This window comes from Hypanus sabinus, chromosome 7 (genome assembly GCF_030144855.1).
Source record: "Hypanus sabinus isolate sHypSab1 chromosome 7, sHypSab1.hap1, whole genome shotgun sequence".
Lineage (NCBI taxonomy): Eukaryota > Metazoa > Chordata > Chondrichthyes > Myliobatiformes > Dasyatidae > Hypanus > Hypanus sabinus.
The window spans coordinates 181,926,813-182,215,170 of record NC_082712.1 but is presented as its reverse complement, the minus strand read 5'-3'; the positions used below and the strand labels follow the sequence as shown (position 1 = coordinate 182,215,170).

The following is a 288,358-nucleotide window of genomic DNA, read 5'->3' as shown; positions in this document are numbered from 1 at the left end:
TTATTTCAAGCATTACCAATTTTTATTCCTAAAGCTTTTTTTGATACTATTGACTCTAAAATATCTTCTTATTTGTGGCAGAACAAAAACCCTAGATTGGCTAAAAAATATTTACAGAAGCCTAAGAAGGAGGGCGGCTTGGCTTTACCAAACTTAAGATTTTACTATTGGGCAGTCAATATACGGTATTTAATATTCTGGACACAAGAATGGACTATAGCTACTTGCCCACAATGGGTAAATTTGGAATGTAAATCTGTGCAAGATTTTTCATTGATTTCAATCTTAGGTTCTTCACTTCCTTTTTCTTTACTCAAATTGAATAAACAGATAACTAATCCTATAGTCAGATATACATTACGAATTTGGTTTCAATTTTGTAAATTTTTTGGTTTGAATAAATTTATTTTATCATGTCCTATAATATCTAATTATTTTTTCGGCCTTCATCTATGGATCAAGCTTTTCTTTTATGGAAAACAAAAGGTATAACATGTTTTCGTGATCTGTTTCTGGATGATAACATTATGTCCTTTGAACAGCTATCTAATAAATATAATTTACCTAAAACCCATTTTTTTAGATATTTGCAAGTTAGAAATTTTTTGTATAATGAGTTACAGTCTTTTTCGAAAGAATGTCCATTGGACATTACAGATAGAATTTTAGCTCTTAATCCTTATCAAAAGGGTTTAGTAGCCATCATTTATAAGATGATCATGAATTTACAGTTAGATGTATCAGAAAAAATTAAGAAGGAATGGCAAGAAGAGTTGCATTGTCTTATATCTACTGAGCAATGGGAAAAATTTTTATTATTTGTAAATTCGTCCTCTATCTGTGCTAAACATGCCCTAATACAATTTAAGGTTGTACATAGAGCTCATATGTCTAAGGATAAACTGGCTCGATTTTACTCTCATCTTAACTCAACCTGTGATAGATGTCATTCTGATGTTGCTTCATTGGCTTATATGTTCTGGTCTTGTCCTTGTTTACAAAATTATTGGAAAGATATCTTCAGTATTATTTCAAAAGTCTTAAAAATTAATTTTCAACCACATCCTCTTACTGCAATTTTCGGTTTACCAATGACGGATAATAATCGTTTATCTGCTTCATCTCAATGAATGATTGCATTTGTTACATTAATGGCTAGAAGATCTATATTATTGAATTGGAAAGAAATTAATCCTCCAACTGTATTTCAGTGGTTTTCTCAAACTATTTCTTGTTTGAGTTTAGAAAAGATTAGAAGTGTGGTTTTTGAACCTTCAGTTAAATTTGAAGTAATTTGGAGACCTTTTATTCAACATTTTCACATGAGTTGAATTGTCTTTTCCTAAACCTTACTTATATTATCCTTAATCGATTGGATGGAGGTTCGGAGTTATTGGCACGACTGTATATGTACTTAATATTATTCAATGGCCCATGTTGGTTAGTGTTTTTTTTTCTCTCTTTTTTTGGTTTTTTTTTCCTTTTTTTTCTTTTTACTTCTTTGTTCATTATTGTTCTGGGTTTGAGAGGTTATATATTTTTATTATTACATATCTGAATGTCTATTTAAACTATTAATTATGTACTCTCAAACATTTTGTATTCACGTTTCATTTATGTTTGTTTAAAACTAATAAAAAGATTTAAAAAAAAGAAATGACTAGGCTTACCCTCCATGTACCTATCCAAAAGTCTCCTAAAAGACCCTATTGTATCTGCCTCCACCACCATTGCCGGCAGCCCATTCCATGCACTCACCACTCTCTGAGTAAAAAACTTACCCCTGACATCTCCTCTGTACCTGCTCCTCAGTACCATAAACCTGTGTCCTCTTGTGGCAACCATTTCAGACCTGAGAAAAAGCTTCTGACTATCCACACAATCAATGCCTCTCATCATCTTATACCCATCTATCTGGTCACCTCTCATCCTCCATCGTTCCAAGCAGAAAGGTCGAGTTCACTCAACCTATTTTCATAAGGCATGCTCCCCAATCCGGGCAACACCCTTGTAAATCTCTTCTGCACCCTTTCTATGGCTTCCACATCGTTCCTGTAGTGAGGCGACAAGAAGGCGGATAGTGTGTTGACATTCATCAACCGTATGACTGAGTGCAAGAATCATGAGCTGTATAAGACCTTGGTCAGACCCTACTAGGAATAGTGTATTCAGTTCTGGTCACCTCATTACAGGAAGGATGTAGATACTATAGAAAGAGTGCAGAGGAGATTTACAAAGATGTTGCCTGGAATGGTGAGCATGCCTTATGAGGATAGGTTGAGTGAAGTTGGCCATTACTCCTTGGAACAACATAGGATGAGACGTGACCTGATAGAGGTGTATAAGATGATGAGAGGTATTGGTCATGTGGATAGCCAGAGGCTTTTTCCTAGGGCTAAAATGGTTGAAACAGGGGGGCACAGTTTTAAGGTGTTTGGAAGAAGGATACAGAGGGGATGTCAGAGATAAGTTTTTCACACAGAGATTCATGAGTGTGTGTGTGGGATCGGTGAGTGGGAATGCACTGCCGGTGATGGTGGTAGAGGCAGATACAATAGGGTCTTTTACGGGCCACTTATATAGGTACATGGAGCTTAGAAAAATAGAGGGCTCTGTGGTAGGGAAATTCTAGGCAGTTTCTAGAGTAGGTTACATGGTCGGCTCAACATTGTGGGCTGAAGGGCCTGCAATGTGCTGTAGATTTCTATATTGTATTGTTATGTGGCCGGCAACAATGAGTATAGAACTGACTCAGGTTTTATAAACAAACAGAAACATTTAGTAAACTCTGCTCAATAAAAATGAAAAGTAAACAAATGACTAACTTAATCGGAAGTTAACTGCTATACAGCAACTGAACAGTCAAACTCTGGAATAGTTCTTAAAGTGGTAAGTTCGAACAGTCTTAAAGTGGTAAATTCGAACAGTCTGAAAGTGGTAAATTCTAAAGTCCAAGTGATTTATACAGTCAGTAAGGACAGACATTACTGCAACAACAATTTCTCTGAAGAAAATGACGAATCTGTTGATCACAGTCGAGAGATGCCTTCCTTGTCCAAGATACCCATGAGGTATGTAACACCTCCCTCCAAAAAAGGAAAAATTCAGGTCTGTTATAAACAAAATTTTAACAACTATTTACAAAAAAATACAAATGTATAAAATCTACAACATACACAATATACATAGAATTATCATACATCACCTTACAAACTAATATACAGTAGGAGTGTTACAAATGTTAAAATACCACTCCATCAAAAAAATTTACATTGTACATTCAATATCTAGATAGACAGTCAACAATCACATGATCTTTACCTTTAATGTGAGTTATCAAAATATTATACTCCTGTAACATCAAACTTTGTTGCTGAATTGGAGTTTGATGCATTTCCTTAACCAAGCCCGGACCTACAACATAACCAAGGTAGGTCACAGTGGCATGACCAAATTCACTTTTAGCTAAGTCAATAGTTAAGTTAGCTTTTGAAAGCCTTTCAAACAGTTTCTCCACCACAGTAATATGTGTTCCCCAAGTATCATTTCCTGTAACTAAATCATCAATATAGGCATCTGTATTTTTTAACCCATGAATCACAGAATTAATCATCTGCTGAAAAGTACCTGGTGCATTCTTCATTCCAAAGGGAAGAACATTATATTCATATAACTCAGATGGGGTTACAAATGCAGAAATCTCTTTCCCTCTATCCGTCAATGGAACACACCAATAACCTTTTAACAAATCAATCTTTGTAAGGAACTTTTCTTTTCCTACTTTATCCACACAATCATCCACTCTAGGGATTGGATATGCATCAGTTTTTGTCACAGTATTCACCTTCCTGTAATCAGTACAAAACTGAATACTACTGTCTGGCTTAGGCACCATAACACAAGGTGAACTCCAATTCGAATTAGAAGGTCTAATAATATTATTCTCTAACATATACTTATTTCTTGTTCAGAAAGTTTACACTTTTCCATGTTCATCCAATATGGATGTCGCTGTACATGTTTGGTATCTCAAACATCTACATCATGTGAAGCTACTGTGGTTCCTTTAGGAACGTCTGGAAATAAAACCCTATATTTAAAAAATAACTGCTTCATCTGCTGCCTCTGCTCTGGTTGTAAATGAACTAATTTCTCATCAATATTTTCCAGAATTGTTGAGTTTGGTAATCTGGCAAAAATAATATTGGGTTTAAAATGAGTTTCAGATGAATTATCCATTAAGTTCCCAGTGGGATCAGTCTCATTATTATTAACTGCAACAGTCATAGTAGCAACTGTTTCTCATAATATGGTTTTATCATATTTATATGACAAAGATATGTTGACTTTCTTCAATCTGGAGTTTTTATCACATAATCCACATCATTAACTTTAGATATAACTCATAAGGACCATGAAATTTAGCTTGTAAAGGGTTTGTTTGCACTGGGAAAAGAACCAACACCTTATCTCCAGATTTACATTACCTCATTCCAGCTTCCTTATCATACCAAGTTTTCATTTTCTCCTGAGCTGATTTTAAATTTTCCATGGCTAAGCTACAAACTTTATGCAATCTACCTTTAAATTTCAAAACATAATCCAGCACATTAGTATGTACATCTTTATTGATCCACTGTTCTTTTAATAAGGCCAAAGGTCCTCTAACTCTATGCCCAAACACAAGTTCAAACTGGAAAAAAAACCTAAGGAATCCTGTACTGACTCCCGTACTGCAAATGGAAGTAAATATACACCCTCATCCCAATCATTTTTATTTTCCACACAATATGTCCTAATCATAGTTTTGACGGTAGAATGGAACCTCTCCAAGGTTCCTTGCAATTCTGGATGGTATGCAGATGAGGTAATCTGCTTTGCTCTCAGTTTATAAACTAGTTGCTGGAACAATACAAACATAAAATTACTACCCTGATCAGATTGTATTTCCTTAGGCAACCCAAAATAAGTAAAGAATTTTATAAGAGCCTTTATTACAGTTTTAGCCATTATATTCTTGAGTGGTATTGCCTCTGGAACTGTAGACGCTGTGCACATGATGATCAGCAAATGTTGATGGTAAGTTTTAGTTTTTGGCAATGGGCCTACACAATCTATAGTAGTTTTTGAAAATGGTTCACCAAATGTGGGAATAGGATGCATTGGGGCCATTGGAGTATCTTGATTAGGTTTACCCACAATCTGACACGTATGACACATTCGGCAAAATATCGCCACATCTTTTCTTAAACCAGGCCAATAAAAATGTTTAAAATCCTTGTTCACAGTCAACACCTTGATGGCCACCCAGGGGCATACTATGAGCCATAGCTAAAATCTCATTCTGATAAACTTTAGGAACTACTACCTGGTGAAAAACCTTTCATTCCTCACTTGCAGGAATTGTAGGTGATCTCCACTTCCTCACTAATACTCCCTTCTCAAAATAATATCCCACTGGCACCTTCTCAATTTCACTATCTGGAAGAGTTTGTTCCTTTAATTTTATAATCTGAGGGTTTCTACTCTGCTCTGCTATCATCTCCTTCTGAGACAGAGACAAATCTTCATGGTCAGACTTACTACAAGAATCTTGATAAGAACGTTTCTGACACATCCTCAAAATTTGAATCCCAAGTTGAACAGTCATGGGTAACAGACCCATCCTGCACATCAATCTTTTTAGCCATAGCTTGGGTTATTACACAGGAGGAATCCATTTTTGAATCCATCTTTGGTTCTTCAGAGATGGGCTTTATTGTCAAATGCACTTCAGAAAAAACTCGTCCATCTGCTAAGTCATTTCCTAACAATAGAGAAACATCATTCATGGGTAAACTGGGTTGTAGTCCAACTCTAACAGGTCCTGTAACTAACCCTGACCTTAAATTTACTTTTTGCAAATGTACAGGCATAAGGGAACTCCCAACACCTCGTATATAGTTTACCTCACCAGTGTCAGACTCATCACTAAACTTTAGAACACTGTCTAACATAAGTGACTGAGAAGCTCCAGTTTCCCTAAGGATTATTATTGGCACTGGAGTGGATCCCTCTTTCAAGGATACAAATCTTTCAGTTATAAAATGATCATATCCCCTCTTAGCTTGGTCAGACTCTGACAAAGCTTCATTTGTATTTATCAAACCCTGTGTATTTACAGCTGTGTCAATATGTTGCACACAAGCATCTGGGACTGCCTTCTTCTCCTTCTTCAATCGGAAGCAGTTAGCTATTACGTGACCAGATTTCTTACAGTAATTAAAAATAGGACCAAAATGTCTTTCCTTCACATGTTTCCCTTCATCCTTACCTTTCTCACTAACTTCTGATTTAATTTCTGGTTTACCTTGACTCTCTGTCCTATTTTTCCTTTTAAAAGTTCTATTCTGAGGAAATATACTCTTATGGATTAAAGCATACTCATCTGCTAATTTAGCAGACTCTTGCAATGTAGCAGTGTCCCTCTCATTTAAGTATGTCCTTACTTCAACAGGGATGCTCCTTCTAAATTCCTCCATTAAAATCAAATCTTTTAATTTATTATACTCCCCATTCACACTTTTAGAGGAAACTCATCACTTAAAACATACAGATTTATCATAGGCAAATTCCATGTAAGTTTTTTCCACGGATTTCTTCAAATTTATAAATCTTTCTCTATAAGCTTCTGGAACCAGTTCATATGCTTTCAGTATATGCTGCTTCACAATATCATAATCAAGTGCTTGCTGAGCAGATAAAGCTGTATAAACTTGTTGTGCTTTACCTTTAATTACACTTTGTAACATCACTGGCCATTTATCTTTTGGCCACTCTGAAATCAAAGTAACAGTTTCAAAATGTTGGAAATATTTGTCCGCCTGGCTGATGGTAGGAGGTCAAAGGGATTGCTGGACAGATGAGTGACAATGCTAAGGGCTCTGTGGATGCAATACTCCTGGTAAATACCTCAGATGGAAAAGGATTTTATCATTGGAAATATATTCACAGAGAATGACCTTGAAAGCATGTGTTGATATTCTGGGGCATGGCAGTATTAAAAAGGAGGTGCTGGGTATTTTGAGAAACATTAAATGTGGATAACTGCCCAGTGTCAGAACTATTCTATCCCAGAAGGTAAGATAGGACATTATTGGCACATTATCAGAGATCCTTGTATCCTGTTTAGCCACAGACATTTTTCCAGGGAACTGGAATATTGTCAAAATGTTTCTTTGTTTAAGAAGGGAGCCAGGGATCAATGAAGAAATTATAGGTGGTAAGCCTGACATCAGTGCTATGGAAAATATTGGAGAAACAGGATTTTTTTGCATTAGGAAACACGTATTTATTTTGGGAAATCGGCATCAGTATGTTTCTATGCAGAGAGATCTTATCTCACAAATTTGATTGAGCTTCTTAGGGAATTACAAAGATGGTTGATATGGGTAGGGCAGGAGGGTATCTATGTGGTCTTGCTTCCTCATGGTCGACTAGTTCAGAAGACTACTTTATGGGATCCATAATGAGTTAATAAACTGGGGGGAAAATTGGCTCGTTTATAGATGAAGGGTAGGGGTTGAGGGTGCTTCCTTGATAAGGAGATAAATGCTCAGACCTCTGTTACTGTACAGTATATAAATAAATTGGGCAAAAATGTTGGTGGTCCAATGAAGATAAAGATAATTAATTAAAAATAAAGATTAGCTTTATTTATCACATGTACATCAAAATATACAGTGAAATGCACCATTTGTGTCAAATCTAATCAGTGAAGATTTTGGAGAAGGAAGTCAGAGGATCAGAATGGGAGAGCGGCGGGAGCCATTTTGATTTTTTCTTCTTCTCATCGGAGGTAAGAGAGGCAGGACTGCGCAGGCATGTGACTTTGGGCAGTAAAGTGGGGAAGATTTAAAAAGGATACAGCCTTATACAGTGGGCAGCGGAGTGAGCCGGGAGCTGAGTGAAGGCTTAAGGGCTTTGGCTCAACGGGTTTAGGCAGAAACAGGTGAGGCAAGGTAGATTTAGCTTTCAGTTTTTCCTGTTATTTGAGGAAAGGGGGAAGTATGAATGTGAGGGCAGTTTGTTGTTCTTGGTGTCTGATGTGGGAGGTCCTGGAGTCTGCTAGCCTCCCAGACGTCCACATCTGCGCTAGGTGTGCCGAGTTGCAGCTCCTGAGGGACCGTGTTAGGGAACTGGAGCTGCAGCTCGATGAACTTCATCTGGTCAGGGAGAGTGAGGAGTTGATAGAGAGGAGTTACAGGCAGGTGGTCACACCAGGGCAATGGGAGGCAGACAGGTGGGTCACGGTTAGGAAGGGGAAGAGTCAGGTACTAGAGAGTACCCCAGTGGCTGTACCCCTTGATAATAAGTACTCCTGATTGAGTACTGTTGGAGGGGACAGCCTACCTTGGGGAAGCAACAGTGGCCGTGCCTCTGGTACAGAGTCCGGTCCTGTAGCTCAGAAGGGTAGGGAAAGGAAAAGGAAGGCAGTAGTAATAGGGGACTCGATAGTTAGGGGGTCAGATAGGCGATTCTGTGGACGCAATCAGGAGATCCAGATGGTAGTTTGCCTCCCTGGTGCCAGGGTCTGGGATGTTTCTGATTGCGTCCAAGATATCCTGAAGTGGGAGGGTGAGGAGCCAGAGGTCGTGGTACATATAGGTACCAATGACATAGGTAGGAAAAGGGAAGAGGTCCTGAAAGGAGAATATAGGGAGTTAGGAAGGAAGTTGAGAAGAAGGACTGCAAAGGTAGTAAAACCATATAACCATATAACAATTACAGCATGGAAACAGGCCATCTTGGCCCTTCTAGTCCATGCTGAATGCTTACTCTCATATAGTCCCACTGACCCGCACTCAGCCCATAACCCTCCAATCCTTTCCTGTCCATATAACTATCCAGTAATCTCGGGATTACTGCCTGTGCCATGCGACAGTGAGAGTAGGAATGGAATGAGGTGCAGGATAAATGTGTGGCTGAGGAATTGGAGCGGGGGCAGGGATTCAAGTTTCTGGATCATCGGGTCCTCTTTTGGGGCAGGTGTAACACTCGAATCCCAGGGGGACCAATATCCTGGTGGGGAGATTTGCTAAGGCTACTGGGGAGACTTTAAACTAGAACGGTTCGGGGGTGGGAATCAATTTGAAGAGACTAGGGGAGAGGAGGTTAGTTCACAAATAGAGAAAGCTAGTAGACAGTGTGTGAGAGAGGATAGGCAGGTGATAGAGAAGGGGAGTGCTCAGACCGAAGATGTAGGGGAGAAGGAAGAAAAAGATAATAAAGTTGTTTGCAGTGTTAGGGATAAACAGAGAGGAAGAGGTGGAGAGTTTCTTAAATGAATCTATTTTAATGCTAGGAGCAATGTAAGAAAGTTGGATTAGCTTAGAGCATGGATTGATACCTGGAAATATGAGTTTTTAGCTATTAGTGAAACATGTTTGCAGGAGGGATGTGACTGGCAACTAAATATTCCTGAATTTTTTTGCTTCAGGTGGGATAGAATCAGAGGGGCAAGAGGGGCAGGTGTTGCATTGCTTATCCGAGAAAATATTGCAGCAGTGCTTTGGCAAGGTAGGTTAGAGGGCTCATCTAGAGAAGCTATTTGGGTGGAATTGAGGAATGGGAAAGGTGTAGTAACACTTATAGGGGTGTATTAAAGACCACCTAATGGGGAGCAAGAATTGGAGAAGCAAATTTGTAGATATTTGTAGAGATAGCAGATATTTATAGTAAGCACAGGGCTGTGATTGTGGGAGATTTTAATTTTCCACACATAGACTGGGAAGCCCATACTGTAAAACAGCTGGATGGTTGGTGTTTGTAAAATGTGTGCAGGATAGTTTTTTGCAGCAATACATAGAGATACCAAATAGAGAAAGGGCAGTGTTGGATCTCCTGTCAGGTGACAGAGGTATGTGTTGGGGAGCACTTTGGGTCCAGTGATCACAATGCCATTAGTTTCAATATAATTAAGGAGAAGGATAGGACTGGACCCAGGGTTGAGATTTTTGATTGGAGAAAGGCTAACTTTGAGGAGATGTGAAGGGATTTAGAAGGAGTGTATTGGGACAATTTGTTTTATGGGAAGGATGTAATACAGAAATGGAGGTCATTTAAAGGAGAAATTTTGAGGGTACAGAGTCTTTATGTTCCTGCTAGGTTGAAAGGAAAGGTTAAACGTTTGAGAGAGCCATGGTTTTCAAGGGATATTGGAAACTTGGTTTGGAAAAAGAGAGAGATCTACAATAAATATAGGCAGCATGGAGTAAGTGTGGTGCTCGAGGAATATAAAGAATGTAAAAAGAATCTTAAGAAAGAAATTAGAAAAAGAAGATATGAGGTTGCTTTGGCGAGTAAGGTGAAAATAAATCCAAAGGCCTTCTACGGTTATATTAATAGCAAAAGGATAGTGAGGGATAAAATTGGTCCCTTTAGAGAATCAGAGTGGACAGCTATGTGTGGAGCCAAAAGAGATGGGGGAGATTTTGAACAATTTCTTTTCTTCAGTATTCAGTAATGAGAAGGATATTGAATTGTGTAAAGTAAGGGAAACAAGTAGGGTAGTTATGGAAACTATGATGAGTTAAGAGGAAGTTATTGGAGCTTTTAACGAATATAAAAGTGGATAAGTCTCCAGATCCCGACAGGATGTTCCCTAGGACTTTGAGGGAGGTTAGTGTAGAAATAGCAGGGGCTTTGACAGAAATATTTCAAATGTTATTAGAAATGGGGATGGTGCCGGAGGATTGGCATATTGCTCATGTGGTTCCATTGTTTAAAAAAGGGTTCTAAGAGTAAACCAAGCAATTATCGGCCTGTAAGTTTTACAGTGGTAGGTAAATTAATGGAAAGTATCCTTAGGGATGGTATATATAATTATCTGGATAGACAGGGTCTGATTAGGAGCAGCCAACATGGATTTGTGCATGAAAGGTCATGTTTGACAAATCTTATTAAATTTTTTGAAGAGGTTTCTAGGAAGGTTGACGAGGGTAAAGTAGTGGATATTGTCTATATGGACTTCAGTAAGGCCTTTGATAAGATTCCACACAGAAGGTTAGTTAGGAAGGTTCAACCATTGGGTATTAATATTGAAGTAGTGAAATAGATTCAACAATGGTTGGATGGGAGATGCCAGAGAGTAGTGGTGGATAACTGTTTGTCAGGTTGGAGGCCGGTGACTAGTGGTGTGCCTCAGGGATCTGTACTAGGTCCAATGTTGTTTGTCATATACATTAATGATCTGGATGATGGGGTGGTAAATTGGATTAGTAAATATGTATTTTATACTAAGATAGGTGGCGTTGTGGATAATGAAGTAGGTTTTCAAAGCTTACAGAGAGATTTAGGCCAGTTAGAAGAGTGGGCTGAAAGATGGTAGATGGAGTTTAATGCTGATAAGCATGAGGTGCTACATTTTGGTCGGAATAATCACAATAGGACATACATGGTAAATGGTAGGTCATTGAGGAATGCAGTAGAACAGAGTGATCTAGGAATAATGGTGCATAGTTACCTAAATATGGAATCTCATGTGGATAGGGTGGTGAAGAAAGCTTTCGGTATGCTGGCATTTATAAGTCAGAGAATTGAGTATAGGAGTTGAGATGTAATGTTAAAATTGTACAAGGCATTGGTGGGGCCAAATTTGGAGTATTGTGTACAGTTCTGGTCACCGAATTATAGGAAAGATGTCAACAAAATAGAGAGTACTGAGGAGATTTACTAGAATGTTACCTGGGTTTTAGCACCTAAGTTACAGAGAAAGGTTGAACAAGTTAGGTCTTTATTCTTTGGAGCGTAGAAGGTTGAGGGGGGACTTGATAGAGGTATTTAAAATTATGAAGGGGATAGATAGAGTTGACATGCATAGACTTTTTCCATTGAGAGTAGAGGAGATACAAACAAGAGGACATGAGTTGAGAGTAAGGGGGCAAAAGTTTAGGGGTAACACGAAGGGGAACTTCTTTACTCAGAGAGTGGTAGCAGTATGGAATGAGTTTCCAGTAGAAGTGGCAGAGGCAGGTTCGATTTTGTCATTTAAAACAAAATTGGATAGGTATATGGGCAGGAAAGGAATGGAGGGTTATGGGCGGAGTACAGGTTAGTGGGACTAGGTGAGAGTAAGTGTTTGGCATGGACTAGAAGGGCCGAGATGGCCTGTTTCTGTGCTGTGATTGTTATATGTTTATATGATTATATAAAGATTGTGCTGGGCAACCCGCAAGCATCGTCATGCTTCTGACACCAACATAGCATGTGCACAACTTACTAAACCTAACTCTACATTTTTGAAATGTAGGAAGAAATTGTAGCACCTGGAGGAAACCCATGTGATCAAGAGGAGAATGTACAACCTCCATACAGACAGTGGCAGGAATTGAACCCCAATCAGTGATCATTGGTGCTGTAATAGCATTTTGCTAAGAAGTGTTAGATGACCTGAAAATTGTTTGAGTTGTGGATAGTGAAGAAATTTATCAAATGATATAACAGGATTATAGACCAGTTGGATATTTGGGTTGGAAAATGGCAAATAGAGTTTAATCAGGACAATTATGAAGTGTTGCAGTTTGGGAGGTCAATATATGAGAGGAAAGCATACGGTCCAAGTACGCCACATCTATCTGTTCCCTTTTATCCTCAAGTAAATCCAATGTTTATCAAATAGAACTTGCCTCTCATGAATCCATGCTGTGTCTACCTGATGGAACCACTTCTACACAGATGTCTTGTTATTTCTTCCTTAGTGATAGCTTCAAGCATTTTACTAACTACAGACATTAAGCAATTTGTGAATAGGTGTCTACCTTTTGCCTACACCCTCTTGTAAACAGTGGTGTGGCATTTGCTGACTTCCAATCCACCGGGACTTACCCAGAGTCCAGAGAATGCTGGTCAATCATCACAAATGCATCTTCTATAACTCCACCTTTTCTTTTCAGTACCATCAAGACCAGGGTAAATCTATCTTTAGGCACATGAGTTTACTCATCACTACCTCTTTAGTAATATTGATTGTATTGAGGTTCTCATCTCCTTTCACATCCCAAACTGATTATGAAATAGGTTAGACAGCTGGTATCCTTTTTCCCGGGGTTGAAATGTCTAATACTAAAAGACATTGCTTTTACGGCAAAAGGGATAAGTTCAAGGGAGATGTGCTGTTGAAGTATTTTTATGTAGAGAATGGTGGGCGCCTGGGATGGTGGTTAGACCATGACCAAAAGACAGAGGAGCAGAATTAATCCATTCCATCTTGGCTGATCCTGGATCCCACTTAAACCCAAACACCTGCCTTCTCGCCAAATCCTTTGACACTTTGACCAATCAGGGAACTATCAACTTCCACCATAAATTTACCTACAGACTTGGCCTCCACCATAGTCTGTGGCAGAGCATTCCACAGATTTAATACTCTCTGATTAAAAAGAAATCCTTCTTACCTCAATTTTGAGGTGGTGCCTTCAGTTCTGGATACGCCCACCATATGAGACATCCTCTCCTCATCCACCTTATCTAGTCCTTTTAACATTCAGTAGGTTTCAATGAGATCCCCCCCCTGCATTCTTCTAAATTCCAGTGAGTACTGGTCAAAATCTGCCAAAAGCTCCTCATATCTTCACCCCATCATTCCTAGACTCCTCTGGACTCTCTCCAATGACAACACATCCTTTCTGAGATAAGGGGCCCAGAACTGTTGACAATACTCCAAGTGCAGCCTGATCTGTGTCTTATAAAGCCTTAGCTTTATCTCATTACCTTTATATCCTATTCCTCTTGAAATAAATGTCAACATTGCATTTGCCTTATTTGCCACAGACTCAACCTGTAAATTAATCTTCTGGGAGTCTTGCACGAGGACTCCTAAGTCTCTTTGCACCTCTGATGTTTGAACCTACTCCCCATTCAGATAATAGTCTGCACTATCATTCCTTTTATCAAAGTGCATTATCATACATTTTCCAACACTGTATTCCATTTGCCACTTTTTTGCCCATTCTTCCAATTTTTTTAAGTCCTGCTCAAAGCATGTTGCTTTCTCAGCATTATCTACCTCTCCACCTATCTTTGTATCATCTGCAAATTTTGCCACAAAGCCTCAATTCCATTATCCAAATCACTGACAAACAATGTGAAAGTGGAGGTTTATATACTGACCCCTGAGGAACATGACTTTATTCCCACTTGCCACTTCCTGCCATCAGTCATTTCTCTAACCATGCCAATATCTTTTCTGTAATGCCATAGGACTTTATCTTGTTAAGCTAAGCAACCTCATACTTGGCACCTTATCAAATGCCTTCTGAAAATCCAAGCAAGTGCCACTGCCTCTCCTTTTTCCACTCTGCTTGTTACTTCTTTGAAGAACTCTCACAGATTTCTCAGGCAAGATTTCCCTTCACAGAAGCCATGCTGACTTTGACACATTTTATCATTAGTCTCCAAGTACACCAAAACCACATCCTCAATAATGGACTTCAACATTTTCCCAACCTCTGAGGTTATGTTGTGAAGATCCTGAAGAGAGTGCAGTAAGGATTCATTTAAGGTTTTATGCTTGAAGGAAAGGATAGATAAATTGATATATTATTCTTTTAAAAAAAGTAAACTGAAGAGAGATTTGTTCAAGTTGTTTAGTAAAATGAGTGGCAGAGTCTCGTAAGTTGATGAGAATATGGGGATTCTACCACAGAAGTTTATTGAGAGCACTTAAATAACAGATTGATAAATATTTAAAAGGTCATGGAATAAAAAGCTCTGGGAAACTGGCACAAAGAAGATATGAGGCTTGGGACAGATCAACCATATTAATATTGAATGATGGGCCTAAATCTTACTTGGGGTTCTTTTATCTGTTGCTGTTATCAGTTGGAACAATAAAAAGATAACTTTTTAGTGGTGAGTGATTTATAACGGACTGGCAGACTGGTGGAGATAGAATCCATTGTAAATTGGAAACAGAAATTGGATCAGTGGCTGAAAAAGAAAAGAATCACATGAATAGACATGGACTGGGACTATCAGTATGGTACTGTAGTGAGATAGCATGAATCTAAAGCAGGGGTGGGCAAACTTTTTGTCTTGTGGGCCACAAAGGGTTCTAAAATTTGACAGGGGGGCCGGACCAGGAGCAGATGGATGCAGTGTTTTGGTAATGCACCTCATAAGAGAAAATAAAATATCATGGGACATGTAGAAAACATGTGCTTTAATTTCAATTGAAAATGAACAAATGCATTACAACAAAATATCTGTCTTTGAAGTCCCATGGTATTTAGCTATTTATTGAAATAACTTTTAAAACACTGAAAATTAAATGAATAAAATACAGCTTTTTTTAATAGCAACAGTTATTATTTTAAAGCACTGAAAATTCTGTTATCCTTCAAGATATTATCATCATCACTCTCCTCCTGACTGTCTGTATTTCAAAAACGGTAGGAGATGCAGGTCTACTTCTCCTGCTCCTTCTTATTCAATTGTCCCCTGTGCCAAAACTCAACAACGACCAGCACAAGGAGAGAACAGTGACAGCGCGCCAGTATGCGGAGCGCGTTATTTGATCTGAAGCGCATTTTTTATTTTGAGAACGTACTTGCCTGCGCACTACTCATGACCATCACTTAACAGAAATGACATGTAACATGTAAGGCTTATTGAAAAAAATATTTTCAAATGCATTTTTTACATAACACAACGAAGAAACTGATTTTTAATTTCAGTGGGAACAGTGTTGTTGGTCTCCCTTTTTAGCCAGTGCATCAAAGTCTGGATTTAGTTTTGTTGTGGCGATTCTCAGGATGGATCTGAGGTGTTGGTCAGTTAACTTGGATCTGTGGCTGGCTTTGTTGATGTTCATGACGCTGAACGCCTGTTCACACAAATAGGTCGAGCCGAACAAAGAGTAAAGCGCAAATGTGGAGTAATACGCTGCACCTCAACAAAGGTCAATGTGTAGCGGTGTGCTACATGCAGCGTTAAAATTACGACACGGAGTCGGTAACTGCAGTCGAAGAAAAAAACTTTATTCGAAATCTCCAGCCTCACTTTTAAGCCTCCCTCAACCTGCCCCCCCAGGGCGCAGAGGCTCCAAAGCTCTGTGCTCGCAAATCCCCGCAGGCTATCTCCCTTAGCCGGAACGCTGGCTAATTGTGAGCCGGTTCGGATGTGCCAGGAAATGGGTCGCCACAAATGTATATAGAGTGCGTCATCTATTTGGAAAACACCAGAATTGCGGGGAAAAAACGTTAACAATGTTTATTAATATAATTTCATCAAGTTCTGCGGGCCGGATTAAAAAGCTTAACGGGCCGCATATGGCCTGCGGGCCGTAGTTTGCCCATGCCTGATCTAAAGAAAGGAATAATCTCCCTGAGCTCTACAACTGTATCACAATAAACAATGTACTAATTTCTAACTATCCTCTGAAATGGTCTGGCAGATAACTTTGCTAAAGTACTAATTACTGCCCTTGTCAGAAGAACCAAATTTTCTGAATGAGGAAAATAATTTAGAATCTTTCATTCAGCATTTTAGCCTCTTAATTCCAGCAACAGTTTTATGTAATAGAGCTATCATGTAAGTAAACCATTACTGATAGCTTCACATAGAGAAATGAAACCCGGTTCACAAGACTTATTCTAAAGATCTGATTCCCATTTCATCTATGTTATTTTCAAACTACAAATAACATAAGAATTTCCAAGAATTAAACTTGAATAGCATTGGTTTGCCAATCACTTCTTGTTTCTTGTCCCTACAGGCTCGGGATTCAAATCTTGTCAACAACGTACGAAAAGCAAGAAAATTTGCAGCTACTGCCAAGGGGCTGAATGTTGCTGCCACTCTCTTCTCCCTGGTCCTGCTAGCAGCAGGTCTTGCCTACTACCTGTATGTGACTGTGGCACAATTTACTCCCTGATGAAAAGTTTGTTTAAGACTGGGAAGAGCACTTCTAAACAGAAATCACAGTTCACATCATGAAACAGATAATCTGCACCAAATCAAATTACACAGCAGAAATGTATTTATGTAATTATTTTATCTGTAAACATTCATTCTGTAGATTGTGGACGTAAAAGATCCCAAAACCTGAAATAAAATCATTTAGTGAGGACTTTATTGGGAAATTTAAATATGGATATGACAATATGGTTTGTGGATTCACTGTGTTGAGTTTCATGAACTGGGAGAGGGCAAATGGAATGTGGGGTAGTGTAGATTGGGGATGAATTGTTACTCCACCATTTAAGACATAGGAAATGCTGGCACATGCTGGAGTAATATTATTTTTTTCTCCCAGCCTGGCACGTTGTTGTCTGACTTGTTGTATTCAGTTTCTACACCTCTGTAAGGAATGAATTCTAGCCTAGTCTCTGCATAATAAAAGCTAATGCTTACAATCCCCTTGGAATTTGAAATCTGTGCTCCTCATCCATGTGGCATCCATGAATACGAACAGTTTCTCTCATGAGCCCATTTGCCCTGCTGCATAATATTTCAGTATTCTAGAAAAAAGCTCAACTTTTAGACTTTTAGAAACATTGAAACAGAGAAAACATACAGCACAATACAGGCCCTTCGGCCCACAAAGCTACTCCAAACATGTCCCTACCTTAGAACTACCTAGGCTTTACCATAAACGCACACGAAATGCTGGTGGAACACAACAGGCAGGCAGCATCTATAGGAAGAAGTACAGTTGACGTTTCGGTCTGAGACCCTTTGTCAGGACTAACTGAAAGAAAAGATAGTAAGAGATTTGAAAGTAGGAGGGGGAGGGGAAATCTGAAATGATAGGAGAAGACAGGAGGGGATGGGGTGAAGCTGGAAAGGTGATTGGCAAAAGGGATGCAGAGCTGGAAAGGATCATGGGATGGGAGGCCTAGGGAGAAAGAAAAGGGGGAGGGGAGCACCAGAGGGAGATGGAGAACAGGTAGAGTGATGGGCAGAGAGAAAGAAAAAAAAAAGGACAGGAGGGAAAAATAAATAAATCAGGGATGGGGTAAGAAGGGGAGGAGGGGCATTAAGGGAAGTTAGAGAAATCAATGTATATGCCATCAGGTTGGAGGCTACCTAGACGCTGTTCCTCCAACCTGAATGTGGTTTCATCTTAATAGTAGAGGAGGCCACGGATAGACATATCAGAATGGGAATGGGACATGGAATTAAAATGTGTGGCCACTGGGAGATATGCTTTCTCTGGTGGACAGAGCGTAGGGGTTCAGCGAAACGGTCTCCCAGTCTGCATCCGGTCTCACCAATATATACAAGGCTGCACTGGGAGCACTGGACACACTATACCACAGTCCTCTATTTTACTAAGCTCCATGTAGCCATTTAGGAGTCTCTTAAAAGACCCTATCACTTCCACTGCCACCGCTGCCTCTGGCAGCCATTCTCTGCGTAATAAATGTACCCCTAACATCTCCTCTGTACCTATTTCCAAGCACCTTAAAACTATGCTCTCTGGTGCTAGCCATTTCAGTCCTGGGGAAAAGCCTCTGACTATCCACACGATCAATGCCTCTCATTATCTTGTACACCTCTATCAGGTCACCTCTCTTCCTCAGTCGCTCCAAGGAGAAAAGGCCAAGTTCACTCAACCTATTCTCATAAGGCATGCTCCCCAATCCAGGCAACATCCTTGTAAATCTCCTTGACACCCTTTCTATGGTTTCCACATCCTACCTGCAGTGAGGTGACCAGAATTGAGCACAGTACTCCAAGTGGGGTCTGACCAGGTTCGTATATAGCTATAACCTCGCGGCTCCTAAACTCAATCCCATGATTGATGAAGGCCAATACACCCTATGCCTTCTTAACCACAGAGTCAACCTGCATAGCAGCTTTGAGTGGATTCGGACCCCAAGATCTAAAGAAAAGACATATATATCATTCAAACAGATGAATGAAGGTAATGATAAATCATAGGATCATCAAATCAGAATCAGAATCAGGTTTATTATCACTGGCATGTGATGTGAAATTTGTTAACTTAGCAGCAGCAGTTCAATCTAATACATAATATAGAAGAGAAAAAATAATAAATAAAATAGTATAATCAATCAATTACAATATATGTATATTGAATAGATTAAAAACATGCAAAAAACAGAAATACTTATACTTTAAAAAGTGAGGTAGTGTCCAAGGGCTCAATATCTGTTTAGGAATTGGATAGCAGAGGGGAAGAAGCTGTTCCTGAATCACTTCAGGTTTCTCTACCTCCTACCTGATGGTGACAGTGAGAAAAGGGCATTTAAGATAGAGATAGATAGGTTCTTGATTAGCCAGACCATCAAAGGGTGTGGGGAGAAGGCAGGGTAGTTGGGATAACTGGAAGAATTGGATCAGGCATGATTGAATGGCAGGCCAAATGGGCTACTTCTGCTCCTATATCTTATGGTCTTATAGTAACAGTGAGAAAAGGGCATTTACTGGGTGCTGGAGGTCCTTAATAATTGATGCAGCCTTTCTGAGATACCACTCCCTGAAGATGTGCTGGGTACTTTGTAGGCTAGTACCCAGGATGGAGCTGGCTAAATTTACAACCCTCTGCAGCTTATTTCGGTCCTGTTCAGTAGCCCCGCACCTCCCCATACCAGACAGTGAAGCAGCCTGTCAGAATGCTCTCCACGGTAATCTATATAAGTTTTTGAGTGTATTTGTTGACATGCCAAGTCCCTGCAAACTCCTAATGAAGTATAGCCACTGTCATGCCTTGTTTATAACTACATGGATATGTGGGGACCAGGTTAGATCCTCAGAAATCTTGACACCCAGAAACTTGAAACTGCTCACTCTCTCCACTTCTGATCTCTCTATGGGGATTGGTATGTGTTCTTTCATCTTACCCTTCCTGAACTCCACAATCAGCTCTTTTGTCTTACTGGCGTTGAGTAGCCGGTTGTTGCTGCGGCACCACTCAACTAGTTGGCAGATCTCACTCCTGTATGCCCTCGCATCACCACATGAGATTCTATCAACAATGGTTGTATCATCAGAAAATTTATAGATGGTTCTTAAGCTATGCCTAGCAATATAGTCATGTGTATATAGAGAGTAGAGTGGTCGGCTAAACACACACCCTTGAGGTGCGCTAGTGTTGATTGTCAGCGAGGAAGATAAATTATTACCAGTCTGCACAGATTGTGGTCTTCCAGTTAGGAAGTTGAGGATCAAATTGCAGAGGGAGGTACAGAGGCCCAGGTTCTGCAACTTCTCAATCAGGATTGTGGCAATGATAGTATTAAATGCTGAGCAAAAGTCGATGAACATCCAGACAAAGACGTTTGTGTTGCCCAGGTGCAATGCTTGTAGAGAGGGATTTGATGTCCATGTTGAAAATTACCCAGTTGTGACCAAGAAAGTGAAAAGTTTGAAAGTGCTAGAGGATATCTAGCACTTGAATGTGAGTGGGAGGAGATTGGAAAAGAACAGAATCAAGGAAGGAAGAAAAAAATTTTATGAAGTAAAGCCACATTGAATTAATAGTTCAGGACTGTCCTGGTTATGAATCTTTGGATGAGTGTACATGCAGACTCTATGTGTCTAAGAGACCCAGAGGTGGTGGAAAGAAGAGTAATGGGACCATGGTCCAGACTCTAGTCAGAGATAAGGAAAGAGAGTTAGCCTCAGCTTTGTACAGGCCAGTTCATCAAACTTACCTTTTGGTGGTTTGATGACAAAGTAAGGATTAGATGTTAGTTACAGCATAATGCAAATTTGGTGGTGGGCAGGGTGGGTGTAGTTTGTTACATGAATATGGCCAATAGAAACATTGAGGTGGTCAATGTTCTGAATGTAGGTCAGTGACCAGTGGTGTTCTGCAGGGATCTGTTCTGTGACCCCTTCTCTTCGTGATTTTTATAAATGACTTGGATGAAGAAGTAAAAGGGTAGGTTAGTAAATTTGCTGATGACACAAAGATTGGAGATGTTGTGGATAGCCTGGAGGGTTGTCAGAGGTTACAATGGGACATCAATAAGATGCAGAATTGGGCTGAGAAGTGGCAGATGGAATTCAACCCAGATAAGTGTGAAGTGGTTCATTTTGGTAGGTCAAAGTTTAAGAAAGAATATAATATTAATGGTAAGACTCTTGGCAGTGTGGAGGACCAATGAGATCTTGGGGTCTGTGTCCATAGGACATTCAAAGTTGCTGCGCAGGATGACAGTGTTGTTAAGAAGGCATATGGTGTGATGGCCTTCATCAACTGTGGGATTGAGTTCAAGAGCTGTGAAGCAATGCTAAAGCTATTAACACCTTAGTTAGACCCTACTTGGAGTACTGTATTCAGTTCTGGTCACCTCACTACAGGAAGGATGCTGAATGCAGGAAGGAAGGAAGGAAGGATGTGCTTACTATAGAGAAAGTGCAGAGGAGATTTACAAGAATGTTGCTTGGATTGAAGAGCATGACTTATGAGAATAGATTGAGTGAACTTGGCCTTTTCTCCTTGGAGCGACGGAGGATGAGTGGTGAACTGATAGAGGTAAATAAGATGATTAGAGGTATTGATCGTGTGGATAGCCAGAGGCTTTTCCCCGGGACTGAAATGGCTAACATGATGGGCCATAGTTTTAAGGTGTTTGGAAGTAGGTGCAGAGGGGATGTCAGAGGTAGGTTTTCCACACAGAGAGTGGTAGGTGAGTGGAATTCACTGCCGGCGGTGGTGGTGGAGGTGAATACAATAGTTCTTTTAAAAGACTCTTAGATAGGTACATGGTGATTAGAAAAATAGATGGCTATGTGCTAGGGAAATTCTAGGCAATTTCTCGAGTAGGTTACATGGTTGGCACAATATTATGGGCCGAAGGGACTGTAATGTGCTGTAGAAACTTAGAAACATAGAAAATAGGTGTAGGAGTAGGCCATTCGGCCCTTCGAGCCTGCACCGCCATTCAGTATGATCATGGCTGATCATCCAACTCAAAACCCTGTACCTGCTTTCTCTCCATACCCCCGATCCCTTTAGCCACAAGGGCCATATATAACTTTTTAAATAGCCAATGAACCGGCCTCAGCTGTTTCCTGTGGCAGAGAATTCCACAGATACACCACTCTCTGTGTGAAGAAGTTTTTCCTCATCTCTGTCCTAAAAGGCTTCCCCTTTCTCCTTAAACTGTGACCCCTTGTTCTGGACTTCCCCAACATCGGAAACAATCTTCCTGCATCTAGCCTGTCCAATCCCTTTAGAATTTTATACCTTTCAATAAGATCCCCCCTCAATCTTCTAAATTCCAGTGAGTATAAGCCTAGTCGATCCAGTCTTTCTTCATATGAAAGTCCTGCCATCCCAGGAATCAATCTAGTGAACCTTCTCTGTACTCCCTCTATGGCAAGAATGTATTTCCTCAGATTAGGGGACCAAAACTGCACACAATATTCTAGGTGCGGTCTCACCAAGGCCTTGTACAACTGCAGTAGAACCTCCCTGCTCCTGTACTCAAATCCTTTTGCTATGAATGCCAACATACTATTTGCCTTTTTCATTTGCTGCTGTACCTGTATGCCCACTTTCAATGACTGGTGTACAATGACACCCAGGTCTCGTTGCATCTCCCCTTTTCCTAATCGGCCACCATTCAGATAATAATCTGTTTTCCTGTTCTTGCAACCAAAGTGGATAACCTCACATTTATCCACATTAAATTGCATCTGCCATGAATTTGCCCACTCACCTAACCTATCCAAGTCACCCTGCATCCTCTTAGCATCCTCCTCACAGCTAACACCGCCGCCCAGCTTCGTGTTATCCGCAAACTTGGAGATGCTGCATTTAATTCCCTCGTCTAAATCATGAATATATATTGTAAACAACTGGGGTCCCAGCACTGAGCCTTGCGGTACCTCACTAGTCACTGCCTGCCATTCTGAAAAGGTCCCGCTTACTCTCACTCTTTGCTTCCTGTCTGCCAATCAATTCTCTATTCACATCAATACCATACCCCCAATACCGCATGCTTTAAGTTTGCACACTAATCTCCTGTGTGGGACCTTGTCAAAAGCCCTTTGAAAATCTAAATATACCACATCCACTGGCTCTCCCCTATCCACTCTACTAGTTACATCTTCAAAAAATTCTATAAGATTCATCAGACATGATTTTCCTTTCACAAATCCATGCTGACTTTGTCCGATGATTTCACCTCTTTCCAAATGTGCTGTTATCACATCTTTGATAACCGACTCTAGCATTTTCCCCACCACCGATGTCAGACTAACCGGTCTATAATTCCTCGGTTTCTCTCTCCCTCCTTTTTTAAAAAGTGGGGTTACATTAGCCACCCTCCAATCCTCAGGAACTAATCCAGAATCTAAGGAGTTTTGAAAAATTATTACTAATGCATCCACTATTTCTTGGGCTACTTCCTTAATCACTTTGGGATGCAGACCATCTGGCCCTGGGGATTTATCTGCCTTTAATCCCTTCAATTTACCTAACACCACTTCCTTACTAACATGTATTTCCCTCAGTTCCTCCATCTCACTAGGCCCTCGGTCCCTTACTATTTCCAGAAGATTATTTATGTCCTCCTTAGTGAAGACAGAACCAAAGTAGTTATTCAATTGGTCTGCCATGTCTTTGTTCCTTATGATCAATTCACCTGTTTCTGACTGTAAAGGACCTACATTTGTCTTGACCAATCTTTTTTTTTTGACATATCTATAAAAGCTTTTACAGTAAGTTTTTATGTTCCCTGCCAGCTTTCTCTCATAATCTTCTTTTCCCTTTCCTAATTAAGCCCTTAACGGACGTTCCAACCGCCCTCATGGTGGACACATCCGACACAGCAGTCGGTGGGGTGCTGGAGCAGCTCATTGAGGGGCTCTGGCAACCCTTGGCGTTCTTCAGCAAGCACCTACGACCACCCGAACACAAGTACAATGCTTTCGACTGGGAGCTGTTGGCACTGTATCTGGCAATCTGGCATTTCAGGTACATAGAAACATAGAAAATAGGTGCAGGAGTAGGTCATTCGGCACTTTGAGCCTGCACCGTCATTCAGTATGATCATGGCTGTTCATCCAACTCAAAACCCTGTACCTACTTTCTCTCAATACCCCCTGATTCCTTTAGCCATAAGGACCATATCTAATTTATTCTACTTCTTAGAAGGCAGGCTGTTCACCGCGTTCATGGACCACAAACCATTGACCTTCACGTTCACGAAGGTGTCCAATCCCTGGTCGGCTCACCAGCAGCGACAACTGTCCTACATCTCCGAGTACATGACGGACATCCAGCATGTCTCAGGAAAGGACAACGTCGTGGCGGATGCACCCTCCAGACCAACTGTACAGGCCCTGTCCCTGGGGGTGGACTATGCAGCACTGGTGGAGGCGCAGCAGGCAGATGACGAGATGCCCAGCTACAGGACCGCAGTCTCGGGTTTGCAGCTGCAGGACTTTCTCGTAGGCCCAGGTGATAGGACCCTCCTGTGCGACATGGCTACCAGCCAACCTCGCCCCATCGTCCTGGCAGCCCGGAGGCGGCGAGTTTTCAACTCCATACACAGTTTGGCGCACCCATCTATCAGGACAACCGTCTGGCTGGTCTCCAGCAAGTTTGCGTGGCTCAGACTTCGCAAGCAGGTCAGTGAATGGGCCAGAACGTGCACGCAGCGCTAAACAGCCAAGGTGCAGAGGCACACTAAAGCCTTGCCGCAGCAGTTCAAACCCACCCACTGGAGGTTCGACCACATTCATGTGGATATCGTGGGCCCCCTACCAGTGTCCCGAGGAGCGCGGTACCTCCTAACTATGGTAGACCGGTTCATGAGGTGGACAGAGGTGGTCCCGCTCACCGACACATCTGCCGATTCCTGCGCCCGAGCACTGATTGCAACCTGGGTAGCACGCTTCGGGGTACCGGCCCACATTACCTCCGACAGAGGAGCCCAGTTCATCTCCAGCCTGTGGTCGGCTGTGGCCAGCCTGTTGGAAACACAGCTACACCACACAACCACCTACCACCCACAGTGGAATGGACTAGTAGAACGCTTCCACCGTCACTTGAAGTCGGCTCTCATGGCCCGCCTGAGAGGACCTAACTGGGTGGACGAGCTTCCCTGGGTCCTGCTTGGAATCCGCAAGGCACCCAAAGAGGATCTGCACACCTCGTCAGCCGAGTTGGTGTACGGCGCCCCCCTGGCCGTCCCGGGAGAGTTCGCATAACTCTGACCCATGTACCCAAAGACCTTCAGAACTGTAAGTTTGTGTTTGTACAAAGGGGCACACACCGGGTGCCACTACAGCAGCCGTACGAGGGGCCATTCAAGGTGATCAACAACAATGGGTCCACCTACGTTCTGGACATTGGGGGGGGGGGGGAGAGGAGGTTTTCACAGTGAACTGACTCAAATCAGCCCATGTGGACTTAGTGCAGCCGGTCGAGGTTCAGGCACCGTGGCGCAGAGGCAGACCTCCCAAACAGAGGCTGATTCAGACTGTGGACATTGGGGGGTGTATCACCGGTTCTGGGGGGGGTGGTTATGTGGCGACCCACTTTCTGTGCAGGCGATCCAGCTCACAAATAGCCAGCGCGCAGGGGAGTCTTTGTTAATGCACCTCTGATGTCATTTCCGCCCGGAGAGGGTGGGCGCTAGGGATTAAATGTCAGCTCCGTGAAGTTTGAATAAACTAGTCTCGAAATGACTTACTGACTGTGTGTCGTTATTTCAGCGCTATGTGTAGCACATCGCTACAGGCCAGTGATTCTTGTAACAGTGGGAGGTTGGAGAAGAACCAGAGAACAGAAAAGCTTTGAGTGGGGAGGTCCTATCTCACAAATTGATCGTGTTTTTGAGGAAGTGTCAAAAGATGAATGCTATAGTGAAATCACCACATTGCCATACAGTTGAATTTTGTTACCATGAAATGAGGATAAAGAGCTGAGCAATTATTCCTTTGGCTGTGTTCCCATTCACTGCTCAGATTTCAGCCATTCAATGGTATGGAGTCCAGATGTTTCTAATCATTTCTCCCTTGGCCAAATTCCATCAGGAACATTTTACAACAAATAACAATCTACTGGAGGAACACAGCAGGTTGAGCAATATCTATGGCCGGGCGGTGAGGGGGCAGTTGGGGAGTAGGAAGGAACTACTACAGTTGGGGAGTAGGAAGTTGAACATTATCCATAGGGGTCAAGAATGTCAAATCCCTTTCTCAGAAGCTGTCAGAGCCAGTTGAGATCCTCCAGCAGTTTGTCAGGAGTTGTCAGATTCAGCTGAGATTTTACAGCCATGCTGAGCCAGTTCGTTGGTCGACTCTAGTGTGAGTAAACCTCGTTTCCTGAATCCTTAGGACTGTCAGTTCTAAGCTCCGCATCATTTCCTAGATACTCTACATAAACCTTGTTCCTGTGTAATGACTCTGAGCTGTCACATCTAGTTCAGATCCCCAGAAATAAAGACATGGACCTTTTTATTACTTAACCTTTTATAATGAGATCACAGGAAGCCGTTGTCTTATGACTCTGACAATGTCAGGTTACATCTTGGATTTATACAGTAAATTTTGGGCATTAGCCAATAGCTAAAGATGCTTGATCAGCAATTTCCAAATCACCTGTTAAGTATCAGCAAAGTTACTAACATTCCCATGCACAACCCTAATTAGAGACACATGCCTACAGTTACTTCCTCAATTTGCTACTTGCTGGACAATCTCGGAAAAATGTTAACTATACCTCATTACTGGCATGATCTATGGCTCACACAAACAAGGCAGCATCTGCCTCTTTTCCTGTCACCCTCAGGACCCAGGGCTTAAAAACATAGACACAGAAGCATAAAAAACCAACAGCACAATACAGGCCCTTCAGCCCACAATACTGTGCCAAACATATATTTTAGAAATTACCTCGGGTTGCACATAGCCTTCTATTTTTCTAAGCTCCATGTACTTATCCAGGAGTCTTTTAAAAGACCCTATCGTATCTGCCTCCATCACTGTCGTTGGCAGACCATTACATGCACTCACCACTCTGAGTTTAAAAAAAAACTTACCCTGACATCTCTTCTGTCCCTACTTCCAAGCATCTTAACACTGTGCCAGCACATATTAGCCATTTCAGCCCTGGGAAAAAGCCTCTGACTATCCACATAATCAATGCCTCTCATCATCTTATATACCTCTATCAGGTCACCTCTCATCCTCTGTTGCTCCAAGGAGATAAGGCAGAGTCACTCAATCTATTCTCATAAGGGATGCTTCCCTTTCCAGGCACCCTTTCTGTAGTTTCCACATGCTTCCTGCAGTGCGGTGACCAGAACTGAGCACAGTACTCCAATGGGATCTGACCAGGATCCTATATAGCTGCAACATTGCCTCTTGGCTCTTAAACTCAATCCCACAATGATCCTCCACACTGCCAAAATCTTACCATTAATACTATATTCTGCCAATATATTGGAATTACCAAAATGAACCACCTTACAGTTATCTGGGTTGAACTCCATCTGCCACTTCTTAGCCCAGTTTTGCATCCTATCGATGTCCCGCAGTAACCTCTGACAACCCTCTACACTATCCACAACACCCCCAACATTTGTGTCATCAGCAAATTTACTAACCCATCACTCTACTTCCTCATTCCCGTCATTTATGAAAATCAGGAAGAAAAGGGGTCCTAGAACAGATCCCTGAGGCACACCACCAGTCACTGACCACCATGCAGAATATGACCCATCGACATTCACTCTTTGCCTTTTGCGGTCAAGCCAGTTCTGGATCCACAAAGCAAGGTTCCCTTGGATCCCATGCCTCCTTTCTTTCTCAATAAGCCTTGCATGGGGTACCTTATCAAAAGCCATGCTGAAATCCACATACACTACATCTACTGCTCTACCTTCATCAATGTGTTTAGTTACATCCTTAAAAAATTTAATCAGGTTCATAAGGCCCAACTTGCCTTTGACAAAACAATGCTGACTATTCCTAATCATATGCCTCTCCAGATGTTCAGAAATCCTGCCTCTCAGGATCTTCTCCATCAACTTACCAACCACTGAAGAAAGACTTACTGGTCTATAATTTCCTGGGATATCTCTACTCCCTTTCTTGAATAAGGGAACAACACCTGCAACCCTCCAATCCTCTAGAACCTCTCCCATCCCCATTGATGATGCAAAGATCATTGCCAGAGGCTCAGCAATCTCCTCCCTTGCCTCCCACAATGGCCTGGGGTACATCTCCTCCAGTCCCAGAGAATTATCCAACTTGATGCTTTCCAAAAGCTCCAGCACATCATCTTTCTTAATATGTACATGCTCAAGCTTTTCAGTCTGCTGTAATTCATCCAAACAATCACCAAGATTCTTTTCTGTAGTGAATACTTTGCTTCAGTATTCACTAAGTACCTCTGCCATCTCCTCCGGTTCCATACAGTTTTCCACTGTCACACTTGATTGGTTCTATTCTCTCATGTCTTATCCTCTTGCTCCTCACATACTCACATACCAGGACAAACTCCAAGGCAGAGTACAAAGTAAATGGCAGGATACTTGGTAGTATGGAGGAGCAGAGGGATCTGGGGGTACATGTCCACAGATCCCTGAAAGTTGCTTCACAGGTAGATAAGGTAGTTAAGAAAGCTTATGGGGTGTTAGCTTTCATAAGTCAAGGGATAGAGTTTAAGAGACCCGATGTAATGATGCAGCTCTATAAAACTCTAGTTAGGCCACACTTGGAGTACTGTGTCCAGTTCTGGTCGCCTCACTATAGGAAGGATGTGGAAGCATTAGAAAGGGTACAGAGGAGATTTACCAGGATGCTGCCTGGTTTAGAGAATATGGATTATGATCAGAGATTAAGGGAGCTAGGGCTTTAGTCTTTGGAGAGAAGGAGGATTAGAGGAGACGTGATAGAGGTGTACAAGATATTAAGAGGAATAGACAGAGTGGACAGCCAGCCCCTCTTCCCCAGGGCACCACTGCTCAGTACAAGAGGACACGGCTTTAAGGTAAGGGGAGGGAAGTTCAAGGGGGATATTAGAGGAAGGTTTTTCACTCAGAGAGTGGTTGGAGCGTGGAATGTACTGCCTGAGTCAGTGGTGGAGGCAGATACATTAGTGACGTTTAAGAGACTACTAGACAGGTATATGGAGGAATTTAAGGTGGGGGGTTATATGGGAGGCAGGGTTTGAGGGTCAGCACAACATTGTGGGCCAAAGGGCCTGTAATGTGCTGTACTATTCTATGTTCTATACTTGTAGAATGCCTTGGGGTTTTCCTTAATCTTGCCTGCCAAGGCCTTCTCATGGCCCCTTCTGGCTCTCTGAAGTTATTCTTAAGCGCCTTCTTGCTAGTCTTATCTTCTAGAAGTCTATCATGACCTAGCTTTTTTGAACCTTTCTTAAGCTCTTCTTTTCTTCTTGACTAGATTTACAACAGCCTTTGTATACCACTATTCCTGTACCCTAGCATCTTTTCACTGCCTCACTGGAATGTACCTATGAAGGCACATGTGGAAGGGCATTCAGGACATCACCAACTCCAGGTCAACATCACCTGACTGTGCGGGTGATGCCTCCCTCCCAGATGCACTGAATAACTTCTATGCTCATTTTGAGGTGGAAAATTACATGGCGGCGAGGAAGTCCACCCCTCCTCCAAATGACCAGGTGCTGTGTCTCACCGTGGCCAATGTGAGAAGAATCCTGTGCAGGGTCAACCCATGGGAGGCTGCTGGACCAGACAATATTCCTGGTAGAGTGCTTAGAGGATGTGCAGACCAGCTAGCAGATGTTCTCACAGACATCTTCAACATCTCCCTGAGCAGCGCCACCATTCCAACATGCTTCAAGGCTGCCACCATCGTCCCTGTACCGAAGAAGTCTTCAATGTCCTGTCTCAATGAATATTGTCCCATTGTACTCACATCCATCATCATGAAGTGTTTCGAGAGGCTCGTCATGAGGGACATTAAGACCCTGCTGCCCCCTTCACTGGACCCCTTGCAGTTTGTGTACCGTCCCAATCGCTCAACAGATGACACCATTGCCATCATCCTCCACCTGGCCCTAACCCTCCTGGACAAAAAAGACACATACATTCGAATACTGTTCATAGACTTCAGCATTCAACACAATCATCCCTCAGAAACTAATTGGAAAGCTGAGCCTACTGGGCCTGAACACTTCCTTCTGCAACTGGATCCTAGACTTCCTGACTGGGAGACCTTAGTCAGTCCGGATCAGGAGCAGCATCTCCATCACACTGAGCACGGGGGCCCCCCAGGGCTGTATGCTCAGTCCACTGCTGTTCACTCTGCTGACCCATGACTGTGCTGCAACACAAAGCTCAAACCATGTCATCAAGTTCGCCGATGACACGACCGTGGTTGGTCTCATCAGCAAGAACGATGAATCAGCATACGGAGAGGAGGTGCAGCAGCTAACAGACTGGTGCAACCTGTCTCTGAATGTGAACAAAACAAAAGAGATGGTTGTTGACTTCAGGAGGGCGCGGAGCAACCACTCCCCACTGAACATCGGCGGCTCCTCGATAGAGGTCGTTAAGAGCACCAAATTTCTTGGTGTTCACCTGGCGGAGAATCTCATCTGGTCCCTCAACACCAGCTCCATAACAAAGAAAGCCCAGCAGCGTCTCTACTTTCTGCAAAGGTTGAGGAAAGGCCATCTCCCACACCCCATCCTCATCACATTCTACAGAAGTTGTACTGAGAGCATCCTGAGCAGCTGCATCACTGCCTGGTTTGGAAATTGCAACATCTCGGATCGCAAGACCCTGCATCGGATAGTGAGGTCAGCTGAGAAGATCATCGGGGTTTCTCTTCTGGCCTTTACGGACATTTACACTGCACACTCCTTCCACAAGGCAAACAGCATTATGAAGGACCCATGCACCCCTCATACAAACTCTTCTCCCTCCTGCCATCTGGGAAAAGGCACCAGAGTATTCCAGCTCTCTCTCACAACCAGACTAGGTAACAGTTTCTTCCCCCGAGCCATCAGACTCCTCAATACCCAGAGTCTGGACTGACACCAACTTACTGCCCTCTATTGTGCCCTCTTGTTTATTATTTATTGAAATGCCTGCACTGTTTTGTGCACTTTATGCAGTCCTAGGTAGGTCTGTAGACTAGTGTAGTTTTTTTTCTGTGTTGTTTTCACATAGTTCAGTGTAGTTTTTGTACTGTTTCATGTAGCACCATGGTCCTGAGAAACATTGTCTCATTTTTACTGTGTACTGTACCAGCAGTTATGTTTGAAATGATAATAAAAAGTGACTTGATTTCACTTGACTTGAAGAACGCCATGCAAGTATCCCCTGAACATTTGCCACATTTCTGCTGTACATTTCCCTGAGAACATCTATTCATAATTTATGCTTCTAAATTCCTGAATGATAGCTTCATATTTCCCCATACTCCAGTTAAACACTTTCCTAACTTGTCTGTTCCTATCCTTCTCCAATGCTATGGTAAAGGAGATAGAATTGTGATCACTATCTCCAAAATGCTCTCCCACTGAGAGACCTGACACCTGACTAAGTTCATTTCCCAATACCATATCAAATACAGCCTCTCCTGTTGTAGGCTTATCTACATATTGTGTCAGGAAACCTTCCTGAACACACCTAACAAACTCTTCCCTATCTAAACCCATTACTCTAGGGAGATGACAATCTATATTTGGAAAATTAAAATCTCCCACTATGACAACTTCCTGTTCCTAACTTTCACCCACAGACTCTGTAGACAATCCCTTCATGACTTCCTCCTTTTCTGCAGTTGTGACACTATCTCTGATCAGCTGTGGCAGGCTCCCAACTCTTTTGCCTCAACTCCCTGTCCTTTCTGAAACATCTAAAGCCTGGCACTCTGAGTAACCATTCCTGCCCCTAAGCCATCTGTAATGGCCACAACATCACTGCTCCAAGTACTGATCCACTCCCTAAGCTTATCGGCTTTCTTCATGATGTTTCTTGCATTAAAATAGACACATCTCAAACCGTCGGTCTGTACCCCTTCTCTATCACCTGCCTATCCTCCCTTTCACACTGTCTCCAAGCTTTCACTATTTGTGAGCCAACCCACCCTTCCTCCATCTCTTCAGTTTGGTCGCCACCCCCCAGCAATCCTAGTTTAAACTCTCCCCGATAGCCTTAGCAAACCTCCCTGCCAGGATATTGCTCCCCCTCGGATTCAAGTGTAACCTGTCCTTTTTGTACATGTCACACCTGCCACAAAAGAAATCCCAATGATCCAGGAATTCAAATCCCTGCCCCCTGCTCCAATCCCTCAGACACTCATTTATCCTTCACCTCACTCTATTCCCATACTCACTGTCACATGGCACAGGCAGTAATCCCAAGGTGACTACCTTTGAGGTCCTGTTTCTCAACTTCCTTCTGAACTCTCTGTAGTCTGTTTTCTGGATCTCCTCCCTTTTCCTACTTGTGTCATTGCTACCGATATGTACCACGACCTCTGGCTGTTCACCTTCCCACTTCAGGATATCGTGGACATGATCAGAAACATCCCAGACCCTGTCACCTGGGACCCAAACTATCATCTGTGTTTCTTTCCTGCGTCCACAGAATCATCTGTCTGACCCCTTAACTGTAGAGTCCCCTATTACTGCTGTCTTCTTCCTGAGGTGATTTAGTAATTTTAAATTTATTGTAAATTTAGTACTAAACCTAAATTTACTAAATTTACTTGATAAAAAATGTACTAATAGATAAAAGTAATAAATAGTAATAAGTAGCAGAAAATAACTTGCAGCAGCACCAGAATATCACAGTAATGCACAAAGTGTCATTAGTGCAAGTATTTGAGTCCATGTGTGTGCTCACAGTTTCAATTATTGTTCTGTGGGAGTGGTCTGATGGAGGCCACAGCTCTGGGGTAAAAGCTGTTCCTTAGTCTATTTGTTCTGGCTATTAGTGTCCTGAACCTTTTGCAGGACGGCAGCGGGTCAAACAGGGAGTGGCTGGGGTGTGTGGTGTATCTGGATACGCTGATTGCTTTCCTCCTGAGTCTGCTGGAGTAGATGATGTCCAGTCCTGGGAGCTCCACCTTCACCGCTGGGCCGCCTTCACCATGTGATGCAGGTTTTGTCACTCAGCAGCTGTGCAGCTGGCATACCACACGGTGGCGCTGTTGGTCAGGATGGTTTCAATTGTGCTTCTGTAGAAGTTAAGTAACAACTTTTGTGGGAGTTTGGTATGTTTCAGCTTTCTGAGGAAGAAGAGTCTTTGTTGTGTCTTTTTTACAAGCATCGAGGTGTTGATGGTCCATGTCAGCTGTTTTGACAACATAACTCCAAGGAACTTTAGGTTTTCCACTACCTCTCCATGTATACTTAGGAGATCTAATATTGCATCCTCTCTAGTCGGTACTTCTATATATTTATCTAGAAAACTTTCCTGAACTCGTTTTACAAACTCTAACCCATTTAGACCTTTAACGGTATGGGAGTCCCAATCAGTATGTGGAAAATTAAATTATTAAACTACTCTTCCAATTTGTCTATGTCCTGCTGCAATTGCATTACTTCCTCAGCACTACTGACCCCTCCACCTATCTTTGTATCATTGCAAACTTTGCCACAAAGCCATCAATTCCATTATCCAAATCATTGACTAACAATGTGAAAAGTAGTGGTCCCAATACTGACCCCTTAGGAACACCACAAGTCATTGGCAGCCAACCAGAAAAGGCCCCCTTTATTCACGCTCACTGCTTCCTGCCTGTCAGCCATTCCTCTATCCATGCCAGTATCTTTCCTGTAATGTCACAGGATTTTATCTTATTAAGTAGCCTCACGTGTGGCCCCTTATCAAATGGTTTCTGAAAATCCAGTAAACGACATCCACTGCCCCTCCTCTGTCAACCCTGCTTGTAATTTCCTCAAAGAACTCTAACAAATTTGTCAGTCAAGATTTTCCTTTACAGGAGCTATGCTGACTTAGACTTATTTTATCATTAGTCTCCAAGTACCGGAGTGAGTGACATTTGCAAACTTCCAGTCCTCCAGGATCATGCCAGAATCAAGTGATTCTTGGTAGATAATGACGAATGCAACTGTTAACTCTTCAGCAAGCTCTCTCAAGACTCTGGGATGTAGTCCATCTGGTCCAGGTGACTTATCCACCTTAAGATAAGGTTACCCTAGCACTTCTTCCTTTTTAATAGCAATGGCACTCACTCCGGTTTCCTGACACTCATGGACCTCTGGCACACTGCTTAGTGTCTTCTGCAGTGAAGACTGAAGAAAAGTACCCATTAAGTTCATCTGCCATTTCTTTGCCCCCCATTACTACTTCATCAGCAATATTTTGCAGTGGTCCAATATCAACTCTCACCTCCCTTTTACTCTTTATATAAATGAAATCTTTTGGTATCTTGCTTTATATCATTGGCTAGTTTGCGCTCATATTTAATCTTTTCCCTTCTTATAGCTTTTTAAAGTTGATTTTTGGTGGATTTTAAAAGCTTCCCAATCATCCAACTTCTCAATCACTTTTGCTACTTTATATGCCTTTTCTTTGGCTTTTATGCAGTTCTTAACTTCCCTTATGTGGGTTACTTGGATTTCCAGCATCTGCTGATTTTCTCATCTTCAACATCCTGGTAATCTCTACTACACCCTCTCTAAGCCTCGACATTTATCCTATAATGGGGTTACCAGAACTGTATGTCTAGATGCTCTATAGTTTTAAAAATCTGCAATGTAACTTACTAACTTACTTTTCAAATCAATGTCTCGTCTAAGGCCAGCATGCCATGTGCCTTTTTAACAACCCTATCCACCTGAGCAGTCACTTTCTGAGAGCTATGAACTTGGACCTCAACATTTATTCATCAAAACTGTTAAGGATCTTGCCCTTAATAGTGTAATGTCTCAACAACAGGGGCTGGATAAATTAGCATTTAGATTGCCAGTCTGGTTCGTGTGTGGTAGATTGTGTCTAAACAGCTAACTTTACGGAGATTTTCAAGGAGGTTACCAAGAAGATTGAAGAAAGGAAGGCTGTGGACATTGTCTACATGGACTTTAGCAATATTGTTGATGATGTCCCATATGGGAGACTTGTCCAGAAATTTAAGCTGATCTGCATTCAGAATGAAGTAGTGAATTGGATTCAAATACTGGCTTAGTAGGACAAGCCAGAGTGCACTGGTAGACAGTTGCCTCTCTGACTGGAGGCCTATGACTAGTAGAGTGTCACAGAGATCAGAGCTGGCTCCATTGTATTTTGTCTATATTATTGATTTAGATAATAATGTGAAAGACTGGATCAGCAGATTTGTGGATGGCACCAAAAATCAGGATGTAGTGGACAATGAGGAAGGTTATAGAAGCTTGCAGCAGTATCTGAATCACTTGGAAAAATGGGCTGAAAATACCAGATGGAATTTAAAGTAGACAAGAGTGAGGTGTTTCAACTTGGGAGGACAAACCAGTTTACTACTTGTGCGATGAATGGTAGACCATAAGACCATGAGATACAGGAGCATAATTAGGCCAGCTGGCCCATCAAGTCTGCTCTGCCATTTCATCACTGCTGATCCAATTTTCCTCTCAGCCTCAATCTCCTACCTTTGCCCCATATCCCTTCATGCTCTGAGTAATCAAGAATCTATCAACTTATGCCTTAAATGTACATAAAGACTTGGCCTCCACAGCTGCCTGTGGCAAAGAATTTCACAGATTGACCACGCTCTGACTAAAGAAATTCCTCATCATCTCCATTCTAAAAGGACACCCTTCTATTCTGAGGCTGTCCCCTCTGGCCTTAGACTCTCCCACCATAGGAAACATCCTCTTCACATCCACTCTATCAAGGCCTTTCACCATTCAATAGGTTACTTCGCATTCTTCTGAATTCTAATGAATACAGGCCCAGAGCCAGCAAACACTTCCATATAACAAACCATTCAATCCTGGAATCATTTTTGTGAAACTCCTTTGAATCCTCTGTCTCTGAATGTGAACAAAACAAAAGAGATAGTTGTTGACTTCAGGAGGCTAGAGCGACCACTTTTCGCTGAACATTGACGGCTCCGCGGTAGAGACCATTAAGAGCATCAAATTTCTTGGTGTTCACCTGGCGGAGAATCTCACCTGGCCCCTCAGCACCAGTTCCATAGCAAAGAAAGCCCAGCAGCGTCTCTACTTTTTGTGAAGGCTGAGGAAAGTCCACCTCCCACCCCCCATCCTCATCACATTCTACAGGGGTTGTATTGAGAGCATCCTGAGCAGCTGCATCACTGCCTGGTTTGGAAATTGCACCATCTTGGATCGCAAGACCCTGCACGGATAGTGAGGTCAACTGAGAAAATCATCGGGGTCTCTCTTCCCGCCATTACAGATATTTACACTACACGCTGCATCCACAAAGCAAACAGCATTATGAAGGACCCCACACACCCCTCATACAAACTCTTCTCCCTCCTGCCATCTGGGAAAAGGCACCGAAACATTCGGGCTCTCATGACAAGACTACGTAATAGTTTCTTCCCCCGAGCCATCAGACTCCTCAATACCCAGAGTCTGGACTGACACCAACTTACTGCCCTCTATTGTGCCTATTGTCTTGTTTATTATTTATTGTAATGCCTGCACTGTTTTGTGTACTTTATGCAGTCTTGGGTAGGTCTGTAGTCTAGTGTAGATTTTTTCTGTGTTGTTTTTACGTAGTTCCGTGTAGTTTTTGTACTGTTTCATGTAGCACCATAGTCCTGAAAAACATTGTCTCATTTTTACTGTGTACTGTACCAGCAGTTATGGTCAAAATGACAATAAAAGGTGACTTGACTTGACTTCAGCACATCCTTTCTAAGAAAAGGGGCCCAAAATTGCTTACAATAAACCAAGAGAGCCCTCACCAGTGTTTTATAAAGTCTCAACATTATATCCTTGCTTTTATATTCTAGTCCTCTTGAAATGAATGTTAACTTTGCGTTCACCTTGCTCACCACAGACAGAATCTGCAATTTAACCTTTAGGAATCCTATGCAAGGACTTCCTTTGCAATTCAGATTTTTGTATTTTCTCTCTATTTAGAAAATAGTCAACCCTTTCATTTCTTCTACCAAAGTTCATGCCGATGCATGTCCAAACACTGCATTCCATCTGCCATTTTTTTGCTCATTCTCCTAAATTTTCTAAATCCTCCTGCAGCCGCTTCCTGAAAACTATCTGCCCCTCTACCTATCTTCATATCACCTGCAAACTTTCCAACAAAGCCATCAAATCCATCATCCAGATCATTGACATATAACGTAAAAAGTACCAGTCCCAAAACACTCCCGTGGTACTCCATCAGTCACCATCAGGCAAACAGGAAAGGCTCCTTTTATTCCCACCTTTGCCTCCTGCCAATCAGCCACAGCTTTATCCTATCCATGCTAGAATCTTTCCTCTAATACCATTGGCCTGTAACTTGTTAAACAGCCTCATGTGTGGCACCTTGTCAAAGGCCTTCTGAAAATCCAAGTACACACCATCAACCAAATCTCCTTTGTCTATGGAAAAGAGTAAACAGTTGACATTTTTGGGCCAGGACCCTTCATCAGGACTGATGAGGTGTCTCAGCCCAGTCCAAAATGTCAACTGTTTATTCTTTTCCATAGATAGATACTGCTTGGCCTGCTAAGTTCCTCCAGCATTTTGTGTGTGTTGCTTGGATTTACAGCATCTGCAGAATTTCTTTTGCTCTTTTGTCTATCCTGCTTGTTACTTCTTCAAACAATTCCAACAGATTTGTCAGGCAAGATTTCTGTAAGGACATCATACTGACTATGGCCTATTTTATCATGTCCATCAAGTGCCCTGAGACATCCTTAATAATCAACTCCAACATCTTCCCAGTCACTGAGGCAAGAGTGGATACTGGACCACTGGAAAATGATGCTGGAAAGGTAGTAATGGGGGACAAGGAAATGGCGGATAAATTAATTTTATATGTTGCATCAGTTTTCACTGTGGAAGACACTAGCAGTATGGTGGCAGTTTCAGGTGTCAGGGGCCTATATTATCCTTTCTCCTGCCTCTCTCCCTTCTTTGCAATTTTCCAGTCTTCCAGAACCATTCCAGAAGCTAGTGATTCTTGAGAGATCATTACTAATACCTCCACAATCTCTTCAGCCCACTCTTTCAGAACACTGGGGTGTAGACCATCTGGTCCAGGTGACTTATCTAACTTCAGACCTTTCAGTTTCCCAAGCATCTTCTCTCTAATTATGGTAACTTTACACACTTCATGACCCCTGACACCTGGAACTTCCACCATACTGCTGGTGTCTTCCACAGTGAAGACTGATGCAAAATACTTACTCAGTTTTTCTGTCATTTCCTGTCCCCCATTACTACCTCTCAAACATCATTTTCCAATGGTTGAATATCCACGTTTGCCTCTCTTTTACACTTTGTGTATCTGAACAAACTTTTGGTACCCTCTTTAACTGGTTAGTTTACACTTGTGTTTCATCTTTACCTTCTTAATGACTTTTTTAGTTGCTTTCTGTTGGCTTTTAAAAGCTTCCCAATCCTCCAACTTCCTAACTAATTTTTGCTCTATTATATGCCCTCTCTTTTGCTTTGATTTCTCTTGTTAGCCACAGCTGTGTCATTTTGCCTTTGGAATACTTCTTCCTCTCTGGGATGTATATGTCCTGTGCCTTCCAAAATGCTTCCCAAAATTCAAGCCATTGCTGCTCTGCCATCATCCCTGCTGGCATTCCTTCCCAAACAATTCTGGTCAACTCCACTCTCAAATCCGTAATTCCCTTTACTCCACTGTAATACTGATGCATCTGACATTAGCTTCTCCTTCTCAAAATTCAAGGTGAATTTAAGGACTTCAAGATGTGCGGTAGAGCAAAGGGACTTTGGAATTCACATCCATAATTCCCTAGAAAATGGCATTCCAAGTACATAGAACATAGAAGAGTACAGTATAGGTCCTTTGCCCAATACTTTGCTGATTTTCAATCAACTCTGCAATCAATCTAACTCTTACCTCCTACATAGCCCATGTTCCTCCATTTTCTTTTATATCTGTATGCCTATAAGAGCACAAGGACTAGGAGCACGAATTTGCCATTTAGCCTGTCAAGCCTGCACCATCATTAAATAAGAACACAAGAATGAGGGGCAGGAATCGGCCATTCAGTCCTTTGAGCCACAGACCACCATCTGGCCTGTCCAGCCACAGAACCAAGCAGGGCTATCCTTTTGGCCTATCCAGCCCACACCACCATTCAATAGGAATGCCATTGATCTAGCTGAGGACTCAGCTCCATCTACCTGCCTTTTCCCTACAACCATGAATCAGGGCAGATCTTGCAGAGGTATACAAAATTATGAGGGGTTAGAGGCATAAATGCATACAGGCTTTCTTCCCCTCAGGTTTGGTGAGACTAGAATAAGAGGTCATAGGTTTGGGGTGAAAGATAAAATATTTAGGTGAACTATTTAGGGGAAATCTGAGACAGCTTCTACATTCAGAAAGTGGTCAAATGCAGAATGAGTTACCAGCAGAAGTGGTAGTTATAGGTTAAATTTTAACATTTGAGTAATTTGAATAGGTACATAGATGAGAGGAGTTGGAGTGATATGGTCCAGGTATAATTAAATGGGAGTAGGCAGAAGATCAGGTTGGCACGGACTAGATGAGGCAAAGGGCTTGTTTCTGTACTATTGTGGTGAACTATGTGTGCCTGTCTGGACACACCCCCTGCTGACTGCTCCTGTGGCTCCTCCCACAGGCCCCTGTATAAAGGCGATTCAGGTCTAATCCTCTGCCTCATTCTCCAGGATGTAATATGATGGTCACTCACTGCTGGTTCCTTCTTCAGTCAATAAAAGCCGATATCTCGCCTTACGTCTCAGAGTGAGTTATTGATGGTGCATCAACTATAGAGCTCTATGACTCTATATTCCCACAAATGCTGTCCAGCTGTGGTCCAATCCAGCCTCAATGGAAAAAGCCTGCCTGCATTTACCCTATCTATACCCCTCATAATACCTCTATCAACTCTCTCCTCAATCTTCTATGTTCCAAGCAATAAAGTCCTAATCTATTCAATCTTTCCTTATAATTTAGGTCCTCCAGTCTCACCAACCACCTTGTAATTTTTCTCTGTACCCTTTCAAACTTATTTACTTCTTTCCCGGTGGAGGTAGTTGACCAAAACTGCACACAGTACTCTAAATTAGGGGTCACCAACAAGATTCAGGAAAAGCTTCTTCCCTTCTGCCATCCAATTCTTAAATGAACATTGAACCCTTGGACACTACCTCACTTTTTAAATATATATTATTTCTCTTTTTGCACGATTTTTAATCTATTCAATATACGTATAATGTAATTGATTTACTTATTTATTATTATTTTTTGTTTTTTTTTCTTCTGTATTATTTATTGCATTGAACCGCTGCTGCTCAACTGGAGGTACTGTCAGTACTCCACCACCCCCCTGCCCCGCACAGATTTCTCCTGGTGTCATTGCAGGTAGAGCTAGGTGCTGGTGATGAAAGTCCCTGATGAGAGAGGGATCCAGGATGTTACGGGCGGGGACCCGGCAACTCTCCTCAGGACCATAGCCCTCTCAGCCCGCAAGGTACTGGAGGCCACAGCCCCGACGATGAACGTCCAGCAGTCGATGCACCGTGAAGGCCTCTGACCCATGGATGAGGTTGGCAGCCAAGGCAGCACCTGAAAGGGGACAGACCAGTGGATGAGGACGGATGAGAGTTTATGGTGTACTCAGCCCAGGGTAGCTGCTGTCTCCATGCAGAGGGGTTCTGGGAGACCAGACACTGCAATACTGTCTCTAGCTGTTGGCTGGCCCGCTCAGTCTGGCCATTGGTCTGTGGGTGGAATCCTGAAGGCAGACTCATGGAGGCACGCAGAAGATTACAGAATTCCCTCCAGAAGTTGGATGTGTATTGAAAGATGTGACAACATCTACAGGTAAATCATATAATTTAAAAACATGCAGTACTAGTAATTTGGCTGTTTCTTTGGCCAAGGGAAGTTTAAGCAAAAGAATGAAGTGTATGGACTTGGAGAAATGATCAACTACTATGAGAATGGTGGAATTACCATTGCTGGGGGAAGACCGGTGACAAAATCCAGGGAAAAGTGAGGCGAGGGTCTCTTGGCGATAGACAGGGGTTGTAACAGACCAGCAGGTGACTGGTTAGAGTTCTAGCCTTGAGAACATACTGAGCAGGCTGAAACAAAGTTGTGGATGTCATCTCCCATGGAGGACCACCAGAACTGCCGACTGATGAAAGCCTGAGTACGTTTGGTTCCAGGTTGACAGGATAATTGGGAAGAATGACCCCACTAAAATTGTGGGGACAGAGCTGGGGACACAAACATGGTTAGTGGGGCATTGACTAGGGGCTGCCTTGCTCTGATGAGCAGCTTGCACCATGGCTTCAATGTCCTGTTGCACTGCCCCCACGAGACAGTGAGCAGGGAGGATGACATCAGGTACCTCAGGGGTCTCAGAGGAAGGAAATCTTCGGGAAAAGGCATCAGGTTTTCCATTCTTGGAACTGGGGTGGGGGATGGACAGAGTAAAACTGAATCTGGAGAAAAATAGGGACCAACGAGCTTGACAGGAGTTGAGATGCTTGGCCGTAAGGATATATTCAAGATTCATGTGATCAGTCCAGACTAAGAATGGCACCTTTGCTCCCTCCAGCCAGTGCCTCCACACCTCCAGAGCTAGCTTCACAGCCAGCAGTTCCCGGTTTCTGACATCGTAATTCCGCTCCGTGGGAGTGAGGCGGTGAGAGAAGGTGGTGCTTCTCATCCTTGGCTGAGCGCTGAGAGAGAACAGCTCCTATACCAATGTCAGATGCATCCACCTCCACAATGAACTGTCAGTTGGTGTTGGGTTGAATCAGGATGGGGGCAGAGGTGAAACTTTCCTTCAGGTCAGAGAATGCTTTTTCAGCAGCTGGGGACCAGGAGAATCTGATAGCTAATGGGGTAAAAGCAGTGAGTAGTGCAGTCAGTGTACCGCAACTTCTGATGAAGTGGCAATAGAAGTTAGCGAAGCCTAAGAAGAGTTGCAACTCCCAACGAATCAAAGATTGGGGCGATTTGACCACTGTCTTGACCTTCTGTTGGTCCATCTGAATGGAAACGCCTGAAATTACATACCCCAGGAGGGACAAACATGAGGAAATCTGCAGATGCTGGAAATTCCAACAACACAAACAAAATGCTGGTGGAACACAGCAGGCCAGGCAGCATCTAAAGGGAGAAGCGCTGTCGACGTTTCGGGCCAAGACCCTTCATCAGGACTAACCAAAAGGAAAGATAGTAAGAGATTTGAAAGTAGTGGGGGGAGGGGGAAATGCGAAATGATAGGAGAAGACCAGAAGGGGTGGGATGAAGCTAAGAGCTGGAAAGGTGATTGGCGAAAGTGATACAGAGCTGGAGAAGGGAAAGGATCATGGGATGGGAGGCCTCAGGAGAAAGAAAGGGGGGGGGGAGCACCAGAGGGAGATGGAGAACAGGCAAACAACTAAATATGTCAGGGATGGGGTAAGAAGGGGAGGAGGGGCATTAACAGAAGTTAAAGAAGTCAATGTTCATGTCATCAGGTTGGAGGCTACTCAGCCAGTATATAAGGTGTTGTTCCTCCAACCTGGGTTTGGTTTCATTTTGACAATAGAGGAGGCCATAGATAGACATATCAGAATGGGAATGGGATGTGGAATTAAAATGTGTGGCCACTGGGAGATCCTGCTTTTTCTGGCGGACCGAGCGTAGGTGTTCAGCGAAACGGTCTCCCAGTCTGCGTCGGGTCTCACCAATATATAAAAGGCCACACCGGGAGCACCGGACACAGTATACCACACCAGCCGACTCACAGGTGAAATGTCACCTCACCTGGAAGGACTGTCTGGGGCCCTGAATAGTGGTGAGGGAGGAAGTGTAAGGGCAGGTGTAGCACTTGTTCCATTTTCAAGGATAAGTGCCAGGAGGAAGATCGGTGGGAAGGGATGGGGGGGACGAGTGGACAAGGGAGTTGCACAGGGAGCGATCCCTGTGAAAAGCAGAAAGTGGGGGGGAGGGAAAATGTGTTTGGTAGTGGGATCCCGTTGGAGGTGGCAGAAGTTACGGAGAATTATACGTTGGACCTGGAGGTTGGTGGGGTGGTAGGTAAGGACAAGGGGAACTCTATCCCGAGTGGGGTGGTGGGTGGATGGGGTGAGGGTAGATGTGTGGGAAATAGGAGAAATGTGTTTGAGAGCAGAGTTGATGGTGGACAAAGGGAAGCCCCTTTCTTTAAAAAAAGGAAGACATCTCCTTCGTCCTGGAATGAAAAGCCTCATCCTGAGAGCAGATGCAGTGGAGACGGAGGAATTGTGAGAAGGGGATAGCATTTTTGCAAGAGACAGGGTGGGAAGAGGAATGGTCCAGGTAGCTGTGAGAGTCTGTAGGCTTATAGTAGATATCAGTAGATAGGCCGTCTCCAGAGATGGAGACAGAAAGATTAAGAAAGGGGAGGGAGGTGTTGGAAATGGACCAGGTAAATTTGAGGGCAGGATGAAAGTTGGAGGCAAAGTTAATGAAGCTCAGCATGTGTGCAAGAGGCAGCGCCAATGCAGTCGTCAATGTAGCGAAGGAAAAGAGGGGGATGGATAACGGTATAGACTTGGAACATGGACTGTTCCACAAAGCCAACAAAAAGGCAGGCATAACTGGGACCCATACGGGTGCCCATGGTTACACCCTTGGTTTGGAGGAAGTGAGAGGAGCCAAAGGAGAAATTATTGAGAGTAAGAACTAATTCCGCTAGACAGAGGAGAGTGGTGGTAGAGGGGAATTGGTTAGGTCTGGAATCCAAAAAAAGCGAAGAGTTTCCAGACCACCTTGGTGGGGGATGGAGGTATATAGGGACTGGACGTCCATGGTGAAAATAAGATGGTGGGGGCCAGGGAACTTAAAATCGTTGAAAAAATTCAAAGCATGAGAAGTGTCACAAACATAGGTGGGAAGAGATTGAACAAGGGGGGATAAGACAGTTTCAAGGTATGCAGAAATGAGTTCAGTGGGGCAGGAGCTAGCTGAGACAATAGATCTACCTGGACAGGCAGGTTTGTGGATCTTGGGTAGGAGGTAGAAACGGGAAGTGCAGGGTGTGGGAACTATGAGGTTGGTGGCAGTGGATGGGAGATCACCAGAGCTGATAAGGTTGGTGATGGTATAGGAGACAGTGGCCTGGTGCTCCTTAGTGGGGTCATGATCAAGGGGTATATAAGAGGAGGTATCAGAGAGTTGTCGCTGTGCCTCGGCCAGGTAGAGGTCAGTACACCAGACAACACCAGCTCCCCCCTTATCAGCAGGTTTTATAGTGAAGTTGGGATTGGTATGGAGGGAGCCTTCTCCAGTCTTCAACCCTCATCCTCTTCATGGATTCTCCTACCCCCACCGATGACCCCTTCTCCCATCTTCAACCCTCCTCCTCTTCATGGACACCCCGCTCTGGTCTTCTGCCTGCTCTGGATCTCTTTATTGCTAATTGCCTACGGGACATCAACCGTCTCGACTTCGCCACACTGTGTTCCAATTCCAACCTCACTCCTTCCGAACGCTGTGCTCTCTGCTCCCTCCGCACCAATCCCAACCTCACTATAAAACCTGCTGATAAGGGGGAAGCTGTTGTTGTCTGGCATACTGACGCCTTGATCATGACCACACTAAGGAGCATTATTCCTAGATCATTCTGTTCTACAGCATTCTTCAATGCCCTACCATTTACCATGTATGTCCTATTTGGATTATTCCTACCAAAATGTAGCACCTCACACTTATCAGCATTAAACTCCATCTGCCATTGCTCATCCCACTCTTGGGTGAACTCATGGGTGAGTCCAGAACTAGAGGCCACAGTTTAAGAATAAGGGGTAGGCCATTTAGAACAGAGATGCGGAAAAACTTTTTCACCCAGAGAGTGGTGGATATGTGGAATGCTCTGCCCCAGAAGGCAGTGGAGGCCGTCTCTGGATGTATTCAAGAGAGAGTTAGATAGAACTCTTATAGAGAGCGGGGTCAAGGGATATGGGGAGAGGGCAGAAATGGGGTACTGATTGTGTATGATCAGCCATGATCATGGTGAATGGCGGTGATGGCTAGAAGGTCTGAATGGCCTACTCCTGCACCTACTGTCTATTGTCTATAATACTTTCCATTAATTTACCCACCACTGACGTCAAACTGACAGGCCTATAATTGCTAGATTTACTCTTAGAACCCTTTTTAAACAATGGAACCACATGAGCAATACACCAATCCTCCGGCACCATCCCCGTTTCTAACGACATTTGAAATATTTCTGTCAGAGCTCCTGCTATTTCTACACTAACCTCCCTCAAGGTCCTAGGGAATATCCTGTCAGGATCCGGAGATTTATCCACTTTTATATTCCTTAAAAGCACCAGTACTTCCTCCTCTTTAATCATCATAGTTTCCATAACTTTTCTACTTGTTTCCCTTACCTTACACAATTCAATATCCTTCTCCTTAGTGAATACTGAAGAAAAGAAATTGTTCAAAATCTCCCCCATCTCTTTCGGCTCCACACATAGCTGTCTACTCTGATTCTCTAAGAGACCAATTTTATCCCTCACTATCCTTTTGCTATTAATATAACTGTAGAAACCCTTTGGATTTATTTTGACCTTACTTGCCAAAGCAACCTCGTATCTTCTTTTAGCTTTTCTAATTTCTTTCTTAAGATTCTTCTTACATTCTTTATATTCCTCGAGTACCTCATTTACTCTATGCTGCCTATATTTATTGTAGATATCTCTCTTTTTCCTAACCAAGTTTCCAAAATCCCTTGAAAACCATGGCTCTCTCAAACTTTTAACCTTTCCTTTCAACCTAACAGGAACATAAAGATTCTGTACCCTCAAAATTTCACCTTTAAATGATCGCCATTTCTCTATTACATCCTTCCCATAAAACAAATTGTCCCAATCCACTCCTTCTAAATCCTTTCACATCACCTTAGAGTTAGCTTTTCTCCAATCAAAAATCTCAACCCTGGGTCCAGTCCTATCCTTCTCCATAATTACATTGAAACTAATGGCATTGTGATCACTGGACCCGAAGTGCTCCTCAACACATTCCTCCATCACCTGACCTATTTCATTCCCTAACAGGAGATCCAACACTGCCCCTTCTCTAGTTGGTACCTCTATGTATTGCTGCAAAAATCTATCCTGTACACATTTTACAAACTCCAAACCATCCAACCGTTTTACAGTATGGGCTTCCCAGTATGGGCTTCATGCCCTGATCAATTAAGAAACTATCAACATCTGCCTTAAATATACATAAAGACATCCCCTTCACAGCTTCCTATGGCAAAGAATTCCACAGATTAACCACTCTTTGGCTAAAGAAATTCCTCCTCATTTCCATTCCAAAAGGATGCCCCTCTAATCTGAAGCTGTGCCTTCTAGTCTTAGACCATCATAGAAAATATCCTCTCCACGTTCACATCAAGACCTTTCACCATTCGATAAATTTTAATTTGGTCACCCTCATACTTCTGAATTGTAGTGAATATAGGTCCAGAACCATCTAACGCTCTTCATATGACAAGCCATTCAAGCCTGGAATAATTTCATGAATCTCTTTTGAACCCTCTACAGTTACAGTACATTTTCTAAGATAAATGACTCAAATCTGCTCACAATACTCCAAGTGAGGCCTCACCAGCTCTTTATAAAGTCTTAACATTACATCTTTGCTTTTATATTCTAGTCTTCTTGAAATGAATGCTAACATCACATTTGCCTTCCTCACTACCAACTCAAACTGCAAATTAACCTTTAGGGAATCCTGCACAAGGACTCCCAAGTCCCTTTGCATTTTAAAATTTTGCGTCTTCTCTCCATTTAGAAAATAGTCAACCTATTTATTTCTTCTACCAAAGTACATGACCATACACTGTATTCCATCTGACTCTTATTTGCCCATTCTCCTAATCTATCTAAGTCCTTCTGTAACCTCTCTACTTCCTCAAAACTATCTTCCCCACCACTTACCTTCATCTCATTGCAAACTTGTCAACAAAGCCATCAATTCCATCATTCAAATTATTGACATAATACATAAAAAGAATTGGACCCAACACAGACCACTGCCCCCCACCCCAGGGGAATATCACTAGTCACCAGCAGCCAACCAGAAAAAGCTCGCTTTATTCCCATTCTTTGCCTCCTGTCAATCAGCACTGTTTTATCCTTGAAGAATCATTCTTGTAATACCATGGGCTTGTAGCTTGTTAAGAAGTCTCATGTGTGCCACCTTGTCAAATACCTTCTGAAAATCCAAATACACAACATCACCTATTCTCCTTTGTCTATCCTGCTTGTTATTTCTTCAAAGGATTCCAACAGATTCGTCAGACAAGATTTTCCCTTGAGGAAACCATGCTGACTTTGGACTATTTTATCACGAGCCTCCAAGTACCCCAAAATCACATCATAAAAATCAGCTACCACATCTTTGCAACCACTAAGATAGAAACATAGGAGCATTGAAAACCTTCAGCACAATACAGACACTTCGGCCCACAAAGTTGTGCCGAACATGTCCCTACCTTAGGAATTACTAGGCTTATCTTAAGTCCTCTATTTTACTAAGCTCCATGTACCTATCCAAAAGCCTCTTAAAAGGCCCTATTGTATCCGCCTCCATCACCGTTGCTGGCAGCCTGTTCCACGCAATCACCACACTCTGAGTAAAAAACTCACCCCTGACATTTCCTCTGTACCTACTCCCCAGCACCTTAAACCTGTGTCCTCTTTTGGCAACAATTTCAGCTCCCCTGCTGGGAAATAGCCTCTGACTATCCACACGATCAATGCCTCTCATCATCTTATACACCTCTATCAGGTCACCTCTCATCCTCCTTCGCTCCAAGGAGAAAAGGCTGAGTTCACTCAACTTATTCTCATAAGGCATGCTCCCCAATCCAGGCAACATCCTTGTAAATCTCTTCTGCACCCTTTCTATGGCTTCCACATCCTTCCTGTAGTGAGGCGACCAGAACTGAGCACAGTACTTTAGTGGGGTCTGACCAGGGTCCTATATAGCTGCACCATTACCCTTTGGCTCCTTAATTCAATTCCAGGATTGATGAAGCCCAATACACCGTACACCTTCTTAACCACAGAGTCAACCTGCACAGCTGTTTTGAGTATCCTTTGGACTCGGACCCCAAGATCCCTCTGATCCTCCACACTGCCAAGAATCTTACCATTAATTTCCTTTCTTTTGCCTCTCTCCCTTCTTGAAGAGTAGAGTGACACTTGCAATTTTCCAGTCTTCTGGAACCATTCCAGAACCTAGTGATTCTTGAAAGATCATTACTAATACCTCCACAATCTCTTCAGCCACCTCTTTCAGAACCGTGGTGTGTACACTATCTGGTCCATGTGACTTATCTAACTTCAGACCATTCTGTTTCCAAAGAACCTTCTTTCTAGTAATAGTAACTTCACATACTTTATGACCCCTGACACCTGGAGCTTCCATCGTACTGCTAGTGTTTTCCACAGTGAAGACAGATGCAAAATACTTGTTCAGTTCATCCACGTTTCCTTATCCCCCATTACTACCGCTCCAGCATCATTTTCCAGTGGTCCAATATCCACTCTTGGCTCTCTTTTACACTTTATGTATCTAAAGAAACTGTTGGTATACTCTTTAATATTATTGACTGGTTTACTTTTGTATCCATCTTTACCGTCTCAATGACTTTTCGGTTGCCTTTTCTGTAGTGAATACTGAAGCAAAGTATTCATTAAGTACCTCTGCTATCTCTTCCAGTTCCATACACACTTTCCCACTGTCACACTGATTGGTCCTATTCTCTCACATCTTATCCTCTTGCTCTTCACATATTTGTAGAATGTGTTGGGGCTGTCCTTAATCCTGCTCTCCAAGGCCTTCTCATGGCCCCTTTGGCTCTCCTAATTTCATTCTTAAACTCCTTCCTGCGAGCCTTATAACCTTCCCGCTTCGGTTCCTCAGACCACATCTCTGTTATGCTAATCCCAGCATACAGACCACTCGTCAGGTGCTCCAGACCAGTTCAGAAGCAGGTTAAAACCTGGCCAGCAGGAGTCAACTGTGTTCTTCAAGACTGCTTTGGGCACACTGACTGGCACATGTTCAGGGAGGCTGCAACCAATGGCGACTCTACCAACTTAGAGGAGTACACGGCATCAGTGATGAGCTACATCAGCAAGTGCATCGATGATATTACTCTGTCCAAGACCATCACTACACATGCTAACCAGAAGCCATGGATGACCGCGGAGGTGTGTGTGCTGCTGAGGACCCGTGACTCTGCCTTCAGAGCAGGTGACAAGGCAGCCCTAACAACAGCGAGGGCCAAACTGTCCCGGGCCATCAGAGAGGCAAAGCGTGCACATGCCCAGCGAATCCACAGCCACTTCCAGGGCAGCGGTGACATGCGGCGTATGTGGAAGGGCATTCAGGACATCACCAACTACAGGACAGTATCACCTGACTGTGCAGATTATGCTTCCCTCCCAGATGCGCTGAACAACTTCTATGCTCATTTTGAGGCGGAAAATGATGTGGCGGCCCCCCCCTCCAAGTGACCAGGTGCTGTGTCTTAGCGTGGCCGAAGTGAGGAGAACCCTGTGCAAGGTCAACCCATGGAAGGCTGCTGGACCAGACAATATTGCTGGCAGAGTGCTTAGAGGACATGCAGACCAGCTAGCAGATGTTCTCACTGACATCTTCAACATCTCCCTGAGCAGCACCATCATTCCAATGTGCTTCAAGGCCGCCGCCATCGTCCCTGTGCCGAAGAAGTCTTCAGTGTCCTGCCTCAATGACTACCATCCCATTGCACTCACATCCATGAAGTGTTTCGAGAGGCTCGTCATGAGTGACATCAAGACCCTGCTGCCCCCTCTCAGTGGATCCCCTGCAGTTAGCATTACGTCCCAACCAGAAGACGCCATTGCCATCACCCTCCACCGGGCCCTAACCCACCTGGACAAAAAAGTATGTTCAAATGCTGTTCATAGACTTCAGTTCAGCATTCAACATAATCATTCCTCAGAAACTGATTAGAAAGCTGAGCCTACTGGGCTTGAACACCTCCCTCTGCAACCAGATCGTAGACTTCCTGACTGGGAGACCTCAGTCAGTCCAGATCGGAAGCAACATCTCCAACACCATCACCCTGAGCACGGGGGCTCCCCAGGGCTGTGGACTCAATCCACTGCTGTTCACTCTGCTGACGCACGACTGTGCTGTAACACACAGCTCGAACCATATCATCAAGTTCGCCGATAACACGACCGTGTTGGGTCTCATCAGGAAGAACGACGAGTTAGCATACAGAGAGGAGATGCAGCAGCTAATGGACTGGTACAGAGCTAACAACCTGTCTGAATGTGAACAAAACAAAAGAGATGGTTGTTGACTTCAGGAGGGCATGGAGCAAACACTCTTCACCGAACATCGACGGCTCCTCAGTAGTGATCGTTAAGAGCACCAAAATTCTTGGTGTTCACCTGGTGGAGAATCTCACCTGGTCCCTCAACTCCAGCTCCATAGCAAGACCCTGCAGTGGATAGTGAGGTCATCTGAGAAGATCAACAGGGTCTCTCTTCGCACCATTACAGACATTTACATTACATGCTGCATCTGCAAAGCAAACAGCATTATGAAGGACCCCACACACCTTTCATACAAACTCTTCTCCCTCCTGCCATCTATGAAAAGGCATTGAAGCATTTAGGCTCTCACGATCAGACATTGTAACAGTTTCTTCCCCCAAGCCATCAGACTCCTCAATACCTAGAATCTAGACTGACATATTGTCTTGTTTATTATTTATTATAATGCCTGCATTGTTTTGTGCACTTTATGCAGTCCTGGATAGCTCTGTAGTCTAGTGTAGTTTTTTGTGTTGTTTTACAGACAGACAGACATACTTTATTGTTCCTGAGGGAAATTGGGTTTCGTTACAGCCGCACCAACCAAGAAGAGTGAAGAAGTATAGCAATATAAAACCATAAATAATTAAATAATGAGTTAATCATGCCAAATGGAAATAAGTCCAGGACCAGCCTATTGGCACAGGGTGTCTGACACTCTGAGGGAGGAGTTGTAAAGTTTGATGGCCACAGGTAGGAATGATTTCCTGTGACGCTCAGTTTAACATCTCAGTGGAATGAGTCTTTGACTAAATGTACTCCTGTGCCTAACCAGTACATTATGGAGTGGATGGGAGTCATTGTCCAAGATGGCATGAAACTTGGACAGCATCCTCTTATCAGACACCACCGTCAAAGAGTCCAGTTCCACCCCCACAACATCACTGGCCTTACGAATAAATTTGTTGATTCTGTTGGTGTCTGCTACCCTCAGCCTGCTGCCCCAGCACACAACAGCAAACATGATAGCACTGGCCACCACAGCCTCGTAGAACATCCTCAGCATCGTCCGGCAGATGTTAAAGGACCTCAGTCTCCTCAGGAAATAGAGATGGCTCTAACCCTTCTTGTAGACATCCTCAGTGTTCTTTGACCAGTCCAGTTTATTGTCCATTCATATCCCCAGGTATTTGTAATCCTCCACCATGTCCACACTTACCCCTTGGATGGAAACAGGGGTCACCGGTGCCTTAGCCCTCCTCAGGTCCACCACCAGCTCCTTAGTCTTTTTCACATTAAGCTGCAGATGATTCTGCTTGCACCATGTGACAAAGTTTCCCACCGTCACCCTGTACTCAGCCTCATCTCCCTTGCTGATGCATCCAACTATGGCAGAGTCATCAGAAAACTTCTGAAGATAGCAAGACTCTGTGTTGTAGTTGAAGTTCGAGGTGTAGATGGTGAAGAGAAAAGGAGACAGGACAGTCCTCTGTGGAGCCCCAGTGCTGCTGACCACTCTGTCTGACACACAGTGTTGCAAGCGCACGTACTGTGGTCAGTGTGGTCACTGATTTACATAGTTCAGTGTAGTTTTTGTATTGTTTCATGTAGCACCATGGTCCTGAAAAATGTTGTCTCATTTTTACTGTGTACTGTACCAGCAGTTATGGTTGAAATGACAATAAAAAGTGACTTGATGACTTGACTTGAGATCTCTATAATTACCTAGACTTTTGAACCTTTTGTGAGCTCTTCTTTTCTTCTTGACTAGATTTACAAAAGCCTTTGTACCCTATGGTTCCTGTACCCTACCATCTTTTCCCTGTCTCATTGGAACGTACCTATGCAGAACCCCACACAAATATCCCTGGAGCATTTGCCACATTTCTTCTGTACATTTCCCTGAGAACATCAGTTTCCAATTTATGCTTCCAGGTTCCTGCTTGATAACCTCATATTTCCCCTTACTCCAATTAAATGTTTCCCTAACTTGGCTGTTCCTTTCCCTCTCCAATGCAATGGTAAAGGAGATAGAATTGTGATCACTATCTCCAAAATGCTCTCCCACTGAGAGATCTGACACTTGACCAGGTTCATTTCCCAATATCAGATCAAGTACAGCTTCTCCTCCTGTAGGCATATCTACATATTATATCAAGGAATCTTCCTGAACACACTTAACAAACTCCACCCCATCTAAACCCCTTACTCTCGGGAGATGCCAATCAATATTTGGGAAATTAAAATCTCCCACCACAACAACCCTGTTATTATTACATCTTTCCAGAATCTGTTTCCCTATCTGCTCCTCGATGTCCCTGTTACTATTAGATGGTCTATAAAAAACACCCAGTAGAGTTATTGGCTCCTTCCTATTCTTAACTTCTGCCCACTAAGAGTCAGTAGACAATCCCTCCATGACTTCCTCCTTTTCTCCAGCTGTGACACTAACTCTGATCAACAGTGCCACATCCCCACCTCTTTTGCCTCCCTCCCTGTACTTATTGAAACATTTAAAGCCTGGCACTTGAAGTAGCCATTCCTGCCCCTGCATCATCCAAGTCTCTATAATGGCAAGTAGGATTAAGGTGAATCCCAAGGCAATGCACACATACATTAAGATCACTAGGATAACTTGGGAGAGGGTGGGACTACTTAAGGATAATGGGGAACTTTTGGTTGGATGCAAATAATGTGATTGAGGTAGTTAATGATTACATACATTGCTTCAGTATTTTCCAAGGAAAAGGATATGGAGGACTCAGAGATCAGTGTTGAGTGTATAAATACATTAGAGCATTTAGAGGTCAAGGAGGAGGAAGTGTTGGGCCTCCTAATGAGTATTAAGGCAGATTAGTCCCCAGTGCCTGATGAAATTTACCCTATGTTATTGAAGGAGGATAGAGACGAGATTGCTGGGCCCTTGATGCATATCTTTGAGTCCTCTGTAGCCATAGTGATGTCTGGAATACTGGCGAGTGGTGAATGTTGTACCTCTATTTAAGAAGGGAACAAGGGAAAACCCTGAGTCTCATGTCAGTTGTAAGAAAATTGCTGGAGAATTGGATAAAGAGTAACTGTTCACCAGGGCTGAAATGTCTAATACCAGAGGGCATGCATTGAAGGTGAGAGGGGGTAGGTTCAAGGGGGATGTGAGGGATAGGTTTTTTACTCAGAGGGTGCTGGATGACTAAAATATGCTGCCTGCTATGGTGGTGGAGGCAAATACATGAGAAGCGTTTAAGAGATGTTTGGATAGGCCCATGGATGTAAGGAAGATAGACAGATATGAATATCATGTAGGTAGGAGGGATTACTCTTTGGGTGTTTCTGTTTTGCTTTTTAACCAATTCAGCACAAAATTGTAGGCTGAATGTCCTGTTCTTGTGCTGTACTGTTTTATGTTCTACAAAGTATATCCTTTCTGGCTACCTTATAATTCTCAAGAGTCTTGTCTGATTTTTGTTTCCTAAACCTTACATATGTTTTCTTCTACCTCTTGGGAAGAACCTACCTATCTCCACATTTCCACTGTGTGTTTCCCTGTTCCTAATACCACTGTAATTAACTCTCAGCCAATTAAATACTCTCCCATACCATCTGCTCCTATCCTTGTCCATGATTATGCTAAAGGTTATGGAGTTGTGGTCACTATTTCCAAAATGCTCACCTACTGAGAGACCTGTCACCTATCTAGTATTGATTTAAAATGGACTGTCCTCCAGTTGGACTGTTCATGTACCGTATCAGGAATCCTTCCTGGATACACCTAACCAATTTTGCATAATCCTTTGCTCTAAGGAGGTGCAAATCAAGAGAGTTCAGAATCAGAATCAGACATATCATGAACTTTGTTGTATGATGCAGGCATAACAAATGGGAATAGTAATAAAAACTAAAAAATAAATAGTACAAAAAAGAAATAATTAGATAGTGTTCATGTGTTCATGAACCATTCGAAAACCTAATGGTGAAAGGGAAGAAGCTATTCTTAAAATTTTGAGTATTGGACTTCAGGCCCCTGTACATCTTCTCTGATGGTAGTAATGAGAAGACGGCAAGGTCTGGATAGTGAGGGCCCTTAACAATGTATATTGCCTTCTTGAGGTATTGCCTTTGGAAGATGTCCTCAGTGGTGGGAAGGTGATGCCCTGATTGAGCTGGCTGAGACTACAACCCTTTGAAGCCTCTTACAATCTCGTGCATTGGTGCCTTCATATCAGATAGTGATGTAACCAAGATTCAAGTTTATTTATCAAAACATATAGAAAAATGTGTCATTACGTTAACAACCAGCACAACCAAGAGTTTGCTGGGGGCAGCCCACAAGTGTCACCACTCACTCTGGTACCAACATAGCATGCACACAATGCTTGGCAGAGCAACCCAGAACACAAGCAACAAGCAATAACAGCAAAATCAAGCCCTGTTATCTCCCTCCTCCCTCCCATGCATTACATGCAAGGACAGGCCTCCAACATGGAACCAGACTTCCCCCATACCCCAGCAGACTCACTGAGCTTTGCAGACATGGTTCCAGCCAATCCACCCAACTTCCAAACTTTTGATTCGACCTGGGGGTTCAATCCTCAAAATCGATCCCATAAGATCATAAGACATAGAAGCAGAATTAGACTATTCATCTCATCGAGTCTGCTCCACCATCATGGCTGATTTATTAGCCATGTCAGCGAGGAGCCCCCCTGTGGCCATTCCTCTCAGCAACAGGTATACCCCTCTGGATACTGCTGAGGGGAATGACCTATCTGGGCAAGGCAGCAGCAGCCAGACCAATAGCACTGTGTCAGCTCTGAGCCTCAGAGGGGAAGAGTGAAGTCAGAAGGAGCAATAATCGTAGGGAACTCAATATTAGGCAGACCGATAGGAGAATCTGCGGCAGCAAAAATAATGCCTGGGGGTTAGGGTCCAGGATGTCACTGTGCAGTTGCAGAATATTCTTGAAAGGAAGGGTACATATTGGTACCAATGACATAGGCAGGAGAGGGGTAGAGGTCCTGTGCAGTAAGTTCAGGAAGTTAGGAAGGAGGCTGAAGAGCAGCACCTCCAAAGTGGTGATCTCCGGATTATCTCCAGTGCCACAAGCTACGGAAGGTCAGAACAGGAAAATAGCTCAGATGAATGAGTGGCTGAGGAGATGGTGCAGGGTGTAGGGTTTCAAGTTCTTGGTGCAGGGTGCAGGGTTTCAAGTTCTTCAAGTTCTTGGAACCTATTCTGAGGAAGGTGTGACCTATACAAATGGGATGAGTTGCACTTGAACTGGAGGAGAACCAATATCCTGGGAGGGAGGTTTGCTAATACTACTGGGGAGAGTTTAAACTAGATTTGCAGGGGGGTGGGAAACAAAGTGAAGAGGCAGAGGATGAGGCAATTGGTTCACAAGTAGAGACAGCTTGTAGGCAGTTTGTGAGGAAGGATAAGCAGATGATAGAGCAATGATGCACTCAGATAGATGGTTTAGAATATGTCTATTTTAATTCAAGGAGTATCATAAGCAGGGTGGATGAATTTAGAGCATGGATCAATATGTGGAACTATGACATTGTAGCCATTACAGAGATTTGGATGTCTCAAGGGCAGGAATGGCTGCTGAATGTGCCAGGCAATAGATATTTCAGAAAGAACAAGGAGGGAGGCAAAAGATGTAGGGGTGTGGCATTGCTAATCAGGGACAGTATCACGGTTACAGAAAAGGAGGAAGTCATGGAGGGATTGTCTACTGAATCAGTGTGGGTGCAAATCAGAAACAGGAAGTGGGCAATAACTCTAGTGGATGTTTTTTATAGACCTCCCCCAATAGTAACAGAGACATTGAGGAGCAGATAGGGAGACAGATTCTGGAATAGTGTAATAATAATAGGGTTGGTGTGATGGGTGATTTTAACTTTCTTAATATTGACTGGTATCTCCTTAGAGCAAGAGGTTTGGATGGGGTGGAGTTTGTTAGGTGTTTTCAGGAAGGTTTCCTGATGCAATATGTAGATAAGCCAACTGGAGGAGAGGCTGTACTTGATCTGGTAATGGGAAATGACCCTGATCAAGTGTCAGATCTCTCAGTCAGAGAGCATTTTGGAGGTAGTGATCACAACTCTGTTTTCTTTACCATATTGCTGGAGAGGAATAAGAGCAGACAATTTGTGGCAGGGGAAAATGTGATACTAATAGGCAGAAACTTGGGAGCATAAATTGGGAACAGATGTTCTCAGGGAAATACATGGTAGAATTGTGTCAAATGTTCAGGGAATATTTGCATGGTGTTCTACATAGGTATGGTCCATTGAAGATGGTAGGGTAAAAAGGATGTAGAAAATCTAATTAAGAAGAAAAGAAAAGCTTACGAAAAGTTCAAGAAACTAGGTACTGTTAGAGCTCTAGAAAATTACAAGTTGCTAGGAAGGAGCTTAAGAATTAAATTAGGAGAGCTATAATGGGCATGAGAAGGCCTTGGTGAACAGGATTAAGGAAAACCCCGAGGTATGTGAAGAGCAAGAGGATGAGCCATGTGAGAGTAGGACCAATCAGGACTGGGAGTGGAAATGTGTGCATAGATTCAGAGGTAGCGGAGGCACTTAATGAATACTTTGTTTCAGTATTCACCAGGAAAGAGGACCTTTACAATTGTGGGGATGACTTACAGTGGACTGAAACATTTGAGTGTATAGACATTAAGAAAGAGGATGTGCTCAAGCTTCTGAAAAGCATTAAATTAGATTAAGTTGCCGGGTCTGGATGAAATATACCCCAGACAACTGAGGGAAGTGAGGGAGGAGATTGCTGAGGCTCTGGTGATGATCTTTGCATCATCAATATGGATGAGAGAAGTGCCAGAGCATTGCAGGGTTGCAAATGTTCCCTTGTTCAAGAAAGGGAGTAGAGATAACCCAGGAAATTATAGTCCAGTGAGTCTTACTTCAGTGTTGAGAAAGTTAGAAACATAGAAAACATACAGCACAAAACAGCCCCTTTGGCCCACAAAGCTGTGCTGAACATGTCCTTACCTTAGAACTACCTAGGCTTTACCAATAGCCCTCTATTTTTCTAAGCTCCATATAGCCATCCAGGAGTTTCCTAAAAGACCCTATCGTTTCCGCCACCACCACTGCCGCTGGCAGCCCATTCCACGCACTCACCACTCTCTGTGTAAAATACTTACTCCTGACATCTCCTCTGTACCTACTTCCAAGCACCTTAAAACTATGCCCTCTCGTGCTAGCCATTTCAGCTCTGGGGAAAAACCTCTGACTATCCACACAATCAATGCCTCTCATTATCTTGTACACCTTTATAAGGTCACCTCTCATCCTCTGTCACTCCAAGGAGTAAAGGCTGAGTTCACTCAACCTATTCTCATAAGGCATGCTCCCCAATCCAGGCAACATCCTTGTAAATCTCCTCTGCACCATTTCTATTGTTTCCACGTCCTTCCTATAGTGAGGCGACCAGAACTGAGCACAGTACTCCAACCTATATAGCTGCAACATTACCTCTCGGCTCTTAAACTCAATCCTATGATTGATGAAGGTCAATGCATCAAATGCCTTTTTAACCGTACAGTCAACCTGTACAACAGCTTTGAGTGTCCTATGGACTCGGACTCCAAGATCCCTCTGATCCTCCACACTGCCAAGAGTCTTACCATTAATGCTACATTCTGCCATCATATTTGACCTACCAAAATGAACCACCTCACACTTATCTGGGTTGAACTTCATCTGCCACCTCCCAGACCAGTTTTGGATCCTATCAATGTCCCATTGTAACCTCTGACAGCCCTCCACACTATCCACAACACCTCCAACCTTTGTATCATCTGCAAATTTACTAACCCATCCCTCCACTTCCTCATCAAGGTAATTTATAAAAGAGTAGGTGTCACCAGCAAACTCACTAAAACTTATTTCTATTTCTTCATCTAGATCATTTTTAAAACTCACAAGGAGGAGGGGTCCCTGGGCACACCACTGCTCACCGACCTCCTTGCAGAATACGACCCATCTACAACCACTCTTTAAGTTGTTAGAGAAGATTCTGAGAGGCAGGATTTATGAGCATTTGGAGAGACTTAATCTAATAAGGGACAATCAGCAAGGGTTTGTTAAGGGCAGGTTGTGCCTTACAAGCCCGATTGAGTACTTTGAGGATGTAACACAACACATTGGTGAAGGCAGAACAGTGGATGTAGTATAAATGAATTTCGATAAGGCACTTGACAGGGTTCCTCATGCAGGGCTCATTCAGAAAGTAAGGAGGAATGGGATCCAAGGGGACCTTGTTTTCTGGATACAGATTGGCTTGCCCACAGAAGGCAAAAGGTGGTTGTGGATGGTTCATATTCTACATGGAAGTTGGTGATTGGTGCTGTTCTGTAGGGATATGTTCTGTGACCCCTCCTCCTTGTGAGTTTTAAAAATGATCTAGATGAAGAAATAGAAATAAGTTTTAGTGAGTTTGCTGGTGACACAAAAGTTGGGGTGTCATGTATAGTCTGCAGGGTTGTCAGAGGGGACAGCGGGACATCAATAGGATGCAGTCCTGGTCTGAGAAGTGGCAGATGGAGTTCAACCCAGATAAGTGTGAAGTGGTTCATTTCAGTAGGTCAAATCTGAAGACAAAATATAAGATTAATGGCAAGGTTCCTGGCAGTGTGGAGGATCAGAGAGATCTTGGGGTCCATGTTCATAGGACATTCAAAGCTGCTGCGTAGGTTGACAGTGTTGTTAAGAAAGCATATGGTGTGATGGTCTTTATCAGCCATGATATTGTGTTCGAGAGCTGTGAGGTAATGTTACAGCTATATAAGACCTTACTTAGCCCCATTTGGAGTACTGTGTTCATTTCTGGTCACCTCACTACAGGATGGACGAGGGTACTATAGAGAGACAGAGCAGAGGAGATTTATAAGGATGTTGCATGGATTGGAGAGTGTATCTTATAAGAATAGATCGTGAATGTAACTCTCGCTTTGGCTAATGGCTTAATATAGGGGGTGATAGCCCCCAGCCTGGCCAAACTTAAGAAATCTCGTTTGGGTGGATGCTGTGTGATGTATTCCCTGTTACAAATCAATACCCTGAAATAAAAAACAGTACACAATATGCGATTAAACGATTAAGTTTTATAATTCTTACTTTGACTATATGGTTAGTAAAGAAATGAAATAAAAGAAAAAAAGGGCCCATTATTATGAAACAGTCTATGCGCAATGTTGGAGCTCACTGATAAGCCAATTGTCCACCATTGACCTCCTCCGATCATTGCTGCCCTTCGGACCCTCGCTCCAAGTCCACCCTGTCCAATGGTCTACCAACTCTCTCCATTTGTGTCTTCTCTCCTCATCTCTCCCTGGCAAAAGACTGTGAAAATCTCTCTTTCAGACTCACAAGAAAGAACAACAGCATAATCTCTGGTCATAACCCAAACATTGCTGCTACAGAGAAACCTTACAGCATGTTACGCAGCAGTGAAACCCTACAGCTTGTTACACTTTCCCCCCACCAAATTTACTCATGTCCTCATGATGTTGAGATAATTCGCCAACTCTTCCTGCAAAACACAAAGCCCAATCCAGGTATAAAAGGCACTGACACAGCTCCCCAACACAGTAGGGGTCACATTCTGTTCCCCTGGTGCTACATAGGCCAACCTATCCAGTGGTCTCCTAATTCTCTGAGACCTCCGCACCCCATCATCTAACTCTTCATGTTCTGACACTACTGGGGATACTTCCAGTCTACCTGGCGAGGCCTCCCCTGATCTATAACTCATGTCCACCTGCAACCCAAAGCCCTCTGTTCCATGATCAAACCCCGCTTCCTCCCCCGCAGAGTCCCGCTGCAACCCAAACTGCCCACAGATAGCCCCACCCCCCAATTCACCTGTCTCAATGGGAGAAGGGCTGGGAGTCTCTTCCTCAATCACTGGGGAGTTAGCGAAAGGCAGCATATACCACACATTCAGGTCCTCATCCTCTGAACCAGTATCCCTCTCAGAGGTGGGGGCTGGCCTAACCTTGCCTGTTGGGGGTCTGGTAGTCACCCCGTGTTTCCTAAGGGTCCTTTTACTAGGCTCCATCAAGCTCTGGGTGGTACCTGCACCTCTTGACCCAGGGGCAGATGGTGATTCCAATGGAGAATCTTGACAGGTCTGTTCCCATCCTCTGCTTTCACCTGGAAAACTGGGAGGTTTGGCATCTGACTCTCCACCACATAGGACGTAGCTGCCCAGTGGTCAGCCAATTTATGCTTTCCAGGTAGCCCCAAATTCCTTATGAGGACTCTGTCTACCAGAAGGAGTTGGAAGAACCTCACTTTTTGATCACACCTCCTCTTATTCCTTTGATTCTGCTGGGCAGCCACAACCCCAGCTAATTCATAAGCCCTTTTCAATTCTCTTCTTATCTCAGACACGTAAGTCACCCTTGTCAGTCCCAAAACAAAGGTCAATGGGCAACCTTGCCTCGTGCCCAAACATCAGATAATATGGCAAGTACCCAGTAGCTTCATTTTGTGTACAATTATAACTGTGAACCAGATGCCCAATATGGTGACTCCACCTGCTCTTCTTGCTGATCTCCAGGGTCCTGAGCATGTCTAGCAAGGCTGGGGTCACCCTGTGGGTGATAGGGCGTGGTCCTCACCTTCTCGACTCCAAGCAAGCCCGATAACTCACACTTGAGTCTGCTCTGGAATTCCCGTCCCTGATCACTATGTATTTGCCTGGGAAGGCCATAAGAAATGAAACACTTTTCCTATAACACTTTTGCCAACGTTGATGCCCTCCGGTCCTTGGTAGGAAAAGCCTGAGCATATATGGTGTAGTGGTCCGTGATGACTAAGACATTCACCGTGTTGCTGGCATCAGGTTCTATTGACAGGAAATCCATACACACTAGGTCCAGAGGCCCTGCACTGTGCAGGTGGGACAACGGAGCTGCTCGCATAGACTGTGTCTTTCGCCGTATACATCGAATGGATGACTTGCAGTATTCTTTGACCTCTGACTTCATTCAGGGACAGTGAAACCGGACTCTGAGCAATCCATAGGTCTTTTCCACCCCCAAATGTCCAGAATCACATTAAGTGATTTCAACAGCAAACACGAGGAAATCTGCAGATGCTGGAAATTCAAACAACACACACAAAATGCTGGTGGAACACAGCAGGCCAGGCAGCATCTATAAGGAGAAGCACTGTCAATGTTTTGGGCCGAGACCCTTCATCAGGACTAACTGAAAGGAAAGATACTAAGAGATTTGAAAGTAGTGGGGCGAGGGGAAAATGCGAAATGATAGGAGAAGAATGGAGGGGGTGGGATGAAGCTAAGAGCTGGAAAGGTGATTGGCGAAAGTGATACAGAACTGGAGAAGGGAAAGGATCATGGGACGGGAGGCCTTGGAAGAAAGAGGGGGGGGGGGAAGCACCAGAGGGAGATGGAGAACAGGCAGAGTGATGGGCAGAGAGAGAGAAAAAAAAACAAACAACTAAATATGTCACGATGGGGTAAGAAGGGGAGGAGGGGCATTTATGGAAGTTAGAGAAGTCAAAATTCATGCCATCAGGTTGGAGGTTACCCAGCCGGTATATAAGGTGTTGTTCCTCCAACCTGAGTTTGGTTTCATTTTGACAATAGAGGAGGCCATGGATAGACATATCAGAATGGGAATGGGACGTAGAATTAAAATGTGTGGCCACTGGGAGATCCTGCTTTCTCTGGCAGACCGAGCGTAGGTGTTCAACAAAACAGTCTCCCAGTCTGCGTCGGGTCTCACCAATATATAAAAGGCCACACTGGGAGCAGCAGACACAGTATACCACACTAGCCGACTCACAGGTGAAGTGTCGCCTCACCTGGAAGGACTGTCTGGGGCCCTGAATGGTGGTGAGGAAGGAAGTGTAAGGGCAGGTGTAGCACTTGTTCTGCTTACAAGTGATTTCAACATTATCCTCCGATACTTCTCAGGCAGAACCAGCTGGCAACACCAGGATTGGTCTGGGGGTGATGTGACCCGGTATAAGATCTGGTTCTTCAACTCCAACTGAGGCCATTCTCATCATTATGGAGGCACTGACGCATGGTTTGTCTTTTCTGCCTGAGCCATGTCTCCCTATTCGACTGCTGGCCTAATGGTACCAATGCCCGGGTCATCTCACTGAACAGCAGCCACTTCCCCAGAACTCAATTCTGGCAGTTGATTTGTCTTCAGAACAGTCAGGTTACAATACACTTGGGGGATGATGTCATTGGAATCCCCCAATTGATCCACCGCTTGCTCCTGCCCCTCCTTTTCCTCTGCATTCATGGTGATGTAAAACTGACACAGGGCCTTCACCTCAGTGCAGGAACGCCCTCCCACTCTATGTCCCTGACCAGACCCTCAAGTGCCCATTAGGACAAAGCATCAGCATCAATGTTCCTGCTTCCTGGCCGGTACTTCAGGCTGAAAACATAGGCAGACAATGCCGCCAACAACTGATGGCCTGTGGCATTCAGTTACGCCGAGGTCAGGATATAAGTTAGGGGATTGTTGTCTGTCCTCACCTCAAACTTGGCCCTGTAGAGGTAGTCATTCAGCTTATCCACCACTGCCAATTTCAATGCCCGAAATTCCAACTTGTGTGTGGGATAGTTTTTCTCAGAAGGTGACAGACTCCAGCTGATGCAACGGACCTCAACCTGGAGCCCTGATCCTGATACAGGACACCCCCAAACCCTCTTGACTGGCATCCGTGTGCAGTACATATGGTAATTGGGGTCCACAAAAGCCAGCACCGGCGCCTGCGTCAGTAGCGCCTTCAGCAACTGAAAAGCCTCCTTACGTTTTGCATCCCACCTCAGTCCAAAGGGCTCCAATGGCCTAAGATACTCTCCACCCTCCTGTCCTTTTTTACTCCTCCCTCTCTTCCCAAGCGAGGGTAACTGCACAGAAGCTGATTCAAAGGGTGACTCAATTTTGCATACCCTTTCACGAACCTCCGATAGTAGCCACAGAACCTGAGGAACGAGCGCAGAGTGCTCACAGTCTGGGGTCTTGGCCAAGTGATAACCACCTTGATCTTAGCTGGGTCTGTAACTACCCCATTCCGTGAGACCATGTGCCCAACATAGCTAACAGACATTTGGCAGAACTGGCACTTGTCCGGGGAAGATTTTAACCCTTCAGCTTTCAGGTGGCCCAGCGCCTTCATCAGCCTTGCTTCATGTTCTTCCAAGGTGGATCCAAATACTATGAGGTCATCCAGATTTACCAATACCTCAAGCAATTTCATACACCTCACCAACTTCTTCATGACCCACTGGAAGGTTTCAGGAGCTCCCAAGATGCCCTGGGGCATCCTTTTGAACTGGAAAAATTCCAGGCGACATATGAATGCCGTTCTCTCTTTGTCAGCTCACTCATGGGGATCTGGAAATATCTACTCCTCCAGCACACTGAATCACTTTGCACTACTCAGGCAGGCCAGCACGTCTTCAGTCCTCGGGACAGTATACTGGTCAGGGATGGTGCACCTGTTCAGTGTCCTATAGTCCACACACATCCGTACCTTCCCATTCTTCTTTCAGGCTACTACTATTGGGGACGTATAGGGGCTTCAGGACTCGGTAATAATCCCAGCTTCCTTCCACTTACGCAAATGCCACTGAACATCCTCCACTTCTGCAGGGGCCAGTCGTGATCTTTCTCTGAACGGGGTATCCTCAGTCACCCGGATAGTGTGATGAGTGCTCTTGGAATAATCTAAATCAAACTCGTCAGTGGAAAAGACACCTTCCAGCTTCAACATCTTCTCTACCAACCTCTTCTTCCAACCCACAGGAACTGGGGAGTCCCCGAAGTTGAATGACTCAGTGGTCAACTTTCCCCCCTTTTCCAATAGCTTCTCCCTGGCGTGTCTCACAGGGGCACTAGACATCACTGTCACAGGGAACAAAAGCACCAGGGGCATCCCCCACTTGAAGGTGACCTCCCTCTTTGTAGTGCTCCTGACAATCACTTCCACCCTGCGTTCTTGTACAATCGAGGGCTTCTGCAATTCAGGCCTCACCAGTACCCTAGCAGGAAATCCTGATTCCTCCTTGTTGTCTTCCGGAGCATCCTCTAAGAGGACTTCACCCTCAGGCACTCGGGAAAATTGGGGGTCCCCATCAATCTCGCTACTTCTCCGGGCAGTCCCTCGTTTAAATTCGGTATCTGGCCCAATGCTGCCACACACTTCCTCAAATGCAGCTCGAAACCCCGTGTGTGCGGACAATATTCCTAGAAGGCTCTCACCAGCCTTCTCCTTGCAGGCCCTAATGAGTCCCTTCACAAGAGGGGTGCTGGTCCCCACTGGAATTGAAATGCTGCCCTTCTCAACAGGGTCCGGACAAACCAGCACCAATGTATCAAGGACCTCAGGTACTCCTACGTCTGCCTCCGAGGCTCCAACTTCACTGACAAATAACATCATGTGGATAATCACTAGCACTAAGCCCCCAGATCTTCAGTGCCCTAAACAGTGTCAATGGTAAATGCTTCAGATACCGTTCGTTTTACAAACTGTACAACAACATGACCTATGACCCAGTGTTGGAGACCCCAAGCAATCAGGTCTTGGGACTGGGGATCCCTGGCTGTCTAGTCCATTCTTAACTGATCCACCTCAGCTGCATGAATGACCCCTCTGCTCTGCAAGCAATTTAGCTGCCTGTCAAGCTGAAAAATAAAAGCGGAAAGCTTCTCTCCCTTCCCGACGCATCTTCTGACACTCTACCATGAACTCCGTTGGGCTTCCAGTCGGGCCAAAAGCATTGTTTAGTGCTGGCAGATAATTGACAGCTGTTGCTATGGGAGATTGCAATGTGACAGCTCTCACAACTTCAGCGGCCCGCCCATTCAAACTTTCAACCAGTCTCTGTCACTTTTCATCATCCGAGCACTGCCACTCATCTAACAACTGAGAGGTCCACTCTGCCCAAATCTCATACTCCTCCTGCCCTTTAGAGGTGGGCGTTATCCAGAAGATAAGGGGGAGCCTGCCATAGCTGAGACTTTGAATCTGATTTTTCCATTTATTCTCCAGAGAAGTAAGGGCAGATACTAGCTCAGAACTCTCTCTCTTCATTGGGGGACATGGATTAATTAGACATTCCAAATCTGACCACTCTTTCCTCTCACTCCGCAGAAATGATAGAACCCTGTCTTTGAAATCTCCGCCCGCAGCTACCATTACCTCAACGCTGGTCTGCATTAAAACGAGAGCTGCACCAGCCATTTTATCAAACCTCCGCCCACAATTGCAACTTCAACAGTACTTAACAGTAGAATTAACAATTTATCTGTACAAATATCTACCCCACTGGTTCATTGCTCAGGGTAATCACACAGCATTCAACAGAATCCATCCTGGTCAAGCCCCACAATTGTAACTCTCGCCATTACTTTATCAGTGAAACCTTACAGCATGTTACATGAACTTGCCCTTTTCTCCTTAGAGTGATGGAGGCTGAGAGGTGACCTGATGGAGGTGTCTAAGATGATTAGAGGCATTGATCATGTGGATAGCCAGAGGCTATTCCAGGGCTAAAATGACTAACACGAGGGGGCATAGTTTTAAGGTGCTTGGAAGGGGGATGTCAGGTGTATGTTTTTCACACAGAGCATGCTGGGTGTGTGGAATGCATTGCCAGCACTGGCAGTAGAGGCAGATACAATAGGGTCTTTTAAGAGACTCTTAGATAGCTACACAGAGTTTAGGAAAATAGAGTGATATGCAGTAGGGAATTCTAGGCATTTTCTGGACTAGGTTACATGGTTGGCACAATGTTGTAGACTGAAGGGCCTGTAATGTGCTGTAGATTCCTGTGTTCTATGTTCTATAGCCTCCTCTAGACCTTTTCAATGCAAGTATATATTTTCTTAGATAAGGAACCCAAAACTGCTCACAATACAAAGTCTGGTCTGACTGATGCCTTATAAAGCCTCAGCATTGCATCATTGTTCTAGTCCTCTCAAAATGAATGCTAACATTGCATTTGCCTTCCTTGCCACCAGCTCAACCTGCAAGTTAACTTTAGGGAATCCTACAGAAGGACTCCCAGGTCTCACTGATCATTGAACACTAGGCCACGTACTCTATACCTGCTAATTTCTGAATTCAGAGTATCATTGGTACTTGTTCCTTCAACCTGCATGGAACTTCAGCTCTGGATTCTGCCAACCCTGAGAGGCCCTCATCCACCCTCTGCAATCCAACATCCAATCACAGATGTCCCAAGTTCATGTCGCTGGTCTTTGAATGCAGAGCAGAAACTCAAACTCTGCTCTGACCTCTAATTCACTCATAATTCTGTTCCTAAACTCTAACCTGACATCTAACTCAAATCTCTGTCCCTGAAACAATCATTACAAAGCTAAAAAAAAATTAAAAATTAAAAGTTAAAAGAAAATTTATTATTAAAGTACCATATATGTTACTATATACGTTTAATTTGGAGAAAGAAGCCTGAGAATCAGAATGGGAGTGTTGCAGGAGCCATTTTGATTTTTATTCTCATTGGGGTTGAGAGGCGGGACTGCACAGTTGTGTGACGTCAGGCAGTGAAGCGCGGAAGATTTAAAAGGAACACAGACTTATACAGCTGGTAACGTCGTTTGCAGGCAGCGGAGTGAGTCCGGAGCAGAGTGAAGGCTTAAGAGCTTAGGTGGAAACGGGTGAGGCAAGGTAGGTTTAGTCTTCAGTTTTACCTGTTATTTGAGATAAGGGGGAATTATAAGTGTGAGGGCAGCTTGTTGTTCTCGGTGTCAGATGTGGGAGGTCCTGGAGTCTCCTAACCTCCCAGATGTCCATATCTGCGCCAGATGCGCTGAGCTGCAGCTCCTGCGGGACCGTGTTAGGGAACTGGAGCTGCAGCTCGATGACCTTCATCTAGTCAGGGAGAGTGAGGAGTTGACAGAGAGGAGTTACAGGCAGGTGGTCACACAAGGGCCATGGGAGGCAGACAAGCGGGTCATGGTTAGGAGAGAGAAGGGGAAGGGTCAGGTACTATAGAGTACCCCAGTGGCTGTACCCCTTGACAATAAGTACTCCTGTTTGAGTACTGTTGGGGAGGACAGCCTACCTGGGGGAAACAACAGTGGCCGTGCCTCCAGCACAGAGTCCGGCCCTGTAGCTCAGAAGGGTAGGGAAAGGAAGAGGAAATCAGCAGTAATAGGGGACTCAATAGTTAGGGGGTCAGATAGGCGACTCTGTGGACGCAGTCAGTGACCTGGATAGTAGTTTGCCTCCCTGGTGCCAGGGTCCGGGATGTTTCTGAACGTGTCTAAAATATCCTGAAGTGGGAGGGTGAGGAGCAAGAGGTCATGGTACATATAGGTACCAATGACATAGGTAGGAAAAGGGAAGAGGTCCTGAAAGGAGAATATAGGGAGTTAGGAAGGGAGTTGAGAAGAAGGACTGTAAAGGTAGTAACCTCGGAATTATTGCCTGTGCCACACAACAGTGAGAGTAGGAATGGAATGAGGTGGAGGATAAATGCATGGCTGAGGGATTGGTACAAGGGGCAGGGATTCAGGCTTCTGGTTCATTGGGACCTCTTTTGGGGCAGGTATGACCTGTACAGAAAGGACAGGTTGCACTTGAGTCATAAGGGGACCAATATCCTGGTGGGGAGATTTGCTAAGGCTACTGGGGAGACTTTCAACTAGAATGGTTGGGGGGTGGGAATCAAATTGAAGAAACTAGGTGAGAGGAGGTTAGTTCACAAATAGAGAAAGCTTGTAGACAGTGTGTGAGGGAGGATAGGCAGGTGATAGAGAAGGGAAGCGCTCAGACCGACGATGAAGGGGAGAAGGAAGAAAAAGAGCATAGTAAAGTTGTTTACACTGTTAGGGATAAACAAAGAGTAAGAGGTGGAGAATTTCTTAAATGCATTTATTTTAATGCTAGGAGCATTGTAAGAAAGGTGGATGAGCTTAGAGCATGGATTGATACCTGGAAATATGATGTTGTAGCTATTAGTGGAACATGGTTGCAGGAGGGATGTGATTGGCAACTAAATATTCCTGGATTTCGTTGCTTCAGGTGTGATAGAATCGGAGGGGCAAGAGGGGGTGATGTTGCATTGCTTGTCAGAGAAAATATTACAGCAGTGTTCTGGCAGGATAGATTAGCGGGCTCATCTAGGGAGACCATTTGGGTGGAATTGAGGAATGGGAAAGGTGTAGTAACACTTAAAGGGGTGTATTATAGACAGCCTAATGAGGACCGAGAACTGGAGGTGCAAATTTGTAAGGAGATAGCAGATATTTGTAGTAAGCACAAGGTTGTGATTGTGGGAGATTTTAATTTTCCACACATAGACTGGGAAGCCCATTCTGTAAAAGGGCTGGATGGTTTGGAGTTTGTGAAATGTGTGCAGGATAGTTTTTTGCAGTATTACATAGAGGTACCAACTAGAGAAGGGGCAGTGTTGGATCTCCTGTTAGGGAATGAGATAGGTCAGGTGATGGAGGTATGTGTTGGGAGCACTTCAGGTCCAGTGATCACAATGCCATTAGTTTCAGTATAATTATGGTGAAGGATAGGTCAGGACCCAGGGTTGAGATTTTTGATTGGAGAAAGCCTAACTTTGAGGAGTTGCGGAAGGATTTAGAAGGAGTGTATTGGGACAATTTGTTTTATGGGAAGGATGTAATAGAGGAATGGAGGTCATTTAAAGGTAAAATTTTTAGGTTACAGAATCATTATGTTCCTGTTCGGTTGAAAGGAAAGGTTAAAAGTTTGAGAGAGCCATGGTTTTCAAGGGATATTGGAAATTTGGTTCGGAAAAAGAGAGAGATCTACAACAAATATAGGCAGCATGGAGTAAATGAGGTGTTCCATTATAAAGAATGTAAAAAGAATCTTAAGAAAGAAATTAGGAAAGCTAAAAGAAGATATGAGTTTGCTTTAGCTAGTAAGGTGAAAATAAATCCAAAGGGTTTCTACAGTTATATTAATAGCAAAAGGATAGTGAGGGATAAAATTGGTCCCTTAGAGAATCAGAGTGGACAGCTATGTGTGGAGCCAAAAGAGATGGGGGAGATTTTGAACAATTTCTTTTCTTCGGTGTTCACTAAGCAGAAGGATATTGGATTGTGTAAGGTAAGGGAAACAAGTAGGGAAGTTATGGAAGCTATGATGATTAAAGAAGAGGAAGTACTGGCATCTTTAAGGAATATAAAAGTGGATAAGTCTCCAGATCCTGACAAGATGTTCCCTAGGACCTTGAGGGAAGTTAGTGTAGAACTAGCAGGGGTTCTGACAGAAGTATTTCATATGTCATTAGAAACAGGAATGGTGCTGAAGGATTGGCATATTGCTCATGTGGTTCCATTGTTTAAAAAGAGTTCTAAGAGTAAACCTAGCAATTATCGACCTGTAAGTTTGACATCAGTGGTGGGTAAATTAATGGAAAGTATCCTTAGAAATGGTATATATAATTATCTGGATAGACAGGGTCTGATTAGGAACAGTCAACATGGATTTGTGCGTGGAAGGTCATGTTTGACAAATCTTATTGAAATTTTTAAGAGGTTACTAGGAAAGTTGATGAAAATAAAGAAGTGGATGTTGTCTATATGGACTTCAGTAAGGCCTTTGACAAGGTTCCACATGGAAGGTTAGTTAGGAAGGTTCAATCGTTAGGTATTAATATTGAAGTAGTAAAATGGATTCAACACTGGTTGGATGGGAGATGCCAGAGAGTAGTGGTGGATAACTGTTTGTCAGGTTGGAGGCCGGTGACTAGTGGTGTGCCTCAGGGATCTGTGCTGGGTCCAATGTTGTTTGTCATATACATTAATGATCTGGATGATGGGGTGGCAAATTGGATTAGTAAGTATGCAGATAATACTAGGATAGGTGGCATTGTGGATAATGAAGTAGTTTTTCAAAGCTTGCAGAGAGATTTAGACCAGTTAGAAGAGTGGGCTGAAAGATGGCAGATGCAGTTTAATGCTGATAAGTGTGAGTTGCTACATTTTGGTAGGACTAATCAAAATAGGACATACATGGTAAATTGTAGGGCATTGAAGAATGCAGAAGAACAGAGTGATCTAGGAATAATGGTGCATAGTTCCCTGAAGGTGGAATCTTATGTAGATAGGGTGGTGAAGAAAGCTTTTGGTATGCTGGTCTTTATGAATCAGAGCATTGAGTATAGGATTTGGGATGTAATGTTAAAATTGTACAAGGCATTGATGAGGCCATATTTGGAGTATTGTGTACAGTTCTGGTCACCAAATTATAGGAAAGTTGTCAACAAAATAGAGAGAGTACAGAGGAGATTTACTAAAATGTTACCTGGGTTTCAGCACCTAAGTTACAGAGAAAGGTTGAACAAGTTAGGTCTTTATTCTTTGGAGCGTAGAAGGCTGAGGGGGGACTTGATAGAGGTATTTAAAATTATGAGGGGGATAGATAGAGTTGATGTGGGTAGTCTTTTTCCATTGAGAGTAGGGGAGATTCAAACAAGAGGACATGAGTTGAGAGTTAGGGGGAAAAAGTTTAGGGGTAACACGAGGGGGAACTTCTTTACTCAGAGAGAGGTAGCTGTGTGGAACGAGCCTCCAGTAGAAGTGGTAGAGGCAGGTTTGATATTGTCATTTAAAGTAAAATTGGATAGGTATATGGACAGGAAAGGAATAGAAGATTATGGACAGAGTGCAGGTCGGTGGGACTAGGTGAGAGTAAGCGTTCCGCATGGACTACAATGGCTGAAATGGCCTGTTTCCATGTTGTAATTGTTATATGGTTATATGGTTATACAATTGCAGAGGGTCCAAGACTTGCTGAGATAGGAATTAATTCTAGGCATAACCAACCTCTTAAATCACTTCACCACCAGAGGTATTCATTAAAGCAGTTTACTCTGCTTTTTTCGGACACTGGTATGATTGCTGCCCTTTTAAAGTAGATGGGGAATTCTGACTGTAGCAATATGAGATTGAAAATTCCTTTGAACGCCCCCATCAGATGGTTAGCACAGGTTTTCAGAGCCCTTCCAGGTACTGCATTGGAGCCTGTTGCCTTGCGAGGGTTCACCCTTCTGAAAGACAGCTTGACGTCAGCCTCCAGGAGAGAGGTCACAGCATCACTGGGTGCTGTAGGCATCCTTATAGCCCTAGTTTTATTCTCCCTTTTAAAGTGAGAATAGAAGGAGTTGAGCTCATTTGGGAATGAAGCATCACTGCAATTCATGATGTAAGGTTTTTTTTTGTGGGAAGTAATGGCATGTAAACCCTGCCAGAGTTGATGTGCATCTGATTTCACTTCCAATCCCATTCTGAATTGTTCCTCAGCTCTTGAAATAACCCTTCAGAAGTCTTACCTGCTTTCTTGTGCAGACCTGGTTCGCCAGATTTGAATGTCACAGATCTAGCTCTCAGCAGACTATGAACCGCCTGGTGCATCAATGAACTATGATTAGGGTATGTTTAGTAAGCTCTCATAGGCACACACTCATCCACTCAGGTCTTAATGATGCCAGTGACAGCTGTGGCATACTCATTCAGACTTAAAGATGAATCTCTGAATATAGTCCAGTCCAATTCAAAGCAGTCCTGTAAGTGCCCCTGTGCTTCCCTTGTCCATAATTTCTCGCTCCTCACTGTTGGTGCTGCAGTCTTCAGTTTCTGCCTGTACTCAGGGAGTACAAGTACAGCTGGGTGATCAGACTTTACAAAGTGTGGGACTGGGATAGCACGACCAATGCTCTTTATTGTGGGGAAACTGTGGTCCAGTGTGTTGCTTTCTCTGATACTACAAGTGATTTGTTGTTAAGTTGCACACACAAAATGCTGGTGGAACGCAGCAGGCCAGGCAGCATCTGGAGGAAGAAGTACAGTCAATGTTTCGGGTCAAGACCTTTCATCAGGACTAACGGAAAAATGAGATATTAAGAGATTTGAAAGTGGAAGGGGGAGGGGGAGACCTGAAATGATAGGAGAAGACAGGAGGGGGAGGGATGAAGCTAAGAGCTGGGAAGTTGATTAGCAAAAGGGATATAAGGCAAGAGAAGGGGGAGTATCATAGGACGAAGGCCTTGGAAGAAAGAAAGGGGGAGGGGAGCACCAGAGGAAGATGGAGAACATGCAAGCAGTTATTGTGAGAGGGAAAGAGAGAGAGGACAAAGGGGGAATAAATAAATAAATAGATAAATAAATAGATAGAAATAGATAGATAGATAGATAGGGATGGCGTTCCCCTCATCCCTTCCCACCGATCTCCCACCTGGCACTTATCTTTGTAAGAGCAACAAGTGCTACAACTGCCCTTACACTTTCTCCCTCACCACCATTCAGGGCCCCAGACACTCCTTCCAGGTGAGGCGTCACTTCACCTGTGAGTTGGCTGGTGTGATATACTGTGTCCGGTGCTCACAGTGTGGCCTTCTATATAGTGGTAAGACCCGACACAGACTGGGAGATCGTTTCGTTGAACACGTATGCTCTGCCGCCAGAGGAAGCAGGATCTCCCAGTGGCCACACATTTTAATTCCACGTCCCATTCCCATTCTGATATGTCTATCCATGGCCTCCTCTACTGTTGAGATGAAGCCACACTCAGGTTGGAGGAACAACACCTTATATTCCGTCTGGGTAGCCTCCAACTTGATGGCATGAACATTGATTTCTCTAACTTCCATTAATTCCCCTCCTCCCCTTCTTACCATAACCCTTTTTATTTATCTATCTATCGATCTATCTATCTATCTATCTATCTATCTATTTTTAGAATTATATATTTTTCCCACTTTTTTTCTCTCTTTCCCTCTCACAATAACTCCTTGCTTGTTCTCCATCTTCCTCTGGTGCCCGCTCCCACATTCTTTCTTCCAAGGCCTCCTATGACACTCTCTAGCCTTATATCCCTTTTGCCATCAATTTCCTAGCTCTCAGCTTCATCCCTCCCCCTCCTGTCTTCTCCTATCATTTTGTGTCTCGACCCGAAACATCGACTGTACTTCTTCCTATAGATGCTGCCTGGCCTGCTGTGTTCCACCAGCATTTTGTGTGTATTACTTGAATTTCCAGCATCCGCAGATTTCCTCGTGTTTGTGTTGTTAAGCTATCCCCTTCTGTTCAAGAGCCTGATGTTAAAGGGGTAGTAACTGTTCCTGAAGCTGGTGGTGTGAGTTCTGAGGTTCCTGTATCTCTTCCTGATGGCAGTAGCGATAAGAGAGTATGGCTGGATGGTGGGAGTCTCTGATGATGGATGCTGTTTTCAATGAGTCATAGAGTCATAGAAAAGTACAGTACAGAAATTGACCCTTTGGCCCATTGAGTCCTTACTGAAACCATGTAAAGCATAAGACTATAAGACCATAAGACATAGGAGCACAGCCACAAAGCCATCAATTCCTTTATCTAAGATTGATAATGTGAAAAGTAGTGGTCCCTATACTGGTCCCAGAGGAATATCACTGGTCATTGACAGCCAACCAGAAAAGCCCCCCTTTATTCCCACTTGCTGCCTCCTGTCTGTCAGCAGTTCTGCTATCCATGCCAGTATCTTTCCTGTAATGTCATAGGATTTTACCTTGTTAAGCAGCCTCATGTGTGGCACTTTATCAAATGGCTTTTGAAAATCCAAGTAAATGACATTTACTTCCTCTCCCCTGTCCACTCTGCTTGCTACTACCTCAAAGAAGGAAGAACCTACTCTTGGAAGTAGGTATACAGGAGATGTCAGGGGTAAGTTTTTTACACAGCCAGTGGTGAGTGCATGGAATGGGTGGCCAGCGACAGCGGTGGAGGCGGATACAATAGGGTCTTTTAAGAGACTCCTGGATAGGTACATGGAGCTTAGAAAAATAGAGGGCTATATGTAACGCTAGGTAATTTCTAAAGTAAGTACATGTTCGGCACAGCACTGCAGGCCCAAGGGCTTGTATTGTGCTGTAGGTTTTCCATGTTTCTACGAAGAATTCTCAACGATTTGTCAGACAAGATTTCCCTTTACAGAAACCATGATGACTTTGACTTATTTTATCATTAGTCTCCAAGTACCCTGAAACCTTATCCTTAATAATGGACTCCAACACTTTCCCAACCACTGAGTTTAGGCTAACTGACCTATAATTTCTTCTCTTTTGTCTTCCTCCCTTCTTAAAGAGTGAAGTGACATTTGCAATCTTCCAGTCCTCCGGGACTATGCCACAACCAAGTGAATCTTGAAAGATCATGACAAATGAATTTGTTATTTCTTCAACAACCTCTCTCAGGTCTCTGGGATGTAGTCCATTTGGCCCAGGTGTTTTATCCACCTAAGACCTTTCAGCTTGCCTAGCAGTTTTTCATTTGTAATAGCAATGGTACTCACTCCTGCTCCCTGATACTCACAGATTTCCGGCACACTGCTAGTGTTTTCCAAAGCAAAGACAGTTGAAAAGTACCCATTAAGTTCATCTGCCATTTCTTTGTCCCACATTAGTACCTCACCAGCATCATTTTCCAGTGGTCTAATATCAACACTTCTTTTATTCTTTATATAACTGAAATAACTTTTGGCATTCTGCTTTATATTATTAGCTAGTTTGCCCTTATATTTCACCTTTTACCTTGTAGTTTTTTTAGTTACCTTTTGCTGGATTTTAAAAGCTTCCCAATCATCCAACTTCCCACTCACTTTTGCTACCTTGTATGCCTTTTCCTTATCTTTTATGCTGTTCTTAACTTCCTTTGTCAGCCATGGTTTCCTACTTCTGCCATTTGAGAACTTCTTCCTCTGTGGGACATATCTATCAAGCACCTTTTGAACTGTTCCCAGAAACTTCGGCCATCTCTGTTTTGCCATCATCTTGCCAGTATCTTCCTCCAATCCATATGGGCAAGATCCTCTCTCATGCCTCTGTAATTCCTTTCATTTCATTGTAGTACTGATACAGGTCCACAATCCCTTATCCGAAATTCTGAAATGCGAAAAGCTCTGAAAACTGAAGTTTTGTCGCAGAGTGTGAAGCATGTTGTAACAAGGCTTGTTTGGCGTGCCAACAGCTGACATCACTCAAGGAATTTTATGCTCCATGAAGAGCAAGTATAAAGACTAGTTTTTGAATTGTATGCTTTCTGCAGTCAACAGAGGAGTAGGAATCCAAGACTTCCTGAAAGAGTCCAATGTTAAGGATGCCATTTACGCAGTTACTGATGCTTGGAATGATGTTGATAAATTAACATTAACAAATGCTTGGCACAGGCTTTGGCCTACAACGATGTTTGATGTAAATGAACCTACAGATCAAGACTTTGAAGAATTTCGTGTCACTAATGAGAGGACGATGATATCGAACCTCGTAACCTCTGCTAAAATGTTATCGAACAAAAGTGTAGATAGGTTAGAGGAAGCTGACATCGAAGAAATGCTGAACATTGACAATGATGCACCTGTAGTGTATTCCTTGAGTGATGGGGAATTTGCTGAAATGGTGTTAAATACAGATAAGCATGCAGATAGTAGTGATGATAATGACATAGTGAACACAGGTGAAAAAATCCCCATAGACCATTTTAAGATGGGGGGATATATGGGAGGCAGGGTTTAAGGGTCGGCACAACATTGTGGGCCAAAGGGCCTGTACTGTTCTGTACTATTGTATGTTCTATGTTCTAGAAGATATGGTGAAAATGTGTGATCAGTTAATTGCTGGCCTTGAACAATGTGCATTTATCAGTAAGCAAGAGATTATGGCAGTTTACTCAGTTAAGGAGAGATTGCTTAGATGTAAACTTATGTTAAAGGGACAGATGACACTTGAAGAAGTCTTTAGGACATAGAACATAGAATAGTACAGCACATTACAGGCCATTCGGCCCACAATGTTGTGCCGACCCTCAAACCCTGCCTCCCATGTAACCCCCCACCTTAAATTCCTCCATTTACCTGTCTAGTAGGCTCTTAAATTTCACTAGTGTATCTGCCTCCACCACTGACTCAGGCAGTGCATTCCACGCACCAACCACTCTCTGAGTGAAAAACCTTCCTCTAATATCCCCCTTGAACTTCCCTCCCCTTACCTTAAAGCCATGTCCTCTTGTACTGAGCAGTAGTGCCTTGGGGAAGAGGCACTGGCTGTCCGCTCTGTCTATTCCTCTTAATATCTTGTACACCTCTATCATGTCTCCTCTCATCCTCCTTCTCTCCAAAGAGTAAACCCCTAGCTCCCTTAATCTCTGATCATAATCCATACTCTCTAAACCAGGCAGCATCCTGGTAAATCTCCTCTGTACCCTTTCCAATGCTTCCACATCCTTCCTATAGTGAGGTGACCAGAACTGGACACAGTACTCCAAGTGTGGCCTAACTAGAGTTTTATGCAGCTGCATCATTACATTGCGACTCTTAAACTCTATCCCTCGACTTATGAAAGATAACACCCCATAAGCTTTCTTAACTACCCTATCTACCTGTGAGGCAACTTTCAGGGATCTGTGGACATGTACCCCCAGATCCCTCTGCTCCTCCACACTACCAAGTATCCTGCCATTTACTTTGTACTCTGCCTTGGAGTTTGTCCTTTCAAAGTGTACCACCTCACACTTCTCCGGGTTGAACTCCATCTGCCACTTCTCAGCCCACTTCTGCATCCTATCAATGTCTCTCTGCTATCTTCGACAATCCTCTACACTATCTACAACACCACCAACCTTTGTGTCATCTGCAAACTAACCCACCCTTCTACCCCCACATCCAGGTCGTTAATAAAAATCACAAAAAGTAGAGGTCCCAGAACAGATCCTTGTGGGACACCACTAGTCACAACCCTCCAATCTGAATGTACTCCCTCCACCACAACCCTCCGCCTTCTGCAGGCAAGCCAATTCTGAATCCACCTGGCCAAACTTCCCTGGATCCCATGCCTTCTGACTTCCTGAATAAGCCTACCATTTGGAACCAATGCCTTACTAAAATCCATGTAGGTCACATCCACTACACTACGCTCATCAATATACCTGGTCAACTCCTCAAAGAACTCTATCAGGCTTGTTAGGCACAATCTGCCCTTCACAAAGCCATGCTGACTGTCCCTGATCAGACCATGATTCTCTAAATGCCTATAGATCCTATCTCTAAGAATCTTTTCCAACAGCGTTCCCACCACAGATGTAAGGCTCACTGGTCTGTAATTACCTGGACTATCCCTACTACCTTTTTTGAACAAGGGGACAGCATTTGCCTTCCTCCAATCCTCCGGTACCATTCCCGTGGACAACATAAAGATCCTAGCCAGAAGTTCAGCAATCTCTTCCCTCGCCTCGTGGAGCAGCCTGGGGAATATTCCATCAGGCCCCGGGGTCTTATCCATCCTAATGTATTCTAACAACTCCAACACCTCCTCTCCCTTAATATCAACATGCTCCAGAACATCAACCTCACTCATATTGTCCTCACCATTATCAAGTTCCCTCTCAGTGGTGAATACCGAAGAGGAGTATCCATTGAGTACCTCGCTCACTTCCATAGCCTCCGGGCACATCTTCCCACCTTTATCTCTAATTGGTCCTACCTTCACTCCTGTCATCCTTTTGTTCTTCACATAATTGAAGAATGCCTTGGGATTTTCCTTTACCCTACTTGCCAAGGCCTTCTCATGCCCCCTTATTGCTCTTCTCAGCCCCTTCTTAAGCTCCTTTCTTGCTACCCTATATTCCTCAATAAACCCATCTGATCCTTGCTTCCTAAACCTCATGTATGCTGCCTTCTTCCACCTGACCAGATTTTCCACTTCACTTGTCATCCATGGTTCCTTCACCCTACCATTCTTTATCTTCCTCACCGGGACAAATTCATCCCTAACATCCTGCAAGAGATCCTTAAACATCATCCACATGTCCATAGTACATTTCCCTGAAAAAACATCATCCCAGTTCATACCTGCAAGTTCTAGCCTTATTGCCTCATAATTTGCCCTTCTCCAATTAAAAATTTTCCTGTCCTCTCTGATTCTATCTTTTTCCATGATAATGCTAAAGGTCAGGGAGCGGTGATCACTGTCCCCCAGGTGCTCCTGCACTGACAGATCTGTGACCTGACCCGGTTTGTTACCTAATACTAGATCTGGTATGGCATTCCCCCTAGTTGGCCTGTCAACATACTGTGACAGGAATCCATCCTGGACACACTTAACAAACTTTGCCCCATCTAAACTCTTGGAACTAATAAGGTGCCAATCAATATTAGGGAAGTTAAAGTCACCCATGATAACAACCCTGTTATTTTGGCATCTTTCCAAAATCTGCCTCCCAATCTGCTCCTTGGTATCTCTGCTGCTACTAGGGTAATTAAAAATGCCATCTGTCGTAGTGCTGCTTCATAACTTGAGAATACTGTTCCTGGCCCATCAGGTACCTGTAGAGTATTTAGCTTTGTTTTTCAGACATAATGCAACTAAACTGGAGGTACCTGCACGTATTTAGCTTAGCTTGAACCTGTATGTGTCCTAGAGTATTTACATTCTACATTTATTCCAATAAGTCATTTACTATGTGTTTGATATGGTTCATTTGAATCTGTATATTTTTATGTTTTATTGAATGTATTTGTTGGAAATAAAATGTACTATTGTATTCATAGTCTATAATTATTCCACTATTTCATTTATCAGTATATTACTCTGTGTGCTGGCACGTGGCCTAGTGGGCAAGGCATCAGACTAGTAACCTGAAGGTCACTGGTTTGAGCCTCAGCTCAGGCAGCGTGTGTCCTTGAGCAAGGCACTTAACAACACATTGCTCTGCGATGTCACCGGTGCCAAGCTGCATGGGTCCTAGTTGTCCCTTGGACAACATCGGTGGCGTGGAGAGGGGAAGGCCTGCAGCTTGGGCAACTGCCGGTCTCCCATACAGCCCTGCCCAGGCGCAGATCCATGGTCTCTCGAGACCAATGGATGCCACCACCACGTATTACTCTGTAAATGAACTATAATAGTATTTGTAAAAGAGTGTGAATCAGGAAAACCTGAAATTCGCTCTTCAGCACTCGTTGTTTGAGCAAGTACAGTCTTTTTTTCTTGTCATTATTCCCTAAGCAATACAGTATAACAACTATTTACAAAGCATTTACATTGTATTAGGTATTAAGACCAAAGTTGGACCCTTGAAGGCAGAAACGGTTGAATTTATTATGGGGAACAAGGAAATGGCAGACGAGTTGAACAGGTACTTTGGATCTATCTTCACTAAGGAAGACACAGACAATCTCCCAGATGTCATAGTGGCCAGGGGACCTAGGGTAATGGAGGAACTGAAGGAAATTCACATTAGGCAGAAAATGGTGCTAGGTAGACTGTTAGGACTGAAAGCTGATAAATCCCCAGGGCCTGATGGTCTGCATCTCAGGGTACTTAAGGAAGTGGCTCTAGAAATTGTGGGTGCATTGGTAATCATTTTCCAATGTTCTATAGATTCAGGATCAGTTCCAGGGGATTGGAGGGTAGCTAATGTTATTCCACTTTTTAAGAAAGGAGGGAGAGAGAAAACAGGGAATTATAGACCAGTTAGCCTGACATCAGTGGTGGGGAAGATGCTGGAGTCAATTATAAAAGATGAAATAGTGGCACATTTGGGTAGCAGTAAAATAGGATCGGTCCGAGTCAGCATGGATTTATGAAGGGGAAATCATGCTTCACTAATCTTCTGGAATTTTTTGAGGATGTAACTATGAAAATGGACAAGAGAGAGCCAGTGGATGTTGTGTGCCTGGACTTCCAGAAAGTCTTTGATAAGGTCCCACATAGGAGATTAGTGGGCAAAATTAGAGCACATGGTATTGGGGGTAGGGTACTAACATGGATAGAAAATTGGTTGGCAAATAGGAAACAAAGAGTAGGGATTAACGGGTCCTTTTCAGAAAGGCAGACAGTGACTAGTGGGGTACCACAAGGCTCGGTGCTGGGACTGCAGCTATTTACAATATTCATCAATGATTTAGATGAGGGGATTAAAAGTAACATTAGCAAATTTGCAGATGACACAAAGCTGGGTGGCAGTGTGAAATATGAGGAGGATGTTAGGAGAATGCAGGGTGACTTGGACAGGTTGGGTGAGTGGGCAAATGCAGTTTAATGTGGATAAATGTGAGGTTATCCACTTTGGTGGCAAGAACAGGAAGGTAGATTACTCTCTGAATGGTGTCAAGTTAGGAAAAGGGAAGTACAACGAGATCTAGGTTTTCTTGTACATCAGTCACTGAAAGTAAGCATGCAGGTACAGCAGGCAGTGAAGAAAGCTAATGGCATGTTGGCCTTCATAACAAGGGGAGTTCAGTATAGGAGCAAAGAGGTCCTTCTGCAGTTGTACAGGGCCCTGGTGAGACTACACCTGGAGTATTGTGTTCAGTTTTGGTCTCCAAATTTGAGGCAGGACATTCTTGCTATTGAGGGAGTGCAGCGTAGGTTCACAAAGTTATTTCCCGGGATGGCGGGACTGTCATATGTTGAAAGATTGGAGCGAATGGGCTTGTATACACCAGAATTTAGAGGTATGAGAGGAGATCTGATTGAAACATATAAGATTATTAAAGGATTAGACACTCTAGAGGCAAGAAACATGTTCCCGATGTCAGGGAATCCAGGACCAGAGGCCACAGTTTAAGAATAAAGGGTAGGGCATTTAGAACAGAGTTGAGGAAAAGCTTTTTCACCCAGAGAGTTGTGGATCTTTGGAATGCTCTGCCTCAGAAGGCAGTGGAGGCCAATTCTCTGGATGCTTTCAAGAAACAGTTAGATAAAGCTCTTAAAGGTAGCGGAGTTAAGGGATATGGGGAGAAGGCATGAATGGGGTACTGATTGTGGATGATCAGCCATGATCACATTAAATGGCGGTGCTGGCTTGAAGGGCTGAATGACCTACTCCTGCACCTATTGTCTATTGTCTATTATAAGTAATCTGAAGATGATTTAAAGTATGTGGGAGGATGTGTGTTGGTCCGGAGCTCCCCAGGTCCTAAAGTCCACCAGCACTGAGACAGGTTAATTATCAATATAATTATCAATTTTCTGAAATCCGAAAAATTCTGAATTCCGAAATGCAACTCGCCCCAAGGATTTTGGATAAGGGATTGTCCACCTGTACATATCAGTTATGCTTCCCCCTGTCAAATTGCAGTATGAATTCAATCATATTATGATCACTGCCTCCTCAGGTTTACTTTATGTTAAGCTGACTAATAAAGTCTGGGTTATTACACAATACCACTTCTAAGATAGCTATTCTCCAAGTAAGCTCAAGCAGAAGCTGCTCTAAAAGCATCTCATAGGCTATCAACAATATCCCTCTCTTGCGATCTGAGATCAATCCGATTTTCCCAATCCCCTTGCATATTCAAGTCCCCAATTACAATTATGTCATTACTCTTATTACATGCCTTTTCCAGCTCCCTTTACAATCTCAACCCCACATCTTGGCTACTATTTGGAGGTCTATATATGATTCCCATAATAGTTTTTCTACCCCTGTGGTTTCTTAATTCTACCCTCAAAGATTTGACATTTTCTGACTCTATGTCACCTCTTTCTAAAGATGTACTTCCATCTCTTACCAACACAGCCACACCACTGCTTGTGCCTTCCTGCCTGTCCTTTCATTGCAAAGTATATCCTTCAATGTTAAACTCCCAACTATGGCCTTCTTTTAGCCACTACTCATTATGCCCACAACGTCATACTGAGCAATTTCTAATTGCGCCACAAGTTCATCCATCGTATACTGATTGCTATGTGCATTTAAATATAGCACCTTCCGTCCTGCATTCTTCACCCTTTAGAATTTTGCCCCTGTGGTACAGTTTAACTCTTTGCACTGTCTGCATTTGTATTCAATCATTGGCCTGTCCTTCCTTACATTAATTTTACCCCCATCATCTAGTTGTAAACCTGCTGGCTCATCCTCAGCTCTAACATCCTGGTTCCCATCCCCCTGTCATATTAGTTTAAACCATTCCCAACAGCTCTTGTAAATCTGCCCGCAAGAATATCGGTCCCCCTTGGATTCAAGTGCAACCTGTCCCTTTTGTACAGGTCACACCTGCCCCAGAAGAGCTCCCAGTTATCCACAAATCTGAATCCCTGAGCCCTGCTCCAATCCTTCAACTACACATTTATTTGCCACCTCATTCTATTCCTATCCTCACTGTCACGTGGCTCAGGCAGCAATCCCGAGATTCTAATTCCCTATATTTTTTTTTCAGGACCTCCTTCCTGTATCATTGGTAACAATATGTACCACGTCTTCTGGCTGCTCACCCTCCCTTTTCAGGATATTATGGACACATTCAAAAACACCTCAGAACTTGGAACATGGGAGACAAACTACCAGCCATGTTCCCTTTCCACATCCACGGAATTAACTATCTGTCCCCCTGACTATTACTGCTGCCATTCTCTTCAGTTCCCAACTCTTCTGAGCCACAGGACTAGACTCAGTGCAGAGGCACAGCTGCTGTTGTTTCCTCAGGTAGGTCATTCCGCCATCCAACAGTACTCAAAATTGAGTACTTATTGTTCAGCAGGATGGCCACAGGGGTGTTCTCCGCTATTTGATGTTCCCCCTTCCCTCTCCTGACAGTCACCGATTTATCTGTCTCCTTTTGGTTAAGAAGGTTCAGTGGTGAGGCATTGAAGACAAGGTAGTAAATTGGCTTTGACATTGGCTTTATGGGAGAAGCTAGAGAGTTGTAGTTGTTACGTACCCGTGACACGTGACAGTGGTGTTGAAGCTATACTGGACTTAAGGTAGTGGTCTTGTGATGGTGGAGTGACGTCATTTTCCCGCCAGCAGAGGTCATGTGACAGGTTTTTTTTACAGGGTATAAAAGGAGGACTCCTCCCTGTGAGGAGGGGCAGTTCGTAGCTGGATTTGCCATTTTGATTCCATGCCACTGCGTGGTCCAACGTTATGACGCAGTTTGGTTGAAAGATGGAGTTTTATTTAATGCCTAAAGTTTAAAAGGTCATTGCCGGCAGTTTCTTTATAACACTGCCGGTTAAAAATCAGTGGAGAGTGAAGATCGGAGTTTGGGAGTTAAAAGAGCAAGGAAAGTCGATTTCGACTGTGAAACGGGTTCGACCTTGTTTGATCCTCATTCAGAAGGAATTCGTTGACTGTCCCTCTGGTAACCCTTGTGAATAGCAGAAAGGGTTTGGGCACAGTTTTGTAAAGGAACGATCAGTGCTTTTAAGCCGTTTCATTTTCATCTTCGTAAATTCTCCATGGGAAAAGTATAGTTCAACTGGGAACCGCAACGACACGATGTGAAAGAGAATTTAAATTGTCTAAAAAGTCTCTCCTTTAATGGACTGTAAGCATTTTGAACTTTTGCAGTACTACTTTGAAGAACTGTTTTTGCAACATCGCTTTAAGAACTGTTTAAGCTTCATTGCTTTAAGAACTGTTTAAGCTGCCGCACAGCAGCTGACTTCCGGTTACGTTAGTGGTTTGTTTACTTTTGGGGGGGTTTGTTTTTCCATGTTTAATAAATGTTTTATTTGTTATAAAACCCCTGCCTCACTTATATATTTATTGTTGCAGAATCCGTAACATAGTAAATGGTTGCCTCTCTGACTGGAGGCCTTTGAGTTGTGGTATGCTGCAGGGATCGGTGCTGTGTCCTTTGTTGTTTGTCATCTGTATCAATGAACTGAATGATAATGTGGTGAACCAGATCAGCAAATTTGCAGATGACGTCAAGTTTGGGGGTGTAGTGGGCATTGACATTGGGAATCATGGCTTGCAGAGGGATCTGCATAAGTTGAAAAAATGGGCTGAAATATGGCAGATGGAATTTAATGAAGAAACAAATGCACTTCGGTAGGACCAACCAGGGTATGTCTTTCACAGTGAATGGTAGGGCATTGAGGAGTGCGGTAGAACAAAGGGATCTGGGAATGTAGATCCATAATTTATTGAAAATGGTGTCACATGTAGACAAAGTCTAAAAGAAAGCTTTTGGCACATTGGCCTTCATAAATCAATGTACTGAACACAGGAGATAGGATGTTAAGTTGAAATTGTATAAGACATTGGTAAGGCATAATTTGGAGTATTGCATGCAGTTTTGGTCACCTACCTACAGGAAAGATGTAACAAGGTTGAAAAAGTACAGAAGAAAATTTACAAGGATGTTGCTGGGTCTGGATGACCTGAATTGTCAGTAAAGATTGAATAGGTTAAGACTGCATTCTTAAGAACATAGTAGATTGAGAGAAAATTTGATTGATGTGTACCAAATTACAAGGGGTGTAGATAGGGTAAATGCAAGCAGGCTTTTTCCATTGAGGTTAGGTGGGATTACAACCAGAAGTCATGAGTTAAGGGAGAAAGATGAAAAGTTTAATGGTAAAATGATGGGAAACTTCTTCACTCAGAGGGTCGTGAGCTGCCAGTATAAGTGGTGCACATGAGCTCGAATTGAACTTTTAAGAGAAGTTTGAATAGGTACATGGATGGTAGAGATATGGAGGGCTATCATTCTGGTGCAGGTGAATAGGAGTAGGCAGTTTAAATGGTTTTGGCATAACTAGATGGGCCAAAGGGCCCATTTCTGTGCTGTACTTCTCTGTGTCTCTATATCTATGACTACTCGAGGTTGTCATAAGTCTCCTTCTTAGCTATATCACCTTGTTAGTTGATCTGCCTGTATTTTCCTCCATAGGGAAAATATGTAGCACACTCTATTTTAATTATACCCCTTCTGTGCTCCTGAGCTACTTGGATGATTTATTTTAAGAAGGGTACTAATAATTACAATTTTTAATTTGCTTTTTAAAATCTTCCTGCAATCCACAGTTACACTGCCAGTTGAGTATATACTGACTGTCAGAGGCTGACCACATCCGTTACTGCAGTTCATTCTCAACACTCATTTCAGCAGGCTAAGCTACTACATGCACACATCCTGATTCGCAGTGGCTAGCCACATACATTACTAGGAAATCTGTGTATTTCTAGAACTGTTTCTGAAGGTGATCATGGCATTCTATATAAATGCCACATCCTGTTTTTCAGTTTCCATTTTCCATCATGGAGAATCTATTGACAAAACCTCTAGAGTGGTGTTGGTAGTTCCAGTTTCACCCTTCTTGGTACTACACATTCTGCTCATTTGTTCTGGTATGAATAGTCCTATAGGATCATTTGCAGACTATTTCTGACATCCATGTGACTTGTTGCAGACTCCACTATCAGGCTGTTAGACCATAAGACCAGGAGACACAGGAGCAGAATTAGGCCATTTGGTCCACCATTCAATCATGGCTGATCCTTTTTTCCCTTCCTCATCCCCACTCCCTGGCCTTCTCCCCGTAACCTTTGATGCCATTTCCAATCAAGAACCCATCATGCTCTGCCATAAGTACATTCAAAGACCTGGCTTGCACAGCTGTATGTGGTAATAAATCCCATAGATTCATCACCTTCTAGCTAAAGAAATTTCTCTGCATCTGTTTTAAATGGACACCCCTCTATTCTGAGGCTGTGCTTTCTTGTCCTAGACTCCTTCAGCATGGGAAACATCCTTTCCACATTTACTCTGTATAGGCCTTTCAACATTCAAAAGGTTTCAATGAGAGCCCCCCTCATCTTTCTGAATTCCAGTGAATGCAGACCCAGATCCATTAAACATTCCTTATATGATAACCCTCTCATTCCTGGAATCATCCTTGTGAACCTCCTCTCAACCCTCTCCAATGCCAGCACATCTTTTCTTAGATGAGGAGCCAAAAATTGTTCATAATACTCAAGGTGAGGCCTCACCAGTGCCTTATAAAACCTCAGCATCACATCCTTGCTCTTGTATTCTAGACCTCTTGAAATTAATGCTAACATGGTATTTGCTTTGCTCACCAATGACTTGAGCTGCAAGTTAACCTTTGGGATGTTCTTCACCAGGACTCCCAAGTAACTTTGCATTTCAGAATTTTGGATTTTCTTCCCATTTAGAAAATAGTCTACACACTTATTTCTACTACCAAAGTGTATGACCATGCATTTTCCATCATTTAATTTCATTTGCCACTCTCTTGCCCATTCTACTAATCTGTTGAAGTCTTTCTGCAGCCTACCTGTTTCCTCAACACTACTTGCCTGTCCAACAATCTTTGTATCATCTGAAAAATTGGCATCAAAACCATCTATTCTATCATCTAAATCATTGATATGCAGCATAAAAAATGCATTCCTAACACTGACTCCTGCGGAACACAACTAGTCTCTAGCAGCCAAACTACCTCAGTAATAGAGAGGGATGGGGGCTGCCAGGATTTCACACTGGACAAGTATAAGTACAAAACTGTTATTGTGCACTCTGGCAGATTTTTTTGTGAACATTGTAGTTTTCTTTTCTCTATTTTCACTAATTTTTGCAAGTTTGATTTTGATGCACCTAATAAACACCCTTGTACTAAGGGTGAAATGTGCTAAGCGACTCCAGTCATTTTTTTCTTTGCTCATAACCCATATATCTAACATATAGCCAATCAAAAAGGGGTATGTTCAACTCAGTGAAAAGTGGGGTTGCAGTCTCATGTCAGGGAACCCCTGAGACTAAAAGAGAAGCAGGTGCCTGTGAAGCAGCAGGGACCTCAGAGGAGGAAGAACTTCAGCCCAGGACCAAACTTTGGTCAGAAGCAGAAGGGCCTTCAAGTGGCACTACCTCCAAACCCTCCCTGGGATATCTGTTTAGAGACTTTTTGTCTGCCCAGCTGAAGAGAGATGATGCTTTGAGAAAGGAACTCCAAAGCCTGCAGAAGGGTCCCAAGATGCCTTTTTGTGGCTTTCTCAAGACTGAGGGGTGACCATTTAGAATGGAGGTAGGATGAATCATTTTAGTCAGAGAGTAGTAAATCTGTGGAATGGTCTGCCACAAAATGTTTTTAATGTTTTTTTAATCTATTCAGTATACGTATACTGTAATTGATTTACTTGCTTGTTTATTATTATTATTATTATTATTTAATTTATTATTTTTTATCTGCTAGATTATGTATTGCATTGAACTGCTGCTGCTAAGTTAACAAATTTCACATCACATGCCGTTGATAATAAACCTGATTGCAGTATTTCCTATCATTTTCCTGTCCTTCCTCACAATCTCACTACATACTGCATTGATTTGTTGTCAACTACCCTATCCTCAGTCCTGTCACTCTGGTTCCCACCTTTGACACCTACCAACAGTTTAAAACCACTCAAACAGCTCTAACAAACCTGTCTACAAGGATATTGGTCTCCCTCAGGTTCAGATGTTACCTGTCCTTTTTGTAGATAACACAATGATCCAGTCATCTGAACCCCTGCTCCCTACACCACTTCCTTGGCCATTCATTCATCTGTACTATCATCTTATTCCTGCCCTGACTAGCATGTGGTATTGGGAGGAATCTGGAAATTACTGACTTGGAGATTGTGCTGTCAACATTTTCCCTCACTCCCTATACTCATTGCACAGGACCTCTTCCCCCTTTATTGTCATGGTCCGTTCCATGAAGTCTGCATTCCGGTTTGCAGTCCAGTCCATCGTTTCTTATTCCAGGTTTTTCAGTTTTCCCTTGTTCTGTTGGGAGCTCTAATTGAGGTACCTGATTCTCATTTTAGGCTGGACTGTTCCCTCCCCTTCCCTTCACCTTCTTCCTGAAGTCTTGCCTGCAACCTCACCTGTGTCCTCCCCTGCATTGCTGTCAAGTTCTACCACCGGAGCAAGACCGGAGCCTTGCTGTGTCTAGATAAGAAACTGTCTATAATTGTTTGGAACTGTCTCTGTGTCCACGCCTTCACTAGGTGGGTCCAGCCACTTGCCGCTACCTTGTGTTGAGAACCGTCTCTGTGTCCATGCCTTCACTAGGTAGGTCCGGCCGTTTGCCGCTACCTTGTGTTGGGAACCGTCTCTCAGTGTTCTGTGTATGAGTCCAGGCCCTATGTCCTGCTCCCTAGGAGGAGTCCTGACTCTGTGTAGTGCCCCAGCCCCGTCCTGTTCCTAAGGAGGGGTCCTGGCTCTGTGTTCCATGTCCCTGTGTTCCTGTCTCTCTCAAGACCAAGGCTCTGTATTCTTGTTCTCTCAAGACCAAGGCTCCATGTTCAGGTGTCCCAAGATCGAGTCAAGGCTTCAGGTTCTTGTCCTGTCCATGTGCCTCTTCCTGTGCAGGAGTTCCATGTCTAGTCCTGCAGCCAAGCCTCGAAGAAACCAAGCCCTGCCTAGTCCTGCAGCCAAGCCTTGAGGAACCCAAGCCACGTCCAGTCCTGTAGTCATGTCATGTCCTTGCCTAGTTCTGGGGTCCAAACCTGAGTCAAAACCCAGGTTCTGCGTCCTTGTCCAGTCTCTGGCTCAGAGTCCAAGCCCTGGCTCCTAGTTCCCAGTTCCTTGTCCTGGTCTCGTTTTCCTAGCCAAAGTCCTAGCCCAAGTTTGTGTTCCTGTCCCAGCACCTAGTCTGTGTCCTGTCCCATCCCTAACTCTAGTCCAGTCCAATTCCTAGTACTTCAGTGTCCATGTCTTGCATCTGGGTCCACTCCCAGTGCCCACCCTTATGACATTTATACCTATGTCATTGATGCCAATGTGCACCACAACCTTCGGCACTTCACTTTTCCTCTTGAGAACCTTTGCAGCCGCTCTCAGATATTGTGGACTTTTGCACCTAGGAGGCCACACACCAGCCTGGCTTCTCTTTTGCAGCCACAGAATCTTCTGTCTGCCTCCGCCCCCTCTAACTATCGAGTCTCTTATCACTACTACTCTGCCTGACGTTATCCTTCCCAGCTGAGCCTCAGAGCTGGCCGCATTTCCATTGATCTGGCTGTTGCTGCTGTGCCCTGAGCGGTCATCCCCCACCCCCTCAGAGAGGTAATTCTTGTTACTGAGGGGAATGGCCACAGGGGAACCCTGTCCTGACTGCTTACTCCCCTTACTTATCCTATTGTTTTATCTTGTTCTACCTCAATGTACTGTCTAATGAATTTATCTTTGTAAAGAGTATGTAAGACAAGCTTTTCACTGTACCTTGGTGCATATGATAATAACAAACCAATAACTTTCCCTGCAATTATAACACTTCTTTCTGTATTCAGCTTTTCTTTGTACTATTTTGATGTGCTTGTGTGTAGAATGATCTGTCTGGAAGGCATGAAAAGAAAACTTACACAACAAAAAACATCAGAAGAACCTCACAGTGGCGTTTCTAAGGTATGGCAGGTAAGGCACGTGCCCTGGGCATCACTTGAATGGGGGTGCCACTGAGCAGCTTCTATTAAAGTCAGACAAGCCATCTTCGGAGAGTGAAAAAAAAAGCTCTCTATGTGTTTTTCTCTCGTTCAACACAGCACTGGGAAAAACTCAAAAATGCCATGCCTGTGGTTGTTAAGTCAGAGTCCGAAACCAGGTGGAGTGCAAGGACAGAAGCAGTGAAGCCCGTCAACAAGTACCTTGAGGAGATACTTCAAGTTCTCCAGGACATGATAGGCAATGAAAATGAGACCAGTGAAACAAGAAGTGACGCAAGGCAGCTGTACAACCGTATGTTGATGAGTTACAATTTTCTGATTTTGCTAGGATTTTGGAACAAAGTACTCATTCCCATTGACCATATTCAAAAGAGGCTGCAGAATCCTAGCATGAACTTCCACGATAGGTTCGATATTGTCATTAAAAAAAAATTGGATAGGTATATGGACAGGAAAGGAATGGAGGGTTATGGGCTGAGTGCAGGTCAGTGGGACTAGGTGAGAGTAAGCGTTCGGCACGGACTAGAAGGGCCGAGATGGCCTGTTTCCTTGCTGTAATTGTTATATGGTTATTATATATGATGCTGCCCTGGATTTGAAAGCCCTCTGAGATCACTTTTATGATGAAATAGAAGTGTTGGTCAGTGAGTCACTCGAAGAAGGAGTTGGTCTCTGTCAAGAATGGAATATTGAAGTTGAAAGACATCAGAGACAAAAGAAATGAATGGCTGATGAGAACTCAAGAGACGCTGAGTTAATAGCTAAGGAGGAAATGGAAAGAGTAATGAAGGGAACACTTAACCGTCTTCACAGAGAAATGGATGAAAGGTTCGCTCATTTGCATGACACTGATGCCAAGTTTGGGTTCCTTCTCGATGTCAAGGGACTGTGTTACGATGCCGACAGTAACGACCGAAAGAAGAAGTGGGAAAATTTGGGTGAATTCTACAACTCTGATGTTGACGGACAGCATTATATGAACAGCAGCTATATGAAGAAATTTTGGATTGCAGAATGTTGCTATCAAGGCGGGTCAACATGGAAATATCAAGACCTGAAGAACTTCTTGAATTTATTGTTCAGTATGGAGATGAGTGCGTCTTCCCCAATCTTCGCATTGCTATTTGGATAATGCTAACCATTGCAGTTTCCATCGCCAGCTGTGAGAGATCATTCTGCAAGTTAAAACTAATACTTTCATATTTGAGAGCCTCCATGGGTCAAGGCAGACTCTGTGATCTTGCTCTGCTGAGTGTAGAAAGAGAAGAAACTGAAAAAAACTGACTTTGATCATATCATAGACCAATTTGCATCAGTGAAAGCAAGGAAGGTGCAATTATAATTTTGATATAGTGCCATAATTTGTTAATTAAAAGATTAATGGGCTTGACTTGAATTTTTGAGCCGATATTATGGTAAAGTTATCTAAAAGATGGGTGTCAGATGTTTGGACAGGGGTGCAATTTCAGTGCTTGCCATAGGCACTATTTTCCATAGATAAGCCCCTAGAACCTCAGGCCTGCATTTGTAAATTCTGGCAGCTGCAGAGATGGGAGGAGAGACAAAGGGTGGAGAATCAAACTGACCATGACAAGGGATATATGGGCCACTCCAATTTGGACAGTGAAGATAACCGCAATGGTAACAGAAGACAGTTAGAGTGGTAGATAGGAAAACATCACTTTCTGACCTAGTTAAAACTTGTATAAATAATTGTAGGAGATGACATTTGGTGGTCAGCGCAGTGGTTTTTGCTACTCTGATCACAGTCAGGCTGTTGACACAGGATAGAAATACTGGATGTTATGTGGTCAACAACTATGCAGATAACGTTTGAAGAGAGATCATAATTAGCTACCATCCACGCAGTAGTAATATCTATCTGATTTCCATCGGGGTAATTGAAATCTACTGAATGTTGAAAGGACCAAATAAGGGGGATGTGGCTGACAAAAGAAGTCAAAGACAGCATTAAAGCCAAAGAGAGGGCATATGACTTTTGGTATCCTCTTTAGTATTATTGGCTAGCTTATCACATATTTCATCTGTTCTTGCATTCAAGTCAAGTCAAGTTTATTGTCACTTTGACCATCAGCTGCTGGTACTGTACACAGTAAAAATGAAACAATGTTCCTCCAGGACCCTGGTGCTACATGAAACAACACAAAACTACACTAGGCTATGTGAGACAGCACAAGGCTACACAAGACTATGTAAAACAACATAAAAAACTGCACTAGACTACAGACCTGCCCAGGACCACATAAAGTGCACAAAACAGTGCAGGGCAGTACAATAATTAATAAACAAGACAATAGGCACAGTAGAGGATAAATTACAATATAATAATAAATGATGTAGATGTCAGTCTAGACCGGGGGTCGGCAACCTGCGGCTCCCGAGCCATTTGTGGCTCTTTCACCTCTGTGCTGCGGCTCCCTGTGGCTTTGGGAAATAATTGGTCAGTATTTAATTAAAATGTATTTTATGTTAGTTTGTTAGCTTTTGAAATGTAATTCTAAATTTGAAGATTATGGTGAGCTTGTACAATCTAAGTGTGGCGACACATTTCCTGGCACATCCGAAACGGCTCACAATTAGCCAGCATTCTGGCTAAGGGAGATAGCCTACGGGGGTTTGTGAATACGCGTCTTTTGCAGCATCTGCGTCCATGGGGGCTGGGTTGAGGGAGGCTTAAAAGCAAGGCTGTTTAGTTCGAATAAAGTTATTCGACTGCAGTTTACTGGCTGCGTGAGCACACCGCTACAACGTGTTTTTATCGCTATTAATATACGTCACCACTGCCAATACCTGACACCCGCCAGTGCGCGATTTCTTTAATTTTTCGATCCAAGGTAAGCCAACTATGGAGAATTCTAAAAAAAGAAAAGTGACTGAAGAAAACAGAACGTTTAATGATACGTGGACAGATTCATTTGCTTTCACTGTTGACGAGACTGGTTTACCGGTATGCTTAATATGCAATGAGAAACTAGCAAACAACAAAAAGTCAAATGTCGCAAGGCATTTCCAGAATAAACACGCAGCCTTTGCTCAAAAATATCCGGATGGAGATGAGAGAAAAAAAGCCGTTTCGGAACTGATGTGGAAGGTTGATCTGAGCAAAAATCATTTCCAGAAATGGATGAAGTCTGGAAAATCAACGACATACGCCAGTTATATTGACGCTCAGGAAATAGTCAGGCACGGGAAGCAGTTTACAGATGGTGAATATATAAAAGAATCTTTCATTAAGATTTCAGAACATCTATTCACGGACTTTAAAAACAAGAGTGAAATTGTGCAGAAAATCAGGGATATGCCCCTCTCTGCAAAGACTGTCAAAGACAGAACCATAAAAATGGCAGAAGACATCACAAGACAGCAAATTAAAGACATCAATTCAGCTGTGGCCTACTCGATTGCCTGTGACGAGTCTAAAGACAAAGGTGATATTGAACAAATAGCGTTGTTCTGCCGGTATGTAAACTCTGCCGGGCCACAGGAAGAACTGATTGAGTTGATACCTCTAAAAGACCAAACACTGGGGGAGGACATCTGTGAGGCTGTCTTGAATTGTTTAAGAGCCAAAGGAATAAAGACCACCCATCTGGTGTCAGTAGCTACTGATGGGGCACCTGCTGCACAACAAAGTCCAGTGGCTGTCCAAAGGGGAGGTGCTGAAACGCTTTGTCGCGTGTCTGGAAGAAGTGAAAACTTTCCTGGGCAGCAAAGGGCTCAACTTTCCTGAGCTGGAACAGCCAGAGTGGCTGGAAAAGCTACACTTCATGGTAGACATGACAGCGCACCTGAACACGCTGAACACAGCTCTTCAACGGGGTAAGGACGTACAGCCCTGCACATGTTGGAGGATGTTTTGGCATTCGAGCGCAAGTTGACGTTGCTTGCCAGAGATTTACAGAAAGGCACATTGTCTCACTTCCCCAATTTGAGAGAGTTCAAACAAGGTCACGACATGATAAATTCGGAGTATTTACATTCTGCAATCATCGCAATGCAAACATCGTTTGGGAAACGCTTCTGTGAGTTCAGAGAGGAAAAAAACACATTATCCTTCCCGGTCACTCCCCTAAGCATCGATCCATCCCTACTCAATACGACTGCATTGTCAGGTGTGAGTCAACCTGAACAAGTATGATAAATATTTTAATTGCCTATTATTTTATGTATATTCATATGTTTTCATTGTTCAGTGAAATAGTCCTTTTATTTTTCAGGTTGACAGCTGGCTGACGTTATTTTTGGTTTGCTGCTGGCGGCAAATTTAAGTTTGGCGTTTTTCATAAATACAAGAAGGACTCAAATAGACGTTGAGTATTTTACTTAAAAGTAACCTTCAACCCAACGTCTTTTTTTCGGAGTTCAAAATGTTTTTGTTGCATGCAGAAATGTAATTTCATTTTCTCTGCAGGAGTTCATCAATTTCATAAATGCAACACATTATAGTTTGTTTATACATAGCATAAAGGCAAAACAAAACGTTGTATGCAGTGTTATTTCATTTTAAATGTCAAGCGGGTTTTGCAGCTCCCAGTGTTTTCTTTTCTGTGGGAAACGGGTCCAAGTGGCTCTTTCAGTGGTAAAGGTTGCTGACCCCTGGTCTAGACTCTTAGTACTGAGGAGTGTGATGGCTTGGGGGAAGAAACTGTTGCACACTCTGGTCGTGAGAGCCCGAATGCTTCGGTACCTTTTGCTAGATGGCAGGAGGGAGAAGAGTTTGTGTGAGGGATGTATGGGGTCCTTCACAATGCTGTTAGCTTTACGGGTGCAGCGTGTGGTGTAAATATCTGTAATAGCAGGAAGGGAGACCCCGATGATCTTTACAGCTGACCTCACTATCCGCTGCAGGGTCTTGTGATCCGAGGCGGTGCAATTCCTGAACCAGGCAGTTACCTTCTGTTGTCATATGCCCTCTCTTTGGCTTTAATGTTGTCTTGACTTCCTTTGTCAGCCACGGATGGTCATCCTATCTTTAGAATACTGCTTCAACTTTGGCATATATCAATCCTGTGCCTTCCAAATTGCCCCCAGAAACTCCATGTTACTGAGAGCACTCCACACACACACAGACACACACACACACACACACACACACACACACACACACACACACACACACACCCCACCCCCCCAATGTTTTCTCATAACGGGTCCTAAACCAAGCTGATGCACTCAGGTTGCCTTTGTGGTGCCTTTCCCACCATGCACAGTACAATATTCCACTTCTTTAGTGATGGGGATGTGTTAATATGTAGATGTTGTTTGTATGCTGTATTTAACATAGATATGTCTGTTTATTTTCTAAAATGATTGTAACTGCATTGTGGGGTGCATTATATTCTAATTCACATGTAGTTGTTATGACCCCCGCCCCACTGATTTGGTTAGCCACTTTATTCCTAGCTACTAGCAGATTAGTAAAAAGACACTCTCAATGGTGATTCCGTCTACAGTGGGTAAGGTTGATTCTGCAAGCTCCCACTTGACAGAAAGCTAAAATGTCCACAATGGAGAGGAAATGCCTTGAAACCAGGTCAGTTTCGATAATGTCCATCTAGATTATTCAGCAGCTCAGCGGCAAGCAAGGCAATGCTGGAAAACCAGACAGGGGCCAAAGCAGTGCTAGCTAGGGCATTATTTACACAAAGAGAAACTGACATTAAAGTGAGACAGGTGGAATTAAAAGTAGAGGAGACAAACCTGGAAACCACATTAGAGGCACTGCAGCATGAAAGAGAGGTGGAGCAGATACAGCTGAGGCTAAAGTCTTTGAGGTGGGTATGGAGCAGCTAGCTGAGAATGATGATGTCAGATCAAACTCACCATGTCAGTTAACTGTAAGGACTAACAAGTATGTTCAAAACCAGTCTGCTTATGCTTATATCCAACCATTAGTGGACACTGAAGGCTCGGGCAAGCCTTGTACATCAGAAGGGAGACTCCCCTTTCTCACTATAACGTGGCACCTTTTATCAAAATGGACAAGAACAGAGGGTGCTCCCTCACATGTTCGTACTCACATTGAACAGACAGATATCTCAAAACAGGAGAAAATCTGCAGAGACTAGAAACCTAAGCAACGCACACTGAATGCACACAAGCCCTCACCTGTGAACATCTTCAGAATAGCATTCTAGAAAATGGGCACTGTAGTCCCATGACTCCCCACCATCAAGGAGAGCTTTGGTCATTCCTACCAGCCTCTCACCTCCCCCACCTTCACCTCGCAACAATGTGGTTTTTGGTGAATCTGTCTTTATGCATACAAAGGATGACTACAAGCCAGCTCCTTCAATGAATTACTTTATTTTCCTCTGGGTGATGTATAATGGATTTTACCAAAATAGCTTAAAAAGCTGGGTAGCATCACTCCACTTCCGTAGTCCCCAATGATCATGAACACGCAAGCAGCCACCTTTTTTCACTTCCATGCAGGCTCAAGAAATGCCCGCAGAAGGAAGCTATTACTATCTTTCAAAACACCCAAGACATACTAGTCCTTTCCAACTTGTTATTGCACAAGATTGCTTCCAACAGGTCATGAGTGCATTTCCTCCAGATGACCTTGTGAAAGGGCTGAAAGACCTGGACTCGGGTCAGCTTCAAAAAGGGGAGCAAATACAGTACTCAAGGTGTTGTATTTCAATGCATAGTGTATAAGAGATAAGGTGAATGATCTTGTTGCACTATTACAGATTGCCAGGTATGATGTTGTGGCCATCACTGAATCGTGGCTGAAGGACGGTTGTAGTTGAAAGCTGGAAGTCCAAGGAATAAGTCCAAAGTCCAAGCGTTGTATCAGAGGGATAAGAAGGTAGACAGAGAGGGAGGCGTGGCTCTACTGGTAAAGAATGGCATCAAATCAGTAGAGAGATGTGACATAAGATCGAAAGCTGTTGAATCCTTGTGGGATGATTTAAGAAACTGCAAATATAAAATGACCCTGATGGCAGTTATATACAGGCCTTCCAATAGTGGCTGGGAGGTGGACCATAGGTTACAACAATTGTGTTCAGTTCTGGTCACCTCATTATAGGAAGTATGTGGAAGCTATGGAGAGAATGCAGAGCAGATTTACCAGGATGTTGCCTGGTTTGGAGAACAGATACGAAGCAAGGTTAGCAGAGCTGGGACTTTTCTCTTTGGAGTGTAGAAGAATGAGAGGGGACTTGATAGAGGTCTACAAGATTATGATAGGCATAGATAGGGTGGATAATCAGTACCTGTTTCCCAGGGCATCAGTAGCAAACATCAGAGGGCATATGTACAAAATTAAGGGAGGGAAGTTTAGGGGAAACATCAGGGGTAAGTTTTTTACACAGAGGGTTGTAAGTGCCTGGAATGACTTGTCAGGGATGGTGGTGGAGGCTAAAACATTAGGGGTATTTAAGAGCCTCTTGGACAGGCACATGGATGAAAGAAAAATGGAGGGTTATGGGGTAGTGTGGGTTTAGTACTTTTTTAAGAATTATATGGGTCGGCACAACATGGAGGGCTGAAGGGCCTGTACTGTGCTGTAGTGTTCTATGGTTCTATGGAAATAGAAAAGGCGAGTCAAAAGGGCAATGTTATGGCAGTAATGGGGGATTTTAACATGCAGGTCAATTGGGGAAATCAGGTTGTTAATGGGTCTCAAGAGAGTTTGTTGAATTCTTAAGAGATGGCTTTTTAGAGCAGTTTGTCATTGAGCCTACTAGGGGATCAGCTATACTGGATTGAATGTTATGTAATGAACTGGAGGTGGTTAGGGAGCTTAAGATAAAATAACCCTTGGCAACCAGAGATCACAATATAATTGAGTTCAGCTTGAAATTTGATGGGGAGAAAACAGAGTCTGATGTAGCAGTATTTCAGTGGAGTAAGGGAAATTACAGTGGTATGAGAGAGGAGTTGGCCAAAATAAATTGGAAGGAGATACTGGCAGGGATGACAGCAATTGTGTGCGTTTCTGGGAAAAAAATTGAGAAAGGTACAGGTCATGAGTATACCAAAAGTGAAGAAATACCCAAATGGCAAAATAGTACAACCGTGGCTGACAAGGGAAGTCAAAGAGGGCATACGACAAAGCAAAAAATAGTGGGAAGATAGAGGATTGGGAAGCTTTTAAAAACCTACAGACAGCAACTAAAAGAATCATTAGAAGGGAAAAGATGAAATATGATTGCAAGCTAGCAAATGACATCAAAGTGGATAGTAAAAGTTTTTTCAAGTATATAAAATATAAAAGAGAGATGAGAGAGGATATAGGACCGCTAGAAAATTAGCAGGAGAAATAATAATGGGGGAAAAGGATGTGGCAGATGAACCAAATGAGTATTTTGCACCCATTTTAACTGTGGAGGAAACTAGCAGTGTGCCAGATGCTGTACTGTGTGAAGGAAGAGAAGTGAGTGCAAATAGTTTTACAAGGGAGAAGGTTCTCTAAAAGCTAAAAGGCCTAAAAGTACATAAGTCACGTGGACCAGATGAGCTACATCATAGAGTTCTGAAAGAGGTAGTGTTAGATTGTGGCAGCATTAGAAATGATCTTTCAAAAATTATTGAACTCTGGCATGGTGCCAGAGGACTGTTCTGCACTCTCTCTAATGACAACACATTGTTTCTGTGATATAGGGCCCAAAACAGTTAATAATACCCCAAGTGCACCCTGACTGATGTCTTATAAAGCCTCAGCATTATCTCCTTGCTTATATTCTATTCCTCTTGAAATAAATGCCAACATTGCATTTGACTTCTTTACCACAGACTCAACCTGTAAATTAAACTTCTGGGAGTCTTGCATGAGGACTCCCAAGTCACTCTGTGGCTCTAATGTTAGAACCTTCTCCCCATTCAGATAATAGTCTGCACAATTGTTCCTTTTACCAAATGCATTATCGTACATGTCCCAACACTATTCCAACTGCTATTTTTTTGCCCATTTTTCCATTTGTCTAAGTCCTCTGCAATCACATTGCTTCCTCAGCACTACCTACCTCTCTACCTATCTTCGTATCAACTGCAAACTTTGCCATAAAGCCATCCATTCCATTATCTAAATTATTGACAAACAATTTGAAAAGCAGTAGTCCTAATACTGACCTCTGAGGCACAACATGAGTCACCAGCAGACAACCAGAAAAGGCCCCCTTTATTCACACTCACTACCTCCTTCCTGTCAGCCATTTCGTTATCCGTGCCAGTATCTTTCCTGTAATGCCACAGGATTTTATCTTGTTAAACAGCAGCAGCTGGATGATCTTTGACTCATAAGGGAGAATGAGGCAGTCATAGATGAGAGCTACAGGGAGGTAATCACACCTAGGCTGCCGGAAACAGGTTGTTAGGTGACAGTCTGAGGGGGGAAGTGAAGGAGAGTAGATAGGTAGTACAGAGCACCCCTGTAGCCATCCCCCTGAATAATGTTCACCGTCCTGGATGCTGTTGGTGATGACGACCGACCAGGTGTGAGCCACGGTGGCAGAGCCTCTGGCACTGAGTCTGACCCTGTGGTGCAGAAGGATGGGACGGAGAAGAGGAGAGCTGTCATCATTGGAGACTCTATAGTCAGGGGAGCAGACAGGAGATTTTGTGGATGTGAGAAGGAAACCTGCATGGTTTGTTGTCTCCCAGGTGCCAGGGTCCGGGATGTCTCTGACCGGGTGCATCACATCCTGGTATGAGAGGGAAAGCAACCAGAAGTCGTGATACATGTTGGGACCAACGACATAGGCAGGAAGAAGGATAAGGTCCTGAAGTGTGAGTTTCGGGATCTAGGCAGAAGGCTGAAGAACAGGATCTCAGAGGTGGCGTTCTCAGGATTGCTGGCAGTACTACGTGATAGTGATGGTAAGAATGGGAAGAGATGGCAGTTGAGTGCCTGGCTGAGGAGTTGGTGCAGGGGGCAGGGTTTTAGATTTTTGGACCATTGGGATCTCTTCTGGGGAAAGTGGGACCTGTACAGATTGGATGGGTTGCACCTGAGCTTGAGGGGGAGCAATATCCTTGCTGGTAGGTTTGCTAGCATGGTTTAGGAGGGTTTAAACTAATTTGCAAGGGGGATGGGACCTGGAGCGATAGAGCAGTGAAAGAAGTGCATGGAGTAAAGCCAGATCTAACATATAGAGAGCCTTTGAGGAAAGAACAGCAGAATAAAGGGTATAAAGGTAGTAAGGTAGAAGGGCTAAAGTGTGTGTACTTCAATGCAAGAAGTATCAGGAACAAAGGTGATGAACTGAGAGCTTGGATACATACATGGAATTATGATGTAGTGGCCATTACGGAGACTTGGCTGGCACCAGGGCAGGAATGGATTCTCAATATTCCTGGATTTCAGTGCTTTAAAAGGGATAGAGAGGGGGGAAAAGGTGGGGAGGGGTGGCATTACTGTTCAGGGATACTATTACTACTGCAGAAAGGGTGGGTAATGTAGCAGGATCCTCTTTTGAGTCAATATGGGTGGAAGTCAGGAACAGGAAGGGAGTAGTTACTCTACTGGGGGTATTCTATAGGCTCCCCGGTAGCAACAGAGATACCAAGGAGCAGATTGGGAGGCAGATTTTGGAAAGGTGCAAAAATAACAGGGTTGTTATCATGGGTGACTTTAACTTCCCTAATATTGATTGGCACTTGATTAGTTCCAAGGGTTTAGATGGGGCAGAGTTTGTTAAGTGTGTCCAGGATGGATTCCTGTCACAGTATGTTGACAGGCCGACTAGGGGGAATGCCATACCAGATCTAGTATTAGGTAATGAACTGGGTCAGTCAGTGGGTGAGCATCTGGGGGACAGTGATCACCGCTCCCTGACCTTTAGCATTATCATGGAAAAAGACAGAATCAGAGAGGGCAGGAACATTATTAATTGGGGAAGGGCAAATTATGAGGCTATAAGGCTAGAACTTGTGGGTGTGAACTGGGATGATGTTTTTTCAGGGAAATGTACAATGGACATGTGGTTGATGTTTAAGGATCTCTCGCAGGATGTTAGGGATGAATTTGTCCCGGTGAGGAAGATAAAGAATGGTAGGGTGAAGGAACCATGGGTGATAAGTGAAGTGGAAAATCTAGTCAGGTGGAAGAATTCAGCATACATGAGGTTTAGGAAGCAAGGATCAGATGGGTCTATTGAGGAATATAGGGTAGCAAGAAAGGAGCTTAAGAAGGGGCTGAGAAGAGCAAGAAGGGGGCATGAGAAGGCCTTGGCGAGTAGGGTAAAGGAAAACCCCAAGGCATTCTTCAATTATGTGAAGAACAAAAGGATGACAGGAGTGAAGATAGGATCGATTAGAGATAAAAGTGGGCAGATGTGCCTGGAGGCTGTGGAAGTGAGTGAGGTCTTCAATGAATACTCCTCTTCGGTATTCACCAATGAGAGGGAACTTGATGACGGTGAGGACAATATGAGTGAGGTTGATGTTCTGGAGCATGTTAGTATTAAGGGAGAGGAGGTGATGCAGTTGTTAAAATACAGTAGGATGGATAAGTCCCTGGGGCCTGATGGAATATTCCCCAGGCTGCTCCACGAGGCAAGGGAAGAGATTGCTGAACCTCTGGCTAGGATCTTTATGTCCTCGTTGTCCACGGGAATGGTACCGGAGGATTGGAGGGAGGCGAATGTTGTCCCCTTGTTCAAAAAAGGTAGTAGGGATAGTCCAGGTAATTATAGACCAGTGAGCCTTATGTCTGTGGTGGGAAAGCTGTTGGAAAAGATTCTTAGAGATAGGATCTATAGGCATTTAGAGAATCATGGTCTGATCAGGGACAGTCAGCATGGCTTTGTGAAGGGCAGATCATGCCTAACAAGCCTGATAGAGTTCTTTGAGGAGTTGACCAGGCATATAGATGAGGGTAGTGCAGTGGATGTGATCTACATGGATTTTAGTAAGGCATTTGACAAGGTTCCACACAGTAGGCTTATTCAGAAAGTCAGAAGGCGTGGGATCCAGGGAAGTTTGGCCAAGTGGATTCAGAATTGGCTTCCCTGCAGAAGGCAGAGGGTTGTGGTGGAGGGAGTACATTCAGATTGGAGGGTTGTGACTAGTGGTGTCCCACAAGGATCTGTTCTGGGACCTCTACTTTTTGTGATTTTTATTAACGACCTGGATGTGGGGTTAGAAGGGTGGGTTGGCAAGTTTGCAGACAACACAAAGGTTGGTGGTGTTGTAGATAGTGTAGAGGATTGTCAAAGATTGCAGAGAGACATTGATAGGATGCAGAAGTGGGCTGAGAAGTGGCAGATGGAATTCAACCTGGAGAAGTGTGAGGTGGTACACTTTGGAAGAACAAACTCCAAGGCAGAGTACAAAGTAAATGGCAGGATACTTGGTAGTGTGGGGGAGCAGAGGGATCTGGGGGTACATGTCCACAGATCCCTGAAAGTTGCCTCACAGGTAGACAGGGTAATTAAGAAAGCTTATGGGGTGTTAGCTTTCATAAGTCGTGGGATAGAGTTTAAGAAACGCGATGTAATGACGCAGCTCTATAAACTCTAATTAAGCCACACTTAGAGAACTGTGTCCAGTTCTGGTCGCCTCAGTATAGGAAGGATGTGGAAGGATTGGAAAGGGTACAGAGGAGATTTACCAGGATGCTGCCTGGTTCAGAGAGTATGGATTATGATCAGAGATTAAGGGAGCTAGGGTTTTACTCTTTGGAGAGAAGGAGGATTAGAGGAGACGTGATAGAGGTGTACAAGATATTAAGAGGAACAGACAGAGTGGACAGCCAGCGCCTCTTTCCCAGGACACCACTGCTCAGTACAAGAGGACATGGCTTTAAGGTAAGGGGAGGGAAGTTGAAGGGGGATATTAGAGGAAGGTTTTTCACTCAGAGAGTGGTTGGTGTGTGGAATGCACTGCCTGGGTCAGTGGTGGAGGCAGATACACTAGTGAAGTTTAAGAGACTACAAGACAGGTATATCGAGGAATTTAAGGTGGGGGGGGGGGTTATATGGGAGTCAGGGTTTGAGGGTCGGCACAACATTGTGGGCTGAAGGGCCTGTAATGTGCTGTACTATTCTATGTTCTATGTTCTAAACAGCCTCATGTGTAGCACCTTATCAGACGCCTTCTGATAATCTAAGTAAATAATATAACATGTTACTTCCTCGAAGAACCCTAACAGATTTGTCAGGGAAGACTTCCCTTCACAGAAACTGTGCTGAATTTGACTTATTTTATTATTAGTCTCCAACACTAATGAGAAACCACATCCTGCATAATAGACTCCAACACTTTCCCAACCACTGAGGTTAGGCTAACTGACCTATAATTTCCTTTCTTTTGCCTTCCTCTCTTCCAAAAGAGTGGAGTAACATTTGTAATTTTCCAGTACTCTGGGACCATGCCAGAGTCAAGTGATTCTTGAAAGATCATGACCAATGCATCCATTATCTCTTCAGCAACCTCTCTCAGGACTTTGGGATGTAGTCCATCTGGTCCAGGTGACTTATGCACCTTAACACCTTTCAGTTTGCCTAGTAATTTTTCTTTTATAATAACAATGGCATTCACTCCTGCTCACTGACAGTCATGGACCTCTGGCACACTGCTAGTGTCTTCCACAGCAAAGACAGTTGAAAAGTATCCATTAAGTTCATCTGCCATTTCTTTGTTCCACATTACTACCTCACCAGCAGCAATTTCCAGTGCTCTATTATCAACTCTCCCTTTTATTCTTTATATAACTGAAAAAACTTTTGGTATCCTGCTTTATATTATTGGCTTGTTTGCCCTTATATTTCACATTTTACCTTCTTAGTTTTTTAGTTATCTTTTGTTGGATTTTAAAAGCTTCCTAATCATCCAACTTCCCACTCACTTTTGCTACCTTTTCTGTCTTTTCCTTGGCTTTTATGCTGTTCTTAACTTCCTTTGTCAGCCATGGTTTCCTACCCCCACCATTTGAGAACTTCTTTATCTATGGGATATACAATATCTATCCTGTGCCTTTTGAACTGTCCCCAGAAAGAGCCATATCTGCTTTGCCGTCATCCTACCAGTATCCTGCTCCAATCCATATGGGCAAACTCCTCTCTCATGCTTCTGTAATTCCCTTTATTCCATTACAATACAGATTCATATGTGTGATGTTTCTCCCTCTCAAATTGCAGTATGAATTCAGCCATATTATGATCACTGCCTCCTAATGGTTTCTTTATATCGAGCTCCCTAATAAGATCTGGGTTATTACACAACACCCAATCTGAGAGAAACTTTCCACAACTAGGCTCAAGCACAAGCTGCTCTATAAAGCCATTCACAGGCATTCAACAAATTACCTCTTTTGCGATCTGACACCAACCTGATTTTCCCAATCCCCTTGCATATTGAAGTCCCCCCATTACAATTGTGTCATTATCCTTATTACATGCCTTTTCCAGCTCCCTTTGCAATCTCAACCCCTTGGCTACTATTTGGAGGTCTATATATGAATTTCATAATAGTTTTTTACCCTTGCAGTTTCATAACTCCACCCATAACGATTCAACATTCTCTGACCTTCAGTCGCCTCGTTCTAAAGTGTAATTCCATCTCTTACCAATCGAGCCTCACCACCACCTATGCTTTCCAGCCTGTCATTTCAATACAAAGTACGTTGTTTGTTCTTAAGCTCCCAACTATGGCCTTCTTTCAGCCATGATGCAATGTTGTCCACAATGTCATTCTGACCAATCCCTATTTGTATCATGAGTTCATCCACCTTATTCCAAATGCTATGCACATTTAAATTGAGCATCTTCAGTCCTGCATTTTTCATTCTTTTGAATTTTGCCTGTGTGGTGCAATGTAACTCTTTGCTCTGTCTGCATTTGCATCCAATCATTGGTTTGTCCTTCCTTACATTCATATTACACCCATCATCTACTTGTAACCCTGCTGGCTCATCCTCAATTCTATCATCCTTGTTCCCATTCCCCTACCATCTTAGTTTAAAGTATTCTCAACAGCTCTAGTAAATCTGCCAGCAAAAATATAGGTCCCCTTAGAATTCCCTCTTGTACAGATCATACCTACCCCAGAAGAAGTCCCAACTATCCATAAAATCTGAATCCTTGCCCACTGCTACAATTCTTCAGCCACCCATTTATCTGCCACTTCATTCCATTCCTATGCTGACTGCCACATGGCACAGGTCCTGCTTCTCAGCTTTCTTCCTAACTCTCTATTTATTTTTCAGGATCTTCTCCCTTTTTCCTCCTATGTCATTGGTATCAATATGTACTATGACTTTTCGCTGCTCACCCTCCCATATCAGGATATTGTGGACATGTCCAGAAACATCTTGGACCCTGGCACCTAGGAGACAAGCTACCACCTGTGTTTCCTTTTTGCATCCACAGCATCACCTATCTGGTCCCCTGTCTATATAGTCCCCTATAACTGCTGCCACCCTTCAGTTCCCTACCCTTCTGAGCCACAGGGCCAGACTCAGTGCCAGAGACTCATCCACTGTTGGTTCCCCAGGTAGGTCACCCCTCCCCCCAACAGTATTCAAAATGGTGTACTTGTTGTCCAGGTGGATGGACACATGGGTGCTCTCCACTGTCTGACATTCCCCCTTCCCTCTCCTGACAGTCCAGTCACCTGTATGCTGAAAGATAAAGAGTTGTGGTCACTGTCCCCTGACTGTTCATCCACTGAAAAGTCAGTCACCTGGCCAGACTCATTACCCAACACCAGGTCCAATATGGCCCTTCCTCTTGCTGGACTGTCCGTAATTGATTTAAGAACCCTTCCTGGATACACTTAGCAAATTCTGCCTCATCTAAACCTCTTACATTAAGAAGGTCCCAGTTTATATGTGGGAAGTTGAAATCCCCCATGATAACAACCCTGTTATTTTTACATATTTTCTGATTACATACCTGCTTCTCAATATCCCAGTGGCTATTAATGGGTCAGCAATCCCATCAGTGTAATTTCATCCTTCCTTATTCCTGGGTTCCATCCAAATCTCTCTCAATTCCACCTTCTGTGTCGGACCCCTCCATTATGTCTCCTCTGAGTACAGTTGTGATATTGTCCCTGATCAGCTGTGCAACTCCTCCTCTTTTACCTCCTCCTCTATCTTTTCTAAAACTTCAAAGACTTAGTACCTTAATCACCCATTTCTTCCCCTCTATGAACCAAGTTTCAGTAACAGCTACATCATTGTAGCTATTAATTCAGTAATAGCTACATTTCATTGTTGGGAACAAGTACAGAGAGACAGAGGGGTGTAAAATGAGGGTAGAAGCAAAAAGTAGTAAGGTGAAAAGTAAAAGTGGCAGGCAGGCAAATAGAGGGCAAAAAGCAAAAAGAGCCACTTTTCAACATAATTGTATTAGGACTAAGAGTGTTGTAAAAACAAGCCTGAAGGCTTTGTGTGTCAATGCGAGGAGCATTCGTAACAAGGTGGATGAATTGAATGTGCAGATAGTTATTAATGAATATGATATAGTCGGGATCACAGAGACATGGCTCCAGGGTGACCAAGGATGGGAGCTCAACATCCAGGGATATTCAATATTCAGGAGGGATAGACAGGAAAGAAAAGGAGGTGGGGTAGCATTACTGGTTAGAGAGGAGATTAATGCAATAGAAAGGAAGGACATTAGCCTGGAGGATGTGGAATTGATATGGGTAGAACTGCATAACACCAAGGGGCAGAAAACGCTGGTGGGAGTTGTGTTCAGGCCACCTAACAGTAGTAGTGAGGTTGGGGATGGCATTAAACAGGAAATTAGAAATGCGTGCAATAAAGGAACAGTAGTTATAATGGGTGACTTCAATCTACATATAGATTGGGTGAACCAAATTGGTAAGGGTGCTGAGGAGGAGGATTTCTTGGAATGTATGCGGAATGGTTTTCTGAACCAACATGTCGAGGAACCAACTACAGAGCAGGCCATTCTAGATTGGGTATTGAGCAATGAAGAAGGGTTAGTTAGCAATCTTGTCGTGCGAGGCCCCTTGGGTAAGAGTGACCATAATTCTTCATTAAGATGGAGAGTGACATAGTTAATTCAGAAACAAAGGTTCTGAACTTAAAGAAGGGTAACTTTGAAGGTATGAGACGTGAATTAGCTAAGATAGACTGGCAAATGATACTTAAAGGGTTGACGGTGGATATGCAATGGCAAGCATTTAAAGATTGCATGGATGAACTACAACAATTGTTCATCCCAGTTTGGCAAAAGAATAAACCAGGGAAGGTAGTGCACCCGTGGCTGCCAATGGAAATTAGGGATAGTATCAAGTCCAAAGAAGAAACATATAAATTAGCAAAAAAAAAGCGGCACACCTGAGGACTGGGAGGAATTCAGAGACCAGCAGAGGAGGACAAAGGGCTTAATTAGGAAAGGGAAAAAAGATTATGAGAGAAAGCTGGCAGGGAACATATAAACTGACTGTAAAAGCTTTTATGGATACATGAAAAGAAAAAGATTGGTCAAGACAAATGTAGGTCCTTTAGTCAGGAACAGGTGAATTGATCATAGGGAACAAAGACATGGCAGACCAATTGAATAACTACTTTGGTTCTGTCTTCACTAAGGAGGACATTAATAATCTTCTGGAAATAGTAAGGGACCAAGGGTCCAGTGAGATGGAGGAACTGAGGGAAATACATGTTAGTAAGGAAGTGGTGATAGGTTAATTGAAGGGATTAAAGGCAGATAAATCCCCAGGGCCAGATGGTCTGCATCCCAGAGTGCTTAAGGAAGTAGCCCAAGAAATAGTGGATGCATTAGTGATAATTTTTCAAAACTCCTTAGATTCTGGATTAGTTCCTGAGGATTGGAGGGTGGCTAATGTAACCCCACTTTTTAAAAAAGGAGGGAGAGAGAAACCGAGGAATTATAGACCGGTTAGTCTGACATCGGTGGTGGGGAAAATGCTAGAGTCGGTTATCAAAGATGTGATAACAGCACATTTGGAAAGAGGTGAAATCATCAGACAAAGTCAGCATGGATTTGTGAAAGGAAAATCATGTCTGACGAATCTTATAGAATTTTTTGAAGATGTAACTGGTAGAGTGGATAGGGGAGAGCCAGTGGATGTGGTATATTTAGATTTTCAAAAGACTTTTGACAAGGTCCCACACAGGAGATTAGTGTGCAAACTTAAAGCACACGGTATTGGGGGTATGGTATTGATGTGGATAGAGAATTGGTTGGCAAACAAGAAGCAAAGAGTGAGAGTAAATGGGACCTTTTCAGAATGGCAGACAGTGACTAGTGAGGTACCGCAAGGCTCAGTGCTGGGACCCCAGTTGTTTCCAATATATATTCATGATTTAGATGAGGGAATTAAATGCAGCATCTCCAAGTTTGTGGATGACACGAAGCTGGGTGGCAGTGTTAGCTGTGAGGAGGATGCTAAGAGGATGCAGGGTGACTTGGATAGGTTAGGTGAGTGGGCAAATTCATGGCAGTTGCAATTTAATGTAGATAAATGTTAGGTTATCCACTTTGGTTGCAAGAACAGGAAAACAGATTATTATCTGAACGGTGGCCGATTAGGAAAAGGGGAGATGCAACGAGACCTGGGTGTCATTGTACACTAGTCATTGAAGGTGAGCATGCAGGTACAGCAGGCGGTGAAAAAGGCAAATGGTATGTTGGCATTCATAGCAAAAGGATTTGAGTACAGGAGCAGGGAGGTTCTACTGCAGTTGTACAAGGCCTTGGTGAGACCGCACCTAGAATATTGTGTGCAGTTTTGGTCCACTAATCTGAGGAAAGACATTCTTGCCATAGAGGGAGTACAGAGGAGGCTCACCAGATTGATTCCTGGGATGGCAGGACTTTCATATGAAGAAAGACTGGATCGACTAGGCTTATACTCACTGGAATTTAGAAGATTGAAGGGGGATCTTATTGAAACGTATAAAATTCTAAAGGGATTGGACAGGCTAGATGCAGGAAGATTGTTTCTGATGTTGGGGAAGTCCAGTTTAAGGAGGGGTCACAGTTTAAGGATAAAGGGGAAGCCTTTTAGGACCTAGATGAGGAAAAACTTCTTCACAGAGAGTGATGAATCTGTGGAATTCTTTGCCACAGGAAACAGTTGAGGCCGGTTCATATTTAGGAGGAAGTTAGATATGGCCCTTGTGGCTAAAGGGATCAGGGGGTATAGAGAGAAAGCAGGTACAGGGTTCTGAGTTGGATGATCAGCCATGATCATACTGAATGGTGGTGCAGGCTCAAAGGGCCGAATGGCCTACTCCTGCACCTATTTTCTATGTTTCTTTGTTCCTATTGTCCCATGTACTGATCCATGCTCTAAGTTCATCACCCTTACCCATAACACTCCTATCTTTAAAATATACATACCTCAAATTATCTGACTCATCATAACTGTTATGTCAATTTTGCCTTTCAATACTTTTCCTGACATCAACTTTCTGTCCGATCCTTCCTTTACTGACCTGGAGCTCTGATTCCTAGCCCCCAGGAAAACTAGTCTAAATTCCCTCAAGAAGCATCATCAAACCTCCTGGCCAGTTTATTGGTTCTCTGCCTGTTCAGTTGTAACTTATCCCTCTCGTAGAGGTCACCCCTTCCCCAGAGAAGGTTCCAAGGATCCAGGAACTTGATACCCTGCCCCCCTGCACCATCCCTGCTGTCACTCATTCATCCATGCTATCACCCAATTTCACTTACACTAGCCTATGGCACCGGGAGTAATCTGGGTATTACAACCCTGGAGGTCTTTCTCTTCAACCTTTTTCCTAATTCTATATACTCACAGAATAAGACCTCTTCTCTTTTTCTGCCTGTGTCATTTGTGTCATGCACCATGACCTCTGGCTGTTCCCCATCCCCCTGAAGCATATGCTGCGGCCACTCTGATACACCATGGACCCTAGCACTTGCGAGGTACTACACCATTCTGGTGACTCTTTTGCAGCCACAAAAACTCCTTTCTGTCCCTTTAACTTTCTAGTCCTCTATAACTACCACACTGCCTGGCTTTACCCTTTGCTGTTGAGGCTCAGGGCCAGCCACAGTACCACCAGTCTGGCAACTACTGCCGTGATCTGATGGGTCATACTCCCCAGCAGTGGACAATGGAGGACACTTGTTGCTGAGGGGAATGGACACAGGGAAACCCTGCATTGACTCCTTAATCCCCTTACCCCTCCTGGTGGTCACCCATTTACTGTCTGAAGCCTGTACTCTGGCTGTGACCATCTCTTCAAAAGTTTTGTGTGTAACATCTTCAGCCTTCCAAATGATCCTGAGTACATCTAACTCCTTGACCCAGTCAGTCAGATGCTGAAGTTGAGTGCACTTCCTACAGATTTAGCCATCAGAGAAACTGTCAGGTATCCCAAATTCCCACACCTGATAGGAGAAGTGTTCCATTCTGACTACTCATACCAAAGAGAAAAAGCCTTGCCTTTTCTTAACTGTGCCTCTGCTTGTTCAAGCAAAAGACTTCACACTATCACTGGCACACTCCAACAACAGCCACTTCAGACAATGGCTGCTCCGCTTGAGGCTATCCTCCTTTTATTTGCAGCTTTGGTAGGGCTCTGATGGCACCATTTTCCATGCCTGTGCAGTTCAAAAGGACCCACCTTGCCCAAATTTTCTCCTTTTACCATCTTTCCTGACTTCCATAGGGCTCTGACCCAATACACACTCCTCTTGCCTGTTAAAAATGGATGATTTAAATGGACTTCCTCTATTCTGATGCTGTATCTTCTTGTCTTAAACATACCAACCAATGGAAACATCCTCTCCAGATTCACTCTACTGAGATCTTTCAACATTTGATAGGTTTCAATGTGGTCCCCCCACATTCTTCAGAATTCCAGTGATACAGGCTCAGGGCCATCAAATGCTCTTCATATGGAATAATATTTGTCAACCTCCTTTGAACCCACTCCAATATCAGCACACTCTTTCTTAGATAAAGGGTCAAAAACTATTTACAATACATCAAATGAGGCCTCACCATAAAGCATCAACATTACATCCTTGCATTTATAGTCTATTCTTCTCAAAATGAATGTTTACATTGCATTTGCCTTCCTCACCACTAACTCAAATTGCAAATTAACCTTAAGGGACTCCCAAGTCCCTTTGCACTTCAAATTTTTAAATTTTCTCACTACTTAGAAAATAGTCTACACTTTTATTTCTTTTACCAGGGTGCATGACCATACACTTCTCCACACTGTATTCCTCTGCCACTTCTTTACCTACTCTTCTAATGTGTCTAAGTCCTTCTGCAGCCCCTCTACTTTCTCAACCTTACCTGCTCCTTCACTAATCTTTGTATCATCTGCAAACTTGGCCATAAAACCTTCAATTCCATCATCCAAATCATTGACATATAATGTAAAAGGAACACAGACCCCAGTAGAACACCAGTAGCCACCAGCAGTCAAACAGCCAGTGCTCTATCCATACCAGTACCTTTCCTCTAATACGATGGGCTCTAAGCAGCCTCATGTGCAGTGCCTAGTCAAAGGCCTTCTGAAAATTCAAATACACAACATCTACAATTTCTCCTTTATTTAGTCCGCTTGTTATTCAACTGATTTGTGAGGCAAGGTTTTCCCTTGAGGAAACCAGGCTGACTTCAGCCTACCTTAACATATGCCTCTTCTCCAAAACCACATCCTCAATGATCGACTCAAACATCTGCCCAAGCACTGAGATCAGACTAACTGTCCTATAATTTCCTTTCTTCTGCCCCTCTCCCTTCTTGAAGATTGGAATGATATTTGCAATTTTTCAGTTCACCAGAACCACGCCAGAATCCATTGGTTCTTGAAAGATCATTACTAATGCCTCCAGAATCTCTTCATCCACCTCTTTCAGAACACTGGGGTGTATACAATCTGGTGCAAATGACCTATCTAACATTAGACCTAGTAATGAAAACTTTACTCAATTCTGCCACATGACACCCTCAAACTTCAGGCATACTGCCATTGTCTCCCACAGTGAAGACTGATGCATAATTAATATTCAGTTCATCCACCATTTCCTTGATCTGTAAAGGAAACTCACAAGATAATTTTCCAGCACTCCCATATCTACTCGCCTCTCTTTTACACTTTATATATCTGAAGAAACCTTTGGTATCCTCATTATTATTGCTAGATTACCTTGTATTCCATCTTTTCTTTCTTTATGACTTCTTAAATTTGCCTTCTGTTGGTTTTTAAAACCTTCCCAATCCTCTGATTACTAACTCAATTTTTCTCTATTATATGCTCTCTCTTTGACTTTTATCTTGGCTTTGACCTCATGCCAGCTATGGTTGCATCATTCTGCCTCAGAATACTTCTTCTTTGGAATATATCTATCCTGTGCCTCCTGAATTGCTGCCAGAAACTCCAGCCATTGCTGCTCTGCCATGATCCCTGCCAATGTTCCTTTCCATCAGCTTTGGCCAGATCCTCTCTCATGCCTCTGTAATTCCCTTTACACCACTGTAATACTGAAATGTCTGACTTTAGCTTCCCTATTGCAAATTCAGAGTGAATTCTATCATATTATGATCATTGGCCCCTAAGGGTTCGTTTACATAGAAACCTCGAAAACCTAAAGCACAATACAGCATCTTCGGCCCACAAAGTTGAGCTGAACATGTCCTTATCATAGAAATTACCTAGGATTACCCATAGTCCTTTACTTTTCAGAGCTCCATGTACCTGTCCAGGAGTCTCTGAAAAGACCCAATCGTATCCGCCTCCACCACCATCGCTGGCAGCCCATTCCACGCACTCACCACTCTGTGTAAAAAACTTACCCCGGCATCTCCTCTGTACCTACTTCCAAGCACCTTAAAACTGTGCCCTCTCATGCTAGCCATTTCAGCCCTGGGAAAAAGCCTCTGACTATCCACACAATCAATGCCTTTCATCATCTTATACCTCTCTATCAGGTCACCTCTCTTCCTCCATCGCCAAGGAGAAAAGGCCAAATTCACTCAACCTATTCTCATAAGACATGCTCCCCAATCCAGGCAACATCCTTGTAAATCTCCTCTGCATTCTTTCTATGGTTTCCACATCCTTCCTATATAATGAGACGACCAGAACTGAACACAGTACTCCAAGTGGGTCTGACCAGGGTCCTATATAGCTGCAACATTACCTTTCAGCTCCTAAACTCAGTCCCACAATTGATGAAGGCCAATGCACCGTATGCTTTCTTAGCCACAGAGTTAACCAGCACAGCAGCTTTGAGTGTCCTATGGACTCGGACCTCAAGATTACTCTGATTCTCCACACTGCCAAGAGTCTTACCATTAATACTATATATTGCCATCATATTTGACCTACCAAAATGAACCACCTCACACTTATCTGGGCTGAACTCCATCTGCCACCTCAGCCCAGTTTTGCATCCTATCAATGTCCCACTGTAACCTCTGACAGCCCTCCACACTATCCACAACACCCACAACCTTTGTGTCATCAGCAAATTTACTAACCCATCCTTCCACTTCTTCATCCAGGTCATTCATAAAAATCACGAAGAGCATGGGTCCCAGAACAGATCCCTGAGGCACACCACTGGTGACCGACCTCCATGCAGAATATGACCCATTTACAACCATTCTTTACCTTCTGTGAGCAAGCCAGTTCTGGATCCACAAAGTAATGTCTCCTTGGATCCCATGCCTCCTTGCTTTCTCAATAAGCCTTGCATGGGGTACCTTGTCAAATGCCTTGCTGAAATCCATATACATGACATCTACTGCTTTACCTTTCTCAATGTAGAACATAGAATAGTACAGCACAGTACAGGCCCTTCTGCCCACAATGTTGTGCCGACCCTTAAGCCTTGCCTCCCATATAACCCCCAACTTTAAATTCCTCCATATACCTGTCTAGTAGTCTCTTAAATTTCATTAGTGTATCTGCCTCCACCACTGACTCAGGCAGTGCATTCCATGCATCAACCACTCTCTGAGTAAAAAACCTTCTTCTAATATCCCCCTTGAACTTCCCAACCCTTACCTTAAAGCCATGTCCTCTTGTATTGAGCAGTGGTGCCCTGGAGAACAGCGCTGGCAGTCCACTCTCTATTTCTCTTAATATCTTGTATACCTCTATCATGTCTCCTCTCATCCTCCTTCTCTCCAAAGAGTAAAGCCCTAGCTCCCTTAATCTCTGATCAAAGTCCATACTCTCGAAACCAGGCAGCATCCTGGTAAATCTCCTCTGTACCCTTTCCAGTGCTTCCACATCCTTCCTATAGTGAGGCGACCAGAACTGGACACAGTACTCCAAGTGTGGCCTAACCAGAGTTTCATAGAGCTGCATCATTACATCGCGTCTCTTAAACTCTATCCCTCGACTTATGAAAGTTAACACCCCATAAGTTTTCTTAACTATCCTATCTTCCTGTGAGGCAACATTTAGGGATCTGTGGACATGTACCCCCAGATCCCTCTGCTCCTCCACACTACCAAGTATCCTGCCATTTATTCTGTATACTGCCTTGGAGTTTGTCCTGCCAAAGAGTACCACCTCACACTTCTCCGGGTTGAACTCCATCTGCCACTTCTCAGCCCACTTCTGCATCCTATCAATGTCTCTCTGCAACAATCCTCTACACTATCCACAACACCACCAACCTTTGTGACATCTGCAAAGTTGCAAACCCACCCTTCTACCCTCAGATCCAGGTCGTTAATAAAAATCATGAAAAGCAGAGGTCCCAGAACTGATCCTTGTGGGACATCACTAGTCACCGCCCTCCAATCCGAATGTACTGTGTCCACCATGATCCTCTTCATTCTGCATGCAAGCCAATTCTGAATCCACCTGGCCAAACTTCCCTGGATCCCATGCCTTCTGACTTTCTGAATAAGCCTACTGTGTGGAACCCTGTGTTGATGTGTTTGATCACATCTTCAAAAAATTCAATTAGGTTTGTAAGGCACGACCTGCCTTTCACAAAGCTATGCTGACTATTCCTAAAGTAAACACGAGGAAATCTGAAGATGCTGGAAATTCAAACAACACACACAAAAAGTGCTGGTGGAACGCAGCAGGCCAGGCAGTATCTATAGGGAGAAGCGCAGTCGACATTAAGGGTCTCGGCCCAAAACGTTGACAGCGCTTCTCCCTTTAGATGCTGCCTGGCCTGCTGCATTCTACCAGCATTTTTTTTGTGTGTTGCCTGACTATTTCTAATCATTTTATGTCTCTCCAAATGTTCATAAACCCTGCCTCTAAGGATCTTCTCCATCAACTTACCAACCACTGAAGTAAGACTCACTCACTGGTCTATAATTTCCTGGGTTATCTCTACTTCCTTTCTTGAATAATGGAACAACATCTGCAACCCTCCAATCCTCTGGAACCTCTTCCGTTCCCTTTGATGATGCAAAGATCATTGCCAGAGGCTCAGCAATCTCCTCTTTCTTAATATCTACATGTTCAAGCTTTACAGTCTGCTGTAAGTTATCCCTACAATTGCCAAAATCCTTTTCCGTGGTGAGTACTGAAGCAAAGAACTCATTAAGAACCTCTGCTGTCTCCTCTTGTTCCATACACACTTTTCCACTGTCACACTTGATTGGTCATATTCTCTCATGTCTTATCCTCTTGCTGTTCACATACTTGTAGAATGCCTTGGGGTTTTCCTTAATCCCATCTGCCAAGGCCTTCTCATAGCCCCTTCTGGCTCTTTTCATTTCTTTCTTAAGCTGCTTCCTGCTAGCCTTATAATCTTCTAGATCTCTATCTTTACCTAGTTTTTTGTACCTTTTGTAAGCTCTTCTTTTCTTCTTGACTAGATTTACAACAGCCTTTGTACTATGTGGTTCCTGTACCCTACCATCCTTTCCCTGTCTCATTGGAACATACCTACGCAGAACTCCACACAAATATCCCCTGAACATATGCCACATTTCTTCTGTACATTTCACTGAAAACATCTGTTCCCAATTTATGCTTTCAAGTTCCTGCCTGATAGCCACATATTTCCTTTTACTGCAATTAAATGCTTTCCTAACTTGTCTGTTCTGATCCCTCTCCAATGTTATGGTAAAGGAAATAGAATTATGATCACTATCTCCAAAATGCTCTCCCACCAAGAGATCTGACACCTGACCAGGTTCATTTCACAATACCATTTCACATTTCACAATGCCTCCTCTCGTAGGCATACCTACATATTATGTCAAGAACACACCTAACAAACTCCACCCCATCTAAACCCTTCGCTCTTGGGAGATGTCAATTGATATTTGGGAATTTAAAATCTCCCACCACGACACCCATATTATTATCATACTTTTCCAGAATCTGTCTCCCTATCTGCTCCTCGATGACCCTGTTACTATTGGGTGGTCTATAAAAAACACACAGTAGAGTTATTGACCTGATGAAGGGTCTCGGCCCAAAACGTTGACTGTTCGTTTCCATGGATGCTGCCTGACCTGCTGTGTGTTGTAAGACTCCTTCCTGTTCCTAACTTCCACCCACAGAGACTCTGTAGACCATCCCTCCATGTCTTCCTCTTTAAGCTTTTTGATCAATTCCTTGTTCATTGCACAGCATCCAATCCAGAATAGCTGATCACAGAGTGGGCTCAACCACAAGCTGCGCTAAAAAGCCATCTCAAAGCCATTCTATAAATTCCCCTCTTTGGATTCAGTATCAACCTATTTTTTCCAATCTACCTGCATATTGAATTCCCCATGACTACTGTAGCGTTGCCCTTTGACATGCATCTTTATTTTCCATTGTAACTTGTAGACCATATCTTTGCTACTATTCAGCTCTACTCACAACGATTCTACAGAGTATACAACTCTGAAATTCTCACTACATACTGCCTCTGTTTGACCCTTGATCCCTCTATGCAACTGTCAAAGATGTATTTTTTTAAAGGCTGCTTTCTCTATGGTTTGATTGTTTATTGAAACATATGCAGCAAGTCTACTGTGGGAGCAAGTTTGAGAAAAGAACATCATTAATGGGTATAGAATTACAGAATCATAGAAATGTACAGCATAGTACAGGACATTTGGCTCACAATGGTGTATAGATCATGTAAACTACACTAGAAACTTCCTAGATTACCCTGCCACATAGCCCTCTATTTTTCTAACCTCCATGTACCTATCTAAGAGTTTACTAAAAGACCCTATTGTATCTGCCTCTACAACTGTTGCTGGTAGTACATTCCACACACCTACCACTCTCTGTGTGAAAAACTTACCTCTGACATCCCCCTTGTATCCATTTCCAAGTACTTTAACACACCCCCTTGTGTCAGCCATTTCAGCCCTGGGGAAAAGCCTCTGGCTATCCATATGATCAATGCTTCTCATCATCTTATACACCTCTATCAGGTCACCTCTCATCCTCCGTCATTCCAAGGAGAAAAGCCCGAGTTTACTCAGCCTATTCTCATAAGACATGCTCCTCAATCCAGGCAGCATCCTTGTAAAACTCCTCTGCACCCTTTCTATGGTTTCCACATCCTTCCTGTACTGAGGAGACCAGAACTAAGGAAATATTCCAAGTGGTGTCTAACTAAGGTTTAGCTTTAACATTACCTTGCAGCTCTTGAAATCAGTCCCATGGTTAATACTAGAATGATTCCGGAAATGAGAGAGTTAACATATGAGGAACATTTGACCGTTCATGGACTGTACTCCTTGGAGTTTAGAAGAATGAGGGGGGACCTCGTAGAAACATTTTGAATGTTGAAAGGCATGGACAGAGTGGATGTGGCAAAGTTGTTTCCCATGGTGGGGAAGTCTAGTACAAGAGGGCATGACTTGAGGATTGCAGGGCACTCATTCAGAACAGAGATGCGAAAAAATTTTTTAGCCAAGGATGGTGAATCTGTGGAATTTGTTGCCACGGGCAGCAGTGGAGGCCGGGTCATTGGGTGTATTTAAGGCAGAGATTTATAGGTATCTGAGTAGTCAGGGCATCAAAGGTTATGGTGAGAAGGCGGGGGAATGGGACTAAAGGGGAGATTGGATCAGCTCATGATGAAATGGCGGAGCAGACTCAATGGTCCGAATGGCCGACTTCTGCTCCTTTGTCTTATGGTCTAATGAAGGGCATCACATCAATCTCCTTCTTAACAACACTGTCAATCTGCACAGCAGCTTTGAGTAACCTATAGACATGGACCCCAAGATCTCGCTGATATTCCACACTGTCAAGGGTCTAACCGTTAATACTATATTCGGTCTTCAAATTTGACCTACCAAAATGAACCACTTCACACTTATCTGGGTTGAACTCCATCTGCTACGTCTCAGCCCAGCTCTGCATCCTACTTATGTCCCACTTGGTGTGATATACTGCATCCGGTGCTCCCGGTGCAGCCTTCTATATATTGCTGAGACCCGAAGCAGATTGGGAGAATGTTTCGCTGAACACCTACACTCTGTCTGCCAGAGAAAACAGGATCTCTCAGTGGCCACACATTTTAATTCCACATCTCATTCCCATTCTGATATGTCTATCCATAGCCTCCTCTACTGTAAAGATGAAGCCACACTCAGGTTGGAGGAACAACACCTTATATTTCGTCTGGGTAGCCTCCAACCTGATGGCATGAACATTGATTTCTCTAATTTCCGTTAACGCCATCTTACCCCATCCCTTATTCATTTATTATTTTTTTCCCTTTTTTTTTCTTTTTCTTTCTTTTTCTCTCTTTTTCTCTCTCTCTGTCCCTCTCACAATCACTTCTTGTCTGCTCTCCATCTCCCTCTGGTGCTCCCCTCCCCCTTTCTTTCTCCCTAGACCTCTTGTCCCATGATCTTCTCCCTTCTTCAACTATGTATCTCTTTTGCCAATCAACTTTCCAGCTCTTAGCTTCATCCCTCCACCTTCCGTCTTCTCCTATCATTTTGGATCTCCCCTTCCCCCTCCCACTTTCAAATCTCTTACTATCTTTTCTTTCAATTAGTCCTGATGAAGGGTCTTGGCCCGAAATGTTGTCTGTACTTCTTCCTATAGCTGCTACCTGGCCTTCTGTATTCCACCAGCATTTTGCGTGTGTTGCTTGAATTTCCAGCATCTGCAGATTTCATTGTGTTTGATGTCCCACTGTAACCTCTGACAACCCTCCAGACAATCCACAACATCCCCAACTTATGTGTTATCAGCAATCTTATTAACCCACCCTTCTACATCATCATCCAGGTCATTTTAAAAAATCATAAAGAGGAGGCATTCCAGAACAGATCCTTGCAGAACACCACTGGTTACCATCCTCAATGCAGAATATGAACCTTCTACAACCATCCTTTGCCTTCTGTGGGCAAGCCAATTCTGGATCCACAAAGCAAGGTCTCCTTGGATCTCATGCCTCCTTACTTTCTGAGAACCTTATGAAATGCCTTACTGAAATCCATAGACACTACATCCACAGCTCTACTGTCATCAATGTGTTTTGTTACCTCCTCAAATTTTCTAGAGCTCAAACAGTATCAAAATATTTTTTCAAACTCACTCTTAGCAGATGTGCAAAGATGCCTATCTGATGAAAATCAGATAGATATTACTACTGCATGTATGGTAGCTAATTGTGATCTCTCTTCAAACATTATCTGCATAGCTGTTTACCACATAACATCCAGTATTTCTATCCTGTGTCAACAGCCTGGCTGTGATCAGAGTAGAAAAAACCACTGTGCTGACCACCAATGTCATCTGCTACAGTTATTTATACAAGTGTTAACTGGGTCAGAAGGTGATGTTTTCCTATATAACAATATAATATATAACCATATAACAATCACAGCACGGAAACAGGCCATCTCGGCCCTCCTAGTCCGTGCCGAACTCTTAATCTCACCTAGTCCCACCTACCCGCACTCAGCCCATAACCCTCCACTCCTTTCCTGTCCATATACCTATCCAATTTTACCTTAAATGACACAACTGAACTGGCCTCTACTACTTGTACAGGAAGCTCATTCCACACAGCCATCACTCTCTGAGTAAAGAAATACCCCCTCTTGTTTCCCTTAAACTTCTGCCCCCTAACTCTCAAATCATGTCCTCTCGTTTGAATCTCCCCTACCCTCAATGGAAACAGCCTATTCATGTCAACTCTATCTATCCCTCTCAAAATTTTAAGTACCTTGATCAAATCCCCCCTCAACCTTCTACGCTCCAATGAATAGAGACTTAACTTGTTCAACCTTTCTCTGTAACTTAAGTGCTGAAACCCAGGTAACATCCTAGTAAATTGTCTCTGCACTCTCTCTAATTTATTGATATCTTTCCTATAATTCGGTGACCAGAACTGCACACAATATTCTAAATTTGGCCTTACCAATGCCTTGTACAATTTTAACATTACATTCCAACTTCTGTACTCAATGCTTTGATTTATAAAGGCCAGCGTTCCAAAAGCCTTCTTCACCACCCTATCTACATGAGACTCCACCTTCAGGGAACTATGCACTGTTATTCCTAGATCTCTCTGTTCCTCTGCATTCCTCAATGCCCTACCATTTACCCTGTATGTTCTATTTGGATTATTCCTGCCAAAATGTAGAACCTCATACTTCTCAGCATTAACCTCCATCGGCCAACGTTCAGCCCATTCTTCTAACCGGCATAAATCTCCCTGCAAGCTTTGAAAACCCACCTCATTATCCACAACACCTCCTACCTTAGTATCATCGGCATACTTACTAATCCAATTTACCACCCCATCATCCAGATCATTTATGTATATTACAAACAACATTGGGCCCAAAACAGATCCCTGAGGCACCCTGCTAGTCACCGGCCTCCATCCCGATAAACAATTATCCACCACTACTCTCTGGCATCTCCCATCTAGCCACTGTTGAATCCATTTTATTACTCCAGCATTAATACCTAACGACTGAACCTTCTTAACTAACCTTCCATGTGGAACTTTGTCAAAGGCTTTGCTGAAGTCCATATAGACTACATCCACTGCCTTACCCTCGTCAACATTCCTCGTAACTTCTTCAAAAAATTCAATAAGGTTTGTCAAACATGACCTTCCACGCATAAATCCATGCTGGCTACTCCTAATCAGATCCTGTCTATCCAGATAATTATTAATACTATCTCTAAGAATACTTCCCATTAATTTACCCACCACTGATGTCAAACTGACAGGCCTATAATTGCTAGGCTTACTTCTAGAACCCTTTTTAAACAATGGAACCACATGAGCAATATGCCAATCCTCTGGCACAATCCCCATTTCTAATGACATCTTAAAGATCTCCGTCAGAGCTCCTGCTATCTCTGCACAAACTTCCCTCAAGGTCCTGGGGAATATCCTGTCAGGATCCGGAGATTTATCCACTTTTAAATTTCTTAAAAGCGCCAGTACTTCCACCTCTTTAATTTTCATAGGTTCCATAACTTCCTTACTTGTTTCCCATACCTTACACAATTCAATATCCTTCTCCTTAGTGAATACCGAAGAGTAGAAATCGTTCAAAATCTCTCCCATCTCCCTTGGCTCCACACATAGCTGACCACTCTGATTCTCTAAGGGGCCAATTTTATCCCTCACTATCCTCTTGCTTTTAATATAACTGTAGAAACCTTTCGGATTTACTTTCACCTTATTTGCCAAACCAACCTCTTATCTTCTTTTAGCTTTTCTAATCTCTTTCTTAAGATTCCTTTTACATTTTTTATATTCCTCGAGCAATTCCTTTACTCCATGCTGCCTATATCTATTGTAGACATCCCTCTTTTTCTGAACCAAATTTCTAATATCCCTTGAAAACCATGGTGCTTTCAAACCTTTAACCTTTCCTTTCAACCTAACAGGAACATAAAGATTCTGTACCCTCATAATTTCACCCTTAAATGACCTCCATTTCTCTATTACATCCTTCCCATAAAACAACTTGACCCAATCCACTCTCTCTAAATCCCTTCACATCTCCTCAAAGTTAGCCTTTCTCCAATCAAAAATCTCAACTCTAGGTCCTGTCCTGTCCTTCTCCATAATTATATTGAAGCTAATGCTATTGTGATCACTGGACCCGAAGTGCTCCCCAACACATACATCTGTCAGCTGACCTATCGCATTCCCTAACAGGAAATCCAACACTGCCCCATCTCTAGTCGGTACTTCTATGTATTGTTGCAAAAAACTATCCTGCACACATTTCACAAACTCTAAACCATCCAGTCCTTTTACAGAATGAGCTTCCCAGTCCACATGTGGAAAATTAAAATCTCCCACAATCACCACCTTGTGTTTACTACAAATATCTGCTATCTCCTTACACATTTGCTCTTCCAACTCACGCTCCCCATTAGGTGGCCTATAATACACTCCTATCAGTGTTACTACACCCTTCCCATTCCTCAATTCCACCCAAATAGCCTCCCTAGAACTGTCTTCCAGTCTTCCACTCGAACTGTCTTCTATTACAATTGCGATTATCTTCACTGCCAAACTGGAGTGGCCCATATATCACCTTGTCATGGTCAGTTTGATTCTCCACCCTTAGTCTCTCCTCCCATCTCTGCAGATGCCAGAATTTACAAATGAAGGCTTAAGGTTCTTCTGATGTTTTTTGTTGTGTAAGTTAGCTTTTCATGCCTTCCAGACAGATCATTCTACACACAAGTACATCAAAATAGTACAAGGAAAAACAGAATACAGAAAGAAGTGTTATAATTGCGGGGAAAGTGAATTGGATTGGTTTATTATTATCATATGCACAAAGGTACAGTGAAAAGCTTGTCTTGCATACTCTTCACAAAGATAAATTCATTATACAGTACATTGAGATAGAACAAGATAAAACAACAGAAGTAAGGTGTGACAAGAGTCCTTGATGAGGATGTTTTGGACCCAAATGCTGGTGTATCCAAGGCTAGGATCGAGAAATGGAATAAACTGGATTGAGGAACTGAACGCAAAACAAAACAATAGATGATATCTCTGGTTGGGTTTACAAATGAGCACAGAGGCTTCTTCTTCATCTGACTTTTAATGGTGGTTGGCAGTTCAACATAATGTTGCATTACTGCCACCAACTGGACTGGAGTGCCATGTAGAGAGTTGGAAAATAAAACCCCTACTAGTTCTTCATCAAGTGAAAACTAAATTATCCCAAAAAGCCTTATAGAATATAAATAATGAAAGACAATATTATGAATTAAATTAAAGCCACTTCCATAACTTGGTGAAGGGTTTTTCAATGAAAACTATGAACACCCAAAGATAGTAACGAAGCCTGCATTTGCTTTCTTTCAACCTTAAATGCTTCACATTGTAATATAATGTGTTCAACTGTTTCATAATGATGTAAAACCCTACACACGCCAGAGCGATGTTTTCCAACAAGATATAAGGAATATTAAACATAGTATACGCAATTCTAGGTCAAGTCAATATAATTCCTTCACTGAGCGCTAAGGCTCCATTCAGAGTGTTCTTTCAATATTCAGTTCTTGGCATCCAAAGCATGATTGCCAATTTTCAGGACTGTCCTGAATCTTTAAAGGGGCTGTGTCAGCTATCCATTCTCTGGAGAGTTAGAATGTCTAAACACCAGGAGCTGGCGCAGTTGGGTGCATGTTGTAACAGAAGGTGAGTAAAAAATTAGGGCAGGGTTCCCCTGTGGCCATTCACCACAGTAACAAGTATTATCCCTTTGGATACTGTTGGCAGTGGGGAGGTGAATGACCTATCAGGGTAAAGCAGCTGCAGCCAGGACAGTGGAACTGCGGCTGGCTCGGAGGCTCAGCAGGAAAGGATAAAGTCAGACAGAGCAGTAGTGATAGGAGACCTAATCATTGTGAAATTTGCTAATTACTGTAGAGACTCCATGTCCCAACGGGTAGCCTAGGTATCTGGTATCCCATTTTGTCCACTCACATATTTGTAGATTGAGAGTGAGACCAACAGCATGAATATTCCCCAAGACCCTGTGCAGATGATCCAGATGCTTTGAACACATCTGGCTGTAAACCACTTCATCCAGGTAGGCTGTACTGCTGTCCTCACAGAACTGGAGCATTGCTGCTCTACCTCGAAGAACAAAGTGCATCACAGTGAACTAAAACAGACCCAGGTGCATGCAGAAGGCAGTGAGGGGTTTTGATTGGTCATCCAGGGAACCTGCCAGTAAATTTTGCAAAGGTCCACTGTAGTAATTTAGTTTGCCTGTCCAATCCTTAAGAATAGGTCCTCAATGTGGGACTGAGGATAAGCGTCAAGAAAAGAAATGGCATTCAACTTCTGAAACCAATGCATATCCTTCGGTTGCTATCCTTCTTGGGGATGATAATGATAGGACTGCTCCACTCATTATTTGAAGGCCCGATGACTCCAAACTCCAGCATGGTTTGAATCTCATCCTGAAGGACCCCACAAGTCACTCTGGCAATCTGTAGCAGTGTTGGCATACTGATCCTGATGGAATGTTTTAGGACCTTTGTCAGCTCTGGACTCTGCTGGAACAGCTCAGGAAAGTCAGCTAAGACCTCTGCAGCTCTGTTGGTTGGCAGCCATTGAGATGGGAGAGGCTAACTTTCCCACGAGGTACCAGGACTTTTCAACCCCTTCCAATTCATCTTCATTGGATACATCATCTGTACAAATGTCAACAGAGGCTGGAGAAGGTGCCATTGCTGGAGTGACTTCTAGGCCTTTGGTTTCCTCCCTCACGCAGACTAGCATCCAAATTAAGCATAGAATGTAACCCAACCATTGCTTTGGTTTTAGCATGAGTCATGCAAAAATGCAAAACAGCATTATTCACTACTGGAGTGACAGATAGAGTGGCCAATTCTCTTCCTCATGTAACACAGGCAAATCTCTCCCTAGAATCATATCAACTGGTAGTTTCTCCAGTACCCCCATGTTCATCAAGTACTTATGGTCATCCTGCTTTATAGCAAGTTCTGCCAGTGGCTTAGACTTCCTGTCACCATGTACACACTGGACAGGTGTTTGGTGACTATAGTCAACACCAAAAACAGGGGCATAATTCAATAATTAATTACAGTGGCTACCAGAATCTAAAAGAGCTTTAATGGGTTTTCCATTAACTTTGACTATTATAAGCATAGATATGAGAAAATCTGCAGATGCTGGAAATCCGAGCAACACACAAAATGCTGGAGGAACTCAGCAGGCCAGGTAGCGTCTATGGAAAAAAAGTACAGTCAACATTTCAGGTCAAAACCCTAGGCTCAAAACGTCAACTGTACTTTTTTCCATAGCTTCTGCCTGGCCTGCTGAGTTCCTCCAGCAATCTGTGTGTGTCACAAGGTTAATTCCTGGGATGTCAGGACTGTCTTTCGCAGAGAGGTTAGAGAGACTGGGCTTATACACGCTGGAATTAAAGAGATTGAGAGGGGATCTGATTACAACATATAAGATTATTAATGGATTGGACAAGATAGAGGCAGGAAATATGTTCCAGATGCTGGGAGAGTCTCGTACCAGAGGGCATGGTTTGAGAATAAGGGGTAGGTCATTTAGGGCAGAGTTAAGGAAAAACTTCTTCTCTCAGAGAGTTGTGGGGGTCTGGAATGCACTGCCTCAGAAGGCAGTGGAGGCCAATTCTCTGGATGCTTTCAAGAAGGAGCTAGATAGGTATCCTATGGATGGGGGAATCAAGGGATATGGGGACAAGGCAGGAACCGGGTATTGATAGTAGATGATCAGCCGTGATCTCAAAATGGCAGTGCAGGCTCGAATGGTCTACTTCTGCACTTATTGTCTATAAGCATAGGCTTTTTGCCCTCACACTCTGCTTGTTTTCCTTTACCATGATTCTGTGCTGTATTTCTCTGTGCCTCTATGACCCCTCCAAATACAGGGACCTTACTATCACTTAATTCTGCTGTAGTTCTGTCGCGTCTGAATGGTGGGGCACGGAGCACAAGTGAAGGAGCAATTATTTCACCCTTGTCCAATCGTCGCATCACACCCATTTAACGTTTGCCACGCCTCCTAAATCTGGAGTGCAAGCACACGCACCTCTGTTGACCTACGTTTACGCCAGTCTTTGGTTTTGAGAAACACTCCTCTTCGCATCTTGCCTGAGCTCGCCCGCCATCCCGCACTGGTCCAGAATGGAGTACAGAAGTGATCAGATCCCAATGGCTCCTCGCACGGTTCAGGTGGTGCCTGACGTGCTCCCCGTCCGTGATCACCTGCCCTGGTCCATCTTCAACTTTCTCTACATGAATTTCTTCTGCTTGGGCTTAACTGCCATGGTGTTTTCGATTAAGGTGAGTAGGGATCAGTGATGGGATGACTGCAAACTGAAGGGAAAGAAATGTAGAGACGGGGATGGGTGACACTAGTCGGGGAGAAGCGAGGCTGGCAGTTCGGCTCGGAAAGAGGAGACACGGGGATGCAGAGAGAAGGTCCAGCGGGAAGAGGTGACTACCGCTGGGAGGAACCTTCGCCAGTTAAATCCTCATCGGGGGCAGCCCTGGGAATGAAGTGCTGATGAAAAGTTCGCAGGACAGTCAAATCCACCGGGCGCCGAAGCTCCTGGAATCTCCGCCCGTTATCAGTATAAGGGGGAATTAAATCATCATCAATATCACTGACCAAAAAAAAAATTCAAAGACTGTTGCTTATAACCATATAACAATTACAGTACGGAAACAGGCCATCTCGGCCCTTCTAGTTCGTGCCGAATGCTTAGTCTCACCTAGTCCCACTGACCCGCACTCAGCCCATAACCCTCCATTTCTTTCCTGTCCATATACCTATCCAATTTTGCTTTAAATGACAATACCAAACCAATACCAAGTTTCTTTATTCAGGGAGTGGTAGCTGTGTGGAATGAGCTTCCAGTAGAAGTGGTGGAAGCTCATTCCACACAGCTACCACTCCCTGAATAAAGAAATTCCCCCTCATGTTACCCTTAAACTTTTGCTCCCTAAGTCTCAACCCATGTCCTCTTGTTTGAATCTCTCCTACTCTCAATGGAAAAAGCCTATCTCCGTCAACTCTATCCCTCTCATAATTTTATTCCTCAGAATTTTTTTGTTTGTTTATGTTAAATTGCTTGAAGCTGAACACAAATATAATTTCAGAATACTTGTCTCAACTAGGAATTTGGCAAATAATTATTTTTATTTATTAAGTATAATACTCAGAGTATTATATATCTAGTCACCCCTTATGCATGGTATGCACATGTATTTTTCCCTCAGTCTCAGGTTCAGCGCAGTATCCTTGCTGTTCTTAGTAATGTGCTCTTCTGGACCGAGACCTCAGATGTTGTTCCCGGGATTTGTTGACGCCACTCTCCCAGTCTAAGTGTAACAGCCCCAAGTGCCCCTGTTACCACTGGGATTACTCTGGCTTTAACGTTCCACATCCTTTCTATCTGCTCTTTCAAGCCCTAGTTTTTCTCCAGCTTCTCACAATCTTTCTTTCTGATGTTACAGGATTGCCACATTTATTACTATTGCTTTCTTCCATTCCTTGTCCAGTATTACTATGCCTAGTTGGTTGGCCAGTACCTACTTACAGTCTGTATTTGGAAGTTTCACAGGATCTTAGCTCTGCCATTCTCCACTACCTTCTTGGGTGTTTCCCATTTGGACTTGGGAGTGTCCAATCCATACTCAGCGCAGATGTTCCTGGACACAATTCCTGCAGCTTGGTTGTGCCATTTAGTGTATGCTGTTCCTGCCTGCATCTTGTACCCTGCTATTTACTGGATGGTTTCAGCAGATTCCATGCACAGTTTGCATCTTGGATCTTGTCCCCTGTTCCTATTGCTCTTCTGCTCAGTGCCAGTTCTTGTGTGGCCATGAGAGGTTCATCTGTGCTGTCCCTCAGCCCTATCGTTTCCAGCCATTGGTAGGATTTTCTTATGTCAGTCACCTCTGATATCTGGTGATGATACATCCAGTGCACTGGCTTGCCCTGCTATGGCTTCTAGTCCTCTGGCTCTGCCTCACCCACTTCCATTTCCATATCCCCTGCCTGCTGTCTGAGGTATTCTCCTAGCTGGTCATCCTTAGCGGCCATCTTCCTGACATACTCAGGGATGTTTCGCATTTCTTCCAGGACTGTGGCTTTGACAGTTCCAAGTCTACACCCTCCTTTATTTTGGTGGGTGCATAGTCGAGTGACGTTGGACTATGGATGGAATCTTCCATGTATTGTTAGAAGTTTCTGGGTCTTGATGTCAGTGGCTTCCAGTTCATTCCTTGGACAACACATTATTGTGGCTGGGTATCTGATGACTGGTAGGGTGAATGTGTTGATGGTTCTGACCTTGTTCTTCCCATTCAGCTGCCTCACTCCTCAGAGATAGTTAGAACCTTTCTTGCATCCTCACCATGGCTTCTGTGCCTCTGCAGTATCCCCAGGTATTTGTAACTGTCCTGTACATTTGGTAGGGTGCCTTTAGGTAACTTTACTCTTTTTCAGTCTTTATGAGTTTGCCTCTTTTCATCCGGCTGCACTTTTCAAGTCCAAATGATATCCTGATGTTTCTGTTTTACACCCCTTTCAGCTGGATTTGTGAGTCAATGTCTCTTTCATTTCTGGCATACAGCTTGATGTCACCCGTTTACAGGAGGTGGCTGATGGTCACTCCACTCTTGAACCTTGACCCATATCTACTCTTTGAGATGATCTGGCTGAGGTGGGGGGGATCAGCGTTTGAATATAATTACTTTTATTGAATGGAAACACTGGGATGGTATTTGGCCTCAAGGATGCCAGGGTCAGGGATTTCACAGATCAGGTTCATGGTATTCAAAGGTGGCAGGATGAACAGTCAGAAGTCATGGTACATATTGGCACCAATTGACATTGATAGAAAAGGTAAGACGGTCCTGAAGAGAGAGTTTAAAGGAGCTGGGTAGAAAGCTGAAAAACAGGACCTCCAGGATAGTACTCTCTGAATTGCTACCCTTGTCACACACCACTGAGGGTAAGAATAGGATGACTTGGCATGTGAATGTGTAGCTGAGGAACTGGTGCAGGGGCAGGGACTCAGACTTATGGATCATTAGGATCTTTTCTGGGGAAGGTATGACCTGTACAAAAGGGATGAATTACACCTGAACACGAGGGGAACCAATATCCTTACAACCAGGTTTGCTTAGAGTTGTTCTGGAGGGTTTATATTAATTCGACAAGGAGGTGTTTTAACAGGGTGATGGTGCTGAGAATGACAGAGTTGGTTTACAAACAGAGGAAGTGTGTAGTGAGACTTCTAACAAGGAGAGGCAGATGATAGGCCAAAATTGTAGTCAACATGTTGAGTTGTAATGTAAAAGGTGGACAAAATCGAAAAAGGTGATGATTACAGGACTGTAGGTATATTTGAATGTGTGCTGTGTACAGTATATGGTAGGTGAACTTGTTGCACAGTTACAGATTGACATGTATGACATGGGTATCACAGAATGGTTGAAAGAAGATTATAGCTGGGATTATAGCTGGGAGCTTAACATCCAAGTGTACACATTGTATCAAGAAGACAGGCTAGTAGGCTGTTCCGTTTTTCCCCTCCTCAGCCCCACTCCCCAACCTTCTCCTGTCATGGTTTTTCGTGCCTCACAAATGACTAGGAGATGCAGAAGATTCTTCAAGAAGGGTTAAACTTTAATTTGCAAATCAAAGCTGAGACAGTCATTGAGCTAGTCGCTGATTGCCCACCGATCTCCGGACACAGCATTTTTTATAGTATTTGTCCAGTTGTATTAGCATATGTAATCGATCTATAGTTGCGTATTACACGTATTACACATACATCCTGTCCCTATTGTTCCTATCAATTGGCTTAATCATGTTCTTATCTACATCTCTTAGCTACCTCTCATTAACATAGCATGTCTTCTACATTTTTAAGACTTCAGTCTCCTACCAAATTGGGTACATGCATAGCAAATAATAAACTCAGAACTGAGCAATGTTCTAATCTACATTTCTTTAGCTCTTTAGCTACCTCTCACTAACACACCATTGTCTTCTACATTCCTAAGATTTCATTCTACTAGATTGAGTACATGCATAGCAAACTGACTATATAGTTTTGGTTACACAGCAAATGATACAAGTTTTATACTCCATAATATTTTTATACTCCAATACTCCCTGTAATCTTTGATGTCATGTCCAATCCAGAACCTATCAAGCTCTGCCTTAAATACACCCAACAATCTGGCCTCCACAGCTGCCCGGAGTAATAAATTCTACAAATTCACCATCCTCTGGTTAAATAAATTTCTCAGCATCTTTGAAATGGATGCCCCTCTATCCTGAGGCTGTGCTCTCTTGTCCTAGACTTCTCCACCATGGGAAACATCCTTTCCGGATTTACTCTGACTAGGCCTTTCAACATTCAAAATGTTTCAATGAGATACCCTCTTATCTTTCTGAATTCCAGTGAGCACAGATATGATAACCTTTTTATTCCCAGAATCATCATTGTGAATCCTCTGAATCCTCTCCAGTGCCAGCACATATTTTCTTAGATGAGGAGCCCAAAACTGTTCACAATACTCTGGGTGAGGCCTCACCAGTGCCTTATAAAGCCTCAGCATCATATCCCTGCTCTTGTATTCTAGACCTCTTGAAATGACTGCTAACATGGCATTTGCCTTCCTCACCACAGACTCCACCTGTAAGTTTTCCTTCAGGGTGATCTGCACAAGGACTCCCAAGTCCCTCTACATCTCAGATTTTTGGATTTTGTGCCCATTTAGAAAATAGTCCACATATTTATTTCTACTACCAAAGTGCATGACCATGCATTTTCCAACATTATATTTCATTCGCCATTCTCTTGCACATTTTCCTTTTCTGTCTAAGTCTATCTACACCCTATCTGTTTCCTCAACAATACCTGCCCCTCCACCAATTTTCAAATCATCTGCAAACTTGGCAACAAAGCCATCTAGAAGGCAAATGCAATGTTGGTATTTATTTCAAGGGGACTAGAATATTACTTGGAGTACTGTGTGCAATTCTGTTCACCTCACTACAGGAAGGATGTGTATAGTATAGAGAGAGCGCAGAGGAGATTTACAATAATGTTGCCTGGATTGGAGTGCATGCCTTATGAGAGTAGGTTGAGTGAACTTGGCCTTTTCTCCTTGGAGTGTGACAGATCAGTGGTGACCGGATAGAGGTGTATAAGATGATGAGAGGCATTGATCATGTGTATAATCAGAGGCTTTTTCCTGGGGCTAAAATGGCTAATACTAGGGGCATAGTTTTAAGGTGCTTAGAAGTAGGTACAGGGGGGATATCAGAGCTTAGTTTTCCACACAGAGAGTGGTAAAAGAGAGTCTCTTTTAAGAGACTCTTAGATAGGTACATTGAGCTTAGAAAAATAGAGGGCTATGCGGTAGGGAAAATCTAGGCAGTTTCTAGAGTAGGTTACATGATTGGCACAACATTGTGGGCCAAAGGACCTATAATGTGTTGTAGATTTCTATGTTGTATGTTCTATAAAAGCAAGAAGATGTTGCTGAGCCTTTATAATACACTAGGTTGCCCTTGGAGTATTATCAACAGTTTTGAGCCCTTTATCTCAGGAGGATATGATGTCATTGGAAAAGGTCCAGCGAAGGTTCATGAGGATGATTCCTGGAATGAAAGGGTTAACATATGAGGACTATTTGCCAGCTTTGGTCTTGTACTCACTGAAATTTAGAAGAATGCAGGAGGGTCTCATTGAAACCTACCAAATGTTGAAAGGACTAGATAGGGTGGATATGGAGAGTAAGTTTTCTATAGCAGGGGTATCCAATGACCTTTTAGAACAGAGGTAAGAAGCAATCTTTTTAGCCAGAGAGTAGTGAATCTGTGGACTGTGGTGGTATAGGTATAGTTAAGGCAGAAGTCAATCGTTTCCTGATTGGTCAGGGCTTCAAAGATCAAAGGATATGGTGAGAAGGCAGGGGTAATGGAGTTGAGCGGGGTCTAGGATCAGCCAGGATGGAATGGCAGAGTAGACTCAATGGGCTGATTGGGTTAATTCTGCTGCTCAGTCTTATGATACATTCCATCATCTAAATTATTGATATACAGCTTAAAAAGAAGCGGTCCCAACACTGACCCCTGCGGAACATCATTATTCACTGGCAGCCAACCAGAAAGGATCCTTTTATTTTCACTTGTTGCCTCCTACCAATCAGCCAATGCTCAAACCATGCCAGTAACTTTCCTGTAACACCATGGTCTCTGAACTTGTCAAAGGCCTTTTGAAAAGTGCAAATTTACAACATCCACTGCATCCTCCTTATTTATCCTACATTTAATCCCTTCAAAGAATTCCAAAAGTATGTCAGGCAAGATTTTCCCTTAATGAAATTATGCTGACTTTGTCCTATCTTGTTCTGTGTCACTAAGTACTCCTTAACAATTGACTCCAACATCTTCCCAATTACTGAGGAATTGATTGTTCAGGATGTGGTTTTGGGGTATATTACCATCTAGATATTTGATACAGATGACCAAACACCAGTCCCTGCGGCGCACCACCCTGGTCACAGGTTTCTAGTCAGAGAGGCAATAGTCTTCTACTACTACTCTCTGACTTCTCCTGCAAACCCAGTGCTTAATCCAATGAATGATAGGTGACTGAGCCTTCTTGAACAACCTCCCATGTGGATTAGTTAGACATGACCTCCAATGTACGAAGAATGCTGACTATCTTTAATCAGTCATGTCTATCCAAATACTTACTATAATATCTTCCAATAACTTTCCCATAACTGATGTCGGACATCGATCTATAATTTCCTGGGTTATGTTTAGAACTTTCTTAAACAGTGGAACACCATTGGCTATCCCCCAGTCCTCTGGTACCTCTCCTATTGCCAATAATGTTTTAAATATCTCTGCTAGGGCCCCTATAATTTCTGAACTTGCCTCCAGTAGGGTCTGAGGAAACACCTTGCTAGGCCCTGGGGATGTATCCACCCTGATTTGCCTCAGGACAGCAAACACATCCTCCTCTGGATCCATGAAATGAGTGCAACTTTGCCTCACTTCTATGGACTATATTGTAGTCCATGGGCTTTAGAGGAATACATTTGTAGAGAGAACACAGTCTGTTACAAGAAACATAAGGTTGTTATAGTCAGTGATTTTAACTTTCCGCATTATTGACTGGTATTCCAATACTGTCAAAGGATCAGATGGGATAGAGTTTGTCAAATGTGTTTGGGAAGTTTCCCTCATCAGTATGTAGAAATGAGACAGTGTGTGATACTTGATCTGCTATTATGGAATAAGACAGGGCAGGTGACAGATGTTTGTGTAGGGGAACACTTTGGATCTAGTGATCACAATGCCATTAGTATCAAATTAGATATGCAAAAAGGTAGGTCTGTTCTGTGGGTTAAGATTTTAAATTGGAGAAAGGCCAATTTTGATGGTGTCAGAAGTGATCAGGCAAGTGTGGATTGGGACAGACTGTTCTCTGGCAAAAGTGTACTTGGTAAGTTGGAGGCCTTCAAAAGTGAAAATTTGAGAGGACAAAGCTTGTATGTGCCAGTTAGAATAAAAGGTGAAGGTAACAGGTTTAAGGAATTTTGGTTTTCAAGAGATATTGAGGTCCTGGTTAAGAGAAAAAGGAGGTGCATAGTAGGTTCTGGCAGGTAGGAACATACAAGGTGCTCATGGAGTATAAGAAATACAAGAGAACACCTAAGAAGGAAATCAGGAGGGCTAAAAGACGACATGAAGTTGCCCTAGCAAACAAGGTGAAGGAGAATCCTAAAGGATTCTACAGGTATGTTATGAGTAAAAGAATTGCAAGGGACAAAATTGATCATCTAGAAGATAAGGATGGAAATCCATGTGTGGAGTCTCTAGGGCCTAATGGAGTGAGTTGAGTTGAAGCTTCCTCCTAATCTTTTACCACTCTTCTATTACTGACTTATACTAAAGCATATAAATTTTTTTATATGCTTAAAATCTGATCCTTATTTAGAGAAAATAAGTACCATAGGACAATAGAAACTAGTTGAAAGCAGTGGAGAGGGTGAGCTTACCCTGGATGCAATATCAAAATTACTGGATGAAAAAATCGACCAAAAAAATCTGAAACTGGAAATGAAAATTTCAAAATTATTGAATGAGAAAATTGAGCAGAAATTCGAAATTGGAAGAAAAAATTGACGCCGTGGGTTCGACGTTAAGGATGATTAATAATGCAATGGAAACATTTAAATGGGAGACCAAGGAGTTACAGGGACATGTCTTTGAACTTGAGGAAGCTGACAAGAAGACAGAAGGCAGAGTCGAGTCACTGGAAAGGAAACTTTGGAGCAACAGAAAATTAAGATGATTGATCTGGAAGGTTGAAGTCACAGACAAAATATTAGAATAATTGGCCTACCTGAAGATATTGAAAAAGGAGAAGACCCCACTGAATTTTTCTCTCAATTTTTAAGGAAAGTGTTTGGCTTGGAAATGTTTCCAAAGGCACCATTTCTGGACAGGGTCCCAAGAATGAGGTGGGCATCGGGTTCCAAATCAAGGCATATCATTTTACAATTTCATTATGTACATATTAAGGAACAGTTAATGCGACTTGCCAGTCAGAAAAAAATTATGGAATATGGAAACCACAAATTTCGAATGGTAGAAGATTATAGTCCCGAAGTAATGCAGCAGAGATCAGCATTTAATTCGGTGATGAGTGATGTGTATCAAGCTAAATTCAGACCTGCGTTATTTTACCCCGCCCATCTCAGAATAATCCTATCTGATGGATCCCTCAAATCCCTCACTTCAGTTGAAAAGGCTCAAAAGTTTTTCGAGGATCTAAATGCAAGTTCGATAGTTTCTATATAGTTTAATGGTTATGTGGATTTAAAATTGTCCTTGATAGAAAATGACAGTTTTCCATAGTTTAATGATAGATTTTATTTGCCTAGTGAATAAAGTTGGCAGTCAGTTACAGTCTAATGATTTCAATGATTAAAAACTGCTTTCGATAGTTTAAACTAAATTGGTAATTTGCTACAGTCTACAGTTTAATGGTAGATCTTATATGTTTTTTTTACTTAAGTTCTGGTAAAATGTGTTTGTTTCAAATTATAAGTATTTGCCATATTTTTCAGATAATTATTTCTTGTCTTTTAAAATAGCTTTCTGAAATATTTTTTAAAAAGTTTAAAATGTCTGATCGTCTGTCGTGCACTTAGTTTTTACTTTGTTTAGTCTATTTGAAGGAATTCTTTCTATTTGAGACTGGTGTAAATTTAAAACATGGCAGTCCTCTACAGATTAAAGATTGACTTTGTTCATTATTATGTTTTAACATACACCTGGTTTAAGTTTTAAAAAAAATAAATCAGGACTTCCATCGTATGAAAATTTTTTTCTCTCCTAGCTTTAGTAAAAGGTAATTCGATTTTGAATTAAGAGTATTCATTATATCTTTATGATAAAGCCATTCTTTATTGATTTTCTCCCCTTGTGACTATTTAAAATAACTATGTTTGATTTAAGTTCTAATGGACTGATAATCCTTTTTTGAATTTGTGAAACATTAATAATCTATTAAAATATTTTCCTTCCTTTTTTTGAAACTGGCTTCTTGTGATTTAAAAAAAAACGCTGAGGAAAATGGTACATGCTCAAAATGGGAGTGGTATGAATCCCTTTTTTAAAAATTTTGGAATTTCATCACTAGAGAGATGGGGGTAGAAACGGGGGTAGTTTGCTTACTAACTTTCTTTTGGTTAGCTTTTGGGTTCTGTGGGGTGGGGGAGGGGTATTTTTGCTTTTTGTTTTTTTCTGGGCTGGATTGAAACTACAAATATGTCTGACTGTCGTGACTTCCAGTTCCTCATTTGACTTGTTTTCCTTTTTTTTGGGAACATAATTTCCCTACAGTAGGATTAACCTCTTATACATTATATAATTTACTTATTGAAAATGGATAAGACTATTAATTTTGTTTCATGGAATAATAATGGTTTGAACCATCTGATTAAATAGAAATTTTTTTTAAGTATTTAATAAACTGAGAGCTCAAATTGTTTTTGCACAGGAGACTCATATGAGGAAGGAGGACAATCAACTTTTTTTTTAGATTTTGGAGGGGCATGCAGTTTCATTCTAACTCATCCACATAGGTGAAAGGTGTTTCTATATTTATTGATTCTTCAATTCCATTCATTCATTATGAGACAAATTTCAGATCCAACTGGTAGATTTTTGTTGATCACTGGTTTACTTTATAATCAAAAATTTGTTATGGTTAATATTTATGCACCGAATGTTGATTGTCCTGAATTTTTAAAGAAATTATTTGCATTACTTCCTAACTTAAATGAATATAAGTTGATAATGGGGGGAGACTTTAATTGCTGTTTGAATTCTTTGATGGATAGGTCTTCAGTTAAACAAATCCCACCAAATAAATCTGCATTTATTATTAATTCTTTTTTAGTGGACTCTGGAATATCAGACATTTAGCGGCTTCTACACCCTAATGATAAAGAGTCTTCTTTTTTTCTCTCATGTATATCACAATTATTCTAGAATTGATTACTTTTTTATTGACTCCCGATTAGTACCATCAGTCATTGCTTGTGATTATGATGCAATTACTATTTCTGATCATGCACCTCTGAAATTATCAATTAAATTAGCTGATGTAAGTTTTAGAACTAGACAATGGTGGTTCAACTCAACCTTACTTCAAGACTTAAAGTTTGTTAGTTTCATTAAAGAACAGATTGCTTTTTTCTTTTCAACTAACTCTACTGAAGGAATTTCCAGTGGGATATTATGGGAAACTTTTAAAGCATATATTCGTGGACAAATTATTTCATAATCTTCTGGATTAAAAAAGTGAACTAATAATGAAATGTCTATATTGGTTGATAAGGTTAAAGCAATTGCTAAAGAATATTCAGTTATTTCTAATTTGGAGCTTTATAAAAAGAGAGTTGAACTTCAGATGCAACATAGTTTGTTTAAAACATCTCCCATTGAAAACCAGTTACTTAAAACTAAATCTCAATTTTATGTACATGGTGAAAAATCAGGGAAATAATTAGCCAATCAATTGAAAACTGTTTTGATTAAATGCCAGATTATTAAAGTTTATAAACAGGATGGCAATTTTACAGTTGACCATAATGAGATTAATAAATTATTTCAAGAATTCCATACCTCTTTATATAAATCAGAATTCCATGATGATACTACTACAATGCCTGAATTCTTAGGGAAATTGAATATCCCCAAACTATCATCTGATGAATGTTTACTATTAGATGCACCGATAATGGAGGAAGAAATACATAAAGCAATTTCTTTAATGAACTCCAGTAAAGCCCCTGGTACATATGGACTTACAGTAGAATTTTTAAAATGATTTTCTGATTTACTCTCTGCTTGGTTAAGTAGAACTTTTAAAGATGCCTTATTGATAGGTAAACTACCACAATCCTTTTATGAAGCATTCATTTCCTTAAATCTTAAAAAAGATAAAGACCCTACTGCATGTGCTTCATACAGACCAACATCTTTGTTGAATGTGGATTTTAAAATTCTCTCTAACATAATGGCAATTAGACTGGAGAACATTTTGCCTAAAATTGTTTCAGAAGATCAGACAGGATTTATAAAAAAATGTTACTCATACTTTAATGTTAGGAGATTATTGAATATTATATATACTTCTTCACCTAATATTTCAGAATATACTGTTTTATTTCATTGGATGCTGAGAAGGCATTTGACAGAATTGAATGGAAATATTTGTTTTATGCACTTGAGAAATTTAATTTTAGTCCAAAATTTATATCTCGGATTAAATTGATATATCACACTCCTTTGGCCTCTGTAGTTTCAAACAGTCAGAGATCTTCCTTTTTTAGGCTTTTTTGTGGTACGAGGCAGGGCTGCCCTTTAAGTCCTTTACTATTTGACAAGACAAAGTACACTGCAGATGCTGTGGTCAAATCAACACATACAAAAGCTGAATGAACTCAGCAGGTCAGGCAGCATCCGTTGAAATGAGCAGTCAGTGTTTTGGGCCGAGACCCTTTGTCAGGATTTGACATTGCTTTTGAACCCCTGGTAATTGCTTTTCGAGATTCACCAAATATATTTGGCATTATGTGGGGCAATGAAGCACATAAGGTATCATTACATGCAGATAACCTGTTATTATGTATTTCTAATCCAGAGAAATCCCTTCCTTCAGTAATATCATTACTTCCTCAATTTAGTAGCTTTTCTGGTTATAAATTAAATTTTGATAAGATTAAATTATTCCTATTAAATATGCAAACTTTAATTTACAGAAGTTTTCCATTTAGATTGGTTACAGATTACTTTATGTATTTAGGGGTTAAAATTACTAAGAAACATCAGGACCTATTTATTTCTTACCTTTAATTGATCATATTAAACAAATATTAACTAAATGGTCTCCAGTGTCTTTATCATTAGTTAACCAAATCAATGCTGTTAAGATGATGGTTTTACCTAAGTTTCTTTATTTATTTCAGGTAGTTCTAGATTTTATTTCTAAATCTTTTTTTTATATTATTGATTCCAAAATTTCTTCATATATATGGCAGGGTAAAAATCCAAGGTTGAGTAAGAAATATTTACAGAAATCCAAAAAGGACGGTGGTTTGGTGATGCCAAACTTTAGATTTTATTATTGGGCAATTAATATCTGAAAGTTAACCTTTTGGACCCAAGAGATAGATAAAACCCAAAATCCAAGGTGGTTGAATCTTGAATGTGAGTCTTTGCAAGGATTTTCATTGGTGTCTATTTTAGGGGCTTTGTTCCCCTTTGCATTTACTAATTTGACCAAACAAATTACTAACCCAAATAATTAAATATACAATATGAATATGGTTTCAATTTCGTAAATTTTTTTACTTGAATAAATTTACCCAGTAGGCTTAACTTGAAAGTTTTTAATATATTCCCATCCCTCGTGAGGAGAGTAGATTCTCAATGGTTGAGAGCTTTCAGGAAAAATTATCAGCTTTGCTGGAAAGCGAAGGGAGGGATTTAAATCTAATTTATACATTTCACTCATAACTTCTTGATGTTTCTTTCTTTCAGCAAAGATTTCAGGGGGATAATCTTCAACTATATGAATGTGTGTTGAATTAAAGAGTAATTTACGTTTCTTTCTGGCTTCTCGAAGAATAGCTTCTTTAGTCATGTAATAATGCAAAGAAAGTACAACTGCTCGAGGACGTAATTCGGCTGAACATCGATAGAATGGAATTCTGAGGGCTCTGTCGATTAAAGGGCTAGTTTCGAGGGTCTCATTGAAAAGTAAATACAGCATATCTGAAAAGAATTTTAACAAATCGCCAGCTTCAGTATTTTCAGGCAGTCCTAGAATATGCAGATTCCTCTGACACCGTCTACTATCTAAATCAACCATTCTTTTCTTCGTTTTAGATAGTTCCGAGGTAATTTCATTGATTTTCTTTTCCATCAAAGATATCTTCATTCCTTGATCTTTAATAGTTTGCTTGAACAAATCATGCTCGCTCTCGATTCAGGTTGTAGTCTGCTGAAGTGTTTGAAGTTGAGAATCCAAGTTTTTCAGCGCGTCTTGAATCATAGAAATAGTTTTTTTTAGCTTCCCATTTGAACCGGTCAGCTTATCAATTTTAATATTAAGTGATCCGAATTCTGACTTCATGTCTTGTATTGAAGAAAATATTCCTGCTAGTGTAACAGGTTCCTCCGTTTTCTTGGTTTGTTCCGTTTGCTCCATTTCGGGGAAAGTCTTGCCGCTTCTTAATTCAATACCAGAACGACTTTTTTCGGCCATTGTAATTAAGTTGTAAAATCCTTCAGTAGAAATAATAAATCCTTCAGTAGAAGTAGTAAGTCATTAGAACTAAAAGGGATCTGTTAGTGAGATATAAAATATATTAAAAGAGAGAGAACTGCTAGAAACATGACCTACTCCATATGCTGCAAAGATGGAGTATATTAAAAACTTTAAAGTTAAACCTACTGAATAAAATATTAAAGTTACATCGATTATTCAATAGCCAATTTTGAAGTATCTGCTGTATGAGTTGTTTATGGAGCTTTTGAGTTAAGTACATGTTATACCTTTACACTCTCTGGTATGGGACGTGGTCAATTTAATTTTTTTACCTTACTAATAATTAATACATATATAGCTGTTTTGTAGGGAACCATTATAGTATTGTACTTTAGTGGTCCGTGTAGGACCTGTTGTGTATTAATCTTTTTATTTGTTTCAATACTTATAGTTTTAGGTCTGTTATATACATATTCATTTATTTTTCTTTTTCAAGAGAAAGAATATTCTTTGTAACATTATTTGCTTGGATTTATTCTTTCTTTTGAATATGTGTTTAAGCTACTTTAGCTGATTCTAAGGTGGCCGTTGTTGATTATGTTTTTATTAATGTTAGACATAACATTATAGTAGTTGAATTCTGTTTGTGCCTTTTATTATGGCTATTTTCCGTGGGATTTTTGTTTTTTTTATATATGGAGCTGCAAGTTGGAGAACAGGGTCAAAGGTGATTAGTTAGCATGGGACCAGCCTATTGGTTCTTTCCTTTCTATCTATTGGGCGGGGGGGGGGAGGAGGGAGGGGTCTATTAAAGTAGGTTTTTCTCTTGATTGGGCAGTTCTTTTGATGGATTTCTCTTTCGTAACTGCGTCACTCCTTCTGGTTGTACCCGCATCTTTTGGTTTAATCTGTACTTGCGTAACATTTCTTTTATATAATATTAAACTCAATTTTAAACATGGATGTTAATAAAATTAATATAATATCTTGGAATTGGAACGGTGTCAATCATCCCATTAAGCGTAAGAAGATTTTTAAGAAATTAAAAACACTTAATGCTGATATTATTTTTGCACAAGAAAATCATATACGAAAACAGGATGGGGATAGATTTTTTCGCTTTTGGGAAGGGCCTCTTTTTCACTCACTGTAAAACAAGAGGTGTTTCTATATTTCTTAGTCCCAAAACCCCTTTTGTACACCTTAATACCTCAACTGATTTGATTGGAAGATATTTAATTGTTACTGGTTTATTATGCAAGCAAAAGGTAGCTCTGGTGTGTGTATATGCACCTAATGTGGATAATTCTGATTTTTTTTAAGAAACTTTTTTCAGAGTTGCCGCATCTCAATGAATATAAGCTGATCATGGGTGGTGACTTTAACTGTTGCTTAAATCCGGCGATTGACAGGTCATCAACCAATCTGTTGCTTCCTAATAAAGCAGCAGCTTGTATTAACTCTTTTTTATTAGAATATGGCCTTGTCGATATTTGGAGATATAGACACCCCAATGATAAAGATTTCTCCTTTTTTTCACACGTCCATCACAAATATTCCCGAATTGATTACTTTTTTTTAGATACACGTCTGTTAAACTCCGTTGTTGAATGTGCGTATGACATCATTGCGCTTTCAGATCACGCGCCTTTAAAGTTAACCCTTAAGCTCCCGGACAGATTTTTGAAAATCTCACAGTGGAGATTGAACCCCGTTTCGTTACAGGATCCAGCTTTTGTTAATTTTATTAAGGAGCATATTTCTATATTTTTTGAATTTAATACAACTGAAGGAATGTCAAATCTGGTTATATGGGACACCTTGAAATCTTTTCTTAGGGGTCAGATAATCTCATATTCAGCAGCCTTGAGAAAGAAAACTAAAGCAGAATTGTCAGTGCTTATTAATAAAATTAAACAGATAGATAAAGCGTATTCAGTTAAACCTACTGAAGACCTATATAAAGAAAGGGTCGAACTTCAATCACAGTATGATTTACTTCTGGCCTTTCCCATTGAACAGCAAATTTTTAAATCTAAAAGTTTATTTTATATACATGGGGAAAAATCTGCTAAACTTTTAGCAGGTCAGTTAAAGGCTGGGATGGTCAGATTTTAAAAATTCGCCGACCAGATAGAACAGAAACTTTAGATCCTTATGAAATTAATAAGATATTTATGGACTTTTATTCTAATCTTTATAAATCTGAATTCTCTGATAGTAATATCACTATGAATAGATTTTTGCAAAGGTTAAACATACCTCAAATTTCGATTCAAGATGCTGATATGTTAGATGCACCTATTAAACAAGAGGAGATAGCCAAGGCTATATCCTCTTTGCAATTAGGTAAAGCTCCGGGACCTGATGGTTATACGGTAGAATATTATAAGACCTTTCAAGAAACGCTTATACCACATCTTCATCAAATGTTCACTGATTCTACATCTTCTGGGAACCTTCCTAAAACTTTTTAGGAAGCACTAATTTCATTGATTCCAAAAAAAGGGGAAGACCCACTGGAATGTGTATCCTATAGACCTATTTCTTTACTGAATGTAGATTTTAAAATCCTCTCTAAAATTCTAGCAAATAGGCTTGAGAGTATCTTGCCTAATGTTATCTCAAATGATCAAACAGGATTTATTAAAAATATGTACTCACATTTTAATATTTGAAGATTATTAAATATCATTTATTCCCCCTCAACCAAAGAATCTGAATGTATTGTATCTTTGGATGCAGAGAAAGCCTTTGATAGGGTGGAGTGGCCTTATCTATTTCAGGTTTTGAAGAGGTTCAATTTTGGCCCAGGATTTATCTCCTGGATTAAATTGATTTATCATGCCCCGGTAGCTGCGGTTCTCACTAATAAACAGAAGTCTCCTTACTTTAGATTATATAGAGGTACCCGTCAGGGCTGTCCCCTTAGCCCTTTATTATTTAATTTGGCTTTTGAACCACTTGCTATTCCTCTTAGGGATTCTAATTCTGTGCAGGGTATTAGGAGAGGGGATAAGTTACATAAAGTTTCGTTATACGCAGATGATTTATTAGTTTACATTTCAAATCCTAAGAAATCTATTCCTCCTATATTATCTATATTTATGGAATTTGGTACTTTTTCTGGATATAAACTTAATTTACATAAAAGTGAATTATTTCCTATTAATAATTATTTTGATTATTATGATCAAATACCTTTTAATATTGCCAAAAACCATTTTACTTACCTTGGTATCAAAATTACAAAAAACTTTAAAGACCTATATAGGTATAATTTTTTCCCTTTAGTTGAATATACTCAACAGGCACTTTCCAAATGGTCACCTATGTCGATGTCATTGATAGGTCGAATAAATGCTATAAAAATGGTTATTCTACCGAAATTTTTATATCTATTTCAAGCAGTTCCCTCTTTTGTTCCAAAAACATTTTTTGATAAAATAGACTCTCTGATTTTGTCTTGTGTTTGGAATAATAAAAGCTCTAGAGTGAATAAACTTTTATTGCAAAAATCAAAAAAAGATGGAGGACTGGCTTTACCAAACTTTAGATTTTATTATTGGGCAATTTATATTTGCTATATTACTTTTTGGATTTATGATATAGACAATCAAGATCGCCCTTCATGGTTACAGCTGGAGGAAAATTCAGTTGTGGGGTTTTCGTTAACTTCTTTATTAGGAGCTCCTCTTCCCTTTTCATTCTCAGAATAGGTAAACAAGCTCTTAACCCTATTGTTAAACATATTTTTAAAATTTGGTTTCAATTTCGTAGATTTTTTGAATTAAATGATTTTTTACTTTCTAGTAATATTTATTCTAATTTCTTTTTTAAACCATCAACTTTGGATAAGGCTTTTCTAATATGGAAAATTAAGGGAATAAAAACTATTTTAGATTTGTTTTTACAAGACTGTTTAATGTCTTTTTCACAGTTAATAGATAAATATGATATCTCCAATACACATTTTTTCAGGTATTTACAGGTTAGGAATTTCTTACGTGATTTTTTATCAAATTACCTCTTGATCTGCTCTTCAAATTTGGCCTATGTTATTTTTCAGTTTAAACCTTTTCAAAAATGATTAATAGCTATCATTTATAAACAGTTAATGAATGCTCGCACATCGCCTAATGATAGGGTTCAACCCACCTGGGAAGTAGAACTTCAACATTCACTCTCAGATAACCAATGGAGTAAAATTTATTATTTAGTTAATAATTCATCTGTCTGCTCATGCCATATTTTAATTCAGTTTAAGGTAAATTGGCGCATATTTTTCCTAATATATGCCCTATTTGTGATAGATGTAATGCAGAAGTGGCTACTCTAACCCATATGTTTTGGTCATGTGTAAGTTTAAATAATTTTTGGAGGGATATGTTTGGAATATTATCTAAAGTTATAGATATGGATGTTCAACCTAATCCACTTACAGTAATTTTTGGGATTTTCGCAGAGGAAGCAAGCAAAGTGTCTGCCTCCGCCCAACATTTGATAGCTTTTTAACTTTACTGGCTAGGAGAGCTATTTTGCTACACTGGAAAGAATCTAACTCACCCACTGTTTTCTACTGGCTCTCCTCCATCATGTCATGTTTAAGCTTGGAGAAAATTAGAAGCCGGACATTTGATACATCTTTTGATTTTGAACAAGTCTGGCGACCCTTTATTCAATATTTTCACATGATTTAATTTATCTTTATTTATTTATTTCTCTTTATTCTTTTTGGAGAATATCCTTGTCCATGAAGGTTCGGAGATGACTGGAAGGATGTGTTTTTTTTCTCTCTCTTTCCTTTTTATGTTTATCCTGATTTGGATTGCCCAATCTTTCTTTTTCTTTCTTTTTTTTTCTTTCTCTCTTTTTTGTTTTAGTTTAGTTAGTGGGGTTTTTCTTCCTCTATCAATAAAATTTCCAATCTTTTTTTTTACGATTGCTATGAGGAGTTGTAATTTCTCTCTGACCATTGTATATATAACAGCATAATATATTACCAATTTGAGTTTGATATTATATGCTTTTTGTCTTTAATATATCTGTTTATATGTCTTTTATATTATCTACTTGTTAAACTCCTCTTTTAATTTGTATTTGTATATTCTTTATTTGAAAATCAATAAAAAAGATTGAAAAATGAAATGAATAAATTTACCCTTTCTAGCCCTATTTTATTTAATTTTTTTTCAACCATCCAGAATTGATCAAGCCTTTCATCTTTAGAAAATGAAAGGATAAAACTGTTTTCGTGATTTATTTTCGGATAACTGTTTTATGTCTTTTGAACAGTTATCTAATAAATACAATTTGCCTAGATCACACTTTTTTAGATATCTACAGATTAGAATTTTTTTGAATGTTATTTTGCCTACCTTTCCGATGGCATATCAAGCTGAAATTACAGAAAAAAATTTAAGTTTAAATCCCTTACAAAAGAGTGTAACAGCAACTATCTATGATTTGATCATGAAAATTACTTCAGGTATATCTGATAAAATAAAGTATGAATGGGAATGAGAACTTAAAGTAAGTATATCCTTAGAAGAATGGGAAAAGATTCTTAAATTAGTTAATACTTCTTCAATGTGTGCTAGACATACTTTAATGCAATTTAAAGTGGTTCATAGAACATATATGTCAAAAGACAAACTAGCCCGTTTTTATTCCCGTATAAATCCTATGTGTGACAGATGTAACTCCGAGGTTGCTTTTTTAACCCATATGTTTTGGTCCTGCCCTCTTTTGAAAAAATATTGTGAAGACATCTTTGATATTGTTTCAGCAGTTTTACATATTGATTTACAACTCCATCCTATTACTGCAATTTTTGGATTACCAATGATGGATTCTAGTTATTTATCATCTTCAGCCTGCCGTTTGATAGTATTTGTTACGAAGATGGCCAGAAGATCCATTTTATTTAAATAGAAAGATTCTGATCCCCTTACTACATTCAATGGTCCTCTCAAACTATAGTTTGTTTAAACCTAGAAAAAATCAGGAGTGACAAGATTAATTCCTCGATTAAGTTCGAGGAAACTTGGGAGTCTTTTGTTCAATATTTCCATACATATGACTTAAGCTGATTTTTTATTTGAATCCTTTTTCCTATTAACCATATATGGAAGGAGGAACGGAGTCAAGAACAGAATAATTATAATAAACAAATTATACCAGCCCAGTTTTTCTTTTTTTTTGTTTTGTTTTCTGCTTAGTTTAGGGGATTTTTTTTTTCTGAACAAATCTTTTGAACTTTTTCTTGTTTCAATTATCAAGAGATCGGGTGGACATGTCTGGATGTGATATTTGGAACTCATGTTGGTATGTGTTATAGCTATTATTGTAACCTTGTTCTCCTGATATTGTTATTATTGATATGTTCATTTAACCATATATGGTTAATAGGAAAAAGGATTCAAATAAAAAATCAACTTAAGTCATATGTATGGAAGAGGGTAGGACCACACAAGGATAAAGGCGAGAATATTTGCTTGGATGCAGAGAATGTGAGTGAGGTACTTAATATTTATCAAAGAAAAGGATATGGAGTACCAGGAAGTCAGTACTGAGTGTATATACACTAGGACATTTAGAGGTTAAGGAAGAGGAAGTCTTGGGCCTCCTAATGAGTATTAAGGTGAATAAGTCCTCAATGACTGATGGGATTTACCCCAGGTTATTGAAGGAGGCAAGAAGTGAAATTTTGGAACCTTGACCAGCATGTTTGTGTCCTATCTAGCTAAAGGTGAGGTCCTGGAGGACTAGCAAGTGGCTAATGTTATACCTTGATTTAAGAAGGGAACAAGGGAAAATCCTAGGAACTACAGACCAGTGAGTCTCAGGTCAATTACAGGAAAGTTGCTGGAGAAAATTCTAAAGGATAGGATAGATGAGAATTTGGAAATGCATTTCCTATTTAGGGATCTAGCATGACTTTGTGTGTGGGAAGTTGTGCCTTACCAACTTGATTGACTTTTTGGACAAAGTGATGAGAGAGTATGAGGGTAGGGCAGTGGATGTTGTTTACATGGATTTTAGTAAGGTGTTTGACAAAATCCCTCATGGGAGGCTAATCCAGAAGATTAAGATGCATGGGATCTGGGGCTAATAGGCTGTTGTATTCAGAAATGGTTTGCGCATAGAGGACAGAGGATAGTGGTTGAAGGATCTTATTCCACCTGGAGGTCTGTAATCTGTGGAGTTCTGTATCCAGTGGGCAGCGTCAGAGTGGACGTTGGAGGGAGAGGCAGCAGAGTGGTAGAGCTTTGGCTCAATGGGCTTAGGCAGTAACGGAACGAGGCAAGGTAGGAAGAATGTGTGTGAGGCCAGTTTTCTGTGCTCGGTGTCAGATGTGGGGGATCCTGGAGACTCCCAGCCTCCTGGACAACCAGATCTGCACCCGGTGTGTTGAGCTTCAGCTCCTGAGGGATCAAGTTAGGGAACTGAAGATGCAGCTCAATGACCTTCACCTGGTCAGAGAGAGCGAGGAGGTATTAGGGAGGAGTTATAGGCAGGTGGTCACACCAGGGCCACGGGAGACAGATAAGTGGGTCACAGTCAGGAGCGGGAAGGGGAAGAGTCAGGTACTAGAGAGTACCCCTGTGGCTGTACCCCTTGACAATAAGTACTCCTATTTGAGTACTGTTGGGCTGGGACAGCCTACCTGGGGGAAGCAGCAGTGGCCGTGCTTTTGGCACAGAGTCTGGCCCTGTGGCTCAGAAGGATAGGGAAGGGAAAAGGAAGGCAGGAGTGATAGGGGACTCTGTAGTTAGGAGGTCAGACAGAAGATTCTGTGGATGCAGGAAAGAAACTCAGATGGTAGTTTGCCTCCCAGGTGCCAGGGTTTGGGATTTTTCAGATCGCGTCCAAGATATCTTGTGGTGGGAAAGAGAACAGCCAGAGGTCGTGGTACATATTGGTACCAATGACGTAGGTAGGAAAAGGGAGGAGGTCCAGAAAAAAGACAACAGGGAGTTTGGAAGGAAGTTGAGAAGCAGGATCGCAAAGGTAGTAATCTCGGGATTACTGCCTGTGCCACGTGACAGTGAGAATAGGAATAGGATGAGGTGGAGGATAAATGCATGGCTGAGGGATTGGAGCAGGGGGCAGGGATTCAGATTTCTGGATGATTGGGACCTCTGTTGGGGCAGGTGTGACGTGTAGAAAAAGGACAGGTTGCACTTGAATCCCAGGGGGACCAATATCCTGGCTGGGAGTTTTGCTATGCATACTGGGAGAGTTTAAACTAGAATTGTCGGGTGGGAACCAAACTGAACTGACTGGGGAAGAGGAGGTTAGCTCACAAATAGAGAAAGCTTGCAAACAGTGCGAGAGGGAAGATAGGCAGGTGATAGAGAAGGGACACGCTCAGACTGAAGGCTTGAGATGTGTTTATTTTAATGTAAGGAGTGTTGTGAACAAAATGGATGAGCTTAGAGCGTGGATCAGTACTTGGAGATATGATGTGGTGGCCATTACAGAAACCTGGATGGCTCAGGAACAGGATTAGTTACTTCAAATGCCGGGTTTTAGATGTTTCAGAAAGGACAGGGAGGGAGGCAAAAGAGGTGGGGGCATAGCGCTGTTGATCAGAGATAGTGTCACTGCTGCAGAAAAGGTGGACGCCATGGAGGGATTGTCTACGGAGTCTCTGTGGGCAGAGGTTAGGAATAGGAAGGGGTCAATAACTTTATAGGGTTTTTTTTAGGCTGGGATATCGAGGAACAGATAGGGAAACAGATCCTGGAAAGGTGTAATAATAATAGAGTTGTCATGATGGGAGATTTTAATTTCCCAAATATCGATTGGCATCTCTCTAGAGCAAGGGGTTTAGATGGGGTGGAGTTTGATAGGTGTGTTCAGGAAGGTTACTTGACACAGTATGTAGATAAGCCTACAAGAGGAGAGGCTGTACTTGATTTGATATTGGGAAATGAACCTGGTCAGGTGTCAGATCTCTCAGTGGGAGAGTATTTTGGAGATAGTGATCATAATTTTGTCTTCTTTACAATAGCATTGGAGAGAGATAGGAACAGACAAGTTAGAAAAGCACTTAATTGGAGTAAGGGGAACTATGAGGCAGGAAGTTGGAGGCTCAAATTGGAAACAGATGTTCTCAGGGAAGAATACGGAACAAATGTGGTAAATAATCAGGGAATATTTGTGTAGAGTTCTGTATAGGTACGTTCCAATGAGACAGGGAAGTTATGGTAGGGTACAGGAACCGTGGTGTACAAAGGCTGTAATAAATCTAGTCACGAAGAAAAGAAAAGCTTACAAAAGGTTCAGAGAGCTAGGTAATGTTAGAGATCGAGAAGATTATAAGGCTACTAGGAAGGAGCTTAAGAAGGAAATTAGGAGAGTCAGAAGGGGTCATGAGAAGGCCTTGGTGGGCATATTTAAGGAAAACCTTAAAGTATGTGAAGAATAGGTTGAGTAAGCTCAGCCTTTTCTCCTTGGAGCGAAGGAGGATGACAGGTGACCTGATAGAGGTGTACAAGATGATGAGAGGATAAGACGTGAAAGAATTGAACCTATCAAGTGTGACAGTAGGAAAGTGTGTATGGAACCGGAGGAAATAGCAGAGGTACTTAATGAATATTTTATTTCAGTATTCACTATGGGAAAGGATCTTGGTGATTTTAACTTCCCTAATATTGATTGGCACTTGATTAGATCCAAGGGTTTAGATGGGGTAGAGTTTGTTAAGTGTGTTCAGGATGGATTCCTGTCGCAGTATGTTGACAGGCCGACTTGGGGGAATGCCATACTAGATCTAATATTAGGTAATGAACCGGGTCAGGTCATAGATCTGTCAGAGCATGAGCATCCGGGGGTCAGTGATCACCTTTAGTGATCACCCTGACCTTTAGCATTATCATGGAAAAGGATAGAATCAGAGAGGACAGGAAAACTTTTAATTGAGGAAGGGCAAATTATGAGGCTATAAGGCTAGAACTTGCGGGTGTGAATTAGAATGATGTTTTTGCAGGGAAATGCACTATGGACATGTGGATGATGTTTAAGGATCTCTTGCAGGATGTTAGGGATGAATTTGTCCCGGTGAGGAAGATAAAGAATGGTAGGGTGAAGGAACCATGGGTGACAAGTGAAGTGGAAAATCTAGTCAGGTGGAAGAAGGCAGCATACATAAGGTTTAGGAAGCAAGGATCAGATGGGTCTATTGAGGAATATAGGGTAACAAGAAAGGAGCTTAAGAAGGGGCTGAGAAGAGCAAGAAGGGGGCATGAGAAGGCCTTGGCGAGTAGGGTAAAGGAAAATCCCAAGGCATTCTTCAATTATGTGAAGAACAAAAGGATGACAGGAGTGAAGGTAGGACCGATTAGAGATAAAAGTGGGAAGATGTGCCTGGAGGCTGTGCAAGAGAGTGAGGTCCTCAATGAATACTTCTCTTCGGTATCCACTGAGAGGGAACTTGATGACAGTGAGGACAATATAAGTGAGGTGTTGGAATTGTTAGAATACATTAGGATGGATAAGTCCCTGGGGCCTGATGGAATATTCCCCGGGCTGCTCCACGAGGCAAGGGAAGAGATTGCTGAAACTCTGGCTAGGATCTTTATGTCCTCATTGTCCACGGGAATGGTACCGGCGGATTGGAAGGAGGCGAATGTTGTCCCCTTGTTCAAAAAAGGTTGTAGGGACAGTCCAGGTAATTATAGACCAGTGAACCTTACATCTGTGGTGGGAAAGCTATTGGATTCTTAGAGATAGGATTTATGTGCACTTAGAGAATCATGGTCTCATCAGGGACAGTCAGCATGGCTTTGTGAAGGGCAGATCATGCCTAACAAGCCTGATAGAGTTCTTTGAGGAGGTGACCAGGCATATAGATGAGGGTAATGCAGTGGATGTGATCTACATGGATTTTAGTAAGGCATTTGACAAGGTTCCACATGGTAGGCTTATTCAGAAAGTCAGAAGGCATGGGATCCCGGGAAGTTTGGCCAGGTGGATCCAGAACTGGCTTGCCCACAGAAGGCAAAGAGTGGTTGTAGACAGGTTGGATTCTGCATGGAGATTGGTCACCAGTGGGGTGCCTCAGTGATCTGTTCTGGGACCCTTACTCTTCGTGATATTTATAAATGACCTGGATGGGGAAGTGGAGTGATGGGTTAGTAAGGTTGCTGATGACACCAAGGTTGGAGGTGTTGTGGATAGTGAGGAGGGCTGCCAAAAGTTACAGTGAGACATTGATAGGATGCAAAACTGAGAAGTGGCAGATGGAGTTCAACCCAGATAAGTGTGAAGTGGTTCATTTTGGTAGTTCAAATATGATGCAGAATATAGTATTAATGGTAAGACTCTTGGCAGTGTGGAGGATCAGAGAGATCTTGGGGTCCAAGTCCATAGGACGCTCAAAGCAGCTGCACAGGTGGACTCTGTGGTTAAGAAGACGTATGGTGTATTGGCCTTCATGAATCATAGAATTGAATTTAGGAGCAGAGAGGTAATGTTGCAGCTATATTAGGCCCTGGTCAGACCCCACTTGGAGTATTGTGCTGAGTTCTGGTCGCCTCACTGCAGGAAGGATGTGGAAGCCATAGAAAAGGTGCAGAGGAGATTTACAAGGATGTTGCCTGGATTGGGGAGCATGCCTTATGAGAATAGGTTGAGTGAACTCGGCCTTTTCTCCTTGGAGTGATGGAGGATGAGAGGTGACTTGATAGAAGTGCAAAAGATGATGAGAGGCATTGATCGTGTGGATAGTCATAGGCTTTTTCCCAGGGCTGAAATAGTTGCCACAAGAGGTCACAGGTTTAAGGTGCTGGGGAGTAGGTACAGAGGAGATGTCGGGTAAGTTTTTTTACTCAGAGAGTGGTGAGTGCACGGAATGGGCTGCCAGCAACGGTGGTGGAGGCAGATATGGTAGGGTCTTTTAAGAGGCTTTTGGATAGGTACATGGAGCTTAGTAAAATAGAGAGCTATAAGTAAGCCTAGTAATTTCTAAGGCAGGGACATGTTCGGCACAACTTTGTGGGCCAAAGGGCATGTATTGTGCTGTAGGTTTTCTGTGTTTCTATGAAACCATGCTGACTATGGCCTAATTTATCAAGTGCCTTTAAGTACCCTGAGAACTCATCCTTAATAATTGACTCCAATATCTTCCCAACTACTGAGGTCAGACTAAATAGCCTATAATTTCCTTTCTTCTGCCTCTCTCTCATCTTAAAGAGTGGAGTGATATTTGCAATTTTCCACTCTTCCAGAACCATTCCAGAATCGAGTGATCTCTGAAAGATAATTTTTCCTTGGAGCGACGGAGGATGAGAAGTGACCTGATAGAGGTGTATAAGATGATGAAAGGCATTGATCATGTGGATAGTCAGAGGCTTTTCCCAGGGCTGAAATGGCTAACATGAGAGGGCACAGTTTTAAGGTGCTTGGAAGTAAGTACAGAGGAGATATCAGGGGTAAGTTTTTTTACACAGAGAGTGATGAGTATGTGGAATGGGCTGCCAGTGTCTGTGGTGGAGTTGGATACAATAGGGTCTTTTAAGAGACTCCTAGATAGTTACATGGACTTTAGAATAATTGAGGGCTATTTGTAACTCAAGGTAGATTCGAAAGTAAGTGCATGTTTGGCACAGTATTGTGGGCTGAAGGGTTTGTATTTTGTAGTAGGTTTTCTATGTCTATCATTACAAATGTCTCCACAAAATCTTCAGCCACCTCTCTCAGAACCCTGGGTGTACACCATCTGGTCTATGTGACTTGTCTACCTTCAGACCTTACAATTTCCATGAACCTTAACTCTAGTAATGATAACTTCACATACTTCATGACTCCTGACACCTGGAACTTCCACCACACTGCTCTTCCACAGTGAAGAATGATGCAAAATATTTATTCAGTTTCGATCGCCATTTGCTTGTCCCACATAATTACCTCTCCAGCATTGTTTTCCAATGGTCCGATATCCACTCTTGCACTTTATGTATCTGAAGAGACTTTTGCTATCATTCTTCATATTATTGGTTACCTTACTTTTGTATTCCATCTTGACATTCTTCATGACTTTTTTAGTTGGTATTTGAAAGCTTCACAATCCTCTAACTTCCAACTAAGGTGTTGATAAATTCTTGTTTATTCCGGGCATGAAGGGATATAGGGAGAAGGCATGGAACTGGGACTAAGAAGGAAAAGGAATCAGCCGTGATGAAATGGCAGAGTAGACTTGATGGGACAAATGGCCTAATTCTGCTCCTATGTCTTATGGTCTTATGGATATGGGCCAAACACAGGCAAATGAAATTAGCTCAGATAGACATCCTGTTCTGCAGGGATGAGATGGGCTAAAGGAACCGTTTGCAGGCTGTGTGACTGTGATTCCAAGAGATTCTGCTGCAACTTTATAAAACTCTTGTAAGACCACATAAGACCATAAGACAGAGGAGCAGAATTAGGCCATTCAGCCCATCGAGTCTGCTTCACCATTCCATTATGGCTAATTGCAGATCCCACTCAACCCCATACACCTGCCTTCTTGTCATATCATTTGATGCCCTGACCAATGGGGAAATGATGAACTAGTCTTAAATATACCCAGGGACTTGGCCCCTACTACAGTCTATGGCAGAGCATACCACAGATTTATTGCTCTCTGGCTAAGAAAATTCCTCCTTACCTCTGTTCTAAAGTGTTGCACCTCAATTGTGAGGCTGTACCCTTCAGTTCTGGATACCCGCACCACAGGAAATATCCTCTCCACATCCGCTCTAACTAGTCCTTTCAACATTCAGTAGGTTTCAATGAGATACTCCCATTTTCTTCTAAATTCCAGTAAGTACAGGCCAAAAGCTGCCAAATGCTTCTCATATGTTAATTCCTGAAATTATCCTCGTTAATCTTGTCTGGACTCTCTCCAACAACAACACATCCTTTCTGAGATATGGGGCCCAAAACTGCTGACAATATTCCAAATGCTGCCTGATAAAGCTTCAGCATTACCTCCTTGCTTTTATATTCTATTCCCTGAAGCTGGAATCTCATGTGGATACGGTGGTGAAGAAAGCTTTTGGTATGCTGGCCTTTATAGGTCAGAGCATTGAGTATAGGAGTTGGGATGTAATGTTAAAATTGTACAAGGCAGTGGTGAGGCCATATTTGGAGTACAGTTGTATACAGTTCTGGTCACTGAATTATAGGAAAGATGTCAACAAAATAGAGAGAGTACAGAGGAGATTTACCAGAATGTTACCTAGGTTTCAGCACCTAAGTTACAGAGAAAGGTTGAACAAGTTAGGTCTTTATTCTTTGGAGTGTAGAAGGTTGAGGGGGAACATGATAGAGGTATTTAAAATTAAGAGGGGGATAGATAGAGTTGATGTGGATAGGCTTTTTCCATTGAGAGTAGGGGAGATTCAAACAAGAGGACATGAGTTGAGAGTTAGGGGAAAAACTTTAGAACATAGAACATAGAATAGTACAGCACATTACAGGCCCTTCGGCCCACAATGTTGTGCCAACCTTCAAACCCTGCCTCACATATAACACCCCACCTTAAATTCCTCCATATACCTGTCTAGTAGTCTCTTAAACTTCACTAGTGTATCTGCCTCCACCACTGACTCAGGCAGTGCATTCCATGCACCAACCACTCTCTGAGTGAAAAACCTTCCTCTAATATCCCTCTTAAACTTCCCTTGCCTTACCTTAAAGCCATGTCCTCTTGTACTGAGCAGTGGTGCCCTGGGGAAGAGGCGCTGGCTGTCCACTCTGTCTATTCCTCTTAATATCTTGTACACCTCTATCATGTCTCCTCTCATCCTCCTTCTCTCCAAAGAGTAAAGCCCTAGCTCTCTTAATCTCTGATCATAATCCATACTCTCTAAACCAGGCAGCATCCTGGTAAATCTCCTCTATACCCTTTCCAATGCTTCCACATCTTTCCTATACTGAGGCGACCAAAACTGGACACAGTACTCCAAGTGTGGCCTAACCAGAGTTTCATAGAGCTGCATCATTACATCGCATCTCTTAAACTCTATCCCTCGACTTATGAAAGCTAACACCCCATAAGCTTTCTTAACTACCCTATCCACCTGTGAGGCAACTTTCAGGGATCTGTGGACATGTACCCCTAGATCCCTCTGCTCCTCCACACTTCCAAATATCCTGCCATTTACTTTGTACTCTGCTTTGGGGTTTGTCCTCCCAAAGTGTACCACCTCACACTTCTCCGGGTTGAACTCCATCTGCCACTTCTCAGCCCACTTCTGCATCCTATCAATGTCTCTCTGTAATCTTTGACAATCCCCTATACTATCTACAACACCACCAACCTTTGTGGCATCTGCAAACTTGCCAAACCACTCTTCAACCCCTACATCCTGGTCATTAATACAAATCACAAAACGTAGAGGTTCCAGAACAGATCCTTGTGGGACACCACTAGACACAACCCTCCAATCTGAATGTACTCCCTCCACCATGACCCTCTGCCTTCTGCAGGCAAGCCAACTCTGAATCCACCTGGCCAAACTTCCCTGGATCCCATGCCTTCTGACTTTCTGAATAAGCCTACCATGTGGAACCTTGTCAAATGCCTTACTAAAATCCATGTAGATCACATCCACTGCACTACCCTCATCTATATGCCAGGTCACCTCCTCAAAGAACTCTATCAAGCTTGTTAGACATGATCTGCCCTTCATAAAGCCATGCTGACTGTCCCTGATCAGACCATGATTCTCTAAATGCCCATAGATCCTATCTCTAAGAATCTTTTCCAACAGCTTTCCCACCACAGATGTAAGGCTCACTGGTTTATAATTACCTGGACTATCCCTACTACCTTTTTTGAACATGGGGACAACATTCACCTCCCTCCAATCCTCCGGTACCATTCCCATGAACAACGAGGTTAAAGATTCTAGCCTGAGGTTCAGCAATCTCTTCCCTTGCCTCATGGTGCAGCCTGGGGAATATTCCGTCAGGCCCTGAGGACTTATCCATCCTAATGTATCCTAACAACTACAACACCTCATCTCCCTTAATATCAACATGCTCCAGAACATCAACCTCACTTATACTGTCCTCAACATCATCAAGTTCCTTCTCAGTGGTGAATACCGAAGAGAAGTATTGAATACCGAAGAGAAGTATTCATTGAGGACCTTGCTCACTTCCACAGCCTCCAGGCACATCTTCCCACTTTTATCTCTAATCAGTTCTACCTTCACTCCTGTCATCCTTTTGTTCCTCACATAATTGAAGAATGCTTTGGGGTTTTCCTTTACCCTACTCGCGAAGGCCTTCTCATGCCCCCTTCTTGCTCTTCTCAGCCCCTTCTTAAGCTCCTTTCTTGCTACCCTATATTCCTCAATAGACCCATCTGATCCTTGCTTTCGAGACTCACGTATGCTGCTTTCTTCCACCTGACTAGATTCTCCACCTCACTTGTCACCCATGGTTCGTTCACCCTACCATTCCTTGCAATTAAAATATTTATCATACTTGTTCAGGTTGACTCACACCTGACAATGCAGTCGTATTCAGTAGGGATGGATCGATGCTTAGGGGAGTGACCGGGAAGGATAATGTGTTTTTTTCCTCTCTGAACTCACAGAAGCGTTTCCCAAACGATGTTTGCATTGCGATGATTGCAGAATGTAAATACTCCGAATTTATCATGTCGTGACATTGTTTGAACTCTCTCAAATTGGGGAAGTGAGACAATGTGCCTTTCTGTAAATCCCTGGCAAGCAACGTCAACTTGCGCTCGAATGCAAAACATCCTCCAACATGTGCAGGGCTGTACGTCCTTACCCCGTTGAAGAGCTGTGTTCAGCGTGTTCAGGTGCGCTGTCATGTCTACCATGAAGTGTAGCTTTTCCAGCCACTCTGGCTGTTCCAGCTCAGGAAAGTTGAGCCCTTTGCTGCCCAGGGAAGTTTTCACTTCTTCCAGATGCGCGACAAAGCGTTTCAGCACCTCCCCTCTGGACAGCCAGCGATAAAAACACGTTGTAGCGGTTGCTACACGCAGTCAGTAAACTGCAGTCAAAGATAGCTTTATTCGAACTAAACAGCCTTGCTTTTAAGCCTCCCTCAACCCGCCCCCCATGGGCACGGATGCTGCAAAAGACACGTACTCACAAACCCCCGTAGGCTATCTCCCTTAGCCTGAACGCTGGCTAATTGTGAGCCGGTTTGGATGTGTCAGGAAATGCGTCGCCACAACGTCTTATTTAGATTGTACAAGATCACCATAATCTTCAAATTTAGATTTACATTTCAAAAACTAACAAACTAACATAAAATACATATTAATTAAATACTGACCATGTAGCGGTGTGCTACACGCAGCGCTAAAATTATGACACGGAGTCGGTAACTGCAGTCGAAGGAAAAAAACTTTATTCGAAATCTTCAGCCTCACTTTTAAGCCTCCCTCAACCTGCCCCCCCCCCCCATGGCGCAGAGGCTCCAAAGCTCTGTGCTCGCAAACCCCCGTAGGCTATCTTATTGTGAGTCGGTTCGGATGTGCCAGGAAAAGGGTCGCCACAACCAATTATTTCCCAAAGCAACAGGGAGCCGCAGCACAGACGTAAAAGAGCCACATGTGGCTCCGGAGCCGCGGGTTGCCGACCCCCGCCCTACACGAAGCTCCCTAATCAGTACTGGGTTATTACACAACACCCAATCTAAGATAGTCTTTCCCCGAGTAGGCTCAAGCAGAAGCTGCTCTAAAAAGCCATGTTGTAGTCATTCAACAAATTCCTTCTCTTGCGATCTGACATCAACCTAATTTTCCTAGTCCCCTTGCATATTGAAGTTTCCCCATTACCCTTATTACATGCCTTTTCCAGCTCCCTTTACAATCTCAACCCCACATCTTGGCTACTATTTGGAGACCTATATATGATTCCAATAATGTTTTTTTCACCCTTGCAATTTTTTAACACCATCCACAAAGATTCAACATTCTCTATGTCACCTCTTTCTATAGATGCAATTCCAGCTCTTACCAACAGGGCCACACCACCGCCTATGCCTTCCTGCCTGTCCTTTCAATACAAAGTATATCCTTTGATCTTAAACTCCCAACTATGGCCTTCTTTCAGCCACAAGTCAGTGATATCCACAATATCATACTGACCAATCTCTAATTACATCATGAGTTTGTCTACCTTATTCTGAACGCTGTGTGTATTTAAATATAGCACCTTCAGTCCTTCATTCTTTACCCTTTTTAATTTTACCTCTGTGGTACAATTTATCTCTTTGATCTGTCTGTATTTGTACTCAATCATTGACTTGTCCTTCCTTACATTCATGTTAGACGCATCATCTACCTGTAAATCTGCTGGCTCATCCTCAATTCTATCACCCTGGTTCCCATTCCCCTGCCATATTAGTTTAAACCACCCCCAGCAGCTCTGGTAATTATGCCTGCAATAATATTGGTCCCCCCCCCCCCAGATTCAAATGCAACCTGACCCTTTTGTACAGGCCATACCTGCCCCAGAAGAGGTCCCAATTATCCAGAAATCTGAATCTCTGTCTCCTTTTCCAATTCTTCAGCTACATATTTATCTGCCACCTCATTCTATTCCTACCCTCTCTAAGGTATGATACAGGCAGTAATCCCATGACTACTCACCCCCTGAGTTCCTGCTTTTCAGCTTCCTTCCTAACTACCTATATTCTTTCTTCAGGACATTGTCCCTTTTTGTCATTGGTACCAATATGTACCATGACTTCTGGCTGCTCAACTTCCATCTTCAGGATATGCGTACAGTTTTGGTTGCCACACTGAGGGTTTGAAGAGTGGTTCACCATGATGCTACCTGGTTTAGAGGACATATGTTATGAGAAGAGGCTGAATAAACATGGATTGTTTTCTCTGGAGTGTCAGAGGCTGAAGTGAAATCTAATAGATTATAAAATAGAGTGGACAGAGTGTATCTGTTCCCAGAATTGAAATGTATAATACCAGAGGGCATGCATTGAAGGTGAGAGGGTGTTGGTTCAAGGAGCATGTGAGGGGTAAATCTTTACTCAGAGTGGTGGATACCTGGAATGTGTTGCCTGGTATGGTGGTAGAGGCAAGTACATTAGAGGCTTTTAGGAGTCATTTTGATAGGCACATAGATACAAGGAGGATGAAGGGATATGGTAGAATGGATTAGTGGTTGGGTGTTTTTGATTTGCTTTTTAGCTGGTTCAGCACAACAATGAAGGTTGAATGGTCTGTTCCTGTGCTGTACTCTTCTGTGTTCTATATTCTTTGGTCACCTAGCTGCAGGAAAGATGTAAGTGAGGATGAAAGGGTACAGAGTTTACAAGGATGTGGCTGGGTCTGGAGGACCAGAGTTATATGGAAAGATTGAATAGGTTAGGACTTCATTCTTTAGAATGTAGTGATTGAGAGCAGATTTGATAAAAGACTACTAAATTATTGATATAAATAGGGTAAATACAAGCAGGCTTTCTCTACTGAGGTAGAGTGGCACTACAACTAAAGGTAATGGGTTAATAGTGAAAGGTGAAAAGTTTAAGGGAAACATGAGGGAATACTTCTTCATTCAGAGGGTTGTGAGAGTGTGGAACAAGCTTCCAGCACAAGTAGTGCATGTGAGCTCTATTTCACATCTAAGAGAAGTTTGAATAGGTATATGGATTGTAGAGGTATGGAGGGCTATGGTCCCTGTGCAGGTTGATGGGACTAGACAGTTTAAATGGTGAAGCAAGGACTAGATGGGTTGAAGGGCCTGTTTATGTGCTGTACTTTTCTATGACTCTAAATCTCTAAAGGGGTGGAAGAGAGATACTGACAACCCTCTCTGTAGGATGATGAGGGTTCTTCTTGAGGTACCACCCCTTCATGACGTTCTTGATTGTGTGGAAGGTTGTATTCACAATGGAAATACAGGTATTAGACATGAGATAATTCTCACCATAACCAACTTTTTGAAGCATGTCATTATGGCAGGTGAGAGTACAACTGAGTGATAAGTGAGGCAGCTCACCTTGATCTTCTTGGGCACTATCAGAATCAGAATCAGGTTTATTATCACCAGCATGTGATGTGAAATTTGTTAACTTAGCAGCAGCAGTTCAATGCAATACAAAATTTAGCAGAGAAAAAAACAAATAAAATAAAAATAATAATAAATAAAGTAAATCAATTACATATATTGAATAGATTAAAAAAACATACCAAAACATAAATACTGTATATTAAAAAAAGTGAGTTAGTGTCCAAAGATTCAATGTCCATTTAGGAATTGGATGGCAGAGGGGAAGAAGCTGTTTCTGAATCGCTGAGTATGTGCCTTCAGGCTTCTGTACTTCCTGCCTGATGGTAACAGTGAGAAAAGGGCATGCCATGGGTGCTGGAGCTCCTTAATAATGGACATCACCTTTCTGAGACACTGCTCCCTGAAGATGTTCTGGATACTTTGTAGGCTAGTGCCCAAGATGGAGCTGACCAGATGTACAACCCTCTGCAGCTTCTTTCAGTACTGTGCAGTAGCCCCTCCATACCAGACAGTGATGCAGCCTGTCAGAATGTTCTCCACAGTACAACTATAGAAGTTTTTGAGTGTATTTGTTGACATGCCAAATCTCTTCAAACTCCTAATAAAGTATAGCCGCTGTCTTGCCTTCTTTATGATTACTGTTATGTACACGCAACCCTGTAAAAGTATCAGCAGCAATAGAACAGGTTTTGCTGTTAAGAAAACACTATTTTATTAGTAACTACTTCATATAGTAACTTAAACCAGGTAAATCAAGAGTTAACGGTGTTATGCATATATAGGTGTAAATATATAAATCCCCAAACTTCTTCAAACTTAGGTGGTACATGATACAGTCTTATGATGGTATGTAAGGAAATACAGTTCAATCCACAAAACTGAGGTGAGAGAAAGATATTTGTAATCCAAACAAACAGGTGTCGTCAATCTTCCTGTTGTCCTCCGAATCCTCACACAAAATATTACCAACAGTAGATTATCACAAAGGGGACCCTTTGCAAGGGAACCACCACCCAGGCAAGGGTCGACACACCGGTAGATTGCACAAGGTTACCCCACTCAGACACAACGTGATAGTTACTTATCCAGTTCCACGACATACAAAATAACTCCAACAGTGATTTGCCACAGGGGTGCCTTACTTCAGTGAACTATCACACCCAGACAAAGGGTAAACACACACGTGGTATTCACAAATGTTTTCCCCTCACCAGAGAACCCACTCCTGTGGATTAACTAGGTGACAATCACACTTTCGTATTTGAATGGAAACAAACTCACCCTCACAGGCTACTTGGATAGAGAGTCCAAACAGTTATCTCTTTGTCACTAGGTTTCTTCTGTTTCAAACCTTCCTCTCCTCTCTACAAACTTCTTCTAGTTGCAGCAACTTGTGAGAGTCATTTATCAATACTCTGGATCAATCTCAACTCACCCCTTTTGGCTACTGAAAGTTTAAATCAGCGACCAACTCACTGGTATCTTCCATTGACCGAATCCATCTTGACTCTAACTGTGTGTGTCTGTGTGACCTTGTATATTCAAAACAAGCTGCAAGAAACCATAAAAATTCATTGTCCAACAAATAACTCCACCTCTCTCTCTTTCTGTCTCTGGAGCAGCTCAAACAATGTCCAAAAGTCAGTCTCATTCTCCCGGCATTTTAAAGTGACAGTCCACAGAAAAAAATGAACCCTAAGGGTACATAACACTACATCAATATGTTGGCACCAAGTTAAATCCTCAGAGATCTTGATTAGAAACATAGAAAACCTACAGCACAATACAGGCCCTTTGGCCCACAAAGTTGTGCCAAAAATGTCCCTACCTTAGAAATTACTAGGCCTACCTATAGCCCTCTATTTTACAAAGCTCCATTGGTATGTGTTCCTTCGTCTTATCCTTCCTGAAGTCCACAATCAGTTATTTCATCTTACTGACGTTGACTGTTAGGTTGTTGCTGTGGCACCACTGCACTAGTTGGCATATCTCACTCCTGTAAGCCCTCTCGTCACCACCTGAGATTCTACCAACAATGGTTGTATCATCAGCAAATTTATAGGTGGTATTTGAGCTATCCATAGCCACACAATCATGAGTATATAGAGAGTAGAGCAGTGGGCTAAGCACACACCACTGAGGTGCGCCAGTGCTGATCGTCAGCAAGGAGGGGATGTTATAATCAATCTGCACAGACGTGGTCTTTCAGTTAGGAAATCGAGGATCCAATTGCAGAGGGAGGTACAGAGGACCAGGTACTGCAACTTCTCAATCAGGATTGAGGGAATGATGGTATTAAATGCTGAGCTATAATCTATGAACAGCATTCTGATGTAGGTGTTTGTGTTGTCCAGGTGGTTGCCATCCTTTCGAATCAAGTGGGAATGTTTGACCGCAGAAGTGAGATATTGAAGATGTTATTGAATATTCCAGCCATTTGTTGGCACAGATTTTCAGTCCCCTACCAGGTACACCATTGGGGCTTGATGCCTTACAAGGCATCTGTCTTCTGAAGATACTTTCAGCCTCTGAGACAGAGATCACATAGTGAAACATAAGAGCATAAGAAATAGGAGCAGAGGGAGGCCATCTGGCCCATCAAGCCATTCAATAAGATCATGGTTGATCTGGCCATGGCCTCATCTCCACCTACCTTCCTTTTCCACATTAGTCTTAATTCCCCTACTATGCAAAAATCTATCCAACCTTGTCTTAAATATATTTACTGAGGCAGCCTCCACTGCTTCATTGGGAAGAGAATTCCACAGATTCACCACTCTCTAGGAAAAACAGTTCCTTCTTATCTCCATCCTAGATCTACTCCTCTGAATTCCGAGGCTATGTCCTCTAGTTCTAGTGTCACCTACCAGTGGAAACAACTTTCCTTCCTCTATCTTATCTATCTCTTTCATAATTTTTAATGTTTCTATAAGGTCTCCTCTCGTTCTTCTGAATTCCAGCAAGTACAGTCCCAGATAGCTCAATCTCTTCTAATAGTCTCACCCCTTCATCTCTGACATCAACCTGGTGAATCTCCTCTACACCACCTCCAAAGCCAGTATATCCTTCCTCAAGTAAGGAGACCAGAACTGCAAGCAATGCTTCCAGGTGCGGCCTCACCTGTACCCTGTATAGTTGCAGCATAACTTCCCTGCTGTTAAATTCAATCCCTCTAGCAATGAATTGATTTAAACCAGTGGATTTAAACTAGATATGAGGGGGGAGGGGAACCAGAGTGTAGGAACAGATGTATGGGAGAAGGAAGAAAAAGAAGACAGTAAAGTTCTTTGTACTGTTAGAGATAAATAGAGAGAGAGAGGTGGAGAATTACTTAAATGCATTTATTTTAATGCTAGGAGCAATGTAAGAAAGGTGGATGAGCTTAGAGCATGGATTGATACCTGGAAATATGATATTGTAGCTGTAACGTTCTCCTTCGCGTGTACTAATAACGCCGAATTCAACGTCGAGATAAACCAGTCAATGAGACCAGATCACACCATTTACTGTTCACTCTTCACATTAACATATGGTGAAAACTGTTGATAAAACAATACAAGATTGATACAGTATTTGTTCCTTCCTTAATATCACATTTCAATTGTAAATACTTGCAAAGGTGACTATAACTACATTACACTAAGGTGCAGTATACAGGCAGAGTTTACCTGCTCCATTGACTACTTTAGATACACTTCAATGCAAACTATCCGCAACTCTTTAACTAACGAAAGCATAAACATTATCGACCGTCGTTACTTCTAACAGGATCGGCATTAACATCTTAGTTCAATATATCGATTATCTATTAACTTACAGCGTTGCTCTCACTGTGATTTCTCATGCCTGCAAAACAACTTCTGCTCAGGTGTGCCTCGTGGTGAGCCCCCACCCTCGCGTTAATTTCAAACCGGTACTTTCCCACAAGACGCGGCGAAACCGGATGTGATGTCATCACATGCCGATATATTTTACATGCAATGAATATACTTTAAACACTTCTAATTCTAACTAGAAAATACTATCGAATGAATTACTAAGCAAAAATATTATAAACTAAGTAACTGTCGTAAAGACAGCACAGTAGCAATTAGTGAAACATGGTTGCAGGAGGGGTGTGACTGGCAACTAAATATTCCTGGATTTCGTTGCTTCAGGTGTGATAGAATCAGAGGGACAAGAGGGGGAGGTGTTGCATTGCTTCTCAGAGAAAATATTACAGCGGTGCTCTGGCAGGATAGATTAGAGGGCTCGTCTAGGGAGGCTATTTGGCTGGAATTGAGGAATGGGAAGGGTGTAGTAACACTTATAGGGGTGTATTATAGACCACCTAATGGGGAGCGAGAATTGGAGGAGCAAATTTGCAAGGAGATAGCAGATATTTGTACTAAGCACAGGGTTGTGATTGTGGGAGATTTTAATTTTCCACACATAGACTGGGAAGCCCATCCTATAAAAGGGATGGATGGTTTGGAGTTTGTGAAATGTGTGCAGGATAGATTTTTGCAGCAATACATAGAGGTACCAACTAAGAAGGGGCAGTGTTGGATCTTCTGTTAGTGAATGAAATAGGTCAGGTGACGGAGGTATGTGATGGGGAGCACTTCGGGTCCAGTGATCACAATGCCATTAGTTTCAATATAATTATGGAGAAGGATAGGACTGGACTCAGGGTTGAGATTTTTGATTGGAGAAAGGCTAACTTTGAGGTGATGTGAAAGTATTTAGAAGGAGTGGATTGGGACAATTTGTTTTATGGGAAGGATGTAATAGAGAAACAGAGGTCATTTAAAGGTGAAATTTTGAAGGTACAGAATCTTTATGTTCCTGTTAGGTTGAAAGGAAAGGTTAAAAGTTTGAGAGAGCCATGGTTTTCAAGGGATATTGGAAACTTAGTTCAGAAAAAGAGAGATATTTACAATAAATATAGGTAGCATGGAGTAAATGAGGTGCTCGAGGAATATAAAGAATGTAAGAAGAATCTTAAGAAACAAATTAGAAAAGCTAAAAGAAGATACGAGGTTGCTTTGGCAAGTAAGGTGAAAATAAATCCAAAGAATTGTGTAAGGTAAGGGAAACGAGTAGGGAAGTTATGGAAACTATGACGATTAAAGAGGAGGAAGTACTGGCGCTTTTAAGGAATATAAAAGTGGATAAATCTCCAGGTCCTGACAGGATATTCCCTAGGACCTTGAGGGAGGTTAGTGTAGAAATAGCAGGGGCTCTGACAGAAATATTTCAAATGTCATTAGAAACGGGGATGGTGCCAAAGGATTGGTGTATTGCTCATGTGGTTCCATTGTTTAAAAAGGGTTCTAAGAGTAAATCTAGCAATTATAGGCCTGTCAGTTTGACGTCAGTGGTGGGTAAATTAATGGAAGGTATTCTTAGAGATGGTAATATGTAATTATCTGGATAGACAAGGTCTGATTAGGAACAGTCAACATGGATTTGTGTGTGGAAGGTCATGCTTGACAAATCTTATTGAATTTTTTGAAGAGGTTAGGAGGAAAGTTGACAAGGGTAAAGCAGTGGATGTTGTCTATATCGACTTCATTAAGGCCTTCGACAAGGTTCTGCACGGTAGGTTATTTAGGAAGGTTCAATCGTTAGGTATTAATATTGAAGTAGTAAAATGGATTCAACAGTAGCTGGATGGGAGATGCCAGAGAATACTGGTGGATAACTGTTTGTCAGGTTGGAAGCCGGTGACTAGTGGTGTGCCTCAGGGACCTGTGCTGGGTCCAATGTTGTTTGTCATATACATTAATAATCTGGATGATAGGTGGTAAATTGGATTAGTAAGTATACAGATGATACTAAGGTAGGTGGCGTTGTGGATAATGAATTAGGTTTTCAAAGTTTGCAGAGAGATTTAGGCCAGTTAGAAGAGTGGGCTGAGTGATGGCAGATGGAGTTTAATGCTGTGAAGTGTGAGGTGCTACATTTTGGTAGGAATAATCAAAATAGGACATACATGGTAAATGGTAGGGCATTGAAGAATGCAGTAGAACAGAGTGATCTAGGAATAATGGAGCATAGTACCCTGAAAGTGGATAGGGTGGTGAAGAAACCAATGTTGGCCTTTATAAATCAGAACACTGAGTATAGGAGTTGGGATGTAATGTTAAAATTGTACAAGGCATTGGTAAGGCTGTATTTGGAGTATTGTGTACAGTTCTGGTCACCGAATTATAGGAAAGATGTCAACAAAATAGAGAGAGTACAGAGAAGATATACTAGAATGTTACCTGGGTTTCAGCACCTAAGTTAGGGGGAAAGATTGAACAAGTTAGGTCTTTATTCTTTGGAGCATAGAAGGTTGAGGGGGGACTTGATAGAGGTATTTAAAATTGAGGGGGATAGATATAGTTGACGTGGATAGGCTTTTTCCATTGAGAGTAGGGGAGATTCAAACAAGAGGACATGAGTCCAGACTTAGGGGGCAAAAGTTTAAGGGTAACATGAGGGGGAATTTCTTTACTCAGAGATTGGTAGCTGTGTGGAATGAGCTTCCGGTAGAAGTGGTAGAGGCAGGTTCAGTATTGTCATTTAAAGCAAAATTGGATAGGTATATGGACAGGAAAGGAATGGAGGGTTATGGGCTGAGTGTGGGTCAGTGGGATTAGGTGAGAGTAAGCGTTCGGCATGGACTAGAAGGGCTGAGATGGCTTGTTTCCATGCTGTAATTGTTATATGGAAAGTGAACATTCCACTTGCCTTGTAGATAGCCTGCTGCATCTGAAAGCCAACCTTTCGTCATTCCTGCACAAGCATTTCCAAGTCCCTCTGTACAGTAGCATGCTGCGATTTTTTTACCAGTTAAATAATAATCTGCACTTTCATTTTTCCTTCCAAAGTGGAGGACCTCATATTTACCAACATTGTACTCCATCTGCTAGACCCTTGCACATTAACTCAACCTATCTATATCTCTCTGCAGATGCTTATATCTTTTGCACCATTTGCTTTTCCACTCAATTTGGTGCCATCAGCAAACTTAGATACACTATATACTGTCCTTTCTTCCAGATCGTTAATGTATATTGTGAACAGTTGCAGGCCCAGCACTGGCCCTGTGGCATTCCACTCACCTCTGATTACCAACCAGAGTAACACTCATGTATTCCAACCCCCTGTTTTCTATTGGTTAACCAATTCTCTCTCCATGGTAATACATCACCCCTGACTCTATGCATCCTTATGCATAAGTCTTTTATGTGGCACCTTATTGAACGCCTTCCGGAAATCGAAGTTAATAACAGCCATCTGTTCCCAACTATCCACTGTGCTCATTATATCTTCAAATAACTCCAGTAAGTTTGTCAAACAGGACCTGCCTTTGCTGAATCCATGCTGTGTCTGCCTCCATTTCTTTCTAGGTGCCTCACTATTTCTTCTTTAATGATGGATTCAAGCATTTTCCCATCTCCACATATTAAACTAACTCGCCTATAGTTACCTGTGTTTTGCTTACATCCTTTCTTGAACAGCAGTGTGACATTTGCCATCTTCCAATCCATTGCGACCTGCCCAGAGTCTAGAAAATTTTGATCACCAAAGCCTCTTCTATAACCTCTGCCATTTTATTCAGTACCCTGGGATGATTCCATCAGGACCAGGGGATTTGTCTATCTTCAGCTCCACAAGCTGGCTCAGCACTACCTCTTTAGTGATAGCTATTGTATCAAAGTCCTCACCTCCCATTGCATCCATAACATCTCTCTTTGGCATGTTAGACATGTCTTTCAGTGTGAAGATCGACTCAAAATAGTAATTTAAAGCCTCTGCCATTTCCACATTGCTCAATATCAATTCCCCCTTCTTATCCTCCAAGGGACCTATATTCACTTTAGCCACCTTTTCTGCTTTATATAATTATAGCACAGTAAAGGCCCTTCAGCCCACAATGTTGTGCTGACCCTTAAACCCTGCCTCCTATATATTCCCCCCAGCTTTAATTATTGAAACTTTTACTATCCATTTTTATATTTTGTGCAGGTTTATTTTCATAATCTATCTTCCATTTCTTTATCTCATGCTTAGTGGTTCTTTGTTACTTTTTAAAGTTTTCCCAATCTTCCAGTTTCCCATTTTTCTTGGCAACTTTGTATGCAGAAGCTTTTAGTTTGATGCCTTTTTTTACATTCTTAGTTATCCAAGGCTGGTTCTTCCCGCCTTTACTGTCCTTGTTTTTAACTTGTTTTTACTTCTGTTGAGCATCATGAAAAATTTTTTTGGAAGTCTTCCACTGTTCCTCAACTGTGTTCCCAGTCTACACTAACTGAATCCTCCCTCATCCTATTGTAGTCTCCATTGTTTATCCATTGAACTGTTGCATCCTCCATTTGTATGAGAAATTCAATCATACTGTGTTCACTCTTTCCAAGAGGATCCCTAACTACAAGATCATTAATTTTATCTGTCTCATTGCACAGGATCAGATCTAAGATAGCACATTCCCTTGTAAGTTCAGTAATATGCTGTTCAAGAAAGCCATCACGGATGCATTCTACGAAGTTCTCCTCAAAATTGCCTTGACAAACTTGATTCACCTAATCTATGTGCAAGTTTTTGATGATCCCCATAATAATATGTTGTATTCTTACATGCCTCAGATATTTCTCTGTTTATTGTCTGTGCCACTATAAAGTTATTATTCAATGGCCAATAGAAAACTCCCACCAGTGACTTTTCCCCTTTACTATTCCTAATCTTTACCCAGATGGATTCAACATTCTGCTCCTCAGATCTTATATCGTCTCTCACCATCACCCTGATCTCATCTTTAATTAAGAGTGTATCTCTCATCCCTTACCTTTCTGCCTATCCTTCCGTATTACCTGATATCCTTGGATATTTAATTCCCAATCCTCTCCACCCTGCAACCACATTTTTGTATTGGCCATTGAACCATATCCCTTTGCACTGATTTGTGCCACAAGTTTACTGCACTTGTTTCGAATACTACAGGCATTTGGATAAAGTGTCCTTTTAAAATCTTGTAATCACCCTTATTTTTCTCTTTTTTATTTTTTGCTTTTTCTTCATCTTTATCTACACTTTTCTCTTTTACTTTATCCATACTTCTTCAATCTGTTCAACCCACCCCCTACTATTTAGTTACTGGGTGCTTTTGGGATCCCTTGGATCCAAGCAACATTGCCGTAATTTTTTTTCTGCACCTTCTCTCATTTAGTGACATCCTCATGGTATGGAGATCAGAACTGCAGACAATTGTCTGAAGGGGTCTCACTAAGGATTCTAGAGTTGCACTGTGACATCACACCTCTTGGCATTGCAACTCCTGTACTCAATGCTTTTGCTGATGCAAGTATGGCAATCAGCTTCTGTGCTGTTCCACAACACTCCTCATTGGCTTGGATTAGCCTCCACCTAAACTGGAGAACCCTGCTCACCAGCTCCTGATCTCAACTGCCCACCAGCCCCAGACTGGTCCCTTTCCTCCCCAGCCCACTCCAAGCCCTACTCACCAACAGCTAGCACTTTCCCTACATCATCCACAACATCTTGCCTGCCAACACCAAGGCCCCATGTCCCCCGCCCAAGTCCCAGTTGCCACCCCCCCAATCTTCCACAAAGCCCACCATCTCTCAAACCACCTGCAATGCCTAGATCTTGGTCATTTCCTATTACTATCTGCCTAGGTCCCTCTTAAACCTCTCCCACTTTAACTGCTGCTGCCTGGGGCTCATCACCATCATCTTCATGGTCAAAGTGTGTGCAGGGGTGGGGATAAGCAGTTGGCAAAGCCCCCCATTCCCTTTAAATTCCAGTGCAGGTGATTGTGGGGCTGCTGGACCAAGTACTGGGATTACAGCTATGCAGATTGAAAGGTGGTTGGGGTGTAAATGGAATGTCTGGGTGGGGGGGAATCATTCTGTGAGAAAGGATTATCATGGTTTGTGCCATGTTAAGACCATAAGACATAGGAGCAGAATTAGGCCATTCAGCCTATTGAGTCCACTCTGCCCTGGCTGATCCCAGATCTCACCCTAACCCTCGGGATCAATAAAGTATGTCTGTCTGTCTGTCATACACTTGCTCCAACCTTTGTGTCATCAGCAAACTTACTAAACCATCCTTCCACTTCCACATCCAGGTCATTTATAAAAATCATGAAGAGTAAGGGTTCCAGAACAGATTCCTGAGGCACACCACAGGTCACCGACCTCCATGCTGAATATGACCCGTCTACAACCACTCTTTGCCTTCTGTGGGCAAGCCAGTTCTGGATCCACAAAGCAATGACCCTTTGGATCCGATGCCACCTTACTTTCTCAATAAGCCTTGCACGGGGTACCTTATCAAATGCCTTGCTGAAATCCATACACACTACATCTACTGCTCTTCCTTCATCAATGTGTTTAGTCACATCCTCAAAAAAAAATCAATCAGGCTTGTAAGGCACCACCTGCCCTTGACAAAGCCATGCTGACTACTCCTAATCATATTACACCTCTCCAGATGTTCATAAATCCTGCCTCTCAGGATCTTCTCCATCAACTTACAAACCACTGAAGTAAGACTCACTGGTCTATAATTTCCTGGGCTATCTCTACTCCCTTTCTTGAATAAAGGAACAACATCCACAACCCTCCAATCCTCCGGAACCTCTCCCGTCCCCAGTGATGACAAAGATATTTGCCAGAGGCTCAGCAATCTCCTTCCTTGCCACCCACAATAGCCTGGGGTTTATCTCATCTGGTCCTGGCGATTTATCGAACTTCATACTTTCCAAAAGCTCCAGCACATCCTCTTTCTTGATATCTACATGCTCAAGCTTTTCAGTCTGCTGCAAGTCAGTACTACAATCACCAAGATCCTTTTCCGTAGTGAATACTGAAGTAAAGTATTCATTAAGTACCCCTGCAATTCCCTCCAGTTTCATACACACTTTCCCACTGTCACACTTGATAGGTCATATTCTTTCACATATTATACTCTTGCTCTTCACATACTTAGAAACACAGAAAAACCTACAGCATAATATAGGCCCTTCAGCCCACAAAGTTGTGCCGAATATGTCCCCACCTTAGAAATTACTAAGTTTACCTATAGCCCTCTATTTCACTTAGCTCCATGTACCTATCTAAAAGCTTCTTAAAAGACCCTATCGTATCTGCCTCCACCACCGTTACTGGCAGCCACCTGTAGAATGCCTTGGGGTTTTCCTTAATTCTGCCCACCAAGGCCTTCTCATGACCCTTCTGTCTCTCCTAATTTCCTTAAGCTCCTTCCTGTTAGCCTTATAATCTTCTAGATCTCTAACATTACCTAGCTTTTCTTTTTTTTCTTCTTGTCTAGATTTATAACAGCCTTTGTACACCACGGTTCCTTTACCCTAACATAACTTCTTTGTCTCATTGGAACGTACCTATGCAGAACTCCACACAAATATCCCCTGAACATTTGCCACATTTCTTCCGTACTTTTTGCTGAAAACATCTGTTCCTAATTGAAGCTTCCAATTTCCTGCCTGATAGCCTCATAGTTCCTCTTACTCCAATTAAATGCTTTTCTAACTTGTCTGGTTCTATCTTTCTCCAATGCTATTGTAAAGGACATAGAATTATGATCACTATCTCCAAAATGCTCTCCCACTGAGAGATCTGACAGCTGACCAGGTTCATTTCCCAATACCAAATCAAGTACAGTCTTTCCTCTTGTAGGCTTATCTACATATTGTGTCAAGAAACCTTCCTGAATACACCTAACAAACTCCACCCTTGCTCTAGGGAGATGCCAATTGATATTTGGGAAATTAGAATCTCTCATCACAACAAACTCTGTTATTATTACACCTTTCCAGGATCTGTTTCCCTATCTGCTCCTCGATATTCCAGTTACTATTGGGCAGCCTATTAAAAAAAAATCCGTCATTTTTGTGCAGGTCACACCTGCCCCAAAAGACTTCCCAATGATCCAGAAATCTGAATCCCTGCCCCGCTCCAATCCCTCAGCCACTCATTTATCCTCCACCTCATTCTATTCCTATACTCATTGTCGTGTGGCACAGGCAGTAATCCCGAGATGACTACCTTTGTGGTCCTGCTCCTCAACTTCCTTCCTAACTCCCTGTAGTCTGCCTTCAGGACCTCCTCCCTTCTCCTACCTATGTCATTGCTACCAATATGTACCGTGACCTCTGGCTGTTCTCCCTCCCACTGCAGAATATCTCGGATGCGATCTGAAACATCCCAGACCCTGGTACCCCTAACTATCGAGTCCCCTATCACTACTACCTTTCTGTTCCTTTCCCTACCTTTCTGAGCCACGGGGCTGGACTCTGTGCCAGAGGCACAGCCACTGTTGCTTCCCCCAGGTAGGCTGTCCCCCCCAACAGTACTCAAACAGGAGTACTTATTGTCAAGGTAAACAACCACAGGGGTACTCTCTAGTACCTGACTCTTCCCCTTCCCTCTCCTGACTGTTACCGACTTGTCTGTCTCCCATGGCCCCCATGTGATCACCTGCCTTAACTCCTTTCTGTCACCTCCTTGCTCTCCCTGACCAGACGAAGGTCATAAGAGCTGCATTTTCAGTTCCCTGAGACAGTCCCTTAGGAGCTGCAGCTCGACACACCAGGTGCAGATATGGCCATTCGGGAAGCTGGGAGGCTCCAGAACCTCCCACATCTGATACTGAGCAGAGAAAACCAGCCTCACACACATACTACTTTCTTTCCGCAATTAACACAGGTAGACCTACCTCGCCTCATTACCGCCAAAGCCCTATCACTCTGCTACCTCTCACTCTGTTGCCCGCTGGATATGGCAGTCTTCTTTTTAAACTTTTCCTGCTCTACTGGCTGACATCACGCACCTTCGCAGTCTTGTCTCTCTTTTACCCTGAGTAGTAAAACTGCCTTCACTCCGGAAATCCTTAGCCATTCTACTCGCAGCCTTCTTGCTCTCAATTCTGAATCCTGAAGGAGAGAATTTTTAGAATGCTTACAAGATGGCTTTTTAGAGCAGCTTGTGGTCGAACCCACCAGGGGATCAGCTACTCTGAACTAGGTGTTGTGTTTGATTAGGGAACTTAGGTAAAGGAACCATTGGGAGGTGGTGATCATAATATGATAGAATTCACCCTGCAATTTGAGAAGGAGAAGCTAAAGTCAAATGTATCAGTATTACAGTGGAGTACAAGGAATTACAGAGGCATGAGAGAGGAGCTGACTGAAGTTGATTGGAAGGAGATAAGAACAAGGATGATAGCATAGCAGCAATGGCTGGAGTATCTGAGAGCAATTCAAAAGGCATAGGATAGATACATCCTGAAGTAGAAGTATTCTGAAAGCAGAGAGACACAACTGTGGCTGACAAGGAAAGTCAAAGCCATCATAAAAGCAAAAAAAGAGGGCATATAATAGAAAAAAAATTAGTGTAAGTTAGAAGATTGAGAAGACGCTAAAACCACAGAAGGCAAATAACAAAGCCATACGGAAGAAAAGATGAATTATTGAACTGACTTTATTTCTTACATCTTTCATGTACATGAGGAATAAAAATCTTGTATGCTACATTTCTGTCTAAATGTGCAATCATAGTAATTTATAATAATTTATGATAAATGAACAGTCAATGTAACACAGAATACACTCAAATCAGTGTGAGTTAATCAGTCTGATGGCCTGGTGGAAGAAGCTGTTGGTCCTGGTTTTTATGCTGTGGTACTGTTTTCCGGATGCCACTGCGCTTGCCCCTGCCTTCCTTTAATTTGCCTTTGCTAATCAATTCCAAATGCTGATTGGTCACTGGTCAGTGCTCAAGTCAGCAGTCATGATCCAATGCTGCTTTTTTCAACTCGAGCAGTGGACCTGAGTGAAATTCACTCCTCGCAACTCCTGATGTCCATACTGGTCACTGGTCAGAGCTCTGTCTACTGCTTATTACAGACACCCTTTCAGGGTGATGTTTCTTATGTGATTGAGTGTGCTTCCAGCAGTACTTATTGATTAGAAGGCAAAGAGCGATGAAACCTCACTGGAGGCTGCTAACAGCAGCAGGATCCAGACTTACAGGCCATGACGGGTGATGCTCTGCTTCAGTGGGTGATGTTACGTATGGCACTATGTCCTGGCTAAGGTGACTAGACCTCTATTTGGTGCAGATTTCCTGTGTGCCCGAGGACTATTAGTTGATCTTAAGAACTTCTGACTTGTGAGAACTTTAGGTCATTACCCTGTTGTGGTGAACTATGTGCCTGTCTGGACACGCCCCCTGCTGACTGCTCCTGTGGCTCTTCCCACAGGCCCCTGTATAAAGGTGTACTGTAGCCCCAGTAAGTCCCCCACAACAACTCTGTCAAACACATGCACCACCGCATGTGAGTTCACTCGATTGCTGGGCAAATTCCCAAGCATCACGAAACCCACCTTCTCCTCTACAGTCACAAAATATGGGGTTGAGCATCATATTTCTACAACTGGCAACTGTTCCTTGCTTGCGCGCATGGACAGGACCCTGAAAAGCTGGACATCATGAAGGCTGAGCTTGCCAAAATGGAAAGACCTGACATTATACGCCAGTTGAATAGCATCTGGTCTTTCGCCCCTCCATATGGTCCCTAAGTCTGATGGTGATTGCCACCCATGTGGTGACAAGGTCACCGCCCCCAATCGTTATCCAGTCCCACACATCCAGAAGACTTTTCGACATGTTTAGACAGAAACTTAAATTTTTCTGAAGTTGACTTACTTAGGTCAGAGGGAAAGCCACTGCATTTGAGTTGTATCTCTCTTTCTCTCGATTGTCAGAGGATGTTACTGGTTCTGCTTTATATGTATTAGAACATGGACCATGGACTCTTTAGGTTTTATGGTTTTTATATTCTGTTTGTAATGTCCTGGTTAAGATTTTTACTGTGAGGACTTTTGGTGACGCCGTGATTCAGTATTGACCTACCTCACATTCCCTCCCACAAAACTCGAAGAATCATAGCTGTTAAGTTACCTTTGACCATCTATGTTTTTGCTAAGAGTAGAGGAACACGAGAATGGCATCTTGGACTTCAAAACACACTGGAAAACAAGAAATATGCAGAGAAAGTAAAGACAAAAAGATACAGCTAGCGCCAGAGCAGGCCGAAGCTAGCAAAGATGATGAGGAGAAAGATATGGCAGTGATACTACGTGAGTTGAAAGAGTTGAGAAAAGAAAATCAAGAGTCATTTTCAGACACCACGGCATCCCTATCTAGACTGGAGACCTTGGTGACAGATCTGAAGGAATGATTGGACTTCCTTGAGCAGAAATCTCCCAAGTGTGAGTCCAGAATTAGTGCTAATGAGGACGCACACTTCCGGCATGAGAGAGCACTTAAATACCTGTTGAAGCAAGAAACCGCTCTTACCGTAACTTCCAATGATCTCCAGAACCGCTTACGAAGAAATAACTTCAGATACCGGAGGGTAGTGAGAAAGGAGACATGGTGGGGTTTGTCAAACAGTTAATTAAAACAATGCTTTGACTGCCAGATGACTTAAATATACACATTGAGAGAGCCCACCGATCCCTGATCACGGAGCCAGCACTTTCTGCACCACCGTGTTCCATTGTTGTACGCTTCTTGGATTATACAGCACAAGAGGCAGTACTGCATCAAGCATAGGCTCAAAAACAAGTTACATTTCAAGGCAGAATCATCTATTTTGATCAGGACTACTCTCCTGAGGTCCAGAAAAGAAGAGCAAAAATTTGAGCCGTGATCAAAAAGCTAAAGGAGAAAGGTGTGCAAGCAAGTTGTCGCTTCCCAGCGCAGCTGAGAATAAAATTGGATGCTGGAGTGAAGACCTTTCCTTCTTTGATTTAAGCTTTACCTACATTGAACAACCTGGGCATCTCCGTGCCGGTGAGTGGGAGGGAGAAGCTGGAGCAGCGACTCATCAGCAAGGTATTACAGGTGCAGTGGAGGGGAAGAGGAGGGAGCGCTGTGCTGTCGGAGGCAAACATGAGAGCTTTCCAAAGAGAACGATTATATTTTTTTCTTTCAAAGAAGGAGTTATTATGAATGGTGTCTTCTTGGGACTGATTAATGATTTCTGGGTGTGAGTAATATTTAACTGTCTTTGCCATCATGTACAGCTATTTATCAGCGTAACTGACATATTTTGATATACAATGTAGTTTCATGGGGGGGGGGTGGTGAGTTAAATTTTGTTAATCAGACAGTAAAGGAAAAAGAATCACCAAGGGAAGGCAATAACTCAACCAGGGTATTTTTTTTTTAACTTGGTTTGTAGCTATGATAGCCCTGTGTGCATGTTTCCCAGAGATAAGCAGGTGTCATTACTCTCTGCCTAATTATTATCAGGGGCTGGTCTTGATAAGAGAAAAAACAGTCATAATAATTTGTTTTATCAGGAAATTTAAAAGACCAACTGGGTTTCTGGAAGTCTTGTTTGGTTTTGTTGTGTTTTGTGGGTTATATTCTTTTGTAAGTAGTTCTGTAGGCATTGGCAGGTAATCACACGTTTTCCAGTTATTATACTATAAAAATGCTGGGTTTGGTTGAAGGTGTGAGGAGGATGGTGATGTAGTAAGAGAGATATTGTATCATGGCCACTTCAAACATAATTAATTATAATATTAATAGAATCAATCACCCTATTAAAAGGAAAAAATATTGGCTCAGTTGAAAAAACTTAATTGCTTTATAGCTCTATTACAAGAAACACATTTAGGACACATGGAACACAAAAAATTAAAAAGAGTGGGTAGATCAAGTCTATTATTCATATTGACCTAATACTAGTAAGAGAGAGGAGTTGCAATATTAATTAACAGATCAGTTTATTTCATGGTGGAAAAAGAGGTTAAAGACAAGCAGGGTAGATATGTGTTAGCTTTGGGCTTGATGGGAGGTGAAGAGTTTACTATCATGAGCATCTATGCTCCGAATGAAGATAACCCCACCTTTTTCAAAGAAGCAGCTTTATTACTTGCCAGGAGAAGCTAGAGGTAATGTTATAGTTAGAGGAAGCTTTAATTGTATTCTTAATAGGAGTTTGGATAAATTACCTGGGAATGGAGAAACCCTGAGCAAGAACTCTAAAGCGGTAAAAATTATGTTGGATGAGCTTGGGCGAGTTGATGGCTGGATAGCATTGAATCCAGGTGCCAGGGATTTTAGTTATTTATCTAGATCCTGTGGCTCATATTCAAGAATTGAACTTATTTGCATCCTGAAGAAGAATCTACATGAGCTGAAGGAATGTGTTATTGAACCCATTCCATTATCAGATTGTGCTCTTGTTAGACTTGCACTGAATTGAGGCTCTGAGCAACACTTCAAATATTGGAGGCTCAAGGTTTCCACATTGATGGACCCCTCTTCCAATAATCAACTAAAACAATGCTTTGATGAATATTTTGTGACAAATGACAATGGGGAGGTTTCCTCCTCGATTCTGTGGGAAGATGCAAAAGCCGTGATTAGGGGGAAATGTATTGATTTGGCTGTTCAAATGAAAAAATACCGAAATGAAAAATGTAATCAATTACAAAGTGAAATAAAAGATTAGAACAAAGGCACAAATTAACACTGAACAAGGATCATTGGAAAAACCTACAAAAGTGCAGGGATGCCTTGAATGAGTTGCTCACTTATAAAGCGGAAGAAGCACTTAGATACACAAATCAAAAGTATTATGAGATGGGGTACCAGGCCAGCCGTCTGTTAGCATTTCGGTTGAGAAACACACAAACTAACAGAGTTGTACCAAAAATTAGACATCCTTTAACTATATCCGAAGTATCGAACCCAAACAATGTGGCAGAGGCAGTCAGGGCCTTCTATAAAGATCTGTATGATACTTCAGATCCACCATGAAATAAAGGCAAGCTGGATGAAATTTTTAAGGACATCTGTATAAACAAACTTTCAGAAAGTGAGATTGTTCCACAGATACAACCAATCTCAGAATTAGAAATAAAAGATGTTATTAAAACATTAAAAAATAATAAATCTCCTGGTACGGATGGATTTAACATAGAAACATAGAAAATAGGTGCAGGAGTAGGCCCTTTGAGCCTGCACCGCCATTCAGTATGATCATGGCTGATCATCCAACTCAGAACCCTGTACCTGCTTTCTCTCCATACCCCCTGATCCCTTTGGGCGCAAGGGCCATATCGAACTTCCTCTTAAATATAGCCAATGAACCGGCCTCAACTGTTTCCTGTGGCAGAGAATTCCACAGATTCACCACTCTCTGTCTGAAGAAGTTTTTCCTCATCTCGGTCCTAAAAGGCTTCCCCTTTATCCTTAAACTGTGACCCCCCCCATTCTGGGCTTCTCCAACATCGGAAACAATCTTCCTGCATCTAGCCTGTCCTATCCCTTTAGAATTTTATACGTTTCAATAAGATCCCCCCTCAATCTTCTAAATTCCAGTGAGTATAAGCCTAGTCGATCCAGTCTTTCTTCATATGAAAGTCCTGCCATCCCAAGAATCAATCTAGTGAGCCTTCTCTGTATTCCCTCTATGGCAAGAATGTCTTTCCTCAGATTAGGGGACCAAAACTGCACACAATATTCTAGGTGCGGTCTCACCAAGGCCTTGTACAACTGCAGTAGAACCTCCCTGCTCCTGTACTCAAATCCTTTTGCTATGAATGCCAACATACCATTTGCCTTTTTCACCGCCTGCTGTACCTGCATGCCCACCTTCAATGACTGGTGTACAATGACACCCAGGTCTAGTTGCACCTCCCCTTTTCCTAATCGCCCACCATTCAGGTAATAATCTGTTTTCCTGTTCTTGCAACCAAAGTGGATAACCTCACATTTATCCACATTAAATTGCATCTGCCATGAATTTGCCCTCTTACCTAACCTATCCAAGACACCCTGCATCCTCTTAGCATCCTCCTCACAGCTAACACCGCCGCCCAGCTTCATGTCATCCGCAAACTTGGAGGTGCTGCATTTAATTTCCTCATCTCATTAATATATATTGTAAACAACTGGGGTCCCAGCACTGAGCCTTGCGGTACCCCACTAGTCACTGCCTGCCATTCTGAAAAGGTCCTATTTACTCCCACTCTTTGCTTCCTGTCTGCCAACCAATTCTCTATCCACATCAATACCATACCCCCAATACCGTGTGCTTTAAGTTTGCACAATAATCTCCTGAGTTCTATAAAATATTTACGACAGAACTTACTCCAGTTTCATGTAAAGTTTTTACTTATACTCTGAATGAATATGACCCCCCCCAGAGAGCTGGTCAGAGGCAATCATATCAATAATCCACAAGGATGGAAAGGACCCTATAGCATCTAGTTCATATTGACCAATCAGCCTGCTTGGTACTGATGTGAAGATTCTTTGTTCTATTTTAGCAAAGAGACTACAGAAATATATAGGAAAATTGATTAATCCAAATCAAACTGGATTTATTCCAGGCCGCCAGGGAGCAAATAATGTTAGAAAAGCTTTAAATATCCAGTCTTTAGCACAGAGGTCCATGTACCCTTCAATGCTTCTTAGCTTAGATGCCGAGAAGGCATTAGATAGGGTGGATTGGATATTCTTAGACTACATGTTAGAAAAAATGGGTTTTAATGCTACATTTTGAAGTTGGATGAAGACACTGAATAAAGATCTAATCTCCAGGGTTAGAGTAAATGGATACTGTTCCAATTTCTTCAGTCTGAAAAGGGGAACCAGAAGGGGAAGCCAATTGGCAGTTATCATTTTATGAGCAATCAGAATCAAAACTCTTAACATGTGTAGTTTATTCTTCTTTAATTCAGATTGCAGGAGATTGCCTAAAATTAAATGACTAGATTCAAAGGGTATACTTATATCTAAAATCCTTATTATTTCCTCAGTGACCTTGTACCAAAATTCCCTTAATTTGGTACAGTCCCAGAATATATGTGCAAAATCTCCCACTAGGCCACAGCCTCTCCAGCAAATTCAGCAAATTCTGTTTTCTTCTGTGTATAATGATATTACTAAAGGGTTTTAAAGATACATTGTTGCCATTTATTTTTTGTGCTGGGGGGGGAGTGGGTTTGATGTTCTTCTAGAACAACTTCCATGGTTTTCTTTGTTTTGAGACTATCTGGTGAAGACCATCTCAGAGTTGTATACTGCATACATACTTTGATAATGAACCTTTGAATCTTTGAACCATCAGGCCTCTGTGCTTGGAGGACTTCTTAAAACAGCTGTGATAATCTGTTTGGACTTGTTGAGTTTCTGCAAATGCTGCTTGGGCTGAAAAATGCGGCACAGACTTTCCAAAGGCAGATGGACTCCAGTAAAAGAGTTAGATTTTCTTTTTGTTTACCTGGATGACATGCCTGTCACCAGTGCATCCAAATCCAAACATGTATCACATCCTGCTACACTTTTTGAATGCTTAAACAACACGGTTTGATTATTAGTCTTGTTAAAAGTCAGTTTGGGTTGTCAACCATTGACTTTCTCAGCCATCGCATCTCCTCAGAAGGTGTGAAGCCCTTCCCATCAAGTGATGCTGCTACCGTGGATTTCCCACTGCTCCACACTACTAAAAAACAAGAGTTTTTGTTGTTGAGTGCCGTCGAGTTGTCATCAATTCATGGCAACCCCATTCATAGTGTAGTCTTCCATAGGGGTTTTGTGGCAAGATACAGAAGTAGATTGCCAGGACTTTCTTTTGCACAGATACTGCTGCTGCCCAGGTTTGAACCCAGCCAGATTCGAACGCAGGACCATCCATCTCAAAATCCAGTGCAGATACCACGAGTGTTTAGACATGGTGAACTTCTATTACCTCTTCATTCTGCAAGTTGTTGAACTTACGCTCCCCAGGTAATGTGCCCTTAAAGGCAATGCCTCTAATCATGTGTTTGACTGGTCAGCAGACATGACCAGAGCATTTGATGACACCATTCAAGCTCTTTTCAACTTGATCGTACAGACACACCTACTCCCCAGTACAGCTATTGCCTTTGCGACTGATGCTTTAGACCATACAGTGGATGCTGTGCATGAACAATTGGTCAGAGGCATGTGGCATCCACCCACTTTCTTCAGCTGGCAGGTACATCAGGAACTACGGTATGTTTGACTACAAGCTTCTATCTGGATGTCTGCCATTTTCATCATCTTCTAGAGGGTCATCTCTGTTCGAACCAGAGGAACCTGCTGTTACTCCACCGAGGGAACATGGCACCCGAGCCGGGCAGCTCATCCAAGCTCCGTACAGCATCACATGCTAGTTTGAGTGAACTCTGGGGGGGGGGGGGGGTGGTCCTGTGTAGGCTAATGTAATGGGTGGAAAAAAGCCTAATTCACAACCACTGACATTGAGCTGGGGTTCACTTTAAGAGGCTGATCTGATGAGATGATGTAAGTTTCTTGCTGCACTTATTGTTCTGTGTTTTGAGGACAATAAAGAAGTTTCTTGCAGCTTCCCTTAAATTTAAAGTGCCTCTGCTGTTTTATCTGCAAAAACCTATATTATAATGAGCAGTTCTGGGTCCCTTACCTAAGAAAGGAAGTGCTAATATCGGAGAGGGATCAAAGGAAGGTTTACAAAAATCATTTCAGGATTGAAAGACTTATTATATGACAAACATGAGAAAATCTGCAGATGCTGGAAAACCCGAGCAACACACACAAAATGCTGGAGGACCTCAGCAGGCCAAGCAACATCTATGGAAAAAAAAATACAGTCGATGTTTCGGGCCAAAACCCTTTGGCAGCACTGTACAGTCGATGTTTTAGGCCTAAACATTGACTGTACTCTTTTCCATAGATGTTGCCTGGCCAGCTGAGTTCCTCCAGCACTTTGTGTTTGTTGCTTGGACTTATCATATGAAGTGCTTGATGGCTCTTAACCTGTATTCACTAGAGTTTAGAAGAATGAAGGGGATCTCACTGAAACCTATCAAATGTTGAAAGGCCTAGACAGAGTGGATATGGAGAGGATATTTCCTGTAATGGAAGAGTCTAGGACCGGGGGGAAGAATCTCTGAATAGGACATCCATTTAGAATGGAGATATAGAGGAATTTCTTCAGGCGGAGGGTTGTGAATCTGCGGAATTCATGCCACAGGCAGCTGTGGAGGTCAGGTTATTGGGTGTATTTAAGGCGAATGTTGATAGATTCTTGATAAGTCAGGGTGTGAAAAGTTACAGGGAGAAGGCAGGAGAATGGAGTTGAGAGGGAAATGGATCAGCCATGATAAAATGGTAGAGCAGATTTGATGGGCCAAATGGTATAATTCTGCTACTATGACTTTGCTCTTCATAACCTTCTAGTTCTACCTACCATGAGGGACATTGACAAATGTCTTAGAACAAAAAGCTATGTAGAGAGTATGTACTGCCCTGCCATAATCAATAATCTTGAACACCTCCTCAAAAAGAATCAATCAGGTTTTAAGCCATGATTTGCTCTGCACAAAGCAACACTGGCTATCCCTAATCTAGAATTTTGAGGGGGGGGAAGGTGGGGACCAAACTGAAGAGACTGGAGAAGAGGCAGCTGGCTCACAAATAGAGAAAGCAAGGAGACAATGTGTGAGGTAGGATAGGCAGGTGATAGAGAAGGGACGAGCTCAGACTGAAGGTTTGAAATGTGTCTATTTTAACGCAAGGAGTGTTGTGAACAAAGCGGATGAGCTTATAGCGTGGATCAGTACTTGGAGATATGATGAGATGGTCATTACAGAGACTTGGATGGCTCAGGGACAGGAATGGTTACTTCAAGTGCCAGGTTTTAGATGTTTCAGAAAGGGCAGGGAGGGAGGCAAAAGAGGTGGGGGTGTGACATTGTTGATCAGAGATAGTGTTACAGCTGCAGAAAAAGTGGACGCCATGGAGGGACTGTCTACGGAGTCTCTGTGGGTGGAGATTAGAAACAGGAAGGGGTCAATAACTTCAATGGGTGATTTTTTAAAGGCCACCCAATAATAACAGGGATTTCAAGGAACAGACAGGGAAACAGATCCTGGAAAGGTGTAATAATAAGAGTTGTCGTGATGGAAGATTTTAATTTCTCAAATATCAATTGGCATCTGTCTACAGCAAGGGGCTTAGATGGGGTGGAGTTTGTTAGGTGTGTTCAGGAAGGTTTCTTGACACAATATGTAGATAAAGCCTACAAGAGGAGAGACTGTACTTGATTTGGTATTGGGAAATGAACTTGGTCAGGTGTCAGATCTCTCAGTGGGAGAGCATTTTTGAGATGGTGATCATAATTCTATGTCCTTTACAATAGCATTGGAGAGAGATAGGACCAGACAAGTTAGGGAAGCATTTAATTGGAGTAAGGGGAACTATGAGGCTATCAGGCAGGAATTTGGAGGTTCAAATTGGAAACAGATGTTCTCAGGGAAAAGTATGGAAGAAACGTGGCAAATGTTCAGGGAATATTTGTGTTGAGTTCTGCATAGGTATGTTCCAATGAGACAGGTAAGTTATGGTAGGGTACAGGAATCGTGGTGTACAATGGCTGTAATAAACCTAGCCAAGAAGAAAAGCTTACGAAAGGTTTAGAGAGATAGGCAATGTTAGAGATCTAGAAGATTATAAGGCTACTAGGAAGGAGCTTAAGAAGGAGCCAGAAGGGGCCATGAGAAGGCCTTGGTAGGCAGTATTAAGGAAAACCCAAAGCATTCTACAGTATGTGAAGACCAGGAGGATAATACATGAAAGAATAGGACCTATCAAGTGTGGCAGTGGCAGAGTGTGTATGGAACCGAAGGAAATAGCAGAGGTACTTAATGAATACTTTACTTCAGTATTCACTATGAAAAAAGATCTTGGTGATTGTAGGGATGACTTGCAGTGAACTGAAAAGCTTGAGCATGTCGATATTAAGAAAGAGGACGTGCTGGAGCTTTTGGAAAGCATCAAGTTGGATACGTCGCCGGGACTAGATGAGATGTACTCCAGGCTACTGTAGGAGGCAAGGGAGGAGATTGCTGAGCCTCTGGCGATGATCTTTGCATCATCAATGGGGACGGGAGATTTTCCGGAGGATTAGAGGGTTGCGAATGTTGTTCCTTTATTCAAGAAAGGGAGTAGAGATAGCCCAGAAAATTATAGACCAGTGAGTCTTAACTCAGTGGTTAGTAAGTTGATGGAGAAGATTCTGAGAGGCAGGATTTATGAACATTTGGAGAGGTATAATATGATTAGGAGTAGTCAGCATGGTGGTGTCAAGGGCAGGTCATGCCTTACGAGACTGATTGAAGTTTTTGAAGGATGTGGCTAAACACATTGATGAAGGAAGGGCAGTTGATGTAGTGTATATGGATTTCAGCAAAGCATTTGATAGGGTATGGGATCCAAGGGGACATTGCTTTGTGGATCTAGAACTGGCTTGCCCACATAAGGCAAAGAGTGGTTATAGACAGGTCATATTCTGCATGGAGGTCGGTCACCAGTGGAGTGCCTCAGGGATATGTTTTGGGACCCTTACTCTTCGTGATTTTTATAAATGACCTGGAAGAGGAAGTGGAAGGATAAGTTTGCTGATGACACAAAGGTTGGAGGTGTTGTGGATAGTGTGGAGGGCTGTCAGAGGTTACAGCAGGACTTTGATAGGATGCAAAACTGGGCTGAGAAGTGGCAGATGGAGTTCAACCCAGATAAGTGTGAAGTGGTTCATTTTGGTAGGTCAAATATGATGGCAGAATATGGTATTAATGGTAAGACTCTATAGGACGCTCAAAGCCGCTGCACAGATTGACTCTGTGGTTAAGAAGGCATATGGTGTAATGGCCTTTATCTATCGTGGAATTGAATTTAGGAGCTGAGAGATAATTTTGCAGCTATATAGGACCCTGGTCAAACCCCACTTGGAGTATTGTGTTCAGTTCTGGTCGCCTCACTACAGGAAGGGTGTGGAAACCATAGAAGATTTACAAGGATGTTGCCTGGATTGGAGAGCATGCCTTATGAGAATAGGTTGAGTGAACTCGGCCTTTTCTCCTTGGAGCGAAGGAGGATGAAAGGTGACCTGATTGAGATGTACAAGATGATGAGAGGCTTTTTCCCAGGGCTGAAATGGTTGCCATAAGAGGACACAGGTTTAAGGTGCTGAGTAGTAGGTAAAAGGAGATGTCGGGGTAATTTTTTTTACTCAGAGAGTGGTGAGTATGTGGAATGGGCTACCAGCAACGGCAGTGGAGGCGGATATGATAGGGTCTTTTAAAAGACTTTTGGATAGGTACATGGAGCTTAGAAAAATAGAGGGCAATGGATAAGCCTAGTAATTTCGAAGGTAGGGACATGTTTAGCACAACTTTGTGGGCCAAAGGGCCTGTATTGTGTTGTAGGTTTTCTATGTTTCTATGTTTTAATGAGGCTATGTTTTTACAAATGTGCATATATCCTATCCCTATGAATTGTCTCCAATAGCTTCCCTGTCATTGCTGTTATATTGGTCAGCCTATAATTCCTTGAATTATCCCATTCCTCTTTGGAACAATGTAAAGGCATTTGCAATTCTGCAGTACTCTGGTGCTCGACTACTATTAGTGAGAATACAAACATTGTTATCAAGGCCCCAGCATCTTCTCTGTCGCCTCTCTCAATAACTTTGGGTATATCCCATACGACCCGGTGAGCCATCTTGTTGCTTTCAAAAGATCTGCCAACACTTCCTCTCGAGTTGAAACTGCCCTGGTAATCTAACATGCTGCACATTTATCTGTTTCTTCCATGTTACAGGGTTGTTGTTGTAGGTGGGCAATATAGATCAAGACCTCTTAGTGCAAGAAATTTAGATGGGGAAGAATTTGTTAGGTGCATCCAAGAGGGTTTCCTAAATCAACATGTAGATAGTGCATCTAAAAGAGGAGCAATACTGAACCTAGTTTAGGGAAATGAGCCTGGCCAGGTGACTCTCCTTTCAGTGGGAGAACAGTTATTGAACAGTGATCACACCTCCACAAATCAAGTAGCTATGAATAGGGTAAAACTATAAGACATGGGAGCAGAATTAGGCCATCCCCATTGTCAGCTCCACCATTCCATCTCAGCTGATTTATTATCCATCTCAACCCCTTTCTCCTGCCTTCTCACCTTTATATTAGATGCCCTTACAAATTAAGGACCTATCAACCTTTTTAAAATATACCCAGTGGCTTGGCCTTCACAGCTGTCTGTGGCATTGAGTTCCACAGATTCACCACTCTCTCACTAAAGAAAGTCCTCTTCATCTCCAACAAGAGAAATTCTGCAGAAGCTGGAAATCCATATAACCATATAGCAATTACAGCACAGAAACAGGCCATCTCAGCCCTTCTAGTCCATGCCAAACACTCACTCACACCTAGTCCCACGGACATGCACTCAGCCCACAACCCTCCATTCCTTTATTGTCCATATACCTATCCAATTCTTTTTAAATGACAATATCGAACCTGCCTCTACCACTTCTACTGTAAGCTCATTCCACACAGCTGCCACTCCGAAGAGTGAAGAAGTTCCCCCTCGTGTTACCCCTAAACACTTACCCCCTAACTCTCAACTCATGTCCTCTTGTTTGAATCTCCCCTACTTGCAATGGAAAAAGCCTATCCATGTCAACTCTATCCCCCTCAATTTTAAATACCTCTATCAAGTCCCCCCTCAACCTTCTACGCTCCAAAGAATAAAGACCTAACTTGTTCAACCTTTCTCTGTAACTTAGTGCTGAAACCCAGGTAACGTTCTAGTAAATCTCCTCTGTACTCTCTCTATTTTGTTGACATCTTCCCTATAATTTGGTGACCAGAACTGTATACAATACTCCAAATTTGGCCTCACCAATGCCTTTTACAATTTTAACATTACATCCCAACTCCTGTACTCAATACTCTGATTTATAAAGGCCAGCATACCAAAAGCTTTCTTTACCACCCTATCCACATGAGATTCCACATTCAGGGAACAATGCACCATTATTCCTAGATCACTCTGCTCTACTACATTCCTTCATGCCCTACAATTTACTATCCATGTCCTATTTTGATTATTCCTACCAAAATGTAGCACCTCACACTTATCAGCATTAAACTCAATCTGCCATCTTTCAGCCCACTCTTCTAACTGGCCTAACTCTCCCTGTAAGCTTTGAAAACCTACTTCATTATCCACAACACCACCTATCTTAGTATCATCTGCATACTCACTAATTCAATTTACCACCCCATCATCCAGATTATTAATGTATATAACAAACAACATTGGACCCAGTACAGATCCCTGAGGCACAACACTACTCACCGGCCTTCAACTTGACAAACAGTTATCCACCACTACTCTCTGGCATCTCCCATCCAACCACTGTTGAATCCATTTTACTACTTCAATATTAATACCCAATGATTGAACCTTCCTAACTAAGCTTCCGTGTGCAACCTTATCAAAGGCCTTACTGTAGTGTATACAGACAACATCCACTGCTTTACCCTCGTCAACTTTCCTAGTAACCCCTTCAAATCTTATTGAATTTTTTGTCAAACAAATTGGTCAGATTTGTCCAAGCAACACACAAAATTATGAAGGAACTCAGTAGGCCAGGCAGCATATATGGAAAAAAGTAGTCGACATCTCAGCCTGAAACATTGACTGCATTTTTTTTCCATAGATGCTGCCTGACCTGCTGAGTTCCTCTAGCATTTTATGTGTTTTCCTCTTCATCTCGGTTCTAAATGGATATCCCTCTACTCTGACAGTGTCCTCTGGTCCTAGACTCCTCATTATAAGAAACATCCTCTCTATACCCACTTTATCTAGGCTTTTCACACCATGTCATCAGTCTTCAGGCCTTATCAAGAACGATGGTGAGATGGAGTATAGAGAGGAACTGGAGCGGTTGATGGATTAGTGTGAGAAGAACAACCTAAGCCTGAATGTGGAGAAGACAATTATGGAAGGTGCAGATAAACCATCCCCCTATGTAGAGAGAGTTCAGTGCACCAAGTTTCTCGTATTTGAAGTGTCACTGGTTAACTTGCTCCATACCTTACGATATTTATTATTAATGCACTTTAGTATTTTATTTATGAGTAATTTGTCTGTAGACTTTATCCTTAACTTAATGGAAATTATGGACCGATGAGTCTCATGTCAGTTGTAGGAAAGGTTTGGAAAGCATAGGACTTTTGAACAATTGGAAAACATGGATTAATTAGAGGAACAGCACAGCTTTGTATGGAGCAAATCAAGTCTTTCAAGTTTGTTTTATTTCAACAAAGATGATTGATGAAGGCAGAGCAGTGGATGTTGTCTACGTGGATTTCAGTAAGACATTTGACAGGGTCCCTCAGAAGGTATGATGCATGGAATCAATGGTGAAATGGCTGTTTGAGTTCAGAATCAGTTGACTATTAAAGACAGAGATAGACACTATTCCAGCTGGAGGTCAGAGTAGTGGTATTCCACAGGGTACTGGGACCTCTGCGGTTTGCGATTTACAAATGACTTAAATGAAAGTGTGGATGGGTGGATTAGTAAGGCCAAGGACAATAAAAACATTGTCCATGAGGAATTTGGCAAATAACAGTGGGATATGGATCTGTTGCAGATATAGGCAGATAAATAGTCCTGCCAAAGCATCTTGGCCCAAAACGTCAACTGTACTTTTTTCCATAGATGCTGCCTGGCCTGCTGAGTTCCTCCAGCTTTTTGTGTGCTGCCTGGATTTCCAGCATTTGCAGATTTTCTCTTGTTTGTGAAATAGCAGATAGAATTTAATCTGGCCAAGTGCAGGGTGCTGCACTTTGGGAAATCAAATATATTACAACTAGAAGGGCCGAGATGGCCTGTTTCCATGCTTTAATTGTTATATAGTTATACTGTTAATGGGAAGATCATTAAAATTATTGATGTGCAGAAGGACATTGGGGTGCAAATCCATAGCTTCTCAAATGTGGCTGTGCATTGACAGGGTGGCATGCAAGTCATTGGTATATTTAAAACTGAGGGTGATAAGTTGTTTACTAATCAGGGTGTCATAAGTTACAGAAGGCTGGAGAATGGGTTTGAGAGGGATAATGAACCAGTCACGATGGAATGGCAGAACAGACTTGATGAGCCAATTGGCCTCATTCTGCCTGTCTCATGAATGGCATAGAGTAGACAGCCAGCATCTTTTACCAGCTTCGTAATCTCTAACATTAGAGCTTATGCATTTACGGTGTGTGAGGGTAGTGAAGGCAAATTCAATAGAGGAACTTTAAGAGGCTTTTAGATAAGTACGTGCATGTATGTGCAGGGCACAGAGGGATAAACACATTGCATAGGCAGAAGGGATTCATTTGGATAGGCAGTGTGGTCCTAAGGACCTGTTTCTGCACTGCACTGTTCTATGTCCTTGGTAAATTCTGATGCAAAGTATCATCTTACCCACATCCATTGTCTATGAGCATAAATTCCCTGCATTGTCCTGGAGTGGTCCAACCCTCTACCTAATTATCCTGAAGTTATGCATTTTTGAAAGGCAAACCAGTGTAAGGCTTTTACTTTGAATGGTAGGGCACTAGATAGAAGAGAGAGACCTGGGATATGTACACAGTTTGCTGAAAGCAATCTGACAGATAAATAGATTAATGTAAAGAGCTTTTCACATGCTGACCTTCATTAGTCAGGGCACTGAGTAAAGGAATTGGATCAACACACACAAAATGCTGGAGGAACTCAGCAGGCCAGGCAGCACCTATGGAAAAAATGTACAGCCATAGGTCGAGTGAACTTGGCCTTTTATATAACCATATAACAATTACAGCACAGAAACAGGCCATCTCGGCCCTTCTAGTCCGTGCCAAACACTTACTCTCACCTAATCCCACTGACCCGCACTTAGTCCATAATCCTCCATTCCTTTCCTGTCCATATACCTATCCAATTTTGCTTTAAATGACAATACCGAACCTGCCTCTACCACTTCTACTGGAAGCTCATTCCACACAGCTACCAATCTCTGAGTAAAGAAATTCCTCCTCATGTTACCCTTAAACTTTTGCCCCACGTCTCAACTCATGTCCTCTTGTTTGAATCTCCCCTACTTGCAATGGAAAAAGCCTAGCCATGTCAACTATATCTATCCCCCTCAATTTTAAATACCTCTATCAAGTCCCCCCTCAACCTTCTACGCTCCAAAGAATAAAGACCTAACTTGTTCAATCTTTCCCTCTAACTTAGCTGCTGAAACCCAGGTAACATTCTAGTAAATCTTCTCTGTACTCTCTCTATTTTGTTGACATCTTTCCTATAATTCGGTGACCAGAACTGTACACAATACTCCAAATATTGCCTTACCAATGCCTTGTACAATTTTAACATTACATCCCAACTCCTATACTCAGTGCTCTGATTTATAAAGGCCAACATACCAAAAGTTTTCTTCACCACCCTATCCACCTTCAGGGTACTATGCACCATTATTCCTAGAGCACTCTGTTCTACTGCATTCTTCAATGCCCTACCATTTACCATGTATGTCCTGTTTGGAATATTCCTACCAAATTGCTCCTAGGAGCGACAGTGGATGAGAAGTGACCTGATAGAGGTGTATAAGATGATGATAGGGATTGATCATGTGGATAGCCAGAGGCTTTCCCCAGGGCTGAAATGGCTAACACAAGGAGGCATAGCTTTAAGATGCTTGGAAGCAGGAACAAGGGGGATGTCAGAGGTATGTTTTTCACACAGAAGGTGCTTGGTGTGTGGAATGCACTGCCAGCTAAGGTGGTAGAGGAAGGTATAGTAGGGACTTAAGAGACTCCTGCATAGGTAGATGGAGCTTTGAAAAATAGAAGGCAATATGTTAGCAAAATTCTAGGCAGTTTCTAGAGCCTGTTACATGGGTCAGCACAACATTCTGGGCCAAAGGACCTGTAATGTGCAGTAGAGTTCTATGTTCTAAGTATCTGAAGCTGCCTTCAGGAGGGTGAATGCAATGAAATCATCTGGTCCAGATAGGATAAAAGACCATAAGACCAGAAGCCATAGAGGCAGAATTGGGCCACATGGCCCATTGAGTCTGCTCCACCATTCAATCATGGCTGAACCTTTTTTTTCCCCTCTGCCTCAACCCCAGTTCCCAGCCTTCTCCCCGTAACCTTTAATGCTATGTCCAATCAAGAACCTATCAATTTCTGCCTTAAGTACACCCAATGATCTGGCCAGAAGCTGCATGTGGCAACAAATTCCACAAATTTACCACCCTTAGGTTAAAGAAATTTCTCTGCATCTCTATTTTGAAAGGGTACACCTCTTTCCTGAGGCTGTGTCCTCTTGTCCTAGACTCTCCCACCATGGGAAACAACTTTTCCAAATATACTGTCTAACCCTTTCAACATTCCAAAGGTTTCAACAAGAACCCACTTCATCCTTCTGAATTCCAGCGAGTACAGACCCAGAGCCATCAAATGTACCTTGTAAGATAACCCTTTCCATAGAACAACAGAACACTACAGCACAGAAAACAGGCCATTCGGCCCTTCTAGTATGTGCCGAAACTTTATTCCACTAGTCCTATTGACCTGCACCCAGTCCATAACCCTCCAGACCTCTCCCATCCATGTATATATCCAATTTATTCTTAAAACTTAAGAGTGAGCCTGCACTTGCCATGTCAGATGGCAGCTCATTCCACACTCCCACCACTCTGAGTGAAGAAGTTCTCCCTAATGTTCCCCCTAAGCCTTTCCCCTTTCAGCCTAAAGCCAAGTCCTCTCATATTTATCTCTTGTAATATAAGTGGAAAGAGCTGACTTGCATTTACTCTGTCTATACCCCTCATAATTGTAAACCTCCATTAAATACCCCCCTCATTCTTCTACACTCCAAGGAATAAAGTCCTAACTTGTTCAATCTTTCCCTGTAACTCACCTCTTGAAGACGTAACAACATCCTAGTAAATCTTCTCTGCACTCTTTCAATCTTACTGATATCCTTCCTATAGTTAGGTGACCAGAACTGCACACAATACTCCAAATTTGGCCTCACCAATGTCTTATACAACCTCACCATAACATCCCAACTCCTATACTCAATACTTCGATTTATGAATGCCAGGATGCCAGAAGCCTTCTTTGCAACCTGGTCTACCTGTGATGCCACTTTCAGGGAATTATGTATCTGAACTCCCACATCCCTTTGTTCTTCCGCACTCCTCAGTGCCCTGCCATTTACTGTGTATGTCCTACCTTGATTTGTCCTTCCAAAATGCAACACCTCACACTTGTCTGCATTAAATTCCATCTGCCATTTTCTGGCCCATTTTTCCAGTTGGTCCAGATCCCTCTGCAAGCTTTGAAAGCCTTCCTCGCTTTCCACAATGCCTCCAATCTTAGTGTCATCAGCAAACTTGCTGATCCAATTTACCACATTATCAGCTAGATCATTGATATATACAACAAACAACAATGGTCCCAGCACAGATCCCTGAGGCACACTAGTCACAGGCCTCCAGTCTGAGAAGCAATCATCCACTACCACCCTATCTTCTCCTACACAGCCAATTTCAAATCCAGTTTACAACCTCTCCACGGATACTGAGTGCCTGAACCTTCTGAACTAACCTCCTATGTGAGACCTTGTCAAAGGCCTTATTAAATTCCATGTAGACAACATCTACAGCCTTTGCTTCATCTACTTTCTTGGTAACCTCCTCAAAAAACTCTACAAGATTCATTAAATACAATCTACCATGCACAAAGCTCTGCTGACTATCCTTAATCAGCCCTTGGCTGTCCAAATACTTGTATATTCGATCTCTCAGAACACCTTCTGATAATTTACCTACTACTGATGTCAGGCTCACCGGCCTGTAATTACCTGGTTTACTTTTGGAGCCTTTTTTAAACAATGGAACAACATGAGCTACCATCCAATTCTCTGGCACCTCACCCATGGCTAAGGCTTTTGCCACAGCCCCTGCAATTTCTACACTAGTCTCTCTCAAGGTCCGCGGAAATATGTCAGGCCTGGGGCATCTATCTACCTTTATTCGCTGTAAGGCAGCAAGTACCTCCTCCTCTTTAATCTCTATATGTTCCATGACACTACTGTTTGTTTCCCTTCCTTCCATATACGCTATGCCAGTTTCCTGAGTAAATACTGATGCAAATAAACTGTTTAAGATCTCCCCCATCTCATGAGGCTCCACACATAGACAACCACTCTGATCTTAGAGGATCAATTTTGTCCCTTACTATCCTTTTATTCTTAATATACTTGTAGAAACCCTTCAGGTTTACCTTCACGTTATCTGCCAAAGCAACTTCATTTCTTCTTTTTGCCTTCCTGATTTCCTTCTTTAGTATTATCTTACATTTTTTATACTCTTCAAGTACCTCATTTGTTCCTTGTTGCCTATACCTGATATACATCTCTCTCTTTTTCTTAGCCAGATTGCCAATATCCCTTGAAAACCAAGGTTCCCTATGCCTGTTAACTTTGCCTTTAATCCTGGCAGGAACATGCAAACTCTGCACTCTCAAAATTTCACCTTTGAAGGCCTTCCACTTACTGAACACATCCTTGCCAGAAAACAACTTATCCCAATCCACTTCCTAGATCCTTTCTCATTTTCACAAAATTGCTTCTTCTCCAATTTAGAACCTCAACTCGAGGACCAGACCAATCCTTATCCATAATTAACTCGAAACTGGACCCAAAATATTTGCCTACACATACTTCTGTCACCTGACCTGTCTGGTTCCCTAATAGGAGATCTGCATCCCGTCTCGTAGGTACCTATATATATTGATTTAGAAAACTTTCCTGAACACATTTGACAAATTCCAAGCCATCTAGCACTTTCAGAGTGTGGGAGTCCCAGGCAATATGTTGAAAGTTAAAATCCCCTACTATTACAACTTTGTTTCTTACATCGGTCTGTTATCTCTCTACAGATTTGCTCCTCCAATTCTCTGACTATTGGGCGGTCTATAATACAACCCTATTAGTGTGGTCACACCTTTCCCGTTCCTCAGCTCCACCCTCTGTAGACAAGCCCTCCGGGCTGTCCTGTTTATGTACAGCTGTGATATTTTCCCTGACTAGTAATGCCACTCCTCTCCCTTTCATCCCTCCTCCACTATTACATCTGAAACAACAGAACCCCAGAACATTATTCTGCCAGTACTGCCCCTCCTGCAACCAAGTCTCACTAATAGCAATAATGTTGTAATCCCATGTGCCAATTCACGCCCTAAGCTCATCTGCCTTACCTATAATACTCCTTGCATTGAAATAGATGCACCTGAGATCATTTCTATCATGTACAAACCTTTGATTTCATTCCTGGAATCATCTTTATGAACCTCCTCTGGACCCTCTCCAACGCTTCACATCTTTTCTAAGATGAGGGGCCCAAAGTTGTTCACAATTCTGAAGGTGAGGCCTCACCAGTGTCTTAAAAAGCCTTAGCGTCACATCCTTGCTCTTGTATTCTAGAGCTCTTGAAATGAATGCTAACATTGTATTTGCCTTCCTCACCACCACCTTAGCCTACAAGTTAGCCTTTAGAGTGTTCTGCACAAGGACTCCCAAGTCCCTATGCATCCCAGATTTTTGGAGTTTCTCCTGATTTAGAAAATAGTCCACACATTCATTTCTACTACCAAAGTGCATGACCATGTATTTTCCAATATTGTATTTCACTTGCCACATTCTTTCCCATTCTGCTAATCTGTCCTTCTGCATCCTACCTGTTTCTTCAACACTACCTGCCCCTCCACAAACCTTGGTATCATCTGCAAACTTGGCAACAAAGCTATCCATTACATTATCTAAATCATTGATATACAGCATAAAAAGAAATGGTATTAACACCAACCCCTACAGAACACCATTAGTCACTGGCTGCCAACCAGAAAAACATCCTTTTAATCCCACACACTGCCTCCTACCAATTAGTCAATACTCTAATAATGCCAGTAACTTTCTTGCAATACCATGGGCTCTTAACTTGGTAAGCAGCCTCAAATGTGGAACCTTGTCAAAGGCCTTCTGAAAGTCTAAATATACAAAATCCACTGCATCTATACACTTTATCTATCCTACTAGTAATCTCCTCAAGGAATTCCAACAGGTTCATCAGGCAGGATTTTCCCTGAAGGGAACCATGATGAGTCTGTGCTATCTTGTCCAAGTATTCCATCACCTCATCCTTAACAAGTGACTCTAACATCTTCCCAACCACTGAGGTCAGGCTAGCAGATCTATAATTTCTTTTCTGCTGCCTTCCTCCTTTAAGGAGTGGAATAACATTTGCAATTTTCCAGTTCTCTGGCACTGTGTCAGAGTCCAATGATTTTTCAAAGATCATTTCTAATACCACCACGATCTGTAATACTACCTTTTTCAGAACCCTAGGGTGCAGTTATCACCCAGGTAAATGTGAGGTGCTTCATTTTGGTAGGTCAAATATGATGGTAGAATATAGTATTAATGTTAAGATTGTTGGCAGTGTGGAGGATCCGAGTCCATAGGACACTCAAAACTGCTGTGCAGTTTGACTCTATGGTTAAGAAGATATACGATGCATTGGGCTTCAACAACCATGGGATTGAGTTTAAGAGCCAAAAGGTAATATTATAGCTATATAGGACCCTGGTCAGACCCCATTTGGAGTACTGTGCTCATTTCTGATCCCCTCACTACAGGAAGGTTGTGGAAACTATAGAAAGGGTGCAGACGAGATTTACAAGGATATTGCCTGGATTGGGGGGCATGCCTCATGAGAATAGGTTGAAGAAACTTGGCCTTTTCTCCTTCCTGTGGTGGGGGTTGAGAGGTACCCTGATAGAGTATAAGATGATGAGAGGCATTAATCATGTGGATAGTCTGAGGCTTTTTCCCAGGGCTGAAAAGGCTAGCATGAGAGGGCACAGTTTTAAGGTGCTTGGAAATAGGTGCAGAGGAGATGTCAGGGGTAGGTTTTTATGCAGAGAGTAGTGAGTGCATGGAATGGGCTGCTGGCGACAGTGGTGGAGGTGGATACGATAGGGTCTTTTAAGAGGCTCCTGGATAGGTACATGGAGCTCAGAAAAATAGAGGGCTATGGGTAACCCTAAGAAATTTCTAAAGCAAATCAGAGCAAGAAGGCTGCGAGTGAACTGCTGATTTTTCGGAGCAAAGGCAGTGTTTTACTACTCGGGTTAAAGAGAGGCAAGACTGCGCAGGTGCTTGACGTCTGCCAATAGAGTGCGAAAGGTTTAAAAAGACTGCCATATCCAGCGGGCAGCGGAGTGAGAGGCAGCAGAGTGATAGGGCTTTGGCTCAACGGGCTTAGGCAGTAACGAGACGAGGTGAGATAGGAAGTATGTGTGTGAGGCCTGTTTTCTGCCCTCGGTGTTAGGTGTGGGGGCCCTGGAGTCTCCCAGCATCCCAGATAGCCATATCAGCACCTGATGTGTCAAACTGCAGCTCCTGAGGGATCAAGTTAGGGAACTGGAGATGCAGCTCGATGACCTTCGCCTAGTCAGGGAGAGCGAGGTGGTGATAGAGTAGTTACAGGCAGGTGGTCACCCCAGGGCCACGGGGGACAGAGAAATGGGTCACAGTCAGGAGAGTGAAGGGGAAGAGTCAGGTACTAGAGAGTACCACTGTGGTTGTACCCCTTAACAATAAGTACTTTTGTTTGAGTTCTGTTGGGGAGGACAGCCTACCTGGGGGAAGCAACAGTGGCCATGCTTCTGGCACAGAGTCTGGCCCTGTGGCTCAGAAGGGTAGGGAAAGGAAGAGGAAGGCAGGAGTGATAGGGGACCCTATAGTTAAGGGGTCAGACAGGCGATTCTGTGGATGCAGGAGAGAAACTCGGATGGTAGTTTGCCTCCCAGGTGCCAGGGTCCAGGATGTTTCTGATTGCATCCAAGATATCCTTCGGTGGGAGGGAGAACAGCCAGAGGACGTGGTACATATTGGTACCAATGGCATAGGTAGGAAAAGGGAAGAGGTCCTGAAAAAAAGACTACAGGGAGTTAGAAAGGAATCTGAGGCAACTTCTCTGCTGGCTGTGGATGGAATAGCAGCTTTTTCAGCTGCTCCTAGTTTACTTTTTTTTATTTTCCAACCTGATGTGAAACCTTACTTTTTAACGTGACACTGTCTTACCATGGCTACAAAAAACTGTTAAAGGTACTAAAAAAGATCCTTCTACGTCATTGGATTCTATTATTGAATCGCTGCAAAAACACAGTAAAGAAACTTCCGAGGAATTTCAGCGATTCAGAAAAGAATCCTCTGAAGAGTTTCAGCAACTCAACTCTGGAATTAAACTATTAGGTATATAACTGGATTCTATTCCAAAAACCTTAACTGAGCATGATAAATGAATAAAAGAGAATGAAGAAATCCTGTTGATTCTGGATGAGAAAATGGATGACCTGCAAAAGCATTATGAAAAACAATCCAAGGATAATGAAGAATTAAGACAGAAGATTACTGATCTAGAAAACAGAAGCAGAAGAAATAACTTACAAATTCTTGGTCTCGAAGAGTTAACTGAAGGTGATTGCCCCATGGAATTCTTTGCAAACTTTCTGGTTCAGCTATTCCCTAATATTTTAAAATTGACACCAATGATTGACCAAGCTCACAGAGTGCCTGGGAATAGACTGCTTGGAAATAGACCTTGTTCAGTAATAATCTACTTCCACGAATTTCAAACAAAGGACCTTATAATTCGTGAATCCCATTGGAAAGGTATGATTGATTAACAATGGCAAGAAGATTAGGATTGTGAGGATTTCTCAGCAGAGATCATGAGGGAGTGTGCCAAGTTTAAAAGTGTCACGTCAGAGCTGTTAAACAAATTTTAAACCTTCTTTACGATATCCGGCTCAGCTCAGAATTACACTGAGGATTGTTCGAAGGAATGGTTCCGTTCGAGTTTAGAGGCTCGGAAATTTTTAAAGTCAGAAAATTGACTATTATTTTTTTTACATGAATAACTGAGTATTTTACCTTTGGTAAGCCTTGTAGTCACCTCTCTTTTCGAACCTTTTAAGGCTTTATTTCGAGAATAAGACTTTAATGAGCCAATACTTCATGTGTTCATATTATTTTATATTATAATTATTTTTCTAGAATTCTTGATATCAGAATTAAGTGCTTATTTTTTTATCTGTTGTTTTGACTAGGTTGGAATACTTCTAACCTTGAAATTAATTTGGAGCTAAGCCAGCAGGTTCTCTGGGGGTTATCGTCATTAGCTGTAGGCATCGACTTTCTCTCTTTGGAAGGGGGGAGGGGAGTTGTGTTTCTCCCCCCCCGGAAGCTGTTTTGGATTCTTAGCCAAACCTGTTGCTTGGTTATCTCATCTCAAAGGTCACTGTTTAGTTTTATTAATAATTTCAAGGATTATCCTTCTAACTTTTCTTTTAAATAGTATTAAAAATGGATTATACTGCTAACTTACTTAGTCTTAACGTGAAAGGGTTAAACCACCCTGTGAAATGAAATAAGAATTTGCCTATATTAAAAAACTTAAGGTCCCAATTAATTTTTTTTTAAAAAACAAGGAACTCACATACATAACTCTGATAATTCATGCCTTTTTAGCTGATGGAGGGAATTACACTTTCACTTGTTTTCAGGCCAAGTCTAGGGGAGTTTTGATTTTTTTTATATAGATAATACAGTACCCTTTGTTCAACACAAGGTAGTCTGATACTAATGGGCATTTTATTATAGTATCAGGGGAAATTAGAAAATAAATTAATGGTATTTGCTCATGTATATGCCCCAAATATAAGTGACCCAGCATTCTTTGAGCTTTTTTGTTTCAGCCTGATTTGAGTTTATACTTATTGGTGATGGCAGGAGACTAATTGCTGATTAGATCCAGTTTTAGATTGCTCATCTTCTAAACTAGTGACACTTAATAAGTCAGCTTTGTTTATTCATTCATTTTTAATGAAATGTGGTATTGTTGATGTATGGCACTTTCTACATGCAACAGATAGAGACTATTCATTTTTCTCGTGTTCCTCATATGTATTCCAGAATTGTTTTTTTAAATAGATAGCCAAATAATTCTACTCATTCAATCTCATGAATAGAAAGAGATTGCTATCTCTGATCATGCTCCTGTGTTTTTATCTTTAAATCTCCTTGGTTTTCCTCAAACAGATTCCGACGTTTTAATCTAACTTTGTTATCTGACAAGGTTTTTTTTTATATAAATATAAAGTTCTTGGAGAGACAAATTATTCTCTTTTTTGAAGAGAATATGGTGGAGGAGACTTCTAGCCTTGTTATATGGGATGCCTTTAAGGCACATATTAGAGGACAAATCATCTCTTATACTGCATGTTAAGAAAAAAGCTAATAAAGAGAGAATTAATTTAGCCAATCAGCTGAAACAATTAGACCAAAAATATGCCTTGGCTTCATATCCTGTTCTATATAAAAGATGGGTTGAAACTAAAACTAAATATCTTTTATTAACATATCCTATTGAAATTCAACTCCAAAGGATAAGTCATTTTTATATTCATGGAGATAAAACAGGTAAATTATTGGCTAACCAGATTAAAACTTATATTGCTAAATGACAGATTAAAGAAATCTGTAAAGCTAATGGTGTCAGGACAACTGATAATTTAGAAATAAATGATACCTTTATAGAATTTTATTCTAAACTTTATAGTTCTGACCCTCCTAAAGATACTATAATGAATAACTTTAGACCAATTAAGTATCCCTACACTTCCTGTGGATGATCGAAAACAGTTGTATCAACCTATTTCTCAGGAAGAAATTACTGAAGCTGTACATTCACTGCACTCAGGGAAGGCTTCAGGTCCTGATGGATTTTCTGGAGAATTTTTATAAGGCATTTTCTTCACTGTTTATACCTCATTTATGTAGTCTTTTTGGATTATTTTAAGTTGGGTAGGTTACTGCAATCTTTTTATGAAGCTTCTATTTCGCTTATTCTTAAAAAGAATAAGAACTCAACTGAATGTTCTTCACATAGACCAATTTCCTTACTTAATGTTGATACTAAAATCCTATCTAAAGTTCTGGTTTGTAGGATTGAAAATATCCTACCATCTATAATTTCTGATGATCAGACTGGATATATTAAAAGCCAATATTCCCATTTTAATATTCGCCAGTTATTAAATTCTCCTTCTAAGGAGAAATCGGAATGTGTAATATCCTTATATGCTGATAAGGCTTTTGATCGGGTTGAATGGCAGTATTTATTTAAATTTTTTTTAAAAATTTAATTTTGGACCCAATTTTACTCAATGGATTAAATTACTTTATCTCCTTCTGCTTGGGTTCTTATTAATTCCCAGAATTCTAAACCATTTAAACTTCAATGTGGAACCAGAAAAGGTTGTCCTTTGAGCCCTTTGCTCTTTGACCTGGCCTTAGAACCTTTAGCTATTGCCCTTCAAGAATCTAGTGATATCACTAGTATTTTGCAGAAGGGTAATTCCTTCAAAGTTTCATTATATGCGGATGACTTACTGCTTTTTATTTCTAATGTTGAGACTGTTACCATCTGCACTTGCTCTACTCTCTCACTTTAGCCAGTTTTCTGGATATAAATTGAACCTACATAACAGTGAACTTTTTCTTTTGAATAATTTGGTATCAACTAATACTAATCTTCCTTTTAAAATTGTAAGAAACCAATTTATTTGGGTGTAACAATTACCAATTATAAATACCTATCTAAAGAAAAACTTCTTACTTTATTAAATTATGTAAAACAAACATTATCAAATTAGTCACCTCTTTCGTTATCATTGATTGGCTGAATTAATTCTACTAAAATGAATATCTTACCCAAATTTATATACCTCTTCCAGGCCTTACCTGTCTTTATTCCTAAATCCTTTTTTGATTCTCTTGACTCTATTTTATCCTCTTATATATGAAAAAATAAACATCCTCGACTGAATAAAGTTCATCTCCAGAAAGTTAAAAAGAATGGAGGTTTAGCTTTACCAAATTTTAGGTTTTATTATTGGGCAGTTAATATACAGAATCTTACATTCTGGTTATATTATATTAATCATGAGGACTGTTCAGGGTGGGTTTCTTTAGGAGCTAACTCTGTTAATAAATTCTCTATCATCTCTCTTTTGGGATCTTTACTTCCTTTATCTTCAAGTAAAATAACTGAAAATGTGGTAGTTAAACATACCTTGAGGATTTGGGTACAATTTAGAAAACACCGGTTAATTAAGATTTTCCATTTCTAATCCCATTTTTCTTAATTATTTGTTTAAGCCCTCTATGACTGATGTAGTTTTTAAAATAATGGGATAGATTGGGTATTAAATGTTTCCAGGATCTGTTTGTTGGAGGAAGTTTCTTCGTTCAAACAACTGTCAACTAAATATAATTGACCAAAAACCCACTTTTTTCAATATTTACAAATTAGAGACTTTTTGCAATCTCAATTATATACATTTCCTAAAAGTCCTGATAAGAATTTATTAGATGAAACTCTTAATTTGAAACCTTTTTATAATTTTAACCTTTTTATATAGCATGCTTAAATTTAGAAAAGATTTGTTCAATTTCTGAATCTAACCTTTTCAAAATTTGTGGGGACTGTTTTTGAATTATTTTCTTTTTTTATTGATTTGTTATACATTTCTACAACCACAAGCAAAAACCCAATGAAGATTAATACAGTGCAAAATAAACATATCAATTATATAGTTCAAAACAATAAGGAAATAACACCCAGAATAAAATCATGTAAAGTTAGTATCCTCCCCACCCTCCCATGGAAAAAAAATCCAGGCCAGCCTTTACAAGATGTAAAGGAGGACTGGCATATTGCTCATGTGGTTCCATTGTTTAAAAGGGGTTCCAAGAGTAAACCTGGCAATTAACAGCCTGAAAGTTTGACGTCAGTGGTGGGTAAATTAATAGAAAGTATACTTAGAGATGGTATATCTGAATAGACAGGGCCTGATTAGGAACAGTTAACATCAATTTGTGCGTGAAAGGTCATGTTTGACAAATTTTATTGAATTTTTTTTTGAACAGGTTACTAGGAAAGTTGACGATGGTAAAGCAGTGGATGTTACTTATGGACTTACTCATTGGCTTCAGTAAGGCCTTTGACAAGGTTCCACACAGAAGGTTAGTTAGGAAGGTTCAATCGTTAGGTATTAGTATTGAAGCAGTAAAATGGATTCAACAGTGGCTGGATGGGAGATGCCAGAGAGTAGTGGTGGATAACTGTTTGTCAGGTTGGAGGCCGGTGACTAGTGGTGTGCCTCAGGGATCTGTATTGGGTCCAATGTTGTTTGTCATATACATTAATGATCTGGATGATGGGGTGGTAAATTGGATTAGCAAGTATGCATATTACACTAAGATAGGTGGCATCATGGATAATGAAGTAGGTTTTCAAAGCTTGGAGAGATTTAGGCCAGTTAGAAGAGTGGGCTGAAAGATGACAGATGGAGTTTAATGCTGATAAGTGTGAGGTGCTACATTTTGGTAGGACTAATCAAAATAGGACATAAATGGTAGGGAATTGAGGAATGCAGTAGAACAGAGTGATCTAGGAATAATGGTGCATAGTTTCCTGAAGGTGGAATCTCATGTGGATAGGGTGGCGAAGAAAGCTTTTGGTATGCTGGCCTTTATAAATCAGAGCATTGAGTATAGGAGTTGGGATGTAATGTTAAAATTGTACAAGGCATTGGTGAGGCCAAATTTGGAATTTAGTGTACAGTTCTTGGTCACCAAATTATCAGAAAAATGTCAACAAAATAGAGAGTACAGAAGAGATTTACTAGAATGTTACCTGGGTTTCAGCATCTAAGTTACAGAGAAAGGTTGAACAAATTAGGTGTTTATTCTTTGGAGCGTAGAAGGTTGAGGGGAACTTGATAGAGGTATTTAAAATTATGAGGGGGATAGGTGGAGTTGAGGTGGATAGGCTTTTTTACATTGCGAGTAGGGGATATTCAAACAAGAGGACATGAGTTGAGACTTTGGGGGCAAAAGTTTAAGGGTAACATGAGGGGGAATTTCTTTATTCAGAGATTGGTAGCTGTGTGGAATGAGCTTCCAGTGGAAGTGGTAGAGGCAGTTTCGGTATTGACATTTAAAGCAAAATTGGATAGGTATATGGACAGGAAAGGAATGGAGGGTTATGGGTTGAGTGCAGGTCGGTGGGAATAGGAGAGAGTAAGCATTTGGCATGGACTAGAAGAGCCGAAATGGCCTGTTTCCATGCTGTAATTGTGGTATGGTTATATGTAAAAAAAAATTGGCATATCCAAACCCCCAAAACTGTAAATATAAATAAAAACAAAGAATAATAATGCCTGCTACCAAAACTAACATGAAATTTCAAACAAAAAGAAAACCACAGAACTTAAGAAAAACAAGCTGAAAGTAAGGGATTAAAGAAAATAGACTTAATCTAAAGAGGAGTTGTGGAAGTATTCAAGAAAAGGTCCCCACAGCTTTTGAAATTTTATGTCCGAGTTGAGAAGCGAGTAGTGAATTTTTTAAAGGTCAAAACCGGACATAATATCATTAAGCCATTGAGCATGGGTGGGTGGGTCAACATCTCTCCAGCTAAGAATTAAGCCTCTAGCCATAAGAGAGTCAAAAGATAATGTTGGATGTTTAGTTAGACCCAAATGTATATCTGCCTCACCCAAGGTACCAAAAAGAGCAAGCAGAGGATTAGGTTCTAAATGGCAATTAAGAATATGGGACAAAGTTAAAAAGACTTCTCTTCAAAATTTCTCTAGATTAGTACAGGCCCAGTACATATGGATAAGAGAAGCCTCGCCACCTTTACACTTGTCACAAACAGGACTGATATCAGGGTAAAATCTGGACAATTAAGATTTGGACATGTGAGCCCTATGTACAACCTTAAACTGTAAAAGACTGTGGCGAGCACATAGAGAGGTTGAATTAATTGACTTGAGAATTGAGTCCCAAACCACATCAGATAAAGAAATATTTAAATCAAGCTCCTAAGCAGTTCTAATTTTATCAAAGGGGGTACTCCTTAGGGTCACTAACTTATCACGAATAAAAGATATTAAACTTTTGCCCAATGGATTAATAGAAAGAAACAGGTCCACAATGTTTTTTTTCAGGCATCGAGAATTGGATATTATCATTGGATAATAAAGGATTAATGAAATGTCTAATTTGAAGGTATCTAAAGTGGGCATTAGATAGATTGAACTTTGCAGAAAGTTGTTGGAAAGTTGCAAAACGATTATCAATGAAAAGATCTTCAAAGTCCCTGATGCCCATTCTATACCAATCATGAAATGTTGAATCTTGCATAGAAGGTAAGAAAAGATGATTATGCAAAGATAGGACTAGAAAGAGAGAAATCATGAAGACAATTACATTTTCTATACGGCCCATATTCTCAGAATGTCTAATAAGAGGATTAACAATTAGTCTAGGCAAGCAACAAGGGAGTGCAGATCCAAGTAGTGCAGGAATAGAGAGATCCTTAGTGGAGTTCAACTCTATTGCCACCCATTTAGGAGAATCAGACTGATTAAAAAAGGACCAAAAAGTAAGACAGCAAATATTAGCTGCCCAATAGTATAAACAGAAGTTAGGTAAAGCCATACCACCTTTTTTTTAGATTTTTGGAGGTAAGCTTTATTAAGTCTAGAACATTTGCCCTTCCATAGATAGGACAAAATAATAGAATCTAATGAGTCAAAAAAGCTACAGAAATAAAAATTGGAATAGATTGAAATAAGTATAAAATTTAGGAAGGATATACATTTTAATAACTTTAATTCGACCTACCAGAGACATAGATAAGAGTTTGATAAACCTTTGATTTCCCGTTAAAGTACAGTTGCTGGTTAATAGCATATTTCACAACCTGATAAGGTTTCTTCCCCCCCACTTTTTTTTTTAAACCAAACAACTTCAGCTTTGGTAGTGGGTATAGATTTCTTTTTTCTATATAAAAAAAATTATTCATATCTCAACATACTCTACATTCATGTAGATTAGAGTAATTTGTAAGGAGTTTATCAATGTAATTCAAACAATGTATTTGGTATTATTATATCTTTCTTTTGTTTGATAATATGTATTTTCTTGAACTCTATTCTTCTATGTAGAAATTATTAAAAATATTGAAAAAGGAAAAAAGGAATTGAGAAGCAGGACTGCAAAGGTAGCAATCTCAGGATTACTGCCTGTGCCATTGACAGTGAGTATAGGAATAGAGTGAGGTGGAGAATAAATGAGTGGGGACCTCTTTTGGGGCAGGCGTGACCTTACAAAAATGACCAGTTGCACTTGAATCCCAGGGGGACCAATATACTGGCGGGGAGGTTTGCCAAGGCTACTGGGGAGAGTTTAAACTAGAACTGTTGGGGGTTGGAAACCGAACTGAAGAGACTAGGGAAGAGGAGGTTGGCTCCCAGTGCGACAGGGAGGATAGGCAGGTGATAGAGGTGATAGAAAAGGGATGCACTCAGACTGAAGGCTTGAGATGTGTCTATTTTAATGCAAGGAGTGTTGTGAACAAAGCAGGTGAGCTTAGAGCGTGGATCAGTACTTGGAGATATGATGTGGTGGCCATTACAGAGACTTGGATGGCTAGGGAGAGGATTGGTTACTTCAAGTGCCAAGTTTTAGATGTTTCAGAAAGGACAGGGAGTGAGGCAAAAGACGTGGGAGTGTGGCACTGTTGATCAGAGATAGTGTCGTGGCTACAGAAAAGGTGGACGCCATGGAGGGATTGTCTACAGAGTCTCTGTGGGTGGAGGTTAGGAATAGGAAGGGGTCAATAACTTTACTGTTTTTTTTTCTATAGGTCACCTAATAGTAACAGGGATATTGAGGAGCAGATAGGGAAACAGATCCTGGAAAGGTGTAATAATAAGAGTTGTCATGATGGGAGACTTTAATTACCCAAATATCAATTGGCATCTCCCTAGAGTAAGGGGCTTAGATGGGGTTGAGTTTGTTAGGTGTGTTCAGGAAGGTTTCTTGACACAGTATGTAGATAAGCCTACAAGAGAGAGGCTATACTTGATTTGGTATTGGGAAATGAACCTGGTCAGGTATCAGATCTGTCGGTGGGAGAGTACTTTGGAGATAATGATCATAATTCTATCTCCTTTTCAATAGCATTGGAGAGAGATAGGAACAGACAAGTTAGAAAAACATTTAATTGGAGAAAGGGGAATTATGAGGCTATCAGGTAGGAAATTGGAGGCTTCATTTGGAAACATATGTTCTCAGGGAAAGGTATGGAAGAAATGTGCAAGCATTCTGGGGAACATGAGTTGAACTGGTACTTTGGTACTGTCTTCATTAGGGAAGATACAGACAATCTCCCAAATGTAATAGCAGCCAGAGGACCTAGGGTAATGGAGGAACTGAAGGATATTCACATTAGACAGAAAATCGTGTTGGATAGACTGATGGGACTGAAGGCTGATAAATCCCCAGGGCCTGATGGTCTGCATCCCAGGGTACTTAAGGAGGTGGCTCTAGAAATTGTGGACGCATTGGTAATCATTTTCCAATGTTCTATAGATTCAGGATCAGTTCCTGAGGATTGGAGGGTAGCTAATGTTATTCCACTTTATAAGAAAGGAGGGAGAGAGAAAACAGGGAATTATAGACCAGTTAGCCTGACATCAGTGGTGGGGAAGATGCTGGAGTAAATTATAAAAGATAAAGCAGCGGCACATTTGGATAGTAGTAACAGGATTGGTCCAAGTCAGCATGGATTTACGAAGGGGAAATCATGTTTGACTAATCTTCTAGAATTTTTTTGAGGATGTAACTATGAAAATTGACAAGGGAGATCCAGTGGATGTAGTATACCTGGACTTTCAGAAAGCCGTTGATAAGGGCCCACATAGGAGATTAGTGGTCAAAATTAGAGCACATTGTATTGGGGGTAGGGTACTAACATGGATAGAAAATTGATTGGCAGACAGGAAACAGGAAGGATTAACAGGCCCTTTTCAGAATAGCAGGCAGTGACTAGTGGGGTACCACAAGGCTCGGTGGTGGGACTGCAGCCATTTACAATATACATTAATGATTTAGATGAAGGGATTAAAAGTAATATTAGCAAATTTGCAGATGGCACAAAGCTGGGTGGCAGTGTGAAATATAAGGAGGATGTTAGGAGAATGCAGGGTGACTTGGACAGGTTGGGTGAGTGGGCAGATGCAGTTTAATGTGGATAAATGTGTGGTTATCCATTTTGGTGGAAAGAACAGGAAGGCAGATTACTATCTGAATGGTGTCAAGTTAGGAAAAGGGGAAGTACAACAAGATTTAGGTGTAAACACAAAGTACACTGCAGATGCTGTGGTCAAATCAAGACTTAAAAGCTGGATGAACTGAGCAGGTCGGGCAGCATCCGTTGAAAGAAGCAGTCAACGTTTCGTGTCAAGACCCTTCGTCAGGACTTGTACATCAGTCACTGAAAGTAAGCATGCAGGTACAGCAGGCAGTGAAGAAAGCTAATGGCATGTTGGCCTTCATAACAAGGGGAGTTGAGTACAGGAGTAAAGAGGTCCTTCTGTAGTTGTACAGGGCCCTGGTGAGACCACACCTGGAGTATTGTGTTCAGTTTGTTTCCAAATTTGAGGAAGGACATTCTTGCTATTGAGAGAGTGCAGTGTAGGTTCACGAGGTTAATTCCCGGTATGGCGGGACTGCCATATGTTGAAAGATTGGAGCGACTGGGCTTGTATACACTGTAATTTAGAAGGATGAGAGGGGATCTGATTGAAACATACAAGATTATTAAGGGATTGGACACACTAGAGGCAGGAAACAAGTACTTCCTGCTTCTTATATCTAAGATATGCTTCCTTCTTCCTCTTGACGAGTTGCCTCGTGTTTCGTCAGCCATGGCTCCCTTTTCCTACCATTTGTTCCTTGCCTCAGTGGGACAAACCTATCCTGAACCCAGCCCAAGTGGTCCATAAACTTTTCCCACATTACTTTTGTGCTTTCCCCTTTGAACATCTGTTTCCAATTTACTCTCGCTAGTTGCTGCCTCATCCCTTCAAAGTTAGCCCTTCCCTAGTTAAGCACTTTACCATTTCATTTGATTTTATCCCTTTCCATAGCTATGCTGAAGCTAAGGGAGTTGTGGTCACTCTCACCAAAATGCTCCCCCACCAAGAGGTCTGTCGCCTGACCAGGTTCATTACCCAGAACTTGAGCCAGTATAGCCTCTCCTCTTGTCAGCTGGTCAACATACTTAGTCAGGAATCCTTCTTGAACACACCTGACAAATTCAGCCTCATCTATCCCCCTTGCACTCAGGAGGTTCCAGTCAATATAAGGGAAGTTGAAATCACCCATAACTACTACCCTGTATTTTGTGCAACATTCTAAAATCTGCCAACTTATCTGCTCCTCAGTGTCCAAGGGCTATTTGGGGGCCTATAGACTACTCCCAACACAGTGATTGATCCCTTCCTATTTCTGACTTCCATCCGGACTGACTCCGTCAACACTCCTTCTGCAGCGTCCTCCCTTTCTATAGCTTTGATTCTATCCCTGACCAGCAATGCCACGCCCCCCCTTTTCTACCTCCCATCTTTTTCCTTTTAAAACACCTGAACCCCGGGACCTGCATCATCCAATCCTGCCCTTCCTCCAACCAAGTTTCAGTAACTGTCACAACATCATAGTTCCACATACTAATCCATGCTCTGAGTTCATCCTTCTTGTTCCTAATACTCCTAGCATTGAAATAGACACATTTCCACCCCTTTAACTGGCTACAATTATGTTTCATCCCCTGCCTGTCCTTCCTCATCAACTCAGAACTCTTAGCATCATGCCCTTGTCCTTCTACCTTCATCCCTGCACTGACATCCTGAATCCCACCACCTGCAAAACTAGTTTAAACCCTTCCCAACAGCTCTATCAAACTTGCCTGCCAGGATATTAGTCCCCCTGGGATTCAAGTGCAACACGTCCTTTTTGTACAGGTCACTCCTGCCCCTAAAGAGGTCCCAATGATCCAGAAATCTGAATCCCTGCCCCTTGCTCCATTCCTTCAGCCATGTATTTATCATCGACGTTATTCTATTCCTATTCTCACTGTCATGTGGCACAGGCACTAATCCCCAGATTACTACCTTTGAGGTCCTGTTTTTCAACTTCCTTCCTAACTCCCTGTAGTCTTCTTTCAGGACCTCTTCCCTTTTCCTACCTATGTCATTGGTACCAATATGTACCACAACCTCTGGCTGTTCTCCCTCCCACTGCAGGATATCTTGGACGCAATCAGAATCATCCCGGACCCTGGCACCTGGGAGGCAAACTACCATCCAAGTTTCTTTCCTGCATCCACAGAATCACCTGTCTGACCCCCTGACTATAGAGTCCCCTATCACTACTGCCTTCCTCTTCCTTTCCCTACCCTTCTGAGCCACAGGGCCAGACTCTGTGCCAAAGGCATGGCCACTGTCGCTTCCCCCAGGTAGGCTGTCCTCCCCAAGAGAACTCAAACAGGAGTACTTATTGTCAAGGGGTACAGCCACAGGGGTACTCTCTAGTACCTGACTCTTCCCCTTCCCTCTCCTGACTGTGACCCATTTCTCTGTCCCCCATGGGCCCGGGGTGACCACCTGCCTGTAACTCCTCTCCATCACCTCCTCACTCTCTCTGACCAGACGAAGGTCAATGAGCTGTATCTCCAGTTCCCTAACATGGTCCCTTAGGAGTTGCATCTTGATGCACCGGGTGCAGATGTGGCCGAACGGGATGCCAGGAGACTCCAGGACCTCCCACATCTGACACTGACCACAGAAAACCAGCCTCACACACATACTACTTCCTTTTGCAATCAACAACTGCCCACTTCCTATAGATACTGCCTGGCCTGCTGCATTCCACCGGCATTTTGTGTGTGTTGCTTGAATTTCCAGCATCTGTAGATTTCCTCATGTTTGCACGGTCTTCAAGGAGCTGCAGCTGGATGCACTTCACGCAGATATAGGTTCCCAGGAGACTCTGGGTCTCCCAGTTCTCCAACATCCGGCACGAAGAGAACACCACAGCCATTTAAATGGTACCATAAGAGAGGAAAAGGAAAAAACCAAAAAGGAAACCTTAACAAACTTTACAGAGAGCTGACACCTCTTCTGGGCCAAAGCCTTTTTTGAGCCAAAGACCGTCACTTCTACTGTTGCCACTGGCCTACTCCCGACAATGGCTGAATACTAAAGATCTGTGCTGATCATAGATATCTTCACCTCTTGATTTGGCATTGTGTGGTACCCACCTGCTTCAAGCAGGCTTCAATCATTCCGGTGCCCAAAAAAAGCTCTGGGCTTTCCCAAAAACTATCAACCAGTTGCACTTATATCTACAGTGATAAAGTGTTTTGAGAGGCTGGTAATGAAACATACCTGCTCCTGTCTGAGTCGGGACTTGGATCCACTCCAATTTGAATACCCAAGAAAAGGTCCACAGCAGATGACATTTCTCATTGGCTCTTCACACAACCCTGGAAGATCTGGACAGCAAAGAATGCTGTTTATTGATTACAGCACAGCATTTAATACCATCATCCCCTCTAAACTAATCAGTAAGCTCCAAGACCTGGGTCTCAATACAACCTTGTGCAATTGGACCTTGGATATCCTCACCTGCAGACCCCAGTCAGTTCGGATTAGCAAAATCTCCTCCACGATCTCCATCAGCACAGGTGCACAACAGGCTGTGTGCTTAGCCCCTGCTCAACTGGCTAAGCACAGCTCCAACACCATATTCAAGTTTGCTGATGACACCACTGTTATGGGCTGTATCAGCATACAGGAGAAAGATTGAAAATTTGGTGAGTGGCGTCATAACAACAGCCTCTCACTCAATATCAGCAAGACCAATTATAGCCTTCAGGAAAGGGAAACCAGAGGTGTATGGGTCAGTTCTCATCAGAGGATCAGAGGTGGAGAGGGTCAGTAACTTTAAATTCCTGGGTGTCAATATCTCATAGGATCTGTCCTGGACCCATCATATAAATGTAATTGCATACAGCAATAGACAATAGACAGTAGGTGCAGGAGTAGGCCATTCCGACCTTCTAGCCAGCACCGCCATTCACTGTGATCATGGCTGATCATACACAATCAGTACCCCATTCCTGCCCTCTCCCCATATCCCTTGACCCCACTATCTATAAGAGCTCTATCTAACTCTCTCTTGAATGCATCCAGAGACTTGGCCTCCACTGCCTTCTGGGGCAGAGCATTCCACATATCTACCACTCTCTGGGTGAAAAAGCTTTTCCACATCTGTTCTAAATACCCTACCCCTTATTCTTAAACTGTGGCCTCTAGTTCTGGACTCATCCATCAGCGGGAATGTGCTTCCTGCCTCCAGTGTGTCCAATCCCTTAATAATCTTATGTTTCAATCAGATCCCCTCTCATCCTTCTAAATTCCAGTCTATACAAGCCCAGTCGCTCCAATCTTTCAACATATGACAGTCCCGCCATTCTGGGAATTAACCTTGTGAAACTACGCTGCACTCCCTCAATAGCAAGAATGTCCTTCCTCAAATTTGGAGGCCAAAACTGCACACAATACTCCAGGTGGGGTCTCACCAGAGCCCTGTACAGCTGCAGAAGGACCTCTTTACTCCTATACTCAATTCCTCTTGTTATAAAAGCCAGCATGCCATTAGCTTTCTTCACTGCCTGCTATACCTGCATGCTCGCTTTCATTGACTGATGTACAATAACACCTAGATCTCGTTGTACTTCCCCTTTTCCTAACTTGACTCCATTTAGATAGTAATCTGCCTTCCTGTTCTTGCCACCAAAGTGGATAACCTCACATTTATCCACATTAAACTGCATCTGCCATACATTTGCCCACTCACCCAACCTGTCCAAGTCACCCTCCATTCTCATAACATCCTCCTGACATTTCACACTGCCACCCAGCTTTGTGTCATCAGCAAATTTGCTAATGTTACTTTTAATCCCTTCATCTAAATCATGTATATTGTAAACAGCTGCGGTCCCAGCACCGAACCTTGCTGTACCCCACTGGTCACAGCCTGCCATTCCGAAAGGGACCCGTTAATCACTACTTTGTTTCCTGTCATCCAGCCAATTTTCAATCCATGTCAGTACTCTGTCCCCAATACCACGTGCCCTAATTTTGCCCACTAATCTCCTATGTGGGACTTTATCAAAAGCTTTCTGGAAGTTCAGGTACACTACATCCACTGGATCTCCCTTGTCCATTTTCATAGTTATATCCTCAAAAAACTCCAGAAGGCTAGTCAAGCATGATTTTCCCTTCATAAATCCATGCTGACTCGGACTGATCCTTCTACTGCTATCCAAATGTGTCGTAATTTCCTCTTTTATAATTGACTCCAGCATCTTTCCCACCACTGATGTCAGGCTAACCAGTCTATAATTCCCTGTTTTCTCTCTCCCCCTCCTTTCTTGAAAAGTGGGACAACATTAGCCACCCTCCAATCAGCAGGAACTGTTCCTGAATCTATAGAACATTGGAAAATGATTACCAATGCGTCCACGATTTCTAGAGCCACCTCTTTAAGTACCTTGGGATGCAGACCATCAGGTCCCAGGGACTTAGTAGCCTTCAGACTCAGTCTATCCAACACTGTTTCTTGCCTAATATAAATTTCCTTCAGTTCATCCTTTACCTCAGTTCCTTTGGCCACTATTACATCTGGGAGATTGTTTTCATCTTCCCTAGTGAAGACAGATCCAAAGTACCTGTTCAACTCATCTGCCATTTCCTTGTTCCCCATAATAAATTCACCTGTTTCTGTCTTCAATGACCCAATTTTGGTCTTAACTATTTTTTTTGCTATTCACATATCTAAAGAAGCTTTTACTATTCTCCTTTATATTCTTCGCTAGTTTACCTTCGTACCTCATTTTTTCTTGGCGTATTGCCTTTTTTGTTATCTTCTGTTGCTCTTTAAAAGCTTCCCAGACCTCCGGTTTCCCGCTCATCTTTGCTATGTTATACTTCTCTTATTTATTATACTACCCTTTACTTCCCTCGTCAGCCACGGCAGCCCCTTACTCCCCTTAGGATCTTTCATCCTCTTTGGAATGAACCGATCCTGCACCTTCTGCATTGTTCCCAGAAATACCTGCCATTTTTGTTCCACTGTCTTCCCTGCTAGGGTATTGTTCCATTGAACTTTGGCCAGCTCCTCCCTCATAGCTCCATAGTTCCCTTTGTTTAACTGTAATACTGACATCTTATTTTTCCTTCTCAAATTGTAGGTTAAAACATCATATTATGGTCATTACCTCCTAATGGTTCCTTTACCTTGAGATCCCTGATCAAATCCAGTTCATTGCACAACACTAAATCTAGAATTGCCTTCTCCCTGGTAGGCTCCAGTACAAGCTGTTCTAAGAATCCATCTCGGAGGCACTCCACAAACTCCCTTTCTTGGGGTCCAGTACCATTCTGATTCTCCCAGTCTACCCACATGTTGAAATACCCCATGACAACTGTATCATTACCTTTGCAACATGCCAATTTTAACTCTTCATTCAACTTACACCCTACATCCAGACTGCTGTTTGGGGGCCTGTAGATAACTCCCATTAGGGAGTTTCAACCTTAGAATTTCACAGTTCTATCCTTACTGACTCTACATCCCCAGATTCTATGTCCCCCCTTGCAAGGGACTGAATATAATTCCTCACCAACAGAGCCATCACACCCCCTCTGCCAGTCAGTCTGTCCTTTAGATAAGATGTATATCCTTGAATATTCATTTCCCAGGCCCTGTCTGCTTGAACCCATGTCTCAGTTATTCCCACAACATCATACTTGCCAATTTCCAACTGAGCCTCAAGCTCATCTACTTTATTCCTTATACCTGGCGCATTCATATATAATATTTTTAATTTGGTACTCCCCTCTCCTTTCATATCAATTCCTATTTCACTTGGCCATACTATATGATCGCTTCTTGAGCTTTCTACTCCATTGATTCTGTTGTCCTTTTTAACTTTTTATTTTCACTTTCCCTTTAACTCCATCCTTATACTTCCAGTTCATCTCCCCTCCCCCCCACTAAGTTTGAACACATCCGTGTTGCAGTGGCAAACCTGTCTGCCAGAATGCTGGTCCCCCGCCTATTAAGGTGCAACCCGTCCCTTTTGTACAATTCATCCCTACCCCAAAACAGATCCCAGTGGTCTAAGAATGTAAATCCTTGCTTCCCACACCAGTTCCTCAGCCACACATTCAGATCCATTATTTCCCTGTTCCTGCCCTCTCCAGCATGAGGAACTGGAAGCAAACCAGAGATAACCACCCTGGAAGTCCTGCTTTTCAGCCTTCTTCCTAGATCTCTGAAGTCCCACTGCAGAATGTCCTTCCTCTTCTTCCCAATGTCATTTGTGCCAACATGCACTACCACTTCCAGCTGTTCACCTTCACCTTTGAGGATTCCCTGCAACCAGTCCAAGAAGTCCTGGATCCTAGCACCAGGGAGGCAACACACCATCCTTAAATCTCACCTGTTGCCACAGAAACCCCTTTCCGTACCTCTTACTATGGAGTCCCCTACTACCACGGCTCTTCCTGATGTCTGACTCCTCGGCTCTGCTTCTGCACCAATTTTTGGCTTGCAGACCTGTCCGCCTCTCAGACTGGCAGTATCTTCTGTCCTGACAGCTTCCAAGAAGGTAAACCTGTTTACAAGAGGTATATCCCCTGGGGTCTCCTGTACTTCAGGCATCCTTTCCTTCTTCATTGTCACTCCCTTTCTCTCTTCTGGTATCCTCAGTGTAACAACCTCACTGTAGGTCCTGTGCAAAAAACCCTTGTTTTCACAGATAAACCTGAGGTCATCCAGTTCTTTCTTCAGTGCTGCAACATGCTCCTTCAAGAAGCTGAATCTGGACACACTTTCCACAGCTGTAGCAGCCAGGGGCACCATCAGTGTCCCTGACCTCCCACATCATGCACATAGCACACTGAATCAGCTTAGCAGTCATGTCTTCACCCTCTGCTATTGTGCCTGGCGTAGTCTCCTCACCAAAGACTAGCACTTTTCACACCAGGCACTTCCCAACAGGCCACTCTACTAGAGCGCTCCCTCTTTTTATTTGCTTGAGCTTTGCCAGCTGCAAGGACACCTGACCTCAATCGCCCAATCAGCTGTTTTCTGCTGAGTCTGAGCTATTCAAATCTTGATTGCCAATCAACTGCTTATCAATTCTTGATTGCACTATCCAACTGCCAAAACTGCCAGAATCTCTCGAGCCAAAGACTAGCACTTCTCACACCAGGAACTTCCCTCGACCAGGCCGCTTCCCGATCAGAAGCACCTCTACTTCCTCAGGAGTCTATGGAGATTTGGCATAACATCAAAAACTTGGACAAATTTCTAGAGATGTGTAGGAGAGAGTGTATTGACTGGCTGCATCACGGTCTGGTATGGGAATACCAATGCCTTTGAATGGAAATACTATAAAAGATTGTGGATTCAGCCCAGTACATCACAGGTAAACCTCTCCCAACCATAGGATGTGGAAACCATAGAAAGGGTGCAGAGGAGATTTACAAGTATGTTGCCTGGACTGGAGATCATGCCTTATAAGAATAGGTTGAGTGAACTCGGCCTTTTCTCCTTGGAGTGACAGAGGATGAAAGGTGACTTGATAGAGGTGTATAAGATAATGAGAGGCATTGATCGTATGGTTAGTCAGAGGCTTTTCCCCAGAGCTGAAATGGCTAGCATGAGAGGCCATAGTTTTAAGGTGCTTGGAAGTAGGTACAGAGGAGATGTCAGGGATAAGTTTTTTACGCAAAGAGAGATAAGTGTGTGGAATGGGCTGCCAGTGGTGGTGGTGGAGGCAGAAATGATAGGGTCTTTTAAGAGACTCCTGGATAGCTACATGGAGCATAGAAAAATAGAGAACTATGGGTAAAGCCTAGGTAGTTCTAAGATAGGGACATGTTAAGTACAACTTTGTGGGCTGAAGGGCCTGTATTGTGCTGTAGGTTTTCTATGTTTCTAACCATTGAACATATCTACATAAAACACTGTCATAGGAAAGCAGAATCCATCATCAAAGATTCTTACCACCCAGGCCATGCTCTTTTCTCACTGTTGCCATCAGGCAGAGGATACAAGAGCCTCAGGCCTCACATTATCTGGTTCAAGAATAGTTACTACCCCTCAACCATCAGGCTCTTGAACAAGGGGATAACTACTCCCATCCCTTGAGATGTTCCCACAACCAATAATCTCACTTCAAGGACTCTTTATCTTGTTATTCTGTGCTCTCAGTACTTATTGCTATTTATTTATATTTGCATTTGCTCAGTTTGTTATCTTCTGTGCTCTACTTGAACTTTCATTGATCATGTTATAGCTACTATCCTATAGATTTGATGATTATGTCTGCAGGAAAAATCTCAGTTATATGTGTACTTAAACTGAATACCAGGGTCTGTGTCTTTGTTTAAGTCTATTTGGTGCTAATAAATTTCTCTGATGTGGGCTTAGTCAAAGTGGCTGCTCAGAGGCTTGATTCAGGGAAGGGGGTCACACTCTGAACTGACTACTTGCCTCTATTGAGAGCAGTGCTTTCGGGGCCAGTGGGCTTTGTGCACCTAAACAACAAAGATTGTGTTCTGCTTTAATACAACTTTTTAACTTATTTATTGAAAGGACGTGGGTTCGTAGGCTGACTTCATCCCCAACTATCCTTGAAAGGTGGTGGTGACCTTAATTGAACCTCTACAGTCCTTGACTTATGATTCTATCCAAAATGCTGTTAGGGAGAGAACCCCAGGATTTTCACCAAGCAATATGTGGTGCCACCTATCAGTTAAGGCATGGATATTGTCCAGATCCAGCTCTACTTGGATGTAACTGATTATATGCTCAAGTAATGGAATAATATTTCTTATGATAAATATTTTTGGCTTGAACTGTGTTTATCCATTTTAGAATTTTCAATAAATGAAATGGTTCCTTAAGGTTGTAATAGCTGGGGATAAGCTCCCACTATCAATTAAATGCTCCCAATGACGTGTGTCTCAAATACAGGAGTAGGGCAAAGGCAGATTGCTGCCACCTTAAAACCAATGACTTTGGGTAGATGGGGCTCATCAGCTTACAGTATTTAGGAAATGGAAAATTCTAACATAGAAATACGCTCAGATCAGCGTGAGTTAATCAGTCTGATGGCCTGGTGGAAGAAGCTGTTCTGGAGCCTGTGGTTCATGGCTTTTATGCTGCGACACTGTTTCCCGGACGGTAGCAGCTGGAATAGATTGTGGTTGGGGTGATTCGGGTCTCCAATGATCTTTCAGGTCCTTTTTGCACACCTGTCTTTGTAAATGTCCTGAATCATGGGAAGTTCACAACTACAGATGTGCTGGGCTGAAAACACCACTCTCTGCAGAATCCTGCAATTAAGGGAGATACAGTTCCCATACCAGGCACTGCTGCAGCCAGTCAGGATGCTCTCAATTGTTGCCCTCTAAAAAATTCTTAGGATTTGCAGGCCCATACCAAAATTTCCTCAACTGTCTGAGGTGAAAGAGGCGCTGCTGTACTTTTTTTGCCATACAAATGGTGTACACAGACCACTTGAGGTCCTCAGTGATGTGGATGCCAAGGAACCTAAAGCTGTTTACCCTCTCAAGCTCAGATCCACTGATGTCAATAGGGGTTTGCCTGTGTCCATTCTTCCTGTAATCCACAACCAGCTCCTTTGTTTTTGCAACATAGAGGGAGAGGTTGTTTTCTTGACACCACGGTGTTGGAGAGATCGATGCAGACTGACAACTCCTGTAATAATGCTGGTACCAATCTGTATCAGTCCCTGCCATTTCTTTGGATTCATCAGCTGCATGGAGATGGGGAGCCTGCTGCATGGGTGATAGTTTTCTCTCCATATCGAACTGCCCTGGCTTGAGTATCAGAGAGACAGCTGGGATGCAACATTCATGGTTGACCCCAACCAATGGAAGCCTCAATAAATAAAGTGTACTTCTGTCCCCTTCCCCTTATTTCTGAACAGACAATGACCCAAATCAACACTGTCTTATTTTTGCTCTTTTTACCCTACTTAATTTTTAAAAATACATTTATTATCATTTATAGTATATTTTACTGTAATATCCTGGTTTAATGTATTTAATTAATACATTTATGCTGTTGGGCATTTTATTTTCTGTAGGTCTCTTCAAAATTGAAATCTGTATATAAAAAAGTGTTCCTTGAATTATATTATGCACTTAATAATACAGAGTTTCAAATGAGATTTCATTTTTGCTGTTTAAAATAAAAATTCAGGCTTGTTGAATTAGCTAATAATATTGGTCTTGTTAACATTTTGGCCAAGAAGGTGCCCCAGAAAAGAAACTGACAACAAACAGGACAGAGAAATGTGGTGAAAACCAAATTTGGAATGTCAGTTACTGATGTTCGAAAATCCTCATGCAGACTACGGTTTCACAGAGCATATGCAGATAACTTTCATTCAGCCAGCTAGCACACATGATTGGAGAAAAGGCAAGAGGAGATGTTTATTTATTTTTTATTCTTTGTCTGGACTGTTCTTTCAGTGCAGAACCAGGTCGTTATTGTGAGTGAACAAAGTGAAGCAAACTGGATTCATTACGTGACATGAGCTCCAATGATTGCATGCATGTTATAGATTGACATACTGTTAATGGGATGGACCCTTTATTTTGTTTGTTACAGCTTAAAATATTTTGACAATGCAATTTAATCTAAGTTTATACTCGTGAGAGCTGAATTATCGTTTCCTGGCAAACATTAAAATTGAAGTCAGTATTGATGCAGATACTTGTTTTATTTTCCCTTACAAGGAACGTTCAATCTTTTATGTTTTTGTGGTTACCCAAACATACCCATCCTAGACAGGTTTATTTACTGGTAATGACCTTTCCATCATTATTCCCAAGCATTGTAGAGTTATGTTGCTGTTAGGTTGCGTTCACAGAAACAGCTAACTTCATTATGAGCCTACAATGAGACAGTTACATTCCACTGGACTGCTGCTGCAAAACAACAAATTTCATGACAAATGTCAGTGACAATAAACCTGACTCTAATTCTGTTATTTTATATTGAGATTGTTGCACTATAAGTAGACTAGTCTAACCAGTTAGATATCAACAACCTTGCGGTCACAGTCTGCTTGCACACTGTATTCAAAAGCTCATTTATTTATACTTGTTTTCTTTCAGTCTAGAGATCGGAAAGTAGTTGGTGACATCGAAGGAGCTCAGCACTATGGATCTACAGCATGGTCACTCAATATTGTAGCCACTGTGATTGGTGTTCTTTCCATCGTAATCACCATTACAGTGGTATTTATTCAACTGCATTCGGCAATAAATCACCGTTATTATTAGCATGATGCGATTACATGCCTTGAAGTAAAAGGACGAATGATGGTCACAGCAGTTTATTGGTCATGGAGCTTGTGATGGAGCTGTTTAACTTTTTTGATGCATTGTTTACTATTGCTTACTTTGTCTGTAATCTTTATGGAGGCCTGATATACTTAATCAACTGGCCACAATATAGATCTCTTCTATAAAATGGGGACAATATATGGCTTGGATGTTATTAATAAAGTAATTGAAAACACAGTTATGGAGTCTTGAAGGTTACTGGTGGGGTTTTTGAATTTACTCCTGCTTTTGTGTCACAAATTGTATGGATTTTCAGAATTCAATGAGGTAACTCAAAGACTGTGTTACAATATCAGTTTGTTCCCATGAAGTGAAAACCAGATATGACTGAAAATATTCATGGGAGTCACTGAGGATATTAGACCATTAAGTTTAAGTATCTAATGACAGAGACAAAATACTGGAGGAACTCAGCAGGTCAGACAATATTATAACAATCTAACACTTAGTAAAAATTATCAGAGAGGCAAAGAGAGAATCTTTATTTATGGATATGTAATCCTTATTGTCTCAACTAAATTGATCTGATTGCATATCTGACTGTACATACATGTATACAAAACAATTAGGTATACAATCTTAGTGCTTGGGCAATATCCTCACACATTTCCCTTTCTTATTGCTTGTGTATAGCAAAGAAGATGCAACATATCTCATGTTGTGAGATCGATGTAAGAAATGAAATTCTAATTCTAATTCTAAAATGCCCATAGGTTCACTAACTAACAACCTAGCTTGAATCCACTATGATTCCCTGACCCTTCATGAACAGTGAATGAAGAGAAAAGATATTACCGGGGAATGAGTCTATGTTGGCTAGGCGTTCCTTGTCTTCTTGATCTGATCTCCATGTATCCATGGGATCCTCCAGTTCCATGGTGGTTGGTCTCTGGAGAGTTATCACTGTAACATAAGAACATAAGAAATAAGAGCAGGCGGGGTCCATCTGGCCCGTTGAGCCTGTTCCGCTATTCAAAAAGATCATGGCTGATCTGGCCATGGACTCATCTCCACCTACCTACCTTTTCCCCATAACACTTCCCTACTATGCAATAATCTATCCAACCTTGTATTAAATACACTTACTGAGGTAGCCTCCACGGCTTCACTGGGCAGGGATTTCCACAGATTCACCGCCCTCTGGGAAAAGAAGTTCCTCCTCATCTCCATCCTAAATCTACTCCCCCTGAATCTTGAGGCTATGTACTCTAGTTCTAGTCTCACCTACCACTGGAAACAACTTTCCTGCCTCTATCTTATCTATCCCTTTCATAATTTTATATGTTTTTATAAGATCTCCTCTCATTCTTCTGAATTCCAGTGAGTACAGTCCCAGGCAACTCAATCTCTCTTCATAGTCTAACCCCTTCATCTCTGGAATCAACCTGGTGAACCTTCTCTGCATCGCCTCCAAAGCCAGTATATCCTTCCTCAAATAAGGAGACAAGAACTGCACACAATACTCAAGGTTTGGCCTCACTGATACCCTCCCTATTCTTAAATTCAATTCCTCGAGCAATGAAGGCCAACATTCCATTTGCCTTCTTGAAAGCCTGCTGCAACTACAAAACAACCTTTTGTGATTCATACACAAGCACTCCCAAGTCTATCTGCATAGCAACATGCTACAATTTTTTACTATTTAAATTATAATCTTCACTTTCATTTTTCCTTCCAAAGTGGATGAACTCACATTTACCAACGTTATACTCCACTGCCAGACCCTTTCCCATTCACTTAACCTATCTATATCTCTCTGCAGACTCTTCATATATTCTGCAAAATTTACTTTTCCACTCAATTTAGTATCATCAGTAAATTTAGATACACTGTACTCAAACCCTTCTTCCAGATCGTTAATGTATATTGTGAACAGTTATGATCCCAGCACCAACCCCTGCGGCACACCGATCACCAGTGAATGCCAACCAGAGTAATACCCATGAATCCCAACTCTCTGCTTTCTATGAGTTAACCAATCCTCTATCCATATTAATTCATCACCCCCCCCCCCAACTCTATACATCTTTATCTTATGGATGACTCTCTTATGTGGCTTCTTATCGAACACCTTCTGGAAACCCAAGTTAATAATGTCCATCTGGTCCCTCTATCCACTGCGCTCGTTATATCTTCAAAGAACTCCAGTAAGGAGTTACGTGTTAGAAGTTCTTGACTCTGTGTTCCTCATCAGTTGAACTGATGGTCTCCATCCCATTGGCTGTGTGGTGCATGGCCAAATGGTTAAGGTGTTGGACTAGCGATCTGAAGGTCATGAGTTCAAGCCCCAGCCGAGGCAGCATGTTGTGTCCTTGAGCAATGCACTTAACCACACACCACACCAGTCCACCCAGCTGAAAATGTGTACTGGCAAAATGCTGGGGGTTAACCTTGTGATAGACTATTTCGGGGGGAGTCTCGTACTCTGAGTTGATTCACACCACGGAAACTGGCATAAGCACCGGCCTGATGAGCCTATAAGGCTTGGGACAGATTTTAACTTTAACTTTAACCATTGGCTCAGTCACCTGGCCTATCTGGGTCACCTTCTTACTTTCTCTGGTCCAGGGCTACAACGCTTACCCTCAACCTAATGCTTTTGTTTCTTTCAACTCTGGTTCAGACCAATTAAACTAGGTGACCTAGACACTGAGTCTAACGAGATTACAGATTGCTTCTCCTGTAAACCTGCCACTTTACATAATAAATAGCTACTCATCTGAGAATGGTCTCAGTTTCAGCAGGCCATCAGCTGAACCTCCTTGTGTCCACATTCAATTGCTCTGATTAGATCGTCCCAGAGCAAAAATCAGTTCAAAGTTCACAAAATGGGGCACTGCAAGGACAAAATCTCACAAAATGGCTATCTCCATCTCCTTCAAGCACATGGAAAGAACAAAGGCAATTGGTTTGTCTACCTCCACTGTCCTTGGTTCATTAAAATCCATTGAATTGCAGACTGTAATTCTTTCTGGCCAACAACAGTATCTATGGAGAGGAATAAACATTCAACTTTTCGGGGAGAGACCCTGCATCAGAAGTACTGATATGTATTACAAGTGCTTAATACTGTTTTAATGGATTGAAACATAAATCAACTTTCTGTATCAAAGCCCCAAGGATCATTTGAATCATTGGGCTCTCTTCCAGGAAAGGTGAGACCTGAACAGAAGAGGCAGCTTGCACCTCAACTGGAAGGGGACTAATATCCTAGTGGGAAGATTTGCTAGTGCTGTGGTGGGGAGTTTAAACTAGAGTTGCATGGGGATGGGAACCAGAGTGCCATAACAGGTAGTTAAGTGGTTGTGGAGACAGATAAGAACTCAGACAAAATCAGGAATCAAGAAGTTGAGCATGTTGTGACTAGTGTCTTGAGCTGTGTCTACCGGTATGTCAATGCAAAAAGTATTGTAGGAAAGGCAGATGAGCTCAGGGCATGGATCAACACCTGGATTTATGATATTGTAGCCATTAGTGAAACTTAATTGCAGGAGGGGCAGGACCGGCAGCTCAGTATCCTGGGGTTCAGTTGTTTTATACATGACAGAGTGGGAGTGATTGACGAGGAGGGGTGGCGACATTCGTTGGGAAAAATGTCACAGCAGTGCTCAACCAGGATAAACTGGAGAACTTGTCTTATGGGGCATTATGAGTGAAACTGAGTAATAAAAAAGGCATGATTACATTAATGGGACTATATCACAGATGACCTAACAGTCCAAGAGATTTAGAGCAACAAATCATTAGAGAGATTGGAGACTGTTGCAAGCAACATAGGATTGATATAGTAGCTGATTTTATTTTCCGCATCTTAACTGGGAATCCATACTGTAAAAAGGACGAGATGGGAAAGAGCTTATCAAATGTGTTCAGGAAAGTTTCCTTCATCAGTGTGTAGAGGTCCCAACGAGAGAGTGTGCAATATTGATTTGCGATGAGGGAATGAGCAGGGCAGGTGACAGAAGTTTGAGTAGGAAAACACTTTGCATCTAATAATCACAATACCATTAGTTTCAAAGTAAATATGTAAAAAGTTCTGTGGGTTGAGATTCGAAATTGGAGAAAGGAGAATTTTGATGGTATCAGAAAGGAGCTGGCAAGTGTGGATTGGGACAGGCTTGCATATGGCAAAGGTGTACGGGAAGTGGGAGGCCTTCGAAGTTAATTTTCAGAGTATCTGTTTGAATAAAAGGTAAAGATAGGGAACTTTGGCATTCAAGAGATATTGAGACCCAGGTTAAGAGAAAAGAAGAGGTGCGAAGCAGGTACAGGCAGGCAGAAACAAATGACATGCTTATGGAGTAGTGACATGCAAATGACATTCATTAGGAGTTTGAAGAGATTTGGCATGTCAGCAAATGCATTTAAAGACTTCTATAGTTGTACCATGGAGAGCATTCTGACAGGCTGCATCACTGTCTGGTATGGGGGTGGCTACTACACAGAACCAAAGAAGCTGCAGAGGGTTGTAAATCTAGTCAGCTCCATATTGGGTACGGGTCTGCAAGTATCCAGGACATCTTTAGGAAGCCGTGTCTCAGAAAGGCAGTGATCATTATTAAGGACCTCCAGCACCCAGGGCATGCCTTTTTCTCACTGTTACCATCAGGCAGGAGGTAAAGAAGCCTGAAGGTACACACTCAGTGATTCAGGAACAGATTCTTCCCCTCTGCCATCCGATTCCTAAGTGGACATTGAACCCTTGGACACTACCTCACTTTTTAAAATAAGTAGTATTTATGTTTTTGCATGCTTTTTAAAATCTATTCAATGTACATACGAGGGGTAATTGATAAGTTTGTGACCTAAGGTAGAAGGAGTCAATTTTAGAAAACTTAGCACATTTATTTTTCAACATAGTCCCTTCCTACATTTACACACTTAGTCCAGCGGTTGTGGAGCATATGGATTTTGGACCTCCAGAAACTGTCCACAGCATGGGTGATTGATAAGTTCGTGGCCCAAGGTAGGAGGAGATGAGATATACAGCTCTCATTACATGCACATGCAGTTGGACTCTTTGAGTGATGATGCAGAAAGTTTGAAGTTAATAACTCATCTCCTTCTACCCAAGGCCAGGAAATTATCAATCACCCCTGATGAGTTATTAACTTCAAACTTACTGCATCATCATTCAAAGAGTTGAACTGCATGTGCATGTAACGAAAGCTGTATAACTCATCTCCTTCTACCTTAGACCACGAACTTATCCCTGCTGTAGAACCCCTGCTGTGGACACTTTCTGGAGGTCCAAGATCCGTATGATCCATGACCGCTGGATTAAGTGTGTATGTGGAGGAGGGGACTATATTGAAAAATAAATGTGCTAGGTTTTCTAAAATTGACTCCTTCTACCTTAGGGCATGAAATTATCAATCACCCCTTGTATATTGTAATTGATTTACTTGTTTTTTTAATTATTATTTAATTTATTATTATTATTATCATCTTATTTATTATTATTTTCTCTGCTAGATTATGTATTGCATGGAACTACTGCTGCTAAATTGACAGATTTCACGTCACATGCCGGTGACAATAAACCTGATTCTGAGTCTTATGGAGTATAAGAAATGCAAGAGGGCACATAAGAACAAAATCAGGAGGGCTGAAAGAAGGCGTGATGTTCCCTTATCAGAAAAGGTGAAAGAGAATCCCAAGAGATTCAACAGATATGGTTAGAGCAAGAGGATTGCAAGGAACAACATTGGTCCTCTGGTAGATCAGAATGATAATCCATGTGAGGAGACAAAAGAGAGGAGAAAAATCTTAAATGAATTCTTTGCATTTGTATTTATTCAGGAGGTGGACACAGAGTCTATAGAAGTGAGGCAAAACGGCATCAACTTCATGGATCCTCTGCAAATTACATAGGAGGAGGCGTTTGATATCTTAAGGTAAATTAGAGTGGATAAATCCCCAGGGCATGACAAGCTCTTCTCTCAGACCCTGCAGGAGGCAAGTGTAGAAATTGCCAGGGTCCTAGCACAGATATTTAAAATCATCCTTAGTTCCGGGTGACATACCAGAGGATTGGAGGATAGCAAACGTTCTCTATTGTTCAAGAAAGGCTCTAAAAATGAAACAGGAAATTATAACAAAGAGCTTTAATTTCGTTGGATATTGAAGTAGTGGGAAGAGTTTTTTTTCATACGCTGATTTCATAGCAGTTGCAAATTCCACACGCTTCTTAACAATTTCATGTGGAAAGTCTTCAAAAAAGCAAATGTCTGAATTCTGATAATGAAAAAGTCTTTTTTTTTCTCGCAAGCTTAATAATACGGTCTTTGTCTCTAAAATGGAGAAAATGTACAACAATATGTCTGTTTTTACTTTCATCCAAAGATTTTAAAGTGCCGATTCTGTGAGCCATTTCGATATCTGAAGGCTGTAAACAAACCTCGGGAAATAAAGACTGAAACAATTTTGCGAATTAATCCAGTGTGCCAGCCGATCCTGATTTCTCTTTTAATCCGACAATTCGAATGTTGTTCTGACGTGATCGAGCTTCGAGGTCAACGATCCATTGTTGGGCTTTTTCCAAACGAGAAGAAAGGTCCGCGGTATTTCGACTAACTTCTTTAAGATCAAAGCTCAAAGAGTTGACTTTTCCTTTGAATTTCTCTTTTAGTTGAGTTATCTCAATGCTGATATTGCTAATTTGAGCTTCTAGTCTCCTTACCCAGCAGGGGTTCCTCCCAGAATTCTTCGGTTTTCTTGGACTTTTCATTGCCTGGGTCCAGATTTCTTTTGGTGCGTCTGAGAGTAGCCTTAATTATAACTGATCCAACTGAATAAGATTGAAATTTCAAAGTATAAATCAGAAAAGGGAGAGATTAAAGGTGGACAAGAAGCGACAGTGTCTTACATGTCCGTAACCAGGAGGCGGAGTCCCTGAATTCCAGTGAATATAGGCCCAAATCCATCAAATGCTCTTCATATGACAGCTGCTCAATGCTAGAATCATTTTCCTAAACCTCCTTTGAACCACCTCTAGTGTCAGCACGTCCTTTCTAAGGGGTCCTGTAATACTGATACATCTGACTTTAGCTTCTCCTTCTCAAATTTCAGGATGAATTCTGTCATACTATGATCACTTGTCCCTGGGGTTCTTTTATCTTGAGCTATCTTATAAATTCTGGTTCATTGCACAGCACCCTATCCAGAATAGCTGATCCCCTAGTGGGCTTAACTAGGAGCTGCTCTAAAATGCCATCTCATAGGCACTCTAGAAATTCCCCCTCTTGGGTTCCAGCACCAACCTGATTTTCCCAATGTATCTGCATATTGAAGTCGCCAATGACTTTTGTAACATTGCCCTTTTGGCATGCATTTTCCATGTCCCATTGTAACTTGTAGACCACATCCTTACTACTGTTTGGGGCCTGTATAATACTCCTATTGGGGTCTTTTTACCCCTGCAGTTCCTTAGCTCTACACACAATGATTCAATACCTTCTGACTCTATGTCATCTCTTCCTGATGATTTGTCTTCATTTTTCTCCCACAAAACCACACAACCCCCTCTACCTACCTGCCTGTCTTTTCAATACAATGTGCATCTTTGGATGTTAAGCTCTCGGATATTATTTTCTTTCAGCCATGATTCAGCGATGCCTACATCATACATGCCCATTTGTAAAAGTGCTACAAGCTCATCTACCTTATTCCATATACCACACACATTCAAATGCAACACCTTCAGTCCTGTATTTAACCTTTTCAATTTTGTCTGCCTTTTTTGTTGCATTTCATCCTGTTGACTTCAATTTTGCCCTGTCATCAGCCTCTCCTTACTGGGAGTCTCACTACACAATGCCTCTGTTTGTAAACCAACTCCCTCATCCTCGGCACTAATACTCCAGTTTCCATCCCCTGCCAAATTAGTTTAAGCGCTCCTGAAAAGGTTAATTTGCAGGTTTATTTTATTTTATTTTATTGAGATACTGCATAGAATAGGCCTTTAGTCCCTTCGAGCCACTCTGACCAGCAACTCTGCCAATTTGACCCTGGCCTAATCACAGGAGAATTTACAATGGAAACCAGAGCACCTGGAGAAAACCAATGCCGTCACAGGGAGAATGTACAAACTCCTTACAGACGGTGGAAGAAATTGATCCTGTATCACTGGTAGTGTAAAGCATTGTGCTAACCACTACACTACTATGATGCCCCATTTAGGTTGAGTCAATGCTGAGGAAGGCAAATGCAATGTTAGCAATAATTTCAAGTGAATTAGAATATAAATGCAAGGGTGTAATGTTAAGGCTTTATTTAGCACTGGTGAGGCCTCTCTTAGAGAATTGAGAGCAGGTTTCATAAGATATAGGAGCAGAATTTGGCCATATTGCCCATTGAGTTTCCTCTGCCATTTCATAAGGGCTCATCTATTTTCCCTCTTGGTGCCAATCACTTGCCTTCTCCCTGTATTCCTTCATGCCCTAACTAATGAAAATTCTGTCAACCTCTGCCTTAAATATACCCAAAGATATGGCCTCCACAGCTGCCTGTGGCAACAACTTCCACAGATTCACCACTCTCTGGCTAGGAAGACTCCTAATCTCTGTTCTGAAAGGATGTCCTTCTATTCTGAGGTTATGTCCTCTGGTCTTAGACTCCCCCATCATAGGAAACATCCCCTCTACATCCACTCCATCAAGGCCTTTCAAGGTCTGATAGGTTTCAATGAGGTCACCCTCATTCTTCTGAATTCCAGTGAGTAGAGGCCCAGAATCATCAAATGTTCTTTATATGACAAGCCTTTCAATCCCGGAAGCATTTTCCTGAAGCTCCTTTGAACCCTCTGCAATGTCAGCCATCATTTCTTAGATAAGGAGCCCAAAACTTCTCATATTGTTCTATGTGTAGTCTACCAATGCCTTATAAAACCTCAGCATTACATAGAACATAGAAATCTACAGTACAATACAGGCCCTTCAGTCCCCAATGTTGTGCCGACCATGTAACTTACTCTAGAACAGGGATGGCCAACCTATGGCACATGCGCCAAAAGTGGTGCATTGGATGATTAGAAGTGGTGCATTGCACCCCAGTGATAACAATAAAAAAGTAAGCCTACTCATGCAAAAAGTATTAACCAAAAACCAATTTGTAGAAAAAAATCTATAACAGGAATTCAAGTAGCTTAGAGCTAGAAATGGGTTTTACCGAGAATAAATCTAAAACTTAGCAATTATTTTTAGTGATTTTATAATTTTGTCCACATCTTTTGGCAAATGTTATCTTCTTCCACATTAATCTGTTTTCAATTTTTAAAAAAATGTTCAATGAGTCAAACTAGGAAAGGACTTTTGTTCTGCAGTCGTTCCATAACTGTTCAATACACATTTGATACTTGTTTGATCCTGAGGCGCCAGGCGTCTGGACTAGCGGTGCGTCGCAAGTTTTTGCCAGTCAGTTTACAATTGACACTTGTGCACTATGGAGTTGTGCTTTGTTCGTCATTTGTGAACATTTTTTTTCCGTTTTATACTTTTTCAAAAATTAAGCCTTGTTTTTACATTCAGTTACCCATCACAGTGCAAAAGAAAAGCAGAAAGTGATAGTAAGCGTGAATTCAATGAACAATGGGGAAATGAGTTCTTATTTATAGCGGGTCCGTCTGGAAAACCGTTGTGCATTGTTTGTGAAAACACTGTCTCACATAATAGAAGACATGATCTTAATAGACACTATAAAACACAACATCAGACTGAAATAAAAGGAAAACTGAAGCTAGTGCTTGGGTCTGAGTTATGGAAAGAATATGAGATTAAGAAAAAGGAAGAAATCAAAAGAAGACAAAATGTATTTGTTAAAAGAAGTTGTGAAAGTTTGGCGATGACAGAAGCGTCCTACGAAATTGCTTTAGCATTGGCCAAAAAACGGAAGTCTTTCACTGATGGAGAAGTAATTGTTAAGCCTTGTCTCCAAATATTTGCAAGATGTCTTGGTGATAAAAATATCGAAAGGAAAATAGACAAAATTGCTCTGTCAAAGCAAGCAGTTACGAGATGCACTGAAGAACTCTGTCATGATGTATCTGAGCAACTGAAAGATCTTGTCCATACTTGTACTTTCTTTTCTTAAGCTTTGGATGAATCTGCTGACATATGTGATGTAGCTCAGTTAAGCATTTTTATAAGAGGAACTGATGATAATTTTAGCATTTTTGAAGAACTTATCAGTCTTGAGTCACTTCATGGAAAAACAAGAGGATCAGACATATTTGACAAAGTAAAATCATGCCTAGAAAATCTACAACTAGATTCTAGTAAACTCATCAGTGTTTGTACTGATGGAGCACCATCAATGATAGGTAAAGCTGCTGGGACTACAACTTTGCTTGAAAACTTTTTAGGTTGTCCTCTACTAAAATATCACTGCATTATACACCAAGAGTCACTGTGTGGAAAAACTTTAAATTTGCTGCATGTTCTGTTACTGGTTGTGAAATGCATGAATAAAATTAGAGCAAGAGGATTAAACAGACGAGAATTCAGCGAATATTGTGAAATGTTAGATTTGGAATATGGCGATCTTGTCCTTCATTGTGAGGTGCACTGGCTTTCTAGAGGACAGGCTCTGAGTAGATTTTGGAAACTGAAAAATACTGTTCATAATTTTCTGGAAGAGAAAAATGAGCTGCCTGAGGAAAGAACTCTTTTATGGGATGACAATTGGCTATTTGATTTAGCATTTTTAGTTGATGTTACCAGCTATCTCAATGATCTAAATTTAAAACTCCAGGGCAAGAATAAATTGTTTCCTAGCTTAGTAAATGATATCAATGCATTCAAGATGAAGTTAAAACTGTTCACTTCTCAGTTAGAAAATGAGGATTTGAGCCAGTTTCCTCACTTAAAAGAGCAGAGTGAATGTGCTGAAGATAATGGCAATTTTACAAAATATATTGAAAAAATCAGGTTATTGCAAGAGTCATTTGAAAATCATTTTCATGATTTTGCTAAAGAAGAAGACTGCGTACTTGCACTTATAAACCCATTTTCACTCAGTGAACAAAAAATCATGAAGGTGCCTAGTAACATACAAATAAACACAAGGAAATCTGTAGATGCTGGAAATTCAAGCAACATGCACAAAATGCTGGTGGAATGCAGCAGGCCAGACAGTATCTATACGAAGAAGTACAGTCAACGTTTCGGGCCGAGACCCTTCGTCAGGACACACAAATGGAACTTATTGACTTGAAAACAAATTCATTATTGAACATGAAATTTGATGAGCTTCCCTCAGTCCCAAATGCTTCTGACCTGATTAATTTCCGGTGATCGTTACCCTGTGAACATTTTCCAGAACTAAGAAAATTTGCCCAAAGTTATGCCTGTCATTTTGGTATGATGTACAGATTTGAACAAGCATTTTCAGCCATGAAATTGATTAAAAACAAAACAAGGTCACAATTGACTGATTCAAATTTGAAGAATTCTCTTCTGCTCTCAGTAAGTAATTGAACTCCAAACATTGAAAGCTTGGTGAAATCAAAACAGACTCAAAAGTCTCATTAAGGTAAGTAATGATTATCTTGTTTTTATATTAAATCAATATATCATGTAAAAATGCTAAATATGTCTATATTAACATATGTTACAAGAATTGAATGGGGGTACATGAGTTGTATGGCACATCTGAACTCATGCATGAAAAAACTGACACATGGAATGTAAAAGGTTAGCCACCCCTGCTCTAGAAACTGCCTAGAATTTCCCTAGCATATAGCCCTCTATTTTTCTAAGCTCCACGTACCTATTTAAGAATCTTTTAAAAGACCCTATTGTATTCACCTCTACCACTGTTGCTGGTAGTGTATTCCACGCACACACCACTCACTATGTGAAGAACTTACCTTTGATATCCCCCTTGTACCTACTTCCAAGCACCTTAAAACTATGCCCCCTCATGTTAGCCATTTCAGGAATGGGAAAAAACCTCTGACTGTCCACACAATCAATGCCTCTCATCATCTTATACATTCTTGCTCTTTTATTCTAGTCCTCTCTAAATAAATGCTAACATTGTATTTGCCTTCCTTTCCACCCACTTAACATGCAAGTTAATCCTGCACAAAGACCTCCAGGTATCACTGAACATTGAACAGCAAGCTATGAAATCTAAACCTGCTGATTTGCAAATCCAGAGGATCACTGGAACTTGTTCCTCCAGCCCACATGGAACACATTTCCCCGGGTTGCATGGAATTCCTACCAATGTGTAACTCAATCTCTGGAATCTGCCAACAACCTCATAACCCTGAGGGGCTCTCGTCCACCCTCTGCCCGTCCAATATCCGATCACAGATGTTCCAAGTCCACATTGCTGGTCTTTGAATGCTAGTCTTGACTCCATTCCAATCTCTAATTCCCCTATATCTCTGTTCCTAAACTCTAATCTGACATCTAACTCCCCTCTCTGTTCCTAAAACAAGTTCAAAGTTCTATTTGAAGACAACAAACGACAAATAGAAAAAGAAACAGAGAAACATAGACACATAGAAAACCTACAGCACAATGCAGGCACTTTGACCCACAAAGCTGTGCTGAACATGTCCCTACCTTAGAACTACCTAGGCTTTACCAATAGCCCTCTATTTTTCTAAGCTCCATGTAGCCATCCAGGAGTCTCTTAAAAGACCCTATTGCTTCTGCCTCCACCACCGCCGCCGTTAGCCCATTCCACGCACTCACCACTCTTTGCATAAAAAACGTACCCCTGACATCTCCTCTGTACCTACTTCCAAGCACCTTAAAACTACGCCTGCTCATGATAGCCAATTCAACCCTGGGGAAAAGCCTCTGATGATCCACACAATCAATGCCTCTCATTATCTTGTACACCTAATAAATAATAATAAATAAATAAGCAATAAATATTGAGAACATGAAATGAAGGGTCCTTGAAGGTGAATCCATTGATTGTGGGATCATTTTAATGATATGGCAAATGAAGGTGAGTGAAGTTATCCCCTTAGGTTCAATAGCCTGATGGTTGAGGAATAGTAACTGTTCCTTAACATGGTGTGAGACCTAAGGCTCCTGTACCTTCTTTCTGATAGCAGCCGTGAAAAGACAGCATGTCCTAGGTGGTGGGGAACCCTGATGGTGGTTGATGATTTCCTGCGACAGCATTTCCTGTAGATGTGCTCGATGGTGGGAAGGACTTTACCCGTGAAGGATTGGGCTGTACCCATTACTTTTTGTCAGATTTTCTGTTCAAGGGCATTGGTGTTTCTATACCAAGCTTTGATGCAGCCAGTCAATATACCCCCCACCACATCAATAGAAGTTTGTGAAAGTTTCAAATGTCATGCCAATTCTCCGCAAACTCCTAAAAAAGTAGAGTGCTTTCTTCATAATTGCACTTTCATGCTGGGCCCACAATGGGTCCTCTGAAATAATAACACCAAGGAATTTAAAGTTGCTAACCCTTTCTACCTCTGATCCTTTGGTTAGGGCTGGCTCTTGGACCTCCGATTTCCTTCTCCTTTAGTTAATAATCAGCTCTTTGATCTTGCTGATATTGTTGTGATAGCACCACTCAACCAGATTTTCAGTCTCTCCTGTAAACTGTGTTACGTACGTGCAACCCTAGGGAAAGTACCTCTTACGTGATTGCAACACTAAAAAGTTTCAGCAGCAATAGAACACACTTGGATTCTGGTTTTGCTGTTAAAAAACACTATTTTGTTAGTAACTACATAATACAGTAACTTAAACCAGGTAAACCAAGGGTTAGCAGTGTTACGCATATATAGGTGTAAAAATAAAGTTCCCAAACTTATTCAAGCTCAGGTGGCAAGAGTTCCAGTCTTATGATGGTATGTAAGAAAGTTCTGTTCAGTTCAATCCACAGAATTTGAAGTGAGAGAGAGAGAGAGAGAATGTTACCTGGGTTTCAGCACTAAGTTATAGAGAAAGGTTGAACAAGTTAGGTGTTTATTCTTTGGAGTGTAGAAGGTTGAGGGGACTTGATAGAGGTATTTAAGAGGTCACTGTGGAAAGTGACCAGTGAGTTGGTGGGCCAGTGAAGGAGTGGAGATTTGAGGCTTTGACTCGAGAGGCTTAGACGAGAAGAGGCTGAGAACGAGCTTCACTCCAAGTAAGGTAAGGCCGGGTAAGTTCCTTTCAAAGGAGAAAGTTTCAAAAGCTGAGGCAAGTATTGGGTAGGTCATGGCAGCTGAGATCGGCCCCGTGGTTTGTTCATCCTGCAGCATGTGGGAAATCAGGGATACTTCCAGTGTCCCTGATGACTCTGTGTGCAGGAAGTGTGTCCAACTGCAGCTTCTGGCAGAACGCATTGAGCATCTGGAGCTGCGATTGGATTCATACTGGAGCATCCGCGATGCTGAGAAAGTTGTGAATAGCACGTTTAGTGAGTTGGCCACACCCCAGATAAAGGCTACACAGGCAGAAAGGGAAGGGGTGGCCACTAGACAGCATAGCAGTAGGCAGGTAGTGCAGGAGTCCCCTGAGGTCATCTCCCTCCTAAGCAGATATACTGTTTTGGATACTGTTGGGGGAGATGTCTCATCAGGGGAAGGCAGCAGCAGCCGCGTTCATTGTACCATGGGTGGCTCTGTGGCACAGGAGGGAAGGAAAAGGAGTGGGAGAGCTATCGTGATAGGGGATTTGATTGTAAGGAGAATAGATAGGCATTTCTGCGGCTGCAAACGAGACTCCAGGATGGTAGGTTGCCTCCCTGGTGCAAGGGTCAAGGATGTTTCTGAGTGGCTGCAGGACATTCTGGAATGGGAGGGTGAACAGCCAGTGGTCGAGGTGCACATAGGTACCAACGATATAGGTAAAAAACGGGATGAGGTCCTAAAAGGTGAGTTTAGGGAGTTAGGAGATAAACTAAAAAGTAGGACCACAAAGGTAATAATCTCTGGATTACTACCAGTGCCACGTGCTAGTCAGAGTAGAAATAGGAGGATATTTCAGTTGAATGTGTGGCTTGAAAAATAGTGCAAGGGAGAGGGATTCAAATTTCTGGGGTATTGGAACCAGTTCTGGGGGAGGTGGGACCAGTATAAACAGGATGGTCTGCACCTGGGCTGGACTAGAACCAATGTCCTAGGGGGAGAGTTTGCTACTGCTGTTCAGGAGGCTTTAAACTAATGTGGCAGGGGGATGGGAACAAGTGCAGAGAGACAGAGGGGTGTAAAATGAGGGTAGAAGCAAAAAGTAGTAAGGTGAAAAGTAAAAGTGGCAGGCAGGCAAATCCAGGGCAAAAAGCAAAAAGAGTCACTTTTCAACATAATTGTATAAGGGCTAAGAGTTTTATAAAAACAAGCCTGAAGGCTTTGTGTGTCAATGCTAGGAGCATTCGTAACAAGGTGGATGAATTGAATGTGCAGATAGTTATTAATGAATATGATATAGTTGGGATCACAGAGACATGGCTCCAGGGTGACCAAGGATGGGAGCTCAACATCCAGGGATATTCAATATTCAGGAGGGATAGACAGGAAAGAAAAGGAGGTGGGGTAGCATTGCTGGTTAGAGAGGAGATTAACGCAATAGGAAGGAAGGGCATTAGCCTGGAGGAGGTGGAATCAATATGGGTAGAGCTGCATAACACTAAGGGGCAGAAAACACTGGTGGGAGTTGTGTACAGGCCACCTAACAGTAGTAGTGAGGTTGGGGATGGTATTAAACAGGAAATTAGAAATGCGTGCAATAAAGGAACAGTAGTTATAATGGGTGAATTCAATCTACATATAGATTGGGTAAACCAAATTGGTGAGGGTGCTGAGGAAGAGGATTTCTTGGAATGTATGCGGGATGGTTTTCTGAACCAACATGTCGAGGAACCAACTAGAGAGCAGGCCATTCTAGATTGGGTATTGAGCAATGAAGAAGGGTTAGTTAGCAATCTTGTCATGCGAGGCCCCTTGGGTAAGAGTGACCATAATATGGTGGAATTCTTCATTAAGATGGAGAGTGACATAGTTAATTCAGAAACAAAGGTTCTGAACTTAAAGAAGGGTAACTTTGAAGGTATGAGACGTGAATTAGCTAAGATAGACTGGCAAATGATACTTAAAGGGTTGACGGTGGATATGCAATGGCAAGCATTTAAAGATCGCATGGATGAACTACAACAATTGTTCATCCCAGTTTGGCAAAAGAATAAACCAGGGAAGGTAGTGCACCTGTGGCTGACAAGGGAAATTAGGGATAGAATCAAGTCCAAAGAAGAAACATATAAATTAGCAAAAAAAAGTGGCACACCTGAGGACTGTGTGAAGTTCGGAGACCAGCAGAGGAGGACAAAGGACTTAATTAGGAAAGGGAAAAAAGATTATGAGAGCAAGCTGGCAGGGAACATATAAACTGACTGTAAAAGCTTTTATAGATATGTGAAAAGAAAAAGACTGGTCATGACAAATGTAGGTCCTTTACAGTCAGAAACAGGTGAATTGATCATAGGGAACAAAGACATGGCAGACCAATTGTATAACGACTTTGGTTCTGTCTTCACTAAGGAGGACATAAATAATCTTCCGGAAATAGTAAGGGACCGAGGGTCTAGTGAGATGGAGGAACTGAGGGAAATACACGTTAGTAAGGAAGTGGTGTTAGGTAAATTGAAGGGATTAAAGGCAGATAAATCCCCAGGGCCAGATGGTCTGCATCCCAGAGTGCTTAAGGAAGTAGCCCAAGAAATAGTGGATGCATTAGTGATAATTTTTCAAAACTCCTTAGATTCTGGATTAGTTCCTGAGGATTGGAGGGTGGCTAATGTAACCTCACTTTTTAAAAAAGGAGGGAGAGAGAAACCGGGGAATTATAGACCGGTTAGTCTGACATCGGTGGTGGGGAAAATGCTAGAGTCGGTTATCAAAGATGTGATAACAGCACATTTGGAAAGAGGTGAAATCATCGAACAAAGCCAACATGGATTTGTGAAAGGAAAATCATGTCTGACGAATCTTATAGAATTTTTTGAAGATGTAATTAGTAGAGTGGATAGGGGAGAGCCAGTGGATGCAGTATATTTAGATTTTCAAAAGGCTTTTGACAAGGTCCCATACAGGAGATTAGTGTGCAAACTTAAAGCACACGGTATTGGGGGTATGGTATTGATGTGGATAGAGAATTGGTTGGCAGACAGGAAGCAAAGAGTGGGAGTAAACGGGACCTTTTCAGAATGGCAGGCAGTGACTAGTGGCTCAGTGCTGGGACCCCAGTTGTTTACAATATATATTCATGATTTAGACGAGGGAATTAATGCAGCATCTCCAAGTTTGCGGATGACACGAAGCTGGGCAGCGGTGTTAGCTGTGAGGAGGATGCTAAGAGGATGCAGGGTGACTTGGATAGGTTAGGTGAGTGGGCAAATTCATGGCAGATGCAATTTAATGCGGATAAATGTGAGGTTATCCACTTTGGTTGCAAGAACAGGAAAACAGATTATTACCTGAACGGTGGCCAATTAGGAAAAGGGGAGATGCAACGAGACCTGGGTGTCATTGTACACTAGTCATTGAAGTTGGGCATGCAGGTACAGCAGGCGGTGAAAAAGACAAATGGTATGTTGGCATTCATAGCAAAAAGATTTGAGTACAGGAGTAGGGAGGTTCTACTGCAGTTGTACAAGGCCTTGGTGAGACCGCACCTAGAATATTGTGTGCAGTTTTGGTCCCCTAATCTGAGGAAAGACATTCTTGCCATAGAGGGAGTACAGAGAAGGTTCACCAGATTGATTCCTGGGATGGCAGGACTTTCATATAAAGAAAGACTGGATTGACTAGGCTTATACTCACTGGAATTTAGAAGATTGAGGGGGGATCTTATTGAAATGTATAAAATTCTAAAGGGATTGGATAGGCTAGATGCAGGAAGATTGTTACCGATGTTGAGGAAGTCCAGAACAAGGGGAAGCCTTTTAGTACCGAGATGAAGAAAAACTTCTTCACACAGAGTGGTGAATCTGTGGAATTCTCTGCCACAGGAAACAGTTGAGGCCGGTTCATTGGCTATATTTAAGAGGAAGTTAGATATAGCCCTTGTGGCTAAAGGGATCGGGGGTATGGAGAGAAAGCAGGTACAGGGTTCTGAGTTGGATGATCAGCCATGATCATACTGAATGGCAGTGCAGGCTTGAAGGGCCGAATGGCTTACTCCTGCAGCTATTTTCTATGTTTCTAAAATTATGAGGGGGATAGATAGAGTTTACGTGGATGGGCTTTTTCCACTGAGAGTAGGGGAGATTCAAATAAGAGGACATGAGTTGAGAGTTAGGGGGCAAAAGTTTAGGGCTAACACGAGGGGGAACTTCTTTACTCAGAAAATGGTATCTGTGTGGAACAAGCTTCCAATAGAAGTGGTAGAGGCAAGTTTGATATTGTCATTTAAAAAAAATTGGACAGGTATATGGACAGGAAAGGAATGGAGGGTTATGGGCTGAGTGCAGGTTGGTGGGACTAGGTGACAGTAAGTGGTCTCCTTACTTTAGATTATATAGAGGTACCCATCAGGGCCGTCCCCTTAGCCCTGTATTATTTAATTTGGCTTTAGAACCACTTGCTATTGCTCTTAGGGATTCTAATTCTGTGCAGGGTATTAGGAGAGGGGATAAATTACATGAAGTTTCGTTATACGCAGATGATTTATTAGTTTACATTTCAAATCCTAAGAAATCTATTCCTTCTATATTATCTATATTTATGGAATTTGGTACTTTTTCTGGATATAAACTTAATTTACATAAAAGTGAATTATTTCATATCAATAATTATTTTGAATATTATGATCAAATACCTTTTAATATTGCCAAAAACCATTTTACTTACCTTGGTACCAAAATTACAAAAAATTTTAAAGACCTATATAGGTATAATTTTTTCCCTTTAGTTGAATATACTCAACAGGCACTTTCTAAATGGTCACCTATGTCGATGTCATTGATAGGTCGAATAAATGCTATAAAAATAGTTATTCTACTGAAATTTTTATATATATTTCGAGCAGTTCCCTCTTTTGTTCCAAAAACATTTTTTGATAAAATAGACTCTCTGATTTTGTCTTGTGTTTGGAATAATAAAAGCTCATAAATAAAATTCAGTTGTGGGGTTTTTGTTAGCTTCTTTATTAGGAGCTCCTCTTCCGTTTTCAGTCTCCAGAATAGGCAGACAAGCTCTTAACCCTCTTGTTAAACATACTTTAAAAATTTGGTTTCAATTTCATAGATTTTTTGAATGAAATGATTTTTTACTTTCTGGTAATATTTATTCTAATTTCTTTTTTAAACCATCAACTTTGGATAAGGCTTTTCTAACATGGAAAATTAAGGGAATAAAAACTTTTTTAGATTTGTTTTTACAAGACTGTTTAATGTCTTTTTCACAGTTAATGGATAAATATGATATCTCTAATACACATTTTTTCAGGTATTTACAGGTTAGGAATTTTTTTACGTGATTTTTTTTACCAAATTACCCCTTGGCCTGCTCTTTAAATTTGGCTTATGTTATTTTTCAGTTTAAACCTTTTCAAAAACGATTAATAACTATCATTTATAAACAGTTAATGAATGCTCGCATGTCACCTAATGATAGGGTTCAACCCACTTGGGAAGTAGAACTTCAACATTCATTCTCAGATAACCAATGGAGTAAAATTTATTATTTAGTCAATAATTCATCTATCTGCGCATGCCATATCTTAATTCAGTTTAAGATAGGACACAGGGCCCATATGTCTAAAGATAAATTGGCGCATATTTTTGCTAATGTAAGTCCTATTTGTGACAGATGTAACGCAGAAGTGGCTCCTCTAACTCATATGTTTTGGTCATGTGTAAGTTTAAATAATTTTTGGAGGGATATGTTTGGAATATTAGCTAAAGTTATAGATATGGATGTTCAACCTAATCCACTTACAGCAATTTTTGGGACTTTTCCAGAGGAAGCAAGCAAAGTGTCTGCTTCCACCCAACATGTGATAGCTTTTTCAACTTTATTGGCTAGGAGAGCTAGTTTGCTATATTGGAAAGAATCTAATCAGCCTACTGTTTTCTATTGGCTCTCCTCCATTATGTCATGTCTAAGTTTGGAGAAAATTAGAAGCTGGACATTTGATACATCCTTTGGTTTTGAACAAGTCTGGCGACCCTTTATTCAATATTTTCAATTGTTTTAATTTATCTTTATTTATTTATTTTTCTTTCTTCTCTTTGGGGAAAATCCTTATCCATGAACATAAGAACATAAGAGATAGGAGCAGGAGTAGGCCAATCGGCCCCTCAAGCCTGCTCCACCATTCAACAAGATCATGGCTGATCCAATCTTAACTCTAGCTATCAGTGAATCCCACAAGGCAACAGTGCCAACCAACAGGGCACCATGCCGTCCATTTTATTTTATTATTCATCCCGCCCAAACCCATGTGATCACCCGGGGGAAAAAAAAACGATTTGCCAATTGAGGAGAAAAAATCTGGAAAATTCCTCTCTGACCCATCCAGGCCATCAAAAACTGGCCCAGGAGATCACATGGCTGATCTAAACCTAGCCTCATGTCCACTTACCTGCTCGCTCACAGTATCCCCTAATGCCATTTTTATTCAGGAAAATGTCTATCTCTGTTTTGAATTTATTGAGTGTAGTAGCTTCCACAGCTCTCTGGAGCAGTAAATTCCACAGCCCCACTACCCTCTGAGTGAAGAAATTTCTCCTCATCTCAGTCCTGGAACGGCATCCCCTTATTTTAAGATTATGCCCCCTAGTCCTAGTTTCACCCATCATTGGGAACATTCTCCCCGCATCCACCCAATCAAGCCCCTTCACAATCTTATATGTTTCAATAAGATCGCCTCTCATTCTTTGGAACTCCAATGAGTAGAGTCCCAATCTACTCAACCTCTCATCATCCATCAACCCACCCATCCCCGGAACTAACCTAGTGAACCTTCTCTGCACTGCCTCGAGAGCCAGTATGTCCTTTCTTAAATATGGAATCCAGAACTGCACACAGTACTCCAGGTGTGGTCTCACCAATACCCGGTACAACTGCAGTAAGACCTCCCTGTTCTTATACTCCATCCCCCTAGCAATAAATCCAGCATTCCATTGGCCTTCTTGACCACCTGCTGCACTTGCATACTAACTTTTTGTGTTTCCTGCACCATGACCCCCAGATCCCTTTGCACAGAAGCACTTTCCAGTTTCTCTCCATTTAGATAATAACTTGCTCTATTATTTTTCCTGCCAAAGTGCAAGACCTCACACTTGTCAGTATTATATTTCATCTGCCAAATGTCTGCCTAATCACTCAGCCTATCTATGTCCCCCTGCAGGGTTTCAATGTTTTCCGCACTCATTACACTCCCTCCCATCTTTGTGTCATCAGCAAACTTCGATACGTTGCACTTAGTCCCTTTCTCCAAATCATTAATATAGATTGTAAAGAGTTGGGGTCCCAAGACCGACCCCTGCGGAACACCACTAGTCACCAACTGCCAGTCTGAGAATAAACCATTTATCCCAACTCTCTGTTTTCTGTTAGAAAGCCAATCCTCCACCCATACCAGAATATTATCTCCAATCCCATGATGTTTTACTTTAAGTAATAATCTTTGGTGTGGCACCTTGTCAAATGCCTTTTGGAAGTCCAAATACACCACATCCACTGGTTCCCCTTTATCTACCCTATACGTTATGTCCTCAAAGAACTCCAACATATTTGTCAAACATGACTTCCCTTTTGTAAAGGTTCAGAGATGACTGGAAGGATGGGTTTTTTTTCCTCTCTTTTTTTTTCAATTTTATCCTCAATTGGACTGCCCAAATCTTTCTTTTTCTTTCTCTTTTTTTTTGTTTCAGTTTAGATAGTGGGTTTTTTTATCAATAAAATTTCCAATTTTTTTATGATTGCTATGAGGAGTTGTAGTTTTTTTTAACCATTGTATATATAACAGCATAATGTTTTACCTATTTGATTTTGATATTATATCCTTTCTGTTTTTACTATTGTTGTTCATATGTCTTTTATATTATCTATTTGTTAAACTCCTCTTTTGATTTGTACATTCTTTATTTGAAAATCAATAAAAAAAGATTGAAAAATGAAATGAGAATAAGTGTTCGGCATGGACTAGAAGGGCCGAGATGGCCTGTTTCCATGCTGTAATTGTTATATGGTTATATTTGTAATCCAAACAAACAGGTGTCGTCAATCTTTCTGTTGTCCTCCAAATCCTCACACAAAATATTACCAATAGTAGCTTATCACAAAGGGGACCATCTTCAAGAGAACCACCACCCAGGCAAGGGTCGACACACCAGTAGATTCCACACAGTTACCCCAATCACACACAATGTGATAGCCACTTATCCAGTTCCACGGCATACAGAATAACTCTAACAGTGATTTGCCACAGTGGTGCCTTTCTTCAGTGAACTACACCCAAACAAAAGGTAAACACACACGTGGTATTCACAAAAGTTTTCCCCTCACCAGAGAACCCACTCCTGTGGATTAACTATGTGGTACTTTAGTATCTGAGTGGAAACAAACTCACCCTCCCAGGCTACTTGGAGAGAGAGTCCAAACAGTGATCTCTTTGTCACTAGGTTTCTTCTGCTTCAAACCTTCCTCTCCTCTCTTCTCTCTGCAAACTTCTTCTAGTTGCAGCAACTTGTGAGAGTCATTTATCAATACTCTGATTAATCTCAACACACCCTTTTTGGCTACTGAAAGTTTAATCCAGCGACCGACTCACTGGTATCTTACATTGACAGAATCCATCTTGACTCTGACCATGTGTCTCTCTGTGCCTGTCTGTGAGAGGGTCATCTGACCTTGCTTATTCAAACCAAGCCGCAGAAAAAATGTAAACATTCATTGTTCATCAGATAAATCCACCTCTCTCACTATAGTAGCCAAGCAATTTTTGTAGTCAGCAGAAATCCAACAGTGTATAAAAGTCAGTCTCATTCTCTTGGCATTTTAAAGTGACAGTCCACAGAAAAAATGAACCCTGGGGGTATATAACAGCTGATTCACCACCATATTTGATTTTGCCTTTGACAGTGATGTCATCAACAAACTTGAATATGGCATTAGAGCTGTGCTTAGATACATAGTCATAAGTAAGAAAATGAGTAGAGCAGGGAACTGAGCACATAGCCTTGTATGGAGATCATGGAGGAGATGTTGTTGCCAATCTAAATTGATTTAAACAATTAAAGAAACAGCTAAATCTAAACTGCATTTTAATAGAGGTTGAGCTCGTCACCAATTTGGAACCAGTCAGAAATGCTCTTAACATATTGAAAACCCCTGGTTTCCTTGGCAGCATAAGTCTAGGGAAAACACTCTCTGGTCCTGACAAACTCGTGAGACTGAGACAGCTCTCCAGCTCCAAACCCCGGTTTGTGTGGATGCTGTGTATTTTGCTACCATGTTACAAATTAGTGCCACGAAATAACAGACAGTACCCTGAATACAATTAAAAGAATTATATTTATGAATCTTAACTAAGGGGTTAGTAAAGAAAAACAAAAAGAAAATGGCCCATTTTAATTAAATAGTCAAATGTGCACAAGTTGGAGCTCATCTTGAACTTCTCTGTCACTCACACGCTGGGCCCTCGGTCAGTGTGAATGTCCACACCACCTTATGAATGTCACTCGCAATCCAGCTCAAACAAACGGGTCTCCCACCGGGTCGTATACTACGACCGGTTCTCCTCGGCATCTTCTCTCTTTATCTCCCGCCGAGTCAAAAAAAACCCCAAGAGCAACTTCAATGTCCCTCCCTAAGAAAACCTCCCCCTAATTAGATGGCACACATTCCACATTATCCCTTATCTTCAACAATAACCGAAACAGACTGAAAGCAGAACAGACTGCTTTTACAGAACAGCTAAATGAAATACCTACAGCATAACAGTAAATATGTGAACCAGGGCATTACTCTCCCCCCACCACAAATAGTCATGTCCTCATGACTTTGAAATAGAACAATACATCACAGTACAGGCCCTTCGGCCCACAATGTTGTACTGACCCTTAAACCCTGCCTCCCATATAACCCCCCACTTTAAATTCCTCCATATACCATAAAATAATTTGTCATCCAATCATTAATAAACCATCTTCATTCCACTCTTTTCATTTACACCCAGTTCCACTTGGACAGGGCTTGTAATTTAATCAATTGAATAAATTTCCACATTGTTTTGGGAAATACTTGATGCTACATTTTTCTGTGTTTCAGCATTTTGCTACACTTTTTTTACTTGGATGGGAGAGGTTATCATTTGATTTATCTTGGGGCAAGTTTACCAATTGTAAACAATTTGTTGACATTTTTTTCTTGTATCAAATGGCACCCCTGAATAACACAGTACATTTAATTTGCACACAACAACCTATGCTCTTTTTCGGGGGGGGGGGGGGCGGAGAAGGAGAATAAATACTAATGGTGTTATTTTAAACGGAGAGTTAATCTGACTGAATGTATTGACCTGGTCAAGAACGTGAAGAGCTTTGCGCTGTTATTCTTTTCGTTTTATATTCTGTATATTATTCCAAAAACGTTTATTAAAAAGTGTGGTGAAATCTTCTCCATTTGCTTTTAAATGTTAGTCCTTACCAGACGCACCCGCCACCGCTCCAATACCAGGACCTTACCATCACTTAATTTCACTTGAGTTCTCAAGGAGGGGAAGAAATTGCTCAATCGTCATATACCACCCTTTTAACGTTTTGCCACTTCCTCCTAAAATTTGCTGGTCCATATTTGCGCTGTTCATTGGTTTTGAGAAACCCCGCCTTTCACATCAAACTCCGACCAGTAACTAACTTGCCTGAGCTCGCCCGCCGTCCCGCACCAGTCCAGAATGGAGTACAGAAGTGATCAGATCCCAATGGCTCCTCGCACGGTTCAGGTGGTGCCTGGCGTGCTCCCCGTCCGCGATCACCTGCCCTGGTCCATCTTCAACTTGCTCTACATGAATTTCTGCTGCTTGGGTTTAACTGCCATGGTGTTTTCGATTAAGGTGAGTAGGGGTCGGTGACAGGAGGGAAAGAACTCCAGAGACGGGGATGGGTGACACTAGCCGGGGAGAAGTGAGGTTGGCAGTCGGGCTGAGAAAGAGGAGACGCAGGGATGCCGGGAGAACGTCGGGTGGGGAAGCGGTTACTCTTCGCCAAATGAGTTTATCCTCACCGCTGGGAATGAAGTGCCGATGAAAAGTTCGCAGTACTGCCAAATCCACCGGATGCCGAAATTCCTGGGATTCATACCCGGTACAGGGATATGGGGGAATTAAACTCCGGGCTCATCCCTGTCGGGAAAGCCACCAGATTGGTACTCGGGGAGGATAAACACCCGGCTCCGTTCTAAAGGGGAATAAACTCCTGGGGAATGTATGACCCCTGGGCTCCTTACGGAGATAGGGGGTTATTTATCTCTTTACTGTATCTTGAGTGGCGAATAAACGCCCCGCTCCTTACATAAGGGAAGAATAAACCCCGGGGTTTTGTACCCTAGAAAATGCATAACTCGCTCTCTCCCGGTTTGCATACCCTAGGCAGGGTATAAACCCCCGGGCTCCATGGCCGCAGGTAGGATTACACGGCCAGAGATTCGTTCGTTTCTTATATGCCATGCCGTAGGCAGTCTAGGTCTTTTCCATGTCCATAATTGTTTTTAACTAATTTTTCTACAGAAATGGTTTGCCATTGCCTTTTTCTAGTAGATAGTATTTTTCCGAGACGGTGACCCCAGCCATTATCAATATTCTTCAGAGATTGTCTGCCTGGCGTCAGTAGTTGTATAACCTGGACCTGTGATGTGCACCAACTACTCATCCGATGCCCAGGGATGACCTGCAGGCTAGGGGAGGGAAGCAGTACTTTACAACTCCTTTGGTAGAGACGTATATCCGCTCCACCCAACGATATGGCCAAAGATAATCAGGGTTAAACCCCCGGGTGTGTATGTCCATGCGATTTTTGTACCAGGAGGCAGTTCCCGTGATGGGTTGAACTTTTGCTGGTCTTCCCATCCCTGTGGTTCACTGAGTTGGAAGCGATATCACTGAATATGTTAAATTCCTCGTTGCGAGCTAGTCGTGCTTTGTGCGCAATGCACGTATGGATGATTATTCCCAGTGGGAAGGGCGGGGTTGAATTGGCGCCCCTCGGACCGTGGATTAAATATCCGGATGATAGCCTCGGGGACTTTATCCACCGTTGGGTTAAATTCCAAAATGTATTCGCCTCTGGTCCGTAAACGTGTGGTGTAGCTCGAAAGATTAAACTCCCTGGCGCAATCTCCGTTTACGCATTAAATCACGCGTGTTATCCGGCCTTTGGCTGGGTCGCTAGGGTATTGTAGAGGTGGATGGCTACACTCTACTCAATTTTTATCTCTAGTCCGGCCGAAGGGTTTCGGCCCGAAACGTTGACTGCACGCTTTTCCATAGATGCTGGCTGGTCTGCTGAGTTACTCCAGCATTTTGTGTGTTTGTTGGATTTCCAGCATATGCAGATTTTCTCGTTTGTGATTGGGCTACATTCAGATGAGTTCAGTCCCTGTCAGGGAATAAACCCTGCGATCAGACGAAGGTGTGAGGAATTCACTGCTGTGTGCTTATTGGGAGGTATAAATACCCAGGCGTATTTATTATGAGCAACCCCCCCCCCCCCCCCGCGATTCTGATTGAATGTCAATTCAGAAATTGGATGGCCGAGGGGCAGAAGCTGTCTGCCCCCGGCCACCGGGTCATTTCCTCCACCCAGAACCCGTGCTCTCCTCTCCGCGCGCCACCCACTCTCTCTCCTTTTGCACGCCCCACTCGATCCACTCCCGCTCTCTGTATGACCCTCTACGCCTCCGCATTCCTCCCTCCTCGACCCTCTCACTCTCCCCTCTCTCCCTCTGCGATCCCCTCACTCTTCTCCTCCCTCCTGTGACCCCATCCCCTCCTTCTCTCCCACCGCGACCCCCTCCTTCCCAACCCCCTCTCTCTCTGCGAACCTCTCCCTCTCCATCTCTCTCCGTGCCCCCTTTCTCTCTCTCTCTGTGCCTCTCTCCTTCGACCCATCTCTCCCTCAATCACTGCACTTGCCCATTCCAGAACCCAATGTGTTCCCTCCCCATCTCCTCCCACCCGGCAGCCGCAGCCTGGTCCCACCCCAAACCCTACTCACCAACACCTATCCCTCATCTTGCCCAGGCTCTCCAATCCTCAGTCCCCGGCCCGCTCCCGCCACCGCATGCCCCGCCCCCTGCACGAAGCCCGCCACTTCTCGAACCACCCGAAAGCGCAAGTCTTGGCAATGCCCCGTGATTATCTGTCCTGGTCCCTCTTCAACCTCTCCTACATGAACGTCTGCTGCCTGGGGTTCATCGCCATCATCTTCTCGGTCAAAGTGAGTGAGGGAGTGGGGTGAGCAGTTCGAAAAGCCGCTCCAACCTCTGGCGCGGGTGACTGCTAGGCCGCCCATTTTACAGCTATGGAAGCTGAAAGCGGCGGAGGTGCAGAATGAGTATTCCTGTGTGTGTTTGGGGGGGGGGGCGTTCTGTGAGAGGATTATCATTCTTTGAGGGATGTTGTCGCTCTGTGAGGGAGGGGTGTTCTTTGCGCGAGTTTAGTGGGGTGGGGGAGAGATGTGCGGGTGGCGAATGTGTTTTGATATGCAGGAACCTTGGTATCTCACACTCAGTTGAACAATCCAGTTATAGCAGTGAGTTGGGAATAGGCCAGCGAGCCTACAGGAGGAGCTGATGGAAAACCACCTATCCAGTATAGTCCGGATATACCTATCTGGTATGGCATTCTGCCAGCTGGTCTCCATAATCTGTTTGGGAAACTCCACAGGATCCTGTTGGCAAAACTTGCTGCCTGTTACACTGTTACATTTATGGCAGTAATGAAGATTCTCCATCACTGTCTGTCCTTGGTCACTCAGAGGTAGAAGGGTTTTTTTTATTGCTGTTTCTGTAACAGTTATTTGACTAGTTAAGGTTGTTAACCCTGAGCTGAATCCCCAAATCTGAATGTCTGGTGGACCTACCCTTAGACCTGTTTGACAGGGATGACCCCACCAAAGCATGAAGCAATGACTCTGCCTAGCATAGCTCTGCAAGTAATTGAGGGGCACAGGCCTCCAAATCATGACAAGGTGTCAGGCAGTTTCATATTGACTGCTGTCTGATGGATATGCACTCGAGAATACTTCCTATAAAGGACAGTTTGTACAGCAGTGTCCAACTATTACATGGTCAAGAGCCGGGTTCATCCTGTGCTGCACCAGGGACAAGTGGAACCTCAGTACCTGGAAACACTTAGTGCTTGCACGCATTACATGCATAGTTTAGAGTCAGAGTCATAGAAAAGTACAACACTGAAACAATATCATGGTATCTCTAACATCATTGGCTCATTGCTTGTGAAGCAGCCTCATGTGTGGCATCTTGTCAAAGTCCTTCTGAAAATCCAATTACACAAGATCAACCGATTTTTTTTTTTCATTTGTCTATCCTGCTTGTTATTTCTTCAAATAATTCCAACAGATTTGTGAGGCAAGATTTTCCCTTGAAGAAATCATGCTGACTGGCCTATTTTATCATGTGCCTCCAACTACCCTGAGACCTCATCTTTAATAATTGACTCCAACACCTTCCCAACCACTGTCAGCCTAACTGCCCTATAGTTTACTTTCGTCTGCCTCTCCCGCCTTGAAGAGTGAAGTGACATCTGGACATCTGCAATTTTCCAGTCTTCCAGAACCATTCCAGATTCCAGTGATTTTTGAAAGATCATTACTAATGCCTCCATAATCACTTCAGACACTTTTTTCAGAACCCTGGCGTGTGCACCATCTGGTCCAGGTAACTTACCGACCTTCAGACGTGACATTTCAGTTTCCCAAGAACTTTCTTTCTAGTAATGGTAAGTTCACACACTTCAAGACCCCAACACCTGGAACTCTACTGCTAACGTCTTTAACAGTGAAGACCGATACAAAAATATGATATAGATTTTGCCCTGTAAATTGAGAGGGAGAAGCTAAAGTCAAATCTATTCAGGTTTACTGTGGAGTAAAGGGAATTACGGAAGCATGAGAGAAGAGCTGACCAAGGCTGATTAGAAGGGGACAATAGCAGTAATGATGGCAGAATAGCAATGGCTGGAGTTTCGGGGAGGAATTTGGAAGTCAAAAGATTGATGCATCTCAAAGAAGTAGTAGTATTCTAAAGGAAGGATGTCACAACTGTGGCTAACAAGGGAAGTCAAAGCCAACATAAAAGCAAAAGAGTGGTCATGTAATAGATCAGAAAATAGTGGAAAATTAGAGGATTCGGTAGTTTTAAAAAAACCCCACAGAAGGCAACCTAACAAGCCATAGGGAAGGCCAAGATAAAATGTGAAGATAACCTAACCAACAATATCAAGAAAGATAGCAAAAGCATTTTCAGATGTATATAAAGAGAAAAAAGGGAGGTAAGAGTAGATATCATACTGTTGGAAAATGGCTCTGTCACCTGGCCTATTTCATTCCGTAACAGAAGATACAGCACTGCCCTTCTCTAGTTGGTTCCTCTATGTATTGCTGCAAAAAACTATCCTGCACACAGTTTACAAACTCCAAATTATGGAATTATGATGTAGTGGCCATTACGGAGACTTGGCTGGCACCAGGGCATGAATGGATTCTCAATATTCCTGGATTTCAGTGCTTTAACAGGGATAGAGAGAGGGGTAAAAGGGGAGGAGGGGTGGTATTACTGGTCAGGGATACTATTACAGTTGCAGAAAGGGTGGGTAATGTAGCAGGATTCTCTTGAGTCAGTATGGGTGGAAGTCAGGAACAGGAAGGGAGCAGTTAGTCTACTAGGGGTATTTATAGGTCCCCCTGGTAGCAGCAGAGATACCAAGGAGCGGATTGGGAGGCAGATTTTGGAAAGGTGCAAAAATAACAAGGTTGTTATCATGGGTGACTTTAACTTCCCTAATATTGATTGGCACTTGATTAGTTCCAAGCGTTCAGATGGGGTAGAGTTTGTTACGTGTGTCCAGGATGGATTCCTGTCACAGTACGTTGACAGGACGACTAGGGGGAATGCCACACTAGATCTAGTATTATGTAACGAACCGGGTCAGGTCACAGATCTGTCAGTGGGTGAGCATCTGGGTGATCACCGCTCCCTGACCTTTAGCATTATCATGGAAAAGGACAGAATCAGAGAGGACAGGAAAATTTTTAATTGGGGAAGAGCAAATTATGAGGCTATAAGGCTAGAATATTGCGGGTGTGAATTGGGATGAGTTTTTTGCAGGGAAATGTTCTATGGACTTGTCGATGTTTAAGGATCTCTTTGCAGGATGTTAGGGATAAATTTGTCCCGAAGATAAATAATGGTAGGGTGAAGGAACCATGGGTGACAAGTGAAGTGGAAAATCTAGTCAGGTGGAGGAAGGCAACGTACATGATGTTTAGGAAGCAAGGATCAGATGGGTCTATTGAGGAATATAGGGTAGCAAGAAAGGAGCTTAAGAAGGTGCCGAGAAGAGCAAGAAGGGGGCATGAGAAGGCCTTGGTGAGTAGGGTAAAGGAAAACCCCAAGGCATTCTTCAATTATGTGAAGAACAAAAGGATGACAGGAGTGAAGGTAGGACTGATTAGAGATAAAGGTGGGAAGATGTGCCTGGAGGCTGTGGAAGTGAGCGAGGTCCTCAATGAATACTTCGGTATTCACCACTGTGAGGGAACTTGATGACAGTGAGGACAATATGAGTGAGGTTGATTTTCTGGAGCATGTTGATATTAAAGGAGAGGAGGTGTTGGAGTTATTAAAATACATTAGGACGGATAAGTCCCTGGGGCCTGACGGAATATTCTCCAGGCTGCTCCACGAGGCAAGGGAAGAGATTGCTGAGCCTTTGGCTAGGATCTTTATGTCCTCGTTGTCCACAGGAATCATACTGGAGGATTGGAGGGAGGTGAATGTTGTCCCCTTGTTCAAAAAAGTTAGTAGGGATAGTCCAGGTAATTACAGACCAGTGAGTCTTACGTCTGTGGTGGGAAAACTGTTGGAAAAGATTCTTAGGGTTAGGATCTATGGGCATTTAGAGAATCGTGGTCTGATCAGGGACAGTCAGCATGGCTTTATGAAGATCTTGCCTAACAAGTCTGATAGAGTTCTTTGAGGAGGTGACTGGGCATATAGATGAGGGTAGTGCAGTGGATGTGACCTAAATGGATTTTAGTAAGGCATTTGACAAGGTTCCACATGGTAGGCTTATTCAGAAAGTCAGAAGGCATCGGATCCAGGGAAGTTTGGCCAGGTGGGTTCAGAATTGGCTTGCCTGTAGAAAGCAAAGGGTCATGGTGGAGGGAGTACATTCAGATTAGAGGGTTGTGACTAGTGATGTCCCACAAGGATCTGTTTTGGGACCTCTTCGTGATTTTTATTAATGACCTGGATGTGGGGGTAGAAGGGTGGGTTGGCAAGTTTGCAGACAACACAAAGGTTGGTGGTGTTGTAAATAGTGTAGAGGATTGTTGAAGATTGCAGAGAGACATTGATGGGATGCAGAAGTGGGCTGAGAAGTGGCAGATGGAGTTCAACCCGGAGAAGTGTGAGGTGGTACACTTTGGAAGGACAAACTCCAAGGCAGAGTACAAAGTAAATGGCAGGATACCTGGTAGTGTGAAGGAGCAGAGGGATCTGGGGGTACATGTCCACAGATCCCTGAAAGTTGCCTCACAGATAGATAGGGTAGTTAAGAAAGCTGATGGGGTGTTAGCTTTCATTAGACGAGGGATAGAGTTTAAGAGACGCGATGTAATGATGCAGCTCTATAAAATTCTAGTTAGGCCACATTTGGAGTACTGTGTCCAGCTCTGGTCGCCTCAGTATAGGAAGGATGTGGAAGCATTGGAAAGGCTACAGAGGAGATTTACCAGGATGCTGCCTGGTTTAGAGAGTATGGATTATGATCAGAGATTAAGGGAACTTGGGCTTTACTCTTTGGAGAGAAGGAGGATGAGAGGAGACATGATAGAGGTGTTCAAGATATTAAGAGGAATAGACAGAGTGGACAGCCAGCGCCTCTTCCCCAGGGCACCACTGCTCAATACAAGAGGGCATGGCTTTAAGGTAAGGGGAGGGAAGTTCAAGGGGGATATTAGAGGAAGGTTTTTCACTCAGAGAGTGGTTGGTGCATGGAATGCACTGCCTGAGTCAGTGGTGGAGGCAGATACACTAGTGAAATTTAAGAGACTACTAGACAGGTATATGGATGAATTTAAGGTGAAGGGTATATGGGAGGCAGGATTTGAGGGTCGGCACAACATTGTGGGCTGAAGGGCCTGTAATGTGCTGTACTGTTCTATGTTCAAACCATCTATTCCTTTTACAGTATGGGTTTCCCAGTCTATGAGTGGAAAATTAAAATCTCCCACAATCACAACCCTGTGCTTACTACAAATATCTGCTATCTCCTTGCAAATTTGCTCCTCCAATTCTCGCTCCCCATTAGGTGGTCTATAATACACCCCTATAAGTGTTACTACACCTTTCCCATTCCTCAATTCCACCCAAATAGCCTCCCTAGACGAGTACCGAATCCCCAATTTTCAAATCTGGCCACTCCGCCTCTGGTCTTTCATGTGGTTTAAATGCTGCCTGCACCTGAGAATGAAGAAACTTTAAAGAGGATGTTAACTGCCTGAAAAATCTTTGCAATTCATCCCCCATAACATTAATGTCAACTTGGGTGCGAGGCTGAGTGTTAGCACCCATGGGGTCCTTCCAGGACGTCCATAAATAATTTCAGCTACTGAAACTCCAGTAGTGGAATGGGGAGTAATCCTCATATGATACAAAGCTAATGGAAGGACCTTCAGCCAGTTCAGTCCGGTTTTGGACTTTAACTTAGCCAGCTTATTTTTCAGGGTGCCGTTAGCCCGTTCCACTACTCCTGCAGCCTTTGGGTGATAGGCACAATGAAATTGCTGTTCAATGTGCAGCACCTCAGACGACTCTTTATTTATTTATCCCACAAAATGAGGATCATTGTCCAAATTTATCTGTCTGGGTACCCCGAATCTTGGTATAATTTCTGTAAGTAACAACCTTACCACCGTGGCGGCTTTATTATTGGTTGAAAAAGCTTCAATCCATCTGCAGAACACATCTACCATCACTAAACAATACTTATAACAGTGCACACGCAGTAGTTCGATAAAATCAAGTTGAATACATTCAAAAGGACCACCTAGGAAGGGGGTTTTTCCTCGGGTACATCTTACTCCTTTTCCCACATTTGTTTGTTGGCATATCAGACATGATCGTATTTTCTCTTGTGCACCTCTTCCAATCTAGTGTGCCACCAGGTGTGTAATAAAATGTTACTCATTCCCTCCTTGCCAAGGTGCGTATCAGTATGCAGGCAATCAATAAGCATTGGTAACAAAGCATCGGGTATACATTCTTGGCCAGATGGAGTGAGCCAGAGGCCCTCGGACGCAGAGTGCAAACACCCATGCGTCTTCCAGATTAATTTTTCTGAATCGGGGTGTCCCCCTGTCTTCGTTGTGCAGTGTCCATGTCTGGAATACCCCTCGTTGTTGTGGTCGGCCTGCAGGCCAAGGCCAATTTCTCTGCTGTAGAGACAATATAAATGGCAGTCTGTGCCGCTAATTTGGCTTCTCTGTCCGCCCGATTATTTCCTTGGGTAACTGTAGAGGAGTTGGAGAGATGCACTGAGCACTTAATGATAGCCAATTGTTTTGGGAACAGGATGGCACTGAGGAGGTTCTTTACTTACGAGGCATTCTGGATAGGGGTCCCTGCGGAAGTGAGGAACCCCCGGTGGGCCCTAATTGCCCAAAGTCATGAGCTGCCCCAAGAGGTGTAACGGGAGTCGGTGAAAATATTAGCCTCTTTATCCTTGGCCAATATACAGGCTCTCATCAAGGCAAATATTTCTGCCCTTTTGTTCTGAGGCAGGAAGTTGTAATGATGCTGACTTGACCATAGCCGAGTCATTCACAATGGCATAGCTGCTAAGGCGGGTTCCGGTAAAAAATGAGTGCTTGCTTTATTTGGGGTTGAGAGTTAGTCAACCAGTTCATATTATTGGTCCTTATAGCAGTAGCGATATTCTCAGGGATACACTGCAAGAGAATAGCATTAAATTGGGGTGAGGGATTACCAGCATTATAGGTGGTATCCCCGGCATAAGTCACGTGGGTGGAACAGAAACAGTCCCAAAAGTCAGTACTGTCTTTTCTTTCCTTGGGTTTAAAGTCTAAGACCTTGGTCATGTCAATGGGGTGTTGCAGAGTCGTCTTTAGGGCTCGTTTAATTTTGTCTACCTGTTCCGTTGGGTCAGGGTTCACTGTCGAAAATGCCTGCCAATTATTGTGATTATCTAGTCCCTCTTACCATTTGGCCTGTTCATCTTGAGTGAGGGCCCTACAGCATAGACTGAAAAGATCTTGGGGAGTAGCCTAATACATTTGAATAGTGCTTATTATGTAGTCTATAAAATCGTCAAGATTCATTTTACAATTAGGTGCCTTGCTCATAATCATGCACATTTCATATGGTTTTAGGGGATATAAACCTGCAGAGTAGGAGCCTTGGAGTTTCCATGGGGATTAGGGACAAATCGGGTCAGGAACAAACGTGGAGTGTTTGCATTCGGGACTGCGGGTCCAAAGGGGTCATCATCATCATACTCCTCATCTGGGTCAATCAAGGGACCGTTCCCTACCAAACAATTCCTCCTTCTGCCCCTTCCTTTGGACACCAGCAGTCGGGAGGGCTTTTCCTTTGACTGCTGTTTAGTTTAACTCCTAGTTCTGCCGGCTAATCAGATCAGTGAATTGTCCCAACTCCCAATCCTGTTCCTGCCCATGGGGGCCTTGGGGGAGTACGGGGGTGGCGGTTGTGATGCCTGTGGTTGTGGGAGGGGAGGATAAATGGGGGCTGCGGGTCGCACTAATCAATCCTCCTTCGTTTCGTCTGTGTGATTGGTCTCGTTTTGGAACAACATGGGTAATCCAGACATGTCCGGAGGTACCTCCATTTTACCCTGATGATTTAAAAACCTCATGTTTCTGTCCAGTTCCTTCTCCTGTCTTCTCCCTTTTTTCTGTCCTTTATCATGGTCCTAACACTGAAACATCAACTCTTAGCTTTGTCTTCCCTATCACACTCACTAGTCCCTCTTTTCCTTGCATTGTTTTTCCAACTTCTTTGTCTAGACTTATTGGATAACTCTCGGCTTTTTTTTTTCATTTTGACATTAAAATTTTCCATTTTTCACCTGAATTTCTTTTACACCTTCTTTTATTTTAATACATTTCTTCACCTTTCAGGTCTCTCCTAATGGCCCGGTTTCACTCCCCAATTTCTTATCTAATGAGGCAGATAATTTCTGAAAATCATTGTTGACCCTCTGGTTTTGCTTACAAATTTTGAACAAAGGGATTTCCAGTCCTAACTTAATAACAATCTAACATTTTTTTCTTTTAACCCATTAATCTCGTGCCATGTCTCTTTGCACCCACTTCAGGGTCCTGACCTTTGTGTGGGGGATTTCCCCTCTTAACAACTGATCTAAGGCAGGGTGTCCGAGACAGGCAAATTATTGTAAGCTTACTTCAAAACTTATTTATACCACATTAATTCCTTTCAGTCTTCTAACACAAGGGTGAATCGTCAAACCCACTTTTTTTTTTTCACCGAGCAAATCCTCAGCCCACTTTTTATACCAGATAAATCCTCAAAGTGCACTTCTTTATACCGGGCAAATCCTCAAGCCCACTTGTTTTTTTAAACCAGCCGAATCCTTGAGCCTACCTTTGTTACACCTGGGCGAATCCTCAAGCCCCCCCCCCCCCCACCTTCTTACCATAGTACCCGGGTAATCTTAATGGTTCTTCAGGAGTCCGTCATAGGATTGCCCGTAGATGAAGGGGTCGACAAGGTGGACTTCTAATGAGAGATCAAGGTAAATCTTGCCTCGTGGGCCCATCTGTCTCAGGTCGTTGCCACCGAGCCAATCGCTGATGCCATCTCACAGAAGTGCCTCATCTTGGACTCCTGGCTGGCTTGCCAAATTGTCAAACATTCCTTTTAATTATTACCTGTTACCCGATGCAAAAACACACAGTACTACGGGAAATAAAACGACAACTTTTTATTTAGTAGCTTGATACTGGAGAGCACTTAGGCACACACACAAGGGACTGTATCAGTGGTCTCTCTCCCTGCACACAGATGCAGAGTTTGGAGACCTTTTAACCATCATTTCTTATCTTTAGCGTTAGTCCAGTGTTTTCATATAGCAATGTTATACCTCACCCTGGCTTTTACTAATAAGACAAGAGTCACACCAGGGTCACAGGCTCCTGTGAACCGCTGTCTAATTTGGTGGTGATACTGTCTTACGGGACAAGAGTGCTCAGTTTAATTCTTGGAAGCCATGCGAGCAATAGATGTGAGACCACACCTGTCAGTTTGAAAGCTGTACAAGCAAATTGCAGAACAGAACAACAATCTTAACCCCTTATTCACAAGAGTCCGAAAATCATTTCCCAACCCTATAATCTTATACATGTCATAGAGGATGGTGAATCTGCGTTCATTGCCATAGATGGCTGTGAGGGCTCAGTCATTGGGTATATTTGAAAACATATAGTTTATTTTATATAAACTATAGCGTATTTTATTGTAATACCCTGGTTTAAGACTGCTTTATTTTATTAACACAGTTATGCTGGTGGGCATTTTTATAAACAAATCTCATGACAAATGGTAGTGATAATAAACCTGATTCCAAATTTGTTATTTTAAATAAAAAGAGGTAGTTGCATTAAAGACCACCAACTTGTCTAACCAATTAGATATCACTGGTGGTCTCGGTCTGCTTGCATATTTATTTATATATTTTTTCTATTAGTCTAGAGATCGGAAAGTTGTGGGTGACGTTGAAGGAGCTCAGCACTATGGATCTACAGCACGGTCACTCAATATTGCAGCCACTGTGATTGGTGTTCTTCTCTTCATAATCATCATTATACTGGTAGCTACAGGGACATTTGCCATGACCAGTTTCCTCAAGAGTGATTGATGGAGATACGTAGGAGGAGACGTGATGGTGTCAGCAGTTTATTGTCAATGGAAGGAGTATCCTTGTGATGGAGCTGTTTAATTTCTTGATGCATTGTTTACTATCGCTTACTTTGTCTGTAATCTCTATGGAGGCCTGATATACTTAATCAACTGGCAAAAATATAGATCCCTTCTATAAAATGGGGACATGAATTGGCTTGGATGTTATTAATAAAGTAATTGAAAACACATTTATGGAGTCTTGAAGGTTTCTGGTGGGGTTTTTGAATTTACTTTCTGCTCTTGTGTTACCATTTGTATGGATTTTCAGAATTCAGTGAGGTAACTCAAAGAGTGTTTTACAATATCAGTTTGTTCCCATGAGGTGAAAACTAGATATGACTGAAAATATTTATTGGAGTCACTGAGAATATTAGACCATCAAGTTCAAGTGCATGATAACAGAGAAAATGCCGGAGGAACTCAGCAGGTCAGGCACCATCTATGGAGAGGAATAAACAATCGACATTTTGGGCTGAGACCCTTCCTCAAGACAAGTAATGATACGTATTACAATCGCATAATACTGTTTGTGTGGAGAGAAACATAAAATTACCTTTCTGTATTAAAGTCCTAGGATACAGAAACAGGTTGTTTGCCCACCATTATGTTGACCATTATCTACCCATCTGTACCTCTCTCCTTCAGCTTGTGAGGCAATTTGTTTAAAATTGTTATAATATCCTCTTAATCCAGACTAACTTATGCCCCTTCCCTCCATTTTATACATCTCTATTCTGAGGAAAATGTTCTCACTATCCTTGCTACCTATGTCCTTCATATCGGGTACCTCCCTCAGCCTCCTTCACTCTGAGGAAAATAAACCAGGCCGATCTATTCTCCACAATTGAAACATTCGATCCCAGCCAACATCCTAGTTCAGTGATTCCCAGTGGGGTCAGTTACATGTCCTGGGGTTGGGGGGGGTTCAAGATTCTTAGGGGGCGTATGCTAAGTGGCACCCTAACTTGAGGCACGAGACCTGCCAGTTTGTTTATAAGACCATAACATAAAGGAGCAGAAGTGGGCCATTTAGCCCATCAACTCTGCTTTGCCATTCCATCATGGGCTGATTCAATTCTTCCAGTCATCCCCACTCCCCTGCTCTCTCCCCATACCCTTTGGTGCTCTGGTTAATCAAGAACCTATCTATCTCTGCCTTAATTGCATCCAATGACTTGGACTCCACAGCCGCTCCTGGCAACAAATTCCACAGACTTAATAGAGCAGGCACTTCCAAAAATAGGATTAGGCTCTGGAACATAGGAAGAGCCACAGCTCTGCAGGCGGTGAGCACTTGTCCCCATAACTATCTGAAATTTGGCAATCTCATCCAACCTAACCAACCAAGGCGACATTATTGAGGATGCATGAATTAGCAACCAGGGTGCCTAACAGTTCCCTTTGACTCACAGCATGGAACCAGTTCACGCAACTTAACAGCTGGTAAATCATTTACACCCTCTCAACCTTTTCTACAGATCTATGAAAAACAGATAGAGCAACGATACAGCTCTGGCCATAGCTCCAGCAATGTGGAGTACTTCACCAAGTCTTCAACCTGAGCCTGAGTCTCTAGTGGGTTTGGGTGCTGTGGGAGACGTCCTGCCTCGTCCCTGTACCGAAGATGCCATGCCCCAGTGGCTCCAATGACTACAGACCAGTGGCATTGACCTCCCACGTCATGAAGACCCTGGAGAGACTTGTTCTAAAGCAGCTCCGGCCTATGGTTAGGCCACACTTGGACCCCTTTCAGTTCGCCTACCAGCCCCGACTAGGAGTTGAGGATGCCATCATCAAACTGCTGAACTGTGTCTACGCCCACCTGGACAAGCCGGCGAGCACTGTGAGGGTCATGTTTTTTGACCTCTCCAGTGCGTTCAACACCATCCACCCTGCTCTGCTGGGTGAGAAGCTGACAGTGATGCAGGTGGATTCTTCCCTGATGTCATGGATTATTGATTACCTGACTGGCAGACCACAGTACGTGCGCTTGCAACACTGTGTGTCAGACAGAGTGGTCAACAGCACTGGGGCTCCACAGGGGACTGTCCTGTCTCCTTTTCTCTTCACCATCTACACCTTGAACTTCAGCTACAACACAGAGTCTTGCCATCTTCAGAAGTTTTCTGATGACTCTGCCATAGTTGGATGCATCAGCAAGGGAGATGAGGCTGAGTACAGGGCTATGGTGGGAAACTTTGTCACATGGTGTGAGCAGAATCATCTGCAGCTTAATGTGAAAAAGACTAAGAAACTGGTGGTGGACCTGAGGAGGGCTAAGGCACCGGTGACCTGTTTCCATCCAGGGGGTCAGTGTGGACATGGTGGAGGATTACAAATACCTGGGGATACGAATTGACAATAAACTGGACTGGTCAAAGAACACTGAGGCTGTCCACAAGAAGGGTCAGGGCCATCTCTATTTCCTGAGGAGACTGAGGTCCTTTAACATCTGCCGGACGATGCTGAGGATTCCTACGAGTCTATGGTGGCCAGTGCTATCATGTTTGCTGTTATGTGCTGGGGCAGCAGGCTGAGGGTAGCAGACACCAACAGAATCAACAAACTTATTCATAAGGTCAGTGATGTTGTCGGGGTGGAACTGGACTCTGATAGTGGTGTCTGAAAAGAGGATGCTGTCCAAGTTGCATGCCATCTTGGACAATGTCTCCCACCCACTCCATAATGTACTGGTTAGGCACAGGAGTACATTCAGCCAGAGACTCATTCTATGGATATGCAACAGTGAGCGTCATAGGAAATCATTCCTACCTGTGGCCATCAAACTTTACAACTCCTTCCTCAGAGTGTCAGACACCCTGAGCCAATAGGCTGGTCCTGGACTAATTTCTACTTGGCATGATTTACTTATCATTATATAATTATTTATGGTTTTTATATTGCTATATTTCTACACTATTCTTGGTTGGTGCGACTGTACTGAAACCCAATTTCCCTTGGGATCAATAAATTATGTCTGTCTGTCTGTCAAATGTTGAAATAGAGCCAATCAGTGAAGCTGCAGACCCCGAGGATTCCTCGAGGTGTTCAAAGCGACCTCGGCTTCAAGTGTGCAGTCAAGTACCATCTTTGGGGGTAATGAGACTTATGTGATTGGTCAGTCGCGCTAACTGGAATAGTATAAAGATAGCTCTATCCTGACTAATGTTCAGATTCCCATTGAAACCCTGTAAATGTAATTTTTGCTGTTGTGATCATCCTCATCTTCGCTTCACAGTTCCTTTGCATGCTGCTACCATCATTCCATCCATGACAACTTACAGTCATCATCAACAATGGATAGGCATTCCCAGTTTGTGTTAACTTTTTATTTTAATTTAGCCCTATCAATGACAGATAAATAAGCATGGCACAATGTCTGATATTGAAGACGGTGAAGTCTTGAATTCTAATTCTGCTAAGAAACAGAATACAGAAAGTGCATCTAAACAATTGCATACCTGGAGTCTGGTTTTAGTCTGTTCCTGTAAGATCAGCAATGCCCCATGTGTCTTATTTGTAATACTGTACTATCTAATGAAGCCATGAAACCATCAAGAATGCAGGAACACTTCTATAAAAGACACCCTGAAAAGGCTACTTTATGGTATCAATCAGTTCCAGAAGATAAAAGAAGCACTTGAAAAGCATTGCATATTTGTCATTTGCCAAGAAAGCTAAAAAAAAAATTACCTTGACAGTGATCTCATTGCTTCTTATAACATTTCTAAAATGAAAGCAAAGTACGGGAGGAATCGGGAGGAAGTTACAGCTTGTGATTCAGCTGGGATCTCGGAGAATTCGACCGTGTAGGTAGGATTTAAGTCTACCTGGTCAATACCTGTGGAGGAGGGGGAACTGCGCAGGCGCTAGTGACGTCAGCGTCGAGCGCGCACTTTAAAAGGCAGGACTTCTTTTCAGAGCGGGCAGCGGAGTCCGTGGAAGCAGAGTCCTGGGCTTTGGCTAAGTGGGCTTCGGCGTAAGGGGACTTCGGTAAGCCTGTGTGATTGCTCGCTGAGGGGAAGAAGGTAAGGTCGCTAGGTGCTTTTTAGACTTATTCTATCAATCCAGTTCAGGTATGGGGGAGAAGTCAGAGCAGTGGTGTGCACCGTATGCAGTATGTGGGAGGTCAGGGTCAACACAGTTGTCCCTGATGACCACACCTGCAAGAGGTGCGTCCAGCTGCAGCTCCTATCAGCCCGAGTTAGGGAGCTGGAGCTGGATGAACTACGGATCATTCGGGAGGCAGAGGCAGAGATAGATAGGAGTTATCAGGAGGTAGTCACACCAAAAAACCAAGAAGTAGGCAGATGGGTGATGGTCCAGAGAGGCAGGGGGAGCAGGCAGTGAGAGCAGAGCACCCCTGTGGCCATTCCCATTAACAATAAGTATACCGTACGGGATACTGTTGATGGGGATGACCTACCAGGAATGAGTTGTAGTGGTCCTGCCTCTGGCACAGAGGTTGAACCCTTAACTAGAAAGGGGAGGAGGGAAGAGAAGAGAGCAATAGTTTTAGGGGACTCTATAGTCAGGGGGACAGATAGGAGATTTTGTGGGGCAGATCGGGAGTCTCGGATGGTATGTTGCCTCCCTGGTGCCAGGGTCTGGGACATCTCAGATCAGGTGCAGGCTATTCTTGAGAACGAGGGCATGAACCCAGATGTAGTGGTCCATGTAGGGACCAACGATGTAGGTAAGGTGAGTGAGGGGGTCCTGCTTAGAGAGTTCAGGGAGTTAGGAGTGAAGCTGAAAGGCAGGACCTCCAGGGTGACAATCTCGGGATTGCTACCTGTGCCACGTGCGAGTGAGGCGAGGAATAGAATGATTATGCACATTAATACGAGGCTGAGAGCATGGTGCAGGAAGGAAGAGTTCAGGTTTTTGGATAATTGGTCTTTGTTCCAGGGACATTGGGATCTGTTTCGAAGGGACGGTCTACATCTGAACCAGAGGGGTACTAACATTCTTGCAGGAATGTTTGCCAGTGCTGCTCGGGGGGGGTTTAAACTAGATGTGCAGGGGGCAGGGATCCAGATCCAGAGGGTTGGTCAGAAGGAGCATGGGGTTAAATGTGTAGAAGGTTTGGGTGATCTTGAGAAGGTCATCAAAATTCAGGGTGCAATTAGCCCGATGGAAGTTCAAGGAGCTGGGTTAGGTACAGTAGACAGTGTTTTAAGCAAAGAGAGGAGGAATGGGCTAAGAATTCTATACTTGAATGCGCGTAGTGTCAGAAATAAGACAGATGAGCTTGAAGCTCAGATGAAAATGGGGAACTACGATATTGTTGGGATAACGGAGACATGGCTGCAAGGGGATCAGGCCTGGGAATTGAGTGTACCAGGGTATACGTGCTATCGTAGAGACAGAAATATGGGAAGAGGGGGTGGGGTGGCCCTGTTGGTGAGGAATGAGATTCAGTCCTTAGCAAGAGGTGACTTGGGAACAGGGGAAGTAGAGTCTATGTGGATTGAGCTGAGGAACAGTAAGGGTAAAAAGACCCTAATGGGTGTTGTGTACAGGCCCCCAAACAGTAGCATGGATATTGGGTACAAGTTGATTAGGGAGTTAACATTGGCATGTGCTAAAGGTAATGCAGTCGTTATGGGAGATTTCAACATGCAGGTGAACTGGGAGAATCAGGTAGGTGCTGGACCCCAGGATAGGGAGTTTGTGGAGTGTCTAAGGGATGTATTTTTGGAGCAGCTTGTGCTTGAGCCAACCAGGAACAAGGCTATTTTGGACTTGGTGATGTGTAATGAACAGGAATTGATAAGTGATTTTGAAGTAAAGGAGCCATTAGGAAGTAGTGATCATAACACGGGGGTCGGCAACCCGCGGCTCCGGAGCCACATGTGGCTCTTTTACGTCTGTGCTGCGGCTCCCTGTTGCTTTGGGAAATAATTGGTTGTGGCGACCCTTTTCCTGGCACATCCGAACCGACTCACAATTAGATAGCCTACGGGGGTTTGCGAGCACAGAGCTTTGGAGCCTCTGCGCCATGGGGGGCAGGTTGAGGGAGGCTTAAAAGTGAGGCTGAAGATTTTGAATAAAGTTTTTTCCTTCAACTGCAGTTACCGACTCCGTGTCGTAATTTTAGCGCTGCGTGTAGCACACCGCTACATGGTCAGTATTTAATTAAAATGTATTTTATGTTAGTTTGTTAGTTTTTGAAATGTAAATCTAAATTTGAAGATTATGGTGATCTTGTACAATCTAAATAAGACGTTGTGGCGACCCATTTCCTGACACATCCGAACCGGCTCACAATTAGCCAGCGTTCAGGCTAAGGGAGATAGCCTACGGGGGTTTGTGAGTACGTGTCTTTTGCAGCATCCGCGCCCATGGGGGGCGGGTTGAGGGAGGCTTAAAAGCAAGGCTGTTTAGTTCGAATAAAGCTATCTTTGACTGCAGTTTACTGACTGCGTGTAGCACACCGCTACAACGTGTTTTTATCGCTGGCTGTCCAGAGGGGAGGTGCTGAAATGCTTTGTCGCGTGTCTGGAAGAAGTGAAAACTTTCCTGGGCAGCAAAGGGCTCACCTTTCCTGAGCTGGAACAGCCAGAGTGGCTGGAAAAGCTACACTTCATGGTAGACATGACAGCGCACCTGAACACGCTGAACACAGCTCTTCAACGGGGTAAGGACGTACAGAGGATGTTTTGGCATTCGAGCGCAAGTTGACAGTGCTTGCCAGAGATTGACAGAAAGGCACATTGTCTCACTTCCCCAATTTGAGAGAGTTCAAACAAGGTCACTACATGATAAATTCGGAGTATTTACATTCTGCAATCATCGCAATGCAAACATCATTTGGGAAACGCTTCTGTGAGTTCAGAGAGTTCATTGTCCTTCCCGGTCACTCCCCTAAGCATCGATCCATCCCTACTGAATACGACTGCATTGTCAGGTGTGAGTCAACCTGAACAAGGATGATAAATATTTTAATTGCCTATTATTTAACGTATATTCTATGTTTTCATTGTTCAGTGAAATAGTCCTTTTATTTTTCAGGTTGACAGCTGGCTGACGTTATTTTTGGTTTGCTGCTGGCGGCAAATTTAAGTTTGGCGTTTTTCATAAATACAAGAAGGACTCAAATAGACGTCGAGTATTTTACTTAAAAGTAACCTTCAACCCAACGTCTTTTTTTCGGAGGTCAAAATGTTTTTGTTGCATGCAGAAATGTAATTTCGTTTTCTCTGCAGGAGTTCATCAATTTCATAAATGCAACACATTATAGTTTGTTTATACATAGCATAAAGGCAAAACAAAACGTTGTATGCAGTGTTATTTCATTTTAAATGTCAAATGGGTTTTGCGGCTCCCAGTGTTTTCTTTTCTGTGGGAAACGGGTCCAAGTGGCTCTTTCAGTGGTAAAGGTTGCTGACCCCTGCATGATAAGTTTTTATCTACAATTTGAGAGGGATAAGGGCAGATCAGAGGTGTCAGTGTTGCAATTAAATAAAGGAGACTACGGAGCCATGAGGGAAGAGCTGGCCAAAGTTAAATGGGCGGATGCCCTGGAAGGAAAGACAGTGGATCAGCAGTGGCAGATATTCTTGGGCATAATACAAAAGATGCAAAAGCAGTTCATTCCAATGAGAAGGAAGGATTCAAAGAGGGGGAAGGGGCCACAGTGGTTGACAAAGGAAGTCAGAGATTGTATAGCATTAAAGAAAAAGAAGTATGACAGGGCTAAGATGAGTGGGAATACAGATAATAGACAATAGACAATAGGTGCAGAAGTAGACCATTCGGCCCCTCGAGTCTGCACCGCCATTCTGAGATCATGGCTGATCATTCACTATCAATACCCAGTCCCTGCCTTGTCCCCATATACAGCAGATCTTAACTAAAAAAGCAATACGGAGAGAAAAAATCAGGTATGAGCTCAGTCTAGCCAGGAATATAAAAGGGGATAGCAAAAGCTTTTTTAGCTATGTGAAGAGAAAGAAGATAGTTAAGAACAATGTTGGCCCCTTGAAGAATGAATTGGGAGAAATTGTTGTGGGAAACAGGGAAATGGCATCAGAATTTAATGCGTATTTTCGATCTGTCTTCACCAGGGAGGACACAAGCAATCTCCCAGATGTATGGATGGGCCAGGGTCATAAGATATCAGAGGAATTGAAACAGATTGACATTAGGGAAGAAACTGTGATGAGTAGACTGATAGGACTGAAGGCTAATAAATCCCCGGGTCCAGATGGTCTGCATCCAAGGGTTCTAAAAGAGGTGGCTCAGGAAATTGCGGATGCATTGGTAATCATTTTCCAATGTTCCTTAGATTCAGGATCAGTTCCTGAAGATTGGAGAGTGGCTAATGTTATCCCACTTTTCAAGAAGGGAGGGAAGGAGAAAACGGAGAATTATCGCCCTGTTAGCCTAACGTCAGTCGTGGGGAAGATGCTTGAGTCCATTATTAAGGATGAAATAGTGGCACATCTTGATGGCAGTAATAGGATTAGGCCGAGCCAGCATGGATTTACCAAGGGCAAATCATGCTTGACTAATCTGTTGGAGTTTTTTGAGGATGTAACAAGGATGTTAGATGAGGGTAAGCCAGTGGATGTAGTGTACCTAGATTTTCAGAAGGCATTCAATAAGGTGCCACATAGGAGATTGGTGAGTAAAATCAGAGCTCATGGCATTGGGGGCAGGGTTTCAACATGGATAGAAAACTGGTTGGCAGATAGAAAGCAAAGGGTAGCAGTGAATGGGTGTTTCTCGGACTGGCTGGAGGTGACTAGTGGGGTATCACAGGGCTCTGTATTGGGACCACAGCTCTTTACGATTTATGCCAACGATTTAGATGAGGGCATTGAAAACTATATCAGCAAGTTTGCTGACGATACTAAACTGGGTGGCAGTGTGACATGCGAAGAGGACGTTAGGAGAATACAGGGAGACTTGGATAGGCTGGGTGAGTGGGCAGATACTTGGCAGATGTCATTCAATGTGAATAAATGTGAAGTTATCCACTTTGGAAGCAGGAACAAGAGGGCAGAGTATTGTCTGAACGGTGTAGAGTTAGGTAAGGGAGTAATGCAAAGAGACCTAGGAGTCCTAGTTCATCAGTCAATGAAGGTGAATGAGCAAGTGCAACAGGCAGTGAAGAGGGCAAATGGAATGTTGGCCTTTATTACAAGGGGAATTGAGTACAAGAGCAAGGATGTCCTTTTGCATTTGTACAGGGCCCTGGTGAGACCACACCTGGAATATTGTGTACAGTTTTGGTCTCCAGGTTTAAGGAAGGACATTCTGGCAATTGAGGAAGTGCAGCATAGATTCACTAGGTTGATTCCTGGGATGGCAGGGCTGTCTTACGCAGAGAGATTGGAGAGATTGGGCTTGTACACACTGGAATTGAGGACATTGAGAGGGGATCTGATTGAAACGTTTAAGATAATTAAAGGATTTGATAGGATTGAGGCAGGAAATATGTTCCAGATGTTGGGAGAGTCCAGTACCAGGGGGCATGGATTGAGAATAAGAGGTCAGTTATTTAAAACAGAGTTGAGGAAAAACTTCTTCTCCCAGAGAGTTGTGGAGGTGTGGAATGCACTGCCTTGGAAGACGGTGGAGGCCAATTCTCTGGATGCTTTCAAGAAGGAGCTAGATAGATATCTGATGGATAGGGGAATCAAGGGATATGGGGACAAGGCAGGGACTGGGTATTGATAGTGAATGATCAGCCATGATCTCAGAACGGCGGTGCAGACTCGAGGGGCCGAATGGTCTACTTCTGCACCTATTGTCTATTGTCTACGGAAAATCTCATACAGTTGGTGAAAGATTAATAATGCCTGCTGTATCAGAAGTGCTCGCCATTGTTTTCAATATGTATGCCAGTGTTTTGAAATCAATTCCTCTGAGTAATAACTCTGTAACTCATCGTATTGACGAAATGAGTGAATACTTTTAAGGTACGTCTTCAGCAACAATGAGTATAGAATTGAGACAGGTTTTTTTTATAAACAAATAAACATTCATTTAAAAACTCAAAATGCTGGCAGAACTCAGCAGGCCAGACAGCATCTATGGTAGGAGGTAGTGACAACGTTTCGGGCCGAAACCCTTCATCTGGAGTGCTCAACAAAAATGAAAAGTAAACAAACGACTAACTTAACCGGAAGTTAACTGCTATACGGCAACTTGAACAGTACTTAAAGCAATAAATGCGAACACAGTTCTTAAAGTGGTAAATGCGAAAGTCCTAATGATTTATACAGTCAATTAGGAGAGACTTTCCTGAAGTAACGAGTTCCTCAACGATGTGAAGTTACTGCTGATCCCAGCTGAAATATGCCTCGCCCAAAAGACTCACGATGAAGGAAATAAAAATGGCTTAAAGGAACTGACCTTTTTCTTGGCGAATAATACTGCCGCAACACTTCCTATACTTACAGGTAGGGGTTACTCAGATGCAGGTCACTACTTCCTTGAACAAAGATTTAATAAGGTCGATCCTGTAGTAAGCCGCCAAACTTTACTCGATGCTTCAAGTTCCCATGCTTCGGTAAAGTCTTCACTTTCCAATACTTAGACTTTAAAATTAAATCAAAGATACTTCAAACATAACTGGCAGTGATTTTAAAAACTGCCGGCACACCGATTATGTACCTTACAGTAGAAATTAAAACTCCACTTTAAAACGAAACTGCGTCATGAGACAAATACACAGAATAACGGAATAACTGACAAATTAATCAACGTCTCAACACAAAAACCTCCTGCATCACAGCAGGCTTTTCAGTTTTATACCTGTTGGAACATGTCATCATGTGACCTCACACTGGCAGAAAATCACCCCACCATCACAAGACCATTACATCATGTTCACCAGATACTCAATTACATCATGGTCATAAGATAGTCACAAGATACGCTTTTTAAATCGAAGCAAGAGGCGGAGAGTGAAGAAGTAAAGGCATCTCAGAGAGAAGACTTTTTTTTTAACTGATCCAGGAAAAGAGGCTAGACTGCACAGGCGTGTGAAGTAGCGCACCAAAGGTTTAAAAAGGAGAGAAATTTTTCAACAGTCTTTTAAATCAAAGTAAGAGGCGAAGAGTGAAGAAGTAAAGGCACCTCAGAGAGAAGCCGTTTTCTTTTTAACTGATCAGGGAAAAGAGGCTAGACTGCGCAGGCACGTGATGTAGCATGCCAAAGGTTTAATAAAAAGACCGTCGTATACAGTGGCCATCAATGTAGTGGCCATCATTGGAGTGGACTGAGTCAGAGTGGGACGGCTTTGGCTCAACAGGCTTCGACGTGAACAGGCAGAGGCCAGGGTAGGTTCGGGTAAGTTTTGTTTTGTTCGTTTAGAGTAGAGAGAATGCCAGGCAGGATGTTGGAATGCTCCTCTTGCAGGATGTGGGAAGTTAAGGAGACCTCCGGTGTCCCTGATGACACCTGCAAGAAGTGCATCCAGCTGCATCTCCTGACAAACCGCATTAGGGAACTGGAGCAGGAGCTGGATGACCTCCGGATCATTCAGGAGATTGAGAAGTTTATAGGTATTAGCTACAGGGAGGCAGTTACGCCAAAGGAGCAGCGCACAGATAATTGGGTTACCGACAGGCGAGGGAAGGGGAAAGGGCAGGTAGAGCAGGACTCCCCTGTGGCCATTGCCCTCAGCAACAAGTATACCGATTTGGATACTGTTGGGGGGATGACATACTTGGGACAAGCTGCGAAAGCCAGATCTCTGGCACTGAGTCTGGTTCTGCAGTGCAGAAGGAAAGGGGAAAGAAGAGGAGAGCGGTAGTGATAGGGGACTCGATAGTTAGAGGTACAGACAGGAGGTTCTTTGGTTGCAACAGAGACTCCCGGATGGTTTGTTGCCTCCTGGGTGCAGGGTTAGGGATGTCTCTGATCTCGTGCACAACATTCTGAAATGGGAGGGTGAGCAGCCAGATGTCATGGTACACATCGGTACCAATGATGTAGGAAGAAAGGGTGAGGAGGTCCTGAAGAGTGAGTATAGAGAGCTTGGTAGGAAGTTAAATAGCAGGACCTCGAGGGTGGTAATCTTAGGAATGCTACCTGTGCCATGTGCCAGTGAGGGTAAGAATAGGCTCTGGAGGATGAACACATGGCTGAGGAACTGGTGTAAGGGGCAGGGTTTCAGATTTCAGGATCATTGGGACCTCTTCTGGGGCAGGTGGGACCTGTACAAGAGAGACGGGTTACACCTGAACTACAGGGGGACCAATATCCTTGCAGGGAGGCTTGTTAGTGCAATTGGGGGGGTTTAAACTAGATTTGTAGGGGGATGGGAACCAGAGTGCCAGAGTAGATAGTGGAGCGGGAGTTAAAATAAATGATGTTAAAGTTTCATGCAAAGTCACAAATAGAAGGGTTGTGGGTGGTAATGATCTTCTGAGGTGTGTCTATTTCAATGCGAGGAGTATTGTGGGGAAGGCTGACGAGCTGAGGGCATGGACTGACACGTGGCATTATGACATAGTAGCCATTAGAGAAACTTGGCTACAGGAGGGGCAGGACTGGCAGCTTAATGTTCTGGGGTTCCGATGTTTCAGATGTGATAGAGGCAGAGGGATGAAGGGTGGGGGGGTGGGGTGGCATTGCTAGTCAGTGAAAATGTTACAGCAGTGCTCAGGCAGGACAGATTAGAGGGCTTCTCTACCGAGGCCATATGAGTGGAGCTGAGAAACAAGAAAGGTATGACCACATTAATGGGGTTGTATCACAGACCACCCAATAGTCAGTAAGAATTGGAGCAAATCTGCAGAGAGATAGCAGACAACTGCAGGAAACATAAATTTGTGATAGTAGGGGATTTTAATTTTCCACGTATTGATTGGGACTCCCATACTGTTAAAGGTCTAGACGGATTAGAGTTTGTAAAATGTGTCCAAGAAAGTTTTCTAAATCAGTATATAGAGTTACTGACTAGAGAGGATGCAATATTCGATCTCTTATTAGAAAACGAGTTAGGACAGGTGATGGAAGTGTGTGTAGGGGAACACTTTGGTTCCAGTGACCACAACACCATTAGTTTCAACTTGATCATGGATAAAGTTAGATCTGGTCCTTGGGTTGAGGTTCTGAATGGGAAAAAGACCAAATTTGAAGAAATGAGAAAGGATCTAAAAAGCATGGATTGGGACAGGTTGTTCTCTGGCAAGGATGTCATTGGTAAGTGGGAGGTCTTCAAGGGAGAAATCCTGAGAGTGCAGAATTTGTACGTTCCTGTCAGGATTAAAGGCAAAGTAAATAATGATAAGGAACCTTGGTTCTCTAGGGATATTGGAACTCTGATAAAGAAGAAGAGAGAGATGTATGACATGTATGGCAAACAGGGAGCAAATAAGGTACCTGAGGAGTATAAAAAGTGTAAAAAATACTTAAGAAAGAAATCAGGAGGGCTAAAAGAAGACATGAGGTAGCTTTGGCAGTCAAGGTGAAGGATAATCCAAAGAGCTTCTACAGGTATATTAAGAGCAAAAGTATAGTAAGGGATAAAATTGGTCCTCTTGAAGATCAGAGTGGTCGGCTATGTATGGAACAAAAAGAAATGGGGGATATTTTAAATGGTTTTTTTGCACCTCTATTTTGGAGTCAATGGAAATAAGGGAATCAAGTAGTGAGGTCATGGAACCTATACAGATTGAAGAGGAGGAGGTGCTTGCTTCTTGAGGAAAATCAGAGTAGATAACTCCCCAGGACCTGACAGGGTATTCTCTTAGACCTTGAAGAGGACTAGTTTTGAAATTGTAGTGACTTTGGCAGATATTTTTAAAATGTTGGTATCTACAGGTGAGGTGCCGAAGGATTGGAGGATAGCTCATGTTGTTCCGTTGTTTAAAAAAGGCTCTAAAAGTAATCCGGGAAATTATAGGCCGGTAAGTTTGATGTCAGTAGTAGGTAAATTATTGGAAGGAGTACTAAGAGATAGGATCTACAAGTATTTAGACAGACAGGGACTTATTAGGGAGAGTCAACATGGCTTTGTGTGTGGTAGGTCAAGTTTAACAAATCTATTAGAGTTTTTCGAGGAGGTTACGATGAAAGTGGATGAAAGGAAGGCAGTGGATGTTGTCTACATGGATTTCAGTAAGGCCTTTGATAAGTTCCCACATGGGAGGTTAGTTAGGAAGATTCAGTCGCTAGGTATACATGGTGAAGAGGTAAATTGGATTAGACATTGGCTCAATGGGAGAAGTCAGAGAGTGGTAGTGGAGGATTGCTTCTCTGAGTGGAGGCCTGTGACTAGTGGTGTGCCACAGGGATCAGTGGTCCATTGTTATTTGTCATCTATATAAATGATCTGGATGATAATGTGTAAATTGGATCAGCAAATTCGCTGATGATACAAAGATTGGAGGTGTAGTGGACAGTGAGGAAGCAGAGGGATCTGGACCAGCTGGAAAAATGGGCTGAAAAATGGCAGATGGAGTTTAATACAGACTAGTGTAAGGTATTACACTTTGGAAGGAGAAACCAAGGTTGAATGTACAAGGTAAATGGTAGGGCACTGAGGAGTGCAGTAAAACATAGGGATCCAGGAATACAGATACAAAATTCCCTAAATGTGGCGTCACAGGTAGATAGGGTAGTAAAGAGATCTTTTGGTACATTGGCCTTTATAAATCGAAGTATTGAGTTTAAGAGTTGTAATATTATGGTGAGATTGTATAAGGTATTGGTGAGGCCGAATTTGGAGTATTGTGTGCAGTTTTGACCACTGAATTACAGGAAGGATATTAATAAGGTTGAAAGAGTGCAGAGAAGGTTTACAAGAATGTTGCTGGGACTTGAGAAACTGAGTTACCGAGAAAGGTTGAATAGATTAGGACTTTATTCCCTAGAGCGTAGAAGAATGAGGGGAGACTTGATAGAGGTATATAAAATTATGATGGGTATAGATGGAGTGAATGCAAGCAAGCTTTTTCCACTGAGGTTAGAAAAAAAACAGAGGACATGGGTTAAGGGTGAAGGGGGAAAAGTTTAAAGGGAACATTGGGGAGGGGCTTCTTCAATAGCCCACAATAGCCAACGCTTTTGAAAAGCACTTGTGTGTCTTCATCAAGTTTCCTGGTCTCTGGAGAAGAGACGAACTGCTCTTCATTGCATTTCCATCCTCCTATCTTGTTGAAAGAGGTTTCAGTGCAGTAAACCACATACTTGCTAGAGACAGAAACTACTTGGACATTGTTATGTGTGGGGACTTAAGGCTTTTGCTGTCACTGAACCCAATATTTCAAGTCTTGCTAAAAACCATCAATCTCAAGGATCAAACACGAGGAAATCTGCAGATGCTGGAAATTCAAACAACTATACACAAAATGCTGGTGGAACACAGCAGGCCAGGCAGCATCTATAGGGAGAAGCGCTGTCGACGTTTCGTGTCCTGACAAAGGGTCTTGGCCCGAAACATCGACAGCACTTCTCCCTATAGATGCTGCCTGGCCTGCTGTGTTCCACCAGCATTTTGTGTGTGTAATCTCAAGGATCACATTGATATCAAAACTGTTGTACAGCATAAAAGCACTGTGTAAGCTAGATTTAAAGTCAAATAAAAATTAAGTGGAATTATTTTTCTCATGTTGAATATGGTAGACATATTTTGACACTAACTGGAGCACTAGAAAGTATACTGTGCCCAAAAGGACAAATGGCAAGCATGAAGGTGCTTTATGGAGGCGTTGGAAAGTATGAAATTGCTTTGGGGGGTGGTAGGCTAACAAAACACTGGGGAACACTGTATCAGTGAATCTCTTCTGTACCCTCTCTACTGCAATTGCATCCTTCCTGTAGTGTGGTGACAAGAATCACATATGTATTTCACTGTGGCTAAACAAATGCTTTAGGCAGTTGTACAGTAACTTCCACTTTATATTCTAGTTGTAGTCCCTGGACAGGTTCTGAAATTCAGCATTAAATAAAACAGCTCCTGAAATTGCTAACACAGTCAACCTCTCACTTCAGCATCTGCTGTCCTCATCTGCTTCAAGAAAACATGAATCATTTCAGTCCAGAAGAAATACAAAGTAAAGATTACTGACCAGTAGCTCCACTATCAGCACCTCTGGCATAAAAAAGAGATACTGCCTAGCGGAGCAGTTAGCAAAGGAGTAGACTGAGTCAGAGTGGTAGGGCTTTGGCTCATTCGGGCTTCAGCGAAAACGGGCTTCACCGAGGTAAGTGGGTAAGTAGATTTAATTTTTCTTTGCATTATTTTGAGAAATAGAGAGCATGCCTGTACTTTGCTCTGGGTGTCAGATGTGGGAATCCTGGGAATCTTCCAGTCTTCCAATCAGAGGTCAGATAGTAGAGAGCAGCCCCTCAGTATTCGTTATCTCATTTTGGATGCTATTGAGGGTGGTGGCCTGACAGAGGATGAACACGGCGATCTGGTCTCTGACATTGAGCCTGGTTCTGTGATGCAGACGGGAAAGGGGAAGATGAGGAATGCGGTAGTCATAGGGAATTCCATAGTAAGGGGAACAGACAGGAGGTTCTGTCAGCCTGATAGAGATACTCGCATGGTGTGTTGCCTCCCAGGTGCCAGGGTTCGGGATGTTGGGATACCCCTGGTAGCAGCAGAGATACCAAGGAGCAGACTGGGAGGCAGATTTTGGAAAGGTGCAAAAATAACTTTTCTTGACTTGACTTTACTTTATTGTCACCAGACAATTGATACTAGAGCGTACAATCATCACAGCGATATTTGATTCTGTGCTTTGTGCTCCCTGAAGTACAAATTGAAATAAGTATAATAAAAATTTAAATTATAAATCATAATTAGAAAATAGAAAAGGGAAAGTAAGATAGTGCAAGTCAGCTCCGGATATTTGGAAGGTACAGCTCAGATCCAGGTCGGGATCCATTCAGCAGGGTTTAAACTAGATTTCAAAGAGGAGAGGGATGTTTATTGAAAATAACAGGGTTGTTACAGGCTTCCTGTAGAAGTAGTAGAGGCCAGTTCAGTTGTGTCATTTAAGGTAAAATTGGATAGGTATATGGACAGGAAAGGAGTGGAGGGTTATGGGCTGAGTGCGGGTAGGTGGGACTAGGTGAGATTAAGAGTTTGGCACGGACTAGGAGGGCCGAGATGGCCTGTCTCCGTGCTGTGATTGTTATATGTTATATGGTTATCATGGGTGACTTTAACTTCCCTAATATTGATTGGCATCTGATTAGATCCAATGGCTTAGATGGGGCAGAGTTTGTTAAGTGTGTCCAGGGCGGATTTCTGACAGGCTGACTGGGGGAATGCAATACTAGATCTAGTAACAGGTAATGAACCGGGTCAGGTTACAGATCTCTCAGTGGTTGAGCATCTGGGGGACAGTGACCACCACTCCCTGGCCTTTAACATTATCATGGAAAAGGGTAAAATCAGATAGGACAGGAAAATATTTAATTGGTGAAAGGCAAATTATAAGGCTATAAGACTAGAACTTACGGGTGTGAATTGGGATGATGTTTTTGCAGGGAAATGTATTATGGACATGTGGTCAATGTTTAAGGATCTCTTGCAGGATGTTAGGGATAAGTTTGTCCCAGTGAGGAAGATAAAGAATGATAGGATGAAGAAACCATTGGTGACAAGTGAGGTGGAAAATCTAGTCAGGTGGAAGAAGGCAACATGCATGAGTCTAGGAAGCAAGGATCAGATGGGTCTATTGAGGAATATAGGGTAGCAAGAAAGGGGCTTAAGAAGGTGCTGAGAAGAGCAAGAAGGGGGCATGAGAAGGCCTTGGCGAGTAGGGTAAAGGAAAATCCCAAGGCATTCTTCAATTATGTGAAGAGCAAAAGGATGACAGGAGTGAAGGTAGGACCGATTAGAGATAAAGGTGGGAAGATGTGCCTGGAGGCTGTGGAAGTGAGCGAGGTCCTCAATGAATACTTCTCTTCGGTATTCACCAATGAGAGGGAACTTGATGACAGTAGAGACAATATGAGTGAGGTTGATGTTCTGGAGCATGTCGATATTAAGGCAGAAGAGGTGTTGGAGCTGTTAAAATACATTAGGATGGATAAGTCCCTGGAACCTGATGGAATATTTCCCAGGCTGCTCCACGAGGCGAGGGAAGATATTGCTGAGGCTAGGATCCTTACGTCCTCGTTGTCCACGGGAATGGTATCGGAGGATTGGAGGGAGGCAAATGTTGTCCCCTTGTTCAAAAAAGATAGTAGGGATAGTCCAGGTAATTATAGACCAGTGAGTCTAACGTCTGTGGTGGGAAAGCTGTTGGAAAAGATTCTTAGAGACAGAATCTATGGGCATTTAGAGAATCATGGTCTGATCAGGGACAGTCAGCATGGCTTTATGAAGGGCAGATCGTGTTTAACAAGCCTGATAGAGATCTTTGAGAAGCTGACCAGGTATTTAGTTGAGGGTATTGCAGTGGATGCAATCTACATGGATTTTAGTAAGGCATTTGACAAGGTACCACATGGTCAGCTTATTCAGAAAGTCAGAAGGCATGGGATCCAGGGAGGTTTGGCCAGGTGGATTCAGAACTGGCTTGCCTGCAAAAAAGCAGAGGGTCATGGTGGAGGGAGTACATTTGGATTGGAGGTTTGTGACTAGTGGTGGCCCAAAAGGATCGGTTCTGGGACCACTACTTTTTGTGATTTTTATTAATGACCTGGATGTGGGGGTGGAAGGGTGGGTTGGCAACTTTGCAGACGACAGAAAGGTTGGTGGTGTTGTGGATTGTGTAGAGGATTGTTGAAGAATACAGAGAGACATTGATAGGATGCAGAAGTGGACTGAGACGTGGCAGATGGAGATGAAGTGTGAGGTGGTACACTTTGAAAGGATAAACTCCAAAGCAGAGTACAAAGTAAATGGCAGGATACTTGGAAGTGTGGAGGAGCAGAGGGATCTGGGGGTACATGTCCACAGATCCCTGAAAGTTGCCTCGCAGGTAGATAGGGTAGTTAAGAAAGCTGATGGGGTGTTAGCTTTCATAAGTCAAGTGACAGAGTTTAAAAGTCATGAGGTAATGATGCAGCTCTATAAAACTCTGGTTAGGCCACACTTGGAGTACTGTGTCCAGTTCTGGTCGCCTCACTATAGGAAAGATGTGAAAGCATTGGAAAGGGTACAGAGGAGGTTTACCAGGATGCTGCCTGGTTTAGAGAGTATGGATTATGATCAGAGATTAAGGGAGTTAGGGCTTTACTCTTTGGAGAGAAGGAGGATGACAGGAGACATGATAGAAGTGTACAAGATATTAAGAGGAATAGATAGTGTGGATAGCCAGCGCCTGTACCCCAGGATACCACTGCTTAATACAAGAGGACATGGCTTTAAGGTAAGGGGTGGGAAGTTCAAGGGGGATGTTAGAAGAAGGTTTTTTACTCAGAGAGTGGTTGGTGTGTGGAATGCACTGCCTGAGCCAGTGGTGGAGGCACATACACTAGTAAAATTTAAGAGACTACTAGACAGGTATATGGAGGAATTTTAAGGTGGAGGGTTATATGGGAGGCAGGGGTTAAGGGTCGGCACAACATTGTGGGCCAAAGGGCCTGTACTGTGCTGTATTGTTCTATGTTCCATGTTCTATGTCTCGGATTGAGTGCACAGTATTCTGAAGAAAGAGGGTGAACAGCCAGAAGTCTTGGTACATGTTGGTACCAAGGACATAGGTAGAAAAAGGGAGGAGGTCCTGAAGAGAGAATTCGGGGAGTTAGGTGGGAAGCTGAAAAGCAGAACCTCCAGTCTAGTAATCTCATGATTGTTGCCTGTGCCACATGCTAATGAGTGCAAGAATTACATTATCAGGTATATTAATGAATGGCTGAGAGACTGGTGTAGGTGGCAGAGCTTGAGATTCCTGGATCACTGGGGCCTCTTCTGGGAGATTTACAGCCTGTACAAAAAGGATGGGTTACACCTTAACCCAAAGGGGTCCAATAGCCTAGCAGGCAGGTTTAATTGAGCTGTTCAGAAGGGTTTAAACTAGTTTGTCAGCGTGCAACAGAGATAATAGAGAGGGCAAGCAGCAGATGAGGCATAATCACAGCCAGTGGGATGAGTTACAGGGCAATAGAGGTGTGATGTGGTTAAAACAGAAATCAACAAATACTGGACTGAAAGTGTTATATTTGAATGCACACAGCATAAAAAATAAAATGGACGATCTTGAAATTCAGCTACAGATTGGCAAGTATGACATTGTGGCCATCTCTGAAACTTGGCTAAAGGATAGCTGCCATTGGGAGCTGAACATCCAAGGATATACGGTGTATTGGAAAAATAGGTTAGCAGGCAGAATGGGAGGTGTGGCTGTGTATATAAATAATATTAAATCATTAGAAAGGGATGACATAGGATTGGAAGGTGTAGTGACTCTATGGTTTGAGTTAAGAAATGGCAAAGGTAGAAGGACTGTAATGGCAGTTGTATACAGGCCTCCAAACAGCAGCCGGGATGTGGATTATAAGTTACAGCACGAGATAGAAAAGGCTTGTCAGAAGGGCAATGTCATGATATTTGCTGGGGATATTAACATGAAGGTATATTGGGAAAACAAGGCCAGTACTGGACCCCAAAAGAGAAAATTTGCAGAATGTCTAAGGGATGGTTTTTTATAGCAACTTGCTGTTGAGCCTACAAGGGGATTGACTGTGCTGGATTGGGTGTTGTGCAATGATCTAGAGGTGATAAGAGAGCTTAAGGTTAAGGAACCCTTAGGGAACAGAGATCATAATATGATCGGGTTCACTTTGAAATTTGAGAAGGAGATACTAAATTCCAATGTGACGGTATTTCAGTGAAATAAAGGAAATTACAATGGCGTGAGAGGGGAACTGGTTGAAGTTGACTGGAAAGGGGCATTTGCAGGAAGGACAGCAGAGGAGCAGTGGCCAAAGTTTCTATGAAAAATGAGGGAAGTGCAAGATAGATATATTCCAAATAAGAAGAAATTTTTGAATGGACGAAGGCCACTACTGTGGCCGACAAGTGAAGTCAGAGCCAAAATAAAAGCAAAAGGGAGGGCATACAAGGAAACTAAAGCTAGTGGGAAGATAGAAGATTGGGAAGCTTTTAAAAACTTGCAGAAGGAAACTAAGAAGGTCATTAGGAAGGAAAAGATAGGTTATGAAAGGAAGCTGGTGACTAATATCAAAGAAGATACTAAAAGCTTCTTTATATAAAGGGTATAAAGAGAGTTGAGGGTGGATATAGGACCATAGAAAATGACACTGGCGATATTGTAATGAGAGATGCAGAGATGGTAGAGGAACTGAATACGTATTTTACATCAGTCTTCACAGTGGAAGACATCTGCAGTATACCAGACATTTAAGAGTGTCAGGGAAGTGAAGTTTGTGCAGTGAAAATTACGACTGAGAAGTTGCTCAGGAAACTTAATGGTCTGAGGGTGGATAAATCTCCTAGACCTGATGGAATGCACCCTTTGGTTCTGAAGGAAGTAGCTAGAGACATTGCGGAGGCATTAACAATGATCTTCCAAGAATCGATTGATACTGCCATTGTACCGGATGACTGGAAAATTGTAAATGTTACTCCACTTTTTAAGAAGGGTGGGAGGCAGCAGTAAGGAAACAATAGACCTGTTAGCCTGACATCAGTGGTTGGGAAGTTGTTGAAATCGATTATAAGGGATGAGATTACAGAGCACATGGAGGCACATGACAAGATAGGCCAAAGCCAGCATGGTTTCCTGAAAGGAAAATCTTTCCTGACCAACCTGCTGCAATTTTTTGAGGAAATTACAAGCAGGGTAGACAAAGGAAATGCATTGGATGTGGTGTAGTTGGATTTTCAGATGGCCTATGACAAGGTGCCACACATGTGGCTGCTTAGCAAGATAAGAGCCCATGGAATTACAAGTGAAGTTACTAACATGGGTGGAACATTGGCTGATTGGCAGAAAACAGAGAGTATGAATAAAGGGATCCTATTCTGACTGGCTACTGGTTACCAGTGGAGTTTCACAGAGATTGGTGTTGCGACCACTACTTTTTATGATGTACAGTATGTCATCGATTTGGACTATGGGATTAATGGATATGTGGCTAAATTTACTGATGATACAAAGATAGGTGGAGGAATGGGTTGTGTTGAGGAAACAGAGAGCCTACAGAGAGACTTAGATAGTTTAGAGGAATGAGCAAAGAAGTGGCAAATGAAATACAATGTTGGAAAGTGTATGGTCATGCACTTTGGTGGAAGAAATAAATGGTGGAAGACTATTTTTTAAATTGGGATTGAATTCAAAATGCATAGATGAAAAGGAACTTGGGAGTCCATGTGCAGGATACCCTAAATGTTGAGTCAGTAGTGAAGAAGGTGATTGCAATGTTGGAATGCATTTCTAGAGGTATAAAATATAAAAGCAGGGATGTGAGGTTGAGGCTCTGTAAGGCACTCACTCGTGAGGGCATTTTTGGAGCATTGTGTGCTCCTTATTTTAGAAAGGATATACTGACATTTGAGAGAGGTCAGCGAAGATTCACAAAAATGATTGCAGGAACGAAAGGGTTACCGTAGAAGGAACATCTGGCAGCCTTTGAGTGGTATTCCCTGGAGTTTAGGAGAATGAGGGGAGATCTCATAGAAACATTCCGAATGTTAAAAGACCTGTACAGATTAAATATGGCAAAGTTATTTCCCATGGTAGAGGAGTCTAGGACAAGAGGGCATGACTTCAGGATTGAAGGACGCCCATTAGAACAGATATGTGAAGAAATTACTTTAGTCAGAGAGTGGTAAATCTGTGGAATTTGCTGCCACGAGTAGCTGTGGAGACCAAGTCATCGGGTGAATTTAAGACAGTGATAGATAGGTTCTTGATTAACCAGGACATCAAAGGGTATGGGATGAAAACAGAGGTGTGGGGATGACTGGAAGAAATAGATCAGCCCATGATTGAATGGCGGAGCAGACTTGATGGGCCAAATAGCCTGCTTCTGCTCCTATATCTTATGGTCTTACGGTCTTACCTGTGCAGATTGGAAATAACATCTCCACCTCACTAACAGTCAACAGTGGCACACCTCGGGTATGTTTGCTTAGCCACTACTCTACTCTCTGTACTCCCATGACTGTGTAGGCTTAGCTCAAATGTAGTCTATAAATTTGCTGTTGATCCAACCATTGCTGGCAGAATTTCAGATGGTGACAAGAGGGCATACAGAAGTGAGATACTGTATATCAGCAAGTCAAGTGGTGTCACAGCAACAACCTTGCACTCATTATCAGTAAGACCAAAGAACTGATTGTGGACTTCAGAAAGGGTAAGATGAGTAATACACAATCAGTCCTCATAGAGGGATTAGAAAGGGAAAGAATGAACAATTTCAAGTTTCTGGTGTCAATATCCCTGAGGATCTAACATGGACACAACATATTGATGCAGCTACAAAGAAGGCATGACAGTTGCTATATTTCTTTAGGAGTTTCAGGAGATTTGGAATATCACCTGAAACACTCACAAATTCTCTACAGATGTACCGTGGTGAGTATTCTAACTAGCTGCATCATCATCTGGTATGGGGACAAGGGGCTACTGCACAGGATTAAAGTAAGCTGCAGAGTTGCAAGCAATCAGCTCCATCAGGGGCACTAGCCTCCATAGTATCCAGGATATCTTCAAGGAGTGATACCTCAACAAAGGTGGCGTCCATCTTTAATGGCCTCCAAGGATATGCCCTTTTTTCATTGCTATCATCAGGAAGCCTGAAGACACACACTCAATAATTCAAGAACAGCTTCTTCTCCACTGCATATGTCATGAAATTTATGAATTTCATGACATATGCCAATGTTGTTAAACCTGATCCTGATTTTGAGTCTGTGGGAAAGCTAATTCTGAATCTATACAGCCAAGTTTCCCTGAATCTCATGCCTCTTGGCTTTCATCATTAAGGCAGACACATTTCAACCCATCCAAATGGATGCATTTATGCCCTTCCTCACAGACTCTCTACATGTTGCATCTATCTTTACGCCACTGCCCTTCCTTTGACCTACCACTCCAGTTTCCATCCCCCTGCCAACCTAGTTTAATCCTCTTCAACAGCTTTAGCAAGGCTGCCTGCAAGGCTATTGGTCCCTCTTGAGTTCAGGTTTAACCCATTCCTTTTAAAAACACAGAAACATAGAAAACATACAGAACAATATAGGCCCTTTGGCCCACAAAGCTGTGCCAAACATATCCCTACCTACTTAGACTTTACCCATAGCCCTCTTTTTTTTCTAAGTTCCATGTATCCATCCAGGAGTGTCTTAAAAGACCCTATCGTTTCCCCCTCTACCACCGCTGCTGGCAGGCCATTCCACGCACTCACCTCTCTCTCCGTATAAAACTTACCCCTGACATCTCCACTGTACCTACTCCCACACACCTTAAAACTATGTCCTCTCATGCTAGCTTTTTCAGCCCTGGGGAAAAGCCTCTGACTATCCACATGATCAATAACTCTCATTATCTTGTACACCTCTATCAAGTCACTTCTCATCCTCTGTCGCACCAAAGAGAAAAGGCTGAGTTCACTCAACCTATTCTCATAAGGCATGCTCCCTAATCCAGGCAACATCCTTGTAAATCTTCTCTGCACCCTTTCTATGGTTTCCACATCCTTCCTATAGTGAGGCAACCAGAACTGAGCACAGTACTCCAAGTGGGGTTTGACCTGGGTCCTATATAGCTACAACATTACCTCTTGGCCCTTAAACTCAACCCCATGATTGATGAAGGCCAATATGCTCTATGCCTTCTTAACCATAGAGTCGACCTGTGTGGCAGCTTTGAGTGTCCTATGGATTCGAACCCCAAGATCCCTCTGATCCTCCACACTGCCAAGAGTCTTACCATTAATGCTATATTCTGCCATCATATTTGACCTACCAAAATGAAACACCTCACACTTATCTGGGTTGAACTCCATCTGTTACTTCTCAGCCCAGTTTTGCATCCTTTCAATGTCCCGCTGTAACCTCTGACAGCCCTCCACACTATCCACAACACCCCTAACCTTTGTGTCATCAGCAAATTTACTAACCCATCCTTCACTTCCTCATCCAGTCATTTATAAAAATCACAAAGAGTAGGGGTCCCAGAACAGATCACTGAGGCACACCACTGGTCACGTTCCTCCATGCAGAATATGATCCGTCTGCAACCACTCTTTGTCTTCTGTGGGCAAGCCAGTTCTGGATCCACAAAGCAATGTCCCCTTGGATCCCATGCCTCCTTACTTACTCAATAAGCTTCACATGGGTTACCTTGTCAAATGCCTTGCTGAAATCCATATACACTACATCTACTGATCTACCTTCATCAATGTGCTTAGTCACATCCTCAAAAAAATTCAGTCAGGCTCATAAGGAATGACCTGCCTTTCACAAACCATGCTGACTATTCCTAATCATATTATGCCTCTCAAGATGTTCATCAATCCTGCCAGTCAGGATCTTCTCCATCAGCTTACCAACCACCAAATTAAGACTCACTGGCCTATAATTTCCTGGGCTCTCCCTACTCATTTTCTTGAATAAGGGAACAGCATCTGCAACCCTCCAATCCTCCAGAACCTCTCCCATTCGCGTTGATGATGCAAATATCATTGCCAGAGGCTCAGCAATCTCCTTCCCACAGTAGTGTGCGGTACATCCCATCTGGTTCCAGTGACTTATCCAACTTGATGCTTTTCAAAAGGTCCAGCACATTCCTTTTCTTAATATCTACATTTTCAAGCTTTTCAGTCCACTGCAAGTCATCCCTACAGTCGCCAAAATCCTTTTACGTAGTGAATACTGAAGCAAAGTATTCATTAAGTACCTTTCCTCTGGTTCCATACACACTTTTCCATTGTCACACTTGATTGGTCCGATTCTCTCACATCTTATCCTCTTGCTCTTCACACACTTGTAGAATGCCTTGGGGTTTTCCTTATTCCTGTCCGCCAAGGCCTTCTCATGGCCCCTTCTGGCTCTCCTAATTCCATTCTTAAGCACCTTCCTGCTAACCTTATAATCTTCTAGATTCATATCATTTCCTAGATTTTTGAAACTTTCGTAAGCTCTTCTTTTCTTCATGACTAGATTCACAACAGCCTTTGTGCACCATGGATCTTGTACCCTACCATCCTTTCCATGTCTCAGAACCCCACGCAAATATCCCCTGAACATTTGTCACATTTCTTTGGTACGTTTCCCTGAGAACATCTGTTTCCAATTTATGCTTCCAAGTTCCTGCCCGATAGCCTCATAGTTCCCCTTACTCCAATTAAATGTTTCCCTAACTTGTCTGTTCCTATCCCTCTGTTTTGTAACCCTTTTATACAGGCCATACATTTCCCAAAAGGATCCCAATAATCCACAAATCTGAAACACAGCCCCCTGCATCATTTCTTCAGCCACATGTTCACTTGGCATACCAAATTCAAAATACATTTATTATCAAAGTACATACACATTATACGATCTTGAAATTCATCTCACAGCAGCAACTTGGAAGCATAAATTGGGAACAGATGTTCTCAGGGAAATGTACTGCAGAAATATGGCAAATGTTCAGGGGATATTTGCATGGTGTTCTGCACAGGTACGTTCCAATGGGACAGGGAAAGGATGGTAGGGTACAGGAATAGTGGTGTACAAAGACAGTTGAAGATCTAGTCAAGAAGAAAAGAAAAGCTTACAGAAAACTAGGTAATTATAGAGATCTAGAAAATTATAAGGCTAGCAGGAAGGAGTTTAAGAATGAAATTAGGAGAGCCAGAAGGGGCAATGAGAAGGCCTTGGCGGACAGGAATAAGGAAAACCCCTAAGGCATTCTATAAGTACGTGAAGAGCAAGAGGATAAGATGTGAGAGAATTGGACCAATCAAGTGTGACAGTGGAAAAGTGTGTATGGAGATAACTGATGGTACTTAACAAATACTTGGTTTCAGTATTCACTACAGAAAAGGATCTTGGCAATTGTAGGGATGACTTACAGTTGACTGAAAAGCTTGAGCATATAGACATTACAAAAGAGGATGTGCAGGAGCTTTTAGAAAGCATCAAGTTGAGATGAGATATATCCCAGGCTACTGTGGGAAGTGAGGGAGGAGATTGCTGAGCCTCTGGCAATGATCTTTGCATCATCAGTGGGTTTGGGAGAGGTTCCGGTGACTGAAGGATTGCGATGTTGTTCCCTTATTCAAGAAAGGAAGTAGAGATAACCCAGGAAATTTTAGACCAGTGAGTCTTACTTCAGTAGTTGGTAAGTTGATGAAAAATATCCTGAGAGGGAGGATTTATGAACATTTGGAGAGGCATAATATGATTATCAATAGTTAGTATGGCTTTGTCAAGGGCAGGTTGTGCCTTACCAGCATGATTGAATTTTTGGAGGATGTGACTGAACACATTAATGAAGGTAGAGCAGTAAATAGATTTCAGCAAGATATTTGATAAGGTACCCCATGTAAGGCTTATTGAGTAAGTAAGGAGGCATGGGATTCAAGGGGACCTTGCTTTGTGGATCCAGAACTGGTTTGCACACAGAAGGCAAAGAGTGGTTGTAGATGGGTCATAAGCTGGATGGAGGTTGGTAACCACTGGTGTGCCTCAGGGATCGGTTCTGGAACCCCTACTCTTTGTGATTTTTATAAATGACCTGAATGAGGAAGTGGAGGGATGGGTTAGTAAATTTGCTGATGACACAAAGGTTGGGGGTGTTGTAGATAGTGTGGAGGGCTGTCAGAGGTAACAGCGGGACATCAATAGGATGCATAACTGGGCTGAGAAGTGGGAGATGGAGTTCAACCCAGATAAGTGTGAGGTGGTTCATTTTGGTAGGTCAAATATGATGGCAGAATGTAGTATTAATGGTAAGACTCTTGGCAGTGTGGAAGATCAGAGGGATCTTGGGGTCTAAGTCCATAGGACACTTAATGCTGCTGTGCAGGTTGACTGTGTGATTAAGAAGGTGTAAGGTGTATTGGCCTTCATCAACTGTGGGATTGAATTTAAGAGCTGAGAGGTAATGTTACAGCTACAGTATATAGAACCCTGGTCAAACTCCACTTGGAGTACTGTGGTCGGTTCTGACTGCCTCACTATAGGAAGGTTATGGTAAGTATAGAAAAGGTGCAGAGGAGATTTACAAGGATGTTTCCTGGATTGGCAAGCATGCCGTATAAGAATAGGTTGAGTGAGCTTGGCCTATTCTCCTTGGAGCAACAGAGGATGAGAGATGACTTGATAGAGGTGTATAAGATGATGAGAGTCATTGATCGTGTGGATAGTCAGAGGCTTTTTCTCAGGGCTGAAATGAATAGTATGAGAGTGCACAGTTTTAAGGTGCTTGGAAGTAGGTACAGAGGAGATGTCAGAGGTAAGTGTTTAACGCAGAGAGTGGTGAGTGCATGGAATGGGCTGCCGGCCATAGTGGTGGAGGCGGATATAATAGGGTTTTTTAAGAGACTCCCAGACAGGTACATGGAGCTTAGAAAAATAGAGGGCTATGGGTAACTGTGGTAAACCATGTATATCTGTCTGGACATGCCTGGGCACGTCCCTCTGCTGACTGCTCCTGTGGCTCCTCCCACAGGCCCCTGAAGAAAGGCGATTGTGTCACTGCTCCTCCCACTGTCCAGGTTAGACATCCAACATGGATGTGGATCCATTTTGTTGTTAATAAAAGCCTTTCAGTATTTACTCTACTTACAGTCTTTTGGAGTAATTGATAATAATTGTCAATTTTATTAACAACAATTTTAAGGCATGGAGCACGCCAGGGCACAGAATATCAAGACTTTTCGTTACTGGTCATGCCTCAACTGTTTGCCCCTGTGCTATTGGGGCTCAACTTCCAGAGCCACCTGAAAAGTGTGACAATGGTGTATGATGGGCCCCTCCCACCAATCACTGTCAGAAATCCTCAGTTCTGTGGGACTTCGTCACATACCCCGCTACTGAGCACACACACACACCGACCTGCACATCCCACCCAAAACCATGCCAACAGCCCATTACAGACACCACTTGCAGCCTCTCCACCTTCAAGATCCCTCCCCCACAGCTGTTTGCCAACCTGACCCCCGACTGTAAACCTGTGGCAACTAAGAGCAGGAGGTACAGCACAGGGGACAGAGCCTTTATTAAGTCAGAGGTGCAGCGGCTGCTCAGGGAAGGGATCATTGAGGCAAGCACAAGTCCCTGGAGGGACCATGCGGTTTTTCGGAACGAGGAGAAAAATAGGATGATTGAGACTATAGCCAGACCATCAATAGGTTCACGCAGCTTGACACATACCTTCGACCCCGCATCGCGGATATGGTCAATCAGATAGCTCGGTACAAGGTGTACTCGACCATAGACCTAAAATCCACTTACCATCAGCTACCCATCCACCCGGAGGACCACTCTTACACCGCCTTTGAGGCGAACGGCAGGCTTTATCATTTCCTGCGCATCCCATTCGGTGTCATGAATGGTGTATCTGTCTTCCAGAGGGAAATGGACCGGATGGTGGACCAGTGCCAACTGAAGGCCATGTTCCCATATCTGGATAACATCACCATCTGCGGTCACAACCGGCAGGATCATAACAACCTCTGAAAATTTTTCCAAGAGGCCAAAGCTTTTAATCTTACCTATAACAAGGACAAGTGTGTGTTCAGAACCACCCAACTTGCTATCCTTGGGTGTGTCGTAGAGAAAGGAGTCATTAGCCCTGACCCCGACCATATGCGCCCCCTGTTGGAACTCCCTCTTCTCAACACCCTCAGAGCCCTCAAAAGGTGCCTGGGCTTCTATTCATATTACACCTAATGGGTCCCTAACTACGCAGACAAGGCCCGCCCCCGGTCAAGTCCACCACATTTCCCCTCTCAGCTGAGGCCCGCGCAGCCTTCAGCTGCATTAAAGGTAACATTACCAAAGCAGCAATGTATGCGGTGGATGAGACCATTCCCTTCCAAGTAGAGAGTGACACCTCCAACTTTGTGCTGGCTGCTACCCTCAATCAGGCAGGAAGACCGGTGGTGCTCTTCTCTTGTACCCTTCAAGACCCTGAAATTCGCCACTCCGCAGTGGAGAAAGAAGCCAAGGCCCATAGTGGAAGCTATTAGGCACTGGAGGCACTATCTCGCCGGCAAAAGGTTCACCTTGCTGACCGACCAGCGCTCAGTCACGTTCATGTTTAGCAACCAACAGCGGGGCAAAATCAAAAATGATAAAATTTTGAGGTGGAGAATCGAACTCTCCACCTACAACTATGACATCATGTACAGGCCTGGGAAGCTCAATGAGCCCTCCGATGCCCTATCCCGGGGAACGTGTGCCAGCACGCATATTGACCAGCTCTACACCCTACATGCAGATCTTTGCCACCCCGGGGGTCACCCAGCTTTTCCACTTTGTGAAAGCCCGGAACCTGCCTTACTCCCTTGAGGAGATCAGGACGATGACCAGGGACTGCCAAGTCTGTGCAGAGTGCAAACCGCACTTTTACCAACCTGAAAAGGCACAACTAATCAAGGCCACCCGCCCCTTTGAGCGTCTGAGTGTCGACTTTAAGGGCCCCCTTCCCTCCACCGACCGCAATGTGTACTTTCTTAATGTGGTCGACGAGTACTCGCAGTTCCCCTTGGCCATCCCCTGCCCCGATACAACTACCACGTCAGTCATAAAAGCCCTGCGCAAGCTTTTCACTCTGTTCAGATACTCATTCTATATCCACAGTGACAGAGGGTCCTTGTTTATGAGTGACGAGCTGCGCCAATACCTGCTGGCTAGGGGTATTGCAACTAGTAGGACCACGAGCTATAATCCCCGGGGGAATGGACAGGTGGAGAGGGAGATTGCCACGGGTTGGAAGGCCACGCTCTTAGCCCTTAGGTCAAAGGGACTGCCAGTCTCTCGCTGGCAGGAGGTCCTTCCCAAGGCACTCCACTCCATCCGCTCCCTGTTATGCACATCCACCAATGCCACCCCTCATAAGCAACTCTTTTCTTTTCCCAGGAAGTCGACCACTGGGACCACCCTACCAGCTTGGCTGACGTCCCCGGAGCCAGGGCTGCTCTGGAAACATGCAAGGAGCAATAAATACGCCCCGATGGTCGAGAGGGTTCACCTACTTAATGCGAACTCCCAGTATGTCTACGTGGTTTTACCTGGTCTCCATCCATGACCTGGCGCCCAGACGAGCACCAGATCCCTACCCTGAACACTCCATGGTGACTATGAACCCCATACCCACCGATGTATATACCCATGAGACACCGTACACTCCAAGCCCTACATAGACACCACACAACACTCCCATACCGGGTGCCACGCACACACACGAGGGATTGCCGATGCCTAACGTGCTGACACCTCAAGTTAGGCCGGAGCCAACACAATCACCGTCACCAGTGCAATCACCACCGGTGCTACGTAGATCGCAGTGACGGACTCAACTGCCTGATAGACTTAACCTGTAAATATACTTGTTTTAAATATTGTCAGTCACTTCACTCCGCGGGACTCTCTTTTTAAAAAGGAGGGGTGAATGTGGTAAACCATGTATATCTGTCTGGACATGCCTGGACACGCCCCTCTGCTGACTGCTCCTGTGGCTCCTCCCACAGACCTCTGAATAAAGACGATTGTGTCACTGCTCCTCCCACTGTCCAGGGCAGTCATCCAGCATGGATGTGGATCCATTTTGTTGTTAATAAAGGCCTTTCAGTATTTACTCTACTTCCAGTCTTTTGGAGTAATTGATAGTGCATCAGTAACCCAGGTAATTTCTAAAGAAAGTACAGCATTGTAGGCCAAAGGGCCTCTACTGTGCAGTAAGTTTTCTATATTCTATGTTTCTATCTCCTTACAGGCAGCCACAAAACAAAAAAACCCGAAAGAACCCATTAAAAAAAGATGGTCATACACCCAAGGTGCAGAGAGAATTTAAAAAAAAACATGCAAACAACAAAAGTATGTAAATAACATTCAGAATGAAAGTGAGTCCACAGATACAAAGCCAGGCATCATTGCAACTGGAGCAAACCACAGATTCAGTTCAGTGCAGAGACTAGTAAACATCGTTGAGCAGCAGGCAAAACCAGCCCAACACTTGCTTCTGGTCCCAACACCCTGCCTCTTCAATCTGGACCAGCATATAAATCATCCAAACATCAGGTTGTTCCTCACTCCAGGTCCCGGGCCCTATTGCTTCAATACGCTTTGGGCCTATCACGTAGATTGGTTAACCTAGGTTTTGGTGGATGAGCCTCTCCATTTGGCTCTCCATTGTTTGTGGTGATTGTTTACCAGAAAAGGTGATATTAATAAATTATT

The 288,358-nt window shown here is 42.5% G+C and overlaps 2 protein-coding genes across 5 annotated transcripts; both read left to right on the top strand.

Annotated features, from left to right (window-relative positions):
- Nucleotides 1-125,733: 125,733 nt before the first annotated feature.
- LOC132397464 (dispanin subfamily A member 2b-like) lies at nt 125,734-219,067 on the top strand. Of its 4 annotated transcripts, XR_009513384.1 has the most exons (3): nt 197,084-197,130; nt 201,451-201,546; nt 218,667-218,790. XR_009513384.1 is itself a non-coding variant. In XM_059976295.1 (2 exons), exons 1-2 carry the CDS (start codon nt 125,734-125,736, stop codon nt 218,832-218,834), a joined length of 327 nt encoding a protein of 108 aa, XP_059832278.1. In that variant the 3' UTR covers nt 218,835-219,067. The 4 variants fall into 4 exon arrangements, 1 of the variants encoding a protein (XP_059832278.1); XM_059976295.1 differs by lacking the exons at nt 197,084-197,130; nt 201,451-201,546 and adding an exon at nt 125,734-125,892 and having other exon boundaries at nt 218,667-219,067; XR_009513383.1 differs by lacking the exon at nt 201,451-201,546 and having other exon boundaries at nt 197,033-197,130; nt 218,667-218,798.
- A 24,637-nt stretch (nt 219,068-243,704) lies between these two features.
- LOC132397463 (dispanin subfamily A member 2b-like) lies at nt 243,705-256,256 on the top strand. Its single transcript, XM_059976294.1, has 2 exons — nt 243,705-243,922; nt 255,854-256,256. Exons 1-2 carry the CDS (start codon nt 243,764-243,766, stop codon nt 256,022-256,024), a joined length of 330 nt encoding a protein of 109 aa, XP_059832277.1. The 5' UTR covers nt 243,705-243,763; the 3' UTR covers nt 256,025-256,256.
- Nucleotides 256,257-288,358: the final 32,102 nt, after the last annotated feature.

What these genes read in the sequence shown, in the direction of transcription:
- LOC132397464 (XM_059976295.1), top strand. Translation starts at nt 125,734, where the DNA reads ATGGAGTACAGAAGTGATCAGATCCCAATGGCTCCTCGCACGGTTCAG. An exon ending in CCATGGTGTTTTCGATTAAG is followed by an intron (nt 125,893 to 218,666) that starts GTGAGTAGGGAT and finishes GTTTTCTTTCAG; the next exon opens with TCTAGAGATCGGAAAGTAGT.
- LOC132397463 (XM_059976294.1), top strand. Translation starts at nt 243,764, where the DNA reads ATGGAGTACAGAAGTGATCAGATCCCAATGGCTCCTCGCACGGTTCAG. An exon ending in CCATGGTGTTTTCGATTAAG is followed by an intron (nt 243,923 to 255,853) that starts GTGAGTAGGGGT and finishes TTTTTCTATTAG; the next exon opens with TCTAGAGATCGGAAAGTTGT.